This window comes from Vigna unguiculata, chromosome 3, assembly GCF_037176805.1.
Source record: "Vigna unguiculata cultivar grain cowpea cultivar isolate G323 ecotype 2 chromosome 3, ASM3717680v1, whole genome shotgun sequence".
Taxonomy (NCBI): domain Eukaryota; kingdom Viridiplantae; phylum Streptophyta; class Magnoliopsida; order Fabales; family Fabaceae; genus Vigna; species Vigna unguiculata.
The window spans coordinates 70,201,315-70,484,233 of NC_140794.1; the positions used below are offsets into that span (position 1 = coordinate 70,201,315).

The following is a 282,919-nucleotide window of genomic DNA, read 5'->3' on the forward strand; positions in this document are numbered from 1 at the left end:
AAAAACTAAATTTAAACAAATAAAATGAAAGGACCTGCCTAATATTTTCGTAAAAAGTGGAGATTAATAAAATAATTTAACCTCTTTTAAACTAAAATTTTATCTTTTCAGAAAGCTTGAACCTGAGATTTTTAATAGACGCGACAACCCACACTGTAGGTCAGTCGCTCCTAAAACAAACTCTTCATATTTATGTCATGCATTTTAAATTAAATATAAATTCCTTTTTAGTCCTTAATCGTTTTTCTTATAGAAATTAGTCATCCAAAAATTGCAATCATTTAAGGCTATGTAAATGTAAATTTATTACACTTGACAATTAAAATCGTATAATTAAAGAATTGGACAATATAAAAAAAAACAGTACTTAAAACAAAACTAGTATATTTAAAGGTATTATTGTTATTTAATCTGTCATATCTAGAAATTATAATAATTACGAAAATATTAAAATAAGGTTAATATTTTAAATAAAAGACAAAATGATATGTTTATTATAATTTAAATGATTTTTTTAAGAAATAGGATATAGTGAAAAATATTTTAGGTAAACGATATGAAATATTTTAATATATAATATACAATAGTGATAATATATATATATATATATATTACATAATATACAAACGTGTATATTTTTGGGAGTGAGATATAAGGTGAGATTTGTTAAAATCTTAATTAATTTATTATAGTAAAGGATGAGAGTAGGAACATTCAAATAATTTGGTATTCAAACTCTATAATTTTCATGTGGTTTAGAGAATGAAAGATGTGAGTTGTTCAAATAAGGGACATGAGTAAGTTAAATATTAAAAAAAGTTAAATTAAATTTGTCGATATCAAAGTGAGGGGAGCCAATTCTTTTTTTTTTTAATTGTTTAACATGTTTTAACTTGTTTTTTATCGGATTAATATGTTTTTAATCTCTAAATTTTAATGTGAAATTGAAATTTGTATTTGTCGAAAATTTGATATATTATAGTCCTCAAATCTTTAAAATGAGTGGATATAGTCCTTTTAACCAAATTACTTTAAATTTTTTTACAACATTTTATGTTAGTATTAGTACTTGAGTTGTTTACATATGTTGACACGTTTCTGCTTCAATACATCTTATGAAAAATGTGTTTGAAACGTCAAAATTTTTTTATTGTAATTGGACTAAAAAGACTATATATATTAATCTTTAAAGTTTAGGGATCAAAATATATCAAAGCTTCAAATATGGACGAATTCCAATTTTGTATCAAAATTTAGGGACTAAAAACATATTTAACTTTTTTGTATCTTATTTTATAATATATAACGAGCTTTGGTGGTGTATTGATGTTGTGTGATAAACCTTCTGTTGATAAGAGACAATTGTTGAAATATTTGTGTCTCTTAGCAAAAGGTGAGGTGAAGTCTTGGATTCTTGGTGAGACATGTATACTTTATTAGTCTCTAATGAAGAAGGAGTGGTGGTACAATTGGGATTTCCACGTTATATTATTATGTTTTTTTTTTGTTTTTTTTTTGTTGATATGGTGATTCTTGAAAGTAAATACGGTTCCAACATTAAGAATGTATAGTTTAAATTTATTTATACTTGAAATATTAAAATCGTTTAGTTAAAGAATTGTGGCAATATCAAATTACAATACTTAAAAGACAAAAGATATATTTAAATGTGTTATTATTATTACTAGCGTAACACAGGCGCTTGATCGCAAGCGCCTGTGTGTATATATTATAATATTATTAAGTTAATATATATATTAAAATTATATTTATTAAAAATAAAGTGAAATATATCAGAACAAATAAAAGAATAACCATTATAAATAAAGAAAAAGAGAAAAAGCAGAGACATTTGATTTTATAAAAAGTTTGTAAAACGAACGGTCAATTTTTAAAAATTTAATATAATCTTATATTTAAAGGGTAAAATTGGTATTTTAAAAAGTGGACACAAAAAAGGGAATCCCCTTTATATGTTGTTATAGATTTTTATTTAATCCCTATTATCATTTTGTAATGTTTAGAAATCATGTTATCCAGAGTTTTGTAGTGGCTTCAAATTAATATTAAGAATATACAGTTAAACATAGGAAATGATAAATTAACAGTAAAAATGAATGTGGAATAGTCCACATGAGGTTGACTTGAATGTTGTAATCTGACCCACATTCATTTCCATTGAATCCAGAGGAAACATTTTACTTTTTCTTGACAACACTCATTTCATAACCAAAATTTTCCAACTTTATGCTCCAATTAATGTAGAAAGCAAAATTATATTATTACCGTTGCCATTATTTTATCTTCTAAAGTATACATCCACCAATTAAAGGTCAAATTTCCTCAAAAGAAAAAGTTGGGTGGATTCCACTTTTCAATATGGCCTTTCATACTTTCTACCTTTCACCTCTTACATACTTCAAATTACTTTTAGTGAACGTATTGAAAATTATATTTGTATCGTTAAAAGATTAAAAGGACTAAAGTATATTAAGTGACTTACAAATATTTTGATAAATAGTTAATAAATTTGCAATAAGTACTTTAAAAATCATGCATGTTCGATTTTTTTTTTTTTGGGTTACTGGGCAAATGATTTTATACTCAAAAGCCACAAAATTGGATTATTAAAATCATAGTTTACAATTTAAAAGAGATTTTTTTTTTCTATTGAAAAGACATTTTCCTCGAAAAAAGAGAGGATGAGTTGAGAATGATGTTGTTAACAACCCTAGGATTCGAATCTCACAATGAATTACTAATGAGGTTTGTTTGGTGTGTTACAATGTAATAGGACAAAAAGACAATTTCAAAAGGCTGTCTCTGCTTAATCATTTATGAACAAAATAATGCTCACATTTTCCAATCTATTTCCTTTTCATAATATATATGCTCTCTGTGTCCTTTTTCTTTTATAGAACCCATAGAACACACTTTTAGTCCATATCACATTAATTAATAAAACAAAAATCCATTGCAATTTATATAAATAAATAAATAAATAAAAGCCATTGGAATTGACTATTGACAAGGAAATTGGATAATACATAGAAAGTTGTAGATCGAAAACCTCAATAGAAAATAGTAAAAGTGTTATTTTGATACTTAATCACACAGCTCTTCCACATTCTATAAAACTAAATAAAGTATTCAACACTATGTCAATTTAACTATTGCACGTAACGTGTGATTTGAGTGATGTTTAGACTAAAATAACAACAATAGAGTTTATGAGAAAACAAGCACAATTTTAAGAATTTTTTATCCTAAAAGGAAGAGTAAAAATGTTATTTTGTTTAGCGGTTTAAAAGACTAAAGGACATATTATAAAAAGTAAAGTGTCCGTTTTCAAAGTGTAACATATTTTTACACAATTTGTTTATTTTTATTTTGTAATATTTTTTTTTGTTAAGATATTCGTTCATCTAAATCGGTCAATAATATTTATTTAACACACTCTGATGTGACGTTCAAATTAGTTCGGTACTGAACAATCAAACGAGCTAAAACAGTGTATTAAATGTACAAACAATCTCTCCTAATCATATTTATTGTCTTCATTAATATAATTCGCTTATTCAACTAATCGATCTTAATTTGGAATACCCACCATTCGATTATCAAAGTGATAGACTGAGCGTTAATGTTTGGTACACAAAATCACATAATCATTTTGAACAAGGTTGTTGTATTATGCATTTTTTTATGATGTATTCTCTAAATCTTATTGTACGATTACCATAGATTGTAAACAACAAAACCCACTAAATCTTTATTGTTCAATGGAACTTTCAATTTTATTCACATGTACATACCGTACACAAATTATAAAGATGAAGTAGAATAATGAGATTAAAAGAAGCTTAAGAATTAAAATTGTTAAACAAAATAAATTTGATTAATGATGTAGATAGTAGGAGAAAAACAGAAAAATAAAAATTTGAATACTAAATTTAATTTTTAGTTATTCACGCACACTATATTCTTCGAATATGCATGTGTACTTTTGAAAAAGAAAATTATGAATAAAATATAAGTATTTATATTAATGCAAAAAGATGTTTTGATAGGAAAGTGGGAGACAAGTGGAGACACACCACATGCATCCATTCTACCTAAGCTCACTGTGATTTTACCATTCACCCTTCGCATTATAACTACAAATTACTTTCTACATTTTACTTATTTCTAACCGTAAACATAAAATTCGTTATAAAAGATCGACAAATATGCATTACTGAATCAATTTGCAGTGAAGAAAAGTTGGATAATAAAATATTAGGTAGGATTTTTTATTTCTTTTTTGTCATTGAAGAAGGAAAAAGTGGAATCCCTTTCTGAATTGAGAGAAATATTTGGTGGAAAAAGTTGAAGTCGGTTCTATATTTTTGGGTTTTGCTGATGTCCTTATCTTCTTACTTTCCATTCATACCAAGCTTTTTTCAATTAAATTGTGTTATTTTATCCGAAAGTCAATAAAGGCTATTTGGCCTCTCTTTCGTTCCGTCCATTAAAAATCATTATTTATTCATCCATAATGTGAATTTGTCATCGAACAAGACATCAATTCCTTTTCTTCAAATCAACCCTAAACCAATACATACCGAAATAAAAAACTATGATTATAAGAAAGCTGGTTATAAAAAATACATTAACTAAAAATGAAAAAAATGAAAGAGAATCTAAGAACAATAATACTATATGACTCTCATATTTTGATTTTGGGTTAAATATGTTTTTAGTTCTTGAACTTTGGCCAAAAATTAAAATTCGTCCTGGGTTAAAACTTTGATAAATTTTGGTCCCTAAATTTTAAAAATGAATGAATATAATCTTTTTAACCAAATTGCGTTGACTTTTTTCAACATGTGGAATGTATTTCATGTTAATATTGGAGTTGTTTACGCCGTTTGACATATTCTCGACTCAATATTTACTGAGAAATACGTTCGAAACCTAAAAAAAGAAAGTTAATAAAATTGGGTTAAAAAGACTATATTCATTTATTTTTAAAGTTTAGGAACCAAAACTTATCAAAGTTTCGACTAGGGATGAATTCCAATTTTGGGTCCAAGTACAGGAATTAAAAACATACTTAACCCTCTAATTTTTATCCTTTATTCTTTATTATGACTTAGTATAAATCATTGATTAATGTATCATTATCTTTTTCTTTTAAAAAAGTCAATAATCCATAATAAACAACGTTAAAGAATAAAAAATAAAAATAAAAAAAATAAGAATCAAAATATACTTTTCCTTATATTAAATCGGAAGAGTTAAAATATATCAAAAGACAGCAGCCACAAAGGGTACACCACAAAATAAATAATTACCAACAACATTAATTTTATTTCACCAGACATGTTAGTTATAATGCAATATTGACAATTCTAATATATATATAATTTTAAAAATAATAGAATATAAAATAAAAGAAGTTTTTTTTTTTTTTCAATTTGAAGTCAAAACATACATGTATACCTACATTCAACTTTACACATTCAGAGAATGTTATAATTGTTTTTATATGGGTGGTAGACCTATCCCTAGTCACTCGTGTACATTTTGTGACACAAAAACACACACACATATACATATTAATTATTAATTAATATATATATATATATATATATATATATATATATATATATATATATATATATATATATATATCCGTAGCGGTGGACATGTGCTGATATTTAACAGAGTAATGTATTGAAGAAGTTGCTTTATTGATTCAAAAGATTGAGTTAGGTTTGTACTAGCTCTATATCACTCAGCTTTGAAATTATTATGACTACAGTGTTTGGCCAACCCATCATACACTGTGTATACATGGGGGTGTAGACTAATTAAGCAAAATAAAACATTTTAAACAATCTTTTACGTAAGGTATTTATAATAAGAAACTTATTTGATAGTACACGTGACTATAGTAATCCATTATTGAAATGATGTATATTTTTACAAGATAAATGGTTGCAGTTTCATTGATTTAAAACATATTTGAGAAAGTAGGAAATAATTGATAAAATGGTGAAAGGGTGGTGAAAATTGATTGAAAGTGAGTGGTGGAGATTAGGTAGTTTGAATGAAGTGGTGAATTTGAAGTTGAAATGAGAGAGAGATTAAGGAGGCAATGCATTGGCATTAATATTTTATGTGTGTGTCGGTGAATGACATGATACAATTCTATTTCATTTTCAAACCTTCACTTTACTTAACTTAGGTTAGCTTTCACCCATCCACCCACTCACCCTAACCCTTCTTTTTCAATTCATTGACTCACTGTATACATGCATATATAATATGTTCATTTCTGAGTCATTAGTTGTGGTGCAAATTTGAATGTTGATGTTAATGAAGTCAACTCAAAGGAACATTGAATTGGATGCAATCCCTTGAACCAGGTTTTGTCAAAGCAAAAGTGATAAATAGTGAAAAGGAAGAATGTGATAATGTTATGATATGATATAATATAATATGATGGATGTGTGTGTTGTTGGTTGGTCGGTTAATGGCTCATCCTTTTCTTCATCTTCTTCCTAACATATCTTCTGCCTTCACACACTTACCATACCAACACAACAACATTCTATTTCGCTTAATATTTTAAAAGTCAAACAAAATTTCAACTTGCAATTGCCTTGCATTCAAATTTCTACGCTTTGACTTACGCCCCTGTACTTTCAGAGCATGGTTGATGGTTGAAGTGTGAGTGGGTATGAGAGTGAGGTGTCACTTTTTTGCATTTCACATTTCTTTTCTTTTCTTGAAATAAAACGTCAACATATTTGCCTTATTTGGCTCGTGAGCTCTGAATTCAACATGTGAATTCCTATGACAAGTAAAGGTGAAGTGCAGTGTGACCAAAAAACTGGCTACACGTTAAACCTACCCACTTGCTAATCAACACCGGTTTAATTTACTAATCAGCACATAATGATAATGATTCACTTCATATGCAGCATCATAACATAACTCCTCGTGCTGATAAAAAAAAAACATAACATAACCCCTCGTTTCTCATATGCATCACCGCCATTATTTTTCACTATTCCTATTTAAACAAACAACGTTTACATATATTCATTTTTGAAGCTAAATTATGCTATTCTTCTTAACTTAGGACAACACGTTCTTAAATAACAGGCTTGGCGTCCCATTTTAAATAGAGTAATATACTAAAATTAAACATCACATAATTATAATATAAAAGAATACACAGCATAAAACATACATGTACTAACTATTATAGTTATCTAAAATATACTTGGAATGAAAGTTAAGGCACAAGACAATGACCACTAACAGAACATAAAAGCTAACAATACGCAAAAGAACTGCCCATAGAATAGAAAATTACAACAAAATTATTGTTCTTCCAAAATGGGCTCACTAATGAGCCAACACCAAAGCATGGTTCATCTAAACCGCGACACTCCCATCATCCTGATGACCACCAGGGGTTTCCGTATCTGTTCGCACAAATTAACTGATGATCAACGCAAAAGAAAAACCAAACAGGACTCTTTGACTCGATTATCCGGATCATACTCTTGATATAGAATTCAAAAAGAAGTATGCGCCTGTGCTGGTTTCTAAACTCTGCAGAGTCTAGACGCAAGGGGTTATCACCCAACCACACACATGGTTAATCCTATAATGTCTTGGGCCCGATATGTCTCAAGACTAGGACCTCCTGCTACTCTCATCACATAAATCATTATGGTCTATGTGAGCGTGAACGATTATTAGAGTTTAGGATACATTCCTTTATCTAGACATCTCTTATATCAAGGTATACACTAACCACCATCACCAAGAGTTTCCCTTGAAACTCTTTTGCCAACAATTTCCGCATGCCATCTCAATCATTCAAGTCTCATGCCAATCCACCACCAACCAAACAAGCCATGTTTTCCATTTCATACTAAACATAACTAGATTTCATTTAATCTCATACTTTATAAATGCATACCATGACATACATATCTCACAAAATAGTATTCATCCCAAATAAGTGAATGTCAACATTTAAGTACCTGCAATTCCATACAATCAAGCATAACACACAACCATAATTCTTACAGCAAAATTCCTAAGAAAAGTTTTTATCACAAAACCAAAATCACCGCAGTAATGCATAACACATTTCTTAAGCTACATACATCTAATCGACAATCCAATCGGTCAAACCAAAAAATAGCATGTAATGAACCAAATGTCCAAATTTGAGCTCAATCCCGGTTAATGAGTCAGAAAAGTCAATTTTACCAAAATTGTGCATATCAGAAAAAGAAATAGTCGCCTAGCGACCAAGGTACTCGCCCAACTATCACCTAACACTTCTAGAAATACGAAAAATAACATCCATATCACTGTTTCATGAATATTTGAACCTCTAACTTGGAAATACACCAAAAATTAACGTTTTCTCCGAAACAAAACAAAGTTACTAAGACAAACCCTAGGCAGGACCACAACAAAACAATTGGTAAAAGATGATGGAGGTAGCAGAGCTGTTGCTCAAGAGTTGGAAGAAGGAGAGAGAATTGTTTTTAGAAAAGGAGACAAATGAGATCTATTAGACTGGAAAGGGGTCTTGGAATCCCAAAATAGACTGACTTTTGGGTCTCAAAAAGGCTAGGCCGAACCCCTTTTCAAAACAATATTTTAATAAAAAGGGTCTCACAACAGGGGATGTCACATCATGATAATATTATGTACAATTTCCGTGCAAAATTTACTATGAAATTAATATGGAATTTTGATGGATTATGTCTATAAATACTACATTCGTTACACCAGATTCTGAATAAGTAATTTATTTATGGTTTGAGATAAACAATGAAGAGGAATGCACCTTCGAAGTTTGAGAGAAAAAAAATGTAATATTTTATGATTGGGGTCCTAATATTAGAGAGAGAATAGTTTAAGGAATGTAGTTGGATGGAATTGGATATTGGTTGACGTGGATAGTTTTGGAATCTTTGTGCGGTCGGTCAATGTCAAGCACTAAAATCAGATACACGTTTTCAGAATTTGCACACTCCACGGCTATGCTTCATTTGTGGAACCATTATCAACACCCGATTAATTAATTAACTATGAAACAGCAATTGTGTGGAATAATCATGATTAAAGTAGCTATCCACATAACAAAGGTAAAATGAAAAACAAAGGTAAAATAAACAAAAAAAGGAGATCATTATTTAGGGTAAGACTCGGTAGCAAGCGGGCTATGCAAGATATGGAAACTAACTTTATGAAAAAGCTCATCAAACTCTATTCGTCCACCTTAAGAAAAGAAGCCAAAAAATTACGCTTAATTTGAAGAATTGAGTTTTACGAAGATGAATATGTTTGAGGTGGTGAGTGCGCAGTAAGGTAGCACCACAAACATTCCATTCCATTCCACTCCAATTACGCAAGCTAGCACCACCACTCCCCTGCAAACCCGGCCAACACTTCAATCGCAACTTTCAATTCTCATTCCACTACCAACAAAAACACACATTCTTATAACCCTACACAGCTTAATTAAATTATTAGAACTCTCGATATGAGATGATCTTTTTATTTACTTTCTAATGTAGATGTTCTGCAATTATTTATAAATTTAATCATTTTTACAATTTTAGATCATATCCCACTAATTTCATGTGATGAAATAGATATATATTTTTCACATGACACATCATTTTAAAATGTCAGATTAGAATATCCATTCATGGTGAACAAGATCCCTACCATAGCGCAAGTGCTGGGCTGAAATCAGCTAGGTCCCTCCATGCTTGGTGCAATCATTTCAAGCAGACTAAACAAGTGATTGATGATTAGGACATTCCATAAACAATGGTTGGCTTCCGACCCTTGGTTGCCGCTGCACTACTAGGGAATTAAACTAGGAAAACCAGGAACAAAAAACAGTCACCTGCTTTAAACAATCACACTGAACAACTGTCTCAATATAAGACAACAGATATATGGAACACATCCTATTTAGATACTCATTAGCATGTTCGTCATCTGTTATCACATTTACAATCTTGTGACGCACATCCAAAACATTCGTCTCGAACCATACATAATTCTGTCTCAGTGCCTAATTTCATGAAATTTGCATCCCTACAAAACTTGTTAACAGAAATATATCGGCTGGGACGTAAATTGAGAAGGGGAAAATACGGAATAAAATAGAACTCTTCCCAGTGGAAGATTTGGAAAAGAATACCCAAACTTGAAAATACACATAACGAAATAAGAAAAGTTTAGTCTTACAAAGAAATAAAACTTAGGACGTCTGCACGCCAAAATTTCCACCTCGCTATTCAATTATTTTAAAAAATAATGTGATATTTTTCAAATCCAAGCCATCGATCACCATCCTAGCGAACTGATCAAATTCCCAAAGTTGAAGATGCAAGATATATACAGCATAACTGTAAGTTGCTTGCTAAAACTATCAGTAGTATAGTTGGTCTTTGAATTTAAGACAGGGTTCTTTTATTGAAAGACTCCACCGTTATGTTGGCAGTGAAAGCAGGAATTGAATTCATCTTCCGGATGAATATCTCCACCTGGGAATGTATGAGGGGCATAGGTAAGACTTGGCAAAAGAAACATGTGTTAGAATTACATGCATGATGGCAATTATCATTTGCTCATTCACGCAAGTTTTCTGTTTTTAAATCCATTTACTGCTACTCTCAAACTCTCTTATACAGTCACACTCATTTGGCCGAATAGATCAAATCAAATTTAAAAACAATTGAAGAAATGTCAGAATTTGGAATAGCAGTAAATTTCTCATACATATTATTTTTCTTCACAAAGGTTAAACAGGAAACAGGTTGTTTTACGGAAAATCAACTTCTAGATCGTCTCCCAAGTTTTTTATGTTTCCAAGCATTAAATATGAATAAGTTATTTTCCAATATTAATTAAATATTAAATGGATATTTAAAATATGTTTTCCCTTCCTATAATATGTAGCTGGAAATGCACACTATTTTCAGTAGAAACATTTTTAGCTGAAAATATTTGATGTCAAAAACATATCTCCACAAGGAATGTTCTGTTAGGACTCGTTCTCAACATTGTCAAACTGCAACTTGAAAATCAAATACTCTCTCTTCCCCAAAAAACAGATCATTGAATTACTTCTTTATTTCTCTAAGTATCAAGCATTATAAACAAACAAGGTAAACAAGTTTACCCTCAAATCTCCTTTTCTACATCGGAATTCCCAGTTTACACAAAATCAAAATTCCTAACCTCCTCTTAGTGAAACCAGGGGACTATGTAAAGGAAAATACATTTCCTTAACAGGTTGTAACAAATCAGGAAAAAAAAAAAACCCAACTAACACTAACGGATATAGCAAACTACGTCTTCCCATAATTTAGTCTGTATTTCTCTCCTATAATAAACCTGGAAATGTAAAGGTTTATCATGTACCGGAGATCCAACAATTTCCCAACCTTGTCCTCAATGTTGAAAGTTGGGAATTGATCTATGATGGAAGAAATGCCTTCTCAAGTAGCTTCTTCTAGGGGCATTTCTATCCATTAGACCAACACTTGAGGAATTTCTGACCCAAAAACGTTTGACTGTCATTGTTCCCATATTGTCTCCTGTAACTCAGTCGGAAGTTGTTTCTGAACTGGATCATGAATTGTTGCTTTCTCTAGTTGTGATAAACGAAAGACTGGCTGTACCTTGACTTGCTCTGGAAGTTGTAGCTTAAAGGCTATGGTACCAATACGTTAAACCAAATACGATCCATAATATCAAGCAGCCAGCTTGAGATGCAGTTTGATAGACATAGAAACTTGTCCATGTGGTCTGCTTCTAAACCAATTTGCATAGTGAGCAATCTGGTTTTGTGCCTTCTGCAAATGGTATTTGAGTTGTTTTAACTCATAAGATCTTGTGCAACAACTTCCATAAATGTTTCTCCCAGGAGTTTTTTTTTTTTTTTTTCCCAAAGAAGGCGATGGTCTTCCTTAAGCCACTTCAAATGGGGTGCAGTGTACAGCTCCTAGGAAACCAGTATTATGCCAATATTAAGTCCATCCAAGGTATAAAATCTGCCTAAGACTTCAGCTGTTCAGAACAAAAACACCCGACATAGGTTTCCAACAGTCTGTTAAGAACTTCAGTTTGTCCATCTAACATTGGGTGGGAAGTTGTGCTCATGCTCAGTACAGTTCCCTGTAGTCTGAAAATTTCCTACCAAAATAAACTCATAAAAGTAGGATCTGACACTTACAATGGACCTTGAAGTATAGGGATGCCTAAGCAAATAAAATATTGATTTTTACTCAGTCTGTCTACTACCAACAACACATCAAAACCTTTAAATTTAGAAGTACCCACAATAAAATATATACTAATTTCCTCCTAGTGGCTGTAGGAATGGGTAATGGCTATCGTGATCCTGGTATTTACTTCTTTGGCACACATGATAGGTCACTACATACTCTGTTATTGTTCCCTTCATGCCAATCAAGAAATCAATGTCGCCATTCTTGTATAGGTTCTTTAAAAATACCCAAATGTTTCCCGTGGGAAATGTATGAAATTCATGGAGGAATTTAGGAACCCATGGAGAACCTGCTCTGCTATAGACTATCATAGCATGGCTATGAATTTGGATTATTAAAATTTCCACAATTTTGCTTAAAACTAGATATTTCTTAACCCTTCAGCGATCATTGCAATGTCTGGCCAAAAGGGTCTTAATAGCTCACATTTCTTTATCCACATGCCACCGAGACAAAGCATCCTCAATTATATTGGAAGCACTACATACTCTGTTATTGTTCCCTTCATGCCAATCAAGAAATCAATGTTGCCATTCTTGTATAGGTTCTTTAAAAATACCCAAATGTTTCCCGTGGGAAATGCATGAAATTCATGGAGGAATTTAGGAACCCATGGAGAACCTGCTCTGCTATAGACTATCATAGCATGGCTATGAATTTGGATTATTAAAATTTCCACAATTTTGGTTAAAACTAGATCTTCCTTAACCCTTCAGGGATCTCTGCAATGTCTGGCCAAAAGGGTCTTAATAGCTCACATTTCTTTATCCACATGCCACCGAGACAAAGCATCCTCAATTATATTGGAAGCACCCACCTTGTACACTATCTCAAATTCATATACCCTATCAGCTTTGGCACCCTTTTGGCCAGACATTGCAGAGATCGCTGAAGGGTTAAGAAAGATCTGGTTTTAACCAAAATTGTGGAAATTTTAATAATCCAAATTCATATACCCTATCAGCTTTGGCAGCAAATTTTGCTGGTGTGGAGTGGTTTTTCTCTGCTCCAAGAAACATCTACAAGTTCTTTCGCTTGTAAATAAAGTAAAATTCTGACCTAACAAATGTGGCTTCCCATGTTGGATAGCTAGTATCAAAGCTATTAGATATACTATGTTTTATGTTAATTAGGGAAACATAGCATCTATTGTTAATTAGGGAAACATAGCATCTATTGTTAATTAGGGAAACATAGCATCTATTATTTATTAGGGAAACATAGACATTGTTTGATATTGGTAGATATTGTTTTTAATAATATCTTCTATTTACCTTATTTATGTTTGGTTGCCATATATACTTGTATTACTCTTTCTTAAAAATATATTCACCCTACGTGTATTTTAGACAAAAGGAAGATTAATCCTAAACCTAGTTTTCACTATATTCAATAAAAGTCATCAATTCTTTCTCATAGGCTGGTTTAGCAAGTGTAAAATCTACGAAATCATTGTTAAAATATGCTACATGTCTTTTACTGCATCAACAAAACCCTATTCCCTTTCCCGATGCATCACATTCTATGGAGAATTTATGTGAAAAATCTAGCATGAGTAAAGTTGGAGCAGTAGTAACAGTCTGTTGTAACTTGGTGAATCTTCAGAACTCTCTTGTGTCCATAATTCCCGTCTTCAATAAGCCAGTCAATTGGTGATTTATAATTACATATAAACCTCTAGTAACCACTAGTAAGTCCTAAAAACTCTCCCGAGGCTTTCATAATCCTTGGTAAGGGCCACTGTAAAATAGCTTTAATCTTGTGGGTGTCCATCAAATTCCCCAAATAAGAAATCCTTGTTTTTCCAAAAGCACACCTTTTTTGGTTAACAAAGAAAGACTGCTTTGCTAATTTTATTAACACATGCCTCAAATGTTCAATATTATGCTATATACCAATATATATTCAAAGAAAACAAGGACATGCCTTCTAAGGAAAGACTTTTAAGATAGAGGTCATGGTGCCCTTAAAAGAAGTTGGTGCATTGGTTAAAACAATAGGCATTACCAAAGAATCTTAATGACCTTCATATGTTTTTGAAAGCGGTCTTCAATATAGGTGATTCATGCATCTTGATTTGATGATACGAATCCTTAAATTTATCTTAGAAAAATACAAAAACCCCATTTAATTCATTCAACAACTCCTCTATCACTAGAATAGTAAATTCATCTAGTAAAATGGCTCAGTCATCCACAAAAAACTGCCAACTGCGATCTTTTTTCTTTGCCAAAATAATTAGGCTTGAATATGGGCTATTGTTGGGCTGTATGATACTAATCTCCAACATTTCGGCTACCTGGGTCTCTATATTTCAATTTTTTGCAGATGGAGGTATTGATATGGTTTTATGTTGACTGGATTTTCCCTGATTAGGTAATAGGGATGGTAACGGGACACACCAAGAATCAAATCCACTCCTCCAATTTGAACAAATAGAATTCTCCTACCATATTATATTGTCCTGACCGCATGACCAAATTCTAGCAACAACTTTGTGTGGCCTTCCTCTTTCCCCCTCCTAATCTTACATAATAAGGCCGGTTGGGTTGATTCTTGTTGATCCCCAAGTTTTTAAGTACCTTGCCAGATATGAAATTGTGACTAGCTCCATTATCTATCAAGATCACAATTTCTTGATCCTGCAGTTTTCCTTTCAGCTCCATAGTTTGTGGTTGTGCCATGCCACCTGCTGAACATATTGACAAATGCATCCGTTGTCAAACCATGCCCACTATCTTTCCTAAATTCTAGTTATGAAGTACCAGGACCCAACAGTTTCACTGTTAAAACCTAAAAGTGAGAAGTCACTCCCAAGGCTCAAACAAAACCTTCACGGATCACACACAATCATAAATAAGAGATTAAACCCCTAAGTATTTATTTAAAAATATTACAATATTATAACATTGTTACCTGACGAGAAACCTCGGGCAGAGATGTATAATGATTTGCCTGTTTTCATGAAAAAGATAAAAATGGAAAATTTCAGTATCTAATCATGCCATCATTTGCAAAAGACTGAAATATTCGGACTGTTTCAAGGTCCAAATTGAGGAGAGGGGGAGGGAGGGGCAATTGCCTGTTAATATGGAAGATCAACCCAAACTCTGAATGAGGTATAAAATTAAACAAGTAAAATCAGCATTTCTATCTCTTTTCTAAATTCAATACAAAATTCAACATCTTACCAAAATGTTAGTATTCCCCGATTCATATTCAAATTCAAGCTTCTCATCATCACTTTGTGCATAAATGGATTGCAAGGTAAATCGTGTGACCGGTATTCCATTTGGTCGATGGTGTTCATCCATCACAATCTGTCAATATCAAGAGATACATAAGGATTTTCTTTTAAGAGTAGCAGAAGAATATATAGTCAATTATCATACAATAATTTGTCAGCAGTTTTCCAGTAAGAATATAGCTTATGGCTTCACAGAAAATGTATGGCAGAAAATTTATTTTACAGAGTAAATAACAGAAGTAATGGTTAACACTTCAAGCTACCCAAAAAGGATTTTATATCTTTGAGGTAGAATTTCCCCAACAGAAGCATGCAACAGTCTTCCATCAAAATACAGTGATTAGAAATCGAATATGCATTTAGATTTTAAACCATCTAATTCTCTATGAGTACTGAGAAAGATAAAAAAATGGGAAGAGTAAATAACCCCTTATTGGAGATGGTTTTTACCCAGAAATTTTAACATGAGTGAGTACGGGTGCTATAATATTCATCCTGCACCACCTCACTGCTGTTATGTATATACATGGTTAGGATATGTTTATTCATCCTGCCCCACCTGTAACATCCCTTCCCGGGTCTTACACCACCTCTCATATGTTCTCATATTTAAATTGATAGAATTGATACAATGAGTATAGGAAAGAGCAAAGATCAACCGAGGTTTCTAGGTATAAAGATAGGCACAACATATAGCAGTATTCCAATACAACTACTTCCTAGCTATATTTAATACCCATTCTAACAGTTTCAATAGTACCCTACTCATAGTCATCCCTATTACCAACAATATCTTTAAAGCCAATGTGTGTGACGTTCCATTCCAATCAAGAAACAAAAGCAACACTTTTCAATTCACAAAAAGAAAAAAACAATAGTAGAAAAACTAGATAGATCTGTAAATAACATTACCAACCTTGTAACCAAAAAGCTCACAGCATGCCCTCCGGAAAACTGAGATTCGGTCTGCAAACACAGTCTTGTATCTGTTGATATTTCAGTGTTTTAGTTATTCTAGAATAATCTCAGGACAACAAAATAATAAAGGTATGTTTGGACAAACTTCTCCATAAGAACTTTCAAAAGAAAAATTAGAAGAAAAAATTGACTGCTCTACAAATTAAAATTAGTCCATGTACAAGTTAAAAATAAAAATTTGGCAAAATTAACTTTATTCTTGTTTTCACATTTTTCTAACCAGGCGGTTCATATGGAGAAACATGTTCAAAGAGACGCTAAATTATACACACCTTTCTTCTCGTTTTTCAAGTGTTGCAATTTGCTCTTTTAGTTTCAACATCTTATCCGATATGTAGCTATCTACTAGCTTTCCTGCTTCTCCTAAACAGTTAAAACCTAGAAGTGATCAGAAAAACCATTCATCTAATAACATATTTATACAATGCAATCGTTAATAAGATGGTACAGGAAGATATAAACCACCCTTAAGGCACTGAACACATGCTTTCATCTTTGCAAAATTTTCATTACCATTGATGTCTATCTTAAAAGGACAGATGTCAAACTAATATCATAAAAAGAATGCATATTTCAATTTTATATTCAATTTTTTTCCACTTTTTTATTTCTAGTTTAGCAATTTTCCGAGAGCCTCTTGGATAACATTCTTATCAAAAGGCTAACAGATGGCACTGGAAGATATAGACCACCCTTAAGGCACTGACACAGGCCTTCATCTTGCAAGATTCCCATTACCATCGATGTCAGTCTTGAAACGATAGAGATCAGACTAATATCGTAAAAAGAGGAATTCACGTTTCATTTTATTATTTTTTTTTCCAGTTTTTTTTTTTTTTTTTCTATTTTGGCAATTTTCTAAGAAACCCAGACTCTTTTGGCATACCTCCTGTATACTTAAATAGGTTTCTTTGGTAGTTTTTCTTTTAAATATTTTATTCAAACCAGATACCACAACAAAAAATTCATTCATTGGAAACTGATTAAAATTAACTACTTGGTTTAAGCTGAGCCTTGAATTCTAATTATCAAAAAAACAGAAAGTTTTGATCAAGAAGCATATGCTATCCAGTCTAATTAACGGAGATAAACTCTTCAGCAGGACGCCAGAAATTTGATTACTGGCTTCTCAAAGAAGCAAAATGTGAATAATAGCCAGTGGTAAGTATGTCCAAGGTGGAACAAAACAAAATTCTACCTTTTGCCTTTTTTTATCTATAATTATCATACATACCAGCAGAATATTAATATGTAGTAAAAAATTCCACAAAAAGGAAATGAGGAAAATAAATACGAAACCTACACATTATATTCTCTTCCTTTTGGTATTTATCTAAATACTACAAATTGCAGAACCATTTTCAAAAGCCTCAAACCATTCTCCTCCCTCAACCCATCTTGTCTTTATTACCAACTCATTTTAAAACAACATTTAGAACTTTGTATCCACTGTAAATACAAGGTTTAATACCTGATTGACTTTTCAATTCTTCCACAGCTTTTAACTTGTCTTTTGTTTTTTGCAGCTCTGTTTGCAGTGCCTCTATAGTTTGTTTGGCCTCATTATCAACAGTAAGTGTATTTACCATACGCAGAACTTTTGTATTAGCAGCAGAAAAATCACCGTGACCCAACTAAAGGAAAAACAAAGTCTAGATAGTTAGAATGTAAAATGAAAACCAAAATCTGGACACCTTTGATAAATAAGTAATACAACAGCACATGACAAACATAATAAATGAAGAGGACATAATATTAAAAACATGAGCAATACGATTGTGTACTACTATGCCTTGTGAGAGACCAAGCCACCAACCTTTGCCTCTAGTAATGAAATCTCTGATCGGAGTCGGTCACTCTCCCTCTCCAATGACTTCACTCTTCTTGCTTCACTGTGCAACTTTTCATTAAGTAACTTTATTTCCTCTAACTGACGACTATTAATCAATCTCTGATCATGCAAGGTACTTTCTAATTCTTTAATGCTATCATCTTTCTTCGTAAGAAATGATTCAGGTTCCTGTATGCATTAACCATGCAACAAGGGAAAAAGAAAATTAAGAGAAAACATGATAAGTTAAATAATAATGAAATTAAGGGAACTGTGACCTGGACAGTATTTACATTTTTTGATGCATCCAGAGTTTCAACATTCTTGGAAGCACCATTTCTTAATTTATCTCTTTCCTCAGTAACAACAGCAAGCTGCAAGACAAATAATATATATTTTAAAGCACATAACCAAAATAATGGCAACAAAATGATTACATATTTCAGATAAAGCTATCCACGGTAACTATCACTGCCATACAGGAGATCTAAAGTTATAATGAACAGATTGCCCAGAGCTTAGTCAGTAGTGCCCCCAATTACAGCCAGTTTCTTCAAAATACACAACATTGCTTCAGTGTAGCAAAAGGGGTCAAGTACAGCAATAATAAAAAGCATCTGAGTGATCCATTAAAACTGTGGAATAGTCTTAGTTGACATTTCGTATGTAACTACCCATTAGAGAATTAGTTTGTTAGCTACTTGCTGATGTTTGTTAGTTTGTTGGGCTGAGAGAGAAAATAATTAAGGCAAATTGCCTACAAATAAGAGTAGAGGTGGAAAGAGACGAGTATCTTTAAACTTGAGAGAAGTGGGGCTTTTGGGAATTGGGATATAAAACTGTATAATCTAAAAGAGACACACGATTGATTGTAAACCTATTGATAGTCCAACGGATTCAAATCAAAAGTTAATGGCAAAGCAAAGGGTTATAGAAGACTTGTTGGAAAACTTATTTATCTCCCTATTACTAAAATTGATTTGTATTTTGCAGTTGGAGTAGTTAATCAAATTATGCAGGCTAATGGTTTTAATTACTAGAGTGTTGCCACTCACATCTTCATATAACTTGTTAAGATATCATTAATATCTTATCTCTATCTTATTTTTAGTTTCGATTGTTATTATTCTTTGTATGTATTTTTGTCTTAGTCTATATTTTCTTTATTATAAATACAGTCCCTATGTGTATTTTGCACACAAGGGAGATTAATCCCAAACATAGTTTTACTATATTTAATATAACTCAAAGGCCTCAAGCAAGGATTGCTCTTATGAAGATAAGATAATACTCGGATAATTATTGGGTATTGTAATGTTGATTGAGAAGGATCTTCTATAGGTTGGTGTTCCACAACCTGCTATTGTGTTTTCATTAAAGGCATTATTTCTTGGAAAAGCAAGAAACAAAATGTGGTTATTCAATTTAGTGTCAGAGTATAGGGCAATGATATTACTCACTTGTGGACTTGTGAGAATAAAACAGCTCCTTGAAGAGCTCAATTTTTGTGAGATGCAACAAATGAGCATGTACTGTGTCTGACAACCAGGTAGTTATTCACATTACTCCCAATCATGTATTTCATGAGAGAACCAATTATACAGAGATTGAATGTCATTTTATTAAGAAGTTGTTGTCCAATGAATTTTGCACAAAATTTGCCAACTCCAATGATCTACTTGCAGATAGTTTGACTAACCTCTTGAGAGGACCTCGAATTCAAATTATAGGTTTCAAGTTTAGTACATACAATCTATATGCTCCGGCGCGAGAGGAAGTCTTTGAACTGCTTTACTTATGCGAAGGGGTTAACTTGTTAGAATAGCTTAACTCATCTTCTGTATTATCTATTTGACACCTATGAGTAGATCATCATTTCTCTTTTTGTATTTTACTAATGAAAAAAAACGACATAAATGAATGGATCAGCTAAGAGATAATTAAGCCCCTCTTGTACACCAGCGAGTACTTTGAGACTCACTAAGTTCTCGGAAAACTCGAATACCTTTATGACATTTACAGGAACCATGATTATCAGTGATGAAAAATACCACCAAAAGCCTCTTAGGTTATACCATCCTCCTAGCATCTAAATCACTTCAACATACGCCATAAATATTCCTACTGTCAAGCTACTTACCTAAAATATAACATTCTAACTACAGGTTCCAAAGCCTATATTTCCTTTGGGCCCATCCAAATATCTGAAATGCATAACCTAACAGACAAATATTTATCTATTAATTTAGATAAAGATTTTTTTTTTATCATTTCTTCATCTGTTCTATAAATGCATGCTTTACAAAAGCCTAGATAAGAAACCCAAGAATTTAAAAAAATGGCAATGAAAGAAACGCCTAATATAAAGTATGTAAAGAACAAGTAAAATGTTCAGCATTATCAGTGTCATGAAAACATCCTAATCAAACACTGACCATTAATTCAATTCGTTTAATTTCTGATATCAATACTTCTGCTTTCTCTTTAGCCAACGCAGCCTCAGCTTCAGCATTTTTTTTACCAATTTCAATAGCATCTAGAGCCACCTCCATTTGTTTCAAGCGAGCAGTTATCTCGCCCTCTTTCTGTGTACTATAAATGACTTCTCTGCATACGATACAAGATATCAAGATCAAAGACAATAGGCGCATACTTGCACATAAAGCAGCATAGAAATATCCAGTACTTTGAGTAATTTGCATACAGAAATATGCCACATAACAGAAATAGATATTATCATGAATATCGATGAATACACAAGGCTTCACAAACCACCACTTTTCAGAAAAGTAGTGCGAATCAAATTTCCAAAAAATGAAAACGTAGTGTCATAGGGAATGGGCTAATAGGACATCATCTAAAAGATTTATGGCCTCGAGGTGGTCATAACAAAGAGATTAAATAGTAGCAATCCAATCTCAACCCAAATAAAAGCTCTAAAAGAGTATTCCAGAATTATTAAACTTGACAATTCCTCTAAAAGCTCAAATCTATTAGTATAACCATGCTCACAGATTTGTAGCTACTGACATACTTCTGTAAAGCTGCAAATTTAACAGGCAAGTCCTCAAAACATGTCACACCAGGTATGTCTGTAATCATCATTCTCCATGATGATATTTGATCCTCCAACTTTTTCATGTTTAACTGGATATCTTGTAACTTGGATAGCTCTGATTCTGCCCTTTCCCGGTGACTCTTTTCCTCTATTAATTTCTCCTTCAAAAGGTCAATGTTCTCATGACTTGATCTAAGTTTTCGTGCTTCCCTAACTTCGGATTCCTAAAATTTCAATTGAAATACGTTATCAGATTACGGTAGCAAACAGATTCAGTGCTAATTCAACTGGTAATTTCCTAGCGGGCAGGAAAGGCACAGAATATATTAATATGCTATTATAATTTGAAATTAAAATTTTCAAGAATTAAACAAAAAATTGAAGGGTGCAATTCTGTTTTCTGATACAACAGTGCAAGTGAACAATATACAGTGACATTGACAATCAAAGTATTGCATCAATGTGAACTCAATCTTTTAAAAGTTGTGTTCCACAATAATGAATTGGCCAGAATAGGCTTGCTGTAAAAGAGAGATAAACTGAGTAAAACACCAGCAAAGGGATGGCTAAAGAGGAATATTACATAACATAATAGCACAAGTTGAAAAGAAAAGAGAATATTTGTTGAAATGAAATAAAAAAGTTACATATATATATATATATATATATTTGGTATTTCTGAATATGGGGTGTCAGTTTAAACTACAGTCACTAAACTTTACAACTTAAGTGTGTGTTTGGTTTTCAGTTTGGGAGCTGAAACCCAAGTTTACTTTACATTGAAAGTCACAAATGATGTTTGGCAAATTTTTGTTCTGTTTCATTGAGCTTCAAACATGGGTTGGTTTCAAAGCAAAACCATAAAACTTTTCCGTTGAATGAGATTTTCATTTCATTCAACCAAACTTATTTTTTCTAACTGCAATCCAAACACACACAGAAAGGGACAAAAAATTGTAAATGGAAATTAAATACATTGTTTAGGAGGCACCAAACCATAAACATCACAGCAAATTTAAAAGAAACACTCAAATCAAGGGCCAAGACTGCCAAAACATTTTTACGATTGTGCCAGATGATAACTACGAAAATGAGTCCAGAGTGACACATCAAGCCATCAATGTATGCATTCTCGAATTACTATAATCCCTATAAACAGAGCATCAAGATACAAGCTAAAAAAGAAAGCAAACTTACATAGTTCCGAAGCTCCTGTTGCAAATGCTTGACTAAAACATTACTCTCTGTAGAAGCAACTTCTTGAAACATTAAACTAGATACTTTTTTTTCAAGTTCAATCTTCTGGTGCAAACACTGGAAACAGGAATCATGATATAATGCGATCAGATGTCAGTAATCCTAATGGAAATGAAAGTAAGGCAATGAAATGAAGCATGTACAATACATTAATCTACCAGAAATATGTCCACGTGAGAGAAAAGGCTTAACACCAAATGAAAATTTCATTTTCCAGAGGATACCTCTGTTCACTGGACATTCTTAAAGAAACAATGGAAGTCAACAATCAATAAATTAGACACCCAAACCTCATTAAGTTGACCCTTAAGATGTTTCAGTTGTTCTTTTAGCAGCTCTGCTTCTCTCTCAGCATTATTAGCTCTGCATTCCATTTGTTCAAGCTACAACAAGAACAATACAAAGCTCAAACAATAACACAGATGTAATAGCTTTTTAATATGAAAAACAAATAACCCACTTACGTTGGCAGATATTCTAGAAATAGATAACTTTGAGTCACTTTTCAGTTGTGAATGCTCATCATGAAGTCGCTTTTTTTCCCTTTCTATACTTTCTGCGAGATGGCCTAGCTTTCCTTCTAAAGATGTCATTTTCTCCTCTGCTGAAGAAGCATGAGACTCGGCTGTTTTGCGAAGGTTCATCTCATTTTGGAGCTTTACCTAAATTCCAGTTAAGAGAAAGTTGAATCACAGTCTAGAATTGCATCACAGGCAGAGGGGTAGTAATAAGCTTCAACAAGTTTGAAAAAAAATAACATTATATATTATCACCACATCAACATGACAAAGAAAACATGCCGACATAGTATTAGAATTTGCACGAATGCGACACACAAAACTAATTGAACATAACAGATTCTCCAGCTAATGAAGTAGTAAAAATACAGTGTAGGCATTGAATGATTGAGTAACAAATAAAAAAGTAGAAAATGTGGAACAATCAAATAGGATAAGAGCACAAGTGCTCTTTCAGTTCCTTCTCATTTAACAATTTAAGCTTGCACAGCTTTTCAATTGAATTGTGTGATTTGTAACACTAATTCATTCAAGCATTTGAGATTGATCTTATAACACAAATAAATAGGAAGAGAAATTGTATCGAATAATTGGATTCAAATCAAGATCATAAAGTTTATTATTTGTCTAAAAGAATTAAACAATAAATAAAAAAATAAGCACACCTGGAGTTCGCTGTTCAATTGGATTTGTTTTCTTAATCGTTCTTGAGACTCAGTGACCTCCTTCAAAAGTTGTTCCTGGAGTGCCTGTTCACGCCCTTTTGCAGCTGCAAGCTCCTGTTCGGCATATAAGAATTGGTCCACAAATTTCTTCCTCTCGGATTCTGTAACAAGTTGACAGTTAAAGCAAACGCACAAAAATAGAGGATATATTGGTATACAGAAAAGGAAAAAAAATCACGAGGATATAAATTAAAATAAAAAGAAGTGCTGGAAAATATCAAATGAAAAGCCACTTCCACTAGCATGTACTGACCAACTTTTTGGAAATTATCCTCCAATGTCTCAAATTTTGATTGATAATCACGAGCTTGATTTTCAGCTTTGTTTAAGGCTTCAATAAAATCTGATTTGACCTGCAATAATTTGACATGCAAAAATATGTGTTGGAAGCAATAGCATACACAACGGAGGAGCTTCGATGTTACAAGGGGTAGTCGTGGCTCCCACAAACTTTTATTGGAGTAAATACGGGTAAAAAAACCTACATATATGCCTTTTCAAATATCTCACACCACTGGTGTGTTTTAATCTTGACTATTCGTGACAAGATCAAATTATATAACCTTTATTTTTCTTACTTACACACACACGTATATTAGCGAAAAGTGCAAGCGCAGATATGATTTTAATTATAACCTTTAACCATGAAACTTTCATAATACATTTTTCTCTCAAGTCCTAACCAACTTAAAGAGAAAAACTTCAGCAGCTAATCTTCTTTCATTGGAAAACGTGAGTGATTGAGACTCGAAAAATCCAAGAAATATAAACTGTTCCTTTCTTCCTCTATTTTTTTTCTCGGTTCATGATTTCTCACACAAACCAAGGCCTTAAAAAACAGTACAGAACTACCCTTTCATCTGCACAGTCGATTTTATTAGGGTGTATGCAACTGCAATTGAGGCTGCTGCATTGGCAGCATTTATCCACAATATCTCACAATACCAAGGATCTAAACCCAAAACTATTAACACCAACCGCAATTTAAAAGGTAAAACACATTAAGTGGTGTCGGTTGCAAAGCAAAACAATGCTGCGCGCGGACAGTGCCAGTAGTGAACTATATTTGTGTGTGTTACTTTTTCTCAAAAATTCAGCATAGCTAGGCAGATATGTCAAATGTGTAGTCGTATCTAATTTTTTGGCACAGCTTCACTACGAGGCTCGTTTATTTTAGGTTCTTATTTATTCTGATAAGCTTTAAGTACAACTTTATTACAAGAAAATGAAGCTATGGTATAGAAATGGTTGATACAGTGGAAAAATATTATTAGATAACGCAATCCAGATAGCAGGAGCATGTGATTATCGATTTTTTACGTGGTAACGTGGATTGACGAGAAGGAAGGAAAATAAGACAAACCATCTGGCGACACTGATAGGTGCAGAGCATGTGCTCCGAAGCCGAGGGTTCCTGGGATGACTCCGGCGGATCCTCGTAGATGACCAGCTGTCCATTGCCGTCGCCGTCCGCATCGCCGCCGCCGCGTGGCCTCTTCGACGGCGGTGGAGTTCTCAGAATCATTTTTCTTCTTCCCTCCTTTCTTTCGCTTCCCTTCTAACAATTGTGTTTGAATTTCACAGCACATACATGGCCACCAACAAGGCGCAAATTCTATAAGCTCTAATAACAAAAAACAATTATCAAATATATTGTTTTGAAAGAAATTTCACAAAGTGGTGTCGTGGTGTAGTTGGTTATCACGTCAGTCTAACACACTGAAGGTCTCCGGTTCGAGTCCGGGCGACGCCATTTTCTTTTTTCTTTCGAATAATTCCAATTTCATATTTTTATTATAAAATTATATGTCATTTATCCCGATGCTTGTGAGATGAAAAAAGAAAAAAACTAGTTGTAACTTGGTTGTTTATTTTTTTACCACACTTTTCAACATTCATTTTCATCGATCTTGTATGTAATATCACTTTTTTACGAATGATTAATCGATCATATTCAATATAAACAAAGTGAGTCATTAGAGGTGACACTTCACAATTGCGTTGCTTCCTTCATTTGAGATTGCTTTCTTTTAATTGCTTAGCTTTCATTCCCTGCTCCCTTGATGCCATATTTTTTCCTTTATTTCCTAACGGTGTTGTTTTACCAGAGAAATTGTTTTTGTCATCATACCAGTAAGTTCAAAATTCCATAAAGTTATTTTTAATGTTCTTACTTATTTTGTTTATGGTTGAGGTGTGTTGAGAGGTTTACGGATTAAAAGTGTCCCTGTTAAAGAGGATCCACTTATAATTTCTAAATGTTACATGTCATGACTTTTAACATACTTAAGAATTTTTAATGAATGTGACTTGAATGTTGGAAGGGAAATATTTCTCTTCTGTATGCCAAATTGATGTTAAAAAGGATAAATAATTTCAATGTACTGAAGTGTTACAAACCACCTTATGTTGTATTTATTGAGTTATTTATTGCGATGAAAAGTGAGTGTGTAAGGTGTTTGATGAAACGTTTGGAGCGATTTGGTGAGACAAATTTGTGGGATTAAGCTAAAGGGATGTTGGAGGCCAGTTTATTCTGGCCACGGAGCAAGTTAACTTTTTGTGATTTTACTTTTACATATTTAAAATTTTTACTAAATACTTACGGTTCATAAAAAGATGAGTATGCGTGTTTGAGCGAATCAGTTTTAGAATAGATCTAGTCACAGTATGCATCTAGGTGTTCTGGCCACTGCATCTCATGTCATTGCAACTGGAACACTGTTTTCTGTGTTTTACAAGCCCAGGTTTTGTATTTAACAACATGAAGTTGGTAGTTTTAGTTGCCCTTTTGTTTTTGTTTGTGGTGTCATTGTGGTCATATTTTGTTGTTTTCCCCTTTAATAACTTCACATTTTTTATGTGTTTGATTCTTTTTATGTGAATGATTCTCTTTTTTCTTTTATTGAGTTAACACTTTGTGCTGATTTGTCAATATTTACCTTAGAACAAGCCGGTCAGAGTTTATTGCGAGCGTCAACAAGTATCTGGAAGCTCAGAGTCATAAACTCTCTGTTGGGATGAGATTCATAATGAGATTTGAGGGTGACGAAATCCCCGAAAGAAGGTGCATGACCCGGCTTGTTTGTATTTGATATTTGGATATTATCAAATTATGCTATCTGATAATTTTGCTCTCCCCTTGAATGCAGGTTCAGTGGGACAATTGTGGGTGTTGGAGATAATAAATCATCGGTATGGCCTGATTCCGATTGGCGATCCTTAAAGGTAAAATTTACAAGATGCCTTGTGTGATTTTAAACTTGTTGTGCCCAATATTGTTCTATTGTTTATATGGTTGAGTTATATGATTCGGACAGATTGATTTGAAATGAAACTCGTTACACTGTCTAAAGAATAGAGTTGCCATAACATTCACTTAGCTGCCAGAGAGTTGCTAAAGGTTTAGTATAAAAGATTGCAATGTGCTGATGCTCCTCCTGATGGCTAGAAGTTAAGCATAAAACATCAGCTTTTGGTTTTGTAATTTTATGACGTATAATGATCCTATTTCAGGTACAATGGGACGAACCATCGTCAATTTTGCGCCCTGATAGAGTTTCTTCATGGGAATTGGAGCCACATGTCTCTACCACTCCTGCAAACCCGCAGCCAACACAAAGAAACAAGAGGGCACGGCCTCTTATTGTACCTTCTACAGTGCCCGATTCTTCTTTGCAAGGTGAGTTTGCTGGGCTGGTGTTACACAATTTCATTTTGTCAATTATGCTGTTTATTCTGTTTTTCTACATAATCCTCTTTCTTTGTACACCAGGCATGTGGAAATCTCCCATTGAATCTACAACTTTCTCTTTTGATCCTCAACATAGACGTGGCCTCTATCCATCGCCTAAGTTCAATCCTTCTGCAACTAACTTTATTGGTTTTAGTGGGAATAGCTTTGTGGGACCTCCTTCCAACAAATCAATATATTGGTCTAATAGGATGGAAAATTCCTTGGAATCAATTTCACCTATAGCCCTTAAAGAAGCTGGAGAGAAGAGACAAGACACTGGAAATGGCTGTAGACTCTTTGGGATTCAGCTACTAGAGAATTCTAAAGCAGAAGGAAGTCTACAAACAGTCAATTTGTCTGGAAGGCTGGGTGATGATAGGTTTGTTCCATCTTTAGATGCTGAATCTGATCAGCAGTCTGAGCCATCAAATGCCAATCGATGTGATATTCCTTCAGTAAGTTGTGATGCTGAAAAATCATGCCTGTCTCCACAGGAGATGCAAAGCAAGCAAATAAGGAGTTGTACGAAGGTATTATGGATTAGGTGGTTTAGCATTTCTCTTCAACGATCCAGAAAAAGTGTACTGTTTTTGAGATTATTTATTTATTGCCAGAGTATAGGGCGATGATATTACTCACTTGTGAACTTGTGAAATGCCAGAGTATAGGGCAATGATATTACTCACTTGTGAACTTGTGAACTTGTGAGAATAAAACAGCTCCTTGAAGAGCTCAATTTTTGTGAGATGCAACAAATGAGCATGTACTGTGTCTGACAACCAGGTAGTTATTCACCTTACTTCCGATCGTGTATTTCATGAGAGAACCAATTATACAGAGATTGAATGCCATTTTATTCGGAAGAAGTTGTTGTCCAATGAATTTTGCACAAAATTTGCCAACTCCAATGATCTACTTGCAGATAGTTTGACTAAGCTCTTGAGAGGACCTCGAATTCAAATTATAGGTTCCAAGTTTAGTACATACAATCTATGTGCTCCCGCGTGAAAGGAAGTGTTTGAATTGCTTTACTTATGCGAAGGGGTTAACTTGTTAGAATAGCTTAACTCATCTTCTGTATTATCTATTTGACACCTATGAGTAGATCATCATTTCTCTTTTTGTATTTTACTAATGAAAAAAAACGACATAAATGAATGGATCAGCTAAGAGATAATTAGGCCCCTCTTGTACACCAGCGAGTACTTTGAGACTCACTAAGTTCTCGGGAAACTCGAGTACCTTTATGACATTTACAGGAACCATGATTATCAGTGATGAAAAATACCACCAAAAGCCTCTTAGGTTATACCATCCTCCTAGCATCTAAATCACTTCAACATATGCCATAAATATTCCTACTGTCAAGCTCCTTACCTAAAATATAACATCCTAATCAAACACTGACCATTAATTCAATTCGTTTAATTTCTTATATCAATACTTCTGCTTTCTCTTTAGCCAACCAGCCTCAGCTTCAGCATTTTTTTACCAATTTCAATAGCATCTAGAGCCACCTCCATTTGTTTCGTGCGAGCAGTTATCTCGCCCTCCTTCTATGTACTATGAATGACTTCTCTGCATATGATACAAGATATCAAGATCAAAGACAATAGGCGCATACTTGCACATAAAGCAGCATATAAATATCCAGTACTTTGAGTAATTTGCATACAGAAATATGCCACATAACAGAAATAGATATTATCATGAATATCGATGAATACACAAGGCTTCACAAACCACCACTTTTCAGAAAAGTAGTGCGAATCAAATGTCCAAAAAATGAAAACGTAGTGTCATAGGGAATGGGCTAATAGGACATCATCTAAAAAGATTTATGGCCTCGAGGTGCTCATAACAAAGAGATTAAATAGAAGCAATCCAATCTCAACCCAGATAAAAGCTCTAAAAGAGTATTCCAGAATTATTAAACTTGACAATTCCTGTAGAAGCTCAAATCTATTAGTATAACCATGCTAACAGATTTCTAGCTACTGACGTACTTCTGTAAAGCTGCAAATTTAACAGGCAAGTCCTCAAGACATGTCACACCAGGTATGTCTGTAATCATCATTCTCCATGATGATATTTGATCCTCCAACTTTTTCATGTTTAACTGGATATCTTGTAACTTGGATAGCTCTGATTCTGCCCTTTCCCGGTGACTCTTTTCCTCTATTAATTTCTCCTTCAAAAGGTCAATGTTCTCATGACTTGATCTAAGTTTTCGCGCTTCCCTAACTTCGGATTCCTAAAATTTCAATTGAAATACGTTATCAGATTACGGTACCAAACAGATTCAGTGCTAACTCAACTGGTAATTTCCTAGAGGGCAGGAAAGGCACAGAATATATTAATATGGTATTATAATTTGAAATTAAAATTTTCAAGAATTAAATAAAAAATTGAAGGGTGCAATTCTGTTTTCTGATACAACAGTGCAAGAGAACAATATACAGTGACATTGACAATCAGGAACAAAAAACAGTCACCTGCTTTAAGCAATCACACTGAACAACTGTCTCAATATAAGACAACAGATATATGGAACACATCCTATTTAGATACTCATTAGCCTGTTCGTCATCTGTCATCACATTTACAATCTTGTGACGCACATCCAAAACATTCGTCTCGAACCATACATAATTCTGTCTCAGTGCCTAATTTCATGAAATTTGCATCCCTACAAAACTTGTTAACAGAAATATATCGGCTGGGACGTAAATTGAGAAGGGGAAAATAAGGAATAAAATAGAACTCTTCCCAGCGAAGGATTTGGAAAAGAATTCCCAAACTTGAAAATACACATAACGAAATAAGAAAAGTTTAGTCTTACAAAGAAATAAAACTTAGGACGTCTGCACGCCAAAAATTCCACCTCGCTATTCAATTGTTTTTCAAATCCAAGCCATCGATCACCATCCTAGCGAGCTGATCAAATTCCCAAAGTTGAAGATGCAAGATATATACAGCACAACTGTAAGTTGCTTGCTAAAACTATCAGTAGTATAGTTGGTCTTTGAATTTAAGACAGGGTTCTTTTATTGAAAGACTCCACCGTTATGTTGGCAGTGAAAGCAGGAATTGAATTCATCTTCCGGATGAATATCTCCACCTGGGAATGTATGAGGGGCATAGGTAAGACTTGGCAAAAGAAACATGTGTTAAAATTACATGCATGATGGCATTGATCATTTGCTCATTCACGCAAGTTTTCTGTTTTTAAATCCATCTACTGCTACTCTCAAACTCTCTCATACAGTCACACTCATTTGGCTGAATAGATCAAATCAAATTTACAAACAATTGAAGAAATGTCGAATTTGGAATAGCAGTAAATTTCTTATACATATTATTTTTCTTCACAAAGGTTAAACAGGAATCAGGTTGTTTTACGGAAAATCAACTTCTAGATCGTCTCTGAAGTTTTTTATGTTTCCAAGCATTAAATATGAATAAGATATTTTCCAATATTAATTAAATATTAAATGGATATTTAAAATATGTTTTCCCTTCCTATAATATGTAGCTGGAAATGTACACTATTTTCAGTAGAAACATTTTTAGCTGAAAATATTTGATGTCAAAAAGATATCTCCTCCACAAGGAATGTTCTGTTAGGACTCGTTCTCAACATTGTCAAACTGCAACTTGAAAATCGAATACTCTCTCTTCCCCAAAAAACAGATCACTGAATTTCTTCTTTATTTCTCTAAGTATCAAGTATTATAAACAAAACAAGGTAAACAAGTTTACCCTCAAATCTCCTTTTCTACATCGGAATTCCCAGTTTACACAAAATCAAAATTCCTAACCTCCTCTTAGTGAAACCAGGGGACTATGTAAAGGAAAATACATTTCCTTAACAAGTTGTAACAAATCAGGAAAACAAAAACCCAACTAACACTAACGGATATAACAAACTACGTCTTCCCTTAATTTAGTCTGTATTTCTCTCCTATAATAAACCTGGAAATGTAAAGGTTTATCATGTACCGGAGATCCAACAATATCCCTCCTGCGAAACAACCTTGTCCTCAATGTTGAAAGTTGGGAATTGATCTATGATGGAAGAAATTCCTTCTCAAGTAGCTTCTTCTTGGGGCATTTCTACGCATTAGACCAACACTTGAGGAATTTCTGACCCAAAAACGTTTGACTGTCATTGTTCCCAAAAGGTGCAGTCGGAAGTTGTTTCTGAACTGGATCATGAATTGTTGCTTTCTCTAGTTGTGATAAACGAAAGACTGGCTGTACCTTGACTTGCTCTGGAAGTTGTAGCTTAAAGGCTATGGTACCAATACGTTAAACCAAATACGATCCATAATATCAAGCAGCCAGCTTGAGATGCAGTTTGATAGACATAGAAACTTGTCCATGTGGTCTGCTTCTAAACCAATTTGCAAGTGAGCAATCTGGTTTTGTGCCTTCTGCAAATGGTATTTGAGTTGCTTTAACTCAAAAGATCTTGTGCAACAACTTCCATAAATGTTTCTCCCAGGAGTTTTTTTTTTTTTCCCAAAGAAGGCGATGGTCTTCCTTAAGCCACTTCAAATGGGGTGCAGTGTACAGCTCCTAGGAAACCAGTATTATGCCAATATTAAGTCCATCCAAGGTATAAAATCTGCCTAAGATTTCAGCTGTTCAGAACAAAAACACCCGACATAGGTTTCCAACAGTCTGTTAAGAACTTCAGTTTGTCCATCTAACATTGGGTGGGAAGTTGTGCTCATGCTCAGTACAGTTCCCTGTATTCTGAAAATTTCCTACCAAAATAAACTCATAAAAGTAGGATCTGACACTTACAATGGACCTTGAAGTATAGGGATGCCTAAGCAAATAAAATATTATTTTTACTCAGTCTGTCTACTACCAACAACACATCAAAACCTTTAAATTTAGAAGTACCCACAATAAAATATATACTAATTTCCTCCTAGTGGCTGTAGGAATGGGTAATGGCTGTCGTGATCCTGGTATTTAATTCTTTGGCACACATGATAGGTCACTACATACTCTGTTATTGTTCCCTTCATCCAATCAAGAAATCAATGTTGCCATTCTTGTATAGGTTCTTTAAAAATACCCAAATGTTTCCCGTGGGAAATGTATGAAATTCATGGAGGAATTTAGGAACCCATGGAGAACCTGCTCTGCTATAGACTATCATAGCATGGCTATGAATTTGGATTATTAAAATTTCCACAATTTTGGTTAAAACTAGATCTTTCTTAACACTTCAGCGATCTTTGCAATGTCTGGCCAAAAGGGTCTTAATAGCTCACATTTCTTTATCCACATGCCACCGAGACAAAGCATCCTCAATTATATTGGAAGCACCCACCTTGTACACTATCTCAAATTCATATACCCAATCAGCTTTGGCACCCTTTTGGCCAGACATTGCAGAGATCGCTGAAGGGTTAAGAAAGATCTAATTTTAACCAAAATTATGGAAATTTTAATAATCCAAATTCATATACCCTATCAGCTTTGGCAGTCAATTTTGCTGGTCTGGAGTGGTTTTTCTCTGCTCCAAGAAACATCTACAAGTTCTTTCGCTTGTAAATAAAGTAAATTTCTGACCTAACAAATGTGGCTTCCCATGTTGGATAGCTAGTATCAAAGCTATTAGATATACTATGTTTTATGTTAATTAGGGAAACATATCATCTATTCTTAATTAGGGAAATATATCATCTATCGTTAATTAGGGAAACATAACATCTATTGTTTATTAGGGAAACATAGACATTATTTGATATTAGTAGATATTATTTTTAACAATATCTTCTATTTACCTTATTTAAGTTTGGTTGCCATATATACTTGTATTATTCTTTCTTAAAAATATATTCACCCTACGTGTATTTTAGACAAAAGGAAAATTGACCCTAAACCTAGTTTTCACTATATTCAATAAAAGTCATCAATTCTTTCTCATATTTAGCAAGTGTAAAATCTACGAAGTGATTGTTAAACTATGCTACACGTCTTTTACTGCATCAACAAAACCCTATTCCCTTTCCCGATGCATCACATTTTATGGAGAATTTATGTGAAAAATCTAGCATGAGTAAAGTTGGAGCAGTAGTAACAGTCTGTTGTAACTTGGTGAATCTTCAGAACTCTCTTGTGTCCATAATTCCCGTCTTCAATAAGCCAGTCAATTGGTGATTTATATTTACATATAAACCTCTAGTAACCACTAGTAAGTCCTAAAAACTCTCCCGAGGCTTTCATAATCCTTGGTAAGGGCCACTGTAAAATAGCTTTAATCTTGGGGGTGTCCATCAAATTCCCCAAATAAGATATCCTTGTTTTTCCAAAAGCACACCTTTTTTGGTTAACAAAGAAAGACTGCTTTGCTAATTTTATTAACACATGCCTCAAATGTTCAATATTATGCTATATACCAATATATATTCAAAGAAAACAAGGACATGCCTTCTAAGGAAAGACTTTTAAGATAGAGGTCATGGTGCCCTTACAAGTAGTTGGTGCATTGGTTAAAACAATAGGCATTACCAAAGATTCTTAATGACCTTCATATGTTTTTGAAAGCGGTCTTCAATATATCTGATTCATGCATCTTGATTTGATGTTACGAATCCTTAAATTTATCTTAGAAAAATACAAAAACCCCATTTAATTCATTCAGCAACTCCTCTATCACTAGAATAGTAAATTTATCTGGTAAAATGGCTCAGTCATCCACAAAAAACTGCCAACTGCGATCTTTTTTCTTTGCCAAAATAATTAGGCTTGAATATGGGCTATTGTTGGGCTGTATGATACTAATCTCCAACATTTCTGCTACCTGGGTCTCTCTATATTTCATTTTTTTGCAGATGGAGGTATTGATATGGTTTTATGTTGATTGGATTTTCCCTGATTAGATAATAGGGATGGCAACGGGGCAGGGCGGAGACGGGTTTCGCCATCCTATACCTATCCTCGTCGAAAAAATCTACCCACATCCCCATCCCCAAAGCCAACGAGTATCAAATTTTTGTCACATCCTCAACCCCATCGAGTAATGGGTATAATCTTGTACCCATACTCATACCTATTTTTTTACTACTCCAACTAGCGAACACACAGGCGTTGTCGCACGTGTGTATCCGCATTTTCTAATTTTTATAAGATTAATAATATTTATTTTTATATTGTAGTAAATAAAATTTATTTATACAATTATAGTGAAAAAATTATAGTATGATCAATAAATGAGTTAGAAAATAAAAAATAATTAGATAAAATATATCGAAATAATATATTACATGATGAAAATAAACAACAAATAAAAATATTAAAAAATTAACAAATGTGTGTCTGATAAATAATTTGAGATACTATCGAAAGAAATTGTACAAAGAAAACAAATGTATAATTAAGGGTATGATAAGATGAAAAGTTTTCAAATGCCTTAGAGATCTAAGAAAACTTTTCAAATATCAACATACATACTCAATGGTTGAGAAATAACGAAAATTGTTTTATCGAAACAAAAGTTCTTCAAATGAAACAAAAATTAATAATAATAAGTAAATATTTTTTTTTTTATATTACCTAATAAATGAAAAGTTTATGCTATTAAACACTTAAATTGAGAATATTAAACATTTTTGTGTGAAAGGAAAATATACAATAAATAAAATATTAAAAAATAATAAAAATATTCAAATGTGACACATAAATTTTTTTAAATTGACATACATCATTTCAACATAATTACATAAACGTTATGATAAGATGAAAAATATATTGGAAATGCAAATGAGTTTCATGACAAACCAAATAATTAGAAGAAATAAAATATAGAAAGCATATATATATATATATATATATATATATATATGGTTACTTAATTAATTATGAATATTTTAATAATTTAAACAGAAATGGAGATATGACGAGGATGAGTATTATGACGGGGATATGTACATCCCCATACCCAATTGAAAAAGTTGGAGATTTTTCATACCCATACCCATACCCAGTCAATGCGGGAATTCCGGTCAAAATGAAGACAGGTTTCAGAAAATGGACGAATTTATTTGCTATCTCTAAATAGGAATTCGGTGTTGTACATCCATTGGTGGTGCAAGTTCTTTATGTTCTTAAAATATTGGGTCGTTATCAACACTTCCTCTCTTAAACCATTCTTCTCTACAATCCATAGCATTGGACATCATGTCAATTTCCTCTTTGGCAGGTTTCTTTCGAGCTTTGGGGTATGTATATCATGGTTTTGGATAAGTTTGGATCTCTTCGCACTTTTATATTCTCTCCTGCACGTCTAAAGGTCCCACTTAAACTTTGCTAATTTGCTTTAATCTCCTCGGGAGTGACCAACCTTGTCACACCAAGAATCAAATCCACTCCTCCAATTTGAACAAATAGAAATCTCCTACCATATTATATTGTTCTGGCCGCATGACCAAATTCTAGCAACAACTTTGTGTGGCCTTCCTCTTTCCCCCTCCTAATCTCACATAATAAGGCCGGTTGGGTTGATTCTTGTTGATCCGCAAGTTTTTAACTACCTTGCCAGATATGAAATTGTGACTAGCTCCATTATCTATCAAGATCACAATTTCTTGATCCTGCAGTTTTCCTTTCAGCTCCATAGTTTGTGGTTGTGCCATGCCACCTGCTGAACATATTGACAAATGGATCCGTTGTCAAACCATGTCCACTATCTTTCCTAAATTCTAGTTATGAAGTACCAGGACCCAACAGTTTCACTGTTAAAACCTAAAAGTGAGAAGTCACTCCCAAGGCTCAAACAAAACCTTCACGGATCACACACAATCATAAATAAGAGACTAAACCCCTAAGTATTTATTTAAAAATATTACAATATTATAACATTGTTACCTGACGAGAAACCTCGGGCAGAGATGTATAATGATTTGCCTGTTTTCATGAAAAAGATAAAAATGGAAAATTTCAGCATCTAATCATGCCATCATTTGCAAAAGACTGAAATATTCGGACTGTTTCAAGGTCCAAATTGAGGAGAGGGGGAGGAAGGGGCAAGTGCCTCTTAATATGGAAGATCAACCCAAACTCTGAATGAGGTATAAAATTAAACAAGTAAAATCAGCATTTCTATCTCTTTTCTAAATTCAATACAAAATTCAACATCTTACCAAAGTGTTAGTATTCCCCGATTCATATTCAAATTCAAGCTTCTCATCATCACTTTGTGCATAAACGCATTGCAAGGTAAATCGTGTGACCGGTATTCCATTTGGTCGATGGTGTTCATCCATCACAATCTGTCAATATCAACAGATACATAAGGATTTTCTTTTAAGAGTAGCAGAAGAATAAATAGTCAATTATCATACAATAAATTGTCAGCAGTTTTCCAGTTCGAATATAGCTTATAGCTTAATAGAAAATGTATGGCAGAAAATTTATTTTACAGAGTAAATAACAGAAGTAATGGTTAACACTTCAAGCTACCCAAAAAGGATTTTATATCTTTGAGGTAGAATTTCCCCAACAGAAGCATGCAACAGTCTTCCATCAAAATACAGTGATTAGAAATCGAATATGCATTTAGATTTTAAACCATCTAATTCTCTGAGTACTGACAAAGATAAAAAAATGGGAAGAGTAAATACCCCCTTATTGGAGACGGTTTTTACCCAGAAATTTTAACATGAGTGAGTACAGGTGCTATAATATTCATCCTGCCCCACCTCACTGCTGTTATGTATATACATGGTTAGGATATGTTTATTCATCCTGCCCCACCTGTAACATCCCTTCCCGGGTCTTACACCACCTCTCATATGTTCTCATATTTAAATTGATAGAATTATGATACAATGAGTATAGGAAAGAGCAAAGATCAACCTAGGTTTCTAGGTATAAAGATAGGCACAACATATAGCAGTATTCCAATACAATATCTTTAAAGCCAACTTTTCAATACCCATTCTAACAGTTTCAATAGTACCCTACTCATAGTCATCCCTATTACCAACAATATCTTTAAAGCCAATGTGTGTGACGTTCCATTCAAATCAAGAAACAAAAGCAACACTTTTCAATTCACAAAAAGAAAAAAACAATAGTAGAAAAACTAGATAGATCAGTAAAGTATTTCATCAATGTGAACTCAATCTTTTAAAAGTTGTGTTACACAATAATGAATTGGCCAGAATAGGCTTGCTGTAAAAGAGAGATAAACTGAGTAAAACACCAGCAAAGGGATGGCTAAAGAGGAATATTTCATAACATAATAGCACAAGTTGAAAAGAAAAGAGAATATTTGTTGAAATGAAATAAAAAAGTTACATATATATATATATATATATATATCTTTGGTATTTCTGAATATGGGGTGTCAGTTTAAACTACAGTCACTAAACTTTACAACTTAAGTGTGTGTTGGGTTTTCAGTTTGGGAACTCAAACCCAAGTTTACTTTGCATTGAAAGTCACATGTTTGGCAAATTTTTGTTCTATTTCATTGAGCTTCAAACATGGGTTGCTTTCAAAGCAAAACAATAAAACTTTTCCGTTGAATGAGATTTTCATTTCATTCAACCAAACTTATTTTTTCTAACTGCAATCTAAACACACACTAAAAGGGACAAAAAATTGTAAATGGAAATTAAATACAATGTTTAGGAGGCACCAAACCATAAACATCACAGCAAATTTAAAAGAAACACTCAAATCAAGGGCCAAGACTGCCAAAACCTTTTTATGATTGTGCCAGATGATAACTACGAAAATGAGTGCAGAGTGACACATCAAGCCATCAATGTATGCATTCTCGCATTACTATAATCCCTATAAACAGAGCATCAAGATACAAGCTAAAAAAGAAAGCAAACTTACCTAGTTCCGAAACTCCTGTTGCAAATGCTTGACTAAAACATTACTCTCTGTAGAAGCAACTTCTTGAAACATTAAACTAGATACTTTTTTTTCAAGTTCAATCTTCTGGTGCAATCACTGGAAACAGGAATCATGATATAATGCGATCAGATGTCAGTAATCCTAATGGAAATGAAAGTAAGGCAATGAAATGAAGTATGTACAATACATTAATCTACCAGAAAAATGTCCACGTGAGAGTAAAAGGCTTAACACCAAATCAAAATTTCATTTTCCAGAGGATACCTTTGTTCACTGGACATTCTTAAAGAAACAATGGAAGTCAACAATCAACAAATTAGACACCCAAACCTCATCAAGTTGACCCTTAAGATGTTTCAGTTGTTCTTTTAGCAGCTCTGCTTCTCTCTCAGCATTATTAGCTCTGCATTCCATTTGTTCAAGCTACAACAAGAACAATACAAAGCTCAAACAATAACACAAAGATGTAATAGCTTTTTAATATGAAAAACAAATAACCCAATTACGTTTGCAGATATTCTAGAAATAGATAACTTTGAGTCACTTTTCAGTTGTGAATGCTCATCATGAAGTCACTTTTTTTCCCTTTCTATACTTTCTGCGAGATGGCCTAGCTTTTCAACAAGTTTGAAAAAAATAACATTATATATTATCACCAGATCAACATGACCAAGAAAACATGCCGACATAGTATTACAATTTGCACGAATGCGACACACAAAACTAATTGAACATAACAGATTCTCCAGCTAATGAAGTAGTAAAAATACAGTGTAGGCATTGAATGATTGAGTAACAAATAAAAAAGTAGAAAATGTGGAACAATCAAATAGGATAAGAGCACAAGTGCTCTTTCAATTCCTTCTCATTTAACAATTTAAGCTTGCACAGCTTTTCAATTGAATTGTGTGATTTGTAACACTAATTCATTCAAGCATTTGAGATTGATCTTATAACACAAATAAATAGGAAGAGAAATTGTATCGAATAATTGGATTCAAATCAAGATCATAAAGTTTATTATTTGTCTAAAAGAATTAAACAATAAATAAAAAAATAAGCACACCTGGAGTTCGCTGTTCAATTGGATTTGTTTTCTTAATCGTTCTTGAGACTCAGTGACCTCCTTCAAAAGTTGTTCCTGGAGTGCCTGTTCACGCCCTTTTGCAGCTGCAAGCTCCTGTTCGGCATATAAGAATTGGTCCACAAATTTCTTCCTCTCGGATTCTGTAACAAGTTGACAGTTAAAGCAAACGCACAAAAATAGAGGATATATTGGTATACAGAAAAGGAAAAAAATCACGAGGATATAAATTAAAATGAAAAGAAGTGCTGGAAAATATCAAATGAAAAGCCACTTCCACTAGCATGTACTGACCAACTTTTTGGAAATTATCCTCCAATGTCTCAAATTTTGATTGATAATCACGAGCTTGATTTTCAGCTTTGTTTAAGGCTTCAATAAAATCTGATTTGACCTGCAATAATTTGACATGCAAAAATATGTGTTGGAAGCAATAACATACACAATGGAGGAGCTTCGATGTTACAAGGGTTAGTCGTGGCTCCCACAAACTTTTCTAGGAGTAAATACGGGTCAAAAAACCTACATATATGCCTTTTCAAATATCTCACACCACTGGTGTGTTTTAATCTTGACTATTCGTGACAAGATCAAATTATATAACATTTATTTTTCTTACTTTCACACACACGTATATTAGTGAAAAGTGCAAGCGCAGATATGATTTTAATTATAACCTCTAACCATTAAACTTTCATAATACATTTTTCTCTCAAGTCCTAACCAACTTAAAGAGAAAAACTTCAGCAGCTAATCTTCTTTCATTGGAAAACGTGAGTAATTGAGACTCGAAAATTCCAAGAATGATTTCATAAGTGGTGTCGTGGTGTAGTTGGTTATCACGTCAGTCTAACACACTGAAGGTCTCCGGTTCAAGTCCGGGCGACGCCATTACATTTTTTCCTTTTGAATTATTCCAATTTCATATTTTTATTATAAAATTATATGTCATTTATCCCGATGCTTGTGAGATGAAAAAAGAAAAAAACTAGTTGTAACTTGGTTGTTTATGTTTTAACCACACTTTTCAACATTCATTTTCATCGATCTTGTATGTAATATCACTTTTTTCCGAATGATTAATCGATCATATTCAATATAAAAAAAGTGAGTCATTAGAGGTGACACTTCACAATTGCGTTGCTTCCTTCATTTGAGATTGCTTTCTCTTAATTGCTTAGCTTTCATTCCCTGCTCCCTTGATGCCATATTTTTTCCTTTATTTCCTAACGGTGTTGTTTTACCAGAGAAATTGTTTTTGTCATCATACCAGTAAGTTCAAAAATCCATAAAGTTATTTTTAATGTTCTTACTTATTTTGTTTATGGTTGAGGTGTGTTGAGAGGTTTACGGATTAAAAGTGTCCCTGTTAAAGAGGATCCACTTATAATTTCTAAATGTTACATGTCATGACTTTTAACATACTTAAGAATTTTTAATGAATGTGACTTGAATGTTGGAAGGGAAATATTTCTCTTCTGTATGCCAAATTGATGTTAAAAGGATAAATAATTTCAGTGTACTGAAGTGTTACAAACCACCTTATGTTGTATTTATTTTGAGTTATTTATTGCGATGAAAAGTGAGTGTGTAAGGTGTTTGATGAAACGTTTGGAGCGATTTGGTGAGACAAATTTGTGGGATTAAGCGAAAGGGATGTTGGAGGCCAGTTTATTTTGGCCACGGAGCAAGTTAACTTTTTGTGATTTTACTTTTACATAAAAAGATGAGTATGCGTGTTTGAGCGAATCAGTTTTGGAATAAAATAGAAATGAAGTATGCAATAAAAATGTGTAATAAAGTATTTGTGTTCTGTTTTCTCGTCGCTAGGTTGTTGTAATCATTTGTTAAATATACGTGACAAGTAATTAATTATACCTTGATTTAAAAGGGAGAAATAGTTTGTCTTTGACAGATTCTTCATCTTAGAAAAGGAAATAGAAAAATACAATAATAATAGTAATAAATGAATTGACATATGCTTGATAGGCATGGGACAACGGAGGAATGTGTAGGGTTTGAGGGGCACGCATTGGATCCCTGTTTCTATTTTAGTTTTAATTTCTCTCTCTTGGCCTGCGCACTCTGCAACCAAGTTCACACTCTCAAATAGGATCAACAAAATAAGCAGAAAGAAAAAGCAAGGTTGGTTGATCCACGCCCAAAGACTGAGTGATCGTTATATCTGCTTCCACCTGCGCTTCCCCTGATTCTAAATCCGATTCTCAATTAGGGAAATCCCCACTTTCATTTCTCTGCGAATGGATCCACCTCTATGACCCCATTCACAACTTTTTTCTCTTTTTTTTTTTGTTATTTTCATCACTTGAGTCTTCAACCAAACCATCATCATCATCATCACCACCCACTCTCTGCAATTCACACACAATTTAACTTTCTCTGCTTCGTTTAGGTTGCTTCACAAAGCTATTTACTCAATTGCTACCAAAACTGACAGCCATTTATATTTTCTATTTTCTATTCTCACCTCCACCAGAAAAACAGTTGAATTTCAACTTATAGTAATTTGCACGTTTCTCTCCATGGCATTTTCTGCTGCAACTCACAAATCTGCCGGAACTCATCCAGGTTTCACACAGTTCTTTCTTACATGACATCCTTTATCACTAATTCTCTGCTGCTTTATTTCTTTTCTGGGGTAAAGTGTGGTTTTATTGTAATAAATGACCTGTGCGATGATTTATTGACAATAAATGTTATGTCGGGAATGGAATTACAAAAAATATATAGCTATTTGTTGTGCTCTTAATCAGCCTGGATTGCTACCCGCTGCTTTCTATGTTTCTGACTCAAAAATTATACTTAATTATTGCTGTAGTAAGTTTTGACTTGTTTAACCCTGCTCTGGATAGTCCTTGAAGTATTGAGAGCCAAGTTTGAGATTGCACCCACTTGTACCTGTTTAATATTTATGTATTCTGGACAGGTAACTATAGATCCTGTAAAAAATATACATGCTGCTAAGTCAAGCTAGCACTTAAAAGGATAGAGCTAGAACTGAGATTATAATGGTATCATCTGCAACTGCAACCTTCTAAACTTTAATGATAGTGTAATACTTCTTATTCTTAGAAACATAAGCGCAGTGTCTTTCTTCACCCTCTCTATTGAAGCTATTTTGTATGTTGTTGCTGGGGAATGAATTTTGAATTTTGCAACAGGCTTGACACATCCAGCTGCTTTTTTGCTTTTGTGATATTATTGTTACAATGCTTTCTGTCGTGAATGACTTTATCTGACTGAACTGTTCGGCAAACGTTATCAATATTGAAAGGTGTTTTGCGTTTAATGTATATTTCAAATTGACTTTATGTTATTGTGTACTTCATGTTTATTTTTAGGGGCAATCAATGATGATTTATACAAGGAGTTGTGGCATGCTTGTGCTGGTCCCCTTGTCACTCTCCCTCATGAAGGGGAGCGAGTTTATTACTTTCCACAAGGTCACATGGAACAGGTATTTTGGTTTAGTATATATTAATTTTAGTCTTACAAATTCCAAATTTGAACTTAGCAAGAAAAATGTATTTGTAAGCCTGGAAAAATATAAAATGTTATCCTTTTTATAGGGATGAAAGTTGGCTTTATAAGGCATTTAATGGGCCATCTTTCTTGTGGTATAAGTTATCATTTATAGATTTCGTTAGTCTATAATGTAAAATAACTAATTTTTGGTAACATGGTATCACATGGTAGTTATTTGTCACAACATTGATTCTGAATGACACTCGGGACATTTGACATGCATACCTATATTATTGTAATGCATATGGCATTTTAATCTGCAGGACAAGCTGCCGTGGCATGGGATCTTAATTTTTGATCTTGAACTGCAGTGACATGCCTGTGTTCCTAGTTTTGAATCATGTACCTTGAGTTTTGGTTGTACCACCCATACTTTCTTTTCTGCATGCAGCATTGCAATTTTCAAGATGCATTGGGTACAAGTTTCGCGGGCATGGGATCTTAATTTTGAACATTAATCATGTCCTCCTACTTTAGAATCATTCTATACCATGGTTTTTGGACGGTCTGATTTAATTATTCTATTTTTCTATGGTTTAAGACTCCGTTGGCAATTGGCATGGATTCATCTTACCAGTATATAACAGTTTTTCTTAGAAGTAATTGTTGGCTAGTGTTAAATTGGTTTGGTCTGTGGTGGGAGAGCCACATTTCCCCGTAATTGGTTGTATGTTTCCAAAACAATGCAGAATTTCTTTTGTGTGTTCCATTCAAATTTTGGGGCCAGTTGAATATTACTATTTCTTTCAAAACTCAACCTAGGTTCATGATTGTGTGTAACAAGGGAAATAAACATGCTAGCCCAAACCACTCAATCCTCCTAAACCTGTCATTCACATTCGAAAATAACCAGAGTAATCACCACAATTCCTCAAAATAAAATTCAATTTTCAAATCCCACGAACCATGAAAATTCACTTCATATATATTCTGTTGGTAACTAACAAGTGATAAACTACAAAATATATGTCCTGTGTAAAGTCCTAATTGCAGAATGATGTTTCAATTATGAAAATATTAGTCAAAAAGGCTTCAAAATAAGAGTTTAAAACATAGTTAAATAAATACATAAACATGCTAGAGGACTAAAACCAAGAACTTTATTGAAAGCTTTATTTACAATCAATAACCTTGGTATACTGAAAATTCTTACCTACTATATTAATAGAGAAAAAAAATAACTACACAAATTTGCTTCATTTGTTTTAATAAAATGGTTCTTAATCAAATTATTAGAAATTCAAGTCAAAGTATCTGACTGTTTGAAACTGTTGAAATTATTCAAAGTATAATGGAATCTGTAAAATATTTCACACGGGAGAATTCACTGGATAGAACTAAAGCAGGGTGAATAGACAGCCTGAGTAAACACACATTTGATTGACTAACCGAAAGCCATTTGATTGACGAGCATGAAGCTGGAAACCATAAGCACCTAATGTTTCTCGTACTATAATTGGACCCTGCCAGTTAGATTTTTGATCAAATTATAGGTGCACCAAGACGTAAACAATTAGAGCTTACAGCTGTTCGATAGAGTGCCTTGATGAAGTGTTTTCTCAATTTCAGAACAAAACTTTTTTCTCACAGTGGCAATCGTGTGGAAACAATTTTCAAAGGTATAAATTAATTTATTGAAATGAAATTATTTCAAGAACCTTTTTTTTTTTTTGATGAATCATTCAGCGAGAACACTTTACCTCAAAAAAGCTAATACTTTCAGATTTTCTTTTCGTAAGTATAATAATTGTCTCTAAAAATTACTGTAATTGACCTTTCCAATACTGTCAGTAACAGTAAATAATACCAACACTAGCACAAAATTATCATTTTATACCTGACATTAATCACTTTGGTCCCCACCAATGTCAAAGATAGATCATGAATTGTGTATTATCACTAAAAATTTTCACAGTTGAATTGGAGTTTCCTTACACTGTTCAATAACAATAGAAATACCAATGAAACACAAATCAGTGATGTCGCACCTAGTTGCTAATTTGATTCCCTAAATTTTTCAATGGAATGCCTAAATTGACCATCCAACCTGCCATGTATGAAATTGTAATAGTAAATTTATTATCCAAGCTTTTGGGTTTAGTTTACCTCAGAGCAAAACAAGTAACTTTCAAGGATTGGATAGCATGCACTGTTCTCAGTGTACAATCCTAACTTGAATTTTTTTCCCAAAATGAACTTGCAAAAGAGTTATATTTGAATCTTGGAAATTTCAATTTATTCAACAAATTTGCAACTTATGGGTGAGATTTGGTGGCTTTGTTGAACAAAAGGGGAGCAAGAATGAAAGAAAAGAGAACGTGAGGGATAAGAGATATTTGACCTTTGTTTGGAGAAGTTTATTGCTATAAACAAAAAAAATTAACATTTTTCCACAATTCACCTCCTATTTTGGTTTGTGAAATGGTGCACCACATTTAAGTTTTCTTATGTTGCAGCTAATTAGCATCTCTTATGGTGTCATTTTAGCTTTAAATTGTAGTAATTTTGATCCATAATTCCTTACAATTTTTATTTTGGCAGAATTTTGTTGTACTTTTAATGTTTATGTTCTCTTTTTGTCTTGTGTTGTTCTATTTTATAGCTTGAGGCATCGATGTATGAGGGATTGGAGCAGCAGATGCCTTCCTTCAATCTGCCTTCTAAAATATTATGTAAAGTGGTCAATGTTCATCTTCGGGTGAGTTCTGATTTTTTCTGAATAATCTTACCGGATACTCTTCTTATTGAAGTTTGTCACGATTTACATTGACAATGATTTCATTATTGATTGATCTTGGTTATGTAGGCTGAATCCGAAACAGATGAAGTATACGCACAAATAACTTTGCTTCCTGTAGTAGATGTGAGTGTAGTCTTATTCTTTGTTTTATATGATTTATATATCTGCACTCAATTTGTCTCTCAAACCCTTTTTCTAGTCACAAGTAATAACTGTTTTTTTCCATTTGAGTTCTCTTTCCTCTCGTTGTGTATGTCTTATTTTACCCTGCCTTGTTGGTTCAGCAAAGTGAAGTGACGAGCCCTGATGATCCTTTGACTGAATCTCCAAGGGTCAAGATCCATTCATTTTGCAAGACACTTACTGCTTCTGATACCAGTACCCATGGGGGTTTCTCTGTTCTTCGAAGACATGCCGATGATTGTCTGCCTCCATTGGTTAGACTCTTTCCTCCTTTCATGATGCCAAGGGTAAATTTTCTCTTCGTTTCTTTCAGCTGTACTTCTCTTGTAATTTTTGTTTCAGGATATGTCACAGCAACCACCATGGCAAGAATTGGTTGCAACTGATTTACACGGGAATGAATGGCATTTTAGACATATTTTTCGAGGTTAGTAACTTGGTTAATTTGTTTCTTTTCCCCTTTTCTTTCAATCTGTTTTTTCCCATGAACCTGTTATAGAGTGTGATAATTTGACTTTGGACATGTCTCTTTAATGATGTGTCCTTGTTTCTGAACACCGACACTCTTATGATTCATATTGATGAAGTTTCCGATATGATTTGGAAATAAGGGGCAAATCCTATAAGGGTAATTTAAGCATCCGTTTTAACTTGTGGTCATGTGGCCTGTTATGTTTTCTGTGCCAAGGTAATCATCCTCATTAATAGCTGAAGGTACAGCTTGCATGTGCAATAATTTTTGTTATGATTTTGTTTATTGCAGCAAAGGGTTCTATAAGATTAAATTCATGTTTATTTATACTGTCAGTGAGTTCCTGAATGAACTGAGTAATTTCCAGGGCAACCCAAGCGCCACTTACTTACCACTGGGTGGAGTGTCTTTGTCAGTTCCAAAAAATTAGTGGCTGGTGATGCCTTTATATTCTTAAGGCAAGTGATTAACAGCAGAAGCTACTATGCCTCCATTCCTGTGGGGGCAAGTAATAGTGCTTTCTTTTCCCCTCTTGCTTTTGTTCCTTAATGTTGTTTGTGATTTTGGGTGTGGTTTGTGTTGCATGCTATATTCCAGGGGTGAAAATGGAGAGCTGCGAGTTGGGGTTAGGAGGGTGATGAGACAGCAGAGCAATGTGCCTTCTTCTGTTATATCTAGTCACAGTATGCATCTAGGTGTTCTGGCCACTGCATCTCATGCCATTGCAACTGGAACACTGTTTTCTGTGTTTTACAAGCCCAGGTTTTGTATTTAACAACATGAAGTTGGTAGTTTTAGTTGCTCTTTTATTTTTGTTTGTGGTGTCATTGTTCCCCTTTAATAACTTCACATTTTTTATTTGTTTGCTTCTTTTTATGTGAATGATTCTCTTTTTTCTTTTATTGAGTTAACACTTTGTGCTGATTTGTCAATATTTACCTTAGAACAAGCCGGTCAGAGTTTATTGTGACCGTCAACAAGTATCTGGAAGCTCAGAGTCATAAACTCTCTGTTGGGATGAGATTCAAAATGAGATTTGAGGGTGATGAAATCCCCGAAAGAAGGTGCATGACCCGGCTTGTTTGTATTTGATATTTGGATATTATCACATTATGCTATCTGATAATTTTGCTCTCCCCTTGAATGCAGGTTCAGTGGCACAATTGTAGGTGTTGGAGATAATAAATCATCGGTATGGCCTGATTCCGATTGGCGATCCTTAAAGGTAAAATTTACAAGATGCCTTGTGTGATTTTAAACTTGTTGTGCCCAATATTGTTCTATTGTTTATATGGTTGAGTTATATGATTCGGACAGATTGATTTGAAATGAAACTCGTTACACTGTCTAAAGAATAGAGTTGCCATAACATTCACTTAGCTGCCAGAGAGTTGCTAAAGGTTTAGTATAAAAGATTGCAATGTGCTGATGCTCCTCCTGATGGCTAGAAGTTAAGCATAAAACATCAGCTTTTGGTTTTGTAATTTTATGACGTATAATGATCCTATTTCAGGTACAATGGGACGAACCATCGTCAATTTTGCGCCCTGATAGAGTTTCTTCATGGGAATTGGAGCCACATGTCTCTACCACTCCTGCAAACCCGCAGCCAACACAAAGAAACAAGAGGGCACGGCCTCTTATTGTACCTTCTACAGTGCCCGATTCTTCTTTGCAAGGTGAGTTTGCTGGGCTGGTGTTACACAATTTCATTTTGTCAATTATGCTGTTTATTCTGTTTTTCTACATAATCCTCTTTCTTTGTACACCAGGCATGTGGAAATCTCCCATTGAATCTACAACTTTCTCTTTTGATCCTCAACATAGACGTGGCCTCTATCCATCGCCTAAGTTCAATCCTTCTGCAACTAACTTTATTGGTTTTAGTGGGAATAGCTTTGTGGGACCTCCTTCCAACAAATCAATATATTGGTCTAATAGGATGGAAAATTCCTTGGAATCAATTTCACCTATAGCCCTTAAAGAAGCTGGAGAGAAGAGACAAGACACTGGAAATGGCTGTAGACTCTTTGGGATTCAGCTACTAGAGAATTCTAAAGCAGAAGGAAGTCTACAAACAGTCAATTTGTCTGGAAGGCTGGGTGATGATAGGTTTGTTCCATCTTTAGATGCTGAATCTGATCAGCAGTCTGAGCCATCAAATGCCAATCGATGTGATATTCCTTCAGTAAGTTGTGATGCTGAAAAACCATGCCTGTCTCCACAGGAGTTGCAAAGCAAGCAAATAAGGAGTTGTACGAAGGTAGTATGGATTAGGTGGTTTAGCATTTCTCTTCAACGGTCCAGAAAAAGTGTACTGTTTTTGAGATTATTTATCTATAATGTAATTTCACGTTTTTGTAGGTTCACATGCAAGGAATGGCTGTTGGGAGGGCTGTGGATTTAACACGATTTTGTGGATACGAGGATCTGCTCAGGAAACTAGAAGAGATGTTTGACATCAAGGCTGAGCTGTGTGGGTCCATACAAAAATGGCAGGTTGTCTACACTGATGATGAAGATGATATGATGATGGTTGGAGACGATCCATGGGAGTAAGTTCATTTAACTTGTACATTTTCTTGTCCTGGAAATTTTCATGTTTGTAGTTAACAGTATTTGTGCGGTTGTGATGAAACACATGAAAAGAAAGGATAATTTGATTAACAGCATACTTTTCTTCTTGCATTCGGAAACAGAGGGTGAGTAGTTTTGTGTGATTGTGGTATACGAAATTAACATGTCAGCACTTTATCGCAGTGAGTTCTGTAGTGTTGTGAGGAAAATTTTCATCTACACGGCAGAGGAGGTGAAGAAGCTCTCCCCGAAAATAGGGCTTTCAATGAATGAAAAATTGAAAGCAAACAAGCAGGATTGGGAAGAAATAGTCAATCCCGAGGAGCAGTCGTCTAATGTGGGACCCAGTTGCTAGAAATCATTATAAAAATTCCAGCATATTCTAGTTGTTGTATATGCAATAAATGTTGGTATTGTATGGGAATAGAAGATGAAGATGGTGACGATGAATGTGGCCATTGGAAACATGCCTACATAATTCAGACATGCTACTTTCACTTCCACTTCCAGTTGTGTATTGTGCAGCTAGGGTGGGTGGCTGGCACGACATGGTCTTGTTTTTACAGGCAGCATGGATGAATGGAATGCAGAGGGTTGTTGGTTTTATTTTGTTAGGAGATTCTGCTGTCTGTTTGATTTGATCTTGGCCTGTCTTAAATTAAAGATCGTTTTTTCTATAACTTCCAGACCTCTCTTCTCCTTCAGTTGATCATCCACTGGAATTCACTCAATGTGATGCATCTCATTTCTGTATATAGTATTTATTATTGTCTTGGAATTCTATTTGTATGTATCAGACGTGACCCTCTCTTCTCTCTCTAACAGCCCTGCTCAATTTTTTCTGGATTGTTTACTATTTCTGTAACTCCATCTCTTCCTGGATAATGGAAAGGAAAATCATTTTGTCCATCTGTTGTATGATTTTATGAATACACTATCTTGTTTGAGTATTGGCATTATATAACGATGATAATGGGATTAACGGACTCCAGGACATTCTTTCATATGACCATGATATTTCGTAAAATAAAATATAAAAATATTAACATAAATATTTCACTAAGACAACGGAGTTCGAGTTATAATGTTAAAGACAAAATAAAAATAAAGAATGACTAAAATAATAATAAAATAAAAAATCAATTAATAGAATTGAGATAAGAAAAGGTAAACCATGATAAAAGTTTAAGTAAAAATTGAAAAAAGAAAAGTTTAATTGAGTTTTAAATATTTTATGTATTTAGTTATTATTAAAAAAATGTTTTATTGAATGCGAAAATTACTTTTTAGTTTTATTTAAACTTTATTTTTGTTCTCATCAAGATGATCTAATTATTTTCCTATTTTTTATGTTTAGCTTACTGGTTAATTCGTTTTTCTATTCTTCGATATTAATTTTATTAATGAAAACAACTAATTAATAAAATACTTAAATAAAAATAAAAATAAAAATGAAATTTTAAACACACAAGTTTTAACTAAAACATAATTAAATACATCTAAATTTATAAAATACTAGAAGTTAATTAAAAAAAATACAGATAGAAAGAACAACATGAGAGAATATTTTCTTCTAGAAAAACAAACAGCAGTGAAAACAAAAAAAGTATCAATTAAATATATATTATAATTTATATTAATGGACTCATTTATGTGAGAGATGAGTTACATTCATGAGTAGGCGTTTTAATGTTTTCATTAAAACTGATTTGATTATATATATTATATATAATATATAATTATATTATATAATATATAATATATATATTACAATTAATACTTTCTTAGTTGTTTCTGAAGTGGCATTTTGAAAGGTTATTGGTTTTTAAAATTTAAAACAATACTAATTATTCATTTGTTATTTATATTATTATCCTTTATCAGTTTATAGAATATATTTATTATGACAGAAAAGTTGAAAAAGCCGAAATAAAAAGTTTATAAACATTTTACTAAAATAAAAAACTAAAGTAATATATAATATATAATTTATTATATAGTTTATAACATCTATAACAAATTATATACGTTTTAAAAGTTATACAAAAAAATTGTTTTGTGAAAAAAGAGAGTAGAAAAAAGTTAAAAGCAGGGATGGAGAAGGAGAAAGAGAGAAAGATGAAGACAGGACGAACAGTGCTGATAACAGGGGTTGGGAAAGGGCTTGGGAGAGCCCTCGCTGTTGAACTCGCCGGTCGAGGTCACACAATAATTGGCTGCTCCCGTTCGCAGCATAATCTTGATTCCCTCCAAACTCAACTCTCTTCCTCCAATCGCAACCACAACCATTTATTTTTCAATACTGACGTTGTTAGTGCTTCCTCAATCACAATCACTCTTTCTGTTTCTCTCTGTCTCTTCCCACTGACAAACACACTTTGATTATTTATTTCAGAGGTCCGACGATGGCGTTCAGCAAATGGCCCGACTTGTAATGGACCAAAAGGCCGTTCCTGACATCATAGGTTCGTAAGCGTAACCCTAATTCCTTTAAGTAATAAGTAATTTTAAATAAATTAGTATGAAATGAGGATGTGGATTTGTTGAACAGTGAATAATGCCGGAACAATCAACAAGAACAACAAGCTATGGGAGGTTCCGGCGGAGGAGTTCGAGGAGGTGATAGATACGAACGTGAAAGGGACTGCGAACGTTTTGCGCCACTTCATTCCTCTGATGATAGCGTTGAAGAATGCGGAAGGCATAATAGTGAATATGTCGTCGGGATGGGGGAGGTCCGGTGCGGCGCTGGTGGCTCCCTACTGCGCCTCCAAGTGGGCCATAGAAGGGCTGAGCAAGTCGGTGGCGAAAGAGGTGGGTCAAGGGATGGCCGTGGTGGCCCTGAATCCAGGTGTTATCAACACCGACATGCTCACCTCGTGTTTTGGTTCTTCCGCCTCTCTCTATCAGTCCCCTCACTCCTGGGCTCTCAAGGCTGCCACCCTCATTCTCAATCTTACCCCTGCCGACAACGGTGCCTCTCTCACTGTCTGACCTCTTCTCTTATTCTTTCAATTTCTTCTTGTATTTCTTCTTTCAAACAAATGTCAAACTTTTACATTATATAATTCATGTTCTTATTTACAACACACTATACCCTCCTTTTTCCTCTCTACACTATTCCTTCCTTGAAAGGTCCAGATTCATGCAAGAGTTTTATGACAAGCTTCACCTGTGCATACACAAAAACTCACCTTTAGGAAATTTATTTTCCAAAGTCTCTAACCTAATCATATTGTTTTTCAAACTACCCAGAAATATCAGCTTAAAGTATTTTACAACATAGATCTGGCTAGTGCTAAAGCAAGACTAAAAAACAATGACGAGAATCAAAACATAACTATTTAACTAAAAATTTATGCATCATACCTGAGATGCTTCACGTTCCAGAAAATCTTGGATGGCTCCCCTAAATTCTTCATCAATAAGGTAATGACAGCTATACGTTGTGACAGGAAGATATCCCCGCTGAATCTTGTGTTCACCCTGGGCTCCTGCCTCTACCTTTCTAAGATTTAGTTCGATGGCTGCTTCGATTGCCTGTCACGTCAGCACCGAGTAAGTAAGTATATATATATATATATAAGTAAAACAAAACTTTTTTTTGTTCCTCGAGCTTGCATAGCGATGCCAGGCTGAAAAAGCTTGAACTCAGACCAGTCGAAAGAAGAGGAGAAAAACTCACTTGAACCAAACAATATGTGGAAGAGAGGCCGAATTAGACGTTACATAGAAAAAAAAAATTATCTGCCCACACCCACCAGCAAGCAAAAAGGGAAGCCCATTCCATAAAAAAAAAAATATAATCTGATAATACTCACTATTTGTTTTCCAACCATAAAACCAAAACCTGGCAAAAGGTAATAGCATTACCTGGTAATAGCATGCTTCAAAATGCAAACTTGGGTAGTAACTTCGTGGCAAACACCCCCATAGGCGCCCAAACAAAGTATCTCCTCCAATAAGATTCAGGGCTCCAGCAACTAGCTCATCCCCTTCTTCAGCCACAACTAGTAGCACGTTATCTCCCATTTTCGATCCCAGCTCATGGAAAAATTCCCTTGTCAGGTGAGGAGTCCCCCATCTGTCAATAGACCAACAACAATACTAGATAGTGACACTTCAACCATTCCCTTGTCATCAAACACTCTTAAAAAAATCAACTCTACAATGTTCAATTAGGGTAACATACTTGTTATCAGTTGTGTTCCTGTAAAAAGTGTAGAAGGAATCCCAGTGCCTAGCCTTCCAATACAAAAGAAAAAAACAAGTGAGATCGTGAGTAGAGGGAATCACTACTAAAATTTTCCCCAATGAAGTATGCTATTATAATATCTTTAAGGATACAGCAACTATACAATCATCACAGGGATATATTAAAATGCACACAAGAATTGAATTGCTCTCAAATGTGTAGTGACCAAAGCATTATGATTTACAGAGAGAATGTTCGGATGAACACATGTTCTAAACCATTTTAAGTGAATATTGGATATTCCAGATAACATTAGTCTCACTCACTGTTTTGGTGTGGTATGACAATGCCATTAAAATTTTTAATGGTTTGAGCAACTAAATGTACTGTGAACTTTAGGGGATCATTTCATGTATGCGCTAAGGTGCAAATGGATTAAAATTGGTGCGTGTAAGCAGCAAGTTACCTGTAATTGAGCATTACCTAACTTATAATGATGGCAAATATGCTATATTGTAATATTAGAAAATCCTATACTATATACAGGAAAAAGTGTAAGGTGATTTTAATATTCTTCATAATATAAATTTTTCTTATCTTGAGATCGAACAGAACTATGATGTTCTCCATCCTATTGCTAGAAGACATCAATTGGTCACATTTACTTCAATAAAAGGCGGTTTGTGTAAATGTTATATGCACCTAAATCTTCAAAAAGTATATAATGTAAAGTACCTTTATTTCATGACCCCGGAGCCGTTTCATAATCAAGTTCTGGGCTGAGATCTGCAGATAAAGATATACGTGACCGAAAAACTAACAGGTCAATGTGCATTGACGTCATTTAAAATCCAGAATCATTTGGCTCGTGGTAACCCAAAGAAAATAAGGCATTTTCGCAGTTCATTCTAATTGTGCTATCACAAGCCAATAGAATTGCAAAAAATGTCATCACATTAATAATTGACCTATAGAAATAACAACACAGGACAGTGCTATTGGATAGAATTCTAAAAAAACTAACCACATATTAATAAATTTTTTTATATGAATACCAACCTTTTTACGCTCTTGACGTATATTTTTCCTTTTACTTTGCTTCATGTCTTTCAAGAAGTCATCAAAACTGCAAACATAAAATAACAACAGTATTGGTATAGAGTGATGTTTATGATTAACTGGACAAGTCTCTTTACAGAACTATTATAGTGGATCAAAATCACACGTGATAACTCAATGACATCTTGTAAACAGATAAAAATTTGACAAATGAAGATGAATGATTGGATCCTTGCCACTGTCCAGCATATTTCTGATAAACAATATTATTACTTGAAAAAAAAAAAGATGCAGGCTCCAAGAACAACATAAAACAGCGTAGTTCCATGGATGACTCACTTCTTGTAATCACGGTTTTTCCAGTGGTACTGCATTCCAATCCTGGGAAGGAAGCCCTTCTGGGTGAGTTTAAGCCACTCATTCTCAGAGGGAAAAGTAATATGTAACGAGGAAAGCTGTGACTGTAAAGAGACAGAAAGAGCTTAATTAGTAAATGCATGTAAAAATAAGAAGCAGGTGGAGAAGTTGGTCATTGATTACATTGACAGTGAGGTCCTTCATTGCAGAGACAACAATGTCAAAGATTTGATCTTTGAAGGAGGTGTTACGAAGCAAGATTCTTGAACCGGTGACAGGGGTGAAGGGCACACAAGATTGTAACTTGGGGTAATATTTGTATCCGTATGAATGGTAAGCATTGGCCCAAGAGTGATCAAAAACAAATTCACCGTAGGAATGTCTGCAAGGGAAGAGAGTGAAGGAAACGACAGAAAAACGAGAAAGGTGAAAGGGTGAAAGGAGAAAGTAAGTGCGTACGTCTTAAGATAGAGAGGGACGACGGCGAGAATGTTGTTGGCCTGATCTTTGGCAACGATGTGGTGTGGCATCCATCCAGTTTCCCTCACGGCGGAGGCAGAGTGCTCCAAGGCGGAGAGAAAGGCGTGGGAGAGGAAAGGATTGAAGCTGTGAGGACCACTCGCATCCACGGCACACGCGTCCCATTCCTTCGCCGGAACGTCCGAGATGGAAGACAACACCGACACTCGAACTGTGTCTGTGTCTGTCAAACTGAAAGTGAATTGGTGTTGATGAGTGGAGGAGAAGGAGAGGGAATTTTTTCTGTTCCCTAATCCCCAATCCCCAAAAAGTGCATTAATTCTGAATCTGAATCTGAATTTCAATCTGAATCTCACTGGAGAAGGTGCCTTCCTCAGAAAGAAAGAAGAAGAAGGACTGCATGTATAGCACCTCACACTGCCTCCCACACCGGCCATTCCCACTTCTCCGGAACAACTCTCCCCTCCTCCAATGATCGGATAATATATATATTTTTTATTATTAATTCAATATTTTCTTATTTCAATTTTGTGTTTTTCTATAACACAAAACATCAATTTTTGGATTGATCACCACTCACAGACAAACCATGATAATTAATGATAGGGGATATTATAAACTATAATGTTACAGTCTTCTTCATTTTTTCTTATCTTGCTTCTGTTATACGATTATTTATTACATCTACACTTCTTCTCAGTAAAAATTGAAATATAATCTGCTGTATGTTTTATTATGAGTAAGAAAAATTATATTATCTTGTTTTAAAAAATTGAGATCAAAGTGAAAGTATTTAAAATATTTGAAGGAAATTGAAAAAATCACTACTGTAATAAAATAGAATTCTTAAACAAAGAATAATAAAATTTACCTATCTTAGAAACGATTCGTATGTGGTATGTTGAGTTTGCGGTGAAAGGACTCTAAGGATTTCGTACAATTTCGCACAATGTTGTTATTAAGCAATACAAGGAACTTTTTCGAGGAAATACTAGATATTTATCTTTTCTAACTTTCGGTTCATCAAAATAAATGTTCTTCTCTCTACATAATAATTCAAGCCAATTAAATGAATGTTAACCAGATATTTTAGTCTAAATATTCCAACAAATAGTAGAATAATATGGATAGTAAATATTTGAACTTATTATTTTATTGCTTCCATCCGAATGAATTAATGGTAATGTGAAAATATAATCGCCTCATTTGAATTTATAGAAAAGTAAAATTTATATGTAACACAAATAATAAAACCTGAATATATTAATATTATAATTGCTTATGTAAGTAGAATGCATCATTCACGCACGGATATATGTACTTTGTTTTAAATATTTTGTCTGTAAATTATTTGTTGTGATAGTGTTATATTTCTATCTTCATGAGTACTTTAAATTTTTTTTTAGTTAGGTTTAAAAACTGCAATATATAATTAATTATGTGAGAATATTAAGAAATTTCAATTTTAGATACCTTGTATATTATCTTCGCATAACATATAAATATTGGAAATTTTCATATTTGAAAGATAATTCAGAATCAAAATTTGTGACATAAATATTTTATTACTAATATTTTTTTCTGTATTGAATATAATATAAATAATTTTTTTTAAATCATTGACTTGTAAGCTTGTCGAAAAATTTAAAAACTTTACCTATTTAACATAATAATTTGTGGTTGAAAATAAGATTTTAAAATAAAGGAATCAAATTTATAAATATGAATGAAAGATTCTTATACTTTTCAAAACACATTTTTATCTTTTTAATAGAAATTATACATGATTTTTATTTCTATAATATATATCTAAGCAGGATTTAAGGTTTTGTATGTTTTATTAAATTTGTTTTCAATTTTTAAAAAATGGAGGAATGATTTACAACGAAATGTGCGAAGAACCATTTGATTTTGAATTTCACTTTTTAAACTTTAGTTTGTTTTATTTATTTGAAAAAAATTAAATATATATATTCTTTCTAATTTTAAATTAATTTTATTTTTATTTTAATTTATACACTTTTTTTCTATGATTCATCCATTAAAATACTAATGTTAATTCATATAATTTGAAAATAAATAATAATAAAAAAAGAAAATTTAGGAGATCAAACATATAAATAATCTTTGTAGACATAAAAATATTTGCTTTTTTTTGTTGATAATTTTTTCAATTGTCAACTTCCATTATCATCATAATATCATTTTTTTTAAGCTGCATTGAATGCCTACCCAGGTATGGTATCTTCCTGATATCATGAGAAATTGTGGCAACATGAGACCTCATGAATCTAAGAGCATTACTATCGAGACAAAAGAAATAAATTTATTTCCCTCATCATAAAGAAACATGTTTATATAATCTAATACAAGATAGAACTAGCTTAATGAGAACCTAGTACAGTTAAACATGGGACAGGATAAATAAAATACACAACACAAAGATAATTTTCTTCTAATTTTGAAGATATTATACCTGAGGTTTGTGGTTGATATGGGCGAGACTTGTGCATGTCGACAACACAATCTCAGCGCCTAGTCCTCCACGCACCAGATTCTGCTGTTTTTTTAGTCTCCATATTCCTGATAGAAATTGCAACTATATATATGGAACAAACTTGGTTTCGTACAACTATGCTATCCCGAGTAAATTTATATTTGAGCATTAGACAATTGCCATAACACAGAAAATATGAACTATGCTATACTTTTTTATATAAATTATTCGAAAGAGTTAAACAATTTTTAAAACATTCACGACCAGTTATACCACTGGGCACTTTTCGGCCATCACATGATGTGTTATTCCGTCGCCTCAGGATTTGCCCTCTCCAAAGTTGCTTTCGGGATTTTTCAATTTGGAAGGGTCTAAACTTGATTTCAATAACCACAAGCTTTATTTATCATATAATAATACCAACGAGAAATTATTAGCGTTTAATAAAGTATGCGGAAAAACAAAAAGGCATTGATAATAAATGCTGATAATCACATTGGATACAAAACAATTACATTTGTAAGAGGAAAAAGAATGTGGGGAAGACACAAAATTATCTCACCCAACAATGCCCCCACATACCCAGTAGGGACTAAAATTGGACACATACTGCGTATGACCGTAAGATGAATAAGAAGTGAATACTTTACTTATCTACAAAACTATAGCATTCCGACTAAATGCTCTAAAAGGAGGTGGGACAGTCTCGTTATAAGTAGAAAAAACTGAAAGCGCAAGAATGCATATTTTTTATCAAAACCAGTCGTTGCTTTATCTAATATCTTGAACCAGATGGCGGAGGAGCAGGAGGCAGCCGAGTTGGTGTCCTGCGACTATTAGAATTGGAGGCTGAGCTCACATCACCATTCTGGGATGGGTCACTGTAACGTCTACTATGACCACCAGCACCATACCTAGATGATAAGTCGCTTGGACCATTGGCAGCAGCATCAAAGGCAGACCTCCAATCATCACCTGACGAGGGTCCAGAGCTTCTTGGGCTGCTTTCTGCATAATTGTTTTTCCAAAATTATATAAAAAATCAACAAAATAAGTCTACATCTTAACTGGTTCATTATGTTCGAGGAGAGTTACAACAAAATTTATATGCATAATCTAATCATATTCTTTCTTCAACAAAAGCTAAAGGTCTTCTGAAACAGCTAGCAAACCAGCTAAGCTTTCATGGAAAGTAAGTCAAATGTGAAGACATTACCTGCTGCACCCCCTCTGTCGGACCAATTGGATGCTGCAGCCGCTCTATTGTCATGGACACCAAGCTGCCTAGTGAGTTTTGAAAGAAGGGAAGACTGTTTCTGAATTCGTTCCCTTTTGCCCTTGGCATTGCGGTCTTCCTGGAGCAGCTCCTCAATTTTTGCAGAGCTTTGGGCGCTGCGAACCAAAACATTAATACTACACTTAATTTTCACTTCCAAATGGTTCCATTCCATAATAGAAAATTGTAATAATTGAATTGTTCAAGTTTAAATGAATAGAATCAAAGATTCAAGTATTATTATTTATCGCAAACAAGAGTTATTAGACAGAAGAGGGAAAGAACTACTAGGGATAGGTTAAGATCACAAAGAAGTCCTACTAAAGAGAAAAGTCAAGCAAAAAGAATGAACTTACAATGGCAACTTCATAAACTTAATCTACTTGTGTACCAAACCCAAAGTGTCTGTGTTGATCTCCAAGACATTGAAAAACACAAAAATCCACAGGAGCATTCACATTATGACCAAATTCACTCATATGTGGTTGAATATACTAAGTAGATTAATATAACCTTAGGTTGCACGAATATTAATATTGACCAAAGTGAATACAGGTTGAATGTCAGTACATAACATCGTATCCACTAAGATCCAACACACTCAATAGTCATCCAGTAATATGATGAGAAACGACAGCACTTACCTGATGGAACTGTATAACTGGTTGAGCATGTCTTCCTTGGCTTTCTCTACTTGGCAAAGAACAACTGCCTGCTTAGAGCGAGTGAAATGATCTTACAAACAGCGCCAAATCTGAAGAGAAAATTGTGGCAGTTGACAAAAAGAAACTCACTTTTGGGACATTAGCAGCAAGGCTGTTAAGAACAGCTTCAACATAACCGCGTACTTCTTGAGACATCCATCTGAGCTCCTCTTCAGGATCTGCAGGTTTTCTAGCCATCGTATCCTACAAAAGATTTTGAAACATCAAAATACAAAAATGACCTCTATTCTAGACGGACTGTAAATTGGTTAGTGTTTGTAACTTCTAAAAAAATCTAACAGCAATAAGTAAAGGACTCCATGCTAAGTTCCAAAACGTCATAATTCATTTCTATATAAATATTTTCACCACCAGAAGAAGGATGATATTTGTTAAACTATAATGATGAAGAGTTAAAATTATGTGTTTTTGTGACAGCAAGAGTGGTTTATCTATCTTGAGAAAAAGAAATCAATACAATAAATAAATGAGATTTAATATGTTCTAATAATAAAGATAAGATCCTATAATAATAAGATATGATCTTGATGTTTCTGATTATAAACATCTGATCCTAAAAACTGTAATCATAAAGGTATGATTCTTATTTATCTAACTATAATACTGTTAAAGGAAACTTTTTGTATTTAACAAATTTATCCCAAACAAACCAACAAATTTCTGAGACCCAATCACGGGAGAAGAAACGAAATTTAAGTGGTTAATTGGTCAATTAAATGAATTTTGGAAAAGTTGGTTGCCAGTGTCTCAGAAAGGGCTACTACCTATGGGGTGAGGTGAATAACCAGAAAATTAATGGTGTGTTTATTTGGAAAGTAGGAAGTGGAAAGATAACAGATAGAAACTTACAAGAGAACCATCAGAAAGACTTTGCCGCATAGGAAAACCCGGTTCCCCAATGACTGGACCTCCTTTAGCCTGTGCAACACTTCTTAGCTTGTTAATCCACTCAACCTTATCTGCCATGCTCTCAGCTTTTAACAAAACTGCACTTTCAGCTGCAAAATGTATGTTTTAATATTGTCAGTTGTCACAGTTGAGGTTTAATCAGATCTGGTGAAGAATTCTTAAAGTGGAACACGTGTGGGAGGATGCAAAAATTAGAACAAGAGAGATTACCTTTCATAACAGTCTTATATGGGACCTTGTTTGTTATTTTGAAAACAAGGTTCGATGCTTTTCCAGAATCAGGTCCATTGGACTTTTTATCCTTGGAACTCTTTGTGGAGACTTCATCATCATCAGAAATGTCGTCAATAATGCATTCCTGATCAGCACAACCAAAAAATAAAACAAGTCATTATTCCGGTCAACTTCAAATTCTGTTTGAACAAAGCATTATGTTGTGTCTGAACCATTGATTATATGTCTCAGGAAAGATATTTAAGACTTCATCACAAAGGAGACAATATCCATGAGAACATCAAAGGGGGGAGGGGGTTTCACGGATTAGGGCTTTGAAGGATATTTTGAAAGACTTAATTTTATAAAAAAAAAAAAAAAAAAAAAAAAACCAAAGGAAATTAAATCAATACTTTGTGATATTCAATTAGAATAATTAAGCCTTTTCAAGAAAGAAAATGAAATCAAGTGGTATCCAATTAAGATATGTTACAACGGATAAAAAATCTATTGATAATAAAAAATATACAAAATTTAAAAAAAAAATATTTTTCAATACAGATTTTGATTGATTTTATGTGATTTCTTAATAAGGATGTATACTTATCACATCCATCAAACAATCCCACTGGAACTCTTGACACCTCCAGACTCTTTCTTTTTCTTCTTGCTGTTGGACTTTTCTTTCTTCCATTACAATTCATTCGCTCTTGTTAAAGATGGTAGAGACATTCATATGTACTTGGTACTTTTCTTATGACATCCCCCAATGAACCAATTAAGATTTTGAACCCAGTAGCATGCACCAGAAGATGCTAACACATATCTGACTAGTATAAGATTGAAAAATTTGCATTGTAAGATTGAAAAATTTGCATTGGTTTTACTTTTTGAATCCAAGTTTTATCAGTTAATTTATGATTTTTCATCGCCTCTTGTAATTTTGGATGTTTTATAAAAAAAAATTAAAAAAAAATATGGAGTTCTTTCAAATCTTTGTAAATGTATTAGCTTTTTCAAATATTGTAAATTCTTACCATATAAATCCATTAAAATCTAAAGTACAAAACCTTAATCATAAAAGTCTTTCGAAAATATCTTATAAGTCAACAATTTCAAAATTATCTTATAAGTCAACAATTTTACATGGTCTTTTAAAATCATAATCCAATATCCCTTAAATCATAAATACTGTATGGCACTTTAATTTTGTAACTGATTACACAGAGGTTTTTTGCCCGTGTTTTTCCTCCAGTATCCCAGAAAGAGTTTATTGAAGTTCATAAGCTTTCTAACATAAATTCAAGAAATCAACCAAAAAGTTCATACCTCCAATGTAATTACTCCCCGGAAATGTCTCTCTTCTTGTTTTTTGGTGTATCCAAGCTGGCAATATAAGTATAGTTAAATCTCAGCACATGCTCAGAAAGATGTAGTTTGTACTCCCATTTCATAGCATAAGCACCAATATCAAAAGGACCTCCAAATACAACTTACAAAAGTTGAGACTGAATACAAATTCTTACATAGTGGATCTAGGTCTAATTCATTCCTATAAAACTGACTTCTAAGACGAGGATCGCGTCCATTTATATACTATATTTTAGCACTACATCTAGTTGATTTGGGATTTGGATTTTTCCCAATACACCCACTCACATCTAATACAATTTTTCAAAACAGATCTAGGTTTAATACAATCCTACAAACCCGGTTTATAAGGTAGAGATTGTTCCCACTTATGCACTATATTTTTTGCATTATCTCTAATTGACGTGGGTTTGAGTTTTTCCCAATACAAAAATATGAGAACTTCTCGCTCATAATAACAGATAGAATGCCTGGTAAGTTTTAATAATTAAAATGAAGGTCTCGCTAATCATAACATAAATGGGCCATATTCCATCATATTACACAAATGCTTAAGAATTTGTAAACTAACTCGACTACTAGAAATGTCGAGAACCAAGAAGTACACTAATAGTTTCCACTAAATATCATTTTCAATTTCACCAAAGAAGCTTTTATCCATATGAAACACTTCTGTGCAGCTACAGCTTAAAAGGCTTCTAAGCTCAGATATTTAAACCAGAATGTCCAGAGAAGTTTTGAACCGTGTAGCAACAAAAGAGACAATTTACTAACCTTGCCAGTCTTTTCATTTAAAACAAACCATCGTCTGCTCCAACCACCTTTTCCGCTATTTTTCAACATATATCCTGCATCGAGAGTTGAAATCAATTCAAAGTAAACTAAGAAACATTCAATTCCTTACTTTGGTGAGAGGAAAAAGATGAAAGATAGAACACTCAAAAAGGTACAGAAACTGTTGTTGTCCTTGGATAATAATAGATAACTACCGTGGAAATTGCATTAAAAGCTTAACATTTGTTGATATCCACAGCAACCACTAGGCAGAGTTAACTATACAGTTCAAAATGTCATTGTAATCTCTAATGACTTAATTGGAAAGCATAACAAGATAATAATGTTTCTCTATTCATTATTTATAATGTTGGGGGGGAATGGAAAATAATCCTTAATTTTTTTTTCTCTTTAGGGAGGCTGTCTTTTCAAATGATTGTGTTATGTACTATCTGTGCACCATCAATTTAGTGATTAAACAATCAGCTACAAGCAAGATGCGCCAAGCAATGTCTGTCAATATACAACTGCTGCAAATCCTATTGGATACCGAGGGTGACTGCTGAGAAAATTGAGGTAATTATTGAGTGAAGCAAATACTGAAGCTCTGGATCTAAAATAGGAAAAAAGGAAGCCAGAAATTTAATACTCCAAGGATTGTGCAGGGCATGAGACACAGCAGAGAGACTTGTTGACATTAGACTTGGAATACAAATTTTGGGATGAATAATAAAAACCTGCTGTTATCTCCCCTTCGGGCCCAGCAGTCTTCAAGCCAGATGCCTCTTGTGTATCCTTGTCTTGCTGACTAGATTTCTCTTTCAGTGATTTTAAATTTCCCCCACTTTGTTGACTTGTTTGAGGACTAGTTGCCTAGAAAACAAAACAGAACATACACCTAGTATATATAAAGCCAAAATTTAAACAAATGAATAGTGTGTAACAAATTCAAGTATGTACATTTTAAACTTTATTCCTTACCCTATTTAGAATTGATTGTTCTGCATCAAGTCCCTTCTTGGATGACCGGTTCTTTAGCTCCTCTTCTCTGCGCTGCCTTTCCATTCTAGTGAAATTAGTTGAAAGTATTAGATCATTTAAAATTAATTCTAAACAGCAGCAGTCAAACAGTTACAGTTGTATTTATGTGTATACAATATAAGGTTGAGAAATAGATGATATTGAATTTGAACAAGGTGACAATCAATTTCTATGTCTTTAGTCGTTTCATGGAACACAGGATTGTGATAAACTCCAAAAGATTTCACCAAATGGGACCAGAACGAAGAACAAATGACAAAAATGGGCTCAAAGTGCTCCGCCGAGTCGATCCATTGTGGTCTGGAAAGATTCCAACAACTAGAATGTCGTGCATGAGACACACACACCTAGGGAAGCTGCAACTGATACGGGTGTCAGCTAGAATTAGGATGTGCGCCATCGAGGTGGGGTAGTGCTCCTTGAAGCACACTAGAACCAAGTGTCGGAGGACGAAACTCTGCGCCGAACAACACAGCTAATGACTAGATGACAAATCCTTTGTTGGACAGAGATTGGGCCCGCTCTAATACCAACTTGAGAAAATTATAAAAGAATAGATAATGAATTTGTGAGTGCTTCATCACTCCTCATATGTTGTCATTAATATTAGTAGAATTCTGATACAGAGCAAAGACCAAACTATCCTAATTAAATCAATGGTGGTGATTCTTCTGACTTTCAAATTTATCCTAAGTCTGATGAATGAAAAACAAGTTAGTGCTCCAGTTAACCACATGAAGATTACAAATTCATATATTATAAAAAATAAATTAAATGTGTCAAGTATTGAACATACCGCCTCTGCACTAAACGGATAAAATGTTGAGGTGGAACAAATGCACGCTCCATATCAACTAGTGCAACAACCATCTTTTTGGATTCATCTTTAAATGTCTCAAGGGCTGAAGTTGCAATTACGACAATCTGAAAGTTGTACAAAATGAGCTAGATAATTTCTAAAAATCAAACCAAGCTATGTATGAATTACTGCCCAGAATTTTTACCTCTTTCTTGAATGGAGGATATCTTCCAAGACCAGGTGTTGCATTTGCAGAAGCAGAAACAAGATCCACAAGCACACGATGTACCTAACATGAGAAGAGAGAAAGAAAGATTTTATTTTCTGAATTTTCTCTAGCATACCACTTAGTTGATGATCTATCTATAACAATGATTACATAGATAGCAAATAATTACTACTATTTTAAAAAGAACAATTAAAATATCACTATTTCCTAAGATACATTGAACTGAAGAATAATGATCATTGAATAGCTCTTATTTCCACACCTAATTTGGTTCTGGTCACACTTTCTTACAAAGAAGGTCAAGAAAAACACCAATTGCAACATTGCAGTGTTCACGAGATGATATCAATAGCAAAGCAAAAACCTTGTAACTAGTCAATCTCTAGAAGAGTAAAGCTTAAGATAAATTAAATGCATGAGGCATCAGAAAGATACTTGCTGCCCCCATAAGAAATTCACAAGCAGTTGGGATCTTCTAATCAGTGGGAAAACAATCAATACATGATGACATGCCATGATATAAATAGTTTTATTACCCAAAAATGTTCCAAAGGTGCATCAGTGGTGCAAAGGAAAAAAAAGGACTATTAAAAGGTGTTTGGCAAACTTGAGAATTGGTTTAGAGCTGTGCAGTATAAAACATTAAAACTAGTCATACAAATCTATATAAATTTGCAGTAATTTTACAATATACTTTGTACCCCTTTTGGTTTAGAAGTAGTTTTTTATATGAATTTCTCTCATGAAAGCATTAAGCTTCCATCAGAAAATAGCACAAAAAAGAAAAAAAACAAAAACACTAACCATGGGGGAACCACACCTAACTCATGAAATCAGGCAAATGTAAACTCAGTAGCCCTACCAAATTCAAATTAGCATTTCTGTGGATTTTTTTTTGAGCCAATTATTTCTTAGAATCTAATCTAATAAGAACTTTTTCTTAATTTAAGTGACTATGAAGCAAGTGCATCACATTCAACTGCTTGTAATTAGTTGTTCAGTTTTGGAGGTTGACAACCACCCCCAAAGGCTCCCCACCAACCTACAGTTCAGACTCTTGATATAACTTCGCAAGTCACACCTTATGATATACCACTGTTTTCATTTGAAAGATCCACATATCATCGGGTCTGTAACTGCTACCCAAATTATTTTGGACAATCTTTACACAAATCTGAGACATTAATAGTTGTTGAAACAACATTAACAACACATTAAAAGCATCATACCTCATCGACACACAATCGTGATGGCTCCTTCGCCAGTTCAAGAACGCCTTTAATTAAGGATCTCAAACCTTTCTCTGGAGAGATAAGATAAGGTTGATATCCATCTGCTTCTAGGACAACCTGACATATAATGGGGGAACAAGCAAGCACCTCTAGAGTCAAGAGACTAAGACTAACTAAAATCTAAATAAACAATGACAAACTCAAGGAAGAAGATTTACCCTCTTGACATTGTTTATGTCAAAGTGCCTGTCAATAGGAAGTTGCTTGATTCTATTAGGAAAGTTCCCTTCAAAACTGGCAACAACTTTCCAACCATTACCCTGCAAGGAAATATAGGAAAGAACTTAGATACAGAAAAATAGTATGTTTGTCCCCTTATTTAGAATACATAAGAAACAGATTACCAATCAAAGGATCAATGTAAAGAGTTCAAGCATTTGAATAATTGAGAGCCAGATTGACATGGTTCAACAACTTTACATTGTCACACTTCTTACTTGCCTCCTTATTCATCATCTTCACTGAATATCGGGTGCAACCTAGATCCTTGGAACATTTTTTTATGATGAGCTTTCACTGTTTTGGTGGAAATAAAGATATATTTAAGTAATGTGCAAACAATACTGTAGTTTGGTGTGTTGGGCTGAAATAGAATGCTCATATTTTTATGTGAATCCCTTTTCATTAACAGACATGTTAAAGGATTAGAAAGCTTTGATCCTTTGATAATTTTTTATCACTCTTCACCCAGTGGTTTTCTGTTTTGTTCTTTTTAGGTTGGGAGGACTCCTCATCCTCATTAACTTAGAAGTTTTTTGGTCTCATGCCAATAAATTCTCTTAAAGACACACACACGCACAAAGGTGCAGCACAAAATCAGTTATTATTTGCCCAATCTCTTCAAAGGGCTGACTTTTGGATATTTTTTCTTGAATTAGTATGTTAGCTTCGTTGCTCCAACAAGATCTTTCTCTTTCAACCCCTCAATCATAACATTTTTTAAATAACTCAATTGTTGAAAATCTCACATCGAATAGAGAAATGATCAAATCATAATATACAAGTGGGTGTGAACCTCATGTTACAAGTCGATTTCGTAAGGTTGAATTAGACTTAAAGTTCATTTTCTACAATTGTATTTGAGCTTATATTAGCAAGGTTTGTTAGGCTTATCACGTCAATCACTATTGAACCACCCATAAATATTTACTCACACGCTTGAGACGTCCAATACTCAATGCAATGGGTGTTTTGGAGATCCCACAACAACTAAAGAGAAAGTCAAATTATAGTATATAAGTAGGTATAAATTTCAACTTACAAGTCGGTTTTATAAAGTTGACTTAGATTTAAAGTCCACTTTCTAAGAATATCATTATGAGATCTTCAACTACCTTGACGTATATTGGATCATTTTGGAGTAGTTCTGCTTTTAATTGTGTTTCTCTTGGAATTTTTTCGTATTTGAGCAATCTTGTGCTCCAACAGGATCTTCGTTGTTGAAGATCTCCATCAGAATATTTATTAAACACCTCATAATATCATTATTATATCTTAGAATACCATAAAGTATTTTTGTAAGACATTGAGTGGCCTTTTGTCTTTAATTGTATGTGTTTATTTGTTTCCTTGTTTAAGTAAGATCTTCTATTAGTAAAAAAAAGCTCAGGTTTTCTTGGGATCACATCCATAACATCATTAAGCCCAAGAACAGAATCCATATAGTTCTATAATGTCTCTTCCTACTTCCCTGCCTAAACCCCATAATTTCAACGTGGTGTTAGAGCCATGACATCTACCTAGAGAATAACTTTTTTCACCACACTTGATTACCACCAAGCCAACAATTTGTTTGTGTTTTTCCATCTTTGTTTACTCCTTATCTTTCTTTCTTTGAATTCTGTTATATTAAGCTTTTGGACCTGAGATCTTGTACTGCAGCACATTGTTACCATCATTCCGATAACTTAGTGCTGCAGTGGAATGATCATTTCCACCTAACCTGATTAAGGAACACACAGGAAAAGGTAAAAAGAAATCTACCAAAGCAGTGCTGTTTCTGCTAAGGTACGCATAACAGATTCCATAACTAACTTTCCCAAAGTGTTATTCTTCTCTCCCTTGATGTTTTGGTCCAGGGGAGGGGTTGGGGTGGTATTTTCAAAGATACCAGGGATCAAACTTAGCCCTTTAGCAATCTAAAAATATCTATGATCTTGTACGAGGGCAGAGAGTAGTATTTTTATTTCATTATAATTAACAACTTGTTTCCTTAATCAATCAAGAATAGTATTCTTCAATCACTACATATAGAAATTAGTGTTTTCACTTTGAAACACGCAGTCACAACATTATATACAAGAGAATAACATCCAGAATCTCTATACTTTATCTTCCTCATTCCCAACCTAAATCCCCATAATTTCAACACATTTTCAATAATTTTTTTATAAGAAAATAATTTGGTTAAGAGAGGGTACAGAAGCAATGCAAATCAATAATTTCAACACATCTTTACTTTTCCCAAAATCTCTAATATGGCACATGAGAAAAGCTCCAATCTCTTTTGACATCCAAATGTCCCCAGATAATATGTAACATATAAAATGTAAAAAAAACATAACAAAAACTACCAACCTCGCCTCCAGTGAGATGTTGAAGAAATTTGTCCTCAAATTCACGGCATAACTGCAAGGCTAGAGCTCTTGTACCTTCAGAACTACTAACCATTTGTTCACCAAGTTTCATTAACTCTTCCTGAACAATTTGAGACTTTCCCTGAAGACTGCAGCATTTATAACAAAGGAATAGATTTCAGGCCATTCAAAACCAAAATGAACTTTAAAAATAAAGAAAGAAAAGGTAATTACCAACCCCAAACTGAGGCTGTTGGAATTTCTTTGGTTTTTTATTGGGGAGAGGGGAGAGATTCTTTTAAAAGGTCAAATTAACTCAACCTAACCAAATTATCTGGCAAAGTCTACATTAGTACTAATTACTAACAATAAACATATTACACAAAAAAGTAAGAAATATAAATAGAAATGGAATCACACAATCTCTCATCACTTGTCATATTGTGGAAATTTAAGTAATCACTCCAATTTCTCTTACTATGATATTTACAATGCACAATTTTCGTTAAACACTATGATATTTACAATGCACAACACAAAACAAAACATAAGATAGTAAAAATAATTACCCAGTGAGGAGAGTTGGAAGCCTGAGCCTCATACGATCGCGAATCTGTCCAGCAAGAGACTCAACCAAAGCAATTCTACCAAGCTTGCTATGAGGGGCTCCGGTCAATATTGATTTCAAACTTTCAGTCTCAGCACGCCAAGCAGTCTCCAATGAATTCTCGGATGAGCCACTCCCAGACTGTGCAGAAGCTATAGAAACAGATTGCCCTATCAAAGCAACCCATGGAATATCAGAGGTTTTAGGGGGTCCCTGGTTCAATAGGAGAGCCTGCACCGCTGCAAGAGCTTTTGGTTCGGATGAAGCTTGATCAATTTTACTTATAACACCAACAGTTCTGGTGGCTACAATTAAAACCAACAAAAAGGTTAGATGAATTAATACTATGAAAATGATTAGGTACAACACAAGAAAGGAATTTGTAAACTTTAGAGGTTTGATTGGGTCTAAGACCAGTTTCCAAAAAGCTTAGGTGGAGGTTCACGAATGACTTTATTTCAGCAATACACACCCTCATACAAATTCACTTTGAGATTAAAGAATAGTGCACAGGCTCACTTTACCTCATGGAATTCAACTTTATTTAAAAAAAAATGAGGCCACCAAAAGTCAAAACCCCAAAGAGTCCTAACCACTCAGTCATTTGGACTATCACCATGTCAGGGACCAAATCTGAAGAATTGTCTGAGGCTCGTGATTAGTTTTATACAGCTAATCAAACACTCCAGAGTTATTTTTTCGGGGGGAGGGGAGACAAAAACGTAATCTGAAAACTTACATTCTGAGTCATACTCCTTAGCTACTCTAAGGGCTCGTGATGATGAAATTTCTGGCACCTGAGCAGCAGGAATTACTACCAGCAAAATAGCATCGTTGTGCTCAACATATTCACTGATCTAGAAATGATGAAAGAGAAGACATCAAACTTCTCTACAAGGAGAATGCCTCAAAAACAACCATAGATCTAAGAAATAATTAAAAGTAAACATACCCACCACCATCAAATGAGAGTGAAGGGTATGAGGCCACAAAGAAACATACTCGAATTTGAAATTTAAACTTAGGACAAGATAACATATACCTACTCACCATTTTGTCATCCACTATCCGCTGGTCCAATCCAGGCAAGTCAATCAATTTCAATGGAGGTGCTGTAGAATTTTAGAACAGAATAAAAGGATCAAGTCCCATGATGCCAGCATAAAAGGAGGGAGCAACATACAATTTGATGATGGGCTTACCAGTACTGGTACGAAGTTTGAGATATATTTCATCACGGGTCCTACCAGATGAGCCTTTGCTTAGTCTATCCTGTAGAGAATGTCGAAGGGCGCCTAAGAGAAAAGAACGGAAAAAGGGTAAGACAAAAAGAAACATTGAATGATATCATATAAACAATTGTGGAGTGAAGGTGATTCTTACTTGCCGAAACCTGTTGAGTTTTGTTTTCAATTTGCAGGATGATTGACTTGCTGCTTAATGAGGTATCTCTATTCAATTCAATGCTAATGGGAGCCCGGGTGGCACCATTTTCACCAGTTGGCTGGAGTTTCCAACGGAGAAGTGGGCAAATAAATAGAGATTAAAGAGGAAATAGAAGAAAAGGAGGAGAAGGCTAATAGGCAATACCAAAACAGGATGTCCGATGAGGCTATTCAATGAAGCAGATTTTCCAGCCCCCTGATCCACCACCGCCACAAATGTATTGCATTCATAACGGATCCAACGAATTATACATACAATACAGATATATGAATAGAAAATGTGTAAGTATTTGTGTGTGTTTGCTCGTAAAATTGCAACTACCTCATCACATCATACCACAAATGTTGATTGAAACTAGAGCGATAAATGTGAATGGAAGAAAAACTCACGACATTGCCGAGTGCAACGACATTGAGGAAAGTGGTAGGGCGTTTGTAGTTGTCGACATCTTCGTCGGCAAGGACGGCAGCGGCTTGGCGCATAGAATCGGAGAGCTGAACCAATTCTTCGATCGCCTCCATTGGATCTGAATGAACTTAGGTTTCCGGCGAGCGATTGAATTGGATTGTTGGGTGTAAAATGCAAATACAAAGGCAAAAGATAAACGGAATGAGGGTGATGAGAGAACTACACTGGGAGGAGGAGGAGACTCTTAACCAAACTCCAATTAAATCACCGTACCAAACCAACTGCACCCTCTCCTCTTCTTCCTCTCTCTGATTCTGATTGCTTTGATAGCGATTGCGATTGCAACTTTCTTCTTCCTTTTTCCTTCATTATTGCAACATAACATAACATTACTCTATTCTCAGCGCTCCCATTGTCTTTACCGAAAATCACTTTAGTTTGGTTTAGTAAAATAACATACCCATAACAACAACATTGCTTGCCCCATCGCACTTCCCAAACTATTAACACTTTTTTTTACTATAGGACACGCCCAAAAATAACCTCAGTAACTAACATCGTCGCAATTCGATTCAATTCTTTTCACTATCTCAAAATTATTCATAGTAGCCCCATAATGCCCCGTGCTCTTTTAAAAACATATTGAAATGCAAAATCATCCATTTTTATGTTTACTTACTCCTCTTTACTTCTTCTTCCTTTTTTCTTTATTTCTTCCTGTTAGCAAACAAAATGTGAAATATATATTCTTTACATTGATACTTGTTAAATGTATTTTTTAGTATTAAAAGTTTATTATTTTTTTATTAACCGCTTAAAAAGTCGTCATTGTCGTGCTTTTAATTAGATAAGAGTGTAAGGATAAGAAATTAAGGTAAAGCTTATTTTTATAATTTTAAATTATATTTATTTCTTAAAAAATAGGAGAAAAAATGCATAAGCCCATTTCAGGATTAACGATAGGAAATTACTACAACTAAGTCAAAACACGTTCAAGTTTAATTTGTCTATTTACGATAAATTTCACATATAAGTAAAAGATAAATAAATTATTATTATTTCCCTCAATTTAATACAATAGATATTTTAATTCACTAAGAATTTGAACTTACGAAAATATGTTTTTAATGTTCGTTTTTTTGAAAATTCATATTAAAAAATTATTGTATTGAATATAAAAAAATCGTATATTTTTTAATTGGAGTATTTATCGGTTAATTTTATTCTTAATTTATTGCTTACAAAATATATATATATATATATATATAATGAAAAATAAAAAATACTTAATGAAGTTATAAATCTCTTTAAATTCAGTTGTTAAAACTTTTTACTCTATTAAGAGACTAAAATCTCTATATTTTAAGTGAATCTCTCTCATCAATTTGATCAACTTTATTTTTTCATTTTCTTAACAAATTGAGAGGGACTTTGAACAATAAAAACTAAACGATAACCATGCTGCACATGGTTAATTTGATTTTTGTTTTGGAATTTAATTTTAGAGTTAAATATTTCTTTTTCATTAACTCTCAATTAAAATCAGAATCAACTAATTTTCAAAATTTAAAACTAATTTAGTCTTCTATTTTTCTAAAATACGTGAATATATTTTTTAAAAAAAGTTTTAATAAATTTATTTTTTTAAAACATCAAATAATTTTAATAAAATTTGGTTAAATAAATCAAATTCAATTTTTTTATAAAAATAGAGTATAAATTAAAAAGTTTTGAAAATAGTCTAGTTTTAATTTTTATTTATGAGAACAAAAATATGTTTAACCTTAAATTTTAAATTAAAACGATATTTTTTTTATAAAATTATTTTTTAGTTTCATGTGGTATTCTGTTTGAGACTTGGAAACTCAACTGGTTATTGAGTTCATCTACAGAACGAAAAATTTTAATATATAGTTTACTAAAATTATTTCAATTTATAAGAAATTTAAAACTAAATTAGCCAATTTTTGTTTTTATGTCGAGACACTTAACTAATAACGATGTAAAATATTATGGTGATTATAAAATCAAACCTCAAATACCCAATTAAAAAGTAAAAAACTTTAGATATTCAATAAAAACAAATTGTTTAATATAAATTCAATTAAAAATTCTAAAAGTTATGAAAAATTTAAAACTTAATTAAACCAAAACTTTGTTTTAATCTATAACAATATACAATCATATATCCTATCTTGTGTCAATATTTCGTTATTTTAATTTTATCTTTAATTATTATTTTAAAAATTAATTATTTTATAAATAATTTATTTTGAATCGTTAGCCTAAAAACTTCTTTTATCTTTAATAGTTGTTTTAAAAACTTCTCTTATGTACATATTTTATTTTTCTAATTTTACATTTAACAACTATTTTAAAAATTCATTATATATTTTTTATTGAAATAAATTGAACCAAACGAATCGAATTGAACTGAACCGAACCGAACTGAACCGCACTGAACCGAACTGAACAACACTAAATCGAATCGAACCGGACCGAACCGCATTGAATCGAACTGAACCGCACTGAACCGAACCGAACCGAACCGAATCAAATTCAACTGAACCAAATCGGACCACACCGAACCGAACAAAACTGCACTGAACCGAACTGAACCGGATCGGACCGAACCAAACCGCACTGAACCGAACCAAACCATACTAAACCGAACTGAACCCAACCTAACCGCACAGAACCGAATCGAACCCCAATGAAACGAACCAGATCAAAACGAACCTAACCGCACTAAACTGAACCGAAATGAACCAAATTGAACTGAAACTAACCGAACTGAACTGAACCGAATTGAACTGAACTTGAATACTCTTTACTTTTTTTGAATTTTAAAACACCTTCAAAAAAATAGGAGAAAAATAAAGGAAAATTTTCACACATTCATAATTAATTAATATAGAGCAAAAAGATAATGGTTTGGTAAGGTGCGTAACAAAATATCACACCCAAAAGTTTTTTCAGCACCAACACCACAATTGTGAGGTCTCTTTTAAACAATTGAAACATAATGTTTTTCCCCAAATTAAATATAGCAAGTGTATAAATAATAACAAAAACAAACTATATACTTTCAATAAAAACAACATTCAAAGGACAAACTTAAATTCATTTGTATTCACCTTTCTCGGAAATAACTGTTTTGTTAAAGTGGAGAACATAGAGTTCTGAGATTAGTAAAAGCCTAAATATTTAAGAAAAACATTATAAGACGATGAAAAAAAAAATTTAAATGGTTGTAGTTTAGCATTGAGTATAAAAAATGAGAAAAATGCAAAAGACATATAAGAGAAGGATAATTAGAGTTAAGGTTTAAAAAAGACATACCAGTTGGGTGTGGTGTGAGGTGTTAGAATTGCAGTGAAAGTGGTAAAGTGGGATGACGAGAGCAAGGCGACATAACCTTATATAGTACTGATGGGGATGAGAAGCTCACAATCATTGTCTCAATGGTGGTGATTGAATTAAAAAATGGAGTGTGCGTGATGTTTAGGGTAAGAGGCAATTGAAGAAAAATGAGAAAATAAAATATATAATTCAATTATTGAGCAATTAACCGATAGAAGTTAAGTTTTTTAAAAATAAACAATAAAACAATACTTTTAAATTTTTATTAAATTATTTACTTTAATATTTAATTTTTATTATAAATAGTTTAATTTATTTTTTTACTTTAATATAATACAGATAATCATAGTTAAGTTTAGTTAGATTAATTTTTTTCATCTATAACAATATATAAAGATGATATCCTATTTTGTTTCCATATTTTGTTATTCCAATTTTACCCTTAATTATTATTTTAAAAACTATATATTTTATAAATAATTTACTTTTAATCGTTAGCCTAAAAACCTTTTTTTGTCTTCAAGAGTTGTTATTCTTATGTACATATTTATTTTTCTAATTTTACATTTAACAACTATTTTAAAAAATCATTATATATTCTTTGTTGAATTGGACTGAATTGGACTGAATTGAACCAGCCAGACCGAACCGAACCGAAATGCACTAAATCGAATTGAACTGCACTAAACCGAACTAAATCGGACTAGACCAAACCGAACCAGACCGGACCGAACAGAACCAAATCAAACCACACTGAACCGAACCGAACTGAATCGAACCGAAACAAATTGAACTGAATCGAATCGCATTGAACCGAACCACATTGAACCAAAACTAACCGCACTGAACCGAACCAGATCAAACCAAACCAAACCGGACTGAAGCAAATTGAAACTAACCGAACCGAATTGAACTAAATTGAACTGAACATAAATACTCTTTACTTTTGCTTGATTTTAAAACACCTTAAAAAAAAGGATAAAATTTAAGGAAAATTTTTACACTTTCATAATTAATTAATATAGAGCAAAAGGAGAGTCACTTTGTAATGTGCGTAAAAGATGTCACACCCAAAAGTTTTTCCAAGACCAACACCACAATCATGAGGTTCCTCTCAAACAATTGAAACATAATGTTTTTCCCCAAATTAAATATAGCAAGTGTATAAACATTAACATAAACAGACTGTATTAAATTGATTTGTATTCACCTTTCTCGGAAATAACTGTTTTGTTAAAGTGAAAAACATAGAGTTCCGAAATTGGTAAAAGCCTAAATATTTAAGAAAAATATTATGAGATGAAGAATTTTTTTTTTTACTTTAATATTTAAGTTTTGTTATAAATAGTTTACTTTTTTTTTTCTTACTTTAATATAATACAGATAATCATAGTTAAATTTAGTTTGACTAATTTTTTTCATCTATAGCAATATATAAAGAGAATACTCTTTTTTGTGTCCATATTTCGTTATTTCAATTTTACCCTTAATTATTATTTTAAAAACTAATTATTTCAATAGTTGTTTTAAAAACTTCCCTTATGTACATATTTTATTTTTCTAATTTTACATTTAACAACTATTTTAAAAATTCATTATTTATTTTTTATTGAACTAACCTAAACCGAACCAAATTGAATTGAACTGAATGGAACTGGACCAGACCGAACCAAATTGAACAGCACTGAACTGAACTGAACCAAACCGGACCAGACCGGACCAAATCGAACCGGACCAAACCAAACCACATTGAATTGAACCAAACTAAACAGAACCTAATCGCACTAAACCGAACCGAACCTGATCAAACCGAACCGAACTGAACCTAACCGAACTGAACTGAACCGAATTGAACGGAACTGAACTAACATACTATTTCGTTTTGCTGAATTTTAAAACACATTCAAAAAAAAGATGAGGAAATGTAAGGGAAAATTTTACACTTTCATAATTAATTAATATAGAGTAAAAGAATAGTCGTTTTTGTAATGTGTATAAAAATTGTCACACCCAAAAGTTTTTTGAACACCAACACCACAATTGTGAGATCCCTCTTAAACATTTGAAACATAATATTTTTCCTTGAATTAGATATAACAAGTGTATAAACAATAATATAAACAATTTGTATACTTTCAATAAAAAAACATTCAAAGGACAAGCTTAAATTGATTTGTATTCACCTCTCACACAAATAACTATTTTGTCAATGTGGAGAACATAGAGTTCCGAAATCTGTAAAAGCCTAAATATTTAAGAAAAATATTATGAGACGATGAAAAAAAAGGTGAAATGGGAGTAGTGAAACAGAGTATAAAAAAATGAGAAAAATGCAAAAGATATTTAAGAAAGTGATAAAATGTTAGTTAGAGTTAAGGTTCAAACAAAAACACATCAGTTGGGTGGGGTGTGAGGTGTTAGAATTGCAGCGAAGTTGGTAAGGTGGGATGACGAGAGCAAGGCGGCATGACGAGTGGCGGAACTTGGATAAAAATTTTAGGGTGCCAAATTAAATTTTTTTATATATAAATTATTATTTTTTTAATTTAATAAATAAACTTTCATTTCCTCTACTTAAATTATTTTTTCACATCGATCGGATGTACTTTTCAATTTCTAGTATTTTTCCTTTTTATTCCAATTTAAGACTAATTTATTATGAGTAACAAAATTTGTAATGCTAACTCGGATACATTCATAAAATTTTACAAATTTAAACTAAAAATAGAAAATCCCTAAATTTCATAATTTATAATTATACTAATATGAGGAAAACTATAAGTAGGGTTCGTGCCAATTTCATAAATGAATTCCTAAAATAGGGTTCATACTAATTTGGAGAAAACTTAAGTTGGAAAAAAAACATTGTAAGAATAAGAGAATCATAAATTTAAGATACATAAATCATAATAGAATGGTAATCTCGATTTATGAGATATACTATGATAATACATTCCTCAATCTATCTGTTCTTCAATCTCTTCCCTTAATTATCTTTTTATCTTTTTTCTTTTTTACTTTCATACTTTATTGATAACTTACTCAGAAAGAACTTTATGTACAGAGACAAAATCTTATTCTTTTTTATTAACGAGCATCCATCAAATTGATTTTTATTTTTATTTTAAACAATAAAAATCATAAATAAATAATATATATAAACAAAATGATAAAAAAATTTAAAACTTAATATATATATATATATATATATATATATAATATACTTAAAGACTTTTGGAGTTTTCTATAAAATAATTAAAAAAATATATTAAATGTATAATATAATATAATATAATTAAATACATATAAAAAATAAAATTGTAGACTTTTGGGGGAGCCATAGCTCCCCTTAGTTGCCAATGGGCATGACCTTATATAGTAGTGACGGGGATGAGAAACTCACGATCATTGTCTCAATGGTGGTGATTGAATTAAAAAATTGAGTGTGCGCGGTGTTTAGGATAAGAGGTCATTGAAGAAAAATGAGAAAATAAAATACATAATTCAATTAGTGAGCAGTTAACCGATAGAAATTCAATTTTTTAAAAATAAACAATAAAACAATACTATTTAATTTTTATTATTTTTTTTACTTTAATATTTAATTTTTATTATAAATAGTTTAGTTTTTTTTACTTTAATAATTTTTTAACTTATATTTTTTTATTTCACATATTTCCACGATTCAAATTGATGTTGATTTAAAAGTATGAAAAAAAAAAATTCAAACACATGCATCAATTTTTTTTTCTATTAAATTATAATTTTTGTAAATTAAAGTATGATTTGTACTGTATATATTTAAGTCTGTCAAGAAAATAATTTATATACTTGAAAAAAAAAATCTAAATGCTACATTGTTTTAAGGGAACATTGTGTATATATACATAGAGAAATATAATTAGTTTTGACCGACTTTTCTGTCCACTCTTGTGTTCCATTCAATATATAAAGAAGATTATCTCTTTTGTGTCCATTTTTTATTTTCTAATTTTATCCTTTATTATTATTTTAAAAATTAATTATTTTATAATTAGTTTATCTTTAACTGTTTTTTTTTTGAAATCTCTTTTATTTTGACTATTATTTGAAAAAACTTTTTTTAACAATTATTCTATTTAATAACTTTTAAAATTTATTATATATATTTCAAAAGTAAATATTATTCATCTTAACTTAAATTCTTATAAAAATAAAAAAATGGAAATACTCACACATGTATTTTCGCTAGTTATACTTTTATTATAATAAGTATTGTTAAGGGTTTACGAGTCTAATGAAATGACCTTCATCCTAAGCAACAATGATTAATGTTTATGTATGTTATGAGTAAGTTATTCCTCTAAAATATTTTATAAATTTCCCAAAATGAATATCAGTAAGTTATTTTAAATTTTGGAAAGATTAATATAATATGATGTTTTTTTTTTGAAGATATAAATTAAGAATTGACATGCTTTATTTATAAGCACTAAAAGGAATAATTTTAAATTTTAAAAGTTAAAAGAAATATAATGACTGAAATAAAAACATACTTATTTTTTAGAAACTAAAAACATCTAAACCTAACTTTTTTACAAATAAAATAATAAGTGCATTACTTAATTCAACCATACGCTAAAAGTAATCCAATTATCTTATAAAAATATGTAATTATATAATTATAAAAATATATAATTATAAAAGTATAAAAGTATATAAATACAAAATTCTATAATTATAAAATTATTTATAATATTACATAATTATATAATTATAAAATATAAATTCTTTTAAAATATAATTCATAATTTTCTAATTTTATAGTTTTATAATTATCTAATTTTATAAGTTCATATATTTATAGTTTCATAATTTCGTAACTTTAATTTTATGACCTTATAATTTTGTAATCTGTAAATTTTATAATTTTGAATGTAATAATTTTATACTTTTATATTTCATAATTTTATAGTTATATATATATATATATATATATTTTATAACTTTTTTAAATTTTATAATTTACAATTTCAATTAAATTTAATAACATTTTTTAAGGGTTAAATATGTTTTTGGTTCTTTAACTTTTAGTGAAAATTGGAATTAGTCTTTTGGAAACCTTAACCAATTTAGTCTCTTCTCTTTATAAATGCATGAATTTAGTTTCTTAAACCAAATTTTTCTAAGTTTATTTGACGTTTCAAACACGTTTTTCAACTAACATTGAAGTGAACATGTGTCAAACGATATATACAAAATACTATAATGAAATGTGTTTAAAACGTCAAATTGGTTAAAGGGACTAAATGCACACATCTACAAAGTTGAGAGACAAAATTGGTTTAAAGTTTCCAAGAGAGATTAATTCTAATTTTCACTAAAAGTTGAAGGACCAAAAACATATTTATCCCTTTTGTTAAATACAATAAAGTTTTGAGGAACATCTCATTATAATCTATTGTAATGAAATATTATGTGAAAACATGCAGAATGACAAAAATAATTGTCACATCATATAGTTAAGACATCTAATGGAAGGAACTCACTTGTAAAAAGTTTTAAAATATTGAGAACTCAATTGATCACAAAATTTCAATAAAAAATCCATTAAAAGTTCTCAAATTTATCAGAAAATCAACCCATAATCAATGAAAAAAATTATTACTAAGTCACATGTATTTAACACCATTAATATCAAAAAGAACCTAATTGTATTGATTTTTAAAAAAAAAAATCCATTGAGAAAAAAAAAACAAAGAGAACCTCTACTTGAACTATTTCAACAAAAATTGGGACTATAAGACTAATTTAACCATAAATATAAAACTTTTCGTTATTTTCATATACTTAACACATCAATTGTCACATTATATAGTTAACACATCTAGTTGCAATAACTCAATTGTGAAAAGTTTTAAAATTTTGAGAGATCACAAAAGTTTAATAAAAATTCCATTAAAAATTTTAATAGAAAAAAAATCATTTCTAGACATGTTGGATTATAAGACTAATTTAACCATAAATATAAAACACGTTGAATGCTTTCGTTATTTTCAAAACATTAAATACATTTTAACTTTTCATTCCACATAATAAAAGTGTGGATATTGTGGGTATATATATATATATATATATATATATATATATATATATATATATATATATATATATATATATATCAAAAAAATGAATGTCTATGCCCACATCCTCTTGCAAGTAAAATCATATATAAGCTGAAATAGACTTCTAGAATCTGTCTCCTCCTTCACCTTTAGAAGGCGAGCAACTTTCGAGTAACCATCATGATATTTGGACATAATATCTTCTTCTTTTATATCCGATATATTCTCATATTGAGCGTGCTTTGTTCTTGATAATTCCCATTGCATTGCCCATATGGCTAAAGGGCGCATGTAAGATAAAGATCTATATTCATCTTTATTGGTCCACGCTTCAGGAGTTTGGAATGAATAACTGTTGATCAAGTAAAAGACATTAATTAGCTACTATTAACAATACAAATACATGAAAAAATATGCATATCTATAAAGTCTTAAAGATCCATAAGAACAAGCTAGCGAATATTATATATTGGCATGAGTTAGTCAGTAATTCAAAACGGCAACGCAAAGGATACCATCGTGCCTCAATATGAAAACATGGCCACTTTTATTCATGTGATAGTTAGCCACAGTGCAAACATCCACATAAACTATACTACGCTGTAACAAATAATCCATAATGGTCTACGTCTTTGTTAAGGATTCAAGTGATTTGGAAGTTCCACATTGGATAAAATTGTGCAAGATAAACAATATATTTGTAAAAAGACCCACACACTTGTTATTTTAAGGCTCAAGGCTTTGAATTGGAAACAGTGTCTTGATCTTTTGCATGAATTTGATCATGTCTCCCCTTAAAATAACCCTCGGTTTCATGAATTTGTTCTATTTGGAGATAAAATCAACATTGAGGAAGTTCCTTATAGATTTATATGGCAATTAGAAGATCAACTTTTGGACAAAGCCAGACTGTATGAGATGGGAAAGATGATCTTTCATTAGCAAAAAGGGTTCACACTAGTTTCCATATGTAGTCATCCCGATTAAACTGTTAATCGTGTATTTTTTTTTTCACTGCCCTTTTGCTGTTAGATTGTGAAATGTCATTTTATCAAAATTCCTCAATATTGTTATTCATGCCATCAGCTGCAAGATTAGCATTTACAGAAATTCTATTCTTACATTCAGTGATAACTTATCCTACCAATGTCTAGCGTCAATTTATTTCTGCCAAATCATATTTTGTTAGGAGCTCGGATAATGGTCCTGATCTGATCCATTTTCTATTTATAACAGACCAAATAGATCCAAGAGAGAAGAGTGATCAATAGGAATCTTGATAATATATGGCAAAGCCAATTCTACAATATGGCAGAAAAAGGGAAGTGAAAAAGATATGATCAACAATTTCTTCATACCGACTAAAACATGGAAACCGTGCAAAAGATCCTCAGTTGGTTGTTTGTTACTAACCAACATCCATACAGAGAATGGTTGTCACATTGACAGCTTACGTTTTTAGTCCAAGTCATGATCTATAAATTGTTTTTTATGTGCTTGTATGAGTGTCCCAATAAGAGCATACGATCGTGGTGTTTTCCCATATCATACAGTCTTGGCCATCACCAAAGGTAATAATTGTCTAGAGAGAAATTTTCTTGAGCCCATTAAGCATATGTATTTTAGGGCTTCACAAATTTTTAGAAAGGGAAATAGTTGTGCTTATTGACTTGTTGCATAAGAGATCTATCTTCAAGATTGAGTTTGGTGGTATCATATTCCATCTTATGTTAGGCAAGACAAATTTAGAGAACATTTTGGCCTATCAAACTAGATTTTCTTAAGTTGTATCCTGTTTGGTTTGGTCCCCCGCTCTCCTTGTTTGTTTTATTTCTCTGATACTTTGGTGTGTTGCAAATACAGGTTGAGGTGCAACCTGGTTGGGATTGCACACCTACTTTTATTAAAATAGAAGTGTGAAAGTTAATGTGGAAACCTTGACTGACTAACGACGGCAGTTCACAGGGTTCCACCTTGGTGACAAGGTAATTCTTGATGGGAAAGGAAATGGTATGGCAGAAAAAAAAGGCCCACAATAAAGCATGTGCATAAGGAGGAGATAAATGTGCAATACACCTAATCAAGACACTGAAGGAAGAAATAAGAAGACTATTCTGATAGCAGTGTTGGGAATGCATCCCATGCAAGTGAGTTAGGAAGGGAAGTGCTAAAATGGGGAAATAAAGATCGAGGAGGAAGAACAAGAGGTATGAACTGGAATCTGGATCCTTGTGACATACTAGGCTCTAGAATAACTAGAGTCGTACTTTTCTATCTTGTCCACATTCTGTTGGGTGTACCCGTCATACTTAGTCCTGAACCCCATTCATCAGGCCTTATTCTATAATACAGTCAATTACTTCTCCTTATTTTTCTGTTGATTTCTGCTGGTAATTATCTAGATGCAACTTCATATAAACTTCAGTCTGTAACTTTCACAAGTACCACTAAAAGAACAGAATATAATATCTTTACCCGAGTCCATTGTCAGACCATGCAGTTTCGTATACTCCACCAGCAGTTTGAAATGCCATGTCAATCATATTTTGTTGGATCATTGTTGCAGCTAAGGCATATGTGACGCCTGACCATATTTCCCGAGATTGCATTGTAGACATGTCAATCTTTCCATCAGGTAACATCCCATTTACAGCACCGCGCCTCCCATCCTGTACTTTCATAACATTGTAATCGTAAACCATTTGAAGCGCGCTTCTGCTTCTCTTTTCATCAACAATAGGCGAAAGACCACATGCTCTAGCATACCTGCAAAGCAAGAAATAAACAGTTTGAATTGCATTTTAATATTAGCAGCGTGAATCTGAATGTCCGTTATAACTGAGGAAAACTGCAAAATTTAAACTGTTTAGAGAACTATGGCATAGTTCAGATGCTTGCATTTTCTTATAAAGTTTAGTTTCAGATGCTTTGCTTGTGACAACTGACAACAGCCTAAGTGGGGTTGGCAACACCGACCAAATCATGCCATTGTACTCTATCAAAATTCAAAATTTTAGGGAGACCAATTAGACATGAATCCTTTTTAATGATTTCACTCCAAATTTTTCTTGCTCTTCCTTTACCTTTAAATCAACTCTTCTAATAGGCTAGTTGGCTTTATTTAAGTCAACACCGCAAGGATTTATAATGGGCTTAATATGTAAGCTTGTGTGACATAAAGTGGGTGCAAAGCTCTTTAAATTTTAAATTAGATGAAAAAATCTCAATGAATTCTTAAAGAAATAAGTTGGTTTTACACCCACTCTATATGACACAAACTTACATGGTAATTATAGGTACCACAAAGCTAAATGTCACAATGAAAACCCATGCAAAAAATTAGTAAGGTACTTGGTCTCTAGTTAAAGTTTTAATGGATCACTGCACCATAGAGCCACTAGGAAGTACTAAGGCTACCAAATAGTTTCCAAAAGACAAAATACTGACCATTGACCAGCTAATTGATCAGCTTGAATGGATGAACTCGTACTCCCACCACTGCTATCATAATTGAAGTAAGAACCATTCCATAACTTTTCATATACAGCCTTTGCCTTCTGAAACTTCAGCCAAAAGTAATCTTCAGAACCCTTGTCACCAACTTCATGTGCCAGTGCCGATGCTGCCTGAAGTGCTGCTACCCACAGTCCACCACTATACGCACTCACACCAGACACAGACCATGTGTCATAAGTTTGGTCAGGGAAGCCTTCATTCTCAATCATTCCATCACCATCCTTGTCAAATTGTTCCATATAAGCAATTGCAATATAAACAGCAGGCCACACAGCTTGTGCAAACTTCTTGTCACCAGTGACAACTACATCCCTATAAATCTGAAGAACAAATTTTGGATTCAAGTCTTTCCACCTATCTGTGTTATAAAGATTATAGCCATTTACTTCAAACCATGGATCATTGAGTCCAATATCATGAGGAACAGCACCAAGAACTTTTCTAGGTACCCATTGGCCATCAACTAGAAGTTTCATCTTACTAGGGTCATGCATCAGTACTGCTGCAGCAACGTCTCTTTGGATGCTGAGTTCAAGTTTTGGGAATAGCATGACTAGTGAAAAAGAAGCGTAAAAGTGGACATCGTAGGTATTCCACATTTTATACTCAATGCCTTCAAGATAAAGAAACTGACCAATGTTTTCTTCCCCTTCTTGGAGCAGATGTACTCCGTATGCAGACTTTGATGCAGGTGGAGAGTGGACTTGCTCAGCTACTGAGCCAAACATTTCAAGAATGTTGATAGCAGTATCATTTTGATGTGATAAATTATTGGTATTCTTTAAACGAGATATGTGTCCATCCAAAGAAAATTTTCTTTCTCCTGTGTTGTTAACTAAGCTATTTATAGGAAGTGAACCATCTGCGAAAGAGAAAAGAAAAAAACAATGACAAATTGACAGTGGCAACACACTATCATGCATGCAGGGATTGCAGGACTTCCAAAGGAAAATAGACCAGACTTATTAGCTGAAATAAAAAAATAAAAAAAAAGTTTATAAGCCAAACATACCTGTCCAAATTGTCCCCCCAGAATTCAAATAGTAAAGTTCATTCAAAAGGGTAGTTGGGTACCTGCACAGAACTCTGAAAACGTCAGATTTTGATTATAGGAGCGGGTTTGAGAATAAAGAATTGAATATTACCATTCAGGTAGTCTCTTGTCCTCCAGTATTGGTCTTTGCCAATCATCAATCTGGGTCTCCCATTGGCAATGTTCTATGGAACAAATTTATAGAATTTCAATTAGTAATTTATGGTATTAACAATCACGGATGAGATATGACTCATGCATGGGGTTTTGCAACAAAAGTAATGTCCACATCTAAATTAAGAAAAACCATATCCATAATCTAGCTTGCCAGAAATCTAACTATACATATAATCATTAAGGGCATCAAATTTAGATGCAATCCCCACCTTCCAACCATAATATTTAATGGAGTTCGGCAAGGAATATTACCAATAATAGCATCATGTGCAATATCTGCAGCAGCGTCTCCATGAGTACCATAAAATTTAGTATAACGCCTGCAAACCAAATTTTTTAGTTATGTTGTGTATCTTTAGAAATAGGATGACAACATGGCAGGTCAGGTGTGGGTTTGACGACCTCACTCACCCCATCTGCCAGGTAACAATTCATAACAATTCATACTTATCTGATATGAAAATTTTCTTCCATCCTCATCTCCATCAGGGGACGGATATACCCATAGCCTATACCCACCTCTTTATAGTTTCAAAGATTAATTAAATATTTTTTACAAAAAATGAAAAATATAACAAAGAAAACGTGATATTATCAAATATTCAATGTTAAAAGGATACACATATTTTTTTTGCAACGTCAAATATAAAAAGAAAATATAATTGTATAAATAGTTATAGAAATATTGGATAAAGGTCAAATAGTCATAGAAAAAAATAAAAAATGATTAAATGTTTGCTCTGGAAATAAGTTACGAAATTAATGACCAAAGAAAAGTTAATACAAGTTTTCTAAATTACCTAAAAACTTAAAGGTGTTTTAGAAATTTAAAACGGACACAATTATGAGGATGAGATAGGGTAAGGGACATGGATATGTACATACACATCCCCTCCTCATACCCAATTTCAAAAATTGGTTATTACCCATATACATATCCGTATCACGTCAACATTGAGATTTCCCATCAAAATTGGAATGGGTTTGGAAAATGTCCATGGTGATGAGTTCATTTGTCATACTCCTTAGAACAAAGATATCATCATACAAGTTTTCTACCTTAGTACCACCCACCTGAAATATGTCCTTCCTTCGGGAAATTTGACTTCTGGGCAGTCCCATGCCAATGAAAATGTCACAATTCGCTGAGCATTAGATGGAACAGTCACAGTGGCTGCGATGGCTGCTCCAATAGATGATCCTGGTTCTGAAGGCGTAGCAGTTTCAGCAAAATTCAGATGGTCAAACGACCCATGCTGAAAAGAAAATGGTACCATAATGCAATTTAGTGCAATGTTATGTAGCGTGCATACGGATGAGAGCAAGTTTAATATCATCTAAGTTGTACCATTTTGAATGAGCATCGGTAATCAACAACTAGAGAAGAAGTTCTCAAATTTCATCATTAATGTTTCTTGAGGGAACAAAGCATAGATAAATTCCATTATCACTCTGAATACAGGAAAAGATCAAGCTAAGCAGAAAGGAGAGATACTATCAGCATCGTATTATATTCATTTAATTTAATCAGTTCAACCATGACTAAGCAGTAATATGATTTTAGTTTCTTTAACAGTCTTTAAACTTTATACAGGTTTGCATCAAATGCATACTTCAATTGTAAATCCATAGTTACAACAGCCAATCCTATGAATGAATAGGAGGCAAGGAAAATTAACAAATAAGACCCAAGAAGTGATTATTTAAGCTTGAAATATCCTTTAAGAATTATGTTCAAAGAGATTCCAGTATTGATAATTGTCAGAATAGAGAACAATAAATTCAGACGTCCAAAAGCAAAGGAAACTCCAAATAATTGCTTTAAGAAATTCTTACAGCACAATGATTAGCTTTATCTGTTACAGAACAGCATGAAGGAAAATAAAACATCAAAAAACAAAAATATTTCAAAAAAATACATTCGAAAGTAGATCTCTGACCTGTTTAACTTCATGCCACATGTCCTTAGCCGAGATACCATTATAAGAGCCGGATACAACAAAGACAGGACACTCTGAGATATGAACATATTCAGTCTCTTCTGCTGCAATTGCAAATGTGACTGGAGATCTATCATTTGCCGTCCTGTATGTTAAACATACCACAATAACATTTATTTGACCAAAACTAAATGTTTTCCTTTTCATCTTTTGCTGAAAAAGAGAATAGCAAGCTATACTTATGATGTAGAAGCACGGCATGAACCCCATCATTCAACCTATATCAGAAGATAATATGTATTGTGAATATTAGAATAAACTATTGATGACCTTTGGGGGGTTGAAACAAATTGGATCATCTGTGTAAAGAAAGCAAACCAACTGACTATTTTCTTACATTTTCTTGGAATTAAAGTGGTCACCAGTAAATTCAGAAATTCCTCCAACAGAATTCTGAAGCACACAGCAATTTGTTTGCACTCAGTGCCCCCAACAAAAGAATAGAGTACTAAAAACCAACAGATGGTAACAGTAATGGGCAACATAAAAGTATCACTTACTGTCCATGTGAAAAGCAAGGTAACATCTGCTGACATATTCCCTAAATTTTTCAGCTGCATAAAATAAAATTGTCTGCTTATTATTAACTTTAGAAGCATAAAAGTCCAACCAAAAGTTATATGGAAGTCATCCTTGCCTACCGTGAAAGTGAAAACTGTTACAGGAAAGCTACTCTCCTTGTAATTATGAGGTATAACAGGTGAAATCTGATGACAAATTATCCTCAAAGCTGGGTCAGGTTCTGCATTTGAACAGAAGAGTTGATAGACGAGAGAGATACAGAGTACTATAATGGAATTGAAACTATGCCAACTAGCCCAGTTTACCCTCATAAATCGTCCAAGCCCTTGGGTACAATGCATGATATGTGGATCTGTTTCCATTTATGTTCCAATCCCATGATTCAATCCCTGACACTGGATTTTGTCTGAATGAAGTTCATGCATAATTTTTTAAATTATATTCAAAGAATTTAAATCTGCCATTCAAAATAATAAATCAGAGACAGTTAAGTTACAAGCCATCTACAAAGACTTACTTTCTTATCTCTTGCTTCGCAGGGCAAAGTACACTAGAATATTTTTCACCACTTGGACGTGAAACAAAAACCTGAGACAACAATCTTTTTCTTATGTCGGAAAAGATAATATTATTTTCAGGATGAAGTAAAGAAAATATAAGATATAAAATAATTTGTAAGAGATACTTGAACTTCAACAAATACTGATCCAGAAACTTGAGTTTAACTTGTTCATAACCACATTCCAGGCTAGAAATGTAAATATACAGATGAAATTCTAGGATTTAAGGGTAACCAGTTAATTGACACTATATAAGCAACCAGGTTAACCAAAATGGTATAACACCTAATCCTTAATTACAACCCCAAGTTTTGTCGTTATGTTCAGTGCAGATTGGAGACAACTGTTTAGTGTCGGCATCAGGTAGTTATGCACATGTTCTTTTTTATCCACATTTCAAGCATTAAGGCCTTTGATGTGAGGAGACCTATCATATAAAAACACTGATCAAACTTTTCCTTTATAGTTTATCCTTTAAGACGTGGTATTTATGTAATTATTATGCTCAAATGGGAACAGAACCACCTCCCAAGACACAAACTAATGCTTATTTCTTCCATTATGAAGAAAAATCTACTTAAAAAGATTTACGGAAAAAATAAAAAAGTAGTGTGAAAGGTAAATAAGAAACGGGAGAGATACACATAGATGTTACTCACAAAACATTATGATATCAAAGCCTACATTATAACTATAATGTGCATTGTTGATAAACAATTCAATTTACTGAACTAGTAAAAAAGATTGGACATTGGTTTGCTCATCACAGTGTGAATAAACATCACATTGTTATATTGACATGCAAATTCTGGTATCACTATATCTAAGGTCCTGAATATTGAATATCAAATTTCAAATTTCAAGGGAATACAGACAGTGTCAGACTGCTAGGATTTCTAGAAATGTTTAAAAGAAAGTAAAAAGGTATCTTCCTGATCAAGGAGACTGAGCAAAACTTACAGAAAACTGATTTGCTAAAACTGGTGTCTCTTCACATACTACAGGGAATAGTTGCCAACGCTGAAATTCACCTCTGAAACTTCTTCCAATACTTCCAGCTCTGGACATCAGTTTGTCAAAATATATATATATATATATATATATATATATATATATATATATATGCATATTATTTACATAAATTATCCAAAATGTTCTCAAGCTAATATAAATTGGATAATAATGATGCTGTTAACATCATAATATTCAGGTTGTCACATATCATTAAATGATTTTTACCATTTTATCACTGTATTATTTTAGTAGCCTGAGTTATTTCCCCATAAATATGCTGTACATTTCAGTAACGTGGCCCTACAATTTCTCCCTTGTACAGTTACTAAATTACTATTTAATGAGCAAGGCCTAAATAGGGAGAATAGTTTTTTTCCCAAAAGCACACTCTAGATATTATCAAGATGATTCGTGTGTGAGTGTGTGTATTTTGACAAATGTAATGTGATTATAACTTATTATATCATTGATATAATTAGAAATAAAAATATACCTAACATTTTAAACATAAATCCAATTGGCACCTGTGGTAATATCAAGCCAATAAAAGATAACACATTTTCCACGCACAATATGCACATGTTTTACACTACAACTGCAATATTTCAAACCAAAATTCATAACCTAATTAGTTGAAGGCAACATTAAAAGGATCATATCAGAAGGATGGTTAATTTAATCTTGTGTATATCTTTTGGCTGGAGCACATGGAGGAGAAATGTTACTTAATTCAAGATTGAAGACTTACCCAATAGCTCATATTCATAGAAAAGGAAATAAATGTGAATATTTGCTTGCATCACGTGGTATTAGAAACTTGGGTAGTTTTTGGTGGGTTGGGATTCCTTCTATGGTTTCTCGTGATTTCTTCAGAGACCGGTTTTTCCAGGGGTTTTGGCATGGCCCCCCACTTTTGTTTGTATTGTTTCGTTATTTATTTAAAACATTTAGGTAGAGATACTGCATATGATTGTTACTGGCTAAAATGGGAGGCTACATGGGATTGTTGTCAGTATAGTAATGTTTTTGCATACTAGCTTCATAAAAAAATAAAAAAAAAGACTTACCCTATACCTCCCAAAGGAACACCATGACCAAATGTCACGCTACGCTTGGCAAAAGGATCAATCATTCCAATCTGTGCAAGAAAGATAGAAACATCAAAGAAACGCAGAAAACAGTCAGAGAAAAATAATCAGATGGATTCTTCATAGCTCTAATCGATATATGATAGAAATTTATAGACAAAATAAGATTACCCTTCCTTTGGCAGCTTCTTCCCGACAATAACGCCATAAGCGATAGCCAATTGGAGCCTACCAAATCAAAGAATAGCCTCGTCAAATTCCTGATGCTCCTAATTTTTAAATATTATGCAAGCATAGGTGGGAAAAAAAAAACGATAGAGTTGATATATCATATACCCAATAGGGATAATATTGCAGAGCATCAAAGTATATGAAAGGGGAGTTGACATTGAACTGTCTTGTCCTAAAACAGAAATCAAGAACAGAGTCCTTGAGATTTAAATTACCCTATAGGGTATGATTGCACGAGATATCAACATTTCATAAATATTTGAGAGAAGTTGAGTATGATTAACAGTAAATTGAAGTTGAAAAAAAAAAGTGTTGGGAGTGAGATAAGCAGTAAGGAGGAGTTAATGGTATGCAGAATGAAGGGTTATGGTGCGATCTTTTTTAAAGATTGTTACATGAATAACCTTACCAGATGAACAATATCTTTGAAACATAAGGAGATTTCGGATGAAGCATTTCCATGGGAGTTCAATTTTCGGTGCCATGTAAGTGAAGGAGGATTGGGTGGGTGAGCCTTTAGCGGACATGAAACATAAAAGAGATGTTAGTAGAATGAATGAGGCATGATGATGAGATGGGTAGTATGAAATGGACCTTGCTGGTAGAAGACTTGTTGTCTCCCATTTTCCCTTGCCTTGCGTTTTCTTTCCTTAACCAGTACGTTGAATTGGATATTGGATCTGCTGATATATGACTCTTCCCTCTCTATTTATACTTTTTTTATAAAGCCCCACCTAACTAGACTTATTTTTTAAAATATTTAATTGTCCATCACATCAGATGTAATTACATTAAAATTATTTTAAATATTAAATGGTTAGATTAAATTTTTAGTAATTTAACTGAGCTTATTTTCAATCTTCATTCAATAGTCATTATTAAATATTTTAATGCAATTTCTTATTATGATTGCTTTTTATTTATTGTTATTTGTTTTAATTTTATAAAAATGTTTAATTATTATACTGTTTTTAATATTTTTTGAATTGTTTTTGTAATTTTATATATAGTTTAAATTTTAAAAAAATAACATTATAAATTACAATAACTAATATTATGTGAAAAATATATATAATAAAAAATATAATTTAATTAAATTAAATTTAGAAATAAAAAATAATAATTTCAGAAAATAAAAAAAAGGTTACATTTGATTACTAATATTTTTATTATAATTATTATACTTATATAAGTATCTTCTTATGTTTTCAATACGTGATTTTGGTTCCCACGACTTGAGTTACCATGTTTTAGAAAAGTCATAACTTTGACTCGTTCTCAATTTGTTATTAGTTTATTTAAATTACCTTGAAAAATGTGCTAAGTATTTAAATGTATTCACACTAGCTTCGCCATTGAACATCTAACTGGTCTAAAAATTAAAAATAATATGATCATTGGAGAAGCACTTGCAACCAACCACGCAGATAAAATCAACGTCATGATATATTTGTCAAGAATAATTAATAAATATTAAAACTTATAAAAAATTATATATAAATTTAATATTAAATAAAATTTGACTAATAGTTTGTTTTATTTAGAGAACAAAAAGTGTCCATAATATTTATCATATAATCATTATTATTAATAATTTATTTTATGTACATAAAAAATAAAAAAGTATCAAAATAATTTTAAAATTATTATACTATTTCTTTTTCGTTTTAGTATTATTACAAATTCAAATATAATTAAATGTAAAAAAAACTTAAATTAATATAGAAAATAACAAACGAAAAAAAGGAAGGTATATTAACTATCAATTAATAAGGTATTAAAGGTTCAAATTATTTTATTATTTTTTAATTTTATTTTTGTGTACTCAAATAAATTATCAATTATAGTTATACAACATTTATACACAGTTTTTATCTTTAAATAAAGTAAAATTACATCGATGATTATTGATGTCAAAATCATTTATCAGAATCCATGTAATAACATCTATGAATTTATATTATTTTAACTAGTGAAATTAATTATTTCATATTCATAAATACATTGAATTAAGGATCATTAATTATACTTTAATGTTGTGTTTTGTTGAGACGAATGATGTGAAGAAGAAGGAGAGTAAGAGATTAGAAGGATTATAGAATAAAGTTGGTATTGTTTATTTTAAGAGATTCATAAGTGATTTTAGAGTAGATTAGGAAGTGAAATTTATGACTGAATTCATTAATGTGACATATTAAACAAACTTTTAATAGATAATAAATTAAACTACTAAAATGTCTCTATTGTTATAGGTTATATAAAATTATATATAAATGATTTAGAATTATTTTTATAAATTTTATTCAATAATTGAAATTATAAAAAGATTATTTAAAAAATAAATAATACAATATATTTTGTATGAAAATAAATTCAATATGTAAGGTAGAAAATAAGTAAATATTACGACACTAGCATGAAAAAAAAATAGGAAAAGGATGAATTAATTATTTAGCCTCTGTCACCCTCCAATCTCACAAAAACTAGAAAAATGACATTTATTACAAATCATACTCATCCTCCCTCCCTATCCCTTTCCATAACTCTTAAGAAAAATAGTCAATCACCCTCTCTGATACTCAGTTTCCATTATTATTGAATAGTGAATCTATTCAAAAGAACACGGTCTAAAGAGAACGTCGAACACAAATTAACATTTTTCTTACTTTTATACAAACATAATATATATCATTAAACACACATGAAAATAAATTTGTATTAATTTTTTATTAAAAAATAAATTTTAATAATTGTATTAATTTGTAATTAGATGAAATATTTTGACAATACACGTAACAATTAATTTTTTTTAACTATATTAACTTTCAGTTAGATCTAAATTTACTTTAAACTGAATTCAGGTTTTGACTACTTTGTTTGTATTAAACTCTTACACTATGTTTCATTCTGCTGATGTTTCTGTTACCACATATTTGTTGCAATGGATTTGTGAGTGAAATTTTGTATGTTCACATGCACCAATTTAAAAGAGAATAAAGATAAAGAATTCAAAAAATAACCTTTTAATTTTATCCTCTCTAAACAGCAGAGATTTGAGTGGATACATCACTATGTATATACAATGTTCTTTTAAAATAATGTAACATTTAGATTTTTTTTATGTATATAAATTATTTTCTTGAAAAACCTAAATATATACTGCACAAATCATACTTTAATTTACAAAAATTATAATTTAATAGAAAAAAAAATTGATGCATGTGTTTGAATATTTTTTTTTCATACTTTTAAATCATCAATTTGAACCGTGGAAATGTGTGAAATAAAAAAATATAAGTTATAAAAAAAATATTAAAGTAAAAAAAAAACTAAACTATTTATAATAAAAATTAAATATTAAAGTAAAAAAAAATTAAACAGTCTTGTTTTATCGTTTATTTAAAAAAAATGAACTTTTATCGGTTAACTCCTTACTATTTGGATTATGTATTTTATTTACTCATTTTTCTTCAATGGCCTCTTATCCTAAACACCGCGCACACTCTGTTTTTTAATTTAATTACCATCATTGAGATAATGATCGTGAGCTTCTCATCTCCGTCACTACCATATAAGGTCATGTCGCCTTGCTCTCGTCATCCCACCTTACCACCTTCACTGCAATTCTAACACATCACACTCCACCCAACTGATATCTTGTTTTTTGAACATTAACTCTAACTAACATTTTATCATTCTCTTATATGTCTCTTGTATTTTTCTCATTTTTTTTATACTTGTTGCTTCACTACTCCCATTTCACCTTTTTTTTTCATCGTCTTATAATATTTTTCTTAAATATTTAGGCTTTTACCAATTTCGGAACTTTATGTTTTTCACTTTGACAAAATAGTTATTTGTGTGAAAGGTGAATACAAATCAATTTAAGCTTGTCCTTTGAATGTTTTTTTTATTGAAAGTATACAATTTGTTTATGTTATTGTTTATACACTTGTAATATCTAATTTGAGGAAAAGAATTATGTTTCAATTGTTTAAAAGAGACCTCACGATTGTGGTGTTGGTGTTCAAAAAACTTATGGGTGTGACACATTTTATGCACATTATAAAAGTGACTATTCTTTTGCTCTATATTAATTAATTATGAAAGTGTAAAATTTTTCCTTAAATTCCCTCCTTTTTTGAGGGTGTTTTAAAATTCAGCAAAATGAAATAGTATTTCAGTTAAGTTTCGTTCAATTCGGTTAGGTTCAGTTCGGTTCAATTCGGTTCGGTTCGGTTCAGTGCGATTAGGTTCGGTTCAGTTTGGTCTGATTCGGTTCGTTTTGGTTCGGTCTAATCCGGTTCAATTCAGTTCAATTCGATTCGGTTTGGTTCAATTCAGTTCAATAAAGAATATATAATGAATTTTTAAAATAGTTGTTAAATGTAAAATTAAAAAAATAAAATATGTACATAAGAGAAGTTTTTGAAACAATTGTTGAAGACAAAAAAGGTTTTTAGGCTAACGGTTAAAAGTAAACTATTTATAGAATAATTAGTTTTTAAATAACAATTAAGGGTAAAATTGGAATAACAAAATATTGACACAAAGGAGAGTATCTTCTTTATATATTGTTATAGATAAAAAAAAAATAATCTAACTAAACTTAACTATGACTATTTGTATTATATTAAAAGAACAACAAAAATAAACTATTTATAATAAAATTAAGTATTAAAGTAAAAAAAAATCATTGTCTTATAATATTTTTCTTAAATATTTAGGTTTTTACCAATTTTGGAACTTTATGTTGTCCACTTTGACAAAATAGTTATTTTCATGAAAGATGAATACAAAAATTTTTAAGTTTGTCCTTTGAATGTTGTTTTTACTGAAAGTATACAGTTTGTTTATGTTATTATTTATACACTTGCTATATTTAATTTGGGAAAAAACATTATGTTTTAATTGTTTAACAAGGACCTCACAATTGTGGTGTTGGTGCTGAAAAAACTTTTGGGTGTGACATTTTTTATGCATATTACAAAACAACTCTCCTTTTTCCTCTATATTAATTAATTATGAATGTGTAAAATTTTTCCTTAAATTTTCTCCTCTTTTTTTCGAAGGTTCGGTCTGGTCCGATTTGGTTTAGTTTAATTCATTTTGGTTTGGTTCAGTTCGGTTTGGTTCAGTGCAGTTCGATTTAGTCTGGTTTGGTTCGGTTCAGTTCGGTTCAGTGCGGTTCGATTTGGTTCAGTGCAGTTCGGTTCGGTTTGGTCCAGTCTGGTACGGTTCGGTTTGATTCAGTTCAGTGAGGTTCAGTCTAGTTCGGTTCGGTTCGATTCAGTTCGGTTCAATTCAATTCAATAAATAATATATAATGAATTTTTAAAATGGTTGTCAAATGTAAAATTAGAAATATAAGATATGTACATAAAAGAAGTTTTTAAAATAACTACTGAAGACAAAAAAGGTTTTTAGGCTAACGATTAAAAGTAAACTATTTATAAAATAATTAGTTTTTAAAATAACAAATAAGGGTAAAATTGGAACAAAAAATGGAAACAAAAGAGGGTATCCTCTTTATATATTGTTGTAGATGAAAAAAATTAATATAACTAAACTTAGTTGTGATTATATGTATTATATTAAAGTAACAAAATAATAATTTCTTTCATGGTCTTATAATATTTTTCTTAAATATTTAGACTTTTACAAATTTCAGAACTATATGTTATCCACTTTGACGAAATAGTTATTTCCGTGAAATGTGAATACAAGCATTTTTAAGTTTGTCCTTTGAATGTTGTTTTTATTGAAAGTATACAGTTTGTTTATGTTATTGTTTGTACACTTGCTATATTTAATTTGGGGAAAAACATTATGTTTCAATTGTTTAAGAGGGATCTCATGATTGTGGTGTTGGTGCTGAAAAAAATTATTGGGTGTGACATTCTTTACGCACATTACAAAACGATTCTCTTTTTGCTCTATATTAATTAATTATGAAAGTGTAAAATTTTTCCTTAAATTTTCTCCTATTTTTTTGAAGGTGTTTTAAAATTCAACAAAAGTAAAGAGTATTTATGTTCAGTTCAGTTCAATTCAATTCGCTTTAGTTCAGTTCGGTTCAGTGTGCTTAGGTTCGATTCAGTGTGGTTCGATTCGGTTCAGTTTAGTGCAGTTCAATTCGGTCCAGTTCGGTTCGGTTTGGTCGAGTCCGATTCGATTCAGTGTGGTTCTATTTTATTCGGTCTGGTCCGGTTCAGTTCAATTCGTTTCAGTTCAATTCAGTTCGGTTCGATTTAGTGTGGTTCGATTCGGTTCAAAGTGGTTCGGTCCAGTCCGGTTTGATTAGGTTCGGTCCAATTTGGTTCAGTGTGGTTCAGTTCGATCTGGTTCGGTTCAATTCGGTTTAATTCAATTCAATATGATTTGGTTCAGTTCAATTCAGTTCAATAAAGAATATATAATGAACATTTAAAATATTTGTTAAATGTAAAATTAGAAAAATAAAATATTTACAGAAGAGAAGTTCTTAAAATAACTGTTGAAGACAAAAGAGGTTTTTAGGCTATCGGTTAAAAGTAAACTATTTATAAAATAATTAGTTTTTAAAATAACAAATAAGGGTAAAATTGGAATAATGAAATATGGACACAAAAGAGGGTATCCTCTTTATATATTGTTGTAGATGAAAAAAATTAATATAACTAAACTTAGTTGTGATTATATGTATTATATTAAAGTAACAAAAAAATTAAACTATTTTTAATAAAGAATAAATATTAAAGTAAAAAAAATTAAACAGTATTGTTTTATCATTCATTTTTAAAAAATTGAACTTCTATCGGTTAACTGCTCACTAATTGAATTATGTATTTTATTTTCTCATTTTTCTTCAATGGCCTTTTGTCCTAAACACCGCGCACACTCCATTTTTTAATTAAATCACCATCATTGACATAATGATCGTGAGTTTCACATCTCCGTCAATACTATATTAGGTAATGCCGCCTTGCTCTCGTCATCTCACCTTTTTTCTCGTCATCCTCGTCAATACACCCCACCAAATTGATATCTCTTTTTTTTTAACCTTAACTATAACTAACATTTTGTCCTTCTCTTATATGTCTTTTGCATTTTTCTCATTTTTTTATACTTGTCGCTTCACTACTCTCATTTCACTTTTTTTTTTCATCGTCTTATAATATTTTTTTAAAATATTTAGGCTTTGACCAATTTTGAAACTCTATGTTCTCCACTTTGACGAAATAATTATTTATGTTAAAGGTGAATACAAATCAATTTAAGTTTGTCCATTGAATGTTGTTTTTATTGAAAGTATACAATTTGTTTATGTTATTGTTGATACAGTTGCTATATTTAATCTGGGGAAAAAAATTATGTTTCATTTGTTTAAGAGGGATCTCATGATTGTGGTGTTGGTGATGAAAAAACTTTTGGGTGTGACATTTTTTAGGCACATTAGGACTCTCCTTTTGCTTTATATTAATTAATTATGAAAGTGTAAAATTTTCCCTTAAATTTTCTCCTCTTTTTTGAAGATGTTTTAAAATTCAGCAAAACTAAAGAGTATTTCAGTTCAGTTTAGTTTAGTTTAATTCGATTAGGTTCCGTTTGGTTCAATTTGGTTCAATTCGATTATGTCCGATTCGGTTTGGTTCGATCTAATTTGGTTCATTACGGGTCGATTCAGTTTAGTGCGGTTAGGTTGGCTTCAGTTTGGTTCGGTGCGGTTCAATTCGGTTCAGTCCGGTTCGATCCAGTTTGGTTCATTACGGTTCGGTTCAGTGCGGTTAAGTTCGGTTTACTGTGGTTTGGTTCAGTGCGATTTTGTTCGGTTCAGTGCGGTTCAGTTTGATTCAATTCAATTTGACTCGGTTCGGTTCAGTTTCATTCAATAAATAATATATAAATGAATTTTTAAAATAGTTGTTAAGTATAAAATTAGAAAAATAAAATACGTACATAAGAGAAGTTTTTAAAATAACTGTTGAAGACAAAAGAGGTTTTTAGGCTAACAATATATAAAAAGGATTACTCTTTTTGTGTCCACATTTCATTATTCCAGTTTTACTCTTCATTATTTTAAAATAAATTATTTTATAAATAATTTATCTTTAACCATTATTTTAGAAACATCTTTTATCTTAAACCATTATTAAAAAAAATTGTGTACATCTTTTATTTTTCTAATTTTACATTTAACAATTATTTTAAAAATTAATTATATATTTTGTATTAATCTTATTTTTTTATAAAAATTAAAAAATACAAACACAAAGGTGCAATAACGACTGTATTTTTTGCTAATCAAATAGAGAAAATAGAAGTTTAAGTAAGAAAAAAAAAACAATTTTAATTGAAATTAATTATAGAATTCCAACTAAATCAAACCTTTACGGTTTGAATTAGTTACCGTTTAGGATATGTAAACAATTTTGTCATGTATTATTTGTGGAACAATCTTTTAATTTAAAAAAAAAACATTAATCAAAATTTATATTATTACAATTACAAATTCACAAAAATACAATTAACTTTCTAATACATAAATAAATAAAGAAGTCAAAATATTTTTAAAAAGTCAACTATAATAATATAACATATATTTGCAATAAAAACATTATAATGAAAAAATGTTGAGAACCTAAATGTGGGTCTAAGTCCCATATTGAATAAAAATGAAAAAATTATTGAGCACTATATAAGGATGAAAATCCATAAATTTATTGTCATGAGATTTTTGTTAAAAATTGTGTTAATCCCTTATGTATATGTTGAATTCATGTCTCATCTGTGTTAAATCTCCCTAATGATCATCTTTCTCAGTGTACTACGTTCTTAATGGATTTTAACTCAACTTTTTATTTTTGTATAATTACTCGTATAGTACCCAGTTTGGGGCTAGTGTGTCAAGTCCCTGTGTGTGACACATGGCATTATCAGTATCACTATCAGATGTCATTGTGTTGATTTCGATTTAGTTCCCATATATGTCTTTTTGTTTCAATTTAGTACCTAAGTATGTGTATCTGATTCAATTTTATCCCAATTTTTTTTAATAATTAAAATATTTTTATAATCCATTTTTTATAAGATTAAAAATAATTAAGTATAAATATTTTTACAAAATTAAGTACTAATATTTATAATGTTTCTCTCAATTTCAGACCAAATTTATTATTTGTATAAATGTTATACTAATATTTTTTATTAAAAACGACTTTTTAACATATTACTTTATTAATTACTTTTTTATTAACTACTAATGTTTTGTTAATTTTTTAATTACTTTCAAAATAGAACAATATTGTGGCTTACTAATTTTAAATCAAAATTTCTATTGGTATGGATGTTATACTAATTTTTTTTTATTAAAAATTACTTAATAAAATGACTTTTACCACTAAATTTTAATATAAACATCAAATACTTAATTTTTGTAAAACTTTTATACTTAATTACTTTTAATTTTATAAAAAACATTAGGTCAAAATTGAATCAAATACATATAAGTAGGTACTAAATTGAAACGAAAAAATATAAATGGGAACTAAATCGAAATCAACACAATGATATCTGATAGTGATATTGACACGTGACATTGACAATGCCACGTGTCACACACATGGACTTAACACGTGGCATTTTATTTTATTTTTTAAAAAAATTTAAAAAAAAATTAAAAAAAAATTAAAAAAAAAAATTAAAAAAAAAAATTAAAAAAAAATCAAAAAAATTGACACGTGGCACGTTGACTAACGACATTAGTCAACTCTGTCCGAAAGGGACCTAATTGAAGCAATTTTCAAAAGTTGGGATGCAATTGACACTTTTTTAAAACTGGGTACTTATTTGACACACTAGTCCCAAACTGGGTACTATACGAGTAATTAAACCTTTTATTTTTTGTGTGTTCTCTCTGTGGATCAAATTCATCAAGCAATTTAACAAATACGCGACTAATTATATATTATGAATGTTACACTCACTAAACCTATTTATATGTTGTTATATATAATAATAATAATAATAATAATAATAATAATAATAAACCACTAAATTGTTTATGGAACTATCATTTTTAAATAATTATATATATATTATTAATTATTATATATATATAAATATATAAATATATTATTATTTATTATTATAATTTATTATATATAATTAATAATAATAATTATCATTAATAATAATATATATAAAAATTAAATATTGTCAAAAATATAATAATTAATATATTATTATATCATAATTAATATATAAAATAATTATTATTTTTAAGTATATAATAATTAATAATAATAAAAATTATAATATGTAGAATAATTAATATTAATTAAAATATTATTAAAAAATAATAATATATATAATAATTACTATTATTAATTTTTGTATAACTTTTTTCACATTCATATAATTTTATTATTTTTTTAATAATTATTTGTAATTATTTTTGTAACATCAAATTACAAAATTATTTTCTTTTTCCATCAAAGATATTTTGGTAACTTTATAATTCTAACTACTTTTATAATTTATTTTATCTATCACATCAATCAAATTTCTCAATAACTTTTATAAAACTTAACTCCAAATTCACTCACTTTATCCTTTAAATTTACTTTAAAAAAATATACATATTCATTTACTCAAATACACACAAATTCATTTTCATACTCTCCCTAAGATTCATCCAAACAAAATAACACGCCCTTAATTCTGCAGTACCAGCCTTTCTTACAAGTTGATAAACTATTTGTGAGAAACCTTCCCTTTCAAAGAGATTAATCATTAATTATGTTAGCAGGTTCTCACACGTGGTTGTCCAATGATCGCCTACTTCTGGGATAACAAATTTCCTTATTATTGTCATCTGACATTCCCACTACTGAATGGAAATACTAGATAATTAAAGTTAATAAGAAACCAAAACTGATAAATGAAGATAATTAAAACAAAAACTGAAGAAATCAAATTCAAGAAATAACCATGATAAAAGAAAAAAAAACTAAATGTAAAAATTAAGCCACATGTATTCAATCCTTTCAGATAGAATAGAAACTAAGAAAATTGTGGAGATGGATGGTACAGGAAAGAAATAAAAAATTACTCACTACAAATTCTAAAGCAAATACGTTACGCTTGTAATTAGGAGACAAAACAAGAATTAGAGACTTGTTGACTCTAAAAGCCTATATGCACTTAGTTTCCTTTGCCACAAATAATGATCAGCCAAAGAAATCTGTTTGGGTGGGAGAGAAGAGGCTTAGTTCAACAAATTTCCTGTCCCTTTCCAATGTCCGAAATGAAATTGAACCACCTTTAGTTGATGCATCAGAATACCTGCCATGACCGGGACGGGGAGTTGGACTGTTCCCTTCAACATCATAATCTTCTTGGTGACCATGATTAGCAATAAGAGACATGGTATCATTATAATCAACATTCAGTCTCCAAGCATCTAAATCTGGCAAATTCCCCAGCGCCAAACTATCTGCAACTGGACGATACACAAGCATGCACATGCACACCCCAGCACAACACACAAGGGCAAGAAAAGCCAAGAAAGCAAAGGCTTCAAACATAAAATGCTCAGGTCCAGATAAAACAGATAAACCAAGGAAAAGAACCCTTAATGGAAGGAAACCTGAAACTGAGAGTATCAGTGTGTAAATCCTCTTCTGCAAACCCTTATTAATAACTAATTTCAAAATCCTGTTTCCAAGCCAAAAAAGGTAGGAGGTGAGGATAATGGCGAAAAGGCCAAGGAGAAGAGTACTGAGTAAAGGGTAAGTACAGAGGGCGATGTCATGTTCCTTAGCAATTGAAGAGGCAGTAGCTGTACTTGTAAAATAATGAGGCAACTTTTCTCCAGAACCATTGTTATTCTTGTTTAAGTGAGGTCCAACCAAAATGACAAAAAGTTGAAGAACAAAAACTGGGAAGCAGTAGAGCAGAATATAGCCGGCTGTTTTCCCATTCCATTTTCTGTTCATAATTCCAGTATCCAACGTCTGCAAGGGTGCACGGAGGAGAAACACGAGTGTGAGGAAGAGACAGGGTTCTGCAAACCCCAGATTTGATACAATGTAGCATTTGCAGATCGTTTCCTGCCATTTTAAGTGAAGGGCACGTCTTAACAAACTTAACCGAATAATCTCACCAAGACCCCACCAGATTGCAAACAAGATAAATGCTATTCTGATGATCCAAGGACCACTAAAATAACTGAGCTGAACAAAACCCCGATTATTAATACGAGACCGAAAGTAAAATGAGTATGCAATGCACATCAAGCCCAGAATAAGCAATATGGCTACTAAACAAATTGTCACCACACTGAATGCATCGGCAGCAAATCTCGTCAGGGGCATTACCCGAATTACAGATTCCAAGCATGCTCTCTGATAGCATGGATAAAAAAATTCTTTTCAGAATCCCACTTTAACTCGCTCAGGTCTCGGTAGTAATAATACAAGACAATGACGGAACACAGATCAGACATTCATTATGACTCCAACTAGCTCCCTTTCACGAGGCCAAATGGCAACGAGACCCATCTACCTCAGAACATGTGTGCTGTGAAGTACCTAAGAAAAGAAAAGCGCATAAGTAAAATTGGAACAAAACAACTGAACATGCAATTTCGCTTGGTGTCTAACTTGTATTTCATAAGAAAAAAATTGTTTGATTAAGCAGGCAGCATATTTGCATGAATGATTGATTGGGGGTGAAGTTGAATATAAGAAAGAGTAAAGGGTGAGCAGTAACTGGGTTTGAACATAAACTTGATTCTGACTCTGACAGAGAGGAATACAAAACAATAACTTCAGTAAGAAACTAAGCTAGCGAATCTGAAACTTAGTTGGTTGAATCAAAATTGAAATGGGTTTGTATTAGGGGACTAGAAAATGAAAAAAAAAAGGAAAAGAGAAAGGGTGAAGAAGCAAGAAATGATAGAAGGAAGGAATGCAGAACTTACGGTGAGAGTGTTGGATTTGATGGATCTAGAAGATGAGAGTGAAGGATGAAGGAGAAGTGAAAAATGAGAATCCAATGACTCTCCCTGTGTTGTGTGTTGTGTTGTTCCAAATTCCAAATCATACACACACTTGTCTCCAGCCTGTCTCCAGCTGTCTCAACTCAACCCTCCTTTTTTTTTCTTAAATAAATATTATTTCCAATAATATGTCACGCCACGCTCTAACCACTTCCTACGCTGTATATATTTTACTTACATGTATTTGCTTTCCTACATTATATATTATTAAGGTAAAAATTCTGAATATTTTTCCTTTTAACTAAACCAACCAAAACTCAATTGGTATTATTTGTCAAATAAATATAATTCAAATACCCTACCAGCATGTGTATTGTTAATATACAAGTTATCTTATCCCAAATTCCCGATGTTGCTAATTTAATTTCAGAATTGGAGTAGGGCTTGAAAAAATTTGTTACAACTCCTCATCTAAAGTCCCGTTGTAAAGCGGCATAATTTCCTTAAATTACGAGAGATAACATAAATTTTTGAATTATTTTGAATCATATAATCTAAAATGTATCATAACTAATTTCAAATTATATATTTTGAAAATATTATAAATTATACGATATAAATAATTTTTATAACTTAATTATAAATATTTTTTGTTTATTTTTTAAGTAATTTTATAATTAAAAAATAAGTTAAGTTTAAAAAACGATAAGAAAATGGTTAATTTTAAAAAATAGTAAAATTGATAACATATTTTTTTAATTTAAAAACAAACTATTTAAAGAATAAATGTAAAAGAAACCAAATATAGATACACAGTATTTTGTATTTATGTGTAAATATATAGGTATAGATTATTTACCAAAATATCTTTTAAGTAGTTAGCGAATCTTGAAACGTTATTTCTGAATTTACTAATTACTCATGGTGGTAGAATTTAGAAATGGGCCGACCCGGTGAGGCAATGACACAAAACCCTAATAAGTAAGTAGAAAGACTTGAAAGCAGTTACATTGGATTGAATCTCACACTCTCTCACAGCACCAGCCGTGCTTCGGACTTCCCTCCCACCGTAAGATTTCATCTTCCTCTGCCTTTCCCTTCCCTTTTTCCATTTCAGTGAGATTTCCTTTTCATTACGCTTTTCTTCTCGATTAGCAGGTACAGATCGCAACTCTGCACCAGAAGAGGGACCTCCTTTTTCCTTCAATTTTCTTTAACCATGGCTCCGCTGGTGAGTCCTAGTCTTCCTATTCAATAATATCACTCTTTCTTTTAGGTTTTCACTTACTTACACTCGATCACTCACTCACTCACTCACTCACTAATCCACTCCCTGTGTATCAATTGGACTGTTTTCTAGATCCTGCATGGTGGCAAAACAAACAAAAATTCCTACAAGACACTTATTGCAGCGGAGTACGCCGGCGTCCAAGTTGAATTTGCTCCAAATTTTGAGATGGGTGTATCCAATAAAACTCCTCAATTTCTCCAGATGAATCCTATTGGCAAGGTCTCGTCTTTATCCGCACCTCTATACCTAAATCTAATTAAAACCCTACTTTCATTTCATCTCACCTCTGCTTCTTTATTCTTCCAGGTTCCTGTCTTGGAAACACCCGATGGTCCACTGTGTGAGAGCAATTCCATTGCTCGCTATGGTAAGCAATATCATTTGTAAATAGCCTGTCTTGTTCCGCTTTTCGAAACCCCCACACCATGATTTAAGGGTTTAAATGAGATAATTTAATGATGTTCATTTTTTATTATCATCGTGCATTGCATTCATCTGAGTACGGGGATTGTTGCGATTTATTTTTTCTGATGTTGAGGTTGTTTTGCTGCAGTTGCCCGGCTGAGCCCTGACAGCACTTTGTACGGTTCATCTTTGATTCAATACGTTAGTCTATTATCCACCCAAAATTATCTCAAATGTTTATTGTTTTAGAGTATTCATACTGTGTACATGACGTCTACAAATGGCTGCTTTTGTTGCTGTTAGTTTATGTCTTCATGTTTTTTTTTTATATTTTGCTATTTTAACCTTTCAGGCCCAGATTGAACAATGGATTGATTTTGCATCACTTGAGATTAATGCCAATATTTTTGTGTGGTATTCCCCAAGAGTTGGACGAGCACCATACCTTCCTCCGGTCAGTTGTTTACAAAGAATTTTTAATATTAAAGAAGTTTGTAATTTAGAAAAAAATTTCGACTTGATCTATCATGCAAGATGTGAGTTGGGTTCTTTAGTCCTTTTGGTAAAATTATAATAATTAAACGGTGCATTGAAAAGGGGGATGTGTTCAATTCTTCTGCCAACAGTTTGTGTTTTTTGTTGTTCAATATTTTTGGTTCTTGTTAAACATTATATTACCCTGATATTTTGGCCTGATTTTAATTATGCGTCTGAATGAAGGCTGAGGAGGCTGCAATTTCTGCACTAAAGAGAGCTTTGGGTGCTTTGAACACTCACCTTGCATCCAATACTTACGTGGTTGGGCATTCTGTGACCCTGGCTGACATCATATTGACATGCAATTTGTATTTTGGTTTCGCAAACATCTTTATTAAGAGCTTCACCTCTGAGTTTCCTCATGTTGAGAGATACTTTTGGACCTTGGTCAATCAACCAAATTTCCGAAAGATAATTGGGCAGGTCAAGCAGGCCGAGTCTGTTCCACCTGTTCAATCTGCAAAGAAGCCTTCCCAGCCAAAAGAAACTAAGCCTAAGCCCAAAGATGAGCCAAAGAAAGAGGCCAAAAAGGAGCCAGAAAAGCCCAAAGAAGCAGCAGAAGAAGAGGCACCTAAGCCTAAACCCAAGAATCCCCTTGATCTTCTCCCTCCAAGTCCAATGATACTGGATGAGTGGAAAAGACTGTACTCCAACACTAAAACAAACTTCAGGGAGGTTGCTATTAAAGGTAATGTTTCTGTAACCCTTTGGAGTCATTATTTTGAATTTTACCCAGTGTATAACGATTATAGTTTATGATCATTGCACAGTGATTATGAGTAGAATTTTATTTGTTTTATGACATGCAGACACAGGTTCATTTTAAAACCTTTTTATCTTGCAGGATTTTGGGACATGTATGATCCTGAGGGATACTCTCTCTGGTTCTGTGATTACAAATACAATGATGAAAATACTGTTTCTTTCGTGACATTGAACAAGGTTGGTGGATTTCTTCAGCGGATGGATTTGGCTCGCAAGTATGCATTTGGAAAGATGCTAGTGATTGGATCAAATCCACCCTTTAAGGTGAAGGGGCTGTGGCTTTTCCGTGGGCAAGAAATTCCGCAGTTTGTGATCGATGAATGCTATGACATGGAGCTTTACGAGTGGACGAAGGTTGACATATCTGATGAAGCTCAAAAGGAGCGTGTCAATCAGATGATAGAAGATTTCGAACCTTTTGAGGGCGAGGCTCTTCTGGATGCTAAGTGCTTTAAGTGAAATTTATTCCTTGTAAGAGGCTGCAGCTTTTGTCATGTGTCTTCGTTTTTGGTAGGGTTCGGTTTCTTTCGTATGTCTTTAACAGTGAAGAAGTGTTAGCCGTACGTACTTTATTTGAGCCGCATCGAAACTTCATAATATTTAGTTTTCTACCTTAATTTTAATGATAGCAAGACAAATACAAGTGCCATATTTTTTTATGTCGGGTCTAAGCATCTATGGTAATAGAGGGGTTCGTGTTTTTCTCCTTCCCCCCAATAAAAGAGCCATGGGTTAACCCGGGCAAATCCCTTAAGGATGGAGACTAGCATTCCAAAACAACTTGATGTTGATTTAACTTCAATGTCAATGCTATTTTCTCCTATCAACTGGGATTGACACCCGGTGCCCTTGTAACAGGGTAGTTCAAGGAGGAAAGACAGGAGAAGTTTTGCGATTAATTAATTACTTGGACTCTTTAGAAATGTGTTGAATTCTTCTCTTCATATTTTTGTTGGGATTGTATAAGGAAGAATCCATATTGTATGTGATTACATACGCATGTTGCCCCTTCTTTTTCAGTATTATAAAACTAGTATTTTATCGATCCCACCTCAAATTGATAATAGATTTATAAAGTTATAATTTTAGTTATAAAAGAATAGAAAACAAACTATCACTTGTTGCATGTAAAAATACCTTCCATGCAGGTGGTAAGACCAAAATGTAGAAGATGAGAATCTCGCCTGTTATTCCTTTGGTATTTAAAAACATTTGAAGATGATTTTCAAAACTTGAATACTTCATTATAACTTTTTGATATATTTTAATGTAGATGGAGACGAAATCTATCTGTGAAGTTTAATCGTGAGTCAATTAAGGTTTGTTTGTGTAAGTCAAAACAATGCAGCTCAGTATATGTTGATATTGATCAGTTTTTAAATCTCACTATTTTTGCTATATTTTGATGCACCTCTTTAAAACGCCTATTTTCAATCTATGTTTATCATTTTCATTGACAATTCCGTTAAGATTTTTCTTTCTTTGTAGTTTGGTAATTGTGTATAATATGGCGTTGGATGTTTATTTGTAGGGTGCATTCACAACAATGTGTATTATTTGATTAACAACATATATTATTTGATTATTAAAAAAATGTTAAATTATCAACACAGCAATGTTATTAAAGTTAATTGTTAAACTCATCATTGTAAGATGACTTGTATTAAAGAAACTTAGAATGTTTAGTCAGTTAAAAAAACATTGATCACTTAATACTTAATATTTAAATATGCATACAAAGCACATATAACACTTTCATATTCATCATTACAGACGATAATATTAAAATTGCCAAAAGAAAGGATAGTATTCCCTCAATCCGTCTCCGTTACAACTTACAAGCTCTTTCTTTCTGCAATTCCAAAATTTCTTTAATACCTTAGTAGATGCGGAAAAGTAAAAATATATTTTTGAATTAAATAAACTAAAAATAATCTATTAATTGTATAATTAAGAATTTATAAATAATATACTATAGATTGTGCAGACTAAAATATATTTTTGGATTAAAGAATTGTATTTCAAATTACACAATATATATAAAATACTTATACAGATTATATAAGCTCAGTATAATTCAAAAATATATTTCCATTAGCTTATTTATAAGTTTAAAATACTGTTTGAAATAAAAAATATTTTAAATTAAGTAATTCACCTGAGAATATATTTTTAGACGATGATGTATTCTGATATCTGAAAATTGTGAATTGTACAATTATGTTTTGAAATAATTGGAGAATTTATGAAAATGCATTAGGAAGTGATGAGATGAGAGGACGATGAGAGGAGGAGGAAGAAAATGAAGGGGAGGAAGTTGAGGGTGACGTGGCTAATTTAAGAACAAAGAAAGCAAAATTAAAATTGGGTGAGTTAAGATGAGAAGGGAGAATTTGAAGCGAGCATGTCCACGATGATGGCTGCACCTAATCTGGTGAGATGTTACAGTTCGTACAGAAATGGCGTGATGAAGTCAAAGTGGAAGTGCAAGGCGGAGGGTGAAGCTGATGTGGTTGTGATTGGGAGTGGGGTGGGTGGACTGTGTTGTGGAGCACTGTTAGCAAGATACGGGGAAGATGTGTTGGTGGTGGAAAGCCATGACCAACCCGGTGGTGCTGCCCATTCTTTTGATATCAAAGGCTACAAATTTGATTCTGGGCCATCTTTGTTCTCTGGTTTGCAATCAAGGGGTCCTCAGGCTAATCCTCTTGCACAGGTTTTGGATGCCTTGGGCGAGACTCTTCCATGTGCCACTTATGATTCATGGATGGTTCACATACCTGAAGGTCAATTCTTGTCACGCATTGGCCCTACGGATTTTTTCAAGGACCTTCAACAGTACGCAGGTCCTAATGCTGTACACGAGTGGCGCAAACTTTTAGTGAGTTATTGTTTGTAATTTATGTTTCCCAATATTCTTCTTCACTTCAAACATATCGTAATTTGTTTCACATCACAGGATGCCGTACTTCCATTATCTGCAGCTGCAATGGCTCTTCCCCCTCTCTCTATTCGAGGAGACTGGGGTGTGCTTTCCACTGCTGCAGCTAGATATGCTCCTTCTCTCTTCAAATCCTTTCTTCAAATGGGACCTCGAACTGCTCTAGGGGCCACTAAACTTCTCAGACCTTTCTCCGAAATTCTTGACGATTTGCAACTCAAAGACCCTTTCATACGGAATTGGATTGACCTCCTCTCATTCTTGCTTGCTGGGGTCAAAGCTAATGCTGTACTTTCAGCTGAGATGGTTCCTAACTACTCTTCTTTCACCTGTTTGATTAATCATTATACCTTACGGACTGTTACATTTTTTTTCTACAACAGATATCAATTTTAATTTGATGATATAATTTACATCCCTCTTACTAGCACATCAAGTTCGGATGCTCACCAAATATTTCTATTTATGAATGCCCAAACAAATTTCCCCCCAAATTTTCAGGTTTACATGTTTGCAGAATGGTACAAACCAGGATGCTGTCTTGAGTACCCCCTTCATGGAAGTGCAGCTATTGTGGATGCTCTCGTGCGAGGACTAGAGAAATTTGGGGGAAGAATTTCTCTCCAAAGTCACGTGGAAAATATCGTTGTTGAAAATGATAGAGCCATTGGAGTCAAGCTGAGGAGTGGTCAAGTGAATATATTTTGATTGATAAGAAAAGGCTCAATGATAAAATTTTGTTGGTTAGCATCTGCGTTTTAATTTTTAATTGAATATTTATGTATTCTGCAGTTCCTACGTGCTAAAAAGGCTGTTGTCAGCAATGCATCGATGTGGGACACTTTAAAATTGCTACCTAAAGAAGCTGTTGCAAAGTCTTTTTCAGAAAGGATCAACACGACTCCTCAATGTGATTCATTCATGCATCTCCATTTGGGATTTGATGCAGAGGTTTGCCATTTTGGTGACTGGTTTCATTTGTTTGTAATGTCTTTCTCTTGAAGCAATTGATAAATAAAAGGGGAAGGTCCATGTTACAGCCAAAGTTTTCGTGTGTTTATCCTGTTCACGAACTGCATTCCAAGTAGTTGGTAGCTCACAAAACACTGTTTTATCTTTGAACCACAACCTTTTTTATGTCCTCAAAGTTGTAGCAGCACAAAACAAGTAATGTCACTCATGCTGGTTGCATCTTCAAGTTTCAAGTAGCTGTCTGTCATCATCCACCGTTTAAACTACTTGAAGTTGATAACATGTTCCAATATCTGATTGACCAGGATATACCCAGTGATCTGGGGATTCATCATATAGTTGTAAATGACTGGGAAAGAGGAGTTGATGCAGACCAGAATGTTGTGCTGATATCAATACCTAGTGTACTTAGTCCTAATCTGGCCCCGCATGGGAAACATGTGCTACATGCTTATATGCCAGGAACTGAACCATTTGACTTGTGGGAAGGACTTGATCGTAGGAGTGCTGAATACAGAAATCTGAAAGCTGAAAGATCAGAGGTATTCATATGATATGTGGATAATGATATCTATGTATGCTTAGTAGTAACATAGCATATAAGTGTGTTTGTTGAATCAGGTAATGTGGAAAGCTGTTGAGAGAGCAGTGGGAGGAGGTTTCAGCAGGGAGAAATGTGAAGTGAAGTTGGTTGGAAGTCCACTAACACATGAAAGGTTTCTTCGGAGGAACAGAGGAACATACGGGCCAGCTGTGCAAGCTGGCAAAGATACCTTTCCTGGACATTCAACTCCCATCCCACAGCTTTATTGTTGTGGAGACTCCACCTTTCCTGGCATTGGAATCCCGGCAGTTGCTGCAAGTGGTGCAATTGTAGCTAATTCTTTAGTCTCAGTATCTCAGCATTCCAACCTGCTTGATGCAATTGGCATATGAACCCAACAAACAAAAACTTTTATGTGGCTTTCCAACCAACATCTATCTTCTCATTCTTCTCATGTAACAGTAGTTATTACTAGACCAAATCTCATTTTTTTTATTTATTTTGTAATAATGATAAACTTATTTATGAATATAATTTTTCATCATTCTTACGAGGTATTATCCTCAAGTTATCAGCAAGATTGTTATAACCAAGATCCCTCTCCAGTCGCATCTGAGTGCCTTAACATACTGATTTACTTCATATTTTGTTCAACTTTCAGATGTCGATTGTAGATAGTACTTACTGGTTATATACATGTGTTCAGTGTTGTCTACCAGGTTGTTGAAAACATGGCCAAGCATCATCCTGATTTGATTATGTGTCGAAAGCAGCCAGGGATTGCCATTGGACGACTGTGTGAGAAGTGTGATGGCAAGTGTGTGATCTGTGACTCTTACGTGCGTCCTTGTACACTTGTCCCCGTTTGTGACGAATGCAACTATGGGTCGTTTCAGGGTCGATGTGTCATATAAGGAGGAGTAGGAATATCTGATGCCTACTACTGTAAGGAATACACGCAACAGGAGAAAGATAGAGATGGTTGCCCCAAAATTGTTAATTTAGGAGTGCCAAAACTGATTTATTTTATGAACGCATAAAGTATGGTTTTAAGAAAAGATGACGGGTAGCTTACTGAGATGCTTGTATCTATTAAAGTTTTTGTACGTATGTGTCTTATTCTTGTTCGGATATAAAAACCATAGGAAGACCTTTAGTATGTAAACTTTCATATGTTGAAAAGCTTGTTTAAATTGCTGCTGATAAGAGAATTATGAAAGCATCATCAACTTAAACTACCGTAAGATCATTGTTTGTATTCGTTGGTAATTTAAACAAATGGCCTGATTAAATGTTTACGTTGACATTCGGCTAGAATTTGTGCCTGTTGAGGGACAATTGGCATTGTGGCTAGTGTAATGATCTTTAAGGTTTGGCACGTGGTTTGGGAAATTGGGGTTTAATTAAAGGGTGTTTTTATGTTTGTTTTAAAAATATTGTTTGGGAATTGAAAAGTAAATTACGTAATATTAGTTATTAACGTAAAACACTTGCTGGTGTCCTTGTAATGTTTTGTGGGTGTGATATTTTCCTAAGCAATTTGTAGATTACAAATGTAGCCTCCTCAATTCAGCTACTGATTTAGCATTTCACGAAGTATTGTAATATGATTGCAACCACAACAGTCTCGACAATAGCAGTTATCGACACCTAAACAAATATTAGTAGCATCTAGGTCTGATTTTTGCCTATCTAGAAATACAACTTGCTATTTCCTTACACAGGACATAAAAGCTAAGAGCAGGCCTGGTCAACCTTATGGTTGAACTCGTCCAAAGACAGCAAAGAAATAAACAGGTTCAAAGGGGATGAATAGCAGATTATATCAGGTAGAAATCAGCCTTCTATGCTTGATAACCAGAGCAGCTTTAATTGAATGAAGTGAGTTTGCTCACATGAGTTGACAGTTGATAGTCAATCATTGATGCGTGCTTCCTTCTTCCAAAAGCAGAGTGATGATTGATTTAATGATCTCATTATTCAGACCAGTTGCATTCTGAAAGCAAACACAAACACAAGTATTATTCTCGTATTGAAAGCAGTCACAGATTGATAGAATACTTCAAATGCGGCTAATAGTTAAGTGCTAAAATTAGCTCAAAATTCAGCCAATTGAGGGAAACAGTAGACACTGATAAAACTGGTTGCATTATGATTGTGACTGGTGATTAGAAGCTTGAATTTCATATTTAACTAAAACAGCTATGAACTTACAGTAGACTTAGAAGCATTACAACTACCAGAATATATTCTAGAAATAGGTTATAGCCAGACCGATGAGACGTGTGTGATATTTGTTTACGTATTTTCAGTTATTTCTTTCTTAATCTCTATCCTTTAAAAGGGAGAATACTGAGTGTAGATCACAATTAACATACAAATTCTTTTTCTTTCAAGTCAGACCATCCAGTTTGGTCAAGCTATGAGAAAGAGTTTTGCAAATGGAGTTATGACAGTTTGGTCTAACTTTATTTGGACAGTCCAGATAGCAAAACTAATTTGCTTTACTAGGAAAATGCAAGTTTGATTTTCCTTATGACTTTTTACTTTTGTTTCTTTTGGTGTTTAGCCCCTTATTGCGCAAAAAAATGTTTCTTATTTCATTCCAGGGTGTTGTGAGAGATAATTTAAATTTTTTTCTTCATCCTCACTATTGTTAAAGGATTTTCTGCACACTCTATTTCACAGTTAAATTACGTAGATTTCATTTTGTGGAAAAGTGGCTATCATTGATACAACGAGGGAATAAATAGGAAAAGAAGAATAATTCTGTATACTAATCTGGCCGATAAATCCGGAAAATAGTTATTCATATAACTGCTGTTGTTACCGGAAAATTATTAACAGCATAAATCAGATAATTTTTCTGATTGATTTCCGCATATCAAATCTCTTGACTCTGATTTCTTTCCTTAATTTTCAACAATCATATCAATATTAATTCCAAATCAAAATTTAACAAATTTTATTTGCTTCTTGTTAGATATAAGAAGCTTAGGCTCATCTCTTTGTATTTACCTATTTTTTCATAAACACAAAAATTGACTGTCATTTTATTTGAGAAAAATTGATTGTCAAAAGAAATTTGTATTGAGTTTGTTGAATCGAATGATCAATTTGCAGATGTGTTAACCAAGTTCTTAAGGGGACCTCAAATTGAGTCTATCTGTTCCAAGTTTGGAACATCAAATTTGTATACTCCAGCTTAGCTTGTGGGGGAGGGTTTGAATTAGTATTAAGTCTGGGTAGAAAGTAGAAGTGTTGGGAGCTACTACCTGCTATATCTATGCGTTGTACCTGGTTCTATACCTAGACTATTAGTGCAGTCTTTTGATCTTTCATCTTCGCATTGTATCAGATTTCTATCATTGTAAATAAATAGAAGATCATAAGAGGGCTCTTTTAAGTCCTGCAAAAATGTATTTTTTCTCTTATCAATCTCAAGTATAGCCTTGGTTGCTCTTTAATGTTGGTCTCTTTATCAACTGGATGTCAAAAATGTTTTCCTTAATGATAATTTGCAAGAAGAAATTTATATGGAGCAACATCTAGGTTTTGTTGCTTAGAGGGAGTCTTTTGGATTGGTATGTCATATCCACAAATCTTTATATGGTGTCAAGCAATCTCCTAAGGCTTGGTTTGGAAAATTTGGCATTGTTGTTTAACAATTTGATATGGCTCAGAATGAAGTAGATCATTTAATATTTTACCGTCACTCAAGAGCTGGGTGTATTTATTTAGTAATACATGTTGATGATATTGTACTTACAAGCAATGATCACTATGACATCTTTTAGGTACAACAACACCTTTGTCACCACTTTTAGACTAAAGACTTTGACAAACTTAAATATTTCTTGAGAATTGAGGTAACACAATTCAAGGGAACTTTTGTATCTCAAAGGAAGTATGAATTAAATATTTAGAAGGAAATTGGGAAAATGAATTCAAATTCTATTGACATATCCATGGAACTCAATGCCAAACTCCTACCAAATATGGGGGGGCCACTCTCAAATCCTGAGAAGTATAGATTAATTGCATTCAATATCTTTGATGTTTTTAAAATCAAACTTGAACTCCTTTATAGGTGGGAAGTGAATAGAATTTTGACCATTAAACTTCAGTGGTAAAAAATGCTTAATAATTTTAGCCACCCACCACAGAATATCTTTGATGTTTTTAAAATCAAACTTGAACTCCTTTATAGGTGGGAAGTGAATAGAATTTTGACCATTAAACTTCAGTGGTAAAAAATGCTTAATAATTTTAGCCACCCACCACAGAATATCTTTGATGTTTTTAAAATCAAACTTGAACTCCTTTATAGGTGGGAAGTGAATAGAATTTTGACCATTAAACTTCAGTGGTAAAAAATGCTTAATAATTTTAGCCATCCACCACAGAATATCATTAACAATGGAAATAAAGCTTAAAATGGCACCTCTGGCTTTCTGATAAGCTCCTTCATAATGGAGTCGAGAGCTAATCGCAGCTCCTTGAACAAGACAGCTACTTGGGCAGGTGCTGTCAATTTCAACCATCCATCAATTATGACCTGACCAGTCTATCACAAAAAGCAAAGAAAATTAAAAATAAGAAACATCTATTACACTTCGGAGAGTGCATATTTAAACAATCTAACCAAAATACACGTTCCCATTAAGAAAATACTTATTGTTTTAAGCAAAGTTCCCTAACTAACCCAACTACAAAAATTTCAATAGATTGGTACTTTTTCAATTAAAATGGAGGAGCAATTTCAGCACTGTTTCTGATACAATACACAGACATAATAACTGAAAAATGTAATCTATGATGGATATAATATATTCCTACAATCCAGGATCAATGATCTTGTACAATAAATATAAAATATACTGTCAACCTATTAATCCTCCTAATTATGAAATGTAATTAAATCTCCTAATTATGTAATTAAAACTGTACAAGGAAATATTAACAGCAGCATAAATCAAGGAATTCTGACATTAGCTAATCTAGAATTTCTTATAGAATTGTCCTTGTTAATTACATAAATTAAAAGTTGTTAGAAGTGGGTTGTTGGAAATCCCACATCGACTAGAGATAAGGAAATTTCATAGTATATAAGTGGAGTGAAAACCTCACCTTACAAGCAGGTTTTGTGGGGTTGAGTTAGACTTAAAACCCATTTCTAACAAAAGTTAGAATAGATCCTTAAGTTCATGGTTAATTCGGCCATTGTTGAAATCTTTTCTTAGAACTTCCAGGTGTATAAATGGCTTCTCAAGTTGATTCATGATATGGAGAAATGGATTTGGAATTTCATTTGGACTGGTGACACTCAAAGGCAAGGGTTGATGACTGTGAATTGGACTTGGGTTTGTGCGCAAAAATCGTTTGGTGGTTTGCAGGTAACAAATATTTTGGTGGAGAATAAGGCCTTCTTGCTTAGATTAGCTTGGGACTTTGTGTGTAGTGTTCTCTCTTGGACTGAGATGATGAAAAAATGGTTTCTTAAGTGTAAATAAAAGTATGTGGCTTATCATTCCTCTTCTATATGATCATGGATTAGAGATTTGTATGATGTTGTTTTGGAAAATACTTTTTGGACGCTGGGCAAGGGAGATGGTATTAACTTATGGAACGATCTTTGGTGTTCCTCTAAAAGCATATCTAATTTGGCCAGAATGCCTCTTCAAGACAGAATTAAGCTTATCTCACTGGTTGAGGATGCTTGAACAAGTTCTGAATGGAAGGATATTCCTTCTTTTTAGGGTTAATGCAAATTCTCTTTCCTGGTTATCACTGAGGAAAGGGACATACCAAATTGAAAACTAGAAAAATCAAGTCTTTTGGACCAAAAAGCTGATAGGAAGTGTTTTTTGGTGCATGTGGCTGGATTTGATTTGGAGGTCTGATATGGTGTTATTCCCCAGCCAAATCCCTTATGTTATGGAAACTTTTGCATTTGAGGTTTCCATCCAATTGATGACCCTGTCCAAAGAAAGGGGGTCTCTCTTTGTTCCATGTGTTCCTTATGCGAAAAAAAAGTCTCTTTTTCATCTCTTTTTTGATTGCGATGTGGCCATGAAGTTCTGGTTGTGGGTGAAACATACTTTTGGAACTTTATGATTGCTTCTACTGATTTAATGCAGTCCTCTAATTAGGTTGATTTGTCAGGCTGTGGTTATTGGGATTGTCGAGATGATTTTGCGTATGAGAAACTGTTAAGAAGTGGACTTTAAGCCTAACACAAAACTAACGTGTAAGGTGAGGTTTGCACCCACTTATATACTTTAAATTGGCTTCATCTCTAGTGGATGTAGAACTTCCAACACCCCCTTGACGTCGAGGTATATACATCTCGTGCATGAGACTAGACATGAATGGGTGGTCCGATAACAGTCCAATAACAGGTGAAACTATATGCCTAGCAAACACAAATCTCGTTAAGATAGACTTTAACAACTATGGCTCTTAATCCATTTTAAGAAGTGGACATTAAGCCCAACTCAGCTCCACAAAATCGGCTTGTAAGGTGAAGTTTGCACTCACTTATATACTCTAAATTGACCTTATCTCTAGTCGATGTGAAACTTCCAACAGACATCCCTCTGCTGAGGTATATACATCTCGAGTGTGGGACTTGATATTAATGGATGGTCTGATAGCGGCCCAACAGCGGGTGAAATAAATGCCCAACAAACAACAACTCTTGCTAGGATAGACTCTAATAATGACTCTAATACTATGTTAAGAAGTGGTCTTTAAGCTTAACTCAACCCCACACAACCGGCTTATAAGGTGAGGTTTGCATCCATTTATATACTCTAAATTGGCCTTATCTTTAGTCGATATGGGACTTCCAACAATAACTATGTCTGTAATAACATATATCAAAATCATATCTTTATAATTAGAAATATGAAGATCACATTTGTATTATTCTAGGATGATATCTGTATAACTAAAGGGTATTAAATTTCCTCTATTTATTGTATTGATTTCTTTTTCCTAATATAAATAAATCACTTGTGCTGCCATAGAGACATGGGGTTTCAAATCAATGCTTGTCTTTTAGTTATAGTTTATCACAGCTAATACTAAGAAACTTAAAGATTGCAAGCTGTCCCTAACAGACTGACAAAACAGATAAATGTGCTGAAAAAGTAGAGTAAGGCTAATGCAGTTGGGTTCTAATAATCCCGAGTACATGATACACCTAACAAAAATCATTACTATTTCCTTTCAATTTAGTACTTTTTCCATTGAATACATATCATTTGTTGGGAAAAGAGTAACATGTACCTGATGCTGGACATTGATTGACCCTCCGAACAGCAAAATGGAGTATGGAGATATGACAGAAGTATCTCGAAGAAATACTTTGTTTGTTTCAACCTGACCATTTCACCAATAAACAATCTGTCTAAAATCTCAAGAATTGAATTGCAAGTAATTGTGCATAAATATACATAATTCATGCAGAATCATATGAAACATTAAAAGATTATAGAACACTTAAAAGATTATATAATAATTGTATGAAACATGAGTGGCTAATACATCAAGAAATACTAGCAAAGGACCCAATGGAACATGAACAAACTTTTGCAATGTTAAATTTAACATGCATCAATTCTGTTGATCAAAATTCTCAAGGTCAATAAAGTTAGCGACAATTTACTCATAGTAATTTTAGATTTGTAAATATGTAAATACCATGAATTTGATGCTAAAAGGAATTAATAAACTTCTGCAGACAAAAGTATCAGCAAACCTTTTCAAGGAAGACAAGAAAGGGGTACTGGAATGCTTTTGAGTTACTGTTGATAGATGAAGGGTGAATATGAACCTCTCTTCTTCCATCAAACCAGACTGTATGACGAGAATTTGCAGAGCTAGAAGACTGCTTAAGGCTGCTGAGAGCTGCTGCGACAATGCCATGTTCACCAGCAGCTACATTGGGGTATAAACCTGCACATAATATAGCCTGCAGGAGTGCACTTAGAGATTTTCTATGAAAAAAGAATGGTGGTGATCAAGGCAGTCAAACGTGACAACTAAATTAAAATGTGGAAAGTTTTGTAAACTCAAAAATATCTAATAAAAATAACATTTAGAAACATAAATAGCATTATGCAGGAAACACAATAACAACTTCACATTTTAATTCCATAATAAAGAAAAGACTCATCCGCTTTTGGTTCCTCATATAGTTAATAGCGGATAGCTATCACAACCCAAAACCGCTATAGAGAGATAGCAGTGGCAGGAAATGTTAAGATCTGGACGGTCTAATACATAAACGGTCTATGAATACTAGAGAACCTCTTACACTCCTTTTCAACAACTACAAACCTGTGGATTACTTGGAGCAAATTTACCGCAAGAACAACACAGCCAAGTACTTTCAAGGTCAGATTGATATTGCCAATTATCAGCAAGGATCTATGTATGTTTAGCATTATAACTCTGATTTTCTGAATCTGTGGCAGAACATTCTGCCATTTTACACCTCGGTGTCCCTAAGGAGTTATTATGTGCTATTCAACACATTTATGAAGACAACAAATGCTATCAATTTCTTAAGAAGCTTCACCCATATTAAATTATGATTTTTAGATAAGTCGTATCATGTATTTATTGTCATTAGCTTATATAAGATGAACTTTGCTGTGTGCAGCCCATTCAGAATTTTCAGCATCTTTCCATCTATCTTTCTCTATTTCAACATGAATTACATAACGTCAAAATGATTGTAAAATATATCAATTTAAAGCTTAATAAAACAAAGAAGCAAACATTACGTAAAAGTTGTAATGAAGTTAATATGAAAATTTTACCTTAAGAACTGACGAATGATGCGCATATATATTAAATGGTTGTGATGCATCAGAAAGCCAATCGTCAAGACTCCCTATTTTTTTTCCATGTTTCTGAAGTGATCCAAATAATGTATAAGAATTTTTTCCATACAACACAACATCCTTTAAACTTAAAAATAAGAAAAGAAGCATACCTGATAATCTTTTGGACGAGTGATGAGACCAATATCTGCTAGCAAAGTTCCAAACTGCGTCCTCATCTCCCTGACATCAAATACACTAGCTACTGAAAAGAGTTGATAAAGAATATAATTTACGAAGAAGAGATTGAATTAACAAGTCATCAAATGTTGTTTGCTTAATGTAAATTAGTACTAAGGGTTGGAAGATAAAAATAAACTAAACATCAAAATATCATAAATAAGCTATGCATATTCTTAATGTATCCTCTCATCTATATTGAGTTGGCAGTTCCATTTTATCAGGCTCCTATTGATCACTCTTTTCTCAAATCTATTTGCTCTGTTACAAATAGGAGATGAAATGATCAAGTCAGGCAGGACTATTATCCAAGATGCTGTGATTGGTATTATTAACAAAATATGGTTCAGCAGAAATAAACTGAGGTTTTGTAAGATAGATTATCATTACATTAAGCATAAAACTTTTGCAAACCTAATCTTGTAGGTAGCATTTGAGCTGGTGGTGGCATAAATAACATTAAGGAATTTGCTATAACCAAAGTCATTGTTGTATTTGAACATCCTAGGAAATTTGTCAAGATTATTCAAGTTAGCTGGAGACCTTCAATTAATGTTTGGGTTAAATGCAACTCCGATGGAGCAGTTAGAGGATTCACTAAAAGGCTTGCAATAGATTTTGAAAATTAATTTGGCTACTACTTTGACCTGTTCTGAAGTTATTTCCGTTCAATCCCTTCTCCATGAGCTAAAGGTTTCAGTTTGAGCTCCTATTATCTACATTGACTATTTTAGTATCGCTGCTGAGTCACAATCTCATGCTACACTCAGACCAAGCACTTGCAGCCAGATATTCTTTTTCCGGAGGGTTCTCAAGAAGTCTCTCATTGTTGATCTTGTTGCTCAAGAGCAAGTTGCTGACATTCCCACCTAGCCTCTTACAAAGGCTCAGTTCTTCAATCTAAGCAACAAACTCAGTTCTAACCTCAAGTGTTTTAACTTCAGTTTTAATCACTAGACTAGTCTTTGCTAGCTGTAGTTAGTAGTAAGGTGTCCATTCTGTTATAGGAAGTTACACAAACTTCTTCTAATCTCTACTATAGTTACCTGAATCCTACATGAGGTTCAGAAAAAATCTGTAAAAGAACTTTTTTCTTTTTCAATTCTCAGTTTCTATAATTCTACAGCAATCAATATCGAGATAAAGAACAGATGAAACAATATGAAGTGGTAGCTGAACTGCACTCCTAACAGAGAAAAGGGGAGAAGTTAAGAATACAGGAGAAGAAAATGTGAAGTAACCTCTTTCGTCACTTGAATGAGATGTAGATAGAAAGAAAAATACCTTATCATAAACATTACGGAGCTGCTCAGAAAAACTGAACTGCAGAATTTCTGTGCTGCTTTAGCTCCTTTCTGCAGGGTTGAAATTATTAAGCAATTAAACCTGTGTTCTGAAAAAACAACGTACTCAAAATAATATGCACATATGTGTAAGTTTCTATGGATAAATATACACAGTGTATTTGATCCACCACTAGATAAGTAAATCCTTTTCATAATCACGATAATTGATTGTATGTGATCCAAGCATGTTCTCTACCCTCCCTCCCTAACCCCACAAATAGATACCATTTATTGGCAACCTAAACTGTAGTCATTTCCAGGTATGGCTGCTTGTGCTGGTATTTTTAGGGTTAATAGAGGAGAATATATTGGTAGTTTCTCATATTTTTTAGGAGTTCAGAATACTATTTATGCAGAAACTATGGGAGTATGGGAGTCCCAATGGAATATACTTGGAATGCGAAATTTAGAAAGCTTTCGATTGAATGTGATTCTACTTTGGTCTGTTTAGCTTTTACAACCCTTTCTATTGTTCCTTAAAGACATAGAGGAAGATGGCATAAATGGCTACAATTGTGTAAATCCATGGATTTTAAAGTTTCTAATATTTTTCGCGATGTTAATCACTGCGTAGACAAGTTGACAGCTTTAGGGCTGGAAAACAGAGAAGGTTTTAAATGGTTCTCGATTTTTCCTCCTGTGATAAGCTTAGATTTTTTTCATAATAGGATTCTTCTTCCCATATTCAAATTTGTATAGGCTTTTTGCGAAGTTGTTTCATCTGTTCGGCATGGGTTTGGTTTGGTTACACTATGTTTTTTGTTTCTTTGTTTTTCTTTTTGTTTAATAAATTTTTATGTCATGACAAATGATAGATGCCTATTGGGTTGTCTGCATAGCTAAGATGTTAAAATTCATAATGATGCCTAACATGAGTTTTAGAACAACAAAATTGTAGTCATTTCTTCTTATAGGGTTGCTATATGTGTGTTGTTAGTTTGTGCACTAAAAAAAGTAACATATAACTTAAAAGTTATATTGTATGTGCCTCAACCACGCTACGAAGGTAAAATGATATGAAAGTTATTGACAGGATGCATAAAAATGAAATTGCAAATACATACTGACCTCAGTAAAAATCCTCTGCCACCTTTTATAAGCTGTCATCATCAATAAGTGATCAGATTGTCGATCAATATCATTTGTGTTGCCAGTCCCGTCTATCTTATCATTCAACAGTGTCAATTTTGCTCTTTCAACATTTTGCCTCTGAAGATAGCATAGCAGTTTATTTAAAATCTAATATGAAGTAAAGCTTGGGAAAATTTTATGAAAGAACAGATGGAATACCTCGTCCTTAGGATATACAAATGGAGACTTGTAACTCAGAAATGCAGCAACAGAGAGAATAGGAGACAAACAACCAAATATCGCACCATACAGAAGCATCTGCAATTACACAAACAATTCCTTCCGTGGATGGTTCAGCGTGCCTTATATCAGATTTTTCTCAACATCAGTGAAGAGAAGAGCAGCATACAAATGGACATAGCGAGCACCACATTTTCAGTAAATTTGATATATGGTATTATCATTTACCAGACATAATGTCAATTAAGGAGAAGAGTCTTATTTTAGCATAAACAATAAAGATCTTACAAACAAGAAATAAAAATTTCAAGTGACTTCTGTATTTTAATTTAATTTTGCTTTTGTTTATATTATTATATATATTATGCTTTATTTTGTTTATTACATATTATGCCATAAACAATCTTTATGACTTTTAATGCTATATATTCATTATTATTACCATTCCTAAGTTATTTATATTACATATTTTGACCATGATATATGTTTACTAATAAAACATCATGCTTTAGATGTATTAGTGTTATTTGTTCATCTATAGTGTTATATGTGTTGGAAGTCCCACTTCGACTAGAGATAAGACAATTTTATAGTATACAAGTGAAGTGCAAACCTCATCTTACAAACCCGTTTTGTGGGTTGAGTTAGGCTTAAAGTCTACCTTCTAACATGGTATCAGAGCCATTGTTTAAAAAGTCTATCCTAGCGCGATTTCTTGAACATTTTGTTCCACCCGCTATCGGGCCGCTAACAGACCACCTATTAATTTCTAGTTTCACGCACGAGATGTATATACCTCAGCGTGAGAGGGGGGTGTGTTGGAAGTCTCACATCGAATTTGTTAGAATAGTTTTTCTATGACACCTACCTTTTCTGTTACATATGTAAAAAATGAGACTAATATTATATGAAACTTTTGAAAGAAATTCCTTTTGAAAAAAAAATGAAACTAAAATATAGCGAAAAGAAATATTGAAACCAAATATGTTAATGATATCTTTGTGATTTTTAGAATAAACAAAGTTTTTCTACAAAATTTGAACAAACACTTGTTGACTCATATGGTGAATCACAACAAAAGTTGTTTCTAGAGATAAGCCAATTTCATAGTATATAAGTGGGGTGCAAACCTCATCTAACAAGCCGGTTTTGTGGGGTTAAGATAGGCTTAAAGTCCACCTTCTAACAATATGTTTCTGTAGTTTGTTTTAATTATTTTACAGCTGTGTTTTATTTTCTAGACTAATTGTAGTTCTAGGAAGCTACACTGGTTTGTAACTGTCTGTAACCTCTCTCCATTGGTATGTAACTTTTCTTGGTCCTTTATATGTTATGCAATAGAACAAAATTGTAATTTTATCTTTTCAGACTGATAGTACAACCTATATCTTTCCGGTCACACAACTGCATTTTACTATCTTGTATTATTATTCTTTCCATCATCCTCACCAAAGTCTATTATGGTGTCAAGAGCTTGTTCATGGTCCACAATAGATAGCCACTCCAATTACAATTCCCTACCTTCTCCCCCCAGAATTTTTTGACCACTGTTGTTCAACATATGAGAGCTGAGAATGACATTCCACATTTTGGTAGAAAAGTTGATGCAATGTCACACCTAGCCTAGGAGAAGAAGGTTGAAAGGCTGCATCCATTCATTGTAAAGTGTAGTAAATATCATATAGTCAGTTTGTGCGCTTCTAGGTTCATAGGGCATGCATATGAATGGTGGCAGCAAAGACAATATAGTGTAAGAAGTGGTAGAACATTGTCCATTAGAGATTGTATGAGTTGAGGGCATGCATAAGAAGAAAATTTGTTCCACCTTTTGAGAGAAACCAAGAGCTGAAACGGGAGATGAGAGAAATCGAGGAAATGGGTAGACTTAATTAAAAGTGAGAAAGAGTTCTTTTGTAGAGAAAAGGAGTTTAAAGAAAGTGTTTTAAAGCTCTTGAGGGATAAGGAGAAAAAAAAGATTGAAAGAAGTAAAAAGGAAGAAACACATCTAGAAATAAGAGCAATAGAGTTGCAGAAGAAAGCAAAAGAGGACGAAAAATAAAGAAAAAGAGAGAATAAGACAAGAGGAGGAGCTTGAGAGAAAATTAAAAGAAAAGGAGATCAAGTTTCAAAAGGGAGTAATCCCATCTTTAAATTCTCCTTCATTTTTCATTAATTCTTGTCTTAATTCCTTTTAAAAACCTTGAGTCCATTTTCTTCAATTATTTCGAACTCCTTAATAGAATTTACAAAATACATTGAGTTAAAATTACCATTTTCTTATCAAGTGTAAATCAGTACTTCTGTAAAGTGGGTCTCGTACAAAATTCTTCCAAAATTAAAAGCCCATCTTTACGCATCTCAAGTACAAATAATCTGCATGGTGTCCAAAAATAAAATGAAATTTTGTTTAATGACTATTGAAGATGTAATTTTGATCCAGGAGGAACAAAGCTTTCAATGATGTGGGCCTTAAAGTGTAACCATCTTTATCTCAGGTCAGATCCTTTTCAAGATGGAGAGGACGATAGAAATCACCCTACAAGGCTTTCAATGCCAATGACTAGGCCCATTGGTATTTCCATGTTTTTAAATACTTAGATAAATGTATAGGTATAGTGTTTTGTGGTGTAATTAGTAATTTTCTTGGGCTTGTATTTTGGTCCACTTTTATTTCCTTGCATTTATTTGGGCCAACAATGCGCACACAAACAAAGCTTTCAACATGCATTATGGTTTGGGCCCAAAGATCATGTTTCCAGCAACACATCAAGTGGAAGACTAGACTACAACACGTGGGGGAAGAGCACTCTCTTAATTGTGGCTGCATGGACCAAGCAGGGATGCTTTTCCTGTTGGGCTAAGATTCCAGCATCTTCCAGCATCCCAAATCATTGTCCAACACGTCACGCATCTTTTTCTTTGGTCAGTAAAGAAGCATGCCAATCAACGCCTAGGTGATCAACAACGTCCCAAGTGTTTCCGGCTCTTCAAGCTGCACAACTCGAGATCAAAGGGGTTGTTCTCTCGCTAGGGTTAGGGTTCTAGGGTTCCTTCCTCACAAAGGAGCACTACCTCTCTTCTTTGTTAGGAAGTTCCATTAGTTCTCTTACACGGCTACTGCCTTTCCGTCTCTTTGTTAGGGTTAGGGCACGACTGCCTTTATCTTATAAAAAGGAAGTTCTTATTTTTATTGATAGATTTTGATGAATAGAGAGTGGTTTATCCCCCATTTGTCAAAGCTCACTTTCTAAACGAGGTTTCACCTCCTAGGTTTCTGAAACCGAGGTGTTCCAACTAGAATGCGAGTGTTTCACATAATGTCATTGAGATTCGAGGATGACGTCTTTGATAAAGTCTTCCACTGCGAGAGTTCATTGATTTCCACAGGTGGATCGACGTATGGAAGCTTCAAGGAAGATTTCCACTGATTAGATCGTGAGGCTGACGATTCTTTCTAAAGTGTCTGTCATCAAGGGATTATTAGAATAAAGATGTCTAATATCTCCTTATTAGTTAGAATAAAATATATTTTTCAAATTCACTCTAATAGGATTTATTTTCCTTATTTAAGAGTGTAATTGTTACAAATAGAGCAGCTGAGAAAGTAATGATATTAATAGTATTAATAATATACTTCTTTATTTCCTCTCATTATTCAAGCTTGTATTAGAGCTCCTAATCTAGGGGCTTTGCTTTCACAGCCACCACTATCCTTGAAGATAGTGATGGATTAGAAAGGTGTGCCCCACATCGGTCATCACAACACCAAGAGTCCTGTCACCTACAAAAACACCATGCGCTGCTGCCAGCATCAGCACATATAGCCTATGCACTAGATACTACCAACACCCACCTGCACCTTGTAATCAATTAGCATAGTGGAGAAATACTCTCAAGCACATTCAAAAAAATTCTCCTCTTGTTTCATACACATCCCTTTCTCTCATTTTCTTGGAATCTTTATCATCTTAAAATGATGAAAACAAAGAAAAGCACAATATAATAATTGACAAATTCTTAAGATATAACTACATTGAAAAACAAATTTTGAATTTAAACATTTTAAGAAAAGAGGAAAGGTAAATTTGGTGAACACCTTCCCAATTAATACATCCACAGGTAGTTTTGCTAGATGATGACCAAGAGGTGTGAGTTCTTCATCCCCTTCAAGAGCACCAACCTAAAACAGTGTTGTTTCAAGGAAAGCAAACGCATACAAAGATCAGAAAACATTTCGATCTATCATATTATGTACTGCTAGAAAAAGGATATGATTGCACAAGTATTTCCAAACACATGATTGTAGGATTGGGCACATATGCTTCTACGGAAAGAAAAATACTAGGGAAAGAAATATGAATCACTATACAAAAACGCAATATGCATCAATCTACAACAAAATTCTTAAATTTATATAATAAAAAGAAAATAAGGCAAAAACTAGCTACAAAAACTAGGTATGCAAAAGCTTCACTATATAGAATGTATTTTAAAAGTAGGATATTAAATGCATTATTAGAAGTTGGTTGAAAATTAAATGTATTTCTAGAAGGTAATATAAGTTATTAGAAGATTCTAAAGATCTCTTTGTAATTATTACTTTAGGGTTAGAGTTCTTATAATAGAGACTGTTTCAAATGAATCTATTTGAATAAAAATCTTCTTTCTTTCATATTAATTCTTTCAAGTGAATGAAAACCCAACTAGGATGAGAACACATTGGGAGTTTCTCTGCATTTCTTGGAGTTCAGAATGCCCTTTTTGCTGAGTTCATGGGAGCCATCCATGCCATCAAATATGCTAGAAGAGTCAAATTTAGAAGACTAGTCCGAAGTTGTACCGTGGTCTATTAGAGGTCATTGCAGGAAATGCATTAAGTTTTGTAGAGATATTGATGATAAGGTGTCACATATTTTTTGAGAAGAAAATCATTGTGCCGATAAGTTGGCAAGTTTAGGCCTGTCTTCTAGAGAAGTGTTTAACTGGTATATGGTTATGCCAATTGTTATAAGTTTGTACTTTTATCATAATAGGTTTCTTTTTCCTGTGTACAAGGCTTCTTAGCCAGTGTATAGCTTTATAGCTGGCTTGTTTCTTGTTCATGGGTTTTGGTTGGGTTCCCCCGTGAGTTCTTTGTATCTTTCGTTTTGTTTTTAATAATATTTTTATGTGATTGGCAAATGATAGATGTCTTTGGAATGTTAGCCTAGCTAAGATGCCAAGGATCACAGTGATGCCTAACATGAGATTTTTTTATTTAAAAAAAAAAGGTTAGGACTCCAAACTAAATCAGTCATTTGCAGCATACCTAAAATGTATAAGGCATCTATAAAATCTGCCATTCCTTAATGGACAAGAACAGTATTAGCCATGCCGAATGTTGAACAAATAAATATGATATTCTGCCATTAATGCGACTGCAACCTAGCCAGTTTGGCTTTAAAATAAACTATGTATTATTTTTCACTTTTTTTGCACATATAATGAAATCAGTGACACAGTAAGAAAAAACCATAAATTACCTCGTACAACAAAGATATTGCTGAATCCATTGCTTCAACCTTGGGAGGTTCCAATGCCTGTAATGGAAATGTATTGAAGAAAACTGTCCAGATAATCTGATCAGGTTTGTCTTAGAATAAAAGAGTTTACCTCCAACAAAAATGGTTTGATATATCCAAAAGACAGTAACTTAATCTGCAAGCACAATTCCACTAATGGCATCCGAAGCATCTCTGGAACCTTCACAACCAGAATATAATAAAAACATAGGACAATAATATACATATACATACATACATCCATGTATAGCAAATAACAAATAATTAGGATAATATTCTTAATATCAACATAGTGATCAGGAAAAAATCTGTCGTAAACAATAGATTATTAGGATAAAAAATATTCTCAATATCACCATAGTATTTAGTAAAAAAATATCTTCCCATTCATTTCAGCATATTTCTATTTCTTTTTTTCAAAGGTTTTGATTATTACAAATAGAGATGATGATAATGTAATCAGTGTGATTGTTAGCAATAAAATAATACTTTATTTTCTTACACAGAAGATGACAAACCAATCAGTGAATCAGAAAGAAGTCATTAGCATAAAGAAACTTAATCTGCTGAGCGTTTTATGAGGTGCTGAGTGGATGCACTTAAATGACAACCACTTTTCTCAGACTCTAAATAGAAGCTAGACACAAACCAAAAGTGGGGAGAATGCGAGAGAAGATATTAGGGACCACGAAATTGGAGCTCTATATACATAACCTGTGCTAATTTTTCTTCTCGTCTCTTCTTGTATCTAAGAATTGTCTTGCTCATCATGAGTAGCACATCCTCCACACACACACACACGAATGCGAGAGAAGATATTAGGGACCACGAAATTGGGAGCTCTATATACATAACCTGTGCTAATTTTTAAATTAATACATTGTCAACTAACACAAAAATGAATCTAATCTATCTATCTAACATCCAAAAAAGTGAAAAATAATGATCCTATAAGATTTTTTTCCTTATTTTTATAATCATAATAGAAATTTAAGTGATAAGTTTACAAGTTTATGAGCTTTTTAGAAAATCATTAAATTTGTGGTCATTAACATTATGTTGGAGTCATGTCAAAATCATGTCAAAGACAAAAAAATGTCTTTCAAATTGGACACTTTACTAACATGTGTCAGACATGGGACACACCATTGATATGAGTGTCCGGGTTTCATAGATTATAACTGTCAAAAGATTAACCATTCGTGTATTCCAAATTCATCTCTTTCTTCAATTCTAATATGGTATCAAGAGCCAGTTGTGGATCCACATTGGTTAATCCAAATTCCCTCCCATCCCCCTCCAAGTTTTTTTCAAAATTCCACAGTCAAAAAACTGGATGACTCCAATAACCTACGTTAGGAGTTTGACCCTGTGACTAAGGCTCATAGACTCCACCATTTTGTTGTCAAACTAGTTATCCATCCACGGTTTCTCATAGAAGAAGACTGGGAATCTAGGACTATTAACCTTGCATATGAAAAATGGGAGATCTCGGACCAAGTTTTACTTGCTTGGTTGCAATCCACACTATCCAAGAACATTCTATCTCGAGTTCTTGGTGCATTTGACTCTTATCAGACATGGGAGCATATTTATGATCCTTTTTTTACCCAAAGAAAACCCACTGGGCGCCAACTTTGCATTGATCTTCGTGCCTAGTTGCTTGAGAACAAGTCTATGCAAGAGTTCATGGGCCAAATTAAGTCAATTGTTGATGAACTTGTAAGCATTGATTGTCCACTAAATTTTGATGAATAAATTGATGTTATTTTTGAAGGTCTTCTACAAGAATATGTTGTAATCAATTTTGTCATTAAAAGTAAGTACGAAACACCTTGATCATCGAGGATGAGGCTCTCCTTCTTGGTAACGAGTCACGCACCACTCGGCATAAGAAGAACTTCTTCTCTTATTCTGAGCACTACTTGGTCGCTTCTGAACATCCATGTCTTCAAACATCCACGTCTTCGGGATTTCTAGGACACACATCAAGCTTCTCTATACATGGTGGTGCCTGCGGTAGTCATGATCATGGTTGTGGAGGTCGATTTGCTAACTTCAAGTGTCATATAAACCTAAAATACAATCACACTGCTAACGTATGCTTTTACCATTTTCATTCGTCTGTTTAACCACTTGAATCTTTGGTTCTTTATGATTTGACCACCAATCAACCTTTGCATGTCCCTCCAACAACCTCCAAACCTTAGCCCCAGTCTCCTATTTTGGCCACTCCACCTGCTTATGAAGGTCCTGCTTCTAATGTGCCATGTGTTATGCTAGCCAATATGTCCACTTCGGACCATGCCACTACTTAGATCCCTAATTCTAGCACCTCTTTCCATGATACAGGAAACTCTTAAAATATTCAACAATTCTAGCCTTTTGAAGGCCTAGATCAAATTTACATAGGCAACAATGAAAGCTTGCAAGTTCTTGGTTCTAGTTCTACTTGTTTTAGAAATCCTACCAACTCAAATTTCTCTATATGTCCACAACACATTGCTTGTCCCCTCCATTACCAAAAATCTTCCGAGTGTCAATAAACTCGCCCTTGATAATGGTGCTTATTTTGAATTTTATCCTCACAACTATATTGTTAAATCTCAGGCCACCAGTGAAACCCTTCTTAGGCCACCAAACACATAGAGATTGATTGTCACTATGTTAGAATAAAAGTGCTCTCTAGAGAAATAACAATTGATTTTCTCAATTCTAGTAACCAGTTGGCTTACTTATTCACCAAGACCCTTAGAGGTCCTCAAATTGACTAGATTTGTAATAAACTTGGTGCGTATGACATATAGGCTTCCGCTTGAGCAAGAGTGTTAGAATGTAATTAGTCATTAACTAATAATCAAATACTATTAGCTCTTACAGATTCGAGGAAATTAGGATCATTATTAGTATTTGATTATGGAAATTAGTATAAATAGATACTATGTGGTTTTCACTACACACAACATCATATAATTCTTCTTTTATTTACTAATCCCATAGGATACACTTTTATTTAATGCTTTCAAGGATTTACAAAGGAAAATATGAAAATGAAAATATATATTTTAAGAAAGGTATATACTTTCATGACAAAAGACAGACTAAATGCACCTTTGGGTATCCTTTGAAATTTTAAGCATTTCATATTAAGTTAAATACCTGATATGGACGCATGAGCTTTTCAAATCTATGACGAGTGTATAAGCAAAAGCAAATGCCAGGTTTTACACGCCCAGCTCTACCACGTCGTTGCATTGCATTTGCTTGCGAAATCCAATCTTCTACCATGCTAGACAATTTCTATTATCAACCATAAATACAATCAAACCATATCTATAAACAAATTTATTTTACAAAATTGCCTCATTGAGTAGAAGAAAGAAACCATACCTTTTGAGGATTGTAGCGATTCTCTTTATGCTTTCCACAATCAATTACATATATAACATCATCTATTGTTATGCTTGTCTCTGCTATATTTGTTGCTATAACAACCTAGGAGAGAACAAAATGCGAACAAATACGAAGGCAGTAAGGAATAACTATGGAATTACTTTTCTTGATTTCAGAAAGTAGCTGAGAGAAAGAGACAGAGAAACAGAGAGATATCTAGTTTATTGAAAATAAAATGAACTAACTGAACAGTTATAGAATGCTGACTCAGCAGTCATTTACAAACTAAATGAACAGTTACACTATCAGAATTTTGATATGAAGAAAAGGCAGAGAAAAACTTAACAAAAGCATAACTGAATATTATTTCACTTAATCAGAAAGAGTACACAAGCTGGGCATATATAAGCTCAAAAGAGGTTACACAAACATAACAAAAAAGCTAACATCCAATTGAATAACTAAATGTTTTACATGAACATCTCTAATGCACTCTAAATGAAATATAACTAACACATCTAACAATACAAATACAGGATGATAAACATATTGCAGATAAAACTTACCTTACGTATATTTCCTGGAGGGCGTAAAAACACCCTTTTCTGTTCACTTGACGCAACCGTTGAATGCAAAGGAATAATCCATTCAGAAGATGGCCCACCAAATTGTCTAGATGCAACCAACTTATCATGTAAATAGTTTATTTCCGACATTCCCTATCAAGACAAGTTACAAGAAAAAATATAACTATTTGCACTAAAAAAGTACAGGTAAACATATCAACTCAATGCATAACCAAGTAGTCTTACAGGTAGGAATACAAGGATGGCACCCTCACTACAGGTTTCATCAACGAAACATATTAGATCTTCAAGCAGTTCATAATCAATAACATCTTCATTCAATCTTTTCTGGATGAAAAAATATTGAAGGGTCAAATCAGCGTGCCGTTTTCAAATACTATACAGATTCACAGCTCAAAAATGATTTACCATATTTTGTTGAGTTTGTTCACTGTAAAACTCATAACAACTTGGAACAAAGTATGGATTAACTTGTCCTTCAGAAAGCAGAGACTCATCACCCCAAGCAGATAAGACTAGATTCTTCCTACCCCTGCTCTTTGTCACAACATCTCTCTGCAAAATCTAGATTACAATGCTTCACGAATAAGAGGAAGGAAAATTCGTACTAAAATATAATTCAGACAGTGTATGCTGCAAATAATAAAAAGTATAAAGAATATATAATATAGGGATTAAATCACAGTCATAGACATCCAACAGTAACTAAAGCTGATCAGAGATTACCTGTCGTCCGGGAAATGCCCCATTTGTTAAAGAAGCTGCAGAATCTGAAGTAAGTCGATACTCAATCTTGTCATATATATCCTCAAGAAAGTATGTTGTCACTGGATGAGTCCTGCCTTCAGCAGTAACTACAGGGCAATTGCTGAAGTATCTTGAAAATAAACTTGAATCAACAGTTGCAGACCTGATCATTATAGTTGCATATATGACAGAAAAATTTAGGCTCAAAGCAAATTAATATAAGATAGTTTAGTCCGTTAATTCCTGTAACAATATAAAACACAAATTTGCATACATTAGAATGATCTTCAGTTTTCTAAAGCCTTTGCTTGACTGCTTCTCAATTAGATTCTTTAGGACAATTAGAAGAAAATCACCCTGTAAAACATGAAAAGGAAAATACATGACATTTATATGTTTAAAAATATAAGATTAGAAAGATAGACTATTGCAGAAACAGAGGACAAATAATACTTCAAACACCACAAAAAAAGTTGAAAATTCCAACATCTACTTTATTCGTTTCTTTAATACCTTTTTTGCTACTGATAGATTTCTTGGAGAGATCATAACTAATATTCACCGTGGTTAGGAGACTCACAATAAGGAGACGGCAAAGGATGAAGGATGGCAATGGTAAATTTTGTTGGATTGAAATGAATAATGTGGTGCATTAAGTTTGGAAAAAACAAATTGTTGAAATTGAATAGTGTGGGACTAATTTGTAGATGTATTGTTTCACTGAGCAGTTGAAGGATAATATATAATATTTGTAATACTCATATTTGTTGAAGAGTAAAGCAGGCACACCAAATGGACATTCTCCATTATACATTAACAATATCTAACAAAAGTAATTTTCTTTTCAATATTATTTTATTAAATTTTCATAAAAGGATTTAAATGCGTGTATTGTTTTATGCCCCCTTTTATTCGAATTCAAACGAGATGAGAATACAAAATATTGTTCTGTGCTTGATTATTAGTTTTTTCAGTGTTGTATAAATTCATTTTAAGTTTTCAATTAACTTTATACTGCAACATATAATGAACACAAGATTATAATTTAATGTGTTCACTTTTTTACCAAAGTAAAAATATAAACCATAACTTATTATTAAGGAATTAAAATTTAGTATATTAGACAATAACAAACATATTTGTAAGCTTTGATTTGAAATGGTAATATATTTGTCAACTAAGGACAGAGCTAGATCAATTTATTTAAGGAAAATATAAAGTTAAATTATAATTTACAATTCATATATTTAATTAAACAAATTATGCGAACATGGTAGATTATTAAAAATTTATACACAATTCCTATAATACCATTTTACAACACTGGACCCCTAAAATGTCATGATTGGCGGATAATAACCCTAAATATTTATGCATGGTACTGAAAATATGATATAAAACAATTCATGTATCTTTACATAACAGCTTAAGCTTTTGAGATGGTTGGTTTATGATATATTGAAGCCTCAATGGTCCAATAGTCCAGGCTTTCATCCTTTTCACCCCCTTTCTTCTACTAGAAAAATAAAGTCTCCTTCAATCTAGATGGCTCAATATGAAATTTAAATTTAAAAATGAGATTTCATGTTTCTCATATTTATAGAGAAGGGAATCATTGTGTTGATAAGCTTGCATGCTTTGGTGCAAAACAAATTTGTTGCCTTTCTTGCCTCTATTTTTATACTATCAGAGTAAGCTGCAAATGATTGGTGATCAAAGTCATCTTAGAGAGAACTTTCACACAACCAATCAGCCCAGGTATAAATAATGTGAACTATATTCAATGTAAACTTTACAAAAGCTTGTCTATAGCAAATTAATTGATTCAACTCACCAACAAGGACCTCTCATGAACTTCATCAACGATGATATGAGTAATGCCTGACAAGCTTCGATCCCCCTAGAATATCAACAAGGTAAACAATAAATTAAAAATTAATAAAATAAAACTTAAGAATGATTTAAATACCGTATAGTTACATTTATGGGAAAATTCCTCTGATCCTTAATGTAAGACCCTTCTAGCAGAACCACATAAACAAATAAAAGTAATTAATTCAACTGATTTTGTTCATTTTCTTAAGAAATGCTTACCAATATATCAAATTTACTCTCATTATTGATGACTTCCTTCGTATTACTCTTTAATGAAAAACACACATTCATAATATTTAAAAGAGGCAAGGAAATGAAATATAATGTTTTAATGAAATAACTAATAAAACGGACCATCAATTTCTTCTATAATGTGTGTTAACCAGAGAGAGAGTAATAATTAAATTGTCTCGTATAAAAATAATATGGATGGCCTAGTCCAGATGTCCTATAATGAAGCAATGTCAAGAAAGTAAATAGTGAACTATCTCTTTTAAAAGCTTCTAGGATAGTGTTACACAGTTAAGATCTCATCAAATTTAAAATAACTTCTCTCCGATAAAAAATCAAGAATATCAAAAGACTAAGGTATGGAAAAACTAATACAAAAAAAAAACGATAATAAAACTATTCAGACATTTAGCATTGTCAAGGACAAGATATTTCATATCCTACACCAATCTCTTCTCAAACTGCAGCTCCACCTGATAGTAAACATTTCAGTCTCAATGCTCATCCTATACATAAATTTCTCAGTTACCACCACTTATCAGCTGCCAACCATAACTTTGTTTCTATTTTATAATCAGTTACCATTCCTAAGAATACTCAAGAAGCAATATTGCATTCTGGGTGGAAACCGTCAATACTTGATGAGATGGTAGCTTTAGAATTTAATATATGAATTGTTGTTCCACCTGCTCAAGAAAAGTTTATAATTGGTTGTTGCTGCGTGTTTCCTATTCGGGAACTTTTGATACATGAAGATTTATTAGTTTCTAATTAATCTGAATTTAGGAATGTATATTTCTCATGTTTGGTTTATTATTTAAAAAATAATATTCTCAAGAAACCTATTTTCCAAGAAATGACTTTTACCTACGTTTTCCACAAAAGTGTACTCATGGGAGATGTGTGAATATAACATTCCAAATTAAAAAAAAAAAAGTTTTATTGTCTTAAAAATATTATGTTAACCTTGTTATATCATTTAATGTGATAATAGTTATCAATCAAATGATGCATATATAAAGTTGAAGACAACAAGAGATATAGAACTGTTATACTATTAAAACAAAAATAACATACCATCAATTTTCTTAGAACAATGCCTGTTGTACAAAACAGAAGCCTTGTTTTCTCATTCCTAACAAGAAAATAAACAGTCAAGGACTTAATACTTACAGTTAAGAAACATAACAGAAAGAAAAGCATCAGTTTGGTGCCATGGATCATGGGACATGTGAAGGGTGAAAAAAAAGAAGCATCAGCATTCAATTTCATAAGTCCAAGGTACCGGATAGTGGATGCTGGTTTGTATTGATAAATATCCTCAACTATTATAAAAATATTTAATAATTCAAGGTCCAAATTCTAAATGAATGAAGATAACAAAGCAAGCAATATGAGTATAACAAGGCCACTTCACTTGCTTATGATAACAACTCATGGTCCTATTCGATGAGCCTCTTTGAGTTACTATCCATTCCACTTGTGCAAAAAACAACATTTTCTAGAACATGTTCTTTTAATCATAAGGCACCTAAACCAGTACCAGCATCAAAAACAGAATCTCAATGCATCTGAAGCATCAGTGCAGAAAAAAAAAAAACCCGACCTAGTCCAATCACCTGAACTACATCCAAGTAGTCATACTCAAAAAATCCTTAAATATTCTTGATTTACCCATTCCCTTGAGAAAAAGAGAAAAGATCCCAGTGTCAAGTATCCTAAATCTCAATGTTTTACCGAGCAACATTCTATGCAGCACTAAAGTTTCATTACATCTATTTACGTCAGTAAAATAAGCCTTAAAGGATAAGAACTGGATTGAAGACAAGATTGAAGAGATGAATGAAAAAGAATGAGACTTGGAAGATCATAGAAATATCCGAAGTAAAAAGAAAACAGATTGCAAACCGATATACAGAGCGAAATATCAATCAATGGTACATTTGACCAATATAAGCCAAGATTGTTAGCAAAAGGATACACCCCAACAAATGAGGTTGATAATGACGAGACAATTGCACTGACAACATGAATACAGTACAGATCATCCTCTCGGACGTACATTTTGGTCAACAAATGCATCAATTATATGCTAAAAATGCCTTCTTTCATGAAAAATTAGAGGAGGAAGTGTTAGGTGTAAGACCCTAGAAAATGGCGTTTTAAAAGTGATAGTGGTTTAAAAATAGTGAGACTCGATTATTTTAATATTAAAAGATTTTAGTATAAATAGAATTGTTATAAACGAGTTTCATTATTTTAAAACACACCATCTCTCTAGAAATCACTTTTCTAGAGTTCTTTGACTTCTCTCTAGAGGTTCTGTCTCTCTGGTCGTCTGATTGAAGAACCGAGACCGTAGGATTGCTCCTCTCGGCGAGCTCTTCAAATTGGACCGATCAGTTTCTCCGTTCGCGTAAGTTGAGTTTTCGCTCTTTATTTTAGTCTTTTTCTGTTTTCTGTTGCATGCAGGCCCTCTTCCGCTTGCATGCAACGTTTTAATCATCAGTATGAGTCTCTGCTGATCAGTGATCATAACGGTATGTCCTGATCGTTCTTGTGATGTTTCTATGTGTAGATAGAGCATCCTGTGGAGTTAGAGGTGTTGACGTTTTTAAGGCGTTGACATTTATAAAGTTGTCTAAACAGGATAACAGGTAAGGGAAGCTAACCAATACCTTGTTCATTGAGCTGTAAATTACGTTTTGTATGAGATTGTTAGGCTGTATTGACTTCTTGAAAGGCTTGTGTGTGTGTATGATCATGTTAGCTTCGAATTTGTGTTCTTGCATGTGAAAACAGTGAGATGATCTGTTATTTTCGCCTAGGCGGGCGAGTCTCGCCTAAGCGAGACTATCAGAAAGGCTCACCTCTGGAACTAAGCGAAATCTCGCCTAGGCGAGCTGGAGTCGCTTAAGCGAGACATACTCTCGCCTAAGCGAGCTAGTTTAGCCTGAGCGAGAGTTCGCTCAGTTTTAATCTTTGCTTCTGTTTGATGTCTCGCCTAGGCGAGGTAGCCTCGCCTAAGCGAGATAGCTTCTCGCCTGGGCTAGATTACCTAGCTTAAGCGAGATTCACTGCAGTGGAGCACACCAACTTCTGTTTTAATGGAAAAACTACATGTTTTACTATGATTCTATGCAAGAAAGCTTTCGTGTGTTGATAAGTTATTAATTTTTATATTGTGTAATGAGATTTGAAGGGTATAAGTATGTGGTGTGATGGTTGGAATGGAATTTCAAGGGAAATTCTAAGAGGAATGTTTTAGTGTATGTAAGGACATAAGGACTCAGTTTTGGTTGGTATCCTGACGCTCCTAGTAACCATTAAGACTCATGTAGAGTATGATGGATTACGTCGGGGGGAGTAGCAGGAGGTCCTGGTCTATGGACCCGATCCGCCATAGAGGTGATGGGACTTACCCTGGGAGTGGTTGAGTGATAACCCCTTGTGTCCAAACTCTGCAGAGTTTGGGAACCATCGCAGGTGCAGGCCACCAAGAGATCCGATGTCGCTTACATAATCCGGATATTGAGTCTAGAGTCATGTAAATGTGTTGTGGTGGTCTATATGATTCTGGCGATAATGAGAAAGATTGCGTGGTTTCTGTTTATAATTGAACTGCATGATTCCTTAATCAGATTAGCTTACCCTTGCTTTTTGTGTTCTTGTCTTGTGTTGTATGTTTCCTTTTGCGATGATCACCTATTCGGTGGGAGCAGATGTGGTTGCAGTGTCAAAGGCACTTCTGGAGGATGAAGAGCCATCGTGTTAGTGTTGAAGAGGAGGTTTCCAGTGGGAGCTTTAGCAGTGGTCAGTAGTACAGAGTTTATTAGTTTAGTTTAAGTGTATAAGTGATATATTTTTATAGTCATACCTTTTGTAAGACTGTATTAATATATTGGGTACACTGGATTATCTGTTTTGGAACTATGATGAAACTCCCTATTTTTATTAGTTTTAAGCTGTTGAAATTGGGATGTTACATTAGGAACCAGGAACCAAAAAAAAAGAGTAAATACTCAATTTGGTACCTTAGGTGTTGGATGATAGGTCCCTTAATAATATTTTCATTCATATGGGTCCTTAAAACATTTTCCATAGTGCATCTAAGTCTTTCCCCTAGTGGGACATTTAACAGAAGTCCACATAGCAGTTAAATGCCAGTGGAAGATTTTTCACTCCTATGTGGCTATTGCATGGCTGCTATGTGTAAGATACATCGAAATGAGACTTAAATACATGTAAATGGGTCCTTGAATAATTCATCACTTTGCCTCTAAGTCTTTCCGACACATTTTAAAATCTTTTCAAAGAACCATTGACGTACACCGAAATTCCTAATCACTTTGTAACCAAAATTCCTCATCACTTTTTACCTCTACTGCTTCTCTGGGGTTGTTCAATTTGAGAACATAGCACACAAACGATATACTAAAAGGAAAACAAAGGTTTTTTTTTTGCATGATGTGAAGAGAAAAAAAAAAGTAAATGTGGGGAAAATGTTTTGATTCTTCATGGCTTTTGACAGTAGTCTGTTTTGTGTTGTTGGGTTGTCGAAAAGTGCTTATTTTGGAGATATCGTGTTGTGGGTGTGGGGTTGGTGACAATTGTAGAGATTTGGAAGCTAGGATTGGGGGTCATTTGAGTTTGTGTTGGAAGTGGTGGAAAAGGTTATGTTGTGATGGTGTGTATCAGGCTGCTAGGTTTTGTTTAGATTAAAAATTATTGGCTGCATAGGTTGATGGAGAGAAACTTTATGGCTTTAAGTTTCTTTTTATGGGTATGGTTGGTTCATCCCAATGCCCATTGCTGCTAACATGCAAGGTCTGTATGGTATGAAATTATTCTGCTGTGTGTTGATTTAGGTTTTTTGTGTTTTTACTCATTGATTCCTTTATTTTTGCTAACATGGAAGAATTGTATAGAATGAAATTATGAATTGTATTTCTTGTGCACTAGAAGAATTTAGATGTAAACTAGTACATATTCAATGACCCATTTGCGAGCATTTAACTCTCATCTCACTGTGTCTCACACCTACGAGCCATATCGAAGTCATATAGAAGTGAAAAATGACACTGGCATTCAAATAGACGAAAGAAAAAATTAGAAGGACTGATTCACATAAAAAAAAATAATACAACAGCCACGCCTTAATCTCTAAGGAACCAAATTGGATATTTATTCAATTAAAAAATAAAGAAAATGAAGATTTTTGTTCAATAGGATTAAAAGAGGAACAAATAGTAAATACCTAAATTGGTCCTTCAAAGGAGTGTTTTGGTGGACAGGTCACTGATTAAAATTTTCATGTAAATGGCTCCTTCAAAATTTCATTTGCCTACATGTAAGACTTTTCATATCAAAGAAACAGAAAAGATTTGTTCGTGTATCAAATATAAAGAAAAGATTGTGTTTGTGTATCAAATATCAAATACCCCTACAGGACATATTTGTAAGCAAAATGACAGCCTAATGAATCACCAACTCAGTTGCTAGATCGCAAGTTTAGTCGAGTTCACCGTGAGTCTAACGAACCTGCTCCAAAAGTCAACTCTCAGGAGCTAGGTGTGGGAATGCAAACTCGGATGATTCTACTTCTACGAGTTGAATTGCAAGTTTGATAACCATGCATGTACCCAATGAATGTGTCATTACTAATTCCCCAGTCAATGAAAATTGTATATATTCACACATATACATATACATATATATATATATATAGAGAGAGAGAGAACATTTGTAAAGCAATTTGCACTTAAGCATGTTCCTGCAAAATTGAAGTCTTTAAATGACAAATGAGTACCTGGCACTGTCAAGACGAACTTGATAACCAATCAAAGAACCATGTGAACCTGGTGAAGGTTCACATCGCTCATCAGCAACCCTTTCAGCCACAGAAATAGCCTAAAACATAAGGCATAAAACAAAAACCAAAGGTAATAGAATGCAGAAAAACATACATTAAATTCATGAGTATTCACTAAGTTTCTAGATTATGCAACCAATCCAAAATTATTTTTTTAGTTTCAGTTTGGCAGCTTCATCCAGTGCAAGTGTACAGTCAGTAAGAAAATTAAAAAAGCAGTATTCTTCGTCAAACCTTGATGACTAGGAAAAACTTGCCCTCACATGCACGTAAGGAAGGAAACCAATGTAATGAGTAAAAATAACTAGTCCATCAAAAATATGGGACAGACGACTGTACAGATTACAGCTGAAAACTATTGTAGATGTTGTATATATTGACAAATATGCAAGAACAACATCTATTACCTACCGCTATTCTCCGTGGTTGTGTGCAAATTATATTACAGTATCCACCATGTCCTGACTCAATCATGTCATCCAATATAAATTGTGGAACCTACATTAAATGGCAGTCAGAAAGGAAACTGTGCATGCACAAATGATAGAAAACAAGACGTTTAGAAAATACAGGAGGAAAAATATCACAAATTATACTCGAAATCTGTCACCTGAGTTGTTTTTCCTGAGCCTGTTTCCCCACAAACAACAAGAACATCATGTTCCTTCATCAATTGCAATATATCACCCTTCAGAGCTGCAATAGGAAGTGTAGCTCTAAGATTCAGCATATCCTGAAGCAGATAAAGTATCCAGTTCAGAATTGATTAATTTTCTTTTTCCCTATAGAATAAGTCAATTGTTCTGAAAATCTTACCAAATATTTTAGCTATCCTTTACCACGGATATATTACACAAGATATTATACACTAATACATATAGAACCTTTTATAAGCTTCCACCTCATATCTGAGCTTATAATGTTTAGTTTGCTTATAGTTTCAAAACATTTTTATGTTGTCTTCGTTGATTGACAGTTGCAAACTTTTAAAAACCAATCGCCTTTCTTCATGCAGTGCTCCTCAGTCCATATATACATGGGTTCTTTAAGAGGTTCACTAACTCTTGTATATTCTCTAATAATGGATAACATCTTTTTGTCGATTCAATATGGAATGCATGCCTATTTTCTTCATCAGACTAGGAGAAAGGCTAGATAGTAGCACTTTGAGTTACATCATTCTTCTTTCAGTAATTGCATGGTTACTAAGCTTCTTTCTCATATTAAGTCTCTTGTTGACTCTCTTCGTTGAGTTGGAGATCCAGTTTCTTTAAAGGAACATTTGACTTGAAAGAATTAATATGAAAGAAAGAAGAATTTCATTCAAATTGATTCATATGAATCAGCACACCAACATTTATCTATCTATAGAGAACTCCAACCCTAAAGTAACAATTAAAAAAGAGCTCTAGAACCTTCTACCAGCTTCTAACAACTTCTAAAAACCTCTAGTAGAATATTTAATGTCCTATTAACAACACTCCCCATCAATCTAGTGAATGGTTATCTATCATTCCCAGCTTGCATAAGAGATCATGAAATTGCGCAGTTGAAAGACCTCTTGGAAACAAATCTGCTAGCTAAAGCCTAGATGGAACATATGAAGTAGTGATAAGACCACTATCCAATTTTTCTTTAATAAAGTGTCGATCAATCTCTATGTTTTGGGGAGAGGTTGTCCTCTCTTAATTGACTAACCTCCTGAGTCCATGATAGTTTGAGACCCATTGAGTTCATATCTCCTTCTTTCCCTTTGTTCCTGTTCTATCTGGTCTTTATTGTCGAGTGTTAGGATGTGTTGTATTTGCCCATATTCATAGTCAATTCCATGAAAAGTTAGATCATAGCAAAGTTGTCAAACCCAACTTGTGGAAAATCATTAAATTCGGCTTGTAAACTTAACTCATAAGAGTTTGCTTCTCAAGAAAAAAAAAATATAATTTCAAATATTACAATAGAATAATCAAGTAGAATAAATGAAAATGCACTTGAATTGCTCTTAATTGAATTTAACAATTCCAAGACATACTTAAAATTGATCCTTAATTTCAATTTTCAACTACAAAATTAAAAAAGAAAAAAAAGAGCATATTATATAATTATTAAATAATTAAAATTAATTCCTAATTAAAATCTTAAATTGAAACCCCTAATACCTAGCTGTAGAATTCAATTAAAACAATGATTTATAAATAATATAATATATATTATATTACTTTCTTTCTTAAAAGCTGCAGCACAGCAGTACAATAAAATTTTTTTCCTCCTACAAAGTGCAACGCAACAATTCCCTTCCTCTCCTAAACGCTACAACAAAACAATGGAGATGCAATCGAGCGCCAAGCGAACGGCGGCGCGACGACTGGACAGCGACGCATCGAGCAGAAAGTGAACAACAACACAGCAATGGAGATCCGTAGAGATGAAGCCAAGGCAAACGCAAAAGCAAATGCAGAAGTGAAACCCTACATTAAAACGAGTTTGCTTCTTAGTTAACGGGAAAGGTATGGGTAAAAATGTAAACTTGTACGAGTTGAGTTAACTCGCAAGTTTGACAATCATGGATCCTAGAGTTGTTAAATGCATATGCGTTGGTTATGCATCCAATAAAAAGGAATAACGTTATCCTCTAAGTGGAAAATTTTTTACCTCCATGAATATCACTTTTTGATGAAACTAAATCCTTTTACAAATGTCCTCGACTTCAGGAGACCATTCTTTTGAAGATGAGTCTTTTGAATCTCTTCAGTTATTTTTTATCCCTTTCATTCAAAAATCGTGTCTTACTACTCTTGGTACTCCTGATACTTCTCCTGACACATCTCGAATGGATATCTCTAAAAATGCTCCTAACAAGGGCATCTTTCTTCTTGAGTCAGGGTCAACTACAGAAATTATCCATTTTTTATGAAGTTGCTCCTAACAAGACCAACTCTATTCCTGAGTCAGGGACAACTCTAGAAATTAGTTGTCTAGAGAATTCTCCATATAAAATATCAGAGGAGCAATGTTATCAAATTTCGACCATGGCGTCGCCATGGCAGAAACCAATAGCGGTTCTCTGACCTACCACCACAACAAGGCGGTGACGAAACGAATGTTCCGTGGCGGTCCATGGCGGCCGCATTTTGCATAGCAGTTGGCGATGGCAAAACGGCAATGGCAGAAGAAATAGGGGTAGAAATGAAAGATGATTGTTGCATTGAGAAAAGTACCAGCAAAGTGGGAGAAGGAAGGGACAGCACAATTTCTCCAACCTTATTTGTTTTTTGTGTTTAACACAGTTAAAAATTGGGCTAGGCCCAATAAAAATTTAAAACCCACTCTAACTTTAAAACACTTTTTCTTTTACTCTTTTCTAGCTGCCCTAACTTACTACAACCAACAGCCACCGTTGCCATCACTACTTGTTGGTTGCGCCTCCGGCCAAGCCTATTTTTTTATTTTCATTTTTTTTTTCTTTTTCTCCACTTTCACTATAATTATTTTTCAAAAAAAATAAATACTTTTTTTTTCAGTATAGTATCATTACTTTTGCATCAGAATTACATGTTGTGGTATTATATTTCTTTTGAAAGGAATGTTTTCGCCATAACCCGTTATGGTTTCCGTTATAGCTTTATAAAGAAATTTTCCGTTATCCGATACCGATAACACTACAATGAAGACAAAGCAACCTAACCTAGTTTAAGAATAACACCAATGATCTGGCTAGGGGTAAGTGCTCCATCTTCGGACACCCTTTAACCTTTGAAAATTTCCTTTAATATTAATTGCGAACCTAACCTTGACTTGCCCATTGCTTTGAGAAAAGGAACTCGGTCTAGTACCAAGTATCCTATTTCTCACTTTGTCACTACCAAAAACCTATTTATACAGCACCAGGGTTTCCTTTTACAGGAAGCGTTGAAGGATGAAAATTGGGTTCAAACCATGATGAATAGATCAGTGCCTTAGAAAAGAACCACAAATGAAAACTTGTTAATAAGCCATTGGGATAAAAAGGCAGTAGAATGCATATGGGTTTATAATGTAAAGTATAAATTCGATGGCATATTACAACTTTACAAAGCAAGGTTATTTGCTAAAGTATTTATTCAAACTTATGATGTGGATTATAAGAAGACATTTGCTCCTGTGACAGATAAAGAATTGTTTTATTAATAACTTACCACACCAATTATATTTTCCTCATCTCTATTTGTAATAATCAATTTTTCCAAAATAAAGGAAACAAAATTATATTAAAATGAATTGGAAAATTAAGAAAAATATATTTTCTTCTAATTATTCTTGACATATTAAGGATATGTTTATCCTAATAATACACTATTTACAACAATGCGATACAACTTCCAAAAAGTGTCAAACAAAAGTCAAAAATACAAAAATATGTGCAAACCTGGTATCTTGGTGTTCTCATCTTAATATGTTGCATCTGTCTCAAATTAGCACTCTCCATTTCCTTGATATCTGTTTCTCCTATACAATGGAACACAAATTTCAGGAAGGAGAAACTAAGAAAGACAACAATTACATGTATAAGGAAAAAATAAGCCTTATCCACTTGGAATTTATCAACAGACCATTTTTTAATAAAAGGTGTGCAAAACCATCATTATACAAGAATAGGATTTTAAATAGGTTAGTATCTCAACGTTTATCAATTATTTGCAGCACATCAAAAACTCTATGAAAAGAAATAACAAAGCAAAAGACAAGATAGTGGAGGGATCAAACTAAACCCACTATGAAAACCAAAAGTTAGATAGACCAAGTCTATCTCTAACCAACTTATGACTCACAATAGTAGGCATTTGTTCCCACCAAGTAAAAACTCTAGTGAATACCAAAAGAAGCTAAACTATCAGCACATCTATACCATATCTAATGATATGATATTTCTTATACTAAACACTAATTAATTACTATACAAAATCAGATGACAATATTGAGTATTGCGTTTGTATTGATCTTTCAAATAAAACCAATGTATTTAGCCAAAACATACAATTTACTAACCAAACTAATGCACTTTGCCAAAAGCCGATAAGTAGTTTTTACATGTTGTTACTATGATAGCATTTAGGATTTCATTGGTAAGTGAATATCAATCAATCCCACCTTGCCTACAATATCTTGGAATCTGTCCTGAGGAAGCCCTTTAGTGAAAATGTCTACAATCTAAAATCTTGTAGGAATATGAGTTGTAACCATAAGGCTTTTGTCAAAGATTATTTTTGATGAAATGCATGTCGATTTCAATATGTTTGGTTCTATAATGTTAGACTGAATTATGAGCAATGCTCATTGCTGACTTGTTATCAAGGTACAATTGCGTAGGGATATCAACCTTAATTCCAAGGTCATCAAGTATGACCTTCATCCAGAGTCCTTCACACACTATAAACAAGGGCTCAAAATACAGCTTCTGCACTATAACGAGATACTCTACCCTATTTTTTGCTTCTCAAGATCACTAGACTTCTCCAAGAAACATATAGTACCCAAATGTAGATTTTTTGTCAATAACAAAAGCTGCAAGTTTGCATCAATATATATATATAGGGTCACAGTGTCTCATTTCCTAAAGAATTACATCAGAAAACAAGAAACATGGTGTAAACAGAAAACGTATTCTCATACCAAACAACTTCATATCCCTAAATAAGACAGTGTACGAATAAGGCCAACTCAAATTGAGAAAAACAAAAAGAAAAACTACCTGAAAAGAATGGAAATATAATTCAAAATTATATTAAATAAGACATGGATGAACCTACTTTGAGCAAATTGTTGATGATGGGCAATGGTTGAACAATTATTTTCATAGACTCCATCAAAGTATTCGGGACACTTATAATCTGTAACATCAACAAATGCAGTTGCACCAGAAATACTATCATTTAATAATGAATCCACGAATCCAGATCTATGATCTTTCTCACTGTCTTCTAGATTGCTTGATGATTCCCCTGCAAGTTATGAAATGTCATATCTTCGATACAAAAGTTCACATATATACACGGTTAAATATCTACAGCAATAGCTTCATGATACCTAAATTAAAGAATGGTAAAAATTAAATGTTTCACATAATACAATTTATACAACTAAATATTTTCTCACAACGCAGGTGGGCACTGTTACCCAAACAATGAGCTTTACAAACAAAAAATGGATTAGATAAAAAAAAGCAACCTTCCATCCACTTCAGAATAAAAGATGCATAAGGTTCTGCAACTGGGAGATGAACTGGGACCTCGGGAAATAGTTTGTACAATGCATATGCTGCCACTTTATTCTGTGCATCCTGAAATCAAGTAAAGATTTTGAAAACAACGTAAGGAAAGATAGCAAGCATTTGTTAACATATAATTTTATGTCATAAATATGTTTTTAATCCTCCAAATTGGGACACTTTCTTTTCGTCCCTAGTTAAAAAATTCTATTCCTAATTCTTCAATTTCGCGATATGCAATTTTTAGTCCTGAGATTACACAACATTTGTGACCTCGATGATGTGGCAAACAGTAGTTTACTTAGCATTTGTCACATGGACTTAATTGAGTTACATGGTTTTTTGAAAATTTATTAAATGCTCAAATATGTTTAGTCCTCCAAAGGGGGGGCAATGTTTCTTTTGCTCCTCCAATTAAAATTTTTCATTTTTAACAAGCATGTGCAACACCCAAATTACACCTTATTAAGAGGTTTTAATATATAAGCTCAGTATAGGTTGTTATATCTAGAGCATACTTCCTCTAGGAAATGTTCAACAACATCGAAGTTCAAGAACAAGTACTGAGTATTTTGTTTGACAATGGACATGGAATTCGAGCCACAGAATACCATAACAACAATTACTAGTGTTAGATATAGTTTGATATTATTAAGATATTGTTAGATATTGATAACCACAATATCAAACAATATCTTCTATTTAATCTTTTTATTTTCAGTTACTCTTTTTACTTGTACCTCTCTCTATTATAAATAGATTACCCTATGTGTGGTTTATACACAAGGGAGATTAATCTCAATCCCTATCTTCTTTATTTTCAACATGGTATCTAGAGCTTAAGGTTTTTTTTCCGCTATCGCTGCCTCCACCTCTGCCGCCACCGCCGCTGCTGCCACCGGAGCCGCCGGCGCCACCGCCGCTGCTGCCACCGGAGCTGCCGGCTCCACTGCCGCCGCCACCGCCGGAGTAGTCGCCGGAGCCGTCGCCGGAGACGCTGCCGGAACCGCTGCCGGAGCCGTCGCCGGAGCCGCCGCCGAAGTCGCCACCACCGTTGTCGTCGCCGGAGTGTTAGTTCCGACCGGCGACCATACAGTTTTGATCATCCCTCACGCGCCATTCGAAGCCGCGTGTCTTCCAGTTCCTCTATGGCGTCTTCCGCTGCCTCTTTCCGTTCTGAACTCTCTTCTGTTTCATCCGATATACTTGTTATGTACAACAAATTTCTCAAATGGTATAAGGATCAACAGTTTTCTAGTTCCACTGCATCTGTTGCTCACACAAGTACATCTTTTGTTGGTCTGACTCAATCTTCTTCTCCTGGTCCTTGGGTTTTTGATTCAGGAGCCACTGATCATATTACGGGTAACAAATCTTTGTTCTCTTCTTTATCCTCTACTAATCCTTTACCTTCTGTTACACTCGCTGATGGTTCTAGAGTCTCATCTCATGGTGTTGGCACTGTTAAACTTTTTCCTTCTTTAACCATTGATAATGTTCTTTATGTCCCTGGGTCTCCTTTTAACCTGTTGTCCATCAGTCGCCTAACTCATTCTCTTGATTGTGTTGTTTCTTTTACCAACAATTCTGTCTGTTTACAGGATCGGAGTTCGAAACAGGTGATTGGCACAGGATATGAGTCTCATGGTCTTTATCATCTTCGTCCCTCTACACACATTGGTGCAGTTATGGAGTCTCCCTCTCTTATTCATGCTCAGTTTGGTCATCCAAGCCTTGCCAAGTTACAACAGCTTGTCCCTGCCTTGTCCAAGTTGTCTCGTTTGGATTGTGAGTCGTGTCAATTAGGCAAGCATACTCGTACTTCTTTTCCTCGTAGTGTCACACGTGATGCTTCGTCCCCTTTTGCCTTGGTTCACTCTGACATTTGGGGTCCTAGCCGCGTTAAGTCTACTTTAGGTTTTCAATACTTTGTTACTTTCATTGATGATTACTCCAGATGCACTTGGTTATTTCTAATGAAACATCGTTCGAAATTATTTCATATCTTTCAATCTTTTTTTAATGAAATTAAAACTCAGTTCGGTGTTTCTATTAGAGTTTTGCGTAGTGATAATGGCCGTGAATATCTTTCTCATTCTTTCAAACAATTTATGGTTTCTCACGGCATTCTGCATCAAACTTCTTGTGCTTATACCCCTCAACAAAATGGTGTAGCTGAACGTAAAAATAGACATCTTATGGAAACCACTCGCACTCTTTTAATTCATGGCGAGGTTCCTGAACATTTCTGGGGTGATGCCATTCTTACTGCCTGTTATCTCATTAATCGTATGCCTTCTTCGGTTTTAAAGAATAACATACCTCACTCCATTTTATTCCCTCATGAACCTCTTCATCCCTTACCTTTAAGAGTTTTCGGGTCTACATGTTTTGTTCATAATTTTAGTCCTGGTCTTGACAAGCTTTCTCCTAGATCACATAAGTGTGTTTTCTTAGGGTTTACAAGATCACAAAGAGGATACAAATGTTTTTCTCCTTTTCTTAACCGTTATTTTGTGTCTGCAGATGTCACCTTTAATGAGTTCTCCCTTTATTTTAAGAGTCAATCTTCACCTCTGACTCCATCCAATCCTGACAACTCTTCTAATACCTTTAACGTTCCTATTGTTTGTGACCCTCTTACTGTGTCTTCTTCACCCTCGGTTCCTGCTCCACAGTCACCTGCTCCTCCACCACCTCTTCAGGTTTATAGTCGCCGTAATCGATCACAACCACCACCATGTGACTCCACTCCAGTGCCAACTACTTTGTCTCCTCCGGCTCTGACACCTGAGTCTGACCTTCCCATTGCCCTCCGAAAAGGTATGCGTTCTACCCGTAATCCCTCTCCCCATTATATTGCTTTGAGTTATCATCGCTTGTCATTACCTTTTTATACATGTCTTTCCTCTCTTTCTTCTGTGACCATTCCAAAAACTGTCCGTGACGCTTTAGCCCATCCTGGTTGGCGTCAGGCCATGGCAGATGAATTAAGTGCTCTTCATAATAATGGAACTTGGGAACTGGTCCCGTTGCCGTCTGGGAAATCTGTTGTTGGTTGCAGGTGGGTGTTTGCTATCAAAGTTGGACCTGATGGTATTATTGATCGCCTCAAAGCTCGTCTTGTAGCCAAAGGTTATACTCAAATTTTTGGGTTGGATTATGGAGATACTTTTTCCCCCGTGGCAAAGATGGCTTCTGTTCGTTTATTTATCGCCATGGCCGCTCTTAAACAATGACCTCTTTATCAACTGGATGTTAAGAATGCTTTCCTCAATGGTGATTTGCAAGAGGAAATTTATATGGAGCAACCTCCTGGGTTTGTTGCTCAGGGGGAGTCTTCTGGGATGGTATGTCGTCTTCGCAAATCACTATATGGCCTAAAACAATCTCCTAGGGCCTGGTTTGGAAAGTTTAGCAATGTTGTTCAACAATTTGGTATGACTCGGTGTGAAACAGATCATTCTGTTTTTTATCAACACTCGAGTGCTGGATGTGTTTACTTGATAGTATATGTTGATGACATCGTTCTTACAGGGAGTAACAACCATGGCATCTCTCAGTTGAAACAACATATCTGTCACCATTTTCAGACCAAAGATCTTGGCAAACTCAGATATTTCTTGGGTATTGAGGTGGCACAGTCCAATGATGGTATTGTTATATCTCAAAGAAAGTATGCCATGGATATTCTGGAGGAAACTGGATTGATGAGTTCAAAGTCTGTTGATACACCCATGGATCCCAATACTAAACTTCTACCAAATCAGGGGGAGCCTATATCTGATCCTGAGCAGTATAGACGATTGGTTGGGAAATTGAATTATCTTACCGTTACTCGTCCTGACATTTCCTTTGCAGTCAGTGTGGTAAGCCAATTTCTTAATTCTCCATGTGAAGATCATTGGAATGCAGTCATTCGCATCTTGAAGTATATTAAAAAATCTCCTGGAAAAGGATTGTTATATGGTTCTAATAACCATACAAGAGTTGTTTGCTATTCAGATGCTGATTGGGCAGGATCTCCTTCTGATAGAAGATCTACATCTGGGTATTGTGTCTCCATTGGTGGTAACTTGATCTCGTGGAAAAGTAAGAAACAGAGTGTTGTAGCAAGATCTAGTGCAGAAGCAGAATATAGAGCTATGGCCTCAGCTGCCTGTGAACTTGTTTGGCTCAAGCAATTGCTTCAAGAGTTACAATTTGGAGATATTACTCAAATGACACTTGTATGTGACAATCAGGCTGCCCTTCATATTAGCTCTAATCCTGTCTTTCATGAGAGGACTAAACACATTGAGATTGATTGTCATTTCGTTCGGGAAAAGGTTATGTCTGGAGACATCAAGACTGAATTTGTTAACTCAAGTGATCAGTTAGCAGATATTTTTACGAAGTCTTTACGGGGGCCTAGAATTGATTATATTTGTAACAAGCTTGGCACATACGATTTGTATGCTCCAGCTTGAGGGGGAGTGTTAGATATAGTTTGATATTATTAAGATATTGTTAGATATTGATAACCACAATATCAAACAATATCTTCTATTTAATCTTTTTATTTTCAGTTACTCTTTTTACTTGTACCTCTCTCTATTATAAATAGATTACCCTATGTGTGGTTTATACACAAGGGAGATTAATCTCAATCCCTATCTTCTTTATTTTCAACAACTAGTAATGACAATGTCATCAGCATAAATCAAAAAATAAATGCACAGGCCAGATGGAGAATAAAAAGAAAACACAAAGTGATAGGTCTAATATTCAGTCAAACCAAACTAAAGCATAACAAAGATGAAACAATTGAACCAAACACAAGGGGGGTACTTTAGACCATACAAAGAGCTACAAAGACAACAAACAAGTAAATAGTCACCAAAATAAATAAATCTTAAAGGTTGAGTCATGTACACTTATTTTTACAATTCACCACATAAGAAATCATCTTTAAGAACTACTTTGTATTTCATTGCTGAGGGGATCAATCACAAATAGTAGCAATAGCAAAAAACAAAGACACCAAAGTTATTATTGGCACAAGGAAATTGTAGACAACAACTCTTTCTATTGTGAAAAAACTTGATTCGCCTCTTGTTATTTTTCATACAATGAACAATACAATTTATAGACTCATATTTCTTTACCGTTGCATTCAAAACAGATAAAAATAGCTATAAATGACTAACCCATTAACTATCAATAAGTCTCCAAGGACTAATACATTAACTACTCATAAAACTCCAATGGCTAATTCATTAATTACAACCAATTTAAGTTTATTCCTAACCCAACAGAAATAAGTGTCCCTATTGTCACGACCAAAAATCTAAGTGTAGCCCTTAGCCACCGAGCAAGCTGTGAATAAACCTATTTTACCATCTCTAGACAAGTTTTGACAGAAAACACCCAGCGAAAACAAACTGCAATCTTGTATAGAGGTAAGGGGCAAGTCTCCAAGTATCATTTCCTAGTAAATCAACCATTTCTTCTAAAGTAGCCAACTCCCAACAAGAACTGCTAAATATAAGAATTAGGATTGAGAGAGGACTAACTGCCCTTGTGGAGCACAATGAGAATCTCCTATGCATGTGGCAATAGTTGAGGGGAATTTGGAGCAACAGATAATGTTGGGAGGGAGGGGTCAGTTAGCATAGTTGCTGAGGGAATTCACAACTGTATAAGTGATGAATAGTGGTAGAGCAACAACAAAAGGGGTTAAGATAATAATAGGTGAAATGTTCAGAGGTCAATCATGGTCAACAGTGGGAGGGAAGAATAGTGTAGACACAGTGAAAGTAACATCATCAATGACAACAAGGGTGAGTGCTTAAACAATGATATCCTTTCCAAAGATGAGAGTAACAAAGAAAAACACAATTTAGAGACTTGGTAGATAGTTTACCTAAAATCACTGCACAGAACATGCACAAAATCTCTAAGCAAATATTTATAGCAACAGAACCTAGATTAGCTATTGAAACTAGTACTCCTGGATCTTCAATAGAACTGCAGTTGAGGTCCATCCAAAACATTATAAAAGGAGACCATTGGCAAGCTTCAATCATTCATTCATTCATCAAAAAACACTCTCTCATCCTTATTGTTTTACTTTTCCTTTTTCATTATGTTTTTCATTGTCTTCCTCATGGAACGCTAAATCTCTTGGGTTAATTTCTTTAGAAACTTTAAAAAGGATACTAACATATCATGTAATTTACAAGTTGGTCTTTGAATTTATTAATTAGAGATCATTTTTGTCTATTCTCCTTTGGTTTTGATTCTTGCTATTAGAATTGCCTTAGAACATTTGATGATAAATCAATTTTAATCTTTAATTGAAACTTGTACCAGTTTACTTTATTCTGCTAATCCTCTTGATGTAAGTAAAATAGCAAACCTTCACATATATATATATATATATATATATGGGATTAATTTCCCTTGTGTAGAAAATACACATAGGGTACTGTATTTATAAGAAAGAAATTATGGACTTAAGTCTAAATTACAAATAATGATAGAAAAGAAATAATAACGAATAAACAAAAGAATAAAAGATAAGATATAAGATATCTAATATAAGATATCTAATATATCTAACACTGTTAAGAAGTGGACTTTAAGCCTAACTCAACCTCACAAAACTGGCTTGCAAGGTAAGGATTGCACCCACTTATATATTGTGAATTGCCTTGTCTCTAGTTAATGTGGAACTTCCAACACACCCCCTCACACCGAGGTATAGACATCTCGTGCATGGAACTAGACATTAATGGGTGGTCCGATAGCGGGTGGAATAATATGTCCAAGAAATCTCACTAGGATAGGTTCTAACCTGCCTCTGATACCATGTTAAAAAGTGAACTTTAAACCTAACTCAACTTCATAAAACCGACTTGTAAGATGAGGATTTCTCAGATTTAGAAAATAGAATATTTTATTTCTCATACAAAATAATTAGGTCATTGGACCTATATGTACACAAGTTTGTGGCTATTATGGAAATATCAATCAGCTAATCCTAAGGAGACAAATCCCAATAATTATGGGATTTATTCTAGAAACACAATCCTAGCATTAATAACAAATAATCAACAGTATACAAAATAAAATTTAACCTTTCCTAAAATACATTAATCAACAATTCTGACAAACATACATACATATATATATATACATATACATATATATATACATATATATATATATACATATACATATATATATACATATACATGCATATACATATATGTATGTATATGTACATGCATATACATATATGTATATATATATGTATGTATATGTATGTATATGTATATGCATATATATATATATATATGTATATATATGTACATATATGTATATGCATGTACATATACATACATATATGTATATGTATGTATATGTATATGCATATATATATATATATATATATATATATATATATATATATATATATATATATATATATATATATGTATATGCATGTGTGTGTGTGTATATATATATTAAAAGTATAGAATTCAATCTACTTAGCTCTCTAAAATATTACCTACACACAGCCTATACTTCATACCAGAAAATAGCAAAAAAGAAAAAGTTGCCCAACAAAATAAGTTCTGATGCCACTTAAGTACCCAAAAAAATCTTCTATAACTACAGAAGGATGGAGTTGACAAGCTTAAGGATGACTCACCTCAGCAGATTCAACAGTTTCATTCTGATCCGGCAACTGAAGTGTGACCAAGCCCCCAGCTTTTCGATTTTTGCCCCTCCCACTGGCTTTACGCAATATACTTACAGTATAGGAGAAACTCTTCCCTCTACTAACAATTTTATCGAACTTTGGAGCCTCCCACCCTGATTTCTGGCATAGTTGATGAAGAACAGCCTTTGGAATCTTTTGAGGGTCCCCCTATCAATATGTAAATTATAAAAAAAAAAAAAAAACACAAAGAAAGGAAGGGTAAGGATTAAGGAATCTTCCTAAGCATAAGAGAAAATCTATGGAGCAAAGCTGCAGAGTTCCTAGTCATAAATCTCAGTGAAACCACACTTTTATTTTCACCAAAAGCCAAATACCTAATCATATACAAAATCAAGAGTTTTAAATTTTCATGTAAGGTCTGGTGGCATTTTACTTGTGTTAAGATATCATTAATATCTTATTTTCTGTTTCTACTGTTATTAGTCTTCATATGTATTTTGAGCTTAGTCCATATTTTCTTTATTATAAATACAGTCCCTATGTGTATTTTCTACACAAGGGAGATTAATCTCAAATCCTATTTTCTCTATATTCAACAACTTGATTAATATATCTGAGAAAAAATTATATATATATATATATATATATATATACACACACACACACACATGCATAAAGGTAAATAACATGAAAATATCCCATCCACCTTGATTAATATATCTACTTGATTTGAAACAATTATCCATCCGTGAATTCTTCCCCTCCCTCTCTCAACATATACAATCATTGCATTTCCTCAAACTTTGGAGAAGCATAAAGTTATTTTGAGCAACAGGAAGACATGAACAGCATTAAATTCATTTATCAAGAAACCTCAAATGCAGGACAAAAATTACCTTCTTCCAAATGCCTTCTAGTTTATCCAAATTTTTCTCAGATAGTCTTCTAATTTTTTCTTGCTTATGTACTTTCACAATATCAGGAGGTAACATTTCACTAGATGAATCATCTTCCAAGAACAAACCACCGAGCTCCACGTCTCCAACCTCCCCTTGAGCAGAATTTTTTTCAGCAAGTACAACTGGTGAACCAGACTTAACAAGATGCTCTACCATGCTATGGCTCTCCAGATCACTTCCATCAACAGCTGTTTTGTCAGAAGCCAATCCTTCAGTGTCACATGGAGTTTTTTCTTTAAAGCAATCAACAGGCTCATGACCTGTGGATGCTCTCTCAGATTTGAAGTTAGAACTGATTTCATGACCATGTTCTAAGGACAAACTGTCATCTGATAATCCTGATAAATGACAATCAAATGAGACAATTATAGTTCACAAAATAATATTGAAATACAAAATGAAATTCAAACTAACCTAGAGCAGCCAACTCTTGCTTCAGTTTACGGATGATATGGCCTGCCTGCTCCTGGCGTTTTTTTTTTCCTTCTTCCTTGGCTTTTGTAGCCTCCAATCTTGCAGCAAGATACTCCTTCGCAATAACATCATAAGGCCTAGGTTCATAAATCTATCAAGACAAAAGACATAGATTAAGCTTGTAACTCATCATAATTGAATAAACAATGTTATTCCATCATTCCACAGTTAATAGGAACCAAACAATATGAAAATATCGAACTCTCCATCCTCTTATGAAGATGAGACCCATAAGATTATCAGCATATCATACTACCCAGAAAATTTTGCTAGTAAGAATTGCACCCCATTTATATTATAATTTATCCTTATTTGAAGTCAATATAGGATCTCCAACACATTCTTTCATGCCAAGGAATGAACATCTTGAGCATGGAATAAGATCTTCGTTGGTGGCCTAATAGGAGCTCAATAACAAGTGGAACAATAGTCCCAATGAACTTGACTAAAATATTCTCCAAATGGCTCTAATAGCATCTTAGTAATTAAATTTATGCCTAACTCGATTCACAAAACCAGCTTTTAAAATAAGGATTGCACTCTATTTATATATTATAATTTAGTCTTATAGTCAATGTGGGATCTCTAATAAATACCCATAGAATTAGATGACTTAAATGATGGCTTATACATGTCACTAAGGGTATGTTTGGACAAATTTCACATGGACTTCTAGGAGAGAAATAAAAAGAAAATTTAATTAATTTCCCCATAAGTTAAAACTAGTTTATGCACAACCTAATTTGCAAAAGTTCTCTTGTATAAACTTTCCTGATTTTTTTTTAACTTGATCATAAACTATTTTCAATGTTATAGAGAAGTTTAAGAAGTGGACTTTAAGCCTAACTCAACCCAACAAAAACCGGCTTGTAAGGTGAGATTTGTACCCACTTATATTCTATGAAATCACCTTATCCCTATCCAATGGGGACTTCCAACAATCCAAATGTGTTTTAAGTTAATCATACTTGATTCCAAGTCTCATTTTTTCCCATCAATGAGAAAGTATCATTTTGGTGTCCCTCATGCAAAAGGCCACTCCAAAAATTGTCATTTAAGAATGAATAAATCAACTTGCAGAGAGAATGAGTGACTGTCTCGCTAGATAGACTTTACAATAAAATAATAGTACAAAAGGAATTTACCAATTAAAACATCAGAAAAATGGATCTACTAATTAGGACCAAAAATAATACACTCAACATTTCTATTACAAAAAGGACCAGAGGGGATACTAAGCATTGGAAATGGGGTTGAGCTTGGAATGAACATCTAAAATGTTTAGGCATTGTTAATCTTCAAGAAAGAGAGAAATACCTTTTTTGTGGCACTATTTCCCATAAATATGTCATCCTCCCAAGTCTCGGATTCATCCTGCAAACACCACATTATTAAGGCTCTCCCTTTGCACCAAAAGACAAACACCTAATAGAACCAAACACTTGACATGAAAAATAGAGTGCACAAATAAATAATTGAAGACTAAACGGACCAGTTTCTGAAACTAACCCGTTTCAAGGGAATAGCAGTTTTTCAGGGGTTTTATCCAGTAACGTGAAACAGGGTCTCTCATTCTTACAGATATGTCTTCTCTCAAATTTTATCCATTAAGATAGAGAAACGGTAGAAGAAACTAGAGTCGAGGCAATGAAAATCTTATTTTCTTTCTCTCTCAAGGAAATTAAGTAGGACCTAAGAGAAGTCTCACTATATGATGTGTATTGATAAGGAGATATGCTTATTTTGAAAATGACAGGAAATGATATGTGACAAATACATATTTTAAAATGCATAAAAATTCCTAAAATATAATAAACATATAATTGCAATTGTGTCAAATCCAAATTAAAACCCCATTCCTAATATATTGTGAAAATAAAAAATTATAAATTATTATTATCATATAAATATTAATGCTTCATAGATTAGATTACGTACATCATCCATGAGTACTGACAATGTATCCTATATACAAATTGGTTAATTCAGTTATTGTTGGAATACTCTCTTACAGCTTCTAGGTGTATAAATGGCCTCTCAAGTTAATGCATGAAATTGAGAAATGGATTAGGAATTTCATTTGGACCGCGAACATTCAATGGCAAGGGCTGGTGACTATGAATTGGTCTGCACGTGACAAATATTTTGGTGGAGAATAATGTCTTCTTGATCAAATTAGCTTGGGACTTTGTTTATAGTGGTTTCGCTGGATTTGAGTTGATGAGAAAGAGGTTTCTTAAGTCGAAATATAAAATGTATGTGGTTTATCATTTTTTTTCTTTGATATGGACTGAGATAAAAGATTTAGAAGACTCAGGTTGTAAAGTGTTTCAACTTTGGCTTCTCAAGCTTTCTCTCATCCAGAGGTTGTATCGTAGTCTATTAGAGGTCGTTGGAGGAAATGCATAAAGCATTCACATGCAGTGATGTACGGACTCAAATTACCTCTTCCTGTAGCTCCACATATTGTCTGATCCAATCTGCCTGAGATGGTAGACAAGAATCTAATGTATCATCCTTCCACTGTCTCTTGATTAAAAGTGGTGATTCTGGAGCATCTTCTTTAGTTGTGATAGATGGATCCACGGCTGGAGTAGAATTGTTCGGTTGATTTGATATAACACCAACAGAACCCCCTAACAAGGCATAACAATTATATTATCACTGCCCAAAAGTCCAAAAAATGGATGAAATCAACAATATTATATAATAAAAGGAATTACTATATACCTTCGCTATAATTGTATGTTCCAGTAGAAAACTTGAGCGGAAGTTCATTCCCCGGCAAATTCAAGCATAACCAATCAAGAGCTGATTCAAACGTAGCAGCTTCCTACAAATTACAATGAAACGAAAATGAATTTAAATGTTGACGAAAAATTGAAATTCCATAGTTCTATGCTCAAGATGAGTGGAATGGATTGCGAGCAGTGTACCCTGAGAGCAGAGAGAGCGAGCTCGATTTGACGATTGGTGAAACCTTCGCAAGAGAGCTTGTCGTAAACGGCTTTGAGCTTCTTTGCCTTCTGGGCCTTGGTTAGAGTACCCTCCGTCGCGGTCGCGGTCGCGGTTGCGGTTGCGGTTGCGGTGGCAGTGGCAGTGACAGCCGCAGAGTTGGGCCGGGCCGAGTTGAGCAAGAGGCGGCGGAGGCGGTTCTCATTTTCGGCCGAAATTTGAAGCTTCGGGCCGGATTGTGCCTTTGCCTTCACCTTGTTCTTTTTCGGCGCCATATTTTCTTCAATGTGAAAAGTGTTTTCGCACGATCAAAAAATCGCCGCTGGGCTAAATTATTTTATTTTTCTTTTATCTAGTTAAATTTATCCGTCATTAAAATTTAAAAATGTTAAAACTTCGATTCCCAACTTTTAAGTTCAATCAAATATTGTCTAACTGCTCCAACTTCGTGCATCCCATCTTTTTTTAATACACCTTCCTAACTTTCTAAAATGATCATTTTACCTCTCATTAATTAGTAAAGTAAAATGAAACCCTAATTTTTCAATTCACTTGTTCACTCTTCAGCTTGCTCGACAGATGTTTCGTACAAAACAATGTTTTATAATATCTAATGCATAGTTAGAGCTGTAAAAATGGGTTAGAATCCGCAAACTAACCTGACGCACCACGGGTTCGGACAGGTTGGATTGAAAATTTTTAAAAATTTCAATGAGTTGAATTTTGATCCAGCTCACCCGGGTTAAACCCATGTTGGCTCACCAACCAGCAAATAAAGGGTCATACGTTGGGTTTTACATTTGGATCAGATTAGGTTAGTTATTTTTAGTCAATATATAAATAATTTGTATTTTTGTGAATTTGGTTGTATTTAGAATGTATTGAAGTTTATTTAGATTTTAATTATAATTATAATTTAGTTTTGAATGAAAATAAAAATTGTATTTTTTTTTAGTTAAGTGAGCCCGTGAACCAATCCGTTTAACCCACAAACCCGTGGTAGGCCGGACAGGATTCGAATTTTTTTGGCTCGCTAATAAATGAGCTGAGTTGACTCACTAAATTATCAACCCGTGATGAGTCAAACCGAACCGAGTTACCCATTTTGACAGTTCTATGTATAGTATCACTACCATAGTCTATATTTGGTAGTATGTTTAAAGAAAACTTGTTCAGTCATAGATAAAAAAATAAAATTGATTTTCTTACAAATTAAGATTAACTTATAAATAAATTTAAAACCAAATTATGTATAAATTAATAAGAAATGACTTCTACAAATAATAATAATAATAGTAATAATTATTAGGTATAAATACATAATAAAAAAAAATAATTTTTTGAAAAAAAATAAAAAATAAATAAAAAATTCATGACTTGACACGTGTCCTGTATGAACACGGTGTTAACTCCAACTTAACGGAGATGACCAAATTGAACCTCTTGGGGTACCAAATTGAACATTCATAAAGTTCGGGTACCACATTGAACTTTCCGAAAAAGTTTGGGTACCAAATGTATATTTATACCTAATTATTATTATTATTATGCATTCACACTAATTTTAACTGATGGAGAAATTAATTTCACTTTCTTATTTTCTCTGATAAATGCTAATTAAAAAGTCTCTTAAATAATAAAAAAAAAAGTTTGTTTGCATCGTGCTCAAGGAACCGAGTACATTTGGATATTAAATTGGTATAGAAACTGTTGAAAAATATAAAAGATTGGTACCACAAATTCTAAGAATTAGCTTCTACTCTTATTGTTGATTACAGCTTTCTGTGAAATACACATCTAAAATCTATAATATCTTAATTACATGCCACGCATGCAAGAAGAGAACAGTAACCGAGGTACATCGATGACGTCAACGGTTCATAACTCACATTTGAAAGAAATTAAAGAAAAGAAATAAACATTCAGTAGCCCTTCATTTTTGTTTTTTAATTTATATTTCTTCTTTCATTCATCTCAACCACTCTTCAATTAATGAATGGGTTGAGTAGCGTTATATCCCTTAGGCTTTTGCTTCAAAAGTCCGGAGAGGGAAGCGCAGTGAGTTGAATTATAATTGCATTTGGCACAGCAGGAATCCAGCAGCTCAATGACTTTAAGGCACCTGACAAAATGAATGTTTATGATATTAGATGCAATGAAAACACAATGCTCTTCCCAACTACGTATACTAAGTATTTAAGATGTTAAATGTAATAATAAACTGCAGTACATGTGTTGGAAATTATGCTTGGTTTATTTGCAGTCTGAGACGTTAGCTTATAAGGGTTTCGTTAATTTTATCAGAAATTTAGTTAGAAGTCCCTTATGAGTATTCAAACACACTAAAAGGCTGTTTTTTTTTTCCAGACTGGAAACTCTAAATCGATGTTCCCTCAAAAGTTAAAAACCGTTGCTTCTCACATTACGATGCTTTGAACTGAGTAAAACATCAATTTGAATAAGTTGTCAATCGGGTGCAAAAGTGGCACTGTTTATTGGCCCCCTTGCTGCCCTCTAACATCCGTGATGTCATGCATGTGACGTCAGCCAGCATGTCACCTCCGATTTTGCCCCTGAAACTAGGGATGATTCATGGGAGGGAGGTGAAACCAGTGATGTTGCTTCCTTAATCTGACCTCTAATTATGTTTTGTTTCTCACATATTTATACGAAAAAAATCTGACCTCCACTTAGAACACGTTTAACAGTGAATATTAATCATAACATTTATTACTTACTTACTACAGGGACTTTAGCATTAAAGGAAGAAATAAGATCTTCATCCCGAACAACATTTTTTTCTGCAAGAATTCTTAGGATCTCAATAATCATAATAATAATAATAATAATAATAATAATAATAATAAATCATATGTTATATTCTCTCTTGAAACAAAATTAATTTATTGTGGAACCTACATAAAATTACTTAAGATTACAAAGTGAGATCTATCATTAAAATAAAAAATTGAAAGAGATTCTAAGTTCTTACATCCTAAATGACATGGATGGACTTACCAAAAAATAATGTAAGATCTCAAGATAATATGTTAGCTAGATGCTCATAGAGTTTGTTTCTCACATATTTTCCATCTCAGGTTTGTCTCTCTTCAAACATTGTTTGGTGCCACTGTCGATGAAATAGGAAAAGCAATGTAAATAAGGCAAAGCTAAAGGTACAATAGGAAGGGACAAACAATAAAAGAAGGGCAAGTTATAATAGGGTGAGGAATGTGAGAAAGAGCACGAGAAGAAACTAGAGGCGCGTCTAAATGTCTAAATTACTTGGGTCAATAGCAAGATCATGGGGCGATCGTTGCTCATACTTTAAGCCTAAATCATCATTCACCAAGATAAGGGGCTAGTATAAACGAATCTTGTATCTTTGGGGCGAAAAGAGTAGAGACAACAAAGTCAAGAAGAGGAGAAGGGGACACCTAAGGGAAAGATTTTGGATCAATTAAAGGAGCATGAGGTCATAAAAAAAAATATGTATCTGCAAAGAAGGTAACAGTTATGGAGAAAAAAATTCCTGAGTAGTGAGTGATTAATAGTGATAACCATTTTCTACATGAGTGTCCTATGTTGATGTGATCTTCAAAGGTTCTCATCACCTATAACTCATGAAGAAACACTTGGCATGAATAATATAACCGAAGTCAGGACAGGAGGACTAATAGAGGAACGTTGCAAAAAGGGATCCTCAGGATATAATATGGAATGAGGAATCCAGTTATTGAGAACAAAGAATGACATCCAATTTATCAAATATCCAATGGTAAGTACAACATTGCCCCAAGATTTTGAAGGTTCATTCATTAGCATTCAACAACGCAGTATGTGACCGTTGTCCACAATATGTCAATGTTTTCCTTTGGTTAAACTATTCTGTTGAGTAGCAAAAGCAACCAGATTGATGTATGAATCCAAGTAAGGTCATAAAAACAGGAAAAAAATTCTTGGCATTGTCACTTTGCAAATTACAAATAACCTTACCGATTTAAATTTAGATTTCTGAACACCTGTTTGGAAATTACGAACAACTCAATGAGAAAAATCGCTAAGGTAACATAAACTTAATTCCTAAGAGAAAAGGAATATATAACTGAGAACCCAAACACCAAAAGGATGTGAGGCTTGCCTGAGAACACAACGAGTAAAGGAAGCTACAGCATGACTTTCCATGCCATCATGTTTCACACTCTAACTGGAGATAAGATGCCCAATACTACTCAATACCCAATAATGTCGACCAAGAGGGACCAAGAGAAACATAATAGCATTGAGGGAATAAGAAATAATATAAAATGAAGAGGCTTGCAAGGTTTCCATGAGGAGTGGAATGAAGACAATACCAGTTCAGTGCATAGACCGCACATGCCAACAAGATTATTAGAAAATCACAAATCTAAAAAGAATGACCCTAAATACCCAGAAAATCAGATGAGACCGAACATCTAGTACAATGTGTAACCCACAACCTAAAATTTGTCACATCCAAACTACGAATGAACTTGGTAAGACAAGCAACAATACAAACAAAGACTTGAAGGGCAATGCATAGTCCCCACACGCCAACTGGCATCTGAGAAAGATGACACGCATAAAAGTGCATAAATGCTCCTCCAGTAGCAGCATTTAGGGAAGGGTTGTCCAATTGGCTTCTAAACCTCCATGTGATGTTGCCTGGACAGCTATTGGAAAATAATCAATGGATTTAATGGTCACATAACAAAAAACCTATGGAATACTTTTTAAAATCTCACATGAACTAGAGATAATGTCAATTTACAGTATATAAGAGGGATCAAACCTACCTAATCTTATAAGCCGGTTTTTTCATGATGGATTAGACTTCAACTCACTTTATAATATGGTATTAGAGTTGATCCTAATGAGATTTGATGGGCCTATCATATAATCTGTTATTGAGCCGCTATCATACCACCGAAAAATATTTAGTTCCACGTTCGAGATATCTAGTCCTCAATGTGAGAGGGGCATTAGAGATTTCACATCGACCTGAGATAAGACCAACTTACAATACTTACAATATATAAGTAGGGGCAAATCTCACCTTACTAGTCTCTTTTGTGAGGATGAGTTGAACTTAAACTCAATTCATAATAAAATCTAAGAATTTCCAAAAACTAGAGGGATTTTGACAAAAGATTGGGATGAGTTGAACATCACATCAGGGCATAAATAGTTGAAAGAATCTTGACAGAGACAAACCCAAAAGCAAAAGGAACTCATAAAAACAAAGCAAATTTTATAAAGAATTAATGGAGAAAAAAGGGCAAAACATCATGAAGATAAAGAGTTAGAGGCTTATGAAATTATGTAACACTCTATATTGTAGCAATGTCTATCTCAAGGAATTACATTAAAATATAAAATGAATTCTAAATAAAAGAAAAAATAATTTTCAAGTAAAACTATTTCTTCTAAGCTCAAATTGGTCAAGGAATTGATTCCTCCTAGCGACTAATTGATTCCCATGAGGAAGAATCACTAAACATATGAGAAAGTCAGTTTTTACAAAGTGAGTGGTTGCAAGGAATCAATTCTCCACACAAAGGAATTGATTCCCCCGTTGAGTAGTAGACGAGAGAGAAAACTTGCAATAACAACGAAGATGCTAACCAAATGAAACAAAGAAAGAATGTCGTTTTATCTTTAATTCGTTTTTCTTCTTCAGTAAGCTTTGCCACAAAACAATCAGTATTAACGGAGGGGTGCTGATTGCAACTTGTAGTTATTGTGAGACCATGATACAAATGTTCTCCTAGTTTACTCCTACGCTTCAATTGATGCTTTGTTTGGATAACTGTGAGGAAATTTTATGAAACCATCACAGCAAAAAGGAATAGACAGGTGGGATTTTGATTACACGGTTACGCATCGGTAAAATAAGAAACCTAAGGGTTTCGACGTCCGAGAATCAAACGAAAGGAGAAAACACGAGACAGAGAGATTCGGTTAAAGGCGCATACCTTTGTGGAAGAAAGTTGTTCTTGGAGAGGCAAGCTTGAATGTCACAGGCCTCTTTCTTGCACGGCTCCTTGGTTGCCTGCGCCATTGCACCTCTCACAAATATTGTACGTATTTGTATTATAAAAAAAAAAAAAAGAAAAAAGTTAAGATTCTTGTTGGTACATTTTTTTTTTTTAAATTTCAAATAGTTTTAAGATTTATTTTAATCTCAATTAGGTTCATATTTTTTTTAAATGTGTAACAATTAGGTCTATTTTGTTAGTATGATATTAACTGTGTTAAGGATCAGCTTCACATTTTTTTTGATTTTTTTTTTAAATTAATTTTTTTTACAATATTCATACCACGTGTCACGTTAATATTGCGCCAAGTGTCAAGATCCGTGTCAAATCATTGTCTAAATCTCAATTTGGTATATATTTGTTATTTTTATTACATTTCAATCCATTTTTTAAATATATTTATTTTAACTTTTTACAAAATTGTTTTAAAATTTTATATTTAAATTTATAAAATTGTTACTTTTAAACCAACTCTAACATTTGTATATAAATTATTTAAAACAATTTTGTAACAAGTTAAAATAAATATTTTAAAATTTTAAAACAAAATATAAAATAAACTTAATATTATTAAAATATTTAATAAAAATATCATTATAAAATTTATATAAAAGTTATTTGATCTCAATTTGGAGAGGATGAAATTGAAAATTAAAAAAAAATGGACTGAAATATAATTAAAATAACAAATATATGGACCAAATTGAGATTCAAACAATGACTTGACACGTGTCACCTTACTCACTTGACACGTGGCACAATATTGATATGACATATGGCATGAATAATTTAAAAAATTTAAAAAATTTAAAAAAATTTAAAAATAAAAATAAAAAATTCAAAAAAAAATTAGGAGATGACACGTGGCATATCCTTAACACCGTTAACACCATACTAACGGAATGAACCTAATTATTACACATTTTAAAAAATATGGACCTAATTGAAAAAAAAATCTTATAACTTATTTGAAATTTTTCAACAAAAACATCAACCAAGGAAGTATTTTAACCTAAAAAAGATTGTATTCTACAACGGATAAGGTTACTCTCCATAAGCAAATTCTTTTGTATCTCTGAATATTAAAATTCTCACTTTTACTTCATTTTTTAATTGTATAACCTGAAAATTAAAAATATTCGTTGATGGTAAAATCTAAGAGAAATTCTAAATTATAAACATGAAAATTATTTTTTTACTTTTAAATTATACAATACAGAAATTACTTCTAAAAATAAATAAAACAGATCATGTGAGAACCTACAAAATTGGATTTTTGGAGTGACATTATTTTAAAAAATGAAACTATTATTTTAATAACAAAAAGCTTAAATATAGATAAAAATTTCATAAAGAATTCCCTTATTTAGAAATATTTTATTCCTCTAAAAACTTTTTTCTCATAATTCTCTCACTTCTCTCTAAATCTTCTCACCATCGATTTATCTTTTCTAATATCAGATATTGTATGATTGATTTTTGTGGTCAGCTAATCAAGACTAATCGATCAATTTCTTCTTCTTCTAGTTTTTTGCCTATTCTTATTTTTCCTGTTTGATTTGGCCTACATGTGACTATCTCATAGTTGCATGTGAGGTTTTAATCTTCTTCTTGAGTCTCTATTGATCAATGATCATAATATTATGGTCTGATTATGTTTGTGATATTTCTATGTGTAGATACAACATTTATGAGTTGAAGAGTGGTTGTTGTTCTAGAACTTTGGGAAGATTGGTTGATGTTATAGAAATTTGCATTGATCAGTCACGGTAAGGGAAGTTAATAACTATTTGCGTGTATGAATTTATACAATTGATTTTTGGTACCTAATGAAATGTTGTAATTGACTGATGAATATGAATTATATATATATATATATATATATATATATATATATATATATATATATATATATATATCACACTTGTTCTTTGGTCCTAGACGTGAAAGGGATTGACCTTGTATGTGGTTGGGTGATGATTGCTTGATATTAGATTCTGTAGGGTTTAGGAACGATCACATGTGCACCCCTCAAGTAAATTCTATATGAAAAACATGTGTCCAGATAATTGAATGACAATAACTGTTTAGATTAAGTTGAAAGTATATGTACCTACAATAGTCTTTAAAAGCACCCAATTATAAGAATGATATTCGTAATAAAATAAAGTTGCAAGTGAAAGATTTGAGCGAGCATATTATTTTCTGCTATTATCATTATAAGTAAAAACATTGATGATAAAATATTTATATTAAAAATTGATTTGATTTAGGATTGTCCTTTAAGCTTCAAAACAACTCTTCCTATATTTATATTTTTTTAATGACAATAAATAAGAGTGAAAATAAATCACTTTCAGAACTTATATTCATAGATGCACATGGAGTCACTTATGTATAATTGTTTATGGGAAAAGAAAAAATGTACAAATTATTTCATATTATTTTAAGTTATTCTACTTGATATAGTGAAACTAAGTTCATTAAGTAGAAAATTTTTAAATTATAAATGTCAATAACAACTTCACATCAAAATGTATGTATATCTATTCAATAACAATTTAAAATGTGTGTATATCTATTCAATAACAATTTAAGTTGATTTTTTTCATTTTCTATTGAAAGAGAATTAAAAATAATAATAATAAAAGTTATTCAATTATTTCAATCATTTATCTATATTTTAAAGACACGATCATTATTGCAAGCAATACCATGTAGGACATGTCTATACTTTATTATTCAATTTGTTCTAAACTCAACATATTTCTTTATATTAAATCATACATTATTATTATAAACAAAGTTATCATAAATCTTTATTATTCACTATTTTAACTTATTATTGTTTTAAATAAATATAACGTGAATTTTGTTATTTTATATATAATAAAGTATATTCTTATAAATATTTAATGAATTTTTATTTCAATAAACCTGTGTGTTGTATGGGTCAAAATACTAGTTTATATTAAAGGATAAGGATAATTGATTTTAATGTCAACGGTTATGCATGCATATACATGGTTTATTTATGTCTAAGTGAAAGTGACTAGAGATGACAAATAAACTCGTCCCCATGAGTATTATCTGAACCCGTCTCTGTTTTGACGGAGAATTTTCGCATTGTCTGGGTATAGGTATGGGTACGGAAAATTCTCGATTTTTTCAATTGGGTATGGGAATTGAAATGTACATATTCCCGCCATAATACTCGTCTCCGTCATATCTCCGTCCTCGTTTAAATTATTAAAATATTCAAAATTAAATAAGTAACGATATATATATATATATATATATATATATATATATATATATATATATATATATATATATATATATATATATATATATATATATATATATATATAAACCCTAAACCCAAAACCAGATATCAATGACATTCTACAGAAAGCACATATGTTACATTTGAAAGCTCAACCGACTCCTTTGATCTCCTCTTTGCATCTTGATCATGATGCACAATCCACAGTTGATGACTCAACTGTTCATCACTCCATTGTTGGTGCTTTACAGGACTTAATCATCATGGGAACAAAATTATCTTTTTCTGTTATTAAAGCCTAGTTCATGCTCCTCAACATCATCATTGGACAACCAAACGTATCCTTATATATCTTTCAGGTACAATGCATCACGGTTTACTCCTTCAACCATCCTTTGATCTTTCCATCATCGACTTTAGCGACGCAAAGTGGGCCACTGATATAGAAGACAGAAAATTCACAACCGGTTTCTGCATTTATCTTGGAACTAATCTTATTTCCTTACACTCCCATAAACAAAAGCGGCCTAGTAGTAGTACCAGGCTGAATACAGATGTAACTGATGTTTTTACTGAAATACTTTGGACACAATCTCTTCATGTTGAGCTTCATATCAATGGTGGAATACCAAAGGTTTATTCTAATCATTTAGGTGCAATTCTCCTTGCTTCAGATCCCGCCCGTGATGCACCCCAAGTCCAAGCATTTCGAAATAGACCTTCACGTGATCACGTGCAGAAACATCAGATTCAATTGATACATCCCAACAATGAATCAAGTAGTGAAATCTTTACCAAACTTATTTCGGGATCCTCTTTTGCGAAAATCAGAAAACAATAAATAAATTTATGGTTGTTGATAATCCCACCATAAGTTTAAGGGGATGTAGATGTTAGATAATGTAATTTAAATGTATATGAGTTAATATGTTTGTATGTATACTCTCATTTGTTCTTTGTTTTTAGTGATAATAATAATTCATCTTCTTTCGTACATTTTGTTTCTTTCTATCTTGTTCTTACATTGTGAAATTTAAAACTCTATTTTTGAGATGGTAGATCTTGGCAGGATCAAATATTCACTTGATTTGGAAATTATGATCAAAATAGGTGAACTTTTTATTTTCCAGATAAAAACTATTGCAAATAAATTGTTAAATATTGACTACATCCCTCTTCTTTGGTCTTTGTTTTTAGTAATAAAATAATAACTCATTTTCTTTTTTCGTGTATTTTGTTTCTCTCTCCTATCTTGTTCTCCTCACATCGCAAAATTTAAAACTCTATTTTTGAGATGATAGATCTTGACAAGATCAAATATTTTCTTGATTTGTAAATTACGGAAAAAATAGGTAAAATTTTCATTTACCAGGTAAGAACTATTGCATATAAATTGTGAAATGTTTCTTTTATCTAACAACAACTAGAAGGGATATGTGATTTATAGTAAATTTCTTGTTAAAATTTTTGAAAGAAATGTCTAGTATGGTATCTACTCTAAAAAGGGAAGGGACTAAGTCATAGGATTGTAGGCGATACAAACAATAATTATGTTGGTAATCTGGATTATAGAAAAAGCATGTCAAGATATGTCTTTCTTCAGTTGTGCATGGTCATCTAAAAGATAGCTCAACAATTTCCACGTCGCATTCATTTCCTCCCACAAGATGAGCGTGTCTTCTCTAATACCATAGCCAGTGACAGTCCTGGGAGACCGGAGACCAAGAGCAACAATGATTAGATAATTTATTCACCGACTTGACTTTTCGACCAAGTGCTAAATTTACGAAAACGAGAAACAACTCTCTCGTGTTCCTATCAAACTTGGTAACAGAACATGCTTGAGAATTCCGAGGAAGACCCGGGCTTTGGTCAATTCACTGCAACCATTGTATGATTCGTTCTACTCGAACATTTACTTTGTAGGTCATCAAAGCAAAAGGTTGAAGAAAATTTCTTAAGCCATCCGTTGCAAGAGTAAGAAATAGAATCTCTACTCACGAGGGATGACATTGGTTTTCAGATTGCTATCTCATCATCGAGAAGGTTCACCAAAAAACACATACAAAAGCTGTTTTGTCAGAAAGAATATTAAAATATATTTTTTAAAATATAGATAAGAAACCTCGTATCAGCATGATATTTATTATTAGAACCCCGTGTTCTAAATTTTCAGATTTGGACCTCTCGTTTCGGAAAAAAACGGGAGAGGATCCATTCCCAATTAAAACACCTTTACAGGTGTATATAAAAAGCAAGTTAAGGCAATATCATTGATTGTTATAACAATAATTACAAACCAAAAATAAGCACTACTCTCTCCCAGCCCACTCCTGTGCAAGAGAATAATGTATAGACATGGATAAAAATGTCAATCGAGGTAGAAAAGCGTCACAATCTTCCGCAAATTTTTTGCTTCTTGACAAGTTTCCATAAGCAACCTACTGTCATGGAAAGCAAAACAAATCACTTGCTGCACGTGTGAAATGATGTCCATATTGCATAACCTGCGTGTGAAAAAAATGAAAGTTAGAATAATGCACCAATTTTACTGCAATAATAAAAAAGTTGTGAGAAAAAAAATTAAAACAACAATTAGAGTTGGCCATTTTGGCAATCAATACTTAGCTTATTCATCGAATTCACATTAGCCTTACAAAAACTAAACTTACACTAGTGCTTGACCAAGGCCTAATTTGGATTAGCTAACTAGGGAGAACCTTGAAATTGATATATGTATTAATTTTTAACATGTAAAAAAAGTACCTATTAAATAACAGGTGTTACGAGAAAATTAGACGACACATTCAAAAGTTCAAGTGCATAAATTATTTTACCTCTGTAATTTTTTTTATTTTATTTCTCTAGTGGTTGTTGATAGACTTGCTTAAATTGGCTCCAAAAGTGACAAATTCTACATTCTGATAAAAAGCAAAAGTTTTGAAACAACATTGCTATGGATTGTTTCTATATAGATTCGAGTGTTCTGAAGTTAAGATGAGTATTAAGCAAAAAGGAAATCCTGTTTTCAACGTGGATCTAAAGTTCGTTAAGAATTCGAGTCTCCTTCCTTACTTCAAATCAACAACATAAACTTTTACTTTCTCATATTACATGGTTACTTTACAAGGGTTAAATTCTTTGTACAAAGGGAATTGTCACATTAGAAATTCCAAAATCAGCACTAAAACCAATTTACAATGTAGCACCCATTTATTTCAACATGCAATTTCCTAATTAGATTATTTGTTCTTTAGGTTTTTTTCCAGTAAAATGAATAATAAAGATGTTTGCACAAACTTTAAACTCAAACCCATAAATAATACTACCAAGGTATCATCGATAGGCTTGTATGTTAGTCGATGAGAGGTTTGTGAGTACAAAGTCCTGGCACCTATTACCGAAAAACGTAAGACAGAATAAAGCTACTACAAACCTGCTGGCTTCTATTAGAGGTAGATGATCATTATGGGGCTTTTCTATGACATTTTTCACCTGCATATTCAACAAAATCATTGAAATAATTAGTAACCCAAAAACTGGACCAATCCGCTCAGTCACACTAGAAAACCAGGGAACATTCTAATAGACACAAAAGTGGTTTTTTCTATTTTGGATACTTAAAAAACTAAAAATTTGAAAATGATATTTGATCCTAAATATCCAACTACACTTGACATGTTCCATAATCCATCTTGATTTAAAATATCGAACACCACCAGCAAAAAAATATATTTATTTGAATACATGGGTTTCGCTTTGAAAATGGACAAGTATTTTGCAATATTAGAAAAAAAATACCAAAATCGATATCAGCAGGCATGGTAAAAAGAATTGAAGCTAAGTTAATCATGAATGCTTTTCAGGGAGTATGCATATATACATATTTATAAAACAAACCCGATGACATAAGGAAACAATATAAATTACTAACACATCTAATGATACACAACTTGTCAGCACAGAAACAAATGACAATATCAGTTTGAACCTGCAGTATAGAAGGTCGCCAAGAGGTTCTGTACTTTCTGTTGAAAGAACATGGCCTTAGGAATAACAGGAGGAAAAGGAGAAAACAGAGGCTAAATATCGTGGAACAGATGATGACTTCATATGATGTCATGTATTAAAATGTGGCGGTATGATTTTAAAACCCAAAGCACAAACTCTTATTTGTACTAATTATATCATTAGTCGCTCAGTGGAGAGGGTATGCCTTGGCATAGAAAAAAGGATGCCACTTGCTACCATATGATATCATACAAACTATAACTAGCAGAAAATAGCTAGCTCTCTAACGGAAAATAAATTCTGAGTAGGGCATGAAAGAAAAAAAGATTTACAAAAGGAATCCCTTTTACAACAGGGTAAATAGACATCATCTTATAGACAGAGCGGACAGATGTTCAGTGAAAAATCTACCACAATTAACAATAAGCAAAGCAGATAAAATAGCTTTTTTCTTTGAAAGGTGTATAACACTTATATTCCAACCTTTGAGAAAGTGTATAATAAAACCTTCAAACTAAATCTTACTTTGGACAATAGCTCCTGACTCTCGGGAGGCTGTTTGCTTAAACTTTGTGGTAATATAACTGTAAGCAACTCTGGTTTCTCTGCCCTTAAAGCACCTCGGATAACAGCAGCATTAGTCCCAGATGCTCCAGATGTATATATATGATTTTTCTAGAAACAGAAGGATGTGAAATTGAGACACGCAAGCATTTTTAAAAAAAAAAATCATAACTAATGTTGAATAAAATTGTGTCCTACAAGCAAACATAAGATATTCTCTAATAAAATAACAGCATCTTACAGTTATAACCATAGCATAGCTAAGAATCTCAATTAGTTCCTGGTGCATGAATCCCATGTTCCGTGTTCCAAAAAAGCCAATAGCTCTAGGTCCTTGTTGTTGAATGGCCAATAACTCCTGTTCCAAAAGAAATCTTAGTTCAAAATAATGTACAATTTAATGTCAGGCAGACAAATGAGGTTGCAATAATTAAAGATTACAACATTTGTCAGCTGTGTTAAAATGAAATGTCAAAAGTAAAGACAACATCTTTATAAACCTCCTTAAGACATTAGATATTCTTGAGGAAAAATCCACTTTGTAAAAGCATTTTTATACTATCATCGAATAATGTATTACAAATTTATTAAAGAAGTTTCACAATGATGTATCAACAAGAAATAAGCTCTAGTTTACAATTATTAATGTACTACCGATAAGCTCTAGCTTTTCAATGATGTATCAACAAGAAATAAGATAATTAGGTTAAAGTCCTTACACGAACAGGTGATCAAATTGACACTGACTTTTTACAATTATTAATTCAGAGTCCGTATAAGCTGTGCATCAAAATGGTTACAAACCTGCAGATAATCAACATCAGGAACAGGTTTGAACTCTGATACACGAATTGACCCAGATCCTTCAACAACTGATTGGACCTGAGTTGGAATTTGTGTTGCCAGTTCTTCATCGGAACCAAATAAGGCCAACCCCTTCTCCAATTCATAACTTGGGCTGGTTGTATCTGGATCTCTATTCATATGTCCATAAAGCCACTATACGAGTACATAAAAACAGAGTCCCTGGTAGTAAAAATTAGTGAACAACAACTGCCCACAAGCCACAAGGAATGGCAACGATACAAGATCAAGCTGACATGAGCAGAACAAAGGAGAAAATACTAGTAATACTAACCTAATCACCACAGAATATTCCGGTACATGAAAATGCAACTAGAATACAATTGACAAGTGTGTGTATTTTACAAGGCCGGCACTCAATGATACGATGAATTATCAATCAATAGAATTAATGCGTGATATAATATTAGCTTTGAGTTATGGATTCCCAATAAAATTCAAAAGCAACAAGTTTTGAAGCGATAAGATAACAAAGTTGCATAGATAAAATTGTGAAAGATGGGGCGAGAGAGAGATACCGTCCGTCTTGAGGGGAATGGTTTGGGTACGAGCTTCTTGCAGGTACCGACGCGTCCGTGATGAAACAGAGAGAGAGAGAGGGAGAAGCTGAAGAAGGCATTGATATTAGGGTTTGGTATGCTCTTGAAGGAATAGCAATGCGGAGAGAGATGAGAGGCGGTGACGATGGAGGAACTAGGGCATAGGTTCAGAGTTAGAGTCACTGTTGCACTCATTCCTTCTTCCTAATCCTCCTAAACTACAATCTTCGCTTTTCGTCTTCCTTTTCCTTTTTCCTTTTCCTCGATTTCTTCCTCACCTTTTTCTATTCTTTTGTTTCTTTTTCCACCTCCCCAACCTCTGCCTCTGCTTTCCTTCCCAATCCAATCCTAAACAAATGTTACCCTTTTCCTTCTCAAAACTGCAAAGGCTGAGAACCTCCCAACTGAGGACCTGGGGCCCACTTTCTTTTGGACTTTATATTAAACAAACCCAAATACAAACCATACTTTTCGTTTTTACCTCTACTTTATCGTACGGTTTTAATGCAGTAAATAAAAATGCACCTTCATATATTTCAATCTATATATTTGGTATTTTTTTCTCCTTCTTATATCAAACATTTTTACCATCTTCTATATCTATATTTTAATCTATATATTAGAGAAAAATCATTGTTTATATTATTTAATATATTTTTGTTTTAATATTAATTAAAAAATAAGTTCAAAACATCATATAAATTTAATAAAATTTAATTAAAATAATTAAATTTATGTATTCTTAAAAATAAAAAAACTTAATTAGTCTAAGAAAAATTAATTACAATTTTTACTAAAATTTAAAAAATTAAAAATTTATTTAACTTTTAATTATCTCTGTCGTCCAGCATTTTGTCAAAAAGACACACCGTTTCGAACTATTTCTTTCTCCCCTTCTTCATGTACACCCCATAAGATGGAGAAAGATTAGATTACCTATACTTCAGATTATTTAGTTTCTTCGTGTACATCTATAAGATGTTGGAGAAAGGTTAAATTACCTATACTTCAAATGATTGAAAGACAAAATTCACAAATATATTATATATTATATATATAAAAATATTTTTTAAATTGTGTAATTCTAAATATAATTCTAGATTCTAAATCATATAATTTAAAATATATTTTTAGAATATGTAATCCAAAATATATTTCTAAATTAATATAATTCATAATTTATTTTGAAACTATTTAATCCATAATATATTTTTGAAACATAGGATATATGCAATCTATAATGGGTTTTTTCTTCTTGCATTTATTTTATTCTTCCCTCACTTCCATAAAACACATCAATACTAAATTATTCATCATTAAAAATTAAAGATTATAATAAAAAATAAAAGTTATTTATAAGACCCACTTTTTCTACTCTTATGTTTAAGGGTCTGGCCTTAACTATTGGGCCTAAGGGTCAATCCATAGGGTACCCAAAATCCTTTTCCAGCCTTAACCCCTTTTACCCTGTCCCATTCTTAGAAAATAGGAACATTTTCCCCTACCACTGCTGGAAAGAGCTTTGCTAGGGCATAATCAGAGCACCCACTGTTTCACTCGAACGTCTTCTCCGGGTAAGTTGAACTTGAACTTAAACTTTACTCCTTTCGTTCCATTCCAGTGTCTAGGTTCTACTTTGGGTTGACGTTGAAACCTTGTGCTAGCCTCCGTGCATCTGTTTTCTCAATTTACTACATTGGTTGGAGTTACATTGCTCCCCTCTTCCCCTAGGACCGTTGTACTTACGTTTAGCCCCATTCCAGGTAAGGAAAACTAGGTTTTTCATGCTTTTATAAATATAGTGCTTGGTTTGTTTCTGTTTGGTGCTCCAGATGATTTTAATGTGCTTTTGATGGTGTGAAAATGATATGTATGTTGTTATGGATGGTTTTCTAGCTTGGCACGCGCGAGAGCAGAGGAGGTTTTGCTGAACTCGCCCAGGCGAGCTATTGGTCGCTCAAAACGAAAAGCTCTCGCCTGAGCGAGAACTGCTGCAACCTACCCTTCTCTCTGATTCGAGGTCTCGTCCAAGCGAAGGACACTCGCCTGAGCGAGAGTAGTCTCGCCTGAGCGAGAGTAGTCTCGCCTGAGCGAGAGAAGTGACTTGAGTGAGACCTCGACGTGCCCTTTGTATGCAGTATCGCCCAGGCGAGAGCTGGTAGCTTGAGCGAGAGCTCCTTAGCCTGAGCGAGATTGACAGGGTTAGTTGGATACGTGTATGTTTCACATGATTGAATGATTGGTTGCTTTCAACAATTCAAGTATGATGCCTTGTATGTTCTATATGATATATTGGGATCTCGAATTGATGAGCTTGGCATGATATGCATATGAAACATGGTTGGATAGTTGGTTATATATTGGCATGAGATTGGTATGTATTATAATTCAATGTTGGGTTGATGATGCATAATTTTGGTATGGTTTAGGACGTAATTCCACGAAGGTTTCGTGATGGTGCCTCATGGTCACGACGTAATTCCATGGATCTCTAAGTGAGATCTCATGGTGGTACCTCATGGTCAGGACGTAATTCTACGATGATCTTGTGGTGTTGCCTCATGGTCAGGACGTAATTCCATGACCCCTGTTAGTAGGAGCTCATGGTGGTGCCTCATGGTTAGGACGTAATTCCCAGGAGGTTTCGTGGTGGTGCCTCATTATATAATTTAGTAAGGATTCAAGTAAGAATTGCATCCTGAAACTCTAAAGAGTCAATTAGTCTCACGTAGAAAGTACTTACTCAAGTGGTGAGAGTAGCAGGAGGCCCTAGTCTTTGGTAGGATAATGGTCTTAGACGTTTGAAGGCTAACCTTGTGCATGATAGGGTGAAACCCATTGGCAATTGGCTCTGTAGAGCAGTAGAGGCCACCACAAGTGCAAGCATCCAGTGAATCCGACTGATTATATGTATCCGGATAATCGAGTCTTAGAGTCTTGCTTGTTGGTCATCACATGTTTGGTTGATTTATGTATCTTTGACTTTAAAATTGTATGCAATTGTATGATAAAACATTTTTCCACCCTAGCTTACCCTTTATGTTTTCTTGCTTGTGTGTCTCGTGTGTGGTTTTCTCCTTTTGCGATGATCATCAATTTATTAATGTGAGTAGATGTGAGAACTCCTGGTGATTGCAGCGGCGACGGAGATGCTGCAGCTTAGTTGGACATGGTTTAGTGTTGGGCCGCTATTGAACCCACGTTGAAGAGCCATTATTATATTGTAATCTATTGCTTATGAACAAGCTTTTGGTCATCTTTCAAATCTTTCTGTGTTGGGTTAAGGGCACATTGGGATACCTTGATTTTCTTCATTGAATACTTGGATGATTGCGAAATCTTTATACTTTAAGTCTGGCGCACTTAAATATAATAATATATAGGATATTTTATTTGAATAGATTTATCTATTAAAATGAGTTTAATAAGACGTTACGTTATCCAAATAAAAGTTATCCAACATTCTTTGTAAATACTATGCAGTCCAAATATTTTCCGGAAACATACTTCAGAAAATACAATTCAAAATGTATTTAAAAATTATATTTCACATGTATATTTTCATATACGGAAGTAACTTCCGCATTAATCAATCCAAAATACATTAAAAAAATTATATTCTAAAATATATATTTCAGAAGATATTTTTAAATTTAAAAATGTATAATCCAAAATATATTTTTTAAAATTATTTCAGATTGTCCAAAACATGTTTCTGAATTCAGAAATAACTACCAAATTAACCATTCTAAATACATTTTAAAAAAATACATTCGAATTATTTCCGAATTCAGAAATATATTGAAAATGTACATTCCAGAATACATTAAATAAAACTTTTCAGACTGGATGTTCCTAATGCTATTAAATGCATTTCTAATACTCTTAACACACTCATCTGCAACCCATTCACTGCTGTTATGACCTTTCACTCTCAGGTTTATATAATGTGTACAAACCCATCATTCACAGCTCTTATAACCTCTATTATTCATAGTTTATATACATGTGTACAGAGGAAGACACAACATAGTTTGTTAAAATCTAAACACCCCTCACATTTTCCAACATTTGTCCTTGTCCACATCCCTTATTCTTTTTCTATACTTATAACCAATTAGCCTTCCACTACACCCACCTCATTATTTAAGTTATGGAGGTGGAGAGTAGCACCTATAAAAATGGAGAAGGCCAAGGACAAAAGAAATGGATGGAAAGAGGTGAGAGCGGTGTTGAGGAAGGAAGAAGGGTCAGAGAATGTGTCCACCTCTCAAATTAGGGGTTTTAATATACTTTTAATGAAAAATAAAATGAAAATTACAAAATTTACGGATACAGATATTAACACTCAATTTCGTCCGAATGAATACATTTGTTTTGTTAAACAAATAATAAAATAAAACAAAAAATATGTTTTCGATTGATGATGGGTTTTATAACTTTATTTCTACAATAAAAAAACAAAAAGAAGGGAGAATTTAATTTGTTATCACACCCTTCTCATAAGCCCAAATGTTTTGTACATATTTTCACCCTCACACCGTTTGTTATTTACACACTCCATACATGACATGTCAGAAAAGGACATTTCATCATCTATAATATTAGGAGCAATATTATTCATAATATTTAGAATAAATATCTTGAATTTATGTTTATGTGATGTTTTTCATTGATTTTTGAAGATATTATTTTAAGAATTAGAAGCACATATTTTCGATAATAATGATTTTTAGAGAATGATACAATTTTAATAATTGGAATAAAATATTACTTGTAATAATTAGAATTAATTATATGAATAATATATTATGATTTGATCAAGATCTTCATGTACCTATACCAGAAAATATATGATTATAGTAATTACAGACCAGACAATATTTTGTTAATAATTATAATCAATATCCTGAATATTAGAGTAATTACAGACCAAACAATATTTTGTTAATAATTATAATCAATATCCTGAATATTATGCAACATGCAACGATCTAATTTCTATGATATGTTTTATTGGGACCAATTCCTTCCTCATATATTTTATTATAATTAAAGACTACGATTTCAGTGGTATCTCAATGTGTCTATATAAACACAACACCTCTCCAATGCGAGAAATAAAACAAAAAAATCGAAAAACTTCTTTTCTTTCTATTACTAGAGTACACACGCAAAAGGGATCACCTTAAATGTGTTTGGGATTTATGATTGATTGACTTGTTGTATGACTAAATGTATCTGGGTTCGAATGTTAGGTTATTAATATGTCCAACCCTTCTCTTTCTTTTATTTTGGTAATTAGAAATATTTTCATAGACTTTTAATTTTTTTTAAAAATAAAAAATAATATTATTTTTTTATATAATTTTTGAATATGATGTCAAGTAATGGATTTACTTGATAACTAAGTTTGTTATCATGTTAAATCTCGGATTCTCTTGATATTAATACAATATATATATATATATATATATATATATATATATATATATATATATTAAAATCTAAAAATTAAAAAAAAATAATAATATCAAATAACAATTATGTTTGCAAAGAATTATATTATCCCTGATTTTCAAAAAAAAATTAAGGAAATATGTAAGAGTAAGATATCATCCTTGTCGAGTTCTAAAAAATAAAAGATAATTTTGTTTTTTTATCTTTATTAATTACATGTATTTATTTTATTTCAGTTTTGGGAACAATAAATATTTTAAAACATCTACTTTTTTTATCTTGCATGCTTAATAAAATGAAATCAGTATTATGACTGTGGGTGTTAATACTTTCTCCATCGTAACCTACTCCTGATCACAAATTTGATTTCGAAAACGATTTATTTTAAGATGTTTCCATCATTTTCCATAATAAACTATGAGAACGATTCCTCTATATTTTTTTAAATTATTTTCACTATTTCGTCGCGATTTCGGTTACATCAGGAAGTAATCGGGTCTATGATGTTTTTCACTCATGGACAATTTGAACTTTTTCCGTAGGCACAAAAAAAAGACAGTATGGGGGTCCTAAAAGAAATTGCCCGTAATTTGATCCCGTCAAAAACAGGAAAGAAATTGGTTTAGACCAAAAAGAACTTACAAAGTAGTACGGGCTTTAAAAGTCTGATCATTTCAGGATTGCCAGCATCCGATAACAATTATCTGCCAACTTAAAAATCGGAAAATTATCTTTACAAATTTTGTACGATGAAAATTGTTACCAGAAGCTAATTACAACCTGCTATACCCCTAAGAAATTAGCTGCCTTGGAGAAGTATCAAACTGTCAAATGATCAATACCCTTTTGCAAAAGTATGTGGAATATGGAGGGATGAAACTACGACGCCATGGAACTGCACAAAGCCGAGATACCCAAGTTTTTATACATAGAAAACAGGTAAAGTCCCCCCCCCCACTCGAGCCTTAAAAGTCCCATCTCTTCTTAATTCGAAACATCAAAACAGAAGATTTGATGTCGTCTTGCGGCACCTGAAGCATGAATTGAACTTTCATCTGCATCGGAGCTGTTTTAGCTTTCCCACCTTCATCTCCAACCTGAATGAAACTAAAGTGGTGACTCCGAGAAACAGGTAACAAAATACTTCAGGTGGAATCCACTACCATCCACAATTTATCTGCATACACTTGACAGACTATTTTCTCACTACTGAAAAGCGGATCATAATCTAACAGTTTAGAGATAGATTGAAGCAATCAAGAATTGGAATTCCAACAAAAGTCTTGGTACAAAGAAGATAATAGCAAAGTATTAAAAGGAATTTAGTTAAACATTCAAGAAAAGAAAAAAAGGTAAACCAATAAGCCATTTTCCTATATTGATATACTATCTTCCATGGTTCAAGAAGTCCATGCATGCATCCCTTGTGCAGGAGACAGTATTCAGTGGTGCCTAAATGTAAAACAACAATGCAGGTTTAATGTATTTCGAAAGCTATCTACAATTATATTCTGAAATGTAAGTGCTCAAACCGAAAAGTTAGCTAATAATATGATAGAAACTAGGTCAGAGTTCTATCAACTGAAAAGAGTACAAATGATTTGCAGAACTTTCAAGAGGCCTGGACTCCTCCAACAACAATATGAATTGTCTCTCGAAACACAAGATAAATCCTTTCCTTTTCAACCCTTTAATTGTTTTATAGGCAACATGTGCTGTCTCTCTAATTAGCTCAGTCCAAAACTTACTAAATCTCAAATTATTATACTAATTAACCCTGGGGTCACTTAACTTAACGATTTGCTCCATTGAGGAAGGGATCTGGGACAGTGTATGAAACTACCATTGGAAGTATGCAACTCCACTGATATTTTACTTCATTTGACAGATTTACGTCTTGTATCAAATAAATATTGAAGACAAGAATTTTGGTGCAAGTATGTATGTTATTGCATATTAAGCATTAATATTTGAGAAATAAAAAGACTCTGTTACTAAAAACTAGGAATTATAATCATAACAAGGGGTATCAATGATATTGAATATGAATTACATAATTGAAAAATGAAGCACTTACCCAAAGAGATGCCCAGCCAAGGCGAACCTCTGAATCATAACCAGCTTTAAATTTAAAATCTTTACCATAGGTGCGCTTGTACACAGCACTCCAATAGTTGGAATCACAATTATACCAGTAGCTATACATTAAGCATTTAAAAAAAAACACATCAATAAATAGGCAAACTGATTCTTTCAATTAAAATGTGTCACTGAAATACTATAATGCATAAAATGTATAGCAGGTAATCAACATCTGAATTAGTTAATTAAATAGGAATATAAAACAATAGCAGCTATGACGAAACAAACTGGGATTGTAGCATAACTTACAAGATTACAATTATAAATGCGAAAATTGAGAAAGCTAAATTGCAACTTAATTTCTTCTCCAGATGTACCTTCACAAGGTCAATTTGTAGATATTCCAAAAGTATTGTGGAATCCAGTTTTAAAAGGATTTTTAGATGGATCTTATGCTATTGTGAAGATGAAGCCAGGTATCATAGCAAGTTTCAAAGATTTTATTTCATGTTATGTGTAGATAGGATAAATGGAACCCAATATTTAAGAATATACGATATGACAACAATTATAGCTCAATAATTAAGGCGTACATTATGTAGTTACCATTAACGTGCATAGTTTTTCAAACTCAGTTAAAAGGAACTTATCTATCATCTACCGAGAAATTGGAGTGCAACAAAAACAGTGAATGCACAAATGAAAGGTTCTTAAGAAAGTGTCATAACCTTAATTTGTCAGAAGGACCAAACCGACGCTTAAAGGCAAAAGATGGGGCATTTGAAGGAAGTGAAAGTATTGGAAGAAATGACATTTCGTCGTCCTGCATTTATTTAAACATTCAACAGTAGGCACAAGGTAGTATCTGACAACCAAATACAAATGATGGGAAAAATAATTGATACCCAAAGCGATACACTTATGATATACACGAAGAACGACACTCTATTATAATTTACACTATTAAAAATACAATGTTTTGTGGGTCTCACTCAAGATTTCATAGTTCCAAAAACTTTTAACCACCAATTAAGTCTTAGAAGAAGCGTGGAGAGTGTGTTATCAGCACTTCCCTTTTGTCAGGATAACAATGATGGGGAAGTAAGTAGTAATGCTCCACGAACAATAATCCTAAAACCAGGAAAGTACCTTGTAGCAGTATCTCAATTTCACTTCTTCATCTTTGTACTGGGCGGAGCAGACTCCATTCAAAAATTGTCCTTTAAGAATCCCACTGACAGACAACAAACTCTTGACCTCCTCGTCTTCTTTCTCTTGCAGAGAAACTTCACCAAGAGGAAATCTTAAGGTTGCTTTCGGCTGTGGATAGAATTCAAACAAGAAAATGATGAAATATAATAGTAGTATTGTGTTTTTGCGTTTGTTTTTTCCAAGATAAGATGATTCGAATACAGACCAATCCAACGGATGGAACTGGAGTTGATAGCTGAAGTGAATAGCCAGGAGGGGCGAGGTTTGCAAGCATGGTAACCTCTCCTTGTTGAGCCTTTGGAGAAGAAAGAAGAGAGACATGAGAATGTGAAGAATTAAAGAATGGAAGATGCAGAGGTAGAAATAAGACCTTGACATCGTGAGAAGCAGTGAGTTGCAATCTGGGACCAACATCGAGAGAAGTCTTAACGAGAGCATTATGGTCTTCGAGGTCGTAGTGGAGGCTAAGGTGCTTGGATACAAAGCTGATTTGGGGTTCGGAGATGTCGCCTTTACCGCTGTGGTTGAATGAAAACTTGAACTTGGCAAGGCTGTCCAACAACTTGCAAGAAATTTTATGGAAGAAGACTGCGCTTTCACTGTCGAACTCGGATGTAACTCTGAGGGCTGGCCTCCTCGGAAATGAGAAGAGATTTCGCTTACAGTTGTGTGTTGATGTCACTGCCAGAGGCAACTGTGACTGTGGCTCAACCACCGCAGTTGCTCCTGCGGATGGGACCATGATGTAATTAGGGTTTTCAGCTGCTGATTCCATCTCCACCCTCCGATTCTCTCTCTTTAACATGAAAGCCACTACCCTTCTACACCTCTATTTCTAGGGCCACCGGCCACCGCTAAATGCTAACGTTTCTTATTGAACTAAAATTCTATCCCCATTAGATTCTTCCCATGCCTGCTTCATACAAAATAAAATCTAATCTGATAGTCTCCTTATTTTCTTCTGTCATGAATTATTTTATTTTGGTCTTAAATAACATATCATCGTACCGTAATTAATAAAAAATAATTAAAGAATATAAAAATTTCAAAATTTTAATATAACAACTTTTTAATAAAATTTAAGTAAAAATATTAAAATATATGATATGAACTTAAAGTTTAATTAAGTTATTTTTTATTTTCTAAAAAATTAAACATGTAAAATATCATCTATATCACTTTCAAATTAACTGCAAAATGACAATGACTGGTATATAAATTTTGAATATGTTAATAAAATCATTTTTAATAGAAATTTAACTAAAAATACTTAAGTTTATTATAAAATCAAATCTTAATTAAGTTATTTTAATATTTTTTTCTATTATAGCTCTTTGCTTCTTGAAAAATGAAAATAAAAGACAAAAACATGACAAATTTTAAAGGGCACAAAACTGATTATATTTTCAAACCTTGAGATAAAATACATGAATTGAAATTATAATAACAGATTATTTTATCATATTAACATTTTTTTTTTATTTTTAAGTTATTTTAGTTTTATAGTAGTAACAAATTTAAATTGTGCTTTTAACGTATAAACCTAATTATATTAATTATATTCATTATAGGGAAATGCATTATGCATTGCATAAGGACTCATACATCTTAGTCAAAGTGAGTTTGATATATTTTTGAGCCAAGATTGATCTGGTATATCTCGGTCATAATAATTTGGTGAGTCTAGTCTTGTATCTGCTTCATTAAATACTTGATAAATTTTAATTAAAATAAATTTGGTGAGTCTAAGGATAAATACATGTTGGTTATATATCGACTAACTCACTAACTCGATATAAGTGACCAAAGGTATGGAACGAGAAGTATTAAACTTAAAAAAACATGATACATCCGGATAAGGACCTGCTAGCTTTGACAAAACAATAATACACATGTTTAAACGTTACGACAATTACAATTATGTATTTGTTGTTAGAAAATGATTACTCAAATAATACTAAATACTAATAATAATATAAATATGAAATAATATAATAATAATTATTAAATCAATAATAATACTAAGACAATATATAAAACAATGAATTTTAATCAGAGATCAACAATTATAATAACAATAATAAATAAAAGATAAAAGGTAAGGAGTAGAAATATCTTGGGTTGAGACATGCATAGCGCTATCCTTAGAGAGAAAACGCCCTATTGCACAGGGCTAAACAAATACACACTCATATGTGTTTCAAATCATATACGTTTCTCTCCCAAGATACAACAACCCGTTAGATCGATCGGGTGCAGCAAAGGATCTCCGAACCTTATGAACACCATTGTCTTAAAGATAATATAGAGAACAAAAGAAGAACATTTTAGAGAAAACTCTAATGTTTCTTGTCTTTGTTGTTATTTTTTTCCCATGCACCTAGGTGGTATTTATAGGTAGCAAAAGGAGACAAAGCAGTAAAGTATAATAAGAATATAGCCGTTAGCCATAAAACACATTAACCCATAAATTAAAGGTCTATAAAAACATGAGTAACAGTAGAATTTTTATTTTAATTATTTATTTTTTAAATTATATTAAAATATTTCTAACAATTGTTAGCATTTATGAAGGGATCTAAACGTTAGTTAGGTTAGTTAGGTATACAAAGGTGACTCAGTCGTATCATGTAAAAGATATATTAACCTTGCTATTATCACTAGAATTACCATATATTTCATACAATTGACTTAAGTTTCAAAGTACTTGTAAGTACTTGCTACCCCATGGTTCATTGTATCAGATTTGATGAAGATATTTCAATCTTGAAGATGGAGTACATCCTCACAAGCAACAGAAAAATAATATCATAAATTGCAAGACAAATCGGTTCCATACAAGAACACATTATATTACTTTTAGATTGTCCCTTAACTTATTTTTATTGACATTTTTCTATAATTCACTAACACAAAAAAGGTCTTTTACGTCCGACGCGTTTTTCTTTTCTCGTCTGATTTATGTCTGATTTACATCTGGTACACAGTGTTAGACGTAAATTTACGTCTGGTACACAGTGTCATACATAAATTTTTAAGCATGATTTTTTTGACAAATTTTCATGCTTTTGTATCGTCAATCCACCACACGAAACGCAAAACGCAAAAACAACTATAGTCCATCCGCACGCCAGATCTGCACCAAACCACCGCAGGTACTCCACGAAGTCACCACGCAACCACGACGCAATCGTTGGAGCACCACCACCTCCACATGAACATATTGGCTTCATCGCACAGATCAACCACCAGCCACAACGAGCACTTGTTGAAGTCGATCCACTTCCTACAACACTCCATCTTGCCGAAAACGAAATGCAAACCACACTGCAGATCCATCTCCAAACAACGGTTGAAAAAGCACATGAGAGGCACCACACCAGGAGCAAACACCCTCTGCGACATCACGAACCATAGTCCTCCGTTGTTGCACTTCCACCAAACCGTCATTCTTGCGTCTACAAAAAATTGGGGGTTTCAATGTAAATGGAGGTCTACCAAAACATAATCAAAAGAGAAACAAACTTCTCAACAATCAACCACACGATGAAACAATGTGCAGTCGCAAAACCACAAATTTACTTTCTCGCACAGTCACGACACTGTGGGGAAGAAGATTAGGGATTTATGTTTTAACATTTACGTCTAACGCGCTATAGTCAAACTTAATTTACGTCTGACTGAGATAAATCAGACGTAAATTTACATCTGACGCGTTGTAGTCATACGTAAATTTACGTATGATGGGACTAATCAAACATAAATTTACGTCTGATTTGTCTCAGCCAGACGTAAATTTACGTCTAACTATAGCGTGTCAAATGTAAATTTACGTGTGCCATGTACAATTAGACATAAGAAACGAGATTTACGTCTGACCCTATGGTACCAGACGTAAACAATTGATAACTTATTTACACGTTTATCATCGATAATTTTTTATGTCTGATTTTAGTGGGCAGTGACGAAACTTGGATAAAAATTTGAGGGGTACCAAATTTAAACTTTTTATATATAAATTATTCTTATTAATTAAATAAATGTTCATTTCCTCTACTTAAGTTATTTGTTCACATCGATTATGTACTTTTCAATTTCTAATATTGTTGCTTTCTATTCCAATTTAAGACTATTCAACTAATTTATTATAAGTAACAAAATTTGTAATGCAACCCAATTACATTCATAAAATTTTACAAATTTAAACTGAAAATACAAAATCCCTAAATTTCATAATTTATAATTATACTAATGTGAGGAAAACTATAATCAGGGTTTCTGCTAATTTCATAAAAGAATTCCTAAAATCTTGATTAGGGTTCATACTAATTTGGAGAAAACTTAAGTTGGGAAAAACATCGTAATAGGAATAAGAGAATCATAAATTTAAGATACATAAATTATAATAGAATATTAATATTGATTTATGAGATATATTGTAATAATGCATTCCTCAATCTATCTGTTCTTTAATCTCTTTCCCGATTATCTTTTTTATTTTTTTTATTTTCATACTTTCTTGATAATTTATTGAAAAAGAACCTTATGTAAAGCAAAATCCTATTCTTTTTTATTAACGAACATCCATCAAATTGATTTTTATTTTATTTTTTAAATAATAAAATTACATAAATAAATAATATATATAAATAAAATGATAAAAACTTTTTAAAACTTAATATATGTAATATAATATAACTATAATATATATATATATATATATATATATATATATAATATAATTTTAAAATATATAAATTACATATAAGAAATAAAATTAAAGAGTTTTGGGGGAGGCATGGCTCCCCTTAGTCACATGCATGTTCCACCAATGTTAGTGAGTCAGATGTAAAATCGCAAACATAAAATGTCTATTTTGTGTTAGTGATTTGATTCCATTACTTATAAGCATCATATGAACATTTAGAATTTGGATTCCCTACTGTTTTTATATGTTGTTTCTTTATTTGTGTCTTCAAAATATACTAATGACCACTGATTTTGAAGTTTTAAAATAGGGTTAAATATGTTTTTGGTCCCTTAACTTTCAGTAAATTTTGAAATTAGTCCATTTTGAAACTTTGGACCAATTTAGTCTTTCATCTCTCGAAATACGTGGATTTAGTCCTTTTAATCAAATTTTGTTAAGTTTATTTGATGTTTCAAGCGCGTTTCAAGATTGTATTTGAGTTGTTTATACTGTTTGACACCTTTTTGTTTTAATGTTAAGTCAAATATTATTATGAAATGTGCTTGAAATGTCAAATAAACTTAACAAAATTTGATTAAAATGACTAAATTCACGTATTTTGAAAAACAAATGACTAAATTGGTCAAAAGTTTCAAAATGGACTAATTCCAAAATTTACTTAAAGTTAAGAGACCACCAAACACGTATTTAACTCTTTAAAATATATTAAAAATATCTCTAAAATACCAAAATAGTGTATTTTTAATGCTCAATTGAGAATAATAAAAAAAAAACTCAACAAAATAACTAGACTCGAACATTCAGGTAATAATTTATTGACATAATTTTATAATTTTAAATATTTTTGAATAGAAGAAAGTTACTATAATTTGAACATATTCCTTAATTCTTATATCTATTTCCATGTTTTGATAACTTCATTCTGTTATATACTTGTTTGATGTTTATGTTTACATGATAAAAAGAAAACTTGTAAATAAATTCTCTTATAAAAAAAGAATCTGACCTTGTAATTTATTTATTGTCGTAACAAAATATAGTATAAAAGAAATCGTCTCGTGTTGAATTTAATGGGTGGTTTTTTATTATTTTAGAACATGCATTCTTAGTCTTATTTACTTACGTGGTCTGATCTCATCAAGCTTAGTCTATTATTTAAGGAAAAAAATACCTAAAAATTATGTTATTAGTTTATGAAGTATGATGTAAAATTAAATTTCGTCCATTTTTTAATTTTGATAAATTTTATGTTCAAATTTAAGTAAATAAATTTAGTAATTGTTAATTAAGAGTGTTGAAAATTTTGTGGCGTGACAAATGGAGATACACGCTGGTGTTTATACATTTTATACGTGGTTTTAAAGAATTTTCTGATTTTATCTTTTTTTTTTCCCCTCTCTAATACATCTCCTATCATCATCCTCTTCAAATCTTAGCATTTACCTTCATCTTCCAGCACCCTTAACGTCCAACTATTACTATTTGTCACGTTACAAACTTTTTTAAGACTATTAGTTCACAAAGACTATATCCAGTTTAAGGATCAAATTTCAACAAAGTTTGAAAGAGAAACAAAATTTAATTTCACATATTATTAGTACAAAACAGACTTTTTAAGTATGTTATTTTGGATTTTTTAAATTTATTTTCGAATAGGCTTAGATTCAGCCGACTTAAATTTCAAATTTATCAATAATAACAAACTTAAATTTTAAATATGTTGACCATAAACTTATGTTTACTATTTTTTTTTATATCAATTTTATTCTTGCACGAAACTAAAACCTGTAATAAAGAAAATTTTCTAAAACATAATAATAATTAAAATTATTCATGTCCAATACATAATAAACCGTTTCAAAGTAAAAAATAAACATAATTTAAAACTTAAAACGAGATCTAAATGAAAGAATAAATGTAGCATTTCAATTTCAACAGCTTAAAACTAATAAAAATAGGGAGTTTCATCATAGTTCCAAAACAGATAATCCAGTGTACACGATATATCAATACAGTCTTACAAAAGGTATGACTATAAAAATATATCACTTATACACTTAAACTAAACTAATAAACTCTGTACTACTGACCACTGCTAAAACTCCCACTGGAAACCTCCTCTTCAACACTAACACGATGACTCTTCATCCTCCAGAAGTGTCTTTGACACTGCAACCACATCTGCTCCCACCGAATAGGTGATCATCGCAAAAGGAAACATACAACACAAGACAGGAACACAAAAAACAAGGGTAAGCTAATCTGATTAAGGAATCATGCAGTTCAATTATAAACAGAAACCATGCAATCTTTCTCATTATCACCAGAATCATATAGACCACCACAACACATATACATGACTCTAAACTCAATATCCGGATTATGTAAGCGACATCGGATCTCTTAGTGGCTTGCACCTGTGACGGTTCCTAAACTCTGCAGAGTTTGGACACAAGGGGTTATCACCTAACCACTCCCAAGGTAAGTCCCATCACCTCTATGACGGATCAGGTTCATAGACCAGGACCTCCTGCTACTCCCCCCGACGTAATCCATCATACTCTACATGAGTCTTAATGGTTACTAGGAGCGTTAGGATACCAACCAAAACTGAGTCCTTATGTCCTTACATACACTAAAACATTCCTCTTAGAATTTCCCTTGAAATCCTAGTTCAACCACTTCTTCTCATATTCCAACTTCATGCAATTTCACCACACATATTACCAGTCATAACAATTCATGCATATCATAACTAAGTTCATATTTTAACATTCAAACATAGCTTCATCCATTAGAAATAAAGAAATAACACTCAACTGCAGGGGTTCTTGCCCAAGCTGAAAGGTCTCGCCCAGGCGAAAGGGCTCTCTCGCTTAGGCGAGTCATTCTCGCCTGAGCGAGGCTCAAAACAGAGAACAACTCAAACTTTGGGCGAATTCTCACTCAGGCTAAGTTGTCTCGCTTAGACGAGAGTGACTCTCGCTCAAGCGAGATCTCGCGCAGAGACAAGGGATGAGTTTCTGGTGTTTTCGCTCAGGCGAGAGCTGCTCGCTTAGGCGAAAATACCAGATTTCCAATCTGTTCTCACATGCAACAATAAAGAAATCTAGCACAATCCAAGCATACACTCAATTACACAATTCAAACACTCATACAACAATCAATCATGCAATTCAAAGTCATCAGAATGATTTATATATGAAATTCAAGTAAAACAGTTAGCTTCCCTTACCTATTATCCTGTTTAGACAACTTTATAAACGTCAACGCCTTAAAAACGTCAACACCTCTAGCTCCACAGGATGCTCTATCTACACATAGAAACATCACAAGAACGATCAGGACATACCGTTATGATCACTGATCAGCAGAGACTCATACTGATGATTAAAACGTCGCATGCAAGCGGAAGAGGGCTTGCATGCAACAGAAAACAGAAAAAGACTAAAAAAAAGAGCGGAAACTCAACTTACGTGAACGGAGAAACTGATCGGTCCAATTTGAAGAGCTCACCGAGAGGATCAATCCTACGGTCTCGGTTCTTCAATCAGACGACCAGAGAGACAGAACCTCTAGAGAGAAGTCAGAGAACTCTAGAAAAGTGGTTTCTAGAGAGATGATGTGTTTTAAAATAATGAAACTCGTTTATAACAATTATATTTATACTAAAACCTTTTAATATTAAAATAATCGAGTCTCACTATTTTTAAACCACTATCACTTTTAAAACGCCATTTTCTAGGGTCTTATAATAAACACTATCAATTACCAATAAGACCTATAAAGGAAGGGAAATGATTAGTTGAATAATTATCATAATTTAAAAAAAAAATTATAGTTGATAATACTAACCTATTAACCTATTGCTCCCACAAATTATATATCATTGTTAAACAAGCCAAGCCCATAAAATGCATACTTGAAGGTTTGATTTATAGTTTGACCTAATATCTTAATATCTTAAGGAGAATGCTAATCACTATCGTTAGAACACTGATTAAGGATAATTAATTTGTATTGGTTATATCATTTTTACATTAAAAATTGAAACAATTAAATATATTAATTAAGATAATATAAATACATATAACAAATGTTATAACTACTGATATAAAATAATGACTTTGAAATTTTTAATGTCTCTACTAAAAAGAAAAAAAATCTATATCTCTGGTGACACTTCAAGAATCTCTCAAAGTGAAAGTTTCAAATGTAAAGTAAACATTTGAAAGGTATGTTTTTAAGTTTTGCAAAAAAAAAAAAAAATCTTCGACGATGAAATTATTATACCTTTTTGTGAATTTTTTTTGTCTTTATACTATGCTTTCAATTTTTTTTTTTTGAATATGCTTTGTAGACGATAAGTTGCACATTGGATGAAGATAATGATAGAAATAAGAACAATAATGAAAGACATTTTGACTTGAATGAATTTTTTAATTATTGTTTTTATAAATTTTTTAGATATTTAATATTATTATTTTTTGGTTATTTTATTAATTTAAATTTTCTTATATTTAATTATATTTATTTTTTAGCAACATTAAACATAGTTATTTTATTATTTAATTATTTTTTAATTTTTATTGATGAATATTAAATAAAATATAAAACACATGTACAATATTTATGTGCATTTTTATCTTTTAAATAAAATAAAATCATATTAATAATAATTATGTCAGATTTAATTTAATATCAAATTTATTTATATATATTTTATAGAATTTAATGTATATAAATTACTTTTACCGATATTCTAAAGACACTCGTAAGATCCGTATCTTAATTATGAAAACTCTTTTGAAGAGAAAGCTCATCCATCGAAAATTCCCTGCATGACTTTCACCTTCATTTTTTCTTCATTCTTTTGTTGGATTCCATGTCATTCAATATCATAAATAGCTAAATTTTCTTTTGTTGGAATTAGGTGTAATTAACAAACTTTCTTATACATTTTAGTTATATTTTTTATACATACTTTTATATTAATTTTCTCCATTAATATTTAATTTTATATTAAAAAAGAGACAAATTCAATACATTACAGTATCTAAAGAATGACAGAGGAAACAAATGGAATGAATTTCGTATATAGTTATGTGCGGTTAGAATGTTATGAACGGATTGGAAGAAATTTGAAATTAATAACGAAAAGGAATTAAAAAGTCCATGCTCATTAACTCAGCAAGCCTTGAACCTACAATTCAAGTATTATGTATGTGAAAATTTGGTTTTTTTTTTTTTTTATCAAAATGGTATAATGTTTTCCGTAAATTACTAAAATGGACTAATTTAAATAAAATTACCAGTTTGGTGTAAATTGTTCCTGACATTTATTTTATTTTACTCAAATTTTAATTATGACAACCTAAATTTATGTAAGATAAATAATTATACGAAAATATCTGATTGAAATGGTTTATTGTGGTAGGTGGATCACAAAATTTTTAAAATAATTCAACATATTATTCATTATTTTAGTAAATAATTATATAATTTATTTTAAAATTAATATAAAGTTGATGATCGGTTATATAATTTAACTATATTATTGATGATGTTTTAACTATTATAGTCTTTACTTATCAAATATTCTACCTTTTAATAAATGATATTTAAGATAGTTATTTCAAATATTTTGTTAATATAAATATGGTATTAGTATTTTTTTTATAAGGTGATTAGAAATAAAATACATAGAGAAGTCAAATTTTAATTATAACAACGATTAATTTATGTATATAATACTTATATAATACTTATATAATTTATTTTAATTTTAACTGCATATGTAATTAATTAATAAATAATTATTAAAAGTTAAATTGTTGAATATTTAAGATAAATACAGGATTAGTGTTTTACAATTTACGTTCTCTTATAAAAGTAAAATATTTTTACAAAAAGTCAAAATTTAACTATCACGACCATTAATTAATTAATTAATAAATAATTACACATAAACTATTAACAAAATAAAATTGATTATTGAAAAATATCAAAGTAATGGAAGCTTAAAATCATATCATAATATTCATGACACCTTATCCAATTTTGGAAATTATTAATTCCACTTTATAAAATTTACAAAGCATGAAATTTTAATGACAAAATAGATAATTTCTCCTATTGTGTCTTTGTTGAGATAATACGAACATTTTTTTTTAAGTTAAACTATTTGATCAATTTCATTATGAAAATGAGTAATTATTGGTTTCCCGAATAACTTACGATGCATTTGAGGGTCAGTTTTATATTAAAAAAACATTTTGAAATAATTTATCCTAAATAAAATTTATTAAAAGGTATAATATTTGATAAGTAGAGAGTATAACCAATATAGTTAAATTATACAAAAGATCATCAACTTTATATTAATTTTAAAATAAACTATATAAGTATTTACCTAAAATAATAAATAATATGTTGAATTATTTTAGAAGTTTTGTGATCTACATATCACAATAAATAATTTCAATAAGATATTTTTGTAGAATAATTTATCCTACATAAATTAAGGTTGTCATAATTTAAATTTGACTTCATATTTTATTTATAGTGACGTAAGTTATAAAAAAATATTGCTATCAGTTTTATATTAACAAAATATTTGAAATAATTATTCTAAATAACATTTATTAAAAAGTAAGTGGTGGGTATATATGTAGTAAAAACGTTATTAATTAGCAATGTTTTGATTCCAAAAATTTGGAATTCGTTTTGTCAGTTCACAACTTTTAACTTCAAAAGAACAATAATTGAAAACTGTATGCCATGCTCACGACTTTAGATACGTGTATACTGTTACGTCCCATTTAATTTAATACATAAAATTAAAAGGAAACGTCACACAGAGATAATTAACTATGCAGTCCTGGGGTTCATAACATCACCCCAACAAAACCAGGCACACCACGATGCCAACAAAAGCAGGATAACAAATTTAACTAAGGGTTTACAATCCAAAGACAACGAGTACAAGGGCCTTAGCCCTAAAGAAAGCATGACAGAAAGAAGCGTGAGATCTAGCCCAGATGGCTAAGCTGCTGGATCACCGTTCCCTTGCTGACCACGAGAACCTCGCCCATCTGCTCCCATCAACCAAGTCGATGATCATCGCAAGAAAGAACAGCCACATACAATCACAACCATGCAATAAAACGGGTAAGCTAGAGCCAACAACATATATCATGCAATCAAGCATATTTTCATCATCTCATCCACATAGCAACCAACCATGTTATGACTCTTCATTCAATACACTACGACTCGACTCGACTCATCCGGATACGTATAACTTGGTCGGATTCAGCGGATGCTTGCACTTGTGTGGGTACCTCTGCTCGAACCTGAGCTGCTCGATCCCTGAGCTTTGTAATACCAGTGTTATAATGAATCAAATCTCTCCCACCACAAGGTTAGCCCTTAGTGAGTTTCAGGCCTCCTGCTACTCCCACCACAAGAGTCAGTCCGCTCTAAGTGAGACTAACTGACTCCTCGGAGCGTCAGGATGCAACCTTACCTTGAATCCTTACCTAGTTATACAGATGGGGCACCACCATGAACACCCACTAACAGGGGCCATGGAATTACGTCCCGACCACTGAAGCGCAACCCCGGAGGTCTCACCTAGAGACCCCAAGGAAATTACACGCTGACACGGACCAACATTCGTAAAATCAGCAATAAAAGAATATTAAATAATATTATCAATTCCTTATCAACCCTTGAAGTTTAATCCTCATATCAATCACATCCTAAATCCATACCTCTGATCATCACCACCCCAATGAGTCTGGGGTCTCATCTCATATTAATCACGTGTTCCTTTGGTTCCAACCCATTCATTCATTTCACATGCCAATATCATACTCGACCCGTCATACTCAACTCATGCATCATGCCAAACATACCTCATGCTCCATTATATACATATCACCCATCATACAATCATACTCAACCAAAATAGATTACTCGGGAAACATCAAACATCTAATACATAGCACAGTCTCGCCCAGCACCTCGCTCAGGCTGAGGGGTCTCGCTCAGGCGAGATGTGCTCGCTCAGGCGAGCCTCCCCTAGCCTAGGCGAGAGCGCCAAAAACTAGGGCATGGGCAACACGGGATCTCGCTTGGGCGAGTTGCCTGCTCGCTCAAAAATTGAGCGAGCCGCCCGGGCGACTTTTCGCGCAAAAACCTTAGGCGAGCTCCCTGTTTCATCTCGCCTAGGCGAGATGGACTCGCTTGGGCGAGATTAACATGTCTCGCCACTGTTCTTCGCTGTACCGCCATGTTTTCCGGCCAAACAACACATGCAAGCTGTTTTCACACATCACAACAACAGATCCAACCATGAAATCAACAACCAACGCAGAAACAGTTCTAAAAAGACTCGAAACTAGAACCCTAGCTTCCCGTACCTGAGATTCAAGCTAGCAAAGCGCTCCGACACTCCCTCGACACCGAACACACGAGCACAACAGCTCAAGGAGCGAATGGAAAAACTGAAAGGATAGAGAAACAGGAGCACGACATGGGTTATTTGGAAGCCCTAACGGAAGGAAACGAGAAAGAACAATGGAGACGAGAATGACTAGCATAGTACTTACATGGAGTAACGGAACTTCCCGGCAATGGAACCCTAGCAGAAGATGGGTGACGGCTGCAGCTCAAGGTAAGGGCAAAGTGTTCTGAAAATGTAGGATACCCTAGGTTTTAGGGCAGACCTAAGGGCTTACATGTTTGGGCCGACCTTAGGCCCAACTACAAGGCTGAAAAGAAAAGAAAGAAAAATGGGCCTTACATATACAAAACTCATTTGAAAAAATAATGAAAATTTTGTTTATGTAACGACTTGACTTGAGCAAAATAGATTAGAAAATCATATATTTTGTGGACAACTTACATCAAAATGATAATTTTATTTAAATTTGTCCATGTTGGTAATTTACGAAAATCATTATACCATTTGATAAAAAATCCTAAAATTTGTTTTAGGGCTTAGTAAATGACTCCTTAACTGAAGTACCGAATAATTATATATAGTGATAACTTGCCGATGAAAAAAAAAATTACAGTGATAACTTTCTTACATATCCTTCTCCCCTATGTTACGATCAAAGACATTTAATGAATAGGTATATAAAATAGATTTTATGATTGTTGATATGTTAACCAGTATGTTACGACCAAAGATATTTAATGAACATGTATATAAAATAGATTTTAGTTGTCTTTTTAAATCATGTATTTAGCTCTTTAAAACTATGTGTTTCTAAACCTAAATAATGATTTATAGTTATATTCATATAATTGTACTTACGACTTTACTATTAATGTTTTAGAAATATTTACAGTAGCAAAATAAAATTTATGTAATATTTAAATAATTTGTATAATTAGACACTAGTGTTTATAGTATATAAGAGGAAGTGTGTTTGAATATATATATATATATATATATATATATATATATATATATATATATATATATATATATATATATATATATATATATAACCAACATAACTCATATTTTCTTATATTAAGGAAATTATGTATTCATATGAATGAGATTTGGTACATTGTTTAATATGGTTGTTTGGTATAGTAAAAATGAACAAATATTCCATTTTAATACGTATCAAATTTGACTAGATTTATATATTAATTGCATTCTAAACATTAAGGTTCTAATCATATATGGGGCTTGTGATTAATCTATTGATTTCTATAGAAAACCAATAGGCACTTAAAACAAGTCCACGTTATAATGTTATGGTTTTCTTAAATTTTATTTCGGTAACGCTAAAAATTAAGTGATTAATCGGTAATAATAACTATTAAAAACTAATCATTCAAAGTTTGATGTTAGCACAATTAGTACTTTGAGAGAACCAATCACAGTTGTTGATGCATGTTTAGATATATTCCTTCTACTTACGTATTTTAAAATAAAAGACGGAATAACACCAATTTATCTTATTATAGCTTCTTCATCAAAATCAACTAAATAAGAATTACGAATTTCGATATTTTTATATTAGTAAAAGTTTACATAAAAGATTTGGTACAATCATTTAAAATTTACATATCAAACTACCCATAGAAAATATATCAGTCGTTAATTGGAGTAACCTTTTTCACCTTTACTTCAACATCCTCCTACCAATACTTCATAATTTTTGTTTTTCTTTGCATTCTTCAAGAAACAATGGTTTATTCTTTAGACAAAAAAATGACAAAAAAATATGCACATTTAAGATACTGAGCTATAGAGGGAAACTACATTTAAAGCTAACTCCCAGATAAAAATTATCAATGGTGCCATTCATTAGGTAATAAAGATGGGTGTCAAAAGGAAATAAAAAATTCAGAGTATTGACAACCGAATATAGCTAAGCAATGCGGGTGGGATGGAGCAAAAAGTGAGGAAGATGCTGTTCCAAAACGACCACTAGCTCTCTACCATGGGTCACTTCATCCAAGACTCTATCCCCCAGCCTTCTAGCGGCTTCAACCAGTTGTCCCCTAAGCCGTTGTGAATACAAACAGCCACCTGCCTTGATACACTCTCTATAAAGTGGGAGGTAAGCAATTGCCACCGTCAGGGGGGCAGGAAGATCTCTCAAGCAAATCGGAGACTCGCCCCATTTAATGATTCTCACAATGTTCATGTGATGTTCTTGCCCCAACCTCAATCCCTCCTTATAAGCTCCTTCTGACCAATGCTCCTTAAGAAAAGTCTTCAGCTCAGGTGCAACAGCCTCATCCTCTGATTTAGCAATAATATCTGCAACGGCATAAGTAGCTGCAGGGTCACCTAAGAAGTCAGATTGAAGGAGAAATGCTACACCATCGAGAGATCCACCACTCCGCTCACCAGCAGCCTTTAGAATTTCAACACTGAGTGCTGCAAGGACCTGCTGAGGTACGTGCGGCAGAAGATAAGCTGCAATGTGAACTTGGCAGCTAGAAGTGGCTGCTGTAAGGGCAAGACAGAGCTCCATGTCTCGGCAACCCCTCTGCACAAACCACTCAACAACTTGCATGCAACCCCTCTCAGCAGCTCTCATCAAAGGGCCCAAAAAGGCTATAGCATTTCCCTCTTCCACCAAGCACTCCATAGTTCCTATCTTGCCATAATGGGAGGCAAAACCCAGTGCCAAGTCAACATCAACATCCAAGCTGTTTCTTTGTGCAATCTGCATAGTTTGATTTCCAGCAAGGCATGCAAACATGAACCAACAAATTTCAGCAGACTATAATATAAAAACAGCAGTTCACTACTACACACACACACAAGAGGAAGAAATGGTAATGACTAAACCTCTTGCCCCCAAATTCTTCCAAAATATGCCATAGAGATGCTACCAAGTTATAAAATAACACCAATGTTAAAACCACATGATCCTTTGATATGACACTAAATGCATCAGAACTATAAGTATGACTTCAGCCACCATGGAAAAAGTTCTGCTTCTAAGTATCGTAACAAAAGTTGGCTAACACCCACTAAACATGCTAGAGAAGCATTAATTCATAGATTGAGAAAGAAAAAGATCGTAGACATATCACCTGCAATAATATGCGCACAAGTTCTGTACTACCAAAACGTGAAGCCTCCAAGAAACACTGATTGACATTGTCTGCACCACCCTCCACTAGCATGCCCAGCAGCCCTTGGATCACTGTAGCTGACAAGCCAAATGCCCAGCCTGGATCAAATGAGCTTGAGAAAAGAGTAAGAGGAAAACAAGCCGCATCAAAGGCCTCACTGAAGTCCTTCCCTGTTAGGCGGTTGCCAGCAAGATCAAGGAATGTCTTAAAGGCAGATAACCGAAGCTGGATTTCAACAGCTGAGCTGTGTATCACATTTTCCCTATCATCCTGCAGTCGTGAATGGATACCTATGCACTTCAAAGCCCATTCAGTAAACTTTTGAACCTTAGCACCAGCTTCTGCCTTCAATACTTCATCTCCATTGCATTCCTGGAGACGCTCATGTAACCTAGCAAAAAGCAGAGTTCATGCATGAACTTCAAATACCATTAATTTAAAACCAATATTTAGGATTTTACGTTTTGCTCTAAAAAGACACATTCTCTCAACATCACTACCCTTCTCCAAACAAAAATAACACTCTTCCAAATCAACTACTTCATTGGTGACTGAATTTTTTCCCCTGACACAAAAAATAATAAAAAAAATACAACCGATGTGGGCAAGTCATACCTTTGGGCCATTACAGTAACTGTATCAGCCAGACTCATTGTTCTGCTCTGGCAAGCAGAGACACATGAAGCAAGGAATGAAGTCCTTAGAGCAGCTCTTGTGAAGTCATAAGCACCATTAGCAATGATCTTCTTGATAAATCCCATTATCCCATTAAGCTCTAGCTCTGAGCTCAGGAACCAGATGGAATCCAGCGTGATACACAAGGCATCATTGAGCGTCTGGGGATCAGCAACCAAAATCAAACTTTCTGCAAGCTCCCAATCATGGGAACTCACTGCACCCTGAAACAACCGACCCAATTCAATCCTGTCTTGTCTACATAGTTTCTTCTCCAATCCAATTTTCTCATTACTTCCCAGCTCACAATCTATTGAAACCGCCCTGGATTTGAGCTTCTTGGCATTGCAACAATAAGAAGTAGACATTCTTGATTCTTTCCTCATAAGTGGCGCTTCTCTTGAGAAAACTACACTGCTACCTTCTCCTTTCTCAGATGCAAAACCTTGATTTTCATTTCTATGGAATTCAATTTTGTTATCCTCAGATTTAATTTCCATGAATACAGGATTCTCCACTTCAGTCTCATCCATCACAAATAAATTATCAATCCACTAGATAGACGTCATGTTCTCATCTGTCTGATCTCTGTCTTCTTTATCAAGCCCAATAAAGCTAACAGCCATTCTTCAAAGCACATGAGATACTGAATAGGAGAACTCTAGCCTCTGGTTTTCAAATTCAGGGAAAGCAAGTACTAAATAGAAAAACAGAATTAATAATCAACGGTTTTCCAGTATAATATAACTTTTTGTCAGAAAAATTACAAAAAAAAAAGTAGTTCAGTCTCGAAGTAAATCCAGATGCTATCCTCATATGAATTTAAAAACCCTAAACACAGGAGTAAATGTTGAATATGAAAAATAAATTGTTAGTTTAACGCCGTTTCATTTTAATGAGAACACATTATAAAGCATAACATGAGATTAGAGGAATTCAAATCTTCCGATCTTGGGGCATAGACAAACGAGGGCAAACAATAGCGTCAAATGCAAACCATAGCGTCAAACCCACGGGTGTGGAACAAATAAACCCTAAACAGAATCGAAATGGTGCAGAGATATATGATGAGAGCAATAGCCAATCTTAAAGATGATTAATCAGAATTGCACATAGTAGCATATAACAATTCAAGAAAAAATAGCTTTTACAGCTTTACAAGCAGTTAATTAGCATCTGTTGGTGGAAGGGGCAACAAAAGAGGCAGGACAAAAGAAATTTATATGATAAATAGCAGTAGGGAGGGAAGAGATGAATTGATAGAAAACCTGACAGCTTGAAGAGAGAAATTAAAAGGGTGGAAGAAGAAAACCTGCTCCCTGACCTCACCTCTTGTTATGCTTCTTGAATTGATACTTTCATTTCCGACGCCAAATATAGGTGTTCCAGTAATAATAATATCCTATTTTAAAAACTTCTCTTTTATTGTTCTCGTGATTTGTGTTTAAGATTGATACAAACAAAATCAACTATATTCTAAACAAAATAAACAGAATCCTTTTTAAATTCTTAAAAAACTCAAATAATTTTAGACTTCAATACTGTCATCACAACCTCAGCCTCTCATTCATTCTCCCTAAAGCATTCTATTTTTTAGTTAAAATTTAAAACAAAAATAAAAATAGTTAAAATCCTCCTTACAAAAAATAGTTATAATCACGATGTTTGGGAATACTGAAGAAAATATAGTAGTTTGGAGAATTATATGTGATACATGTATAATTTTAATTTTATAAATTATAAAATTATAAAATCATAAAACTATAAAATTAAAAAATTATAATAATATAAAATATTAAAATTATAAGATTATATCACTTACTTAATTACAAAATCATACAATCTATATGATGAAAAATAGGTAAGGTGACAAAAATTAAGCCACATCATTTAATTAACAATTATATTAGTTAGAAAAATCTAAAAAGACTCTTTCACATCTTATTTAGTAAAAAATTTAAATAAATTAAACATCACATAATTATAGTAAAATAAAGCATACAACAAAAAAAAATATCAAAATTAATTATTACAATCATCCAAGATATATTAGAATTGACGGAAGAATCATGGCACAGAAAAATACCATAAACACGTCCTAAAACATATAACAGTTTGACAAAAGATTGCTCAACAGAACAAAGAAATACAAAAGGAAAATAGTTCTTCAAAAGATGCTAAACAAAGAGCAAGATCTAACATCTTAAACTAAACGACAGCATCTCCATTGTCTTGGTGATTATTTGGGACTCCCTCATATGCTCACACCAAAAATTGGTGATCATTGCAAAAAAACGCCATAAACAAACAAAAAATGGTAAGTTAGTAAAAATAAATTTTAACATATAATAAACAGATTTTGAGCACAAACAACATGCGATAACAAACAATTAAAGACCCTCTAACTCGATTATCCGGATACATGTAATGAAATCGGATTCATTAGTTGCTTGCACTTGTGGTGGTACTATGCAGAGTCATTGTCAATGGGTTTCACCCTACCATACACAAGGTTAGTCATCATCATCTAAGACAATGTCCAACCAAAGACTAAGACTTCCTACTACTCTTACCACATGAACTAGTCTACTCTATGTGAGCCTAATTGATTCATTAGAGTGTTAGGATGCAACCTTACTTAAATCCTTAAGTCACTACTAGGGATGACAAAAATACCCGTGTCTGCGGATATCTGCAAATAAAATCCACGACAGGTAGTTAGTACTTGCAGGTATTTATTACCTGCAGGTAGGGGTATTTTAATACCTGCTTATAAACGGGTTGGGTGCGGGTATCATACTATCCGTACCTGCGGGTACCCATTACCTGCAAAAAATTAAAATTAAAATTAAAATTATATTTTATTAAGTTAAATTTAATTAAAATTAAAATTATATTTTATTAGGTTAAATTTAATTAAAATTAAAATTTAATGTATATTTTATTTAATTTTTATAATTTTATTTACAAAATTTATAAAATATATATTTTCTTTAAATATTCGTGGGTATTCACGGGTACCCGCGGATTTTAAAAAAATTCGCGGGTATTTTTAAACGAGTACCCGACGGATAAACGGGTGGGTAGCAGGTGAAGTTTTTTGTTTGGGGTCAGGGTACAAGTAGGCACTATCGGTACCTGATACGACCCGTTGTCATCCCTAGTCACTACACACACTACTTTATCATCAAAAGGGATTTCTCCATGAAATTCTCACACCAAGTCCACATGACATCTCAGAACATTATCATCTCATGCTAATCATATTAAATACAGTCTCAATACACCATATCATACATGCACAACATCATACATCATACATCATACTTTTGAGGAGTAAAACAGTGAACCATAGAAGAAATCAAGTAATTAAACACTTCCTTACACCAATCTTGCTCAAGCCAGAAGCCTTCACTTAAGTGACAAAAGTTCTCTCCCTTAAGCTAAGCATTCTCGTCTGCGCGAGAGCTCAAACAATGACACTGTGAGGTTCTACGAGTTCTCGCTCAAGCGAGACTTTCTTGCCTGAGCGAGATTGCTCTTCACTCAAAACTAAAGCTCCTCGTCGGAGCGAAAACTCAAATAGTGACAATGGTGAGTTTTCTGCTATTGTCGCTTAAGTGAGGGTTTCTCGTTTGGGCGAGACGAGAATAGCACATCTCTCACCTGTTCATGCATGCAAAACCCAAAAACACAAACAAAACAACACCCAACTCATTGCCACACAACACAAACATCAAACTGGCATTGTAAACATGATTCGGGACCAAAAACATGCAATACACTTAAAAAGTTTTGAACCCTAACTTTCCTTACCTTAAAATATACTAACCTAGCAAATAGAGTGAAAAACTATTTTTTTTTTTGAAAATGACAAGTGGGCTAACTTTGACATTTTTACTGAAATTGGGTCCATAATCACGAAATAAAAGTGGACTTCATATTCAATTAAAAAAAAATTAAATTTTTAAAAACTAAATAGATTAAAAAAATTAATAAAAACTCAATTTAAGTTTTTTAAATTTATTAAAGTCTTAAAACTTAATTGAATCTTAATTTAATTATAAAAGATTTCTTACATTCCAATTTAATAAGGTAAAAATTGATTTAAAAAAACATTTTTGAATATTACACGTATAATAACAATATATTCATGCATACAAGTTTCTAAATGATTATATATGCAATACATTGTACTAGTATATTATTAATTAGGTATAATACTAGTATAGTACCCAGTTTGGGACTAGTGTGTCAAATAGGTACCCGATTTTAAAAAAGTGTCAATTGCATCCCAATTTTTGAAAATTGCTTCAATTAGGTCTTTTTCAGACAGAGTTGACTAACGCCGTTAGTCAAAGTGCCACATGTCAATCTGTAGTTTTTTTGATTTTTTTTTTAAAATTTTACTTTTTTTACTTTTTTGATTTTTTTAAATTTTTTTTCCAAAAAAAAATAAAAATGCCATGTGTCAAGTCCCTGTGTGTGACACGTGGCATTGTCAGTGCCACGTGGCATTGTAATGCCACGTGTCAATGTCACTATCAGATTTCATTATGTTGATTTCGATTTAGTCCCCGTATATGTCTTTTTGTTTCAATTTAGTACCTAAGTATGTGTATCTGATTCAATTTTGTCTCAATTTTTTTTTAATAATTAAAATATTTTTGTAATCCATTTTTTATAAGATTAAAAATAATTAAGTATAAAGATTTTTACAAAATTAAGTACTAATATTTATAATGTTTATCTCAATTTTAGACCAAATTTATTATTTGTATAAATGTTATACTAATATTTTTTTTATTAAAAACGACTTTTTAACATATTACTTTATTAATTACTTTTTTATTAAGTACTCATGTTTTGTTAATTTTTTTTTCAAAATAGAACAATACTGTGTCTTACTAATTTTAAATAAAAATTTCTATTGGTATGAATGTTATACTAATTTTTTTTATTAAAAATGACTTTTACCACTAAATTTTAATATAAATATCAAATACTTAATTTTTGTACAACTTTTATACTTAATTACTTTTAATTTTATAAAAAAATATTAGGTCAAAATTGAATCAAATACACATAAGTAGGTACTAAATTGAAACAAAAAAACATAAATGGGGACTAGATCGAAATCAACACAATGACATCTGATAGTGATATTGACATGTGGCATTGCAATGCCACGTGGCACTGACAATGCCACATGTCACACACAGAGACTTGACACGTGGCATTTTTATTTTATTTTTTTAAAAAATTTAAAAAAGAATTAAAAATTAAAAATTAAAATTAAAATTTAAAAAATATAAAAAAAACCACAGATTGACACGTGGCACGTTGACTAACGGCGTTAGTCAATTCTGTCTGAAAGAGACTTAATTGAAGCAATTTTCAAAAGTTAAGATGCAATTGACACTTTTTTAGAACCGGGTACTTATTTGACACACTAGCCCCAAACCAGGTACTATAACAGTAATTAAACCTATTAATTATTAATCATTAACAGAGAAGATTTGACTATATAACTTTTTGTTAGTTTTACTCTTTCAGTAATTATTTTCTTAAATTTAAATAACTACCCAAAAAATAAAATTTATACTATAAATAAATTACGTATATCATCTATAAAGATTCTTTCTTAGTGTAGGCCATTTTATTTTTACTTTTTTAATAATTACTTTTTAAATTTAAATAATTATTCATAATAAAAAATTATTTGTATAATAAAAAACTAACTATAATAAAAAATGAAGAACTTATTTACACAACTACAAATTTATTTATAATAAAATTATAAAAAATATTTATTTTTATAATTACCTTCTTGTGAAAGTTATTTCACAGGTTAATTATATAATTTAATTCAATAATTAAAAATCATTTTATAATTTAATGAAGTTTTTGCCATAAGTAAAATAAATATCATATTAGTTACTATTTATTCCAAACAAATTGTGCATATTTGCAGCTTACAAAAGTGTTCAACCAAACATGTATGTCAGAAAAGATTACCTGTAAAGGATGTTATGTTATGCCTGATAGAGAAGATGAAGTCACTAAATTCTGAACATGTTAATTTTTTTAATTTTTTTCAAGGAATAATATATAAAGCATGTTAAAGGTATCTTCATGAAACCATGACATGGGATTGAACTTGCCTCTAAGATGGCATAAAAAATAACTAAATTACTACTGATCCGTGCGTCAACTATTTCTCAATATACAAAATGATTCAGTATAACGGGTTTGAATCATCTTCACCGTTGAACTTTTGAGTTGATGAAAAAAAGTGTTTCTACACTTTGACAATCTTTATAAAATAAAGTGATTTTAATAAAAAATAATTTTTAAATTTCTAAAAAAAGAGTGAAAATTAATAAATGATAATTTCAAATAGATATAACAAAAATGTTTAAATATTGTTTTGGTCAAGATTGTTCAATTTGATCATCTTTTTTTTTTTCTTTTTTGTTACAGTTCAATTGAGTTTCTGTTTTGCTAAATTATGTTCAATTTCATTCTTTTCGTTGACGTCGTTTAAATTGATAAGGACAGAATATACAAAGCTAGCACTGTTCACATTATCTAATTATGATTTTCTGTGTTTTGTTCAAATAAGTCCATATTTTAATTAAATTTGTTCAATTTAGTCGTACCCTCCATTTCATTACCTGAACCTCCACTTCATCATGACCCTCACCATCTACTCCTTCATCACCCTCACCATCCACTATACAAGCTAGCATTGTTCACATTACCTTGTTGTTGGTGGGTTTAGCTTGAAGGTGGTGAATGTGATTTAGTGTGGTGGTTGGGGTGCCAGTGGTGGTGATGATTTTAGTGAGGTGGTGATGGTGGTTGTAAGGACTGGTTGTGTTGGTGGTTGCAAGGTGGTTGTGGTGATGGTGGTTGCGGATTTAGTTTGGTGGTGGAAGTGGTTTTAGTGTAATGGTGGTGGCGGTGGCGACAGTGGTAGTGGTGATGGTAGTGGTGAAGGGTAATAAAATAGAGTGGATGGTTAGGGTCATGATGAAGAGGAGGTTGAGGGTAATGAAGTGGATTGTGAGACTAAATTGAACAAATTTAACTAAAATATGGACTTATTTGAACAAAACACTAATAATCATAATTAGAATTGTTCACATAATGTTAACCGTGTTAGCTTGTATACTTTATCGATCGTTATCAATTTAAAAGCCATCAACGAAAAAGACGAAATTAAATACAATTTAACAGAACAGAGATCAAATTGAATACGTAAAAAGAGAAAGAGACCAAACTACACCAAAACAGGGATCAAAACAATATTTAAACAAAAAAAAATATGGTGCTTAAGTGCTCATATCATATCTAATTCTTCCACATACTATTTGTAGCAATTTATCTTGTGATTTTTTTTCTCAAAATTTGCATTAAATGTAACTATAAAAGTAACACACATAATTAAAATGGAAGAATGAATTTTGCTTTTAAAATAAACATATAAAGTACGTTTGGGTGGTAGTTATATTTAGAGTTCTCAAAATGTTTAAAATTTCCTTAATTTTGTATTTAAAAAATATGGGAGGTTAGTGTCGGAAGTTCCACATTAACTAGACATAAGGTTAATTTACAATGTATAGACGGTATAAACTTCACCTTATAAACTAGTTTTGTAGGGTTGAATTAGACTTAAAATGCAACTCATAACATAATATCAAAGTCATGAATTAAAATCTATCTTAATGAAATTTTATATTTGTTTAGCCTATTATTCCATCGAGTCACTATCTTGACTGTTAGCATCTAAGGTGAGAAATATGCTTAAAAGTAGGGTTACATATTTATTTATTAATTTTCTACTAAACACGTTATGTATTTTTTTAAATAGAAATTGTTAATAAAATATAATATTTCGTTGGATATATTATATATAAAAAATATTTTCTTTGAGTTAGTGAATTTTAAAGATGAGTTATGTTTAAATTATTTAAGTGTAAAATGAAGTTTTATCTTAAACACTCAAATTAATATCAATTTTAAAATAATGACAATAAATGAATGAAGGAAATACAAGGATATTCCTTTTCGAAGTGGTGCATATGTATAAATTTTGTTCCTCCCTCAATGAAACTTAAGAACAAAAACATAATTTTGATATGTTTTTGGAGCTATTGAATTGAATTGATAAGTACAATACAAGAAAATATCTTATTAATAATAAATTTCAGTGACCAAAAGTTGTTAATCACTATTATGACCAATTTAGTATCAATTTACAAAATAAAACATTATTAGTTATTAAAATAGTCACTATTATAAATAAAAAAATATAATTGGTCTCTAAATTGGTTTATAAAATTTAGCTACAAAAGAAAATTGGTCACTAAACATTATCTGACAAGATTTTTGCTAGTTTCTAACGTAGTCTCTACTTAATTAGTGATCAATTATGATTTTTTATTCATAATAATGACTATTTTAGTAACTCATAATTTTTTATTTTGTAAAACTAGTATATAAATTGGTCACTACAGTGATTAATGTTAGTATTATGGTGCTTGATTTAGTCCCACATCGCTTAGAATAGTGAGATATGGTTCTTTATTTTAATATATAAGAGACTCTATGTAAAGCTTTAAGATACACCATAAATACAAATACTTCCTAGTGTAGTCGTGGGCGTAGGCATACACATTGTACGTCGAACCACGTTAAATTCTCTATGTCTATTTTTCTCTCCTTTATTCTTTCCTTTATTGCCTTGTTCCTAACAATTGGTATCAAAGCCATTTTTCTTAGTATGCTCTGTGGTTGCAGCATTGTCTGATCTTCCACATCATAAAAGATTTGGTTTCTATTTTTCTTCTTAGGGATCTCAGTTTAGAGAAGTAGTGGGAACTTTGGTCAAAAGCTGCAGCAGGAGCTTTGGTCAAAAGGCGTGAAGTGGATATTGAGATATTTGAAGGGCACTTCAAAAATGCATTTGTCCTTTAAAAGAAGTAATCTCACTTTACATGGGTTTTCTGATGCAGATTTGGGAGGTGATTTGGATGGTAGAAAGAGCACAACAGGTTATATTTTTACGTTGGGTGGCACAGCTATCAGTTGGAAGTCTAAACTTTAAGGAAGAGTCTCCCTTTCAACCACTGAAGCTGAATATATAGCTATCTCAAAAGCAACAAAAGAGATGATATGGTTGAAGAATCTTCTAAAAGAATTAGGAAAAGGGCAAGATGAACCTTCATTGTTCAGTGACAGTCAAAGTGCCATCTGTCTTGCTAAAAATCCAATTCATCACTCCAGATGCAAACACATTGAATTGAAGTATCATTTTATCAGAAACTTGATAAATGATGGAGATTTGATTTTGTTGAAGATTCCAAGTGCAGAGAATCCAGCTGATATGTTGATCAAGACTGTCACAACAACTAAGTTGAGGCTTTGCATTGCCTCAACTGGCCTTCGAGAAAATTGATGATGAAGGCACTACACTAGGTGGTATTATAAATCAAACCCCAAGTGGGAGAATTGTTAGTATTATGGTGCTTGATTTAGTCCCACATCGCTTAGAATAGTGAGATGTGGTTCTCTATTTTACTATATAAGAGACTCTATGTAAAGCTTTAAGATACACTAGAAATACAAATACTTCCTAGAGTAGTCGCGGACGTAGGCATACACATTGTACGCCGAACCACGTTAAATTCTCTGTGTCTATTTTTCTCTCCTTTATTCTTTCATTTATTGCCTTGTTCATAACAACTAACAACTTTTAGTCACTAAAATTGGTTGTTAAAGAAACATTTTCTTGTAGTGATATTTGACTATTAGATTCGATTCTAAGTTGGTTACTCAATTGATTAAGTTATTGAACATTGGATTTCTAGATTTACTTTAAAGTTTTAAAAAAAAGGAGTATAATCTGTATTCCAAGGATCTTGAAAATGAATAGGTACATAAGTCGCGAAAGTTAAATAAGTAATTAACATGACTAGGTAGGTGGGTGGATGATTAATTTTAAATTATGTATAGAGATTTGTTAGGTTTATAGAAGGGTTTCACCGGGGGAAAAATACCAATGAGACTTGAGCTCAATCACATAAGGCATTGACACCACTCTCAACCCAACATCTTAAGGCATTGGGTTTATGGGTCTTTTATTCTTATATAATGCTCTACTTTCTCATCCTATTGAATGTGAGACTTAGACTCACACTTGGATTCGTAACAAGATTTGTAGCAATTTATTATATTTGATTGAAACAAATTTATTTGGCTTAGTATAAAAATGTGTATTTATGATAAATCATTACTGAATACATTTAATGTTCGTCTTTACAAGTAATCATGTGCTTGAATGTGTCATTAATTTTCTGTGAGAAGGGAGTTTGATAATTCTCAAATATGATACTTATGCAAAGGATGTTTCATTATTGAGGATTGATTTGGGTTGATTAGAAGGTGATATTTATGTTTTTTTTTGTGGATTTGAGAGTGATAGTGGGATGTATTTAAGAGTAATTTTCATGAAAATTTGTGAAAGATTTGACTAATGTGACTAAAAGAAATCTAATTTAATAGATGAAAATGTATAATGACCTATTTGTCCTTGGTGTTAAAAAAGTATAATTAAATGATATTTAGATAAGTTGTAATTAGTTTTTCATATATTATTATCATAAATAAAAATATTATAAATATTTATGAATTCAAAAAGAATAATATTAAAATATATTTCATTTAGAAAATTTAATATTTTAATTTAAAAAAAAAATATTTCCAACCACACCATTATGTGAGAAGAATAGAGTGTGAACTTCTTCACAACTATTGACAGAACCTACCACAACTTAACACAGTAACATATCAAATATGGAATACACATGTGGTGTGTAATCGAATACAAATAACATGTATCCGGATACAACCATTTGTAACCGGATACACAAATGGTAGTGCAAAAATGAAATCGGATACAACTATTTCTTCATGTATCATGCATGGAATTGTATGAAAAGTATGAAAAATGTAAAATCATAAGTGAAGGCACATAGAATGAAAGTGGAATGAATGAAACATCAATCGGAGCTGAAGTCGAGGGCTGGTGGCACATCACAAAACACCCATGGCTACGAGCAACTACATGATTTTTTTCATAAGGACACTATGGTAATTTGTCAGTTTTATCCCTCAAATCTCTTCAGACAAGAGAGATTCATTTATCAACTAATCCCGTTAATATTCGCTTTTCCATCGTTGCCTTTCTCAGAAAAATAACATCTCTTTCTCCTTCTATTCATCGCTCTCCATTATGCTTCTATAGTCTTTCATCGCATGAGAACAAGGCCTTAAGGTCACTTTTGCCTATCATTTTTCATGTTTGACTTATAGAAAATTTATTAGACCATTCTTGAAGTCTTTTTCCTCCTATCATTGTTCTTTTCCACTTCACTTATTCCAAGTATGAATACTCCCACCATGTTATTTTCGTTTTTGTTTTCATCTTTTTCTCATGGTAGTTACCTGTTGATAAGAAAGTTATTCACATTGGCCTTTTGAGTATACCTTAAGAGATTCTATTATGGAGTTTCACAAATATTTTCATATAATAACAAAGAGAACACTCTCAAAATAAGGAAACATAGTTAAAAGATCACAAAGTTAAACTTTAAAAAAAGATCACAGAGTTAAACTTCAAAAAGTGAAAAATATTACAATGACTTTTTTCACACACTCTTTACACAAACTAGACATTGTAGTATGACGTTGTAAGTTTAGGCTTTTGTATCTCTTTATTTCTTTCTCATTAGTTGTGTATTTATTGCATTGTTGTTCCATTGTCTTTTCTGTATACTTGTTTCTTCAATATGTGTTGATAATGTTAGAAATAATGACATTTAGATGCTTGAGATAGAAACAATTAATTTTGTATCATCATTTTTATCTTAGATGTTTACAAATGAATATTTTGACAAAATCTTCAAAAGTTTTGTTTCCTTGTTTCTAAATGTTTCTTTTTCTCCATTTTTTATCTTCTCTCAATTGTGTATTTGTTTATCTTTAAAGCAGGTACTCTTTTAAACAAAGACATTTGATTTTGAGTTTCTTTGCGTCAACATCTTCATGAGAAAAATTCCGATGGAATCTTCAAGTTGATCTTTAGATATTCTTTTATCTTTCTAAAATAAGCACTGATATCATCTAATGAAAGTGAATTTTAAGTTTAATTTAACTTTAAAATCAACTTAATAAAATAATATTTGCATTCATTTATATATTATAATTTGATCAAATATATAGTTCATGTGAGATCTTTCACAAATCCTTTCACACCTAAGACATCAAGCATGAGAAAAGAAAAGAGTCGGATAAAGGGTGACATTATAGACTCTAGCAAATCTCATGGATAAGTGATTGATAAGCTTTGTTACCATTGATGAATACAAATTTATGTCCTCATTTAATTTCTAAACTTAGTTTTTTATTTGAGTTTTGTGCTTTAAATGTTTGTTTTTTTAATTAGGGTTTATTTTAAATAGCTAATTTAGTTTAAGATATAAAAATGTGGTAAAATAATTTTTTAACTGCATAAATATTTTGTTTAATTATATTAGAAAATATAAACAAATTTACCAAATTTTTTTCAAAACGGTGCCAAATCTCTTCAAATATCCAAAGCAACATAAAAATCTTTGAACATTTCTTAAATATTCAGAAGTTATCTGCTAAGATTTCATCAACATAATCCATATTCATAGCCAACTCTAAAGATTTAGAGCTACAAAAATTACAAATAGGTCCTAGCTCAACTCTAAAAAAAAAAGACTTAAGGAAGGCATTCGTAGGATCACTCTCTTATATAGTTTGCGCAACAACTTTTGTCCAAACACCTAATTCTTCCTTTTGTTTCTATTTTCATCATGTTTTTTAAGGGTTAAATATGTTTTTGTCCCTCAAGTGCAAATGAAATTTGGAATTAGTCTCTTTTTGAAACTTTTGACCAATTTAGTCATTCATCTTTATAAATGTGTGGATTTAGTCTTTTAACCAAATTTTGTTAAATTTATGTTATGTTTCAAGTGTATTTCATGATAGTATTTGAATTGTTTACACCGTTTGACATATTTTCTCTTCAATGTTAACTCAAATATTATCATAAAACGCTTTTGAAACGTCAAATAAACTTAACAAAGTTTGGTTAAAATGACTAAATTCATGTATTTCTAAAGATAAATGACTAAATTGGTTAAAAATTTTGAAAATGGACTAATTTCAAATTTCACTAAAACTTGAAGGACCGAAAACATATTTAACCCATTTTTTAATATCTCCATAGAGTATAGAGTGCTAAGTCTCTTATATTGGTTTCCTTGTAATTTTAAATAATGGATTATGAGATTTTAAATAAGTAACAAGATATTCAATTTATTTATTTATTAGAGTTAATTTTTCCCTTTTTTATCTTGAGTTCTTTTTATTGCTTTGGAATGATATTGATACTCAATTTCATGAGTAGTAATTAATAAGAACTCGTATTAATTTTGTAAATAAATAATTTTTAATGTTAGTAAAACTGTAATTGTTATATATGTATATGGTGAAACAAAATAAGTGTTATTAGTTATTTTTATTTATATATTGTGGAATAAGTGAGACAAACTAAAATGAATTTATTAGTGAAATCTAACAACTTTTTTTCCTGATAAAAAGATAAATAAAAAGAAAAGATTGGTACTTTAATCATAGAGTAAAGTACTTCATGATGTACAGTGGAATGAATAAGGTTTTTCAAAGTTATTTGAGCGGTTATTTTAATTAATTTAAGTTTTCTAACTTTTAAATTAAATTGAATAATAATATTTTGGAAATCATGAAGAATCCTAATCTGAAAAAGAAAAAAAAATCAACTAAATTTCGTATAATTAAATTAAATCTTTTAATCCATTTTGCACTTGTTTATTTAATTGCATAACACACTATAAAAATATCTAATTTTAGAAGGGGTTAATTAGTTGAGGTTATGATAACCTCTAGTAAAACTAGCGTAACACAGGCGCTATCGCGCCTGTGTGTATATATTTTTTAAATATACATGATATTATATTAGTAGGTGATAATATGATAATGTTATTAAGTTAATATATATATATATATATATTAGAATTATATTTATTAAAAATAAAGTAAAATATATCAGAACAGATAAAAGAATAACCATTAATAAATAAAGAAGAAGCAGAGACATCTGATTTTATAAAATTTTTGTAAAAGTAACGGTCAATTTTAAAAAATTTAAAAAATTGTTATATTTAAAGGGTAAAATCGGTATTTTAAAAAGTGGACACAAAAAGGGGAATCCCCTTTATATATTGTTATAGATACAATATATCAGAGGTTTTAAAAACCCCAGTTAAGGGGTTTTTTAAAAACCCCAGAAAATTTAAATTTTAATTAATTTTTTCATTTTCATATTTTTTGTAAGTTTTAATGTTAGAAACAGTGTCTCGTCTCAGGTGTCGTCGTGTGGTCGTGTTCTATTCAGCGAGCGTGGTCGTGTTCTATTCAGCGAAGAAGATCTGTCGCGTGGTTGTTCTTCAACGGAGAAGATCGTAAACGGAGAAGATCGTTTAAAGGTCTCACAAGAACCGTCCTCCACCACCGTTCTTCACTGACTCATGAAACTTCTACATGTAATTGCTCTCCCTTGCTTCCAATTTCATTTTCATACTTCGTCTTCGATTTTTCGATTGCTTCCAATTTCGTCTTTCGATCTCCCGATTTCATCTTCCAGCATTTCAATCTCTGTTTCGTTTTCATTTGATTTGCTACTGCATTCGATTTTTTCTTTCGATTTTGCCCTAATTTGGTTTCTCTTTTCGATTTTGTCACTGGCGTGCGATTTTGCCACTGGCCACCACCAAGTAACCATGCCATAGCCATTGCAATTAGAGTGAGTTCGATTTTGTCACTGCGTCGCGCCATTGCTGTCAGGTTTTCTGCTCTTTCAGTATTTTCTATTTCTGCTATTTGCATATTTCATTGCATATTTGACTGAGTGGTTCAACCTCAGTGATGATGATGCCCAGTTTGTTTCTTCAGTTTCTGCTATTTGCATATTTCATTGAATATTTGACTGAGGGGTTCAACCTCAGTGACGATGATGCCCTGTTTGTTTCTTCAGGGTGCTATTTGGTACATTTGTAAGTCAAAAATGACTTTTAGTTTTTTTTTTAGATTTTTCTTTCGCAATTAGTGTGTAGAATTTGAATTCTATGGAAATGACTTTCGCAATTACTGAACCTGGAATAAGAGCAGAGTCACAGACATGTAGTGGTGTTTTTTGGTGGTGGATAGTTGCTACTGAAAATACAAGTTGATATGATCTGATATCTTAATTTTGCTTCTATGAAATACAATACTACTAAATGAAGAAGCCAATTACCAATGGATATAAAAAGTGGCAAATGAAAGTCTGGTAATTTGAAATGAAGATTATACCCGCGAGGAAATGGCAAGGGGAAGGATTCTTGTATTTAAAAATCATATAAAATGTATAGAATGTAGGATATTAAAGTAGATCATTGTGATCTATGCTTTGTTTTCCTCTCCTCTTGTTTTTGTCTTGTAACGTTGCTTTTGTCTAATCAAATTTCGCTGTAACTTGCTTCACCCTGATTGTATTAGCGAAATCCCTTTGGTTAATATACTAACATCTGTGTTTGGTTTGGAAGACCAAATTATGGTACAATCTTTATTTCCTTTGCAGTCTTAGGATTGTTTAGTTTCCTTTAAACTGTAAAGTGCTAAACGTAGAAAAAGACAATGCCGTTCATATGCTTAAGTCTTCTTTTTGTTCCATTATCATTTGTGGGCTTGAATTCAGAATGGCATTGATGTTGTTCCATTATCATTTTTTTTAGTTTCTTGTTTCTCAGTTCTTATAAACGTTTTACTTCATTTGTTTCTTAGTACCTGTCATAGTTTTCTCCCATAACAGAATGCTATAAGTCTAAACTTCCTGGTACGTTTTGCTTCATTTTGTTTTACTATATGTGTGATTAAGTTGTACTGACTATTGAGATGACTATACTAAAAAGTCCAATAATTTTATGACTATGTAAGATAAAAGATAAATGAAAATTATCGTAAGGAACTATATTGAATGGATTCCCTCTTAGAAAAGTTTGGGAAAGGGTACTGGCATGTGCTGTTGGTGAGTTTAAAATGTCATTGCCCTGTGGATATATATTTTTTAATTTGCATAGGAATGAAAAACATGTAAGTTTGAAACTAAAATGAGAATTATTGAAAATGAAAAGTGGGTAGAGAGAAGCATATGCAGGCATAGACATTAGTTGTAGAAGGTCTAAATTTGAATGGGGCATGCAGGGTGAGGATTCAATGTTGAATAATAGATATTAGTAATTGGACATTACAGAGGAAGAGGTTTCTCAGTCCTGTAGTGTAAGGTCAATCTCAGATGGGGTTCTCATTAAATACTCTCTCACCCTTTCACACTTCACCAATACTTCTAACACTAACCTTCAAAGTTTAAGGAAAAAATGTCTCATTTTGTAACATGTTTTATATATCTCATGTTTTACAAATAATTATTGTATATATATTTGAATGCAAAACATAGTGAATTTAAGAGTGAATGTTAATTTGTGGTTCTGCATAAAAAAAATGAAGGGTTCTGTTGGGGATAAGTTTAATAAATGTATATTATGGGTGTAGTATTGTGACACTGAGCCATTTTGGATTTGTGGAGTAGTGTTTGAAATAGTGTGGGATATTTTAATTCCCAAACTCAGTGCTCTAATTGATCACCTTTTGCTGCCTAATTCCAAAGGTCGTGAAGTCATCATGAAATTTTAGTGTCATGCAAGGTCAACCCCTGAATTAGTTTTCACATGCTCATTCTGTTCAAAATTTAATGACCTCACTCAATGTTAATCACTTTTCTTGGTGAGAATTGAATGCTCCTCTGCAACCAGAAAAATAGTTTTTTTTTTTAGATGTTGTTTAGGGAGATTTTTATAATCATATACACTTTTATATTGTTTTCTAATCAGCATTATATATATGCACAATATTTGATTTTATTATCAAGGAGAGTTGCCTCGTGATTTTACTGTGCCTCATGCACCAACGGTAATATTTAAAACTTGATTAAATTAATATATGTTTGATATTATTATTTGGAAAGTTATTAATTATCATTATTTTTCATATGTTAGGTATCTGATCAAGGAAGTGTTCCTAACGAAGAAATAAATGATCAACATCCAACACCGCATTAGATGATTTTTTTCGTTTACTTTTGAAATTTGTCAACAAATATGCTTCTAGGAAACTTTTGGTTAATTTTGGTTTTATTATAGGTAGATAGTGCATTGCTTATTATGTCATTGTCATTCAAATGCTACCTCTCCAACACTTATTATGTTAAGAGCATTATGACTGCTAGTTCTATTGGTACCATTTGAATGAATATTTGTATTGGTACCATTTGAATGAATATTTGTATTGATTGCTTATTTTGAAGTGGCATTGAAGGTTTTGCTTATTTGTATTGATTGATACCAAAATATTAAGTAATAAATAGGAAATTTTATAAAATAAGGTTCTTTTCGTACTCAAATAATTAATTAAACAAATCAATTATCAGGAAAGTACAACTTTAGCATTATAGCAATGTCATAATAATATGAGCACTAACTTTTTGGTATTAACAGGGGTTTTCAAGGAATTAATGGGGGTTTTTGGAACCCCAAGCATTGCTGGAGTTTTTGTAAACCCCATGCATTACTGGGGTTTTTGGAACCTCATGCATTACTGGGGGTTTTCAGAACCCCAGGCATTAATGGGGGTTTTCAGAATCCCAAGCATTAACGGGGGTTTTCGAAACCCCAAGTATTAATGGGGGTTTTCGAAACCCCCAGTAAATTGCGCTACTTCCAGGGGTTGCTAAAAACCTCCGGTAATCCGTTAGCCACGCTTGCACTTCCAGGGGAATCTCAAACCCCTGGTAAAACCATTAGTGGGGGTTAAAACCCCCAGAAACCCCATATATAACCCTCGCTAAAAACAATTATTTTTGTAGTGACAAAATCCCCTTGTAGGCATTTAGGTAGTTTATCATTTAGTTTTATTTATTTATTTTCATTTAATTTATGCATAGCACTCTAACTGTTTATTCTTATTTGCAAAAATCTATTTTTTATGTTTTATATTCCTAACCCTCAAATGTATTCTTTATAAGAATTGATTTTAGTTTAAATCAATTTCATGTTTAGGCGAAGATAACTTGTTAGTTTTACCTCGACTAATATTCATATCTACTCACAAGACAATATTAAAATTGCATTGGAAAAGTATAATTAATTTGATAGTATCATTTACTAGATTATCAATTTATCCTAAAAAAATAAACTTTAAATTTAACTCTATGTCTTACAAAAATAACTTTTAACTTTTAAAACGAAAATTATATATGTTATGATATGTTATAATTTGGTCATATGATATGATATTGTCAATAGTTTTGATCATGGACGATGTGAATCCAAAAATAATAAAAAAAATAATATTTACATGACTATAAATCACAGTTAAAGAAGATAAGAAGATGAATGAACATAAAACACATAAAACATGATTCAAAGTTGAATTAACATTTTTCATATATTTTCATTGTGTAAAATTACATTTTTTTTTCTCTATTTGCAATGCAGAAACTCTTATGTGGTACGAGAGAAATAGAAATTAATTAAAAATACTTGTGAACAATACACCAAATACAAAAACAGACGGTTAATGAGCAACGATTTAAACAACTATTAAGCCATATGATCTGTTGAATTATATAAGTTATTATCTTTAAGAGAAACCTATTATAAAAGGTAATCAATTATTTTAAATACTTAAAAATATTTACATTATCATTTAATTATTTAATTGTACCTTAATTTGTTTATGATATTATTAAATATTTTCTATTTCCCATTCAACTAACTTTTCTCTGAATGGATTGACTAAGTTTTTGAGTTATTTATTAATGAAAAAATATTTTTATTTGAAGCTTTTGTTCATAAAAAAAAATCATAAGTCTATTATTTTTTTAAGATTGTACACATTTTTTGGGTTGGTATTCAACAAGCCTTAGACCATTATAATTAATGAATAGAAAAGACTTTATATTTAAAACAATGTATATTTAGATATTTAAATATTTTTTATTTTGAATTTCGAATATAAACATTTAAAGATAACTCTCACATAAAAGAAAGGAGCAAACATTTTTTTTTTATTTTACAAAAAATACTTTTGATAGGAAAAAAGAGTGAAAGAGAGAGTAATCCATTCTGAATGCTTTTCAAGAGGCTTGGATGATCCCATTCATTCATTATGTGTTAAGAAAGGAAAGGAAACATTGATTTGTGTCCGTAAGCTTGCAGTATGTGGCGCCTTACTTCCCGGTTGTCAAAATTCTTACGTGCTTCCCTCTCTCTCGGCAACCCCTTGAGACCATTTCCCTCATTATTCATCTTCTCTCTCTCCTCTTCCCATCGTACCATAACTTGGAACAAACAAGTTGCAGTTAGTGAGCCATGGATGACCGAATCGACGAGGACGAGAATGACAAGGAGTTGGCGGGCTTGACCGCTCTTCCACCTCACCGAAAAGCCCATTCCTATAGCCAACAGCTGCGAGGAGCCTCCACGCACAAACGACATCATCGAGTCCGAAAGCACAGTCTGGACGACAGCCGTATATCCAGCAATATTGAGTCTTCGTTTTACGACTCTGACTCCGACGACGACATATTTTCCCGTTCATCCTCTACAAACCCCGGTGGTGGCGAGGAAGAGTACAATGAAGGCAATGACGTGACACAATATCAGCCATTGCAGGAATTCATTGGCACCGGGGGAGGCACTGGGATCTTTAAGGCTCCTTTTAGAGCATCCGTTCATCCAGCGAGACCACCGTGCCTGGAGTTAAGACCCCATCCCTTGAGGGAGACTCAGGTTGGAAAATTCCTTAGGAACATTGCTTGTACGGAAACACAGTTGTGGGCTGGTCAGGAGGGTGGTGTGAGAGTATGGGAAATTCATAATTCCTACGAACCCGGCAGCGGTCTGGGCGGAAAGGTCAGAAGGGGCGACGAAGACGCTGCTCCCTTTTGTGAATCAGCTGATACCTCTCCCACCTTGTGTTTGGCCGTTGACAATGGTAATAGGTTGATGTGGAGTGGCCATAAAGATGGCAAGATCAGGTCTTGGAAAATGGATCAACGCTTTGCTACCCCCTTCAAGGAAGGTCTTTCTTGGCAGGCGCATAGAGGTCCCGTTCTTTCCATTGTCTTGAGTTCCTATGGCGATCTATGGTCTGGTTCTGAAGGTGGTATTCTTAAGATCTGGCCATGGGAATCCGTCGAAAAATCTCTCTCCCTCTCTCCCGAAGAAAGACACATGGCAGCCTTGCTTGTTGAGAGGTCCTTCGTCGACCTCCGAAGCCAAGTCACCGTCAACGGCGTTTGCAGCATTTCTTCTCAAGATGTCAAGTGTTTGCTGTGTGATCATGTGAGAGGTCGAATCTGGTGCGCTGGCCCTCTCTCTTTCTCACTTTGGGATGCCCGTACAAAGGAGCTTCTCAAAGTATTCAACATTGAAGGTCAGGTGGAAAATCGAGTTGACATGTCATCCGTCCAGCAGCAGGATCAAGCCATTGAAGACGAAATGAAGGTCAAGTTTGTTTCCTCCTCAAAAAAGGAGAAATCCCAGGGTACTAGCTTTCTACAGCGCTCACGTAATGCCATAATGGGAGCTGCTGATGCCGTTCGTCGAGTTGCAACCAAGGGAGCTGGGGCATTTGTGGACGATACCAAAAGAACCGAAGCTCTTGTGCAAACAAGCGATGGAATGATTTGGAGTGGATGTACCAATGGCTTACTTGTGCAATGGGATGGCACCGGTTCCCGTGTGCAGGATTTTAACCGCCATCCTTGTGCTATCCAATGCTTCTGTACTTTTGGAACACGCTTATATGTTGGCTATGTGAGTGGTATTATCCAAGTTCTTGACCTCGAAGGCAATCTCATTGCAGCATGGGTTGCTCATAATGGTCCCGTCATCAAATTGGCTGTTGGCTCTGATTATGTTTTCAGCTTGGCTACACATGGTGGCCTGCGGGGCTGGATTATTGCATCTCCAGGTCCTGTTGACAACATGATAAGATCCGAGTTGGCCGCTAAGGAACTCATTTATACCCGACGACACAATGTCCGAATTTTAATTGGCACATGGAATGTCGGTCAAGGTAGAGCTTCTCAGGATTCTCTCTCCTCATGGCTGGGTTCCATCGCTTCAGATGTAGGCATTGTTGTCGTTGGTTTGCAAGAAGTGGAGATGGGTGCTGGTTTTCTTGCAATGTCTGCCGCCAAAGAAACTGTAAGATAAAATTTCATTCATTTGTCGGCTTTATCTAACCTTATCATTTTTCTTCGTAAACACAAGGTTTTGTTTTGCTCTAAAATGAAATGATAATGAGAATGAGTATGCTGATTGATAGAATTAAATCGAGTTAGTTTGTGTACAATATGAATGCCCGTATCCTAACAGTAACCAATCACAAGTTTTCTAATGACGTATTGTATTTATATAAATCTCCAGAACCTCTTATGCTGTGTGATGCGTATATTATATTCATACATTGACTGCCTATATCACAATTGTAGGTAGGTCTTGAAGGAAGTGCAATGGGGCAGTGGTGGCTGGATACTATAGGAAAGGCTTTAGAAGAAGGCAAAGCTTTCGAACGCATGGGCTCTAGGCAGCTTGCTGGCTTGCTTGTATCTCTTTGGTGAGTGATTATAATGAAAGTGTGTTCCAAATTAATCCATTTAGCCTAGTAAATTCCTGTTCCTATTTTCTTTTTGTTATATACTTTTTGAATATCTATCTTTATAGTTTCCATTCTTATTTTATGAGTTGACATTTCTTAATTAGGGTAAGAAAGAATCTTAGAACACATGTTGGGGACATTGATGCTGGGGCTGTCCCGTGTGGTTTTGGACGCGCAATTGGTAATAAGGTTTGTATCAATTTCGCTAACTACTTAATTATTTGATAAGAACCTGATGCTTTAGTTATGTCAATCAAATGCAGTACTTTAAAGTTTATAAATAATTATGATCTCAGCCATTTGTTCAAATGAAGTTCAGGGGGTTAACCTAAAGTGATTAAGAACTTTCTCTTTAGTTACTTAATTTATTTCTTGATTTCGTGTGGTGTATATTCTGTAGTTATTCTGGTTAACTTTGAATGTCAGCTGCGAAATTTTATCCAATTAAGTAAAATCTAGTTTTCCTATATCTGATCTTGGTTACGGAATTGGGCATAGTATTTCAAATTTTAGACCGCTGTAATTGGGTGTTTTTCGGAGTGATGTGTACTTACGAAATCATACTATTTATTAGCGTAGAAAACAAAAAAAAAAAAAGGAAAAGAAAAAGGAAACTAGATATGCTCTAGTTACAATTTTAACTGGGAGAAAGCACGGTGAGAGGAGAAAATACAGATTGAAAGAATTGTCATAGAAGAAACAGCCAGGGAACATAGATTGCCTTTTCTGTTTATTGCACCATGCCAGATGGAATGCTTCTCACTATTCTGGTTAAGTATTTGTTTTTGCAACAATGAGTTACCATTTTGTAGTGCGTTTAAATTCATTTTTTGCCTGGAAGTCATATTGATGTTGCTTGTACAAAAACTGGATTGGGACGAAGTAAAAAAATATTCTGCCATTGAACTATTTTCACTTATGAACTTTGCTTTTTTTTCTTGTCATTGAAATGTACACTTATTACATGGTAAATATTGATCGATCAGGGAGGAGTGGGTTTGAGAATCAGAGTGTATGACAGGATAATGTGCTTTGTGAATTGTCACTTGGCTGCACATTTGGAAGCAGTTAATCGGCGGAATGCTGATTTTGATCACATTTATCGAAATATGGTGTTCACCCGATCGTCCAACCTACTTAATACTGCAGCTGGTATGGTACCATACCTGTTCTTGCTTTGCTCTCTTGCCTTCTCCACATATTTATTTTGGCTACTTTACTCTTCTGGCTTGCCATTGGTCCTCTCTGTTACAGCTGGCGTCTCTACTGCTGTTCATGTGCTTCGTGGTACCAATGTGAGTCTCATGCTTACAGCTTAGATCTTGATTATGTCCATCTTCACGCCTTTCCATCCATATCTTCATCATAAATTCATAGCAGTTCATGGTCCATTGTTTGTGTCGTAGACTACTGCTGGAAGCTCTGAGGAACCAAAACCTGATTTATCTGAAGCTGATATGGTGGTATTTTTTGGTGATTTCAACTATCGCCTTTTTGGTATATCTTATGATGAAGCCAGGGACTTTGTTTCTCAAAGATGCTTTGATTGGCTTAGAGAAAAGGATCAGCTGAGGGCAGAGATGAAAGCTGGAAAAGTTTTCCAGGGAATGCGGGAGGCACTTATCAAATTTCCTCCTACATATAAATTTGAGAGACATCAACCAGGTTTAGGAGGTAAATAGATGGCATGTCAAGTACTGCTTTTGGTGCTTGTTTGTTAAATGTTGATTTCAATTTGGTTCCTCGAACTGATTCCAAATTATTAACTCAACGAAGGTGACAGTTTCTATAATGCAATGACTCTTTTTTCAGGGTATGATTCTGGAGAGAAAAAGCGAATTCCGGCCTGGTGTGACAGAATAATATACCGCGATACTCGGGCAGCTCCAGTTTCTGAGTGCAGTTTAGACTGTCCTGTTGTGGCATCAATTTTACAGTATGTTACTTGGTCACCATTGCTTTTCTGTTTTCTGTTTTCTGTTTTTTCTGTTGGCGACAGTTTGTCATCACTGAAATCGTTTGACAGGTACGATGCTTGCATGGATGTGACCGATAGTGATCACAAACCTGTCCGGTGTAAATTCAATGTAAGAATTTCCCATGTTGATAGATCAATAAGGAGAAAGGAATTTGGGATAATTATGAAATCAAATGAGAAAATAAGATCTATTCTTGAAGATTTATGTTATGTTCCAGAAGCCACTGTCAGCCCAAACAGTTTAGTCCTCCAGAACCTGGACACTTCATTCTTACTTATTACTAACAGAAGTACAAAGGATAAGGCTATATATAAAATTACTTGTCAAGGCCAGTCTATAGTCAAGAATGATGGACAGGCACCTGATTATAGCCCAAGAGGTGGCTTTGGCTTTCCTAGATGGCTCGAGGTATTGTATCTTTTACTTGAATCATCGTTTCCTTTTTTATTCACAGTTGGCAAGGAACTTAGATGCAAATCCTACCACATGTATAAAGTTTGGGTGACTATCTAAAATTAAACAGTTTACAGTCTATTTGAGTCGGCATTGTTACTTAACTTGCAGGACATGGATTGTGAGTTAGTGGGTTGGATTCTCCATAATCCGCTTCACCCCTTTCAGATTCTTGTGTCCCTTTTCATCTTCTCCTCTTCCTCTTCCCGTACAAAATAAAACAGTAAAACAATTTTCAAACATATGTTAAGAGAATGAATTCCTTAACTAAAGTTTGGAGTTCGATTTTAGCTTGAGCATAAACTTGCTCCACTCCAAATGGGTAATCCATCAAGAAGGCAGAGTTTTGAAAAAATGTTTTTTTATCTTTATAAAATTTGAAGTCACTTTTTTTTAAATGTATGAGTTTTAGTTTTAGCTCTTTAAAATGTTTTTTACTTTAATCTTCAGATAGATAAACAATATCTGTTTTATGAATTTTAAGAATATTTTTTATGTCATACAGGACTACATTATATTAAAATACTTACTTAGTGTCATATAATGTTAGGATACAAAATAGTAATTTTTATTTTGAAAGAATAAAAACGTTTTTTTTTTCTGACAAAAACTTAAATCATAACTTACTCTACAGTACTAAAAACATATTTACCTTTAAACAAACTTAGGAACATGAGTGTTACATACATGGTGCATTTTCTGTAAATGAAAGAGAAAAAAAAAAAAAAACTCTTGTATTAAACAACGCTTTGGTTTTCAATGACTCTTATTCTATATCAAATTATCCTTGATATAGTGACTGTTGAGATCTCGTGAGAGCCTCTTCAGTCTTGTCCACCCACAACTCACAAAACACCTTTAATATTCAGTATGATTCATATTACTTAAAAATACAACAATGATTTTTTTTATAGTATAAATAAAGTAAAATAAGGATCTGTTGTTACTTGTAAGTAATCTTAACGTGCTATGTAAGCACAGATACAGAGAGTTTTGTTACTGAGGCAAGGGACTCAATGGCTTATATGAACTGCCAGGAGTTTATACACTGGTAATGATGCTACTTAAAAATGTCTTTTAATTAGGTTACTCCAGCTGCCGGCATAATTAAACCGGAGCAAAATGTAGAGATTTCAGTCCGTCATGAAGATCTTCATAACCCAGAAGAATCTGCAAATGGCGTGCCACAGACCTGGTGGAATGAGGACACCCGAGATAAGGAAGTGATTTTGATTGTTTATGTACAAGGCAGTTCTTCCGTCCAAACTTCATGTCGGCAAATTCATGTGCGCCACTGCATGTCTGCAAAGACAGCTCGAAGTGACTCAAAATCCAACAGTGCTAGAAGAAATCAAATAAGCTAACTACACAGATTAGTTTCAGAAGTTTTGTAGTTCCACACTTACTCAAGTGGTTTATGACACTGAAAGATGCCTAAATGGTAGGAGGGAAATGTCAGACACATCCACAATCTGGGATTTTTTTTTTTTTTTTTTTTTTTTTTTATATTGCTGAACATACGAAAGCTCTTTGCTTTAGAACAGGTTAGGTTGTCATAATCCCTTTCTATTGATTCTCTGTATTAGTTTAATTTTTAAGAAATTATTTTTTAAAAATTTCTCTTGATTCTTAAGATTATTTCGTTGATAAACCATCTCTCAAAAGACCATTCAAAATCATGGGACAGTGGAAACCAACTTTCCTAGTAATGCATAATGGTCAGGTCAAAGCTTTCCGCACCCATCAAATCTCACTTCCCATCTCATAAAAAACTTCCGTAAAATATTTTCTGTAAGAAAATAGGAGATTGATTTTCAGAGGAAAAATTTCCAAAATTATTTATTATATTTCGGAGAAGAGAAACGAGAAATAGAAAAAGAAAATATAAGACGAGGAAGGAATATAGCTTGACCCACGTCAGTAAACGTTAATTCACGGAAATGGTTCGATTTATTTTTTAATTTACACAAAGAATCTGTTTTTAAAATTATTACGAAATTGGATGAAGTCCTAAGAGTATTGACAATTTTGGGATACATATCAATGATGTCACAAGTAGAGATGTCAATAAAATAGGTAGGGTACGAGTAGTAGCTCCCATGTATTTTATCTGTTGGATAAATATATGTTTTGCTGTACCTGTATCCATATTCGTCGAGTATCCGCCTACTTTTTCAAATTCACAGATTTTACGGATAACTGCGGTATTTACAAAATTATTTAAAAAACAAATATTTAATCATAAATTCAAATAAAATAAAATATATTACTGTCATAAATTTTAAATAAAATTCAAATAAACTCAAGTTTATACAAGTCCAAATAATTATAAAAATAAATATAAAATGACGTTCAACACAATAGAAATTCTTTAATTAGTGTTTCGATCAACAAGCTCATTTTCTCCGATTGATTCCTAAAATATAAACAAATAAACAAATAATAAACCTCAACTGCAAAGTATTCTTATTTTGATTCCATCATTTGACAACAAGCATACCATAAACGTCACTATTTATATAAAGTTTGATGTATATGCCCAATTTCAAAGAAAAGAAAGAGAATAATGTTAAGGGATGTACTTGGAAGAAGACAACATACCAATGCTTGAAGCGGGAAGAATGAAGACAAAAGACACGATGTGTAACTTAGAGAAAATTAGGTCAGAATATGTTTTACTAATACTAGTGTATTGTGCATGTACGCATTTTTTAAATATGAATGATAGTATGTTAGTAGGTCATAATAATGTAATGTTATTAAGTTAATATATAAAATAAATTTATATTTATTAAAAATAAAATGAATAGAGAAATTAATTATTGATGAATAAAAAAAAGAAAAAAAGAAAAAAAGAAAAACAATTTTATAAAAAATAGGTAAAAATAAACATTAATTTTAAAAAATTTAATAAATAATTATATTGTAAAGGTAGAATTCGTATTATAAAATGTAAATACAAAAGAGAGAATCTTCTTTATATATTGTTATATATATATATATATATATATATAAAAGGATATTTTTGTGAATTAAATGTTATAATTTAAATAATATAAATATAAATAATGTTATAGTTTAAATTATGAACACTTACTTATAATATTATTACAAATGATTTTCTTCCCGGTCATGATACACCATAACAAATATATTATTGTGTTGTTTGACATGTAATTATTTGTGTCTATAAATATATTATTTGCCACAATATAAATTTCAGTTAACTTTATTATCCTTTTCTCTTAAGAGAAATACTAGGTTTAATATTTTGTGACATGTCGCAACCCAGATCGTAACGGGACGACGAAAATAATTAAAAAAAAAAAACAGACAGAGGAGTCGCTACCATAGTTTATAATGGAAAACTACAGACAAACCTTAAAAAGAATGGTCTTCGCAACCAAATTTGGATTCGGAAGTCGGTTACGTGTGAGAAGGTATTATCATCCACAATGCCCGTCTTAAGACGGTTCCCTCTTTAATTAAGTGTACAAGGTAGAATGTTGATGTTTAGAATATTTATTATTCTCCAAAAAATCAAACAAAATAAAAAACACATACAAAAATATTAAAGATTAAAACAAAATTATTTTTTTTTATTTTTTGGCCCGACGAGCAGTGTACCTCTTACGTATTTCCATTTGGAAAATCAGGGATAACGTAGTTCTTTATAAAAAAATTTGGTGTTTGATATTATTATTTTGTTTTTTTAATTTTTTAAATTTTAATATATATTTTTTTGTATTAACATTAAGAGAACCCAAGATTCTACATCATAAAAGATTTAGTTATCAAACAAATCCGAGATTTGACATGATATTTAAAATGATTTTATAATTTTTTTATTTTTTATTATTACTAATTTTCTTTCGAAAAAAAAATTAAAAGTCCTTGAAAAAGTGTTTTGATTATCAAACAAGTTCGAGACTTGACATGACATTCAAAACTTATATAAATAAAATATATTTTTTTTTATTTTATTTTATTTTATTTTAGAGAATTAAAGCCTACAAAAAAACACTTTTTTAATTACCAAGATAAAAATAAAGCAAAAGAGAAAGGTTGAGCACATCAATGACAAACCCAAAGTCATCTACCATGAGAACCACAAATACATCTAATCATACAACAATTTAAACGATCATATATTTGATGTTATAAGAGAATTATGAAAAGCATTAGGAGAAAAAAAATTTACCTTAAGTGACCTTCTTTTGTGTGTGTTCTCTAATAAAAAAGAGAAGGATTTTTCGAATTTTTATTTTTATTTTTGTCCTCTTGAATTAGAGAAATTTTGCGCTTATATAGGTCTTTTGGGGTACCATTGACATCCTAATCTTTAATTATAATAAAATATACAGGGAGGAATTGGTCTTATTAAATCGATTAAATCGTTGCATAATATACATGGTACTGATTATAATTATTAACGAAATATTGTCTGTAATTACTAGAATCATATCTTTTTTTTTCTTTTTTCCCATGGTGGAATTAAAGTTAAAAAAACCTACCATATATATATATATATATATATATATATATATATATATATATATATATATATATATATATATATATATATATATATATATATATATATATATATATACACATACACGTGTGTGATGGAGAAAAAAGAATATGAGAAATAGACAACAAAAATATTCAAAATAAGTTACATATTTCAAATTATTATTCAACAGCCTTAAATTTGTTATCTTCTTAAGTTACTTTTTTTCAATATACAACCGTGCCTTATTATTATCCAATAGATAAGATAAGTAATGTTAAAGTTATTATCTAAATATTTTATATATATATATATATATATATATATATATATATATATAAATATATTAAAATTTTCTTTCCTTTACTTTTGACATATATTTAAATATAAAAAATGAAATATATTAATTTACCTCAATATTAGTGAGGTTCAATATTTGTGTAACTATTTTTAAACACATTAATATATTTGTTTTCATGGACATGACATCGTTAAATAAGTTTGATAAGTGTTGATTATTTGACCAACTGATAATGATAAAAATTGTTAAATTTCGTTGTTGAGGTTTTCATTTTTTTTTTTTTGTGTACACAAGAGTTTTATGATTGTTAGTGTAGTTTCACGAGATATTTCATTTGATGAGTCTGTTAAGTATGTTTTATTGACAAAATACAATAGAAGTTTAATTTACATAATTTTGAATCTAAAATTTTAAAATAATAAACTCACGAGTTTTTATCTTTATATCATGCTCACCTTTTTTATTTTTATGTTGTGAAACTTTAATTCATACTAACACCATTATTACGTTATAAAAATGAGAGAAAGTAATAGATAGATATTTTAATGACGTACTGAAATATAGATTGACTTTTTTTTGAAAGAATTATATGGTATTTATTATTTTGTTTATTAAGAATGTTAATATTCAATTATTTATTTATTTATTATTATTATTATTATTAATATTTTAGTATTTTTATATTATTACTAGATATTATAACATCTCATAATAAAGTATTAATGTGTTAGAGATAAGAGTACATAAAAAAGAGATAGAGATAAAACATAACATATGAGAGATAATAGATGATTTATGAGAGATGAGAGATAATAGATGATCTATGAGAGATGAAATATGATATATGAGATGTTCTCTTATCTTATCTGATATCTTTATCTCTTATCTTTGATTTGTGTTATCTCTAATATGTTATCCATTATGTGTTATCTGTTATCTCTTATATGTCATCTTTCATCTCTTATATCTTATCTCTTCTCTCTTATATTTCTTATCTCTTCTCTCTTATATTTCTTATCTCTTATTTCTTATCTCGTATCTCATATTTCTTCTCTTATCTCTTATCTCTTTTCGCTTATCTCTTCTTTCTTTTTTCTTTTTTCTTTTTTCATTTTTCTTTTTACTATTCTATTATCTCTTATAACTTATCACTTATCAGTTATCACTTATCACTTATCACTTATAACTTATCACTTATCATTTATCATTTATCACCTATAACTTATCAATTATCACTTATCACTTATCACGTATCACTTATCGCTCATCACTTATTACTTATCATTTATCACTTATGCCTTATAACTTATCTCTCATCCCTTATCACTTATCGCTTACCACTTACCACTTATCACTTATCACTAATCACTTATCACTTATCACTAATCACTTATCACTTATCACTTATCACTTATCACTTATCACTTATCACTTATCACTTGTAACGTATCACTTATCACTTATCCCTTATCACATATCACTTATCACTTGTCACTTATTTCTTATCTCTTATCTCTTATCACTTATCACTTATCCTTGTTGGGTCCTTTAAAACCAAACAAATATTTTTGTTCTTTCTTATCTTTTATCTTTTATCTCGTATTTATTATCTCTTATCTCTTATCTCGTATATCTTATATCTTATATCTTACATCTCATATCTCATATCTCATCTCTTATCTCTTGTCTCTTCAAAGATTTTCAAATTTTAATTTTAGCATAAAAAAGACAAAAAAGAGAGAGACCAAAAAAGGAAAAAAATAAAATAAGGAAGAGCCCAATTTGTTTTTAATTATCATACCCCTTCTCATGAGTTCAAAAACCAAGATATTTTCACCCCTATTCTTTGATGTTCTACCTTTTGTTCATGAAACAGTGATATGATTCTAATAATTAGAAGCAACATCTCTTCCAATGATTAGAATCAATATTATTGATGATGATTGATATTGTGCCTTGATTTGTTGTGATTTGATTCTCGTAATGCAGTGCTATAATGACCAATTCCTTCTTTTTATTGTTCATTACCATTAAGGATAACATTACATTGGTATTACAATGCAATGTGTGAATATAAATACATAGTCTGTCATATGAGAAGAGATAAAAAAAAAAACTCTACACATCTATAATTCTTGCACATCCCTACTCACATATACACACATCCTTTTTATCTCTCTTTTGAAAAAAAAAACATGTTGAAGGAGGTAGTAAAAAAGAATAAAGAGAGGAGAAAATGTAGTTGTAATGTAAAGAAAACAAAAGTGAGATTGATAGAGAAGAAGAGGAATTCAAGAGACTGAAAGGTACGTCATTCCTATTTTTTCTTTTGATTTGTGAATTCTCAATTTTTATTATATTTTGTTTTAACATTATACGTGTGTTTTTTTTCACATAAATTTTACATTTTCTGTTAAGGAATTTATTTTCTAATATTCACAAATATTTTACTCTAAAAATCATAAAAAAATATTTTTTTTCTTATTTCTTTTAGTGTCGGTCCGAGTGTCGCATGACACCTATTTTCAAGTTTCTTTTTTCTAAATCTGGTATTTTGTAGACCTTGTCTTGTTGGTTTTTCCGTAGTGTTCCATAATAAACTATGGTGACGACTCCAAATTCAATTTTTTCAAATTTTATTTTTAATTTGTCATGTCGTTGCGATTTCGGTTGCAAAAATATCTTCTATCTCTTATCTCTTATATGTTATCTATTATCTGTTATCTCTTGTGTCTTATTTGTCTTCTCTCTAGTTAGTTGCCACTTATCACATATCACTTATCATTTATCACTTATCACATATCATTTATCAACTATAACTTATCACATATCCCTTATCACTTATCAACTATAACTTATCACTTATCCCTTATCACTTATCCATTATCACTTGTCACTTATCACTTATCACTTATCACTTATCACTTATCACTTACAACTTACCACTTACCACTTATCACTTACCACTTATCACCTATCACTTATCGCCTATCACTTATCACTTATCACTTATCCCTTGTCACATATCGCTTATTACTTGTTACTTATCACTTTTCACTTATCACTTATCACTTACAACTTACCACTTACCACTTATCACTTATCACTTATCACTTACCACTACCACTATCACTTATCACTATCACTTATCAATTATCACTTATCCCTTGTCACATATCGCTTATCACTTGTCACTTATTTCTTATCTCTTATCACTTATCACTTATCACTTATCCTTGTTGGGTCCCTTAAAACCAAAAAAATATTTTTGTTCTTACTTATCTCTTATCTTTTATCTCGTACCTCTTTTCTCTTATCACGTATTTTGTATATCTCATCTCTTACATCTTATATCTCATCTCTTATCTCTTATATCTTATATCTTATTTCATATTTCTTATCTCTTTTGGACCCGATAAAAATTAATCATCGTTCCTAAGTAGTATCTCATTTATAATGGAGAATAAAGGTGACGTGTATGGTTTTTGTGAAAAACTTATTTGAGAAAAGATTTGATTTGATTTTTTTATAATTTTGAAATCCTTTTATGCAATTTTAGTATTTTTAATTTTTTTGAAATAGGTGTCATGCGACGCAAATGACCGAGAAAACACAAAAAGTAAACAAAAAAATATTTTTTTATTTTTGGTTCTTTATATATATATATATATATATATAAAAGAAACTTGAAAATGGGTGTCACCCGATGCTGAGACCGATAAGTAAAAGAAATAGGAAAAAAATATTTTCTTATGATTTGTAAAGTAAAATATTAGTGAATATTAGAAAAGAATGTCCTTAATAGAAAATGTCAAATTTATGTGAAAAAAAAAACATGTACAATACTGAAACAATATAGGTTTAACCATGCATTTGGTCCCCATTTTGGAGTCAAAATCTCAAAATGGTATCCAAATTTTTAAAAGTCTCAAATTGGTCTCCTTTTTTGTTAAAACGCCTCAAGTTTGCCCTTTCTGTTAAGTTTGGCTAGACGGCGTTAAATGGGGTGCCATGTGTCAGTTCCTTGATTTTTTTTATTTTTTTTTGAATTTTTTTTTATTTTTAAATTTTTTTAAAAAAATCAAAAAAATTGCCACATGTCAAGCTGTCATCGTGTCATGTATCAGAGTGATGTGACAGTGACAATACAATGACACGTGTCAGTATTATGTCAGGTGTCATTCCCTTAGTCTCAATTTGGTCCTTTTATTCTAATTTTTGTCTCAATTTAGTTCCTATTTCTGTAAAAATAATTCAATTTCGTCCCTCTCCAAATTAAAACAAAAATTAATTTTATATAGATGTTATAAAAATATTTTTATTAAATTTGATATTTTTATTCAAATTTATATTTTTATTATATATTTTTAACATAACTAAGTTTATTTAAAATTGTGTTTCACATTCAACTTTACTTAAAATTGTTTTCAAATTTTAAATTTATATGTTTTTTATTGTTACATGAACTAGTTAATTTATGAATTTTTTTCTATTAACAACTTTAAAACAAATTTAAATGAAGTTAAAAGTAAAATATTAATTAAATGAACTTAATTTGGTTAAAAATATTAACTTGAGATATCAATTTTGATGGAAATATTTGTGTACGTTTATATAGAAATTAAATTTGATTTCAATTTGGAGAGGGGCAAAATTGCTAATGTTTACAAAAAATGAGACTAAATTGAGACAAAAATTAAAATAAAGGGACCAAATTGAGACTAAGAAAATGACACCTAGCATAATACTAACACGTGTCATTGTTACTGTTACATCACTCTGTCACTACCACATGGCACGATGACAGCTTGACACTTGGCAATTTTTTAATGTTTTCTAAAAAAATTCAAAAAAAAAATAAATAAAAAATTTGAGGAACTGACACGTGGCTCTCCCTCTAACGGCATCAACCTTGACTTAACAGAAAGGGCAAACTTGGGACGTTTTAACAAAAAAGGGGACCAATTTGAGACTTTTAAAAATTCGGGTACCATTTTGAGATTTTGACTCCAAAATGGGGACAAAAGGCATGATTAAACCAACAATATATAATAAAAATTTAGAATTCACAAATCAAAAGAATAAAATAAGAGTGACGTACCTTCCAAACTCTTGAATTCCTCTTCTTCTATGTCAATCTAACTTTTTTTTTTTTACATTACAACTATCTTTTCTCATTTTTTTTCTTTTTTACTACCTTCTTCAATATGTTTTTTTTTCAAAAGAGAGATAAAAAGGATGTATGTATGTGTGAGTGGGGATGTGGAAGAATTACGGATGTGTAGAGAATATTTTTCTTCGATCCATTCTTATATGACAAACTGTGTATTTATATTTACACATTGCATTCTAATACTGTCACAACCTCAGAAAAAAATCGCGATTGTACGGCGGACATAAAAAATAACATCGTTTTAAAATATAAATCATACAAAGGGGAGTCGCCACCATAGTTTTTGGGAAACTATGTAAAACCTAAAATGTGGTCTCCGAAACCGTATCAGGTCCGGGAGTCAGTTATGTGTGGCACCACACCTTCGTCTAAGACGGTTCCCTTTTAATATATTTATTTTTCCAAAAAAACAAAACAAAACATACTAATATGAATGAAGAAAACATTTTTTAAATTTTATATTTGATCCCGACAAGGTGTTTGACCTTGCTCCTACGTATTCTCATTCAAAATGAGAAATCAGGGTTATGTAGTTTTCTTATAAAAACAAATTATTAAAAACTTCAATTTGATTAATATCCTTTTTTATCATTATTATTTTTTTATTTTAAATTTTTATGTATAAGTATTATTTATCACGTGAATTTGAGAGTCAACATGATAAAGATTTACCATCAAGCAAGTCCGAGACTAGACATAATTGATGATTAAAATTTATTTAAGAAAAATATTTAATTATCAAGCAAATTTGAGACTATACATGATAATCAAACTTTATTTAAGAAAAATATTTAATTATCAGACAAATCCGAGACTAGACATGATAATTAAAGTTTATTTAAGAAAAATATTTAATTATCAAGCAAGCCTGAGACTAGACATGATAATTAAACTTTATTTAAGAAAAATATTTAATTATGAAGCAAGTTCGAGAGGAGACCTGATAACTAAATTTTATTTAAGTAAAGTATTTAATTATTAATCAAGTACAAGACTAGACATGACAATTAAATTTTACTTAAATCAGATGAAAATTGTAATCATCACATAAGTCTGTCATCTTATATTTATTTAATTTATCTTAAGTTTAGTTGTGTACTGATCCTGTTTATTTATTTTAATTTATCTTTAATTATGCACGAGTTCTGTTTATTTATTTTATTTAATTTATCTCCAGTTATGCACTGGTTCTGTTTATTTATTTTATTTAATCTTCACTCATGCATTGGTCTTGTTTATTTATTTTATTTTATTAATCTCCAAATATGCACTAATCCTATTTATTTATTTGATTTCCAGTTATGCATTGATCCTGTTTACTTATTTTATTTTATTTTCAGTTATGCACTAGTCCTATTTATTTATTTTATTTAATCATCGGTCATGCTTATTTATTTTATTTTATTAATCTCCAGTTATGCACTGGTCCTATTTATTTATTTTATTTAATCTCCATTTATGCATTGGTCCTACTATCTATTTTATTTTATTTATTTTCAGTTATCTAGTGATCTATTTTATTTATTTTATTTTATTTATCTCTAGTTATGAACTAATCCTTTTTATTTATTTCATTTAATATATCTCCAGTTACGCACGAGTCCTGTTTAATTTATATTTTTATTATTATATTCATTTATAACATTCTAATCCTTATCTAATTATTTATTTAAAGTTCTTGATTTGAGTATTATTTTATCATTATTTTATAATTAATAAATAAATAAATGAATGTAAAGTAAAAGTAAATATTATTTTATTCAGTGAGCTTGGATAAAAGAAAATAGCATGTACAAATTAACGTTGTTTTATATTCTTTGTGTATAGTTTATACAATGACATGATTTAATAGTCATCACATTCTATTATGACCTTTGAAAATATCCAAGACTATGTCAATTAAGTCTGGTTTCAATAAGTTGAGATTAAACCAATGTCAGAGTGTTTGTATTTGGGAAGTCGTAGGTCCAATTCTAGGGCCCCAGTCCCTAGTGTTCGTATTGTTTGTTGAGTTTATTAAGATTGATATTTAATGCTTATAAAAACCTCACTCCTCTCTTTTTTTATTCTTTCATATGTACTTGTTGCATGAGCAGAAGAGGAACATACTCAGTGAGAGTTGTTCGGGATATTATTGGTGGATATTCTGAAGATTGACTCATGGATAATTTTAATTAAAATCTTTAGGAGATATTAAAAATATAGATAATATTCTATTCTGACGTAGGACTCTTAATATTATACAAATATATATATTTTTATAATATTTCATGAACAATTACAAAGATGTCAACTATTGATATATATATATATATATAAAATAAACATAATATATATAAAAATTTGAAAGTAATCTAAAAAAAATAAAAATATTAAATTTTTTTACAAAAATGGCGGGTCACCCCGCTAGCCCGTCCTATGGCGCGACAAGCTGTAGATTCTAACCCGTTTTCCACTGGCAAACTAGCTTGGTCCAATCAATTTTTGGCAAGTGAAGAATAGAATGAATTAAATTGGGTTGGACAGTCAAAACAGGCTAGACAAACCCGTGTTGTCACCCATAATTTTTTCCTCTTTGTATTATTCATAATTTCACTAGTACTTCCGAAGTCTCTAAAAGCCATGACTTATCTGATTTTGGTAACAATGAGACAAAAACAATTTGTTTTCATATCCATTATTCAAAAACAATATGTGTATGAAATAAAGTTTTATTGTCTTCCAATTTGGTTTTACACCTTTTAAGAAAATGAAAAATAAATTTTTGACAAATTTTTTTTACAAACTTGACAATGTTTTTATATGTAAAATTAAGTTAATTATTATTTTTTATTTTTTAATCAAAATAAAATAATAAAACAGTACTTTTTTATCTTCTTAAAAATAAAGTAGTTTGTCAAAATTGTTAAAATTTTGTTTGTGAAAATATCATACCCTAAGAAAATTTCAATCTTTCATGTATTATTATATCATAAAATAAAATTCATGAGTAAAATTACAAAAAAATTACTTACTATCCCTTTATTTTCTATTAAATATTATGACTATTTCTTTCTCTCCCTATCTCTCTTTTAGAATTACATCTCATATATAATTTAAAATAATCTATCCCAATCATCTCTAACTGTCATTTTTTTAATTTTTATTTCTAAGATAATTTTAAAAATAAAATCATAATTAGTTAAAAAATTTAAATACTACAATTCATAATTACATAACCCTTGAGAGTTTTTCTATGCATACCAGGAGATATTGTGTTGATTCTCACAAATTCTATCTATGAAATATAAGATTGATACCTAGACCCAATATAGCCCTCATAACTAAAGGTTCTATTAATAAAAAAAAGTTTTGATTACACATCACACAATATTCATAAGTTTAAAGCACTCAGTTAACTCATGAAATTCATATAACCTTCTTGTCGTTAATGCTTATATCAAACATAATAACACCTCCATCTAAATACCTACAAAAACATATTCATAAAATACATCATATTCAAATAAAGGTCAGAACAGAAATACAAAGACGGCTTGTTACCGTTAGTCCCTTAGCATCAATGAACAGTTATAAAAGAATATGTATTATTACGTCAATATATTCACAATGATAGAATAGGCTGACGGCCAATCAAGTAATCGTCCAAAGTTCTTCATATTTGATAAGAACTACATTTTATCACATTCAAGTAACTCTATATATAATGAATTTAATATTTCATTTAATCCTCGAGAAAGTAAAATATTATTTTAAGTCGTGATCATAATTACAATTAGCATTAAGTATTATTTTGCATGGTTAATTATAAATTATTTTGCATAGTTAATTATAAAAGCAAAGCAATTTTTAAGACAGATACTTCACTATCATTATTCAAAAGTTAGAATAAGATAAATTGTTTTTATTTTAACAAATATACCTACATACTAGGCAGTCTTCTAGAATCTATCTATATAGACTCTATCCAAGAGTATGAGCAGTTACGACTCGCCCTCCTTCGCTCAGGGGGAATTCTTGCCGCGTGCACTAATGTGTTCCATTTATCCCGTCATATCAAATTAGAATTACATCAAATTAGTATTAATAAGATTTGTAGTAAGAAAAAAACAAAACAAAGATCTATCATACCTTTAGATCTCTACAGTGGCGGAACTTCATACAATATGTTGGGGGTGTCAAAATTTTGGTTAAATTATTATTTGGTCCATTTTTTTGTCTAAAAATATTATATTGGTCCTATAGTGTTTTTTAGTTACAATTTGGTCTCGATCTCATAAAATTAATGCAATTTTATCTTTTTCGTTAAATTTTTTCAAGCGGAACAAAGATTTTTCATCAAAATTGATACTACGATTATGCCAATTATACCAACAAAGCAAATCGAATTTTGATGAAAAATTATTGATTTGATTTAATAAATTTAACAAAAAAGGACAAAATTACATAATTTTTTAAAATTTGGACCAAATTGAGATTAAAAAAAACTAGATGAACAACATAATATTTTTGAACGAAAATAGGAACAAAAAGAGTAATCCTAAAATTTTTATATAAACTAGTCAAAACATTGTATTTACTTTTTTTATGATAATAAAAAATAATAAAATTACAATAATTATTATTATAATTATAAAATTAGATATAAATAATTTTTATAATTTTAGTATAAGCAATGGTTCAATTTTAAAAAATAAAAAATAATTAAATTAAACAAATAACCATTTGAAAATAATATTAATAAAATAATTATTTTTATTTAAAAAATATTTAAAAAATAAATGTGAAAAAGAAAACATAAAAAATATAAATGTGTAAATATTTATTAAAATATTAAATTTGAAAAAAATTATTTAAAATCATATATTAAATTAAATGTAACAAAAAAAAAAATTTGGGGGGGCCATGGCCCCCCTTAGTCCCAACGTAATTCCGCCTCTGGATCCCTAAGAGTCATGTGGTCTGCATCCGAAAAAGCTCATAGCTTAACCTCGCGCCAGCTTCTTGATGCTATAAATGTTATTAGAAAGTCAGTTATCCACATACAGGTAAACTGATATTGATATTATTAATAACATCATACCTCTCCCAACGCCAAGTTATTCAACCGTGCGTACAAGAGCTTCTACCTCGTCCATGGAGAGTGGTCTCCTGGTTCGACGTTGCCCAATTGTATGACATGAAGGACTCTCTCGTTTTTGGGTTGAAGGAATATGCACTGAGACACTTTCAGTTTGATGCCCTTCATTGCAGAGTTTCTCAATTTTGTCAATGAGTTATGCTACATGTCGTCTCATGGTGCCGCCCGCTTAGAGTTGCCAATTATGGGGTATGCTGTGCATATAAAATTTGCAATTAAGCATGGCTTATTTATAACATGCAATCATGTCATTAACATGATAACATGCAAGATGCATGACATTAATTTAATAATAGCATAATTTAACATGTAAATCTAATAATTATTTTAATTTATCCAATTAAAAATATTAATTGATAAATTAGAAACTTAAAAAATACTTAGACAATTAAATATGCTCTAAATATTTATTTATTAGTATATATATATATATTATAACCATAATATATATAAAAATTTGAAAGTAATCTAAAAAAAATAAAAATATTAAAAACTTTTACAAAAATGGCGGGTCACCCCACTAGCCCGTCCTATGGCGCGGCAAGCTGCAGATTCTTACCCGTTTTCCATTGGCAAACTAGCTTGGTCCAATAAATATTTGGCAAGTGAAGAATAGAACGAATTAAATTGGGTTGGACAGTTAAAACAGGCTAGAGAAACCCGTGCTGTCACCCATAATTTTTTCCTCTTTGTATTATTCATAGTTCCACTAGTTCTTCCTATGTCTTTAAAAGCCATGACTTATATGATTTTGGTAACAATGAGAGAAAAACAATTTCTTTTCATATCCATTATTCAAAATAAATATGTGTATGAAATAAAGTTTTATTGTCTTTCAATTTTGTTTTACACCTTTTAAGAAAATGAAAAATAAATTTTTGACAATTTTTTTTACAAACTTGACAAAGTTTTTATATGTAAAATTAAATTAATTAATTTTTTATTTATTTTTTAATCAAAAAAAAATAATAAAATAGTACTTTTTTTTATCTTTTTAAAAATAAAGTAGTTTGTCAAAATTTTTAAAATTTTATTTGTGAAAATATCATATCCTAAGAAAATTTCAATCTTTCATGTATTATTATAACGTAAAACAAAATTCATGAGTAAAATTACAAAAAAATTACTTACTATCACTTTATTTTCAATTAAATATTATGACTACTTCTCTCTCTCCCTTTCTCTCTTTTGGAATTACATCTCATATATGATTTAAAATAATCTATCCCAATCATCTCTAACTGCCATTTTTTTATTTCTATTTCTAAGATAATTTTAAAAATAAAATCATAATTAGTTAAAAAATTTAAATACTACAATTCATAATTACATAACCCGTGAGAGTTTTGCTATGCATACGAGTAGATATTGTGTTGATTCTCACAAATTCTATCTATGAAATATAAGATTGATACCTAAAGCCACAATAGCCTTCATAACTAAAGGTTCTATTAATAAAAAAAGTTTTGATTACACATCACAAAATTTTACACTTTCATAATTAATTAATATAGAGCAAAAGGAGAGTCGCTTTTGTAATGTGCGTAAAAAATGTCACATCCAAAAGCTTTTTGAACACCAACACCATAATAGTGAGGTCCCTCTTAAACAATTGAAACATAATGATTTTCCTCAAATTATATATAGCAAGTGTATAAACAATAACATAAACAAATTGTATACTTTCAATAAAAAAAATTCAAAGGACAAACTTAAATTGATTTGTATTCACCTTTCACACAAATAACTATTTTGTCAAAGTGGAAAACATAGAGTTTCAAAATCGGTAAAAACCTAGATATTTAAGAAAAATATTATAAGACGATGAAAAAAAAAAGGTAAAAAGGGAGTAGTGAAGCAATGAGTATAAAAATATGAGAAAAATATAAAAGACATAAGAAAATGATAAAATGTTAGTTAGAGTTAAGGTTCAAACAAAAACATATTAGTTGAGTAGGGTGTGAGGTGTTTAAATTACACTGAAGGCGGTATGGTGAGATGACGAGAGCAAGGCGGCATGACCTTTCACACCGTAGTGATTGAATTAAAAAATGGAGTGTGCGCGATGTTTAGAATAAGAGAACATCGAAGAAAGATGAGAAAATAAAATACATAATTCAATTAGTGAGCAATTAATCGATAGAAGTTCATTTTTTTTAAAATAAACGATAAAACAATACTGTTTAATTTTATTATTATTTTTATTTTTATATTTAATTTTTAGTATAAACGATAGAAGTCCACTTTTCGTTTTTCAATTTTATCCTTAATTATTATTTTAAAAATTAATTATTTTATAATTAGTTTATCTTTAACCATTTTTTAAATATCTTTTATTTTTACCGTTATTAAAAAAATTCTTTTTTTAACAATTATTTTATTTAATAACTATTTTAAAATTTATTATATATATATATATATATATATATATATATATATTTCTAAAGTAAATATTATTGATCTTAACTCAAATTCTTATAAAAATAAAAAAATGCGAACATTCGCGCCTGTATTTTCGCTAGTAATAATAATAGTTATTGTTATTACTATTATTCTCTTATCAATTTATTTCCAGTCTATTTACACTTTTAAATAAATAACCTCTTCGAACAGTATAATAGACTATTATTTATTATATAATAATAATTATTCTTAGGTTTATATGAAGGCTCTTTTTCACTAATATATAATAGAATATGTAGTATTTTTATTTTATCCTCTTATAAATGATAATATTATTAATGTTATCCTTCAACTATATATGAAAACTATGACATTTGTAAAATATTCAATATTTTCTTTAAATGCATGTTTATTTATAATTAAAATAAATGTGTCGTTTATATATATATATATATATATATATATATATAATTTTATCTGATAAATCTGTATTTATTAAATCTTTTACGTGCTGATATTATTATGTTGCCTGACATGTTATTATTTGTGTCTATAAATATATTATTTGCCACGATTGTGGTGTTGGTGTTCAAAAAGCTTTTGGATGTGACATTTTTTACGCACATTACAAAAGCGACTCTCCTTTTGTCCTATATTAATTAATTATGAAAGTGTAAAATTTTCCCTTAAACTTATGAATATAGTGATGTCTAATCAATATTTTTTTATTAATAGAACCTTTAGTTATGAGGGCTATATTGGGTCTAGGTATCAATCTTATATTTCATAGATAGAATTTGTTAGAATCAACACAATATCTCCTGGTATGCATAGAAAAACTCTCAAGGGTTATGTAATTATGAATTGTAGTATTTAAATTTTTTAACTAATTATGATTTTATTTTTAAAATTATCTTAGAAATAGAAATAAAAAAATGACAGTTAGAGATGATTGGGATAGATTATTTTAAATCATATATGAGATGTAATTCTAAAAGAAAGATAGGGAGAGAGAGAAATAGTCATAATATTTAATTGAAAATAAAGGGATAGTAAGTAATTGTTTTGTAATTTTACTCATGAATTTTATTTTACGATATAATAATACATGAAAGATTGAAATTTTCTTAGGGTATGATATTTTCACAAATAAAATTTTAACAATTTTAACAAACTACTTTATTTTTAAAAAGATAAAAAAAAATACTATTTTATTATTTTATTTTGATTAAAAAATAAAAAAAATTAATTAATTTAATTTTACATATATATACTAATAAATAAATATTTAGAGCATATTTAATTGTCTAAGTATTTTTTATGTTTCTAATTTATCAATTAATATTTTTAATTGGATAAATTAAAATAATTATTAGATTTACATGTTAAATTACTCTATTATTAAATTAATGTCATGCATCTTACATGTTATCATGTTAATGACATGATTGCATGTTATAAATAAGCCATGCTTAATTGCAAATTTTATGCGCACAACATACGCCATAATTAGCAACTCTGAGGGGGCGACACCATGAAACAACATGTAGCAGAACTCATTGACAAAATTTAGAAACTCTGCAATGAAGGGCATCAAACTGAAAGTGTCTCAGTGCATATTCCTTTAACCCAAGAACGAGAGGGTCCTTCATGGCATACAATTGGGCAACGTCGAACCAGAAGACCACTCTCCATGGATGAGATAGAAGCTCTTGTGCGCACGGCTGAATTACTTGGAGTTGGGAGATGTATGATGTTATCAATAATATCAGTATCAATTTACCTGTATGTGGATAACTGACTTTCTAATAACATTTATACCATCAAGGAGGTGGCGCGAGGTTAAGCTATGAGCTTTCTCGGATGCAGACCACAAGACTCTTAGAGATCTAAAGGTATGATAGATCTTTGTTTTGTTTTTTTCTTACTATAATTCTTATTAATACTAATTTGATGTAATTCGAATTTGATATGACAGGATAAATGGAACACATTAGTGCACACGACAAGAATTCCCCCTGAACGAAGGAGGGGTGAGCCCATACCTCAGGAGCTCTTTGATAGAGTCTTAACTGCTCATACTCTTTGATAGAGTGTATATGGATAGAATCTAGAAGACTGCTTGGTATGTAGGTATATTTGTTAAAATAAAAACAATTTATCTTATTCTATGTTTTGAATAATGATAGTTAAGTATTTGTCTTAATAATTGCTTTACATTTATAATTAACTATGCAAGATAATTTATAATTACCATGCAAAATAATATTGAATACTAACTGTAATTATGATCACGACTTAAAATAATATTTTACTTTCTCGATGATTAAATGAAATATTGAATTTATTATATACAGAGTTACTTGAATGTGATTAAATGTAGTTCTTATTGATTCTGGAGAACTTTGGACGATTACATGATTGGCCGTGAGCCTGTTCTATCATTGTGAATATATTGACTTAATAATACATATTCTTTTATAACTGTTCATTGATTCTAAGGGACTAACCGTGACAAGCAGTCTTTGTATTTCTGTTCTGAGCTTTATCTTAATATCATGTATTTTATGAATATGTTTTTGCAGGTATTTAGATGGAGGTGTTATTATGTTTGATATAAACATTAACGACAAGAACGTTATATGAATTCTGTGAGCTAACTGAGTGCTTTAAACTTATGAATATTGTGATGTGTAATCAAAACTTTTTTTATTAATAGAACCTTTAGTTATGAGGGCTATTATGGGTCTAGGTATCAATCTTATATTTCATAGATAGAATCTGTGAGAATCAACACAATATCTACTAGTAAGCATAGCAAAACTCTCAAGGGTTATGTAATTATGAATTGTAGTATTTAAATTTTTTAACTAATTATGATTTTATTTTTAAAATTATCTTAGAAATAGAAATAAAAAATTGCAGTTAGAGATGATTGTGATAGATTATTTTAAATCATATATGAGATGTAATTCTAAAAGAGAGATAAGTAGAGAGATAAATAGTCATAATATTTAATTGACGATAAAGGGATAGTAAGTAATTTTTTTGTAATTTTACTCATGAATTTTATTTTACGATATAATAATACATGAAAGATTGAAATTTACTTAGGGTATGATATTTTCACAAATAAAATTTTAACAATTTTGCCAAACTACTTTATTTTTAAAAAGATAAAAAAAGTTATATTTTATTATTTTATTTCGATTAAAAAATAATTAAAAAAATAATTAATTTAATTTTACTTATAAAAAACATTGTTAAGTTTGTAAAATAAAATTGTCAAAAATTTATTTTTCATTTTCTTAAAAGGTGTAAAACAAAATTGAAAGATAATAAAATTTTATTTCATACACATATTTTTTTTGAATAATGGATATGAAAAGAAATTGTTTTTGTCTCATTGTTACCAAAATCAGATAAGTCATGGCTTTTAGAGACTTAGGAAGAACTAGTGGAATTATGAATAATACAAAGAGGAAAAAATTATGGGTGACAACACGGGTTTGTCTAGCCTGTGTTGACTGTCCAACCCAATTTAACTCGTTCTATTCTTCACTTGTCATAAATTGATTAGTCCAAGCTAGTTTGCCAGTGGAAAACGGGTTAGAATCTGCAACTTGTAGTTCTTATCAATTATGGAGATCTTTGGACGATTACTTGATTGGTCGTCAGCCTGTTCTATCATTGTGAATATATTGACTTAATAATACATATTCTTTTATAATTGTTCATTGATGCTAAGGGACTAACGGTAACAAGCAGTCTTTGTATTTCTGTTCTGACCTTTATTTGAATATGATGTATTTTATGAATATGTTTTTGCAGGTATTTAGATGAAGGTGTTATTATATTTGATATAAGCATTAACGACGAGAAGGTTATATCAATTTTATGAGCTAACTGAGTGCTTTATACTTATGATTATTGTGATGTGTAATCAAAACTTTTTTTATTAATAGAACCTTTAGTTACGAGGACTATTGTGGGTCTAGGTATCAATCTTATATTTCATAGATAGAATTCTTTAGAATCAATACAATATCTACGGGTATGCATAACAAAATTCTCAAGGGTTATGTAATTATGAATTGTAGTATTTAAATTTTTTAACTAATTATGATTTTATTTTTAAATTATCTTAGAAATAGGAATAAAAAAATGGCAGTTAGAGATGATTGGGATAAATTATTTTAAATCATATATGAGATGTAATTCTAAAAGAGAGATAGGGAGAGAGAGAAAAATAGTCATAATGTTTAATTGAAAATAAAGGGATAATAAGTAATTTTTTTGTAATTTTACTCATGAATTTTATTTTACGATATAATAATACATGAGAGATTGAAATTTTCTTAGGGTATGATATTTTCACAAATAAAATTTTAATACATTTGACAAACTACTTTATGTTTAAAAAGATAAAAAAGTACTCTTTTATTATTTTATTTTGATTTACAAATACAAAAAAATTAATTAATTTAATTTTACATATAAAAACTTTGTCAAGTTTGTTAAAAAAAAATTGTCAAAAATTTATTTTTCATTTTCTTAAAAGGTGTAAAAACAAATTGAAAGACAATAAAACTTTATTTCATACACATATTTATTTTGAATAATGGATATGAAAAAGAAATTGTGTTTGTCTCATTGTTACCAAAATCAGATAAGTCATGGCTTTTAGAGACTTAGGAAGAACTAATGGAATTATAAATAATACAAAGGGGAAAAAATTATGGGTGACAACACGGGTTTGTCTAGCTTGTTTTGACTATCCAACCCAATTTAATTCGTTCTATTCTTCACTTGCCAAAAATTGATTGGACCAAGCTAGTTTGCCAGTGGAAAACGAGTTAGAATCTGCAGCTTGCTGCACCATAGGATGAGCTAGCGGGGTGACCCACCATTTTTGTAAAATTGTTTAATATTTTTATTTTTTTTAGATTACTTTCAAATTTTTATATATATTATGTTTATAATATATATATATATATACTAATAAATAAATATTTAGAACATATTTAATTGTATAACTATTTTTTAATTTTGTAATTTATCAATTAATATCTTTAATTGGGTACATTAAAATAATTGTTAGATTTACATGTTAAATTACTCTATTATTAAATTAATGTCATGCATTTTGCATGTTATCATGTTAATGGCGTGATTGCAGGTTATGAATAAGCCATGCTTAATTGGAAAGGTACTACAATTTTTACTTACCAATTTTATGTGCACAACATACACCATAATTGGCAACTCTAAGCGGGCGGCACCATGAAACGACATGTAGCAGAACTGATTGACAAAATTGAGAAACTCTGCAATGAAGGGCATCAAACTGAAAGTGTCTCGGTGCATATTCCTTCAACCCATGAACGATAGGGTCCTTCAAGTCATACAATTGGGCAACGTCGAACAAGGAGACTACTCTCCATCGATGAGGTAGATGCTCTTGTGCGCACGGTTGAATTACTTGGAGATGGGAGAGGTATGATGTTATCAATAATATTAGTATCAGTTTACCTGTATGTGGATAACTGACTTTCTAATAACATTTATACCATTAAGGAGGTGTCGCGAGGTTAAGCTACGAGCTTTCTCGGATGCAGACCACAGGACTCTTAGAGATCTAAAAGGTATGATAAATCTTTGTTTTGTTTTTTTCTTACTACAATTCTTATTAATACTAATTTGATGTAATTCTAATTTGATATAACCGGATAAATGAAACACATTAGTGCATGTGACACCCCGACTACTATACTAAATAATTATTATCTGATAAAAAGATATGGAATTAATTTTTTTTATAAGATTATTCTTGAGAGAACATTAATAATAACATAACATCATATTCATATATATAGTTTACATCTCTGTAATTGTTCATGAAATATTACAAAAGTATATATTTGTATAATATTAAGAGTCTTACATCAAAATAGAAGATTTATCTATATTTTTAATATCTCCTAAATATATTAATAGAAATTATCCATGAGTTAATCTTCAGAAGATCCACCAACAATATCCCGAATAACTCTCACTGAGCAGGTTCATCTTCTGTTCATGCAACAGGTACATATGAAAGAAAAATATGAAAGGAGTGAGGTCTTTATAAGCCTTAAATATCAATCTTAATAAACTCAACAAACAATACAGACACCGGGGGCCTAGATTTGGACCTACAACCACAAAACTTGATCTTGTTTTACCAGACATATGGATCCATATTCCACTTCTGATGATCTAATCTTAACATCAAAAGTTACTTTGGGAAGTGATTAGGTAGTTGAGTATTTCTCATAAAATATTGGTACAATCATAATTATTTCTTTCTCGAGAATATTAGCCATTCATCGGCTCAATAAAGAGATATATACTCACTACCTAACCTTGGCGATGCCGAGCAGGTATCGGATAGTCCCAAGTTTGGCCTATGAATATCCTAGTCCAGGGCGCTATTCTGAACTATCCAGATATTCACCTACTTGGTAAAACTTCCTTAGACCCCACCATGGTCCCTGCCTTTCATCCCGCAGTGTACCAAACTGTGACTTCCCAAATACAAACACTTTGACACTGGTTTAATCTCAACTTATTGAAACCAGACTTAACTCTTACTTAACTGACATACTCTTGGATATTTTCAAAGGTCATTAAATGTGATGACTATCAATTCATGTCATTGTATAAACAATATACAAAGAATATAAAACAACGATAAAATGGATATGCAATTTTCTTCTATCCAAGCTCACTAAATAAAATAATATTTGCTTTCACTTCACATTTATTTTTATTTTTAATTATAAAATAATGATAAAATAAGAATCAAAGCAAGAACTTTAAGTGAATAATTAGATAAGGATTAGAACATTATAATTAAATATAAAAATATAAATTAAACGGGACCAGTGCATAACTTGAGATATATTAATTGAAATAAATAAACAGGACCAGTGCATAACTGGAGATAAAAATAAAATAAATAAATAGGACCAGTGCGTAACTGGAGGTAAATAAAATAAAATAAATAAATAGGACCAGTGCGTAACTGGAGGTAAATAAAATAAAATAAATAAATAGGACCAGTGCGTTACTAAAGATTAAATAAAATAAATAAACAGGATCAATACATATTTGGAGATTAAATAAAATAAATAAATAAACAGGATCAGTATATAATTGGAGATTAAATAAAATAAATATAAGAGGATAATAAATGAAAATAAGTTAAATGAAAGTAAATAGAATAATATATGAGTCAAAATAAATAAAAGATTAATATAAAACCCATGAGCTTATCAAGATTAATATATAAGAGCTTAACCTCACTCCCCCCTTACCTTATTGATTGAAGAGCACACTAATAATAGTTGTAGAAGACTAGGATCTCTTTGAATCTTTGCTCTAAACTTTATTTCCCTATTTTTCTCTTTCTCTTTCTCTCTCTTCTTTCTTTCTCTCTCTCTCCTTTCTTTTTTTCTCACTTTTTCTCCCTTTCTCACTTTCCTTTACGTAACTTCTTCTCTTCACTTCATTTCATCTCCATACATATGTATATATATATAAGCCACACATGCTTATCCTTTTCCAAATCATCATTACCATCATTTCCTACATTAATGAAGAGATAATCTTTATCTCTTCATCTTATCTTCTTTTTTTTTTCTTTTTTTTTCTTTCTTTTTATCCTTTCTTACTATCTTCTTATCCTTTCTTCTTCTTTTTTTTTTTCTTTTCTTTTTTTTTCTATATTATTATTATTATTATTATTTTTATCTCTTTTAGAAAATTCTTCATATATTTTTTTTTACACACACCTATTTAATTAAATATTTTTACCTAGTATTTATATATATATATATATATATATACATATTTTATTAGTTTTGTTTTCTTCTTATAATTATTTTTAATAAGTAAAAAGTATATCATGATAAAATATATTTTTACTGTTTAAACTACATTTAGATAAAATATGAAACGTTAGTAAAAATAGAATATTTTCTAAATGTTTTATTTAAAATAAATAATATATTTTATTAAAAATAGGGATGTTACAGTGCACGCGGCAAGAATTCCCCCTGAGCGAAGGACGGGTGAGCCCATACCTATAGATGTGTCTAAATATATATTTCACTTTGTTAATGAATATAAATTTATCTTATATATCAACTTAATCAATTTATAAATATTAATAACTTGTGTCATTATATAAATATTTAAAAAATATGAACACTTATATGTAATAATAAAATATGAAATAATCAAACAAAGTCGTTTAAGGAATCAAAATTCTATCGTCTCACTAGGTTATAATTAATTATTCTATCTTTTATAGTACATGATAATTTTGCTATGTTTTTATCAAATTTACATTTTGAAATTAGATTTTAAAATGTAAAATTTGTATTTTAAATTATACTATCTAAAATATAAAAGTATTTTTTTTAATTGTGTAATATGAAAGATCTACTATAATGCTTTTAGAATAGGACAATATACATTTTAGTGAGTCATTGAAATATCAAAATATTACTTTCTCTCATCTCTATAAGGCAACGCAGTATAAACATAAAAAAATTGTATAAAAATAAAGACTTTATTATTCTAGAATTTTTAATCTAAAATGATATCAATTTTTTATATATAAATTAAAATTGTATTTCATTTATATTGTTTTTCGTCAATAAAACACATTCAAGATATTCATCAAATAAAAAATCTCATAAAAACACACCAACAATCGTAAAATCCTTGTGTAGAGAAAAATGCCATTTTTTATTATCAAATAGTCAGATAATCAATGTAGTTATCAAATTTATTTAACGATATGAAAACAAATTTGTTAACGTGTTTAAAAATAAGAACCTAACTAATATTAAGGTAAATTAATATATTTAATTTTTTATATTTAAATATACAATAAAAGTAAGAGAAAGAAAAGTTTATTATATTTAGATAATAACTTTAACATTAATTATCTTATCTATTGGATAACAATAAGGCACTATTGTTTATTGAAGATAACAATAAGTCAAAGCAGTTGAATATTCTACCTTAAAAATAAATTAGAAATATGTAACTTATTTTAAATATTTTTGTTATTTATATCTCATATTTTTTCTACATCGTACACATATTTATATCTTGTCATATCCATTATTTAAAATAAATATACGTATGAAATAAAGTTTTATTGTCTTTCAATTTTGTTTTACACCTTTTAAGAAAATGAAAAGTAAATTTTTGACAATTTTGTTTTTACAAACTTGACAAAGTTTTTATATGTAAAATTAAATTAAATATTTTTTTTATTTTTTAAATAAAATAAAATAATAAAATAGTACTTTTTTTATCTTTTTAAAAATAAAGTAGTTTGTCAAAAATTTTAAAATTTTATTTGTGAAAATATCATACCCTAAGAAAATTTCAATCTTTCATGCATTATTTTATCGTAAAATAAAATTCATGGGTAAAATTACAAAAAAATTACTTACTATCACTTTATGTTCAATTAAATATTATGACTATTTCTCTCTCCCTATCTCTTTTAGAATTACATCTCATATTTGATTTAAAATAATCTATCCCAATCATCTCTAACTGCCATTTTTTTATTTCTATTTCTAAGATAATTCTAAAAATAAAATCATAATTAGTTAAAAAATTTAAATACAACAATTAATAATTACATAACCCTTGAGAGTTTTTCTATGCATACCAGTAGATATTGTGGTGATTCTCACAAATTCTATATATGAATATAAGATTGATAACTAGACCCACAATAGCCCTTATAACTAAAGGTTCTATTAATAAAAAAAGTTTTGATTACACATCACAATATTCATAAGTTTAAAGCACTTAGTTAACTCATGAAATTCATATAACCTTCTTGTCGTTGATGCTTATGTCATAAGTTTAAGGGAAAATATTACACACTTTCATAATTAATTGATATAGAGCAAAAGAAGAGTCGCTTTTGTAATGTGCGTAAAAAATGTCACACCCAAAAGCTTTTTGAACACCAACACCACAATCGTTAGGTCGCTCTTAAACAATTGAAACATAATGATTTTCCTTAAATTATATATAGTAAGTGTATAAACAATAACATAAACAAATTATATACTTTCAATAAAAAAAATTCAAAGGACAAACTTAAATTGGTTTGTATTCACCTTTCACACAAATAACTATTTTGTCAAAGTGGAAAACATAGAGTTTCGAAATCGGTAAAAACCTAGATATTTAAGAAAAATATTATAAGACGATGAAAAAAAAAAGAAGGTAAAATGGGAGTAGTTAAGCAACGAGTATAAAAAATGAGAAAAATGTAGAAGACATAAGAAAATGATAAAATGTTAGTTAGAGTTAAGGTTCAAACAAAAACATGTTAGTTGAGTAGGGTGTGAGGTGTTTAAATTACACTGAAGGCGGTAAGGTGAGATGATGAGAGCAAGGCGGCATGACCTTACACAATAGTGACGGGAATGAAAAGCTCACGATCATTGTCTTAATGGTGGGATTGAATTAAAAAATGAGTGTGCGCGATGTTTAGGATAAGAGGCCATCAAAGAAAGATGAGAAAATAAAATACATAATTCAATTAGTGAGCAGCTAACCGATAGAAGTTCATTTTTTTAAAATAAACGATAAAAAAATACTGTTTAATTTTATTATTATTTTTATTTTAATATTTAATTTTTAACATAAATAGTTTAGTTTTTTTACTTTAATATTTAATTTTTTTTTTGTAACTTATATTTTTTTTATTTCACATATTTTCACGGTTCAAATTGATGTTGATTTAAAAGTATGGAAAAAAATTCAAACATATGCATCAATTTTTTTCTATTAAATTATGATTTTTGTAAATTAAAGTATGATTTGTGTCGTATATATTTAAGTCTGCCAAGAAAATAATTTATATACATTGAAAAAAAAATCTAAATGTTACATTATTTTAAGGGAACATTATTTTGACCGACTTTTGTGTCCATTCAATATATAAAGAGGATTTTCTCTTTTGTATCCACTTTTCGTTTTTCAATTTTATCCTTAATTATTATTTTAAAAATTATTTATTTTATAATTAGTTTATCTTTAACCATTTTTTAAATATCTTTTATTTTTACTGTTATTCAAAAAAATTCTTTTTTTAACAATTATTCTATTTAATAACTATTTTAAAATTTATTATATATATTTCTAAAGTAAATATTATTGATCTTAACTCAAATTCTTATAAAAATTAAACAATGCGGACATACACGCTGTCGCGCCTGTATTTTCGCTAGTAATAATAATAATAATTGTTATTGCTATTATTCTCTTGTCAATTTATTTCCAGTCTATTTACACTTTTAAATAAATAACCTCTTCGAACAGTATAATAGACTATTATTTATTATATAATAATTATTATTCTTAAGTTTATATGAAGGCTCTTTTTCACTAATATATAATAGAATATGTAGTATTTTTATTTTATCCTCTTATAAATGATAATATTACTAATGTTATCCTTCAACTACGTCTAAAAACTATGATATTTGTAAAATATTCAATAATTTTTTTTAAATGCATGTTTATTTATAATTAAAATAAATGTGTCGTTTATATATATATATATATATATATATATAATTTTATCTGATAAATCTGTATTTATTAAATCTTTTACGTGTTGATATTATTATGTTGCTTGACATGTTATTATTTGTGTCTATAAATATATTATTTGTCACAATATAAATTTCAGTTCTCTTAAGACAAATACTGGGTTTAATATTTTGTAACAATAATAACTATATATATATATATATTTTTACTGTAACGTGTAACCTTGTTATATGAAATTAAATTTTATCGCACACATTAACACCAGCGAAAGTATATGTGTTATATTTATGTGTCACTTTTTTTTTTGTAGTATAGTGAAATTAATAATAATATTTTTAATTTAAATAAAATTTTTTAATTTCATTAGAAATATTTTCGTTGTTGTATGAGTAATTTTTTAATTAAAAATTTATTAAATTAAAAAAAACGGTTAAATTAAAAAAATTATTAAATTTTAAGAAATAACGGTTATTTGAATGATAAAATTGATAAAATAGTAATTTTGATGTAAAAGGTAAAACTAAAAAGAGTAATATATATATATATATATATATATATATATATATATATATATATATATGAATATAGATGTAAATATGTGTACGATGTAAAAAAAATCTGAGATACAAATAATAAAAATATTTAAAATAAGTTACATATTTCTAATTTATTTTTAAGGTAGATTATTCAACTGCTTTTTTATTTTCTAAGTTACTATCTTCAATAAACAATGCCTTATTATTATCCAATAGATAAGATAATTAATGTTAAAGTTATTATCTAAATATATTAAACTTTTCTTTTTCTTACTTTTAACGTATATTTAAATATAAAAAATTAAATATATTAATTTACCTCAATATTAGTTAGGTTCAGTGTTTGTCTAATTATTTTTAAACACGTTAACAAATTCGTTTTCATATCGTTAAATAAATTTGATAATTATGTTGATTGTCTGACTATTTGATAATAAAAAATGGCATTTTTCTCTACACGAGTATTTTAGGATTGTTGGTATATTTTTTATGAGATTTTTTATTTCATTAATATCTTGAATGTGTTTTAATGACGAAAGACAATATAAATGAAATACAAGTTTAATTTACATATAAAAAATTGATATGATTTTAAATTAAAAATTCTAGAACAATAAAGTCTTTATTTTTATATACTTTTTTTTATGTTTATACTGCGTTGCCTTATAAAGATGAGAGAAAGTAATATTTGATATTTCAATGACTCACTAAAATGTATATTGTCCTATTCTAAAAGCATTATAGTAGATCTTTCATATTACACAATTAAAAAAACACTTTTATATTTTACATAGTATAATTTAAAATACAAATTTTACATTTTAAAATTTAATTTCAAAATGTAAATTTGATAAAAACATAGCAAAATTACCATGTAATATAAAACATAGAATAATTAATTATAACCTAGTGAGACGATAGAACATTGATTCCTTAAACGACTTTGTTTTATAAGTGTTCATATTTTCTAAATATTTATATAATGACACAAGTTATTAATATTTATAAATTGATAAAGTTGATATATATAATAAATTTATATTCATTAACAAAGTGAAATATATATTTATACACATCTACAGGTATGGGCTCACCCGTCCTTCGCTCAGGGGGAATTCTTGCCGCGTGCACTAATGTGTTCAATTTATCCTGTCATATCAAATTAGAATTACATCAAATTAGAATTAATAAGAATTGTAGTAAGAAAAAAACAAAACAAAGATTTATCATACCTTTTAGATCTCTAAGAGTCATGTGGTCTGCATCCGAGAGAGCTCGTAGCTTAACCTCGCGCCACCTCCTTGATGGTATAAATGTTATTAGAAAGTCAGTTATCCACATATAGGTAAACTGAGACTGATATTATTGATAACATCATACCTCTCCCAACTCCAACTAATTCAACCGTGCGCACAAGAGCTTCTACCTCATCCACGGAGAGTAGTCTCCTGGTTCGACGTTGCACAATTGTATGACATGAAAGACCCTCTCGTTCTTGGGTTGAAGGAATATGCACCAAGACACTTTGAATTTGATGCCCTTCATTGCAGAGTTTCTCAATTTTGTCAATGAGTTATGCTACATGTCCTTTCATGGTGCTGCCCGCTTAGAGTTGTCAATTATGGGGTATGCTGTGCACATAAAATTTACAATTAAGCATGGCTTATTTATAACATGCAATCATGTCATTAACATGATAACATGCAAGATGCATGACATTAATTTAATAATAGCGTAATTTAACATGTAAATCTAATAATTATTTTAATTTATCCAATTAAAGATATTAATTGATAAATTAGAAACTTAAAAAATACTTAGACAATTAAATATGTTCTAAATATTTATTTACTAGTGTATGTATAAATATATATATATATATATATATATATATATATATATATATATATATATATATATATATATATATAAACATAATATATATAAAAATTTGAAGGTAATCTAAAAATAAATAAAAATATTAAAAAATTTTACAAAAATGGCGAGTCACCCCGCTCGCCCGTTCTACGGCGCAGCAAGCTGTAGATTCTAACCCATTTTCCACTAGCAAACTAGCTTGGTCCAATCAATTTTTGGCAAGTGAAAAATAGAAAGAGTTAAATTGGGTTGGACAGTCAACACAGGTTAGAAAAACCCGTGTTGTCACCCATAATTTTTTCCTCTTTGTATTATTCATAATTCCACTAATTCTTCCATAGTCTCTAAAAGCCACAACTTCTCTAATTTTGCTAACAATAAGACAAAAACGTTTTCTGTTCATATCCATTATTCAAAATAAATATGTGTATGAAATAAAGTTTTATTGTCTTTCAATTTTCTTTTACACCTTTTAAGAAAATGAAAACTAAATTTTTGACAATTGTTTTTTACAAACTTGACAAAGTTTTTATATGTAAAATTAAATTAAATAATTTTTTTAATTTTTTAATCAAATTAAAATAATTAAATAGTACTTTGTTTATCTTTTTAAAAATAAAGTAGTTTGTCAAAATAGTTAAAATTTTATTTCTGCAAATATAATACCCTGAGAAAATTTCAATCTTTCATGTATTATTATATCGTAAAATAAAATTCATGAGTAAAATTACAAAAAAATTACTTACTATCCCTTTATTTTCAATTAAATATTATGACTATTTCTCTCTCTCTATCTCTCTTTTAGAATTACATCTCATATATGATTTAAAATAATATATCCCAATAATCTCGAACTGCAACTTTTTATTTCTATTTCTAAGATAATTTTAAATATAAAATCGTAATTGGTTAAAAAATTTAAATACTACAATTCATAATTACATAACCCTTGAGAGTTTTGCTATGCTTACCAGTAGATATTGTGTTGATTCTCACAACTTCTATCTATGAAATATAAGATTGATACCTACACCCACAATAGCTCCCATAACTAAAGGTTCTATTAATAAAAAAAGTTTTGATTACACCTCACAATATTCATAAGTTTAAAGCACTCAGTTAGCTCATAAAATCCATATAACCTTCTTGTCGTTAATGCTTATATCAAACATAATAACACCTCCATCTAAATACCTGCAAAAACATATTCATAAAATACATCACATTCAGTTAAAGGTCAGAATAGAAATACAAAGACTGCTTGTTACTGTTAGTCCCTTAGCATCAATGAACAGTTATAAAAGAATATGTATTATTAAGTCAATATATTAACAATGATAGAACAGGCTGACAACCAATCACCAATCAAGTAATCTTCCAAAGTTCTCCATAATTGATAAGAACTACATTTTATCAAATTCAAGTCACTCTATATGTAATGAATTTAATATTTCTTTTAATCATCGAGAAAGTAAAATATTATTTTAATTAGTGATCATAATTACAGTTAGTATTCAATATTATTTTGCATGGTTAATTATAAATTATTTTGCATGGTTAATTGTAAATGCAAAGCAATTTTTAAGACAGATACTTCACTATCATTATTCAAAAGTTATAATAACATAAACTGTTTTTATTTAAACAAATATACCTACATACCAGGCAGTCTTCTACATTCTATCCACATAGACTCTATCCAAGAGTATGAGCAGTTAAGACTCTATCAAAGAGCTCCTGAGGTATGGGTTCACCCCTCCTTCGCAAAGGGGGAATTCTTGCCGCGTGCACTAATGTGTTCCATTTTTCCTGTAATATCAAATTAGAATTACATCAAATTAGTATTAGTAAGAAATGTAGTAAGAAAAAAAAAACAAAGATCTATCATACCTTTAGATCTCTAAAAGTCCTGTGGTCTGCATCCGAGAAAGCTTGTAGCTTAACCTCGCGCCACCTCCTTGATGGTATAAATGTTATTAGAAAGTCAGTTATCCACATACAGGTAAACTGATACTGATATTATTGATAACATCATACCTCTCTCAACTCCAAGTAATTCAACCGTGCGCACAAGAGCTTCTAGCTCATCAGCGGAGAGTGATCTCCTGGTTCGACGTTGCCCAATTGTATGACATGAAGGACCCTCTCGTTCTTGGGTTGAAGGAATATGAACCGAGAAACTTTCAGTTTGATGCCCTTCATTGCAGAGTTTCTCAATTTTGTCAATGAGTTTTGCTAAATGTCATTTCATGGTGTCGCTCGCTTAGAGTTGCCCATTATGGTGTATGCTGTGCACATAATATTTGCAATTAAGCATGGCTTATTTATAACATGCAATCATGTCATTAACATGATAACATGCAAGATGCATGACATTAATTTAATAATAAAGTAATTTAACATGTAAATCGAAAAATTATTTTAATTTATCCAATTAAAGATATTAATTGATAAATTAGAAACTTAAAAAGTACTTAGAGAATTAAATATGCTCTAAATATTTATTTATTAGTATATATACATATATATATATATATATATATATATATTATAAACATAATATATATAAAAATTGAAAGTAATCTAAAAAAATAAAAATATTAAAAAATTTTACAAAAATGGCGGGTCACCCCGCTAGCCCGTCCTATGGCGCGACAAGCTGTAGAATCTAACCTGTTTTTCACTGGAAACTAGCTTGGTCAAATCACTTTTTAACAAGTGAAGAATATAATGAGTTAAATTGGGTTGGACAATCAACACAGGCTAGACAAACCCGTGTTGTCACCCATAATTTTTTCCTCTTTGTATTATTCATAATTCCACTTGTTCTTCCTTAGTCTCTAAAAGCCATGACTTATATGATTTAGGAAAGAATGAGACAAAAACAATTTCTTTTCATATCCATTATTCAAAATAAATGTGTATGAAATAAAGTTTTATTGTCTTTCAATTTTGTTTTACACATTTTAAGAAAATGAAAAATAAATTTTTGACAATTTTGTTTTTACAAACTTGACAAAGTTTTTATATGTAAAATTAAATTAAATATTTTTTTTTAATTTTTTAACTAAAATAAAATAATAAAATAGTACTTTTTTTTATCTTTTTAAAAATAAAGCAGTTTGTCAAAAATTTTAAAATTTTATTTGTGAAAATATCATAGCCTAAGAAAATTTCAATCTTTCATGTATTATTATATCGTAAAATAAAATTCATGGGTAAAATTACAAAAAAATTACTTACTATCCCTTCATTTTCAATTAAATATTATGACTATTTCTCTTTCTCCCTATCTTTCCTCTAGAATTACATCTCATATTTGATTTAAAATAATCTATCCCAATCATCTCTAACTGCCATTTTTTTATTTCTATTTCTCAGATAATTCTAAAAATAAAATCATATTTAGTTAAAAAATTTCAATACAACAATTCATAATTACATAACCCTTGAGAGTTTTTCTATGCATACCAGTAGATATTGTGTTGATTCTCACAAATTCTATCTATGAAATATAAGATTGATACCTAGACCTACAATAGCCCTCATAACTAAAGGTTCTATTAATAAAAGAAGTTTTGATTACACATCACAATATTCATAAGTTTAAAGCACTCAGTTAGCTCATAAAATCCATATAACCTTTTTGTCGTTAATGCTTATATCAAACATAATAACACCTCCATCTAAATACCTGCAAAAACATATTCATAAAATACATTATATTCAGATAATGGTCAGAACAGAAATACAAAGACTGGTTGTTACCGTTAGTCCCTTAGCATCAATGAAAAGTTATAAAAGAATATGTATTATTAAGTCAATATATTCACAATGATAGAAGAGGCTCATTGCCAATCGTCCAAATTTCTCCATAATTGATAAGAGCTATATTTTATCACATTAAGTAACTCTATATATAATGAATATAATATTTCATTTAATCCTCGAGAAAGTAAAATATTATTTTAAGTCGTGATCATAATTACAGTTAGTATTCAATATTATTTTGCATGGTTAATTATAAATTATTTTGCATAGTTAATTATAAATGCAAAGAAATTTTAAGATAGATACTTCACTATCATTATTCAAAAGTTAGAATAAGATAAATTGTTTTTATTTTAACAAATATACCTACATACCAAGCAGTCTTCTAGATTCTATCCATATAGACTCTATCCAAGAGTATGTGTAGTTAAGACTCTATCAAAGAGATCCTGAGGTATGGGCTCACCCCTCCTTCACTCAAAGGGAATTCTTGCCGCGTACACTAATGTGTTCCATTTCTCCTGTCATATGAAATTATAATTACATCTAATTAGTATTAATAAGAATTGTAGTAAGAAAAAAACAAAACAAAGATCAATCATAACTTTAGATCTCCAAAAGTCATGTGGTCTGCATCCGAGAAAGCTCGTAGCTTAACCTCGCGCCACCTTCTTGATGGTATAAATGTTATTAGAAAGTCAGTTATCCACATACAGGTAAACTGATACTGATATTATTGATAACTCCAAGTAATTCAACCGTTCGCAAAAGAGCTTCTACCTCATCCACGAAGAGTGGTCTCCTGGTTCGACGTTGCCTAATTGTATGACTTGAAGGACCCTTTTATTGTTGGGTTGAAGGAATATGCACCGAGACACTCTCAGTTTGATGCCCTTCATTGTAGAGTTTCTCAATCTTGTCAATGAGTTGTGCTACATGTCGTTTCATGTTGTCGCCCGCTTAGAGTTGCCAATTATGGTGTATGTTGTGCACATAAAATTACTAAGTAAAAATTGTCGTAGCTTTGCAATTAAGCATGACTTATTTATAACATGCAATCGTGTCATTAACATGATAACATGCAAGATGCATGACATTAATTTAATAATAAAGTAATTTAACATGTAAATCGAAAAATTATTTTAATTTATCCAATTAAAGATATTAATTGATAAATTAGAAACTTAAAAAGTACTTAGAGAATTAAATATGCTCTAAATATTTATTTATTAGTATATATACATATATATATATATATATTATAAACATAATATATATAAAAATTGAAAGTAATCTAAAAAAATAAAAATATTAAAAAATTTTACAAAAATGGCGGGTCACCCCGCTACCTCATCCGCGGTAAGGTGAGATGATGAGAGCAAGGCGGCATGACCTTACACAGTAGTGACGGGAATGAGAAGCTCACGATCATTGTCTTAATGGTGGTGATTGAATTAAAAAATGGAGTGTGCACGATGTTTAGGATAAGAGGCCATCGAAGAAAGATGAGAAAATAAAATACATAATTCAATTAGTGAGCAGTTAACTGATAGAAGTTCATTTTTTTAAAATAAACGATAAAACAATACTGTTTAATTTTATTATTATTTTTACTTTAATATTTAATTTTTACTATAAATAGTTTAGTTTTTTTTACTTTAATATTTAATTTTTTTTGTAACTTATATTTTTTTATTTCACATATTTCCACGGTTCAAATTGATGTTGATTTAAAAGTATGGAAAAAAAGTTCAAACATATGCATCAATTTTTTTCTATTAAATTATGATTTTTGTAAATTAAAGTATGATTTTTGTGTCCTATATATTTAAGTCTGCCAAGAAAATAATTTATATACATTGATAAAAAAATCTAAATGTTACATTATTTTAAGGAAACATTATTTTGACCAACTTTTGTGTCTACTTTTGTGTCCATTCAATATATATAGAGGATTCCCTCTTTTGTTTCCACTTTTCGTTTTTCAATTTTATTCTTAATTATTATTTTAAAAATTAATTATTTTATAATTAGTTTATCTTTAACCATTTTTTAAATATCTTTTATTTTTATCGTTATTCAAAAAAATTCTTTTTTTTAACAATTATTCTATTTAATAACTATTTTAAAATTTATTATATATATATATATATATATATATATTTCTAAAGTAAATATTATTGATCTTAACTCAAATTCTTATAAAAATTAAAAAATGCGAACATACAAGCTGTCGCACATGTATTTTGCTAGTAATAATAATAATTATTGTTATTACTATTATTCTCTTGTCAATTTATTTCCAGTCTATTTACACTTTTAAATAAATAACCTCTTCGAACAATATAATAGACTATTATTTATTATATAATAATTATTATTCTTAGGTTTATATGAAGGCTCTTTTTTACTAATATATAATAAAATATGTAGTATTTTTATTTTATCCTCTTATAAATGATAATATTATTAATGTTATCCTTCAACTACATCTAAAAACTAAGACATTTGTAAAATATTCAATAATTTTATTTAAATGCATGTTTATTTATAATTAAAATAAATGTGTCGTTTATATATATATATATTTTATCTGATAAATATGTATTTATTAAATCTTTTACGTGCTGATATTATTATGTTGCTTGACATGTTATTATTTGTGTCTATAAATATATTATTTGCCCTAATATAAATTTCAATTCTCTTAAAACAAATACTGGGTTTAATATTTTAACAGTAATATATATATATATATATATATATATATATATATATATATATATATATATATATTTATTGTAACATGTAACCTTGTTATATGAAATTAAATTTTATCGCTTGTTTTTTCTATACACCTTAACACCAGCGAAAGTATGTTATATTCATGTGTCACTTTTTTTTTTAGTATAGTGAAATTAATAATAATATTTTTAAATTTTTTTTTAATTTCATTATAAATATTTTCTTTGTTGTATGAGTAATTTTTTAATTAAAAATTTATTAAATTAAAAAAAACGGTTAAATTAAAAAAACTATTAAATTTAAAAAATAACTGTTATTTGAATGATAAAATTAATAAAATAGTAATTTTGATGTAAAAGGTAAAACTAGAAAGAGAAAAATATAAAAAATATATTCTTTTATATATATATATATATATATATGTGGATATAGATATAAATATGTGTACTGTGACGTCCCATTTTAATAGATTAATCTACTGAATAAAATATCACACAGTTATAACAACGAGAAGCATTCAGATGAACATAAACGTAGAAATGGTAACTGTTACAGTCATCCGGAATTACTTAGAGGAAACACAAGTCTAAAAGTTTAACAGTCTTGCAAAGGGGTTGCCACCAAGGCAACTGATACAAAAGGCCTCATGGCCATGAAACTACTCCTAAGACATCCAGACGCGAAGATCTAAGCTGCACTGCTGCGTCTCCCGGATTCATCTCGGGCCTCCCTCTCATCTGCTCCCACCAGAAGGTGATCATCGCAAAAGAGAAAACATAACAGGAACACACACAAAATGCAAGGGTAAGCTAGTGTAATATAATACTTATCATGATATAAAGGAATAAATGCATGAACATTCCCAGACATACAACACAGAGGCACATAGATCATGTTATGGCAAACAAGCAAGACACTATGACTCAATTATCCGGATACATATATTAAGATCGGATTCACTGGATGCCTGCACTCGTGGTGGCCTCTACTGCTCTGCAGAGCCATTGCCAATGGGTTTCACCCTACCACTCACGAGGTTAGCCTTTAAGCGTCTAAGGCCATTATCCTGCTAAAGACTAGGGCCTCCCGCTACTCTCACCACTTGGGTCAGATTTCTCTACCTGAGACTCACTGACCCTTTAGAGTTTCGGGATGCGATCCTTACTTGAATCCTTATCTTAACATATACACTACACGCCACCATAAAGTCTCCCCATGGGACTCATGGAATTACGCCTATCTCATCATCACAAACATATTTCTCATACAATTCCCACCTCTTTTTGGTCATTCATCCAATTGTCATGTTAAAACATCACGAAGCCACAAACTCATGATCAATCTCATACCAAACATGCTAATTTCATTCATAAGAATTCCAAAACACCCAAACAGTTAAGAAAACATGTCACACATTCGCAAACTCGCTCAGGCGAGACGCTGGTCTTACTGACGCAACGGATTCTCGCTCAGGCGAGATGAACAACGTGGGGCTTCCACGATTTCTCGCTCAGGCGAGATGAGCAACGTGGGGTTTTCACGATTTCTCGCTCAGGCGAGATGAGCAACGTGGGGTTTTCACGATTTCTCGCTCAGGCGAGACCTCCTCGCCTGAGCGAGACATGGCGTCGCTCAGAACGCGGACTGGTCGCCTAGGCGAGTTCTCGTGGCAGTGAGTGCTCTGATACTCTCGCCTAGGCGAGACGAGCTCGCTTGGGCGAAAATAGCGGAGTTCATCGCTGTCCACCCACATGCAATGGCGGAAACCGCCCAGATCTACCCCCAAACACACATGCAACTCCATTTCATCCAACAAAAACACACTATGCACGCATACAAACAGACAACGACCGAAAACAGGCAAGAATAACTTAAAACTGATGAATCTAGCTTCCCTTACCTTGGTTTAAGTACCACAAGACAACAGACCTGCGATCAACGAAATAACAGCTCCTGAACCAAGGAAGTGGGCTAGAACTGGAAAAGAGGACAAAACTGAAGTTAAGAATCTTAACTCTAACTCGCACCACGCGTTTTAAACGGAGAGGAAAAGGGAATGAACGAACCAGGAGCTTCGAAGTTCACTTACCTGAAACAAAGAAAGGAGTTTTGGTAGCTTGGAGACGTGCGGATGGTGTGCCCTAGCAGAGGGCAGAGGTGTGGGATGGAGAGGGAAGTTGCTTCTGAAAAAGTGACAAGAGCCAAAATGAGGGAACAAGGTAGGGTATGGGGTCCTTCTGTAAGGCAGGGCCTTGGGCCTCCGAAAAGGCCAGGCCCAAACTCTATATTACTGAAAAAAAAAGGCTTACATGCACAATGGAGAAAAATTTGAGATATAAATAACAAAAATATTTAAAATAAGTTAAATATTTCTAATTTATTTTTAAGGTAGATTATTCAACTGCTTTTACTTTTTTATTTTCTAAGTTACTATCTTCAATAAACAATAGTGCCTTATTATTATCCAATGGATAAGATAATTAATGTTAAAGTTATTATCTAAATATATTAAACTTTTCTTTCTCTTACTTTTAACGTATATTTAAATATAAAAAATTAAATATATTAATTTACCTCAATATTAGTTAGGTTCAGTACAAAATAAAAGACATGTACTCTTGTCAAGGTCAAGATCCTCAAAAACAATGATTGGGCTTTTTCCACGAAGGTCTAGAAAAAGCCACAGTTTTTATATTACATGATCTCACAAAGAATTTGCTGATAAAATTGATCACAAAATACCTTAGTTAGCTGCATTGCAGCTGACATAATCTTCCTCCCTATTAAAGAGCTTCAAGTAAAGGCAACAACCTGTTGAAAAATTAAATATAAGCCACAATTCCATTTATCATACTTTTAGTGTTCATATTCATAAACATAAACAGTTCCATTTAAGAAGCTCTTTTGTGCAAGATGAGAATGAAATAAAGGAACCTACCAATAGGGTTAACATTTCCCCAATAGCCTTCAGGTTGAGGATTCACAAGAGGATCTCCATACACCTCTGAAGTTGATGTAAGCAAAATCTTGTCAGAAAAATTCTAACTAAATGAGACCAACTAATGGCAGTAGTTTGAGATCATTATTAAAAGCGTATCACAACCTTGCTCCTACTCGCTTTGCAAGTCCAAGCATATTTAGGGTGCCTATGACATTAGTCTTTATAGTCTGTAAAGTAACCACTCTCTTAAAGTCTATGCATGTAAAGTAGAAGGCAAGTGGTTAGAAAGGAAAACAGACTCTCAAAATTATACCTTCATTGGATTGAATTTGTGGAAAATATGAGAGGCAGGGCATGTAAGATGGAAGATCTGTTCAACCTCAATCAACCACACACCACGGAAATACAAACTAAGACACATGAAAACAACTCACATGAGTGTCTCCCATGGTAGGAACTACACAATAACACAAACGAAAATTGAAATCATAGTTTAATTCCAACCATAATCAAATCAAATCAACGAGCCATTCAATTATTCAAATCGAAAAAAAAAATTCAATACCTAAACCCGGTGAATCATTGAGCTCATACTTCATATGTGTGTGCCTTAACATGAACTCGTCGACCTCCATCAGCAAGTCATCAACCACTTCCTCGTGCTTTGCATTCCTCTACTGCCACCACCGCTTGTCCGTTAGTGCTCGGAATCAAATTCTTCAGCACGTCGTCAGAGTGTTTCCACTTCTTTGCCATTGTAGGCGTTGAGGGAAATGAAACGGGAGGCTTGTCAGAGTTCAAACGCAACCGACCTAAATACCGACGTCGGGCAAAAGCAAAAATCTAACCTTTGATGAAGAAGCACTGTGGTGGTGTAACATCACGGTGGTGTGGCGACACGGTGGTGTGACGACGTGGTGGTGCGACGGTGTGATGGTGTAGCAGAACGAAGTGTGAAGATGCATAGAGTTGCGGTAGCGAGTGATGAGACTAGGATTTAGAAAAGAGAAAGAGTAGAAGGTGCGTAAAGAACGAGAGAGAAAAATAAAATATTTAAATTACTCGTTTATAGGTTTGAATTTTACAGGGTTTCACAATAAACCTCTGGAAAACAATGGAGGTTACTAAAACCTCAGTTAACTAAATATATTATTGGGGTTATATTAACCCCTAGTAGATAACCTCCGTTAAAAATGATATTTCTTGTAGTGAGTGTTTGTCTAATTATTTTTAAACACATTAACAAATTTGTTTTCATATTGTTAAATAAATTTGATAACTATGTTGATTATCTGACTATTTGATAATAAAAAATGTCATTTTTCTCTGCACAAAGATTTTAGGATTTTTGGTGTATTTTTTATGAGATTTTTAATTTGATGAATATCTTGAATGTGTTTTATTGACCAAAGACAATATAAATGAAATACAAGTTTAATTTACATATAAAAAATTGATATCATTTTAGATTAAAAATTCTAGAACAATAAAGTTTTTATTTTTATATAATTTTTTTTTATGTTTATACTGTGTTGCCTTATAGAGATGAGAGAAAGTAATATTTTGATATTTCAATGACTCACAAAAATATATATTGTCCTATTCTAAAAGCATTATAGTAGATCTTTCATATTACACAATTAAAAAAATACTTTTATATTCATTAACAAAGTGAAATATATATATTTATACACATCTATAGGTATGGGCTCACCCCTCCTTCGCTCAAGGGGAATTCTTCTCGCGTGCACTAATGTGTTCCATTTATCCTGTCATATCAAATTAGAATTACATCAAATTAGTATTAATAAGAATTGTAGTAAGAAAAAAACAAAAAAAAATTATCATACCTTTTAGATCTCTAAGAGTCCTGTAGTCTGCATCCAAGAAAGCTCGTTCGCGCCACCTCCTTGATGGTATAAATGTTATTAGAAAGTCAGTTATCCATATACAGGTAAACTGATACTGATATTATTGATAACATCATACCTCTCCCAACTCCAAGTAATTCAACCGTGTGCACAAGAGCTTCTACCTCATCCACAGAGAGTGGTCTCCTGGTTCGAAGTTGCCCAATTGTATGACATGAATGACCCACTCGTTCTTGGGTTGAAGGAATACGAACCGAGAAACTTTCAGTTTGATGCCCTTCATTGCAGAGTTTCTCAATTTTGTCAATGAGTTCTGCTACATCTCGTTTCATGGTTCCTCCCGCTTAGAGTTGCCAATTATGGTGTATGTTGTCAACATAAAATTTGCAATTAAGCATGGCTTATTTATAACATGCAATCATGTCATTAACATGATAACATGCAAGATGCATGACATTAATTTAATAATAGAGTAATTTAACATGTAAATCTAATAATTATTTTAATTTATCCAATTAAAGATATTAATTGATAAATTAGAAACTTAAAAAGTTCTTAGACAATTAAATATGCTCTAAATATTTATTTATTAGTATGTATATAAATATATTATAAACATAATATATTTAGAAATTTGAAAGTAAGCTAAAAAAAATATTAAAAAATTTTACAAAAATGGCGGATCATTCTGCTAGCCCGTCCTATGGCGCGGCAAGCTGCAGATTCTAACCCGTTTTTCACTGGAAACTAGCTTGGTCAAATCAATTTTTGACAAGTGAAGAATAGAATGAGTTAAATTGGGTTGGACAGTCAACACAGGCTATACAAACCCGTGTTGTCACCCATAATTTTTTCCTCTTTGTATTATTCATAATTCCACTAGTTCTTCCTTAGTCTCTAAAAGCCATGACTTATATGATTTTGGAAAGAATGAGACAAAAACAATTTCTTTTCATATCCATTATTCAAAATAAATGTGTACGAAATAAAGTTTTATTGTCTTTAAATTTTGTTTTACACCTTTTAAGAAAATGAAAAATAATTTTTTGACAATTTTTTTAACAAACTTGACAAAGTTTTTATATGTAAAATTAAATTATTTTTTATTTTTTAATCAAAATAAAATAATAAAATAGTACTCTTTTATCTTTTTAAAAATAAAGTAGTTTGTAAAAACTCTTAAAATTTTATTTGTGAAAATATCATACCTTAAGAAAATTTCAATCTTTCATGTATTATTATATCGTAAAGTAAAATTCTTGAGTAAAATTACAAAAAAAATTACTTACTATCCCTTTATTTTCAATTAAATATTATAACTATTTCTCTCTGTCCTTATCTCTCTTTTAGAATTACATCTCATATATGATTTAAAATAATTTATCCCAATAATCTCTAACTGCCGATTTTTTATTTCTATTTCTAAGATAATTTAAAAAAAATCATAATTAATTAAAAAATTTAAATACTACAATTCATAATTACATTACCCTTGAGAGTTTCACTATGCATACCAGTAGATATTGTGTTGATTCTCACAAATTCTATCTATGAAATATAAGATTTATCCCTAGACCCACAATAGCCCTCGTAACTAAAGGTTCTATTAATAAAAAAAGTTTTGATTACACATCACAATATTCATAAGTTTAAAGCACTAAGTTAGCTCATAAAATTCATATAATCTTCTTGTCGTTAATGCTTATATCAAACATAATAACACCTCCATCGAAATACCTGCAAAAATATATTCATAAAATACATCATATTCAGATAAAGGTCAACAATGATAGAACAGGCTGACGACCAATCAAGTAATCGTCCAAAGTTCTCCATAATTGATAAGAACTACATTTTATCACATTCAAGTAACTCTATATATAATGAATCTAATATTTCATTTAATCCTCGAGATAGTAAAATATTATTTTAAGTCGTGATCATAATTACAGTTAGTATTCAATATTATTTTGCATGGTTAATTATAAATTATTTTGCATAGTTAATTATAAATGCAAAGCACAATTTTTAAGACAGATACTTAACTATCATTATTCAAAAGTTAGAATAAGATAAATTGTTTTTATTTTAACAAATATACCTACATACCAGGCAGTCTTCTAGATTCTATCCATATAGACTCTATCCAAGAGTATGAGCAGTTAAGACTCTATCAAAAAGCTCCTGAGGTATGGGCTCACCCCTCCTTCGCTCAGGGGGAATTCTTGCCGCGTGCACTAATGTGTTCCATTTATCCTGTCATATCAAATTACAATTACAATTACATCATAACAAATAAACCCTAAACCCTAAGAAAAAAACAAAACAAAGATCTATCATATCTTTAGATCTCTAAGAGTCTTGTGGTCTGCATCCGAGAAAGCTCGTAGCTTAACCTCGCGCCACCTTCCTTGAGGGTATAAATGTTATTAGAAAGTCAGTTATCCACATACAAGTAAACTGATACTGATATTATTCATAACATCATCCCTCCCAACTCCAAGTAATTCAACCGTGCGCACAAGAGCTTCTACCTCATCCACGGAGAGTGGTCTCCTGGTTTGACATTGCAGAATTGTATGAATTGAAGGACCCTCTTGTTCTTGGGTTGAAGGAATATGCACCGAGACACTTTCAGTTTGATGCCCTTCATTGCAGATTTTCTTGTCAATAACTTCTGCTACATGTCGTTTTATGATGTCGCACGCTTTGAGTTGCGAATTATGGGGTATGTTGTGTACATAAAATTGCTAAGTAAAAATTGTAGTAGCTTTTCAATTAAGTATACTTATTCATAACATGCAATCATGTCATTAACATGATAACATGCAAGATGCATGACATTAATTTAATAATAGAGTAATTTAACATGTAAATCTAATAATTATTTTAATTTATCCCATTAAAGATATTAATTGATAAATTAATAGCTTAAAAAATCCTTAAACAATTAAACATGCTCTAAATATTTATTTATTGGTGTATATATATATATATATATATATATATATATATATATATATATAAAATAAACATAATATATATAAAAATTTGAAAGTAATCTAAAATAAATAAATATATTACAAATTTTTACTAAAATGGCGAGACACCCCGCTAGGCCGTCCTATGGCGTGGCAAGCTCCAAATTCTAACCCGTTTTCTACTGGCAAACTACCTTGGTCCAATCAATTTTTGGCAAGTGAAGAAGAGGACGAGTTAAATTGGGTTGGATAATCAAACCAGGCTAGACAAACCCGTGTTGTCACCCATAATTTTTTCCTCTTTGTATTATTCATAATTCCACTAGTTCTTCTTAAGTCTCTAAAAGCCATGACTTCTCTAATTTTGATAACAATGAGACAAAAACAATTTCTTTTCATATCCATTATTCAAAATAAATATGTATATGAAATAAAGTTTTGTTTTCTTTCAATTTTGTTTTACATCTTTAAAGAAAATGAAAAATAAATTTTTGACAATTCTTTTTAAAAACTTAACAAAGTTTTTATATGTAAAATTAAATAAATTAATATTTTTATTTATTAATCAAAATAAAATAATAAAATAATTATGGGGTACAAAGACTGGTTGTTACCTTTAGTCCCTTAGCATCAATGATCAGTTATAAAATAATATGTATTATTAAGTCAATATATTCACAATGGTAGAACAGGCTGACGGTCAATCAAGTAATCGTCCAAAGTTCTCCATAATTGATAATAACTACATTTTATCACATTCAAGTAACATCTATTTATAATGAATTTAATATTTCATTTAATCCTTGAGAAATTAAAATATTATTTTAAGTCATGATCATAATTACAGTTAGTATTCAATATTATTTTGCATGGTTAATTATAAATTATTTTGCATACTTAATTATAAATGCAAAGCACAATTTTTAAGACAGATACTTCACTATCATTGTTCAAAAGTTAGAATAAGATAAATTGTTTTTATTTTAATAAATATACCTACATACTAAGCAGTCTTCTAGATTCTATCCATATAGACTCTATCCAAGAGTATGAGCAGTTAAGACTCTATCAAAGAGCTAATGAGGTATGGGCTCACCCCTCCTTCGCTCAAGGGGAATTCTTGCCGCGTGCACTAATATTTTCCATTTTTTCCTGTCATATCAAATTAGAATTACATCAAATTAGAATTAATAAGAATTGTAGTAAGAAAAAAACAAAACAAAGATCTATCGTACCTTTAGATCTCTAAGAGTCCTGTGGTTTGCATCCGAGAAAGCTCGTAGCTTAACCTCGCGCCTTCTTCTTGATGGTATAAATGTTATTAGAAAGTCAACTATCCACATATAGGTAAACTGATATGTGGGGTGTATGTTGTGCACATAAAATTGCTAAGTAAAAATTGTAGTAGCTTTGCAATTAAGCATGACTTATTTATAACATGCAATCATGTCATTAACATGACAACATGCAAGATGCGTGACATTAATCTAATAATAGAGTAATTTAACATGTAAATCTAATAATTATTTTAATTTATCCAATTAAAGATATTAATTGATAAATTAGAAACTTAAAAAATACTTAGACAATTAAATATGCACTAAGTATTTATTTACTAGTATATGTATAAATATATATATATATATATATATATATATATATATATATATATAAATTTGAAATTAATCTAAAAAAAATTAAAAAATTAAAAAATTTTACAAAAATGATGAGTCTGCCCGCTAGCCCGTCCTATGGCGTGGCAAGCTGCAGATGCTAGCCCGTTTTTCACTTGCAAACTAGCATGGTCTAATCAATTTTTGGCAAGTGCAGAATAGAACGAGTTAAATTGGGTTGGACAGTCAAAAGAGGTTAGACAAACCCGTGTTGTCACCCATAATTTTTTCCTCTTTTTATTATTCATAATTCCACTAGTTCTTCCTAAGTCTCTAAAAGCCATGACTTATCTGATTTTGGTAACAATGAAACAAAAACAATTTCTTTTCATATCCATTATTCAAAATAAATATGTGTATGAAATAAATTTTTATTGTCTTTCAATTTTGTTTTACACCTTTTCAGAAAATGAAAAATAAATTTTTGACAATTGTTTTTTACAAACTTGAAAAAGTTTTTATATGTAAAATTAAATAAATTATTTTTTTATTATTTTTTAATCAAAATAAAATAATAAAATAGTACTTTTTTTATCTTTTTAAAAATAAAGTAGTTTGTAAAAATTGTTAAAATTTTATTTGTGAAAATATCATACCCTAAGAAAATTTCAATCTTTCATGTATTATTTTATCGTAAAATAAAATTCATGAGTAAAATTACAAAAAAATTACTTACTATCCCTTTATCGTCAATTAAATATTATAACAATTCCTCTCTCCCTATCTCTCTTTTAGAATTACATCTCATATATGATTTAAAATAATCTATCCCAATCATCTCTAACTTCCATTTTTTATTTCTATTTCTAAGATAATTTATAAATAAAATCATAATTAGTTAAAAAATTTAAATATTACAATTCATAATTACATAAGCCTTGAGATTTTTGCTATGCATACCAGTATATATTGTGTTGATTCTCACAAATTCTATCTATGAAATATAAGATTGATACCTAGAACCACAATAGTCCTCATAACTAAAGGTTTTATTAATAAAAAAAGTTTTGATTACACATCACAATATTCATAAATTTAAAGCACTTAGTTAGCTCATAAAATTCATATAACCTTCTTGTCGTTAATACTTATATCATACATAATAACACCTCCATCTAAATACCTGCAAAAACATATTCATAAAATACATCATATTCAGATAAAGGTCAGAACAGAAATACAAAAACTGCTTGTTACCGTTAGTCCCTTAGCATCAATGAACAGTTATAAAAGAAGATGTATTATTAAGTCAATATATTCACAATGATAGAACAGGTTGACGGCCAATCAAGTAATCGTCCAAAGTTTTCCATAATGGATAAGAGCTACATTTTATCATATTCAAGTAACGCTATATATAACGAATTTAATATTTCATTTAATCCTCGAGAAAGTAAAATATTATTTTAAGTCGTGATCATAATTACAGTTAGTATTCAACATTATTTTGCATGGTTAATTATAAATTATTTTGCATAGTTAATTATAAATGCAAAGCAATTTTGAAGACAGATACTTCACTATCATTATTCAAAAGTTAGAATAAGATAAATTGTTTTTATTTTAAAAAATATACCTACACACTAGGCAGTCTTCTAGATTCTATCCATATAGACTTTATCCAAGAGTATGAGCAGTTAAGACTCTATCAAAGAGCTCCTGAGGTATGGGTTCAGCCCTCCTTCGCTTAGTGGGAATTCTTGTCGCGTGCACTAATGTGTTCCATTTATCCCGTCATATCAAATTAGAATTACATAAAATTAGTATTAATAAGAATTGTAGTAAGAAAAAAACAAAACAAAGATCTATTATACCTTTAGATCTCTAAGAGTCCTGTGGTCTACATCCGAGAAAGCTCGTAGCTTAACCTCGCGCCACCTTCTTGATGGTATAAATGTTATTAGAAAGTTAAGTATCCTTATACAGGTAAACTGATACTGATATTATTGATAACGTCATACCTCTCCCAACTCCTAGTAATTCAATCGTGCGCACAAGAGCTTCTACCTCATCCACGGAGAGTGGTCTCCTGGTTCGACGTTGCCCAATTGTATGACTTGAAGGACCCTCTTGTTCTTGGGTTCAAGGAATATGCACCGAGAAACTTTCAGTTTGATGTCCTTCGTTGCAGAGTTTTTGAATATAAAATTAAAAAATATTTCAAAAAAAATATAAAAGGAAAACAAATATTCAAATTAAAATATATTTTAAATGTTTGTTTACTTCAATTTTTTAAATTCTAATGAATCTCTTTTTTATACACTAATAAAAGTTATAATATATCACTTGATCAAAATGACACAAAGAACAAATAATAAACATAATAATAAAAGGAAAACAAATATTCAAATTAAAATATATTTTAAATGTTTGTTTACTTCAATTTTTTTAAATTATAATAAATCTCTTTTTTATACACTAATAAAAGTTATAATACATCACTTGATCAAAATGACACAAAGAACAAATAATAAACATAATAATAAAATTTTGACATAAATTTTGTATCTTTTGAACTTCAATATATGTTGGATAGTGACAAAAAAATATTCATAGCAATTACATTAAATTTTTATATTGTAGTAAATAAAAGTTATTTATACAATTAAAGTGAAAAAAATTACAATATGATTAATAGTGAGTTATATTGTAGTAAATAAAAGTTATTTATACAATTAAAGTGAAAAAAATTACAGTATGATTAATAGTGAGTTATAAAATAACAAATAATTAGATAGAATATATCGAAATATTATTCTACATGATGAAAATAAACAATAAATAAAAATATTAAAAAACTAACAAATGTGTGTTTTAGAAATAATTTGAGAGACTATCGAAAGAAATCGCACAAAGGAAATCAAATGTATAATTAAGGTATGATAAAATGAAAAATACCTTAGAGAACTAATTATTAAATTACGTTTGAAGTGGTTAAAATTAAATAGAAATATCATTAGTGACCAAAAAATTTGTCATTAAATTACAAATAAATTAGTAATTAAATTGGTCACTAAATCAAGTATCGATTCGATCATTGAATCAGTCACTAATTTAGTCATTGATTCAGATAATAAATCAACTACTACCACCAATGACGAAAAATAGTGACTGATATGGGTTACTGACTAAATCAGTCACCATTTCATGTTTTTCTTGTAGTGAATTATCATATACTATTCTTAAATATCATTATATATATATATATATATATATATATATAATGTTAACCACTTCAAACAGAATTTAAAGTGAAAAAATTACATTATGATTAATAATGAGTTATAAAATAAAAAATAATTAGATAGAATATATCGAAATATTATTCTACATGATAAAAATAAAAACAATAAATAAAAATATTAAAAAACTAACAAATGTGTGTTTTAGAAATAATTTGAGAGACTATCGAAAAAAATCACACAAAGGAAATCAAATGTATAACTAAGGTATGATAAGACGAAAAATATCTTAGAGAACTAAGAAAACTTTTCAAATATCAACATATATACTTAATAGTTGAAAAATAACGAAAATTATTTTAATGAAACAAAAGAGTTCTTCAAATTAAATAAAAATTAATAATAATAATAATAAGTAAAGAATTTTTTTTATATTACCTTAAATTGAGAGTATAAACATTCTCATGTGAAAGGAAAATTTATAATAAATAAAAATATTAAAAATTAATATAAATATTCAAATGTGAGGCATAATATTTTTTTTTATTAACATACATCATTTTAACATAATTACATAAAGGTTATGATAAGATAAAAAATATATTGGAGATGAGAATGAGTTTCATGACAAATGAAATAATTAAAAGAAAAAAAAAAGAAAAAAAAATATATATATGTAGGAGTTACTTGATTAATTGTGAATATTTTAATAATTTAAACGAGAATGGAGATATGGCGGGGACGGGTATTATGGCGGGTATATGTACATCCCCATACCCATCCCCATACCCTACTGAAAAAGTCGGGGATTCCCTATACCCATACCCATACCAAGTCAATGCGGGGATTCCTCGTCAAAACGGGGACAGGTTCGGGCAATACCCACGGGGACGGGTTTATTTGCCATCTCTATTCCTAAGTCTCTAAAAGCCATGACTTTTCTGATTCTGGTAACAATGAGAAAAAAACAATTTCTTTTCATATCCATTATTCAAAATAAATATGTGTATGAAATAAAGTTTTGTTGTCTTTCAATTTTGTTTTACACCTTTAAAGAAAATGAAAAATAAATTTTTGACAATTTTTTTTACAAACTTGACAAAGTTTTTATATGTAAAATTAAATTAATTAATTTTTTTATTTTTTAATCAAAATAAAATAATAAAATAGTACTTTTTTTTATCTTTTTAAAAATAAAGTAGTTTTTCGAAATTGTTAAAATTTTATTTGTGAAAATATCATACCCTAAGAAAATTTCAATCTTTCATGTATTATTATATCGTAAAATAAAATTCATGAGTAAAATTACAAAAAAATTACTTACTATCCCTTTATTTTCAATTAAATATTATGACTATTTCTATCTCTCCCTATCTCTCTTTTAGAATTACATCTCATATATGATTTAAAATAATTTATCCTAATAATCTCTAACTGCCATTTTTTTATTTCTATTTCTAAGATAATTTTAAAAATAAAATCATAATTAGTTAAAAAAATTTAAATACTACAATTCATAATCACATTACCCTTGAGAGTTTTGCTATGATTCTAAGTAGATATTATGTTGATTCTCACAAATTCTATTTATGCAATATAAGATTGATTCTTAGACCCACAATAGCCCTCATAACTAAAGGTTCTATTCATAAAAAAAAGTTTTGATTAAACATCACAATATTAATAAGTTTAAAGCACTCAGTTAGCTCATGAAATTCATATAACCTTCTTCTCGTTAATGCTTATATCAAACATAATAACACCTCCATCTAAATACCTGCAAAAACATATTCATAAAATACATCATATTCAGATAAAGGTCAGAACAGAAATACATAGACTGGTTGTTACCGTTAGTCCCTTAGCATTAATGAACAATTATAAAATAATATGTATTATTAAGTCAATATAGTCACAATGATAGAACAGGCTGACGGCCAATCAAGTAATCGTCCAAATAAATTATTTTGCATAGTTAATTATAAATGCAAAGCACAATTTTTAAGACAGATACTTCACTATCATTATTCAAAAGTTAGAATAAGATCAATTGTTTTTATTTTACTAAATATACCTACATACCAGACAGTTTTCTAGATTCTATCCATATAGACTCTATCCAAGAGTATGAGCAGTTAAGACTCTATCAAAGAGCTAATGAGGTATGGGCTCACCCTTCCTTCGCTCAAAGGGAATTCTTGCCGCGTGCACTAATGTGTTCCAGTTTTTCCTATCATATCAAATTAGACTTACATAAAATTAGAATTATTAAGAATTGTAGTAAGAAAAAACCAAAACAAAGATCTATCATACATCTAGATCTCTAAGAGTCATGTGGTCTTCATCCGAGAAAGCTCGTAGCTTAACCTCGCGCCACCTTCTTGATGTTATAAATGTTATTAGAAAGTCAGTTATCCACATATAGGTAAACTGATACTGATATTATTGATAACATCATACCTCTTCCAACTCCAAGTAATTCAACAGTGCGCACAAGAGCTTCTACCTCATCCACGGAGAGTGGTCTCCTGGTTCGACGTTGCCCAATTGTATAACTTGAACGACCCTCTTGTTCTTAGGTTGAAGAAATATGCACCGAGAAACTTTTAGTTTGATGCCCTTCATTGTAGAGTTTCTCAATTTTTTCAATGAGTTCTGCTACATGTCATTTCATGGTGCCACCCGCTTAGAGTTGCCAATTATGGTGTATGTTGTGCACATAAAATTGCTAAGTAAAAATTGTAGTAGCTTTGCAATTAAGCATGGCTTATTTATAACATGCAATCATGTCATTAAGATGACAACATGCAAGATGCATGACATTAATTTAATAATAGAGTAATTTAACATTAAAATCTAATAATTATTTTAATTTATCCAATTAAAGATATTAATTGATAAATTAGAAACGTACAAAATACTTAGACAATTCAATATGCTCTAAGTATTTATTTATTAGCATATGTATAAATATATATATATATATATATATATATATATATATTATAAACATAATATATATAAATTTGAAATAAATCTAAAAAAAATTAAAAAATTAAAATTTTTTACAAAAATGGTGAGTCATCTCGCTAGCGAGTCCTATGGCGCGGCAAGCTGTAGATTCTAGCTTGTTTTCCACTTGCAAACTAGCGTGGTCCAATTAATTTTTGGCAAGTGAAGAATAGAACGAGTTAAATTGGGTTGGACAGTCAAAACAGGTTAGACAAACCCGTGTTGTCACCCATAATTTTTTCCTCTTTGTATTATTCATTATTCCACTAGTTCTTCCTAAGTCTCTAAAAGCCATGACTTATCTGATTTTGGTAACAATGAGACAAAAACAATTTCTTTTCATATCCATTATTCAAAATAAATATGTGTATGAAATAAAGTTTTATTGTCTTTCAATTTTGTTTTACACCTTTAAAGAAAATGAAAAATAAATTTTTGACAATTTTTTTTTACAAACTTGACAAAGTTTTTATATGTAAAATTAAATAAATAATTTTTTTTTTATTTTTTAATCAAAATAAAATAATAAAATAGTACTTTTTTTATCTTTTTAAAAATAAAGTAGTTTGTCAAAATTGTTAAAATTTTATTTGTGAAAATATCATACCCTAAGAAAATTTCAATCTTTCATGTATTATTATATCGTAAAATAAAATTCATGAGTAAAATTACAAAAAAATTACTTACTATCCCTTTATCGTCAATTAAATATTATAACAATTCCTCTCTCTCCCTATCTCTCTTTTTAGAATTACATCTAATATATAATTTAAAATAATTTATCCCAATCATCTCTAACTACCATTTTTTATTTCTATTTCTAAGATAATTTATAAATAAAATCATAATTAGTTAACAAATTTAAATACTACAATTCATAATTACATAACCCTTGAGAGTTTTTTTATGCATACCAGTAGATATTGTGTTGATTCTCACAAATTCTATCTATGAAATATAAGATTGATACCTAGACCCACAATAGCCCTCACAACTAAAGGTTCTATTAATAAAAAAAGTTTTGATTACACATCACAATATTCATAAGTTTAAAGCACTCAGTTAGCTCATAAAATACATATAACGTTCTTGTCCTTAATGCTTATATCAAACATAATAACATCTCCATCTAAATACCTACAAAAACATATTCATAAAATACATCATATTCAGATAAAGGGCAGAATAGAAATACAAAGACTGCTCATTACAGTTAGTCCCTTAGCATCAATGAACAATTATAAAAGAATATGTATTATTAAGTCAATATAGTCACAATGATAGAATAGGCTGACGGCCAATCACCAATCCAGTAATCGTCCAAAGTTCTCCATAATTGATAAGAACTACATTTTATCACATTCAAGTAACTCTATATATAATGAATTTAATATTTCATTTAATCCTCGAGAAAGTAAAATATTATTTTAAGTCGTGATCATAATTACAGTTAGTATTCAATATTATTTTGCATGGTTAATTATAAATTATTTTGCATAGTTAATTATAAATGCAAAGCAATTTTTAAGACAAATAATTCACTATCATTATTCAAAAGTTAGAATAAGATAAATTATTTTTATTTTAACAAATATACCTACAAACCAGGCAGTCTTCTAGATTCTATCCATATAGACTCTATCAAAGAGCATGAGCAGTTAAGACTAAACTCAAAACCCGAAACACGAAACCTCAAACCAAAAACTTGAAACCTATAACCCGAAACCTGTAACCAGAAACCCAAAACCTGAAACCCGAAACCCTAAACCCTAAACTCGAAACCCCAAACTCGAAACCCCAAACCTGAAACCCAAAACCCGTACCCCAAAATCCGAAACTCCAAACCCCAAACCCAAAACACGAATCCTGAAACCGAAAACTTGTAACTCGAAACCCTAAACCGGAAACCTGTAACCCGAAACCCGTAACCCGTAACCCCAAAGCCAAAACTTGAAACCCGTAACCCGTAACCTGAAATCCGAAACCCCAAACCCTAAACCCGTAACCCAAAACTCGAAACCCAAAACTCAAAACCCCAAACCCGATACCCGAAATTCCAAACCCTAAACCCGAAACCCAAAACCTGTAACTTGAAACCCGAAACCCGAAACCCAAAACTCAAAACCCCAAACCCCAAACCCAAAACCCGAAACCGGACACCCATAACCCGAAACTCGAAACCCAAAACCCGAAACTTGAAACCCCAAACATAAAACTCGAAACCCGAAATCCGAAACCCCAAACCCTAAACCCGATACCCGAAATTCCAAACCCTAAACCCGAAACCCAAAACCCGTAACCCGAAATCCCAAACTCGAAACACCAAACCCCAAACCCAAAATCCCAAACCCCAAACCCAAAACCCGAAATCGGACACCCATAACCCGAAACTCGAAACCCGAAACCCGAAACTTGAAACCCCAAACATAAAACTCGAAACCCGAAACCCGAAATCCGAAACCCCAAATTCGAAACCCCAAACCCTAAACCCGATACCCGAAATTCCAAACCCTAAACCCGAAACCCAAAACCCGTAACCCGAAACCCCAAACTCGAAACACCAAACCCCAAACCCAAAACCCGTAACCCAAAAATTGAAACCCAAAACTCGAAATCCGAAACCCGAAATCGGACACTCGTAACTCGAAACCCGAAACACAAATCCCGAAACCCGAAACCAGAAACATTTAACCCGAAACCCTAAACCGCAAAGCCATAACCCGAAACCTGAAACCCCAAACATCAAATCCGAAATCCGAAACCACAAATTCGAAACCCAAACCCCAAACCCAAAACCCGATATTCGAAATTCCAAACCCTAAACCCGAAGCCGAAAACCTGTAACTTAAACCCGAAACCCGAAACTGGAAAATCGTAACCCGAAGCCCCAAACCCGAAACCTGAAACCTGAAACCTGAAACCTGAAACACGAAATTCGAAACCCGAAACCCGAAACATGAAACCCCAAACCACAAACTCGAAACCTGTAACCCGAAACCCATAACCTGAAACCCGAAACTCCAAACCTTAAACCATAAACCCGAAACCCGAAACCCCAAACTCGAAACCCCAAAACCGAAACCCAAAACCCGTAACCCGAAACCCAAAACCCAAAACTCCAAACCCCAAACTTGAAACACGAATCCTCAAACCGAAAACTTGTATCTCGAAACCCTAAATCCGAAACCTATAACCCGAAACCCGTAACCCGTAACCCGAAAGCCGAAACTCGAAACCCGTAAACCGAGACACGTAACCCGATATCCGAAACCCCTAAACCCTAAACCCCAAACTTGAAACCCGAAACTCGAAACCCAAAACCCAAAACCCCAAACCCGATACCCAAAATTCCAAACCCTAAATCTGAAACCTAAAACCCGTAACCTGAAACCCGAAACCCCAAACTCGAAACCCCATCCCCTAAATCCAAAACTCGAAACCGAACACTCATAACCCGAAACTCGAAACCCGAAACCCGAAACCCCGAATTCGAAACCCCAAACCCCAAACCCTAAACCCGATACACGAAATTCCAAACCCTAAACCCGAAAACCTAAACCTGAAACCCCCAACCCCAAACCCAAAAGGCGTAACCCGAAACCCAAAACCCGAAACACAAATCCTGAAATCCGAAAACAGAAATACTTAACCTGAAATTCTAAACCGGAAAGTAGTAACCCAAAACCCGTAACCAGAAACTTGAAACCCCAAACATCAAACCCGAAACCCCAAATTCGAAACTCTAAAACCAAAACCCGTAACCCGAAACCAGTACCCCCGAAACCCGAAACCCCAAACATCAAACCCCAAACCCGAAACCCAAAACCCCAAATTCGAAACCCAAAATCCCAAACCCAAAACCCGATATTTGAAATTTCAAACCCTAAACCCGAATCCGAAAACCCGAAACCCGAAACTCGAAA

The 282,919-nt window shown here is 31.7% G+C and overlaps 17 protein-coding genes, 3 long non-coding RNA genes, 2 other non-coding genes and 1 pseudogene across 40 annotated transcripts; 10 read left to right on the top strand and 13 right to left on the bottom strand.

Annotated features, from left to right (window-relative positions):
* Positions 1-9,944: 9,944 nt before the first annotated feature.
* Positions 9,945-25,547, bottom strand: MAD1 (mitotic checkpoint family protein). 5 transcript variants are annotated; one of them, XR_014993701.1, is made up of 17 exons: positions 25,313-25,547; positions 24,203-24,302; positions 23,890-24,050; positions 23,171-23,368; positions 22,997-23,089; positions 22,647-22,763; positions 21,426-21,673; positions 20,827-20,998; positions 18,685-18,765; positions 18,377-18,580; positions 18,032-18,194; positions 16,833-16,938; positions 16,499-16,568; positions 15,527-15,655; positions 15,252-15,290; positions 14,918-15,024; positions 9,945-10,586 (listed from the first exon to the last, which is right to left on the bottom strand). XR_014993701.1 is itself a non-coding variant. In XM_085671052.1 (16 exons), exons 1-16 carry the CDS (start codon positions 25,472-25,474, stop codon positions 10,497-10,499), a joined length of 2,133 nt encoding a protein of 710 aa, XP_085527178.1. In that variant the 5' UTR covers positions 25,475-25,546; the 3' UTR covers positions 9,945-10,496. The 5 variants fall into 5 exon arrangements, 3 of the variants coding, with proteins under 3 accessions (XP_085527178.1, XP_027915676.2, XP_085527179.1); XR_014993700.1 differs by having other exon boundaries at positions 14,918-15,027; XM_085671052.1 differs by lacking the exon at positions 14,918-15,024 and having other exon boundaries at positions 25,313-25,546.
* An 81-nt stretch (positions 25,548-25,628) lies between these two features.
* Positions 25,629-25,702, top strand: TRNAV-AAC (transfer RNA valine (anticodon AAC)). Its single transcript has one exon. It is a non-coding gene; the product is annotated as a tRNA-Val (tRNA).
* Positions 25,703-26,517: 815 nt separating this feature from the next.
* LOC114175121 (auxin response factor 1-like) lies at positions 26,518-28,441 on the top strand. The gene is made up of 5 exons (XM_085671055.1): positions 26,518-26,696; positions 26,897-27,016; positions 27,102-27,177; positions 27,466-27,631; positions 27,725-28,441. The coding sequence occupies exons 1-5, from the start codon at positions 26,620-26,622 to the stop codon at positions 28,312-28,314; spliced, it is 1,029 nt and encodes a 342-aa protein (XP_085527181.1). The 5' UTR covers positions 26,518-26,619; the 3' UTR covers positions 28,315-28,441.
* A 151-nt stretch (positions 28,442-28,592) lies between these two features.
* Positions 28,593-40,367, bottom strand: LOC114175585 (mitotic spindle checkpoint protein MAD1-like). Its single transcript, XM_085670494.1, has 6 exons — positions 40,347-40,367; positions 39,957-40,158; positions 39,645-39,805; positions 38,909-39,001; positions 29,692-29,939; positions 28,593-29,263 (listed from the first exon to the last, which is right to left on the bottom strand). Exons 1-6 carry the CDS (start codon positions 40,365-40,367, stop codon positions 29,242-29,244), a joined length of 747 nt encoding a protein of 248 aa, XP_085526620.1. The 3' UTR covers positions 28,593-29,241.
* Positions 40,368-40,479: 112 nt separating this feature from the next.
* On the top strand, positions 40,480-40,553 carry TRNAV-AAC (transfer RNA valine (anticodon AAC)). Its single transcript has one exon. It is a non-coding gene; the product is annotated as a tRNA-Val (tRNA).
* Positions 40,554-41,632: 1,079 nt separating this feature from the next.
* Positions 41,633-50,089, top strand: LOC114175120 (auxin response factor 1-like). 2 transcript variants are annotated; one of them, XM_085671074.1, is made up of 14 exons: positions 41,633-42,251; positions 43,025-43,140; positions 45,811-45,906; positions 46,015-46,071; positions 46,233-46,385; positions 46,474-46,558; positions 46,971-47,061; positions 47,201-47,365; positions 47,548-47,667; positions 47,753-47,828; positions 48,117-48,282; positions 48,376-48,866; positions 48,968-49,158; positions 49,364-50,089. In XM_085671074.1, the coding sequence occupies exons 1-14, from the start codon at positions 42,206-42,208 to the stop codon at positions 49,533-49,535; spliced, it is 2,025 nt and encodes a 674-aa protein (XP_085527200.1). In that variant the 5' UTR covers positions 41,633-42,205; the 3' UTR covers positions 49,536-50,089. The 2 variants fall into 2 exon arrangements, with proteins under 2 accessions (XP_085527200.1, XP_085527199.1); XM_085671073.1 differs by having other exon boundaries at positions 41,646-41,807; positions 42,160-42,251; positions 48,117-48,866.
* A 1,148-nt stretch (positions 50,090-51,237) lies between these two features.
* On the top strand, positions 51,238-52,269 carry LOC114179275 (NAD(P)-binding Rossmann-fold superfamily protein). The gene is made up of 3 exons (XM_028065546.2): positions 51,238-51,490; positions 51,576-51,645; positions 51,732-52,269. Exons 1-3 carry the CDS (start codon positions 51,275-51,277, stop codon positions 52,172-52,174), a joined length of 729 nt encoding a protein of 242 aa, XP_027921347.2. The 5' UTR covers positions 51,238-51,274; the 3' UTR covers positions 52,175-52,269.
* LOC114179274 (acyl-CoA) lies at positions 51,670-55,746 on the bottom strand. Its single transcript, XM_028065545.2, has 9 exons — positions 55,251-55,746; positions 54,975-55,173; positions 54,774-54,895; positions 54,435-54,501; positions 54,111-54,161; positions 53,373-53,425; positions 53,054-53,264; positions 52,550-52,720; positions 51,670-52,352 (listed from the first exon to the last, which is right to left on the bottom strand). Exons 1-9 carry the CDS (start codon positions 55,706-55,708, stop codon positions 52,293-52,295), a joined length of 1,392 nt encoding a protein of 463 aa, XP_027921346.2. The 5' UTR covers positions 55,709-55,746; the 3' UTR covers positions 51,670-52,292.
* Positions 55,747-58,219: 2,473 nt separating this feature from the next.
* Positions 58,220-71,913, bottom strand: ADL6 (dynamin-like protein 6). The gene is made up of 23 exons (XM_028063667.2): positions 71,708-71,913; positions 71,416-71,586; positions 71,171-71,221; positions 70,964-71,084; positions 70,783-70,875; positions 70,631-70,692; positions 70,320-70,437; positions 69,543-69,885; positions 68,975-69,122; positions 66,556-66,657; positions 66,335-66,454; positions 65,082-65,165; positions 64,874-65,001; positions 64,018-64,102; positions 63,774-63,909; positions 63,037-63,110; positions 62,221-62,277; positions 60,889-61,036; positions 60,619-60,767; positions 59,839-59,952; positions 59,689-59,756; positions 58,985-59,160; positions 58,220-58,776 (listed from the first exon to the last, which is right to left on the bottom strand). The coding sequence occupies exons 2-23, from the start codon at positions 71,545-71,547 to the stop codon at positions 58,544-58,546; spliced, it is 2,742 nt and encodes a 913-aa protein (XP_027919468.2). The 5' UTR covers positions 71,548-71,586; positions 71,708-71,913; the 3' UTR covers positions 58,220-58,543.
* An 8,891-nt stretch (positions 71,914-80,804) lies between these two features.
* LOC114178471 (Beta-glucosidase, GBA2 type family protein) lies at positions 80,805-91,721 on the bottom strand. 3 transcript variants are annotated; one of them, XM_028064397.2, is made up of 19 exons: positions 91,637-91,721; positions 91,452-91,556; positions 90,983-91,039; positions 90,791-90,861; positions 89,670-89,769; positions 88,667-88,737; positions 88,455-88,555; positions 88,269-88,369; positions 88,128-88,181; positions 87,965-88,020; positions 87,807-87,845; positions 87,568-87,712; positions 86,702-86,883; positions 85,880-85,947; positions 85,563-85,635; positions 85,430-85,491; positions 84,349-85,279; positions 83,377-83,667; positions 80,805-81,253 (listed from the first exon to the last, which is right to left on the bottom strand). In XM_028064397.2, the coding sequence occupies exons 1-19, from the start codon at positions 91,664-91,666 to the stop codon at positions 80,974-80,976; spliced, it is 2,817 nt and encodes a 938-aa protein (XP_027920198.2). In that variant the 5' UTR covers positions 91,667-91,721; the 3' UTR covers positions 80,805-80,973. The 3 variants fall into 3 exon arrangements, with proteins under 3 accessions (XP_027920198.2, XP_027920199.2, XP_085527582.1); XM_028064398.2 differs by lacking the exons at positions 89,670-89,769; positions 91,452-91,556; positions 91,637-91,721 and having other exon boundaries at positions 88,455-88,544; XM_085671456.1 differs by lacking the exons at positions 90,791-90,861; positions 90,983-91,039; positions 91,452-91,556; positions 91,637-91,721 and having other exon boundaries at positions 88,455-88,544; positions 89,670-89,712.
* A 10,296-nt stretch (positions 91,722-102,017) lies between these two features.
* On the bottom strand, positions 102,018-104,162 carry LOC114179184 (plasminogen activator inhibitor). 2 transcript variants are annotated; one of them, XM_028065426.2, is made up of 2 exons: positions 104,007-104,162; positions 102,018-103,614 (listed from the first exon to the last, which is right to left on the bottom strand). In XM_028065426.2, the coding sequence occupies exon 2, from the start codon at positions 103,396-103,398 to the stop codon at positions 102,253-102,255; it is 1,146 nt and encodes a 381-aa protein (XP_027921227.2). In that variant the 5' UTR covers positions 103,399-103,614; positions 104,007-104,162; the 3' UTR covers positions 102,018-102,252. The 2 variants fall into 2 exon arrangements, with proteins under 2 accessions (XP_027921227.2, XP_085526704.1); XM_085670578.1 differs by lacking the exon at positions 104,007-104,162 and adding an exon at positions 103,796-103,951.
* A 754-nt stretch (positions 104,163-104,916) lies between these two features.
* On the top strand, positions 104,917-107,681 carry LOC114179163 (elongation factor 1-gamma-like). Of its 2 annotated transcripts, none has more exons than XM_028065400.2 (8): positions 104,917-105,093; positions 105,183-105,255; positions 105,385-105,534; positions 105,622-105,682; positions 105,869-105,921; positions 106,073-106,174; positions 106,441-106,945; positions 107,102-107,681. In XM_028065400.2, exons 2-8 carry the CDS (start codon positions 105,244-105,246, stop codon positions 107,479-107,481), a joined length of 1,263 nt encoding a protein of 420 aa, XP_027921201.1. In that variant the 5' UTR covers positions 104,917-105,093; positions 105,183-105,243; the 3' UTR covers positions 107,482-107,681. The 2 variants fall into 2 exon arrangements, with proteins under 2 accessions (XP_027921201.1, XP_027921202.1); XM_028065401.2 differs by having other exon boundaries at positions 105,032-105,093; positions 105,180-105,255.
* A 1,591-nt stretch (positions 107,682-109,272) lies between these two features.
* Positions 109,273-112,050, top strand: LOC114179162 (FAD/NAD(P)-binding oxidoreductase family protein). Its single transcript, XM_028065399.2, has 6 exons — positions 109,273-109,903; positions 109,982-110,269; positions 110,465-110,656; positions 110,756-110,914; positions 111,241-111,477; positions 111,557-112,050. Exons 1-6 carry the CDS (start codon positions 109,427-109,429, stop codon positions 111,869-111,871), a joined length of 1,668 nt encoding a protein of 555 aa, XP_027921200.1. The 5' UTR covers positions 109,273-109,426; the 3' UTR covers positions 111,872-112,050.
* Positions 112,051-112,189: 139 nt separating this feature from the next.
* LOC114175108 (PHD finger-like domain-containing protein 5A pseudogene) lies at positions 112,190-112,898 on the top strand (annotated as a pseudogene).
* Positions 112,899-113,018: 120 nt separating this feature from the next.
* Positions 113,019-160,148, bottom strand: LOC114177199 (RNA helicase family protein). Of its 4 annotated transcripts, none has more exons than XM_028062457.2 (34): positions 159,798-160,146; positions 159,592-159,694; positions 159,307-159,497; positions 158,179-158,235; positions 156,802-156,952; positions 156,325-156,725; positions 155,417-155,635; positions 147,678-147,789; positions 147,260-147,451; positions 145,879-145,958; positions 142,087-142,209; positions 141,888-141,974; positions 141,414-141,514; positions 136,682-136,739; positions 135,333-135,398; positions 133,773-133,855; positions 133,478-133,661; positions 133,160-133,306; positions 132,977-133,078; positions 132,731-132,883; positions 132,162-132,266; positions 131,931-132,071; positions 128,863-128,952; positions 128,733-128,789; positions 127,307-127,390; positions 123,190-123,288; positions 122,968-123,108; positions 121,838-121,908; positions 120,487-120,556; positions 120,311-120,403; positions 119,245-119,457; positions 118,773-118,865; positions 115,924-116,046; positions 113,019-113,475 (listed from the first exon to the last, which is right to left on the bottom strand). In XM_028062457.2, the coding sequence occupies exons 1-34, from the start codon at positions 160,089-160,091 to the stop codon at positions 113,398-113,400; spliced, it is 4,362 nt and encodes a 1,453-aa protein (XP_027918258.2). In that variant the 5' UTR covers positions 160,092-160,146; the 3' UTR covers positions 113,019-113,397. The 4 variants fall into 4 exon arrangements, with proteins under 4 accessions (XP_027918258.2, XP_027918257.2, XP_085527184.1 ...); XM_028062456.2 differs by having other exon boundaries at positions 133,160-133,315; XM_085671058.1 differs by lacking the exon at positions 159,798-160,146 and having other exon boundaries at positions 133,160-133,315; positions 156,802-156,954; positions 158,180-158,235.
* A 1,378-nt stretch (positions 160,149-161,526) lies between these two features.
* LOC114176790 (Cox19 family protein (CHCH motif)) lies at positions 161,527-165,947 on the bottom strand. Of its 2 annotated transcripts, XM_028061950.2 has the most exons (3): positions 165,813-165,925; positions 162,899-162,946; positions 161,527-161,938 (listed from the first exon to the last, which is right to left on the bottom strand). In XM_028061950.2, the coding sequence occupies exons 1-3, from the start codon at positions 165,896-165,898 to the stop codon at positions 161,806-161,808; spliced, it is 267 nt and encodes an 88-aa protein (XP_027917751.1). In that variant the 5' UTR covers positions 165,899-165,925; the 3' UTR covers positions 161,527-161,805. The 2 variants fall into 2 exon arrangements, with proteins under 2 accessions (XP_027917751.1, XP_027917752.1); XM_028061951.2 differs by lacking the exon at positions 162,899-162,946 and having other exon boundaries at positions 165,813-165,947.
* A 5,462-nt stretch (positions 165,948-171,409) lies between these two features.
* LOC114179854 (uncharacterized) lies at positions 171,410-175,501 on the bottom strand. The gene is made up of 6 exons (XM_028066334.2): positions 175,119-175,501; positions 174,541-174,735; positions 173,978-174,094; positions 173,698-173,847; positions 172,598-172,656; positions 171,410-171,668 (listed from the first exon to the last, which is right to left on the bottom strand). The coding sequence occupies exons 1-6, from the start codon at positions 175,332-175,334 to the stop codon at positions 171,533-171,535; spliced, it is 873 nt and encodes a 290-aa protein (XP_027922135.1). The 5' UTR covers positions 175,335-175,501; the 3' UTR covers positions 171,410-171,532.
* A 5,736-nt stretch (positions 175,502-181,237) lies between these two features.
* On the bottom strand, positions 181,238-184,846 carry OEP37 (chloroplast outer envelope protein 37). 2 transcript variants are annotated; one of them, XM_028064992.2, is made up of 6 exons: positions 184,264-184,843; positions 184,099-184,188; positions 183,831-184,001; positions 183,410-183,504; positions 182,677-182,797; positions 181,238-181,696 (listed from the first exon to the last, which is right to left on the bottom strand). In XM_028064992.2, exons 1-6 carry the CDS (start codon positions 184,696-184,698, stop codon positions 181,565-181,567), a joined length of 1,044 nt encoding a protein of 347 aa, XP_027920793.1. In that variant the 5' UTR covers positions 184,699-184,843; the 3' UTR covers positions 181,238-181,564. The 2 variants fall into 2 exon arrangements, with proteins under 2 accessions (XP_027920793.1, XP_027920794.1); XM_028064993.2 differs by lacking the exon at positions 181,238-181,696 and adding an exon at positions 181,847-182,051 and having other exon boundaries at positions 184,264-184,846.
* Positions 184,847-195,465: 10,619 nt separating this feature from the next.
* Positions 195,466-197,306, bottom strand: LOC146888043 (uncharacterized). The gene is made up of 3 exons (XR_014993593.1): positions 197,220-197,306; positions 197,031-197,114; positions 195,466-195,698 (listed from the first exon to the last, which is right to left on the bottom strand). It is a non-coding gene; the product is annotated as an uncharacterized LOC146888043 (long non-coding RNA).
* Positions 197,307-198,918: 1,612 nt separating this feature from the next.
* Positions 198,919-202,385, bottom strand: LOC114177724 (ankyrin repeat protein SKIP35-like). Of its 4 annotated transcripts, none has more exons than XM_028063213.2 (4): positions 202,234-202,385; positions 200,845-201,601; positions 200,188-200,620; positions 198,919-199,814 (listed from the first exon to the last, which is right to left on the bottom strand). In XM_028063213.2, exons 2-4 carry the CDS (start codon positions 201,435-201,437, stop codon positions 199,008-199,010), a joined length of 1,833 nt encoding a protein of 610 aa, XP_027919014.1. In that variant the 5' UTR covers positions 201,438-201,601; positions 202,234-202,385; the 3' UTR covers positions 198,919-199,007. The 4 variants fall into 4 exon arrangements, with proteins under 4 accessions (XP_027919014.1, XP_027919015.1, XP_027919013.1 ...); XM_028063214.2 differs by having other exon boundaries at positions 202,217-202,348; XM_028063212.2 differs by having other exon boundaries at positions 202,173-202,313.
* Positions 202,386-215,368: 12,983 nt separating this feature from the next.
* On the top strand, positions 215,369-218,461 carry LOC114162479 (uncharacterized). The gene is made up of 3 exons (XR_014993528.1): positions 215,369-215,582; positions 215,815-215,883; positions 218,133-218,461. It is a non-coding gene; the product is annotated as an uncharacterized LOC114162479 (long non-coding RNA).
* Positions 218,462-220,291: 1,830 nt separating this feature from the next.
* Positions 220,292-226,825, top strand: LOC114177553 (type I inositol polyphosphate 5-phosphatase 12-like). 2 transcript variants are annotated; one of them, XM_028062946.2, is made up of 9 exons: positions 220,292-222,347; positions 222,635-222,759; positions 222,906-222,990; positions 223,788-223,953; positions 224,056-224,096; positions 224,208-224,475; positions 224,614-224,737; positions 224,828-225,188; positions 226,319-226,824. In XM_028062946.2, the coding sequence occupies exons 1-9, from the start codon at positions 220,506-220,508 to the stop codon at positions 226,595-226,597; spliced, it is 3,291 nt and encodes a 1,096-aa protein (XP_027918747.1). In that variant the 5' UTR covers positions 220,292-220,505; the 3' UTR covers positions 226,598-226,824. The 2 variants fall into 2 exon arrangements, with proteins under 2 accessions (XP_027918747.1, XP_027918746.1); XM_028062945.2 differs by having other exon boundaries at positions 223,788-224,096; positions 226,319-226,825.
* A 36,985-nt stretch (positions 226,826-263,810) lies between these two features.
* On the bottom strand, positions 263,811-266,448 carry LOC114165920 (uncharacterized). The gene is made up of 5 exons (XR_014993421.1): positions 266,275-266,448; positions 266,079-266,147; positions 265,426-265,519; positions 265,237-265,313; positions 263,811-264,073 (listed from the first exon to the last, which is right to left on the bottom strand). It is a non-coding gene; the product is annotated as an uncharacterized LOC114165920 (long non-coding RNA).
* Positions 266,449-282,919: the final 16,471 nt, after the last annotated feature.

Coding starts and splice junctions, on each gene's coding strand:
- LOC114176790 (XM_028061950.2), bottom strand. CDS start 165,898: ATGGCGCAGGCAACCAAGGAGCCGTGCAAGAAAGAGGCCTGTGACATT. Junction 162,947..165,812: donor AACAACTTTCTTCCACAAAG/GTATGCGCCTTT, acceptor TTTCATCGACAG/TGGCACCAAACAATGTTTGA. Junction 161,939..162,898: donor AAACCTGAGATGGAAAATAT/GTGAGAAACAAA, acceptor TCATTTTGTCAG/GTGCCTTAAAGTCATTGAGC.
- LOC114179163 (XM_028065400.2), top strand. Junction 105,535..105,621: donor AGATGAATCCTATTGGCAAG/GTCTCGTCTTTA, acceptor TTATTCTTCCAG/GTTCCTGTCTTGGAAACACC. Junction 106,175..106,440: donor GAGCACCATACCTTCCTCCG/GTCAGTTGTTTA, acceptor GTCTGAATGAAG/GCTGAGGAGGCTGCAATTTC.
- ADL6 (XM_028063667.2), bottom strand. CDS start 71,547: ATGGAGGCGATCGAAGAATTGGTTCAGCTCTCCGATTCTATGCGCCAA. Junction 63,910..64,017: donor AACAATCAATTCTAAATAGG/GTAAGGAATAAA, acceptor TTTGTTTTCTAG/GCAACTAGTCCTCAAACAAG. Junction 59,953..60,618: donor GTCTTTCTGATGGTTCTCTT/GTAAGTTTCTAT, acceptor AATCTTTTGTAG/GATACGATGGCTAGAAAACC.
- LOC114179275 (XM_028065546.2), top strand. CDS start 51,275: ATGGAGAAGGAGAAAGAGAGAAAGATGAAGACAGGACGAACAGTGCTG. Junction 51,491..51,575: donor TATTTTTCAATACTGACGTT/GTTAGTGCTTCC, acceptor TATTTATTTCAG/AGGTCCGACGATGGCGTTCA. Junction 51,646..51,731: donor GGCCGTTCCTGACATCATAG/GTTCGTAAGCGT, acceptor TTTGTTGAACAG/TGAATAATGCCGGAACAATC.
- LOC114179162 (XM_028065399.2), top strand. CDS start 109,427: ATGTCCACGATGATGGCTGCACCTAATCTGGTGAGATGTTACAGTTCG. Junction 109,904..109,981: donor ACGAGTGGCGCAAACTTTTA/GTGAGTTATTGT, acceptor TTCACATCACAG/GATGCCGTACTTCCATTATC. Junction 110,915..111,240: donor ATTTGGGATTTGATGCAGAG/GTTTGCCATTTT, acceptor CTGATTGACCAG/GATATACCCAGTGATCTGGG.
- MAD1 (XM_085671052.1), bottom strand. CDS start 25,474: ATGATTCTGAGAACTCCACCGCCGTCGAAGAGGCCACGCGGCGGCGGC. Junction 18,581..18,684: donor CTCTGGATGCATCAAAAAAT/GTAAATACTGTC, acceptor TAATGCATACAG/GAACCTGAATCATTTCTTAC. Junction 16,939..18,031: donor AGAATTGAAAAGTCAATCAG/GTATTAAACCTT, acceptor GATCACTTCTAG/GTTTTAACTGTTTAGGAGAA.
- LOC114175585 (XM_085670494.1), bottom strand. CDS start 40,367: ATGTATTATGAAAGTTTAATG. Junction 39,806..39,956: donor GGATAATTTCCAAAAAGTTG/GTCAGTACATGC, acceptor AACTTGTTACAG/AATCCGAGAGGAAGAAATTT. Junction 39,002..39,644: donor AATTGAACAGCGAACTCCAG/GTGTGCTTATTT, acceptor TTCTTGTTGTAG/CTTGAACAAATGGAATGCAG.
- LOC114179274 (XM_028065545.2), bottom strand. CDS start 55,708: ATGGCCGGTGTGGGAGGCAGTGTGAGGTGCTATACATGCAGTCCTTCT. Junction 55,174..55,250: donor GTCCCTCTCTATCTTAAGAC/GTACGCACTTAC, acceptor CTTCCCTTGCAG/ACATTCCTACGGTGAATTTG. Junction 53,426..54,110: donor TCCGGGGTCATGAAATAAAG/GTACTTTACATT, acceptor TTGTATTGGAAG/GCTAGGCACTGGGATTCCTT.
- LOC114179854 (XM_028066334.2), bottom strand. CDS start 175,334: ATGAGTGCAACAGTGACTCTAACTCTGAACCTATGCCCTAGTTCCTCC. Junction 172,657..173,697: donor GTCAGGAGCTATTGTCCAAA/GTAAGATTTAGT, acceptor TTGAATATGCAG/GTGAAAAATGTCATAGAAAA. Junction 171,669..172,597: donor CCTCTAATAGAAGCCAGCAG/GTTTGTAGTAGC, acceptor TTTCACACGCAG/GTTATGCAATATGGACATCA.
- OEP37 (XM_028064992.2), bottom strand. CDS start 184,698: ATGTTAAAGAGAGAGAATCGGAGGGTGGAGATGGAATCAGCAGCTGAA. Junction 184,002..184,098: donor CAGTTCCATCCGTTGGATTG/GTCTGTATTCGA, acceptor TTCTATCCACAG/CCGAAAGCAACCTTAAGATT. Junction 183,505..183,830: donor AATTGAGATACTGCTACAAG/GTACTTTCCTGG, acceptor AAATAAATGCAG/GACGACGAAATGTCATTTCT.
- LOC114177724 (XM_028063213.2), bottom strand. CDS start 201,437: ATGGATGAGACTGAAGTGGAGAATCCTGTATTCATGGAAATTAAATCT. Junction 200,621..200,844: donor GTTACTGTAATGGCCCAAAG/GTATGACTTGCC, acceptor GCTTTTTGCTAG/GTTACATGAGCGTCTCCAGG. Junction 199,815..200,187: donor TTGTGCGCATATTATTGCAG/GTGATATGTCTA, acceptor CAAACTATGCAG/ATTGCACAAAGAAACAGCTT.
- LOC114175121 (XM_085671055.1), top strand. CDS start 26,620: ATGCATCTAGGTGTTCTGGCCACTGCATCTCATGTCATTGCAACTGGA. Junction 27,017..27,101: donor GACGAAATCCCCGAAAGAAG/GTGCATGACCCG, acceptor CCTTGAATGCAG/GTTCAGTGGGACAATTGTGG. Junction 27,632..27,724: donor GCCCGATTCTTCTTTGCAAG/GTGAGTTTGCTG, acceptor TTTGTACACCAG/GCATGTGGAAATCTCCCATT.
- LOC114178471 (XM_028064397.2), bottom strand. CDS start 91,666: ATGGGAGACAACAAGTCTTCTACCAGCAAG. Junction 85,636..85,879: donor TGCACATGATGCTATTATTG/GTAATATTCCTT, acceptor TTTGTTCCATAG/AACATTGCCAATGGGAGACC. Junction 81,254..83,376: donor TGGTCTGACAATGGACTCGG/GTAAAGATATTA, acceptor CTTGATCAACAG/TTATTCATTCCAAACTCCTG.
- LOC114177199 (XM_028062456.2), bottom strand. CDS start 160,091: ATGGCGCCGAAAAAGAACAAGGTGAAGGCAAAGGCACAATCCGGCCCG. Junction 135,399..136,681: donor TTGTTCTAAGAAAATTGATG/GTATGTTATTTT, acceptor TTGATATTCTAG/GGGGATCGAAGCTTGTCAGG. Junction 132,072..132,161: donor ATCGCTACAATCCTCAAAAG/GTATGGTTTCTT, acceptor GGTTGATAATAG/AAATTGTCTAGCATGGTAGA.
- LOC114175120 (XM_085671073.1), top strand. CDS start 42,206: ATGGCATTTTCTGCTGCAACTCACAAATCTGCCGGAACTCATCCAG. Junction 47,366..47,547: donor TCTGTGTTTTACAAGCCCAG/GTTTTGTATTTA, acceptor TATTTACCTTAG/AACAAGCCGGTCAGAGTTTA. Junction 49,159..49,363: donor GTTGGAGACGATCCATGGGA/GTAAGTTCATTT, acceptor ACTTTATCGCAG/TGAGTTCTGTAGTGTTGTGA.
- LOC114177553 (XM_028062945.2), top strand. CDS start 220,506: ATGGATGACCGAATCGACGAGGACGAGAATGACAAGGAGTTGGCGGGC. Junction 224,097..224,207: donor ATGTGCTTCGTGGTACCAAT/GTGAGTCTCATG, acceptor TTTGTGTCGTAG/ACTACTGCTGGAAGCTCTGA. Junction 224,738..224,827: donor GTTGTGGCATCAATTTTACA/GTATGTTACTTG, acceptor ATCGTTTGACAG/GTACGATGCTTGCATGGATG.
- LOC114179184 (XM_028065426.2), bottom strand. CDS start 103,398: ATGCCCCTGACGAGATTTGCTGCCGATGCATTCAGTGTGGTGACAATT.